Below are 288,358 nucleotides of genomic sequence, written 5' to 3' on the forward strand. Positions count from 1 at the left end.
ATTTTTTCCATGTTCCCCTAATTTGCTTGTGATATCATCCTTTATGTCTAAATAATGTACCCATTTTGATGTTATCTTGTTATATAGTGCGCAGTGTTGGTCTACATCTAACTTCTGCCAGACTACTTTCCAGTTTTCCCAGCAGATTTGTCAAACAGTGATTTCTTGCCCCCAAAGTTTGGATCTTGGGATTTATCATTACTGTAGTAATTTATTTCTGTGTTGTATACCTAATCTATTCTATTCGTCAACTATTCTATTTCTTATCCAGTACCAGATTGTTTTGATGATTACCACTTTGTTATATAGTTTGAAATGTGCTAGTCTTAGGCTTCATTCCTTCACTTATTTTCTTGATGAATTTGATGATTTGAGTTTTTCAGATGAATTGTGTAATTATTTTTCCTCACTTTATAAAATAATTATTTGGTAGTTCAATCATTATGACATTGATTAAGTGTATTAAGGTAGTTCTGTCATTTTTATTATTTGGCTCAGCCTACTCATTGGGCTGTTAATATTTCTCTAATTTTTTTAATTGGATTCATATAGTTCTTGACAAGTAGATTCCCAAGTATTTTATACTATCTATAGTTATTTTAAGTGGAATTTCTCTTCCTATCTCTTCATGCTAGGTTTTGTTGGTAATATATAAAAATGCTGATAGTTTATATGGATTTATTTTGTATCCTGTACCTTTGCTAAAGTTGTTAATTGTTTCAGCTAGTTTTTTAGTAGATTTTCTAGGATTCTCTATGTATATCATCATGTTATCTTCAAAGAGTGATAGTTTTGTTTCCTCATTGCCCATTTCTATTCTATTTATTTTTCTTGTCTTATTTTTATAACTAGCATTTCTAGAAAAATATTGAGTAATAGAAATGATAGAATAAATCCTTATTTCACCCCTGATCTTATTGGGAAGGCTTCTAGTTTATCCCCATTACAGATAATGCTTGCTCTTGGTTTTAGATAGATACTACTTATTATTTTAAGAAAAGCTCCATTTATTCTTATGCTTTCTGGAATTTTTTAATAGGAAGAGATATCATATTTATAAAAAAAAATCTTTCTGCATCTATTGACATAATCACAAGATCTTTGTTGCTTTTGTTTATATGATCAATTATGTTTATAATTTCCCCAATATTGATCTAGCCCTGTATTCATGGTATCAAACCCACCAGGTCATAGTGCACAATCTTTATAATGTGTTACTGAAGTCTTCAAAATATTATTTTATTTAAAACCTTTGCATCAGTATTCATTCAGGAAATTGGTCTATAATTTTCTTTCTCTGTTTTTGCTCTCCTTGGTTTAAGTATCAAAATGATATTTGTGTCATAGAAGAAATTTGGTAGGACTCTGCAATAGCCTCTTAATAGAGTTCTGCATTCAATATCTTTTCTTTCCAAACCATCCTCTATTCAGTTACCAAACTGATTTTCCTAAAAGCTACATCTAATCATGTCACCACCCCCTCTACCCAAAAATCTTCAGTGACTATCTATTACCTTTAGGATAACTTCCAAAATCCTTGAGCTACTGAGCCCTCAGCAATTTGTCATCTCACTACCCTTCTTATTTTGTATTTCTCCTTTTCACATATTATCTTTTGTAGACAGACTAGCCTTCTAGCCATTCCCCATATTCAACACTCTATCTCCCACTTCCATGCTAAAAGAATGAGTGAACCTGCCTTTCTGTACTATACTCCCTCCTTACCTGTGCGTTGTAGAAGCTCTAACTTTCTTCAAAAGATACAGCAGGTACTAACGACAATCAGTTCCTGATTTCCCTTAGTAGCCCTCTCCTCATTTTAAGTTTCCTTTGTGTATCATCTTCCTTCCTACATTAGATTACAAGCTGCTTAAAAAGAAGTATCTTTCTTTTTCTTACTTGTGTTGCTAATGCTTAGCACCATGCCTGGCACATAGTAAATGCTTAATAAATGTTCATCATATCGTATTTGTAAATAACATTTGAATGAAATTTCTTTGTATATAGTTTATATTTACTTTTCTGTGTAGATGTAGTATCCTCCAAATAGAAGCCAATAGTCTTTGTCCATTTTGTTTTTGTCGTTGTATCTCCAACCCTGGGCTCATAGTACTTTGTAAATCTAGGTGCTTAACAAATGGTGCACCGAAATGATAATGGAATCATAGATGTAGAGCTGGATGAGATGTCAAAATTGTTTAGTAAAATTCCCCAGAATGACAGGTGAATGAACTGCGGGCCACAGAGATTAAGCAGTAAGTAAAAGAATCCAATTTTTAACCCTGGTCCTCTCACTTAAAATCCAATGTTGGGAATATACCCAAAGATGGCTATTGATAAGAAGAAAGTCCCCATATACACCAAATATTTATAGTAGCACTTTTTGTGATAGCAAGCAATTACATACAAAATAGATATCCATCAGTTAGGGAATCACTAAACAAATTATGGAACACAAATGTAATTGAATATTATTATGCCATAACATAATATGTGTGTTGCAAATATAGAGAATCATGGAAAAATCTATGTGAAGGAATTAAGCAAAAGCAAGAAAATAGTATACATAATGGTTATGATGTCAACTGAAAGAATATACACACATACACACAAAAAGAAATCAAAGGGGAATGTGGCACAATTTCAAAGAAAGAGCATGTTTTGAAAGTAGAAATATGAGAAGGCCCTCCCATTCTACCCTTTTTACAGGTGGTAAGTTCACAAGTTTTGTACATTTCACATATTTTCAGACTTTCTCAGTGTATTGATCAGTTATGCTGATTTTTTTTCTCTTCTCTTTCTTTTGTCACAAAATACTATATTTGTTATCTGGGACAACTCTGTAGGAGAGGTAGTGGTCTTCCATTTTACACAAAATATTGTATTGGGTGACTGATTATTCATTCAAGAGATGTTAGGAGGTCATTTGTGGTGGGAGCTAGAGAGACTAAATTTCTAACCAATGGGAAAGAAGAATGAACCCAAGGGTGGCAGTGGAGCAGAGCTTCTAGTTTCCCTCCCAGGATGGGGATTGTGGGATAAAGGGAGGGAGATCTCAGTTTTCAGTCAAGAGGAGAAAACGGCAATATTAATACACAGTTTGGGGGAAGTGTTTCTTACAGGGTGTTCTCCATTGGGCCCTCTTGTATATCTCCTGGGATCTGACTATTGAATGGCCTGGGAGAGAGGAAGGGGATGATTAGTCTCAAAAAATATCTTGGCTTGAAGTAGAACCATACTACCCTCTGTAGAAGATTCTCCAGTATTTGGGGTAGGTGGGGGCAGGACTCAGAATTCCTTATGATGCATTTTATTTTGTATTTCTTGGCTGAAACATTTGTCTCCCTATTGTTTTAAACTGGTCTGACTCAGCAATGGTTACAACATTGACCAGTGAAGTCATGTCTCTGCTGACAGGCATAGTCTGTAAAATGCAATTGGTGTTTTCCAAATAATCTTTTAGGCCTCAACAAATATTTTGGGATAAATGGTATTATTTGTTTTCCCAAACTAAAATGTCAGTTTTTCTGAACTGCTTCACTGACTCATTGTTTAGATCTTACTATCAATTTAAAAGTACCATTAATTTCATTAGACTTTTTTTCAGAATATTACTCACCAGGCATTAAACAGATAATCCTGTGATTTCATTAGAGGGAGACATCTGTGATGTCATCAGAATCAAGAGTACCTAAGATAGGAACTCATTCCACTTCACCAATGCAGATTATGATCTGCTAAGTCTCTGACTCATTCCATAGGAAAAATCCTAGTCAGACATGAGCTCCTTGAAGACAGGGACTTGCTGGCTTTTGTATTCATATCCCCAGCACCTAGCATAGTGCTGAGTACCAAGTAAATAAGTACTTTATAGATGTTTGTTGATTCGTCTTTGTGAGTTGAATGGGGCACATAGAGACTAAATGACTTTTTCCCTAGTGACTCCAGTATTAAACATAAAAATCCTGTTTGGCATTAAATACCTTCACAACCTAGCCTCCTCCCACCTTTCCAGTCTTCTAATACCTTACTGCTCCTCACACACTCTATGAGCAAACATAACATAGCATACAATCACCAAACTCCATGAGTGTGCACTGGCTATACCTCATACCTGAAATACTTTCCCTCCTCACCCTATGACGCCTGGCTTCTCTGGCTACCTTCAAGACTCAGCTCAAATTCTACCTTCTTCAGAAGGCCTTTTCTATCTACTTTGTCATACCTCCTCCAGTTCTGCCCTCTAAAATTAGCACTGCATTTCAATTGTATCTATCTTGTGTGTGTGTGTGTATGTGTGTGTGTGTGTATTTGCAAATTGTCTTCTTCATTAGAATGTGAGCTCCTTCAGGAAAAAAAATGGTGTGCAACTTTTTTGCTTTTCTTTGTATCATTAGAGCTTAGCACAGTGCCTGGCATAGAGTAAGAGCTTAATAAATGCTTATTGATTGACAGTCTGATGAGCCTCAGAGACGACATTAGAGCTTAGGTCTTTCTGATTCCAGCCCTTCAGTCATTGGTCCTACTGTCTTGGTTAAACAGATATCTAAAGACATATGGTCTTTAAATACAAAGGAGAGATCTTTCAATCACATCTTGGCATCTAACTGGATCTCACCAGTACTAAAGTAATAACAGTAATAATGATGATGATGATCACAACAAGCCCCATCTACATAGCACTTAAAGGTTTATAAAGTGCTTTGCCATGCACCAGACACCTAAATTCCCATTGCTTTCAGTCAGAGCAATTGGGGGTTAGGCTAACTGTTGTAATGTCTTATATTCAGCTGTCTATATCGACAGCTGCTGAGCTATATCAAAAGAATTGTTTGGATAATGTCCCCCAAGTGTTCTTTGATTGGCTAGAAAAATCTCATTTGGTTTCTTGCCAAGCTTCAAAGATTAAGCCTGGGGAATCTGGTACTGAGCCAAACTGTAACATTCTTAGCATGACATATAATCTTATTTCTTGTGTATACATAAGAGCTAGGTCTCAAGAAGGAAGGATTTAGTGGCTATCAAGATAGCATTATTCAACACTGAATTAATATTTTTGATTTCATCCTTTTGGTAAAATGGGATTTTTATTCCTAAATATCTATATTTAGCCAACCCTTGGTTTTTTAACTAATCAACAGATAATTTTTGAACACATATTTTGAATAAAAGACTTAACTAGGTACTTTGGAGCATACAAAGATAAGTGGGACATAGCCACTGTGCTCCAGATGCTTAGAAGTTTACCCTTTTGGAGAGAGGTGGTGTGAGAGGAAAACTGCTGGATTTGGAGTCAACATCTAGGCTGAAATTCTGGTCCTGCTTCGCACTACCTATGTGAACTTGGTCAAGCCTCTTAATCCCTGGGAACTTTGGTTTCTACATCTATAAAATTAAGAGACAGGACCAGGTGGTCTTCAAGCTCACGTCAAGCTCTAGAACAATGACACTATAATTTGGATACTTAACACCATAACTAAATAGTCCAGGTAATCCAGAAAAAGTGAAGTATAAGGTTGGGCAATTGTCTGGATAACTTGGGCAAAACTGAGCTTAGGCAAATTATTTAAGCTACTATTCTTTGATATACAACTTGATTTATCTGACTTTATGTACCCTACAATAAAGATTTTTTTGCCCTTACCCATTATTACTGATTAGATTATGAGATTGTTTTTCAATAGACAATTAAAATGGCCCAAATGCTAAGATTAAGTGAAAATTATGCTTTACCCAGCTTTTGGTGACTTATCTACATGGGAGAAAGAATTTTATCTATGGGAACAAATAGTCTTTTTTATTATTACCCCAAACCTTTCATTATATGGTTGAGCTTAATATGTTAGCATATTATAGCAGTATATTATAGTGAACTAAATGCTATATTTTCTGAATTACTTTTAAAAAATAGCCCTGGTAATTGATTACAAACTCATAGAATCTCTAAGTTGGGAAATATGTCTAACACATACAAGAATTCAGTTTTACAACATACCTGGCATAACATAGTTTTTTGCCATGAAGACTTCTGTCTAGGGGGAACTTATTAACTACAAAGCAAGTTGTTCACTTTTTGGATAGCTCTAATGAAAAAAAGATTTCTAATCATCGACTAAATTTTTTTTCTTTGTAACTTCTACTCCTTGCTTCTAGTTGTGCCTTCTGGAGCCAAGTAGAACAAGTTTAATACCTCTTCTATAAGATTCTCAAATATGTGTTCAGGCCCCCAAATAGCCCTTCATGTTATCTCCTTACCCCCTACCTCACAAAGTTTTTAATTTCTGAAAACGATAGCTATCTTAATGTAATCCAAGTTCACATAAACTTTCTTGGCTACAAATATCACACTATTGACATGTTATATTTGTAGCTCTGTACACTCTATAGATCTTTGTTCGAAGAATTACCGTTTAGTCGTGCTTCTGCTATCTTGTACTTGTGAAGCTGGTTTTTTAATCTGTGTAAGAATTTACATTCATTCCAATTAAGTATTTTTAAAGAACATCGTGAACAAAGTAATAATGCAGAATGTGAGAAACTCTATAGCAGATAGTATAGAATAGTGGACTTTGATTCCAGAAGTCTTAAGTTCACATTCTAACTTTGACACTTGCTAGTTACATTATCATGAAGAAATCATTTACTCTCTCTGAGCTGCAGGTAACTCTCTAAGATTATGTTATAGATGGGTTATAATCTTCATCAGAAGATGTAGTTTTCACACTGACAAAAATCACAGGACTCTGACATTGTGACTTAATTTAATATCTATTTATCTACACTTTATGAGAATTGTTAAAACTTGTTAATCTCCATAGCATATCTATGGATTAATAAAGTCAACCTCACTATTAATATTTATACCAATAATAAAATACCTGTTGATCATTTCCTAGTTTTTAATCATATTCTCTCTCCTAGTTATTTCACATTTCTTCATTATGCAATTTTCTCACCAAAGTGTTAGTGAAATAACTCTCTGGCACTAAATGACTTTAAGTAAAAGCTAATTCCAATTTCCATGCATCTATCAAAGAATATATTAAATAATTTCAAAAGTAAAATCAAGTACCACATCTAAAAGCAGGCTATTTTTTATTCTTTATTTCAACAAAATTTCCAGTCTTTATCATATACATCATTGCAATTCTTATCTGTATGCCGTACAAATGTAACTGATGATTATCTAAAATAGCTTTAAAGTATTCCTGAAAGCAAAATGCATTTCTGAACTTTTTATGCAAATACGTAAACATATACTAGACACATTCGACTGTCTGTTAATGGAAGCAGTGACTGAAATGGAAAACAGCAGATAATTCAAAAGCATGTCTATGTCTTTATAACACCAACATGAACTGTGGAAGAGAGAAAAATATAGCCAATTAGGTAATTTTTTTGGTTATAAAGGAATTGAGTGGGCTAATTTGTTCATTCAATTTACTATTTGCTCTGTGTTTGTGCGCATGTGTGTTTTCTGATACTGATTAAACCAGATTTAGGGAAGGGGACATAATCTAGTTTTAGTAGAATAAGTGAGCACGCCCAGACAGACAGGCAGATATACACATAGATGGTCATACACTACACATTTTTCACTTTCATGGAGCAGGACATTCTTCCCCTGCCACAAACATAAAAATGAAATTACCATGTTTTTAGCATTACAACTACAGCATGAAAGCTAGTCTAAGTAGATAGGGATGGTCCAGGAATATGGCAAATGGGTGCTGGTGTAACATCCACAGAAAAACATGTTTGTATGTACATGGCTACTCTATTCACATGCAAGTATCTAATCAGAATTTGCTAATATAAATTAGTAATATAAATATATTTCCATTAAAACACAAACATCCTAAATTATTGAGTAATAACATCATATCTAAAATTAACCAAAATAAGAAACATAAGAGCTTGAGTAGAAAAATAAATTGAAATAAAGCAACAAATTACAAAAATTAGTTCTTACATGATTATAAATGCTGATCAAGTATAATATTGCAAATACAATCCATCCAAATAATTTGCTTACGTGCGAAGATATAATTTAATTTACAAAATTAAATTGTAGATTGAGACAAATATGGAATGTTCATCAAATAAGAAAATAAGATATACATAGTATAAAACATACACATACATACATACGCACACACGTGCACACGCACACACACACACACAATGGTCTATTTTTTTTTTTTTTTTAGAAGAAGGCTCCATTTACAAAGTGGAAGTTAAGGTCTATTTTAAATGGACAACAATGTAGTGTATATACAAAGATAAATGAGAGAAAAGTTTTCATTCTATAATACAAATCAAACAAATTTATTCCTGTGGATTTTCTGGTGTTAACCTTATTCAACCATGGAATGAGGCCTTTCGTCTTCATTACATCACATAAAATTCCAAGGCACTTTTTCTTCAAATTAAGATTACATTTTCTGAGACAAACTAGGAGAAAAGAAGATAAAAATCCAATTTTAAAATTGCCTTTCATTATTAAAAATCATTTATAACATTTTAATATATAGATAACTTACCTTTTCATGCAAATTTCAGAAAAATATTTAATATCTTAAATTTAAAGTACTTGCGAATTCATTATTGTCTGAGAAGTTAGGAGAGGAGGGAGTATTGTCTCTTAACCCAAATTTTTAATCCAAGGAATAAAAACTAATATTCATTATGTTATCCACTTTAAAAGCCACATAATTAAAAACAATAAATCATGATTTCATGATACATGGCATCCAAATAAAGGGAAAGATGTTTGAATTCATCGCTTGAAAATTTACAAAAAATGCTTAACAAAAACACTGATGGAGACTAAAAGATCTAATTTGGATGTCTAAATGAATAATTAGAAGATAGAAGATGAAACAAATTCCTTTGGCCAAAAAAAAAAAAAAAAAGAAGAAGAAGAAGAAGAAAGGTCTAGTATTTTAAAGCCAAATACTTTTCATCTCTACCTTCTAAATGTCTAGCTTTGATGGGAAAAAGTTCAAAATAATATTCTAAATTCTAATAGAGTGTCTGGATTTTGTGATTTCTTCCAGATGTTATTTTATTCACCATTTATTTTCCCTTAAATCAATATTATTAAGTTAAAGAAATTTTCTTAAGTAACTAACAATGGATCTAATAAAATAATTTTACTGTTACTTAATTTGAGGGAACTTATCAAGTTCATAAAATACTTTGTTCCCTTTATGCTGAATACCTGTGAGATGCAATTTTCTTCATAGTAGCCTTTTTGCTCATGCTTAATCATAAGCATTACAGGAGAAGGTGACAAAGTAAAAGTGTACAAAGTGAAGACCAATGTTTACAATGAAAGCACGTTCCACTAGAAGACCTGGGACAATAGTGCACATCATATTTTCTGTGAGGAGTAATTTTAGTCCTTTCATTCTACCTATAGGCTTGTTCACATATAATTAGATTTTATGATGATACAGATACAAAATACAGATACAAAAAGTAGACCTTTTGCAAATGGACCTGTCCACTTCAGAATTGACATAGAACTTAACTAAATAAAGCAAAAGGCTTGATCTAAGGCTAGTTAGGCAAGAACATTTATCTTCAAAGTACACTTTTGTTGAATTCAAAGTAATAAAGATAATGTAAGAGAATTTTCATTGCATTTTAACTTCATAATCAAACTTTCCTGTTTAATTGAGAGGTTCTAACTAAGCTTCTGGATGGGCCAGCTTTCAAAATGACCATTTATAGTATAAGGACCATAGAATATTCATAATTTGAATGTCTGTTAAAAGTTGGAGTTATCTTTAGTGGGATGATCTGTGAAGAGGGGGTAAAAAGACAAAATATCATTTTAACTTGGTTTTTGAATTATATAAACAGTGAAATTTTAATTTATCAATAAATTTTTAAATGTACACTTTCCAAGCTTTCAAAGAACCCACTCATTTTAAGAAGGTGACATGCTGCAATATTTTTGGGATTTATAATGTTTCTGCTACAATATTTTAGGGAAGTTTTTGAAAATGTCAGTCAATTGCCAGTATACTTGTGTGCTTGTGGAAGTGATGTAATATAAAGGCAGATTAAGTTAGTTTAGACATGACAGAAATTGAGGTTATATGATTTTAGAGTCATTCTAATTCATTATATTATAATTCATATCTAAACTTAATAATATTCAGAAAGTAAAGAAACAAAATTAATTTGACCTGAGTTTTAAAATATTTCTTGCTTCATTTATTAATGTAATCATTTTTTGTTATTATATTTATTTGAATATTTCTTGAATGGACTTCTCCATGGTGCTGAAATTTGGGGCAGACCATTTCACTGTCTACTGAAAATATTATGAATTCAAAAGATTGTTGGCAAACAGAATATTTTAATATTGGGGAGGTCACTTTTCTTGGATGTACATATTCTGAGACAGAACAGATTTAGGTTTGCACCAATTTTCAGGAGCTAATTTAGAGTCCTACCTAATTGCAAACTACTAAGGAAGAAAAGATGTACTGTCAGGACCTTTTAAAATATTTATATTTGGATAAATTAAGCCTGCCAAATCACAAAAAAGTAGGCAAAATCTGACTCATCATTTTGCTCATGTCTGAGTGATCAGCTGACAATAAAAAGTCTTCATTATTTCATTTTAATTTTTTCTACCACTTTTTCCTTCCTCTCATTATTATAGCTACCCATGTTACATTAAGCATATAATTTTTTGAGTTTCACTTTACCTTTGTAACATATTTTAATAATTTAAAATAGTGAATACTATTTAACATGTCTGTTTTCATAATGTCGTTCTGGAGCTGACTGCACAAGCAAACTTTGTAATGAACACTGAAACCAGCTCACTCTCTATCTTCAGTACCCACACTGGTAGATTACTTTAATGGGCTACTCATCCACCTCTATGAAGTCTGAAAGAAAGATTTTCTTTATCTATTTGGTTTTTTCCCCTCCATGTGTGGATGGTTAGGATGGTCTATTTCGAGGTGTTGGATCTCATTGGGGAAAGCCCTGTAATATTCTGGGGCTAGATGCAATCAATAATATTGCATCCCAAACCAGGATAATGAAGAAAACCTCACTACTCATATCAAATGAGACAACATTAGTAAAACATGTTGCAAGATATCAATGCACTAGATAAATATGAACTTGTGTTATATATAGGAGTCCTTCTTTAGTTTGAATTGTGCCTATTCAAATAAAGCATGCATCACTTCATTTTGTGTCTTGCTTGATGTATAAATTATGAATTTATTTTTGTTATCTCCATCTATAAATAATAATTTGATGGTATTCAAAATGTGAATATTTGAGTCATTTTCCAATGGTCTATGAGTTGCTATGATACTAGATCAATAGATCAATCAATAAGAATTTGCTAAGCATTTATTCTGTGCCAAGACCAACTGACTCACTGGGAGGGAATACAAAGATAGAAACAAAATATTCCCAGCCCTCAAGGACCTTACATTCTACCCAAGAGGAAGGTGTATGCATATAAGTAAATTGAAAATAATTTGGGACATGCTAACAACTGAGTGAGATGTGTTAGTAAAAATCCTGAACTTTGAAGGAACTAGATATTCTAAGAGGCAGAGGTGAAGTAGGAGTTCATTCCTAGCAGGAGCAACAGTCTGTGTAAAGGCATAGACATGGGAGATAAGATGTTGATTATCAGCAATAGGCCAGGTTTGACTAGAACATATATTGTAGAAGGAATGGTAATGAGAAATAACTTTGAAAAGTCACATTGAAGTGGGATTCTGAAGGGATTTGAAAGACAAAGAAGAGTCTATATTTTTTCCCAAGAGGCAATAGAGAGACACAGAAGCTTTTGAGTTGGATAGTTCCTTGTTCAGTCTTGCCTTTCTTTCATATTATCATCTGTCTGTGCAGAGGATGAATTGGAAAAGAAGAGATTTGAGGGAGGTCAACCAATTAGGAAGCCATTGAAACATACCTGACAAAGGGAACAAGGGCCTAAACTAGGGGGTGACTGTGAATAGATATAAGAAAATACATATGAGATGTTCCTGCTATGAATAAAGCTAAAAGATTTCAGGAAGTTGTAGTTAAATAGAAGCATGGCCTAACTGGAGAGGTAAATAAAGGTGTTGGCAAAGTTAATTTCATTGTGCCCCTAAAGTTGACAAAAAAAATCTTTGCTTGACCTATAGTCATCTCACCTTGTCATGCTCAGGATGAAGATTTGCAAAGAGAAAACCACTATGAAGAAATGCACACCTTATTAACCTGTGTCTGTTGCAGAAGATGAAAAAGTAGAAGTATTGGACAAAATCATTCAAGTAAAGTCAATGGATATATTGATATTTGATGGATTCACTATGAAGGTACAGAGAAGGCTGACATGCAATATACATATATACATACATGCATGTACATAATACATATGTGCAGTTAAAAATTTAGTTTGAGGTTAAAAAGCAAAATATGCCAAAGGCTTGTGTACTGTTCAGGAGTCTGTATACCATTAATATTTTCTCGAAGAATAAAGATATTACCAGTTTTATGTGACTTGGTCTATGACTATTAATATTAGCATATGCCAACAATGACATATAATACTACATACATTATAGGTAAATAAGTTTTCTATTACTAGAAAATAACCATTTACCTTAGCTCTTAGTTCTCTCTCATAATAGGCAATAGAATAAGAACATTACATGAAAACTACATATTGGATTAATTAGTTTCATGCTACTATATTAGTCACATCCTGATAATAAAGCCAGGAAATGCAGCAGAAGGATGATATAAAAATAGGTACATACTTACATGCCAGATTTTCTAAGGCTGTGTACACAGTGGGCTCACTGCTAACCTTGTGAGCAGTCTTGCACATCTTTTGTAATCTATTAAAAAAAAGAGTGGAAAATGGTTCATTTGAGATATTGTACAGCTAGTAAACTCAACAGTAGTTGTTTGCATAAGTTATCATTTATCATTGCCCATAATGATTATGTCATCATATGTAACTAAATAAAACTAATATATGAAGGCACTGAGTTTATTTTTTGTTTCTTTTGTATCCCCCAAATTGCGGTGAATATTTGCTTCACATGCGGTTGGCATTCATCAATCAAATCCTTGCTTAATTAATTTTGCTTTGGTTTCAAGGTGATTTTACTCATCTCTACATCTAACTATTCCAAAGCTGACTTAGTTTTGTTAAGTTTTTCCTTAAGACAATATTTTATTTTTTTAGACACAGTTATAATTTCAGAAAAGAGAACTCTGAGACTTCTGAAAACACATTCTATTATGTTAGATAATAGTAAGTTTGATCATTTCATGGTCATCTACTACAGCTGCCACCTCATAATGAAATTCCCTCAACAATATCCCTAATAGTAGTCATGCTTGAAACATTGGAGAGAAAGGAAATTCAGTGCTTTACAAGGCAGTCCTTCCTATTTATGGACAGCTCTAATTGTTAAGACAGTTTTCCTTATATGGAGCTAAAATATCACCTGCTAAAGCTCCACCCATTTGTCCTAATTCATATACAGATTAACTTTAATCTGTCTTCCATATGGCAGTCATCCAGATATTTGAACACTGCTAACATGACTACTTCTAAGTCTTCTCTAGGCTCAATATTCATGTTTCCTTCAACTATTCTTCACATGATTTTAAGCCTCTTCAAAACTTTCCTTTGCATATAATCCAATTTTTTAATGTCCCTCTTAAAGAAATTAGTACAGTAATTTATATCTGATCTAATTGAAACTAAGTAGAGTTGGGACCATTACTTCCTATGTTCTAGGCAGTATTCCTTTATTTAACATTATATGAGATACCTTGGATTTTTTGACTACTTCATTACACTGTTCCCATTTTTTGTTGAAATATTATTTTAAAGTTTTAAAAATAGATTTTATTTATATAATATATTTTTAATATTATCTATACATCTCTCTACCCACCAAGTTTTCTCTTATGGAATTTGATCAACTTATATCCATAAACATTTTTCATAGAAAGTACTACTGAGTCAGTTCTTGCCTATGTATGGTATGATATAATATAATAGGGTTCGAGGGCACCAAAAATTTTCTCACTCTGTTCCATAACCTTCACAACACATACAATGAATCTTCTATTTTATAGAAGACTCAAAAGGACTCTTTCATACAGTAAAGAGTAAACATGACAAATTCTTGAAGCTAATCTATGAGAAACCTTGATATCTATGATATCTTGAAATCTATGAGAACCTTGATAAAATCATAAAGTGGGATCAAAAAATGAATTTAATATTGCAAGAACAGTGTGGGTGAGGTACTGAGAAGGAGCAGAAGCACTCAGGTATCACAAGTCAGACAGCTTCCTATTCATAGACATGCAAGCATGCAGAACCCCAGCTCTTAGTCCCATAGGCAAGTGTGAGTAGTGGTGTAGGTTATGGTGAAATGACTAACCCAGTTGAGAGCACAGATCTCTGTGTTTCTGCTCTTACATCTGACTGTTGTTGCTGGGCAGATTCACAGGGACCAAGTGGGAGAGAGATTTTAGGTGAAATCATTCAGTAGGTGCCTCAGACTGTGAACCCCTTTATTGATCATTGGTTCATTGTGATTAGGAAAGCATATCTGGATTAAAGTTTGCTGAGCTAGTTATTATCAGGAAAGTCTAATATTCCTTGTCTAGAGGAAGCTGACTAAACCAGTTATTGGGTATAAAGTAACTTTCTAGTACATAGGCTGGACAATCAGTGTTCAAACTTTTCTCCCCCCTAAGACTTAGTAATAGGCCAATTCTCACAAATATGTGTGGTCATTCTTTTCTATTCACTCATTTTATTTTCATCAGAATATGTGCTTACAGGAGTCTATCATATCTAGGAAGTTAGAAGAGACTTCTCTTTTAAATTATATCATCTTAATGTTACATTTGAGTTATAATTATTTTTTGCAATTTAGGTTTCCAGAGGAACAAATTCAATATTTTTTTTAAAAAATAAGACTTCATTATTCAGAAGAATTTATAACCTTGACATGTATGGTTTTATACTAGGAACTACAAAGATACTTCTTTTTATTTTTTAATTACTATCTTGTGAGAAATTTTTAACTTTTAATTCAGATAACATTTTATCATCACATGGATGGAAAATATTTTTCTGCCAGATATTTTTGAAAGGTGATAACAATCCATTTGAGTCTTGATGGGATCTGGATTTTTAAGATTTGGATATATTCCCATTTAGAAAATGGTATCACTCAATGTATTTATAATAGGCTACAGCACTCAAATCTCACTGGTTGTATAAATAATATCACACAGTGTTTAGTCTATTGCCTTCCAAGTGTCAGGAGCATGTGGTTAAAGATCATGTGCATTTATTGGAGAAAGATTACATTAAAAAAAATATTCAATCTTACTTACAAGCTGGTATAGTGCAATCCCTAGTATTGTGATACAGTCGACGGAAGTGTTTGCTACATTCAGCTGAAAATGTGACTGGTCCTATTTAACAGTAAAAGAATGTTTATTATAAACAGAGAACCATTATCCAAAATACTTTGCTAGTACTTATGGACAGGGATAATGTGACTGCATAGTTCACAACCTTGTATTCCCTTAAAAGAGCTTGACAATTCTCCCATGTCCTTATCCTTCCTCAGGCTTATCATAAACTATTTTTAATTTTTTAAAAAATCTTCCAACTTAGTCATTTATTGTCAACATAATGGAACCTCTATTTATTTCCAGGAGTGACTCTTTAGTATATTGGAGGGGGTGTGGGGATAGCATTACACTAATCTCGGAGAAGTCTGGCAGCAGCGGGTCCTAAACAGAACTACACATATTGAGTATTTTCCTTATGTGTGTTTCCTTGGGAATTTCTTTTTATATAAGAGTATTATATTGTCTAAATAGACATTCATATTCTGTTAGGCTTTCATATTAAGAAAAAATAAAGCAGTAAGAAACCTTAAGGTGTCTCTAGATGAGCAGTTCTCAAAATGTGAGAGTTTATCAGGGAATCTATGAAGTCAAAATCATTTTCCTCACAATATTAAGATGTTGAATTTCTAGCCCCATAAAAAAATCTTTGAGAGGTTCTCAGTAGTTTTTAAGGGTGATAAGGGATCCTGAGACCAAAACGTTTGAGAATCACTACCAAGATTTTCAAACACCCTACTTTCAATAAAGGCCACATTTACACCTATCATTTTTCTTAAAAAAGAACTCAAAAGGAGATAACACATTTGAATACGCAACTGAATTAGTGCATTGGCAAAGCATTATAGTATTTAATTTTGTCAAAGAAGGATTAATCTAACAATATGCCTCTTGCTGCTAATCCTTCTCAGTTATGACATGCTAAAATCTCATGAAGAAACAAAGTTTTTACCTGTAAAATGCTTTATGAACTTCTCCTTTAAGTTCAAATCCCTTGGAAGTATATCTACAAAGAAAATATATGTTATTTTAATTGTTTTAAAATATTTTAAATATGGAAATAAACATATAATTATACCATAATTCCATACAAAAATGCTTCTATCCACTAAGCATGTGTACCAGTAGAAATTTATTCCTACAGTTAAGACTTTTATAGTGGGATATAAATCCAAGTGTACACAACCTCATTGAAACTGTTACTGTTGTGTTCTTAGCCTTGTGCCTACAGAATATGAATATGCTTATTTTATAAACATAAACAACTTAACAACAGAACTACAATACAAAATTTGAGTCATCTTTTACATTTTAGTTTGAGAATGGTAATTTACACAAAAAAGTTCCAGCATATAGTAGATAGAAGGCTGACTGTGAAGTCAGGTTTCATTTCTACCTCTGACATACACTAGTTCTGTATAACCATAGAGAAGTCATACCTCAGTATCTCACAAGTGACTCTCTAAAACTATAAATTACAGATGTGCAGCATTGGTGGAAGGAGATTATATACCCAATGTTGCTTAAAATTCATGAAATCACAGGACTGGAGAAAAAAGAATATCATTTTACTGTACTGGAAATCAGAAAGCTAGAGTTCTATTTCTGGTTCCACACAGATGTACCATAATATTTCTGTCTATCGCAAAGGTAAACATTATAAAACTCTTTAAGCTCCTTGGAGACAAACACTATATATACACACAGACACATAAAAATTTAAATTATTCCAATTATGGATATTCTTAGAATAGGAAGATCTAAGTTCAAGCCTTGTCTCTGACCCATACTGGCAGAGTGCTGTTGGAAAAGTGATTCAACTTCTCAGTATTTTGTTCAACTTTCAAGGTTCTAAGTTGCAGAAGTGGTGACCTGTGTTGGTAGAAGGAGTTTCCTCTACCAGTAGGTAGAGGAAATAGGGAATTCTCTCTTTCAATGAAAACATAGGTCTGACCTCCATCCCTGTCCCTATCCCTATCTCCATCCCTATCCCCTAGTACAGTACTATTGAGAGAAATGATTAATAACCAATTATGGGGAAGATATAAGGCTTTTTCTTGTCCTATTTTCTTGTTCAAAGTCCAGTCTTTGAAGGACATTACTGATGTCTGCCAAAAAATACACTCCACTTAGACCATCTTATCTAGGTGAATTCCTGCCCATTGTGTTCTACTCAGGTTTGGATGGAGATAGATTTTTTGATTAGATTGACAAAGCTGGGCATTTTAAAAGTAAATGACAATCAAAGTTCCATTCCCCCAGCCTGTCTTTGGAGTGAGTCCACCTCTCATTGTAATATTCTTCCTCTCATTAATTGTTAATAGAGTTAATTGCCACCATCAGGAACACCCAGTCTTCCAAGGGCATATAAACTATGAGTCCACCACTATGAGTCATCTTTGTTCAAGAGAGACAAAATGACCATTCCTTTTACTTAAAAAATGCTAACATTATTAATAAAATAATTAATTACCCAGACATTATGTCTCTCCAACTTTTAAAAACATCATACCATGCAGTTCTTCAGTGAGCTCAGTTGGATATGCACTACAGTCAATGTGAAGATAGCATGTTTTTTTTAGCATTTGCAAATATTTTAATGTCACATTTAGAAAAAGTAGTAGTTTAGACCATCTACATCATAAGGGCTAATTTTTTTATAGCTATCTTTTTAAAAAAATATATTAAATTATTTTATTTGTTTTCAGTGTTCTACAGTCACTTCCCTGTTCTACACTCTTTCCTCACTTCCCACTCCCTCCCTGAGATGGGGTACGGTCTTATATATAGCATCTACACTCACATTTTCTTCCTTAAGTGTAAATCAGTATCGTTCCAACAAGCCCCAGCTTTAGCTGCTATGAATAGGCAGTCAAGTGACATGATGAATGAAGGGCTGGATTTAGAATCAGGTACACCTGAATTTGAATCCTACCTCAAACACAATATCCACGATATGTATATGACACTCATAAAGTCACTTATCCTCTCTCTTCCTCAGTTTCCTCATCTGGAAAATGGAGATGAGATAGCACCTACATGGGAGGGTTGATAACACTTGTAAAGAGCTTTTCAAACTTTAAAGTGCCACATAAATGCGAACTTTAATTAGTCACTTCTGCCACCAACACTCAAGGCTTTAGGAGAATCTTCTCTTTGGGACAATCTCAGATCCAGAGTAGTCAGGCCGCTGTGCAGTGTTCTCTTGTTGCCTCTTTATAGGCTTATTTCAACAATGATTACTATAATGATGATGAAGATAGCTTACATTTATATAGCACTCTAAGATACTAAAAGGACATTCTTTTCAATACTGTGGGGAAGCTAGTGCAAGAATTATTCCCATTTTACTCATAAGAAAATGAAGATTCTTAGAAATTAAATGACGTTCCCATGGTTACCTAGATAGCACAGAACAAAGGTACAATTTTGCTGGGATTTAAAATCTAGAATTCTTTACACTACATATCATTCTATTATAACTTTATTATAGAATTACCTCCAGCTCCATACAAAGGAGGTACCCATAATATATATGTAATAAGGAGAGGGATATTTTTTACACAGGTTATTCTGGGCCACCATTCAGAATAGCATTACCCCACCTGGAAAGGTCAATGCTATCTGGACTTGTGCACATACAGAGGAGGGAATTCTTTCACCCAAAAGTGGGGCATGTCCTGGAGGCCAATATATGATATTCTTCTTTGGTATAAGGGAGAATGTTGGCATCTACCCAATTTAGACATCTCAGTACCAACCAGGAAAATAACATCAGACCTTAGCTCTATTCCATTAATAGTCCAACTAGCAACTGGTAGCTTCTCAATGCAAGAAAGAATTAGGTTGTCAGAATAATTAGTAACAAAAACACATTTTCTTTATGAGAATCTGCTAGTGTTCTCCCATACAGTCATGAATTTATTCACTAATGTCAATAGTTTCTTCATAATTCAGAAAGCATTCACAAATATACACTATACTACCATACATAGCAAATTGGTCTCTGCGGTGTCAATACTCTGTGTGATATTTGGCAAGGTAACTAGAGTAATCCTTTCTGGGATGCAAGCCAAGTGAATGCAGTAGAAGATTTTCTAAATACTTTTAATGACTAAAAGCAATTTGAAAATGTTGTTTATTCTATAGAAATAAATGTGTCCCTCCAATAACTTAATTATTTTTTCCTATAACATGATTTTAAAAATTATATATGCTGTCTTTGACCCAGATATCCCAAGTTCATTCTATCCATCAAGGACATATATGTGTGTATATTTATATATGGATATGTATATATATTTATGTGTATATATTTATATGTGCATGCATGTATATATACACACATACGCACATATATATGTACATACACATATGTGTATGTGTATATAGTTCAATATACAACAAATATTTTTATGGCAGCACTTTTTGTAATAGCAAAATTAGAAACAAGGTAAAAGCCCATTCCTGGCAAATGACGAACAATGGTATGTAGATTTAATGGAATATTATAATCCTATAAGGTACGATAACTAGGAGGACTATAAAGAAGCATGAGAAGGCTTAGAAGAACTAAGGCAAAGTGAAATAAACATAAAAAAGAAAACAATATACACAACGACTACAGCAAGGCAAATTCTGAAAAGTTCAAAAACAATAGAATCTGAATGTTGTATAATTATAATGATGCAGCTTGACCTTGAAAAAGAGATATGAGAATGCAAATCCATTCCTTCTTTGTAGCAGTGGGCAGCTATGAGTGTGGAACACTGGTTATAGTGTCAGATGTTGTTAACTGCTAGACTTTTTTCTTCTTTCTATATTCTTTGTTTAAAAGGAATAAACAAAGGATGGGGAAGGAGATAAGGACAAACTGAAAGATGAGATGATGCAAAAGAAAAAAAACAATAAAAATATGTTTTAAAGCTTGTAGGCTCAAAAATTCACCAAGAAAGAAAACCCCTAAATTTTAATAAATTGCCACCTTTATTTTAATTAGTAATTTTCTTGTGATTAACTTCCATAGAGAGTTATTGTTCCAATTTGGGCCTATCGTAAGATCTGCCTAATTGATTTTTGTCTACAGTCTTTAAGCTCTCCAATGCATCCTTTACATAGCTACAAAAATTATCTTTCTAATATAAAAACCACTTACCAGCTCAATATCTTGAATGACTCTTCATTGTCTAGAAAACTCCTTGGCCTGGCTTTTCAAATCCTTTCTGGTAGGGTTTCAATCTGCTTGTCCATCCTTATTTCACTCTTCTTTTCACCATTTTATACCAAACTAGACTGCTGGCTCCTCCTCATTTTTGTAATCACGTTTTATCACCATAAGCCATCTCTCCCTCCAACCTTCCACCCATGCCTAAATTATATTCCCATCTCATCTCCACCTGTTGAAATTCTTTTGCCAACTTAGATGTTACCCCCTCCATGGAGTACGATTTCTAAGATATGCAGAGTCCAAACTATTTTTAGAAGAGGACACTGGTTTTATAGAATGTGCATTTGGAATGTACAGTATCTGTAACATTTCAGTGCTACTCAGTCACTTAAGTATTAAGAAGGCTGTGTTTAAATATTTATAAATCATTTTAGTTAGATCATATATAATCATGTTGAATCATACTCTGCATAGAACTAGGCATGGGAGACTTTCAGAATGATTTAGAGTCATATTTTGCCTTTTTACCACATACATGAAAAGAAGAAAGATCGAAAATGTCCCCCAAAGCCTACAAGGATGTTCACTAAAGAATCAAGTATTTGTAATGCATTTATGTAGAAAACTAAAGAAATTTTCATTCAGAAGTAGTCAAGTTGACTTTTCAAAATATTTTCCCCTATTTCTGAAAAATATGGCAGGGAAGATTTTGTGCCAAACTATATTTTGAAGTTTAACTCCATCTATATGAAGATCAGTTTTGTTCAATTGTTTTTTTTTTCATTCACTTATTTTATCTTACATAAGACTGTCATTTTCAAAGATAAGGATAGTGACTGGACTTGTTATTTCGCTGGTACAAGTAGTTTCCAGGTGAGAAAACACCTTCTACTAATGTAGGTCATCACCTTCATATAATACACATTTACTAAGTACTCACTATGTACTGAGTACTATGTTAAATGCTTCTCTGAAACTTAGTCTTAGAGAGTTAAATGGAATACTGAGAAGAACCTTGCCCTGGGTTACTCAGCTAGCTTATATGAGAGGTAGATGAACATGGATCTTCCTGGAGCTCTCTATCCACTACACTATACTGCTAACACCTTGTATCCATAGCCTGATATTGCATGAAGGTAGTTAAAAGAAGGGGGAAAACAGTGTTGCTCTTCTCAAGTTTTTTTTTAATGGCATTTTTAAAGTAAGGGTTGAATGATCATTGTGATCATTTTCTTCATGACAACACCAGATTCCTTGAGAGAGCAGCAAGAGAATAGATTAATTGCCAAATTATGCTCATATGCAGCAAAGGGAAAGCAGATGTGAAATCTAAGTGCTAATACTGGTACTTAGGAAATGTAAGAAGACCTGAAGGAAGGGCTACAACACATTGGGTAAATTCTTTGCATAGGAACTATGATTGAATATGGGCAAGAACTGTATGGGAAAGGAAGACATGGACAGGTTAGGAAATATATCTAGGGGAAAACTACATATTTTGACAAGATCATACTTCCATTGAAGCTGAAAACAAGGCAAAAAATTATCAGCAGCTAAAACTTTTGTGCTTCAAGGACTTCAGCTGTATCTGCAGTCAATACATTTTTATTAAGCATCTACTACTATGTGCCAAACACTGAACTAAATGCTGGGACACAAAGGCCCTCCAAAATGTATTTCTCTCTCCTTTCATCAATTTGGTCCAATCAATTTGTTTCCCTTCAAGCACTATTCATTTTCCTGCCAAAGCACCCCAAAGGGAAGAACTTAAAGCATTCCCTACGGACAGTCATGATTTGGATGTCCCTATTCTGATACTCTACTTTGGTTTTTCTATTTTCTAAATGTTCTTTAATAAAATATGTCTCCATGATGTATCTCAAGAGAATCAGACAATTTCAGAGCCCTAGTACATACAGAAGATAATCTAGATATGAGTAACAGCAATTATAAACTATGATTCCGATGTACTTTGAGGTACACAGAAATGGGTATTTGAAGCTCATAAGCCAAAATATAGAAATGATTTATGAAGACTTGGTGTTTTATTAATTGTATCAGTAATTAATTTGGGTTCATATGACAATAATTTTAACACAAGTCATGCCCTTTTCTAGCAACATTTTTATGGCTAAAATGGATTAAGCAGTTGAAGAATAGGTCCATAGAAATAATTTCACAGAAGGATAAAATTCCAAGTCTAAAAGGTAGGGGAGGAGGAATTTGATGGTTCTCAGGAATAGAAATGGATTTCTCTTGGCACAAATAGATCTTATGCAAAAGTATCCAGACTTTGAATTACTAGGCATGGTTTTCACCTTTCTCACTTCAAAGACTTAAATGGGTCAATACCCTGACATATGTGTACTGCCTACTAGATGAAGTTCCCAATGAAGTACTTACAGTAAAAAAGAATGATCATCTATCTATTTGATGCTTTTGCTAACACTGATAGGTGAAATAGGTATTCCAGGGATTCTGTTCTTATTCAAAATCATTTTGGAACTCCTTCTCAAAAGTTTAAAAAATATTTTAAAAAATCATTCTCATTAAAGTTATATTTTTAGTAAAAATAATTAGCTTGATAACCCTACTCCCTCTCTTCATCAATATTGACTTCAAGTTATGTTTCCAAAAATCAAATATATTCCCAAAGAATGCAGATTTGCCATCAGGGTATACATTCATTTGCAACCCAGTTACAAAAAAAGGAATTTTAAAAAATCTTTCTAACAAAAGACACAATCACACTGGCTATCCGTTACTAGACAGAGAAAGCCTCTCACAGTGACTACTTTGAGGGAGAAAATGCTTTTCTAGAAATATTATTTCTGGTGACATAATGAGTTAGCATGTAACACTGTTCATTTCTGGTACATAACATTAAAAAAATAAATTAGTTACATTGCATTGTCTCTCTCCCTCCTTATATACATACATACATACATATATAAACATTTTTGTTTGTGATATTTATGTGATGTCTTTAGTTTAAATAATTATTTAATAATTAATAATAAATTCTTAAATAATTAAGAATATAAATAAAAATCACTTCCATAAGTATAACCTTCCAATTCTATGATTGGTATCATGTATTTTGAGGGTTATGGAAGTCATAGTGTCAGATGATTTGTCGCAACATCAGAAAAACATGGGAAGAGTACGAGGACACAAATGACTTGAACTAAGGCTGTGACTGTGTGAGTAGGCAGAAATGGCTAGATGTGAGATATATTTGAAGCAAACATCAAAAACTGATTGGATACGTGGGATGAGAGGGAGTGAAACTTCAAGGATCACTCCAAAGTTATAAACATAGGAGAGTGGGAAAATGATGATGCCTTTAACAAAAACAGAAATGTTTAGAAGTGGAGTAGATTTAGGAAAAGTTAATGTGCTCTGTTATAGACATGTTGAGTTTGACATATTTCTGGGACATCTGGCATGAAATGTCCAATAAGTAATTGTTGATGCAACGCTGACGCTTGAGAGATTTAGCCTCAATATATAGATCTTTAAGTCATCTATAAAGAGGTAATAGTCTATCTTTGGAATGAAATCAGGCAGAAGTATAGTTGCTTTATATTATATATATCAAAACCAGAGCCATAACAAAAATTACAAGCATATTGAAAATCTGTTCTTCTAATTGCATTCGGAATATTATATCTGCCTACTAATAACTTTTTCAAAGTAAAGGTCACTATAGAAATAGTCCTCTTTATCATAATACACATAAGAGCATAATCTAGCATACATAAATAGACTAGTCATTTACAAATAGTAAATAACAAATGAGATACCTGCAAATTATATGAGAGAACCATATTTTGAATGAAGAACAGAATGCTAATTACAAAAATACAATTTTACCAATTAAATTCAATAAATATTTATTAAATAGAGAGTACTATGCTACAAGAAGAGTTATTTTATACCAATTATTCTTACCTTATTAAGTACCCCTTTCTAAAAAGTAAGTCTGAGTGACTAATGGATATCATTAAAAAGTGATGTGGGGAAACATACTGGAAGAATTTTATGACCTATGTCACATTAAAAAATGCATCCCCAAACCCTGGTGATTAGTTACCCTTTAAAACCTTGAGATGAGATGTAGCCATTTTTCCATTGGGGACCCAATTTGCTAATAAAAATGGAGGCTTGGGACATAGCCTCAGAGATTTCTAAATTCTCATATTTAATTTAAAATTTTCTCGTAAATATTACAGATAGATCTCATATGAATATAATAGTATATTCCACTCCATAAGGACTATAAGATATTAGAAGAAACAATAGTACAAGGTGTACCTACTTTTTTTTGTCAAAATGCATTCCTGAAAGTTGTATCATAAAACAAATGGTTGTAAATAGAGTCATATTTCCCCATCAGACAATGTTATAGTTAAGGAACCAAGGACTGTGATATGATCAAAGGAGTGCTGGATTTGGAGTCTAAGGACCTAAGTTCAAAGCCCCAGCTCTACCACTTTACAAAATGAGTGAATGAGGGTAGGTAAGTGACTTACCCTCTCTAGGCTTCAATTTCCTCATCTATAAAATGAGGGTATTATGCAAAGCTTTGTTCAGTTTTAAATATGATTCCACAAAACTATTTTTACCAAGAATTTGACTTAAAATTAATCATAAAGACCAAAATGTCATTATTATGACATAGTGAAATATAAAAAATGACTACAGACATACTGACTGTAGATGTATACCACAGAATTATTTAAAATAGTAAGATTATGCTCCAGGTTCTATAAGATATGGACAAACTTGCTTGTATGAATATACACATACACACAGGGCCTCAATGTTCTTACTCAGATATACTTCAATTACTTCACAACTTTTGTCTAAAAATGTGAATTATGATAATCATTAATTAAACATTTAACTTACATTAATTTTGCTTATGGCCTTAGAAATTTATATTTATATACAATTAACCTATTACTTGGCATATGGTAAACATTTAATAAATGTTTTTTATTCATTTATTCATTTTGTTTCTAAAGCCATACTTTTCTATATTAGAAGTTGCTCTGTAATTTTTTTAAAGCTAAATATATAGGCTCATCATCTTCATAAAACTGGCCCAATTTTCTCACTTTTAAGAAATGCCAGAAGCGTCCACCTTTAATGCCAAATGCTGCAGTTAAATTCAATCCCTAAGTTTCTACTTGCAATTTCTTACCTTACATATATTTATTATCATTTACTTGCCCCATAAGAAATAATGAAATATTAATGATTCACTAAATTTTAAAAAAAAAACCCAACTTTTCTCTCTGTTAATTCCTTTAAAGTAACTCATCCCTCAGAAGTAGAGAAAAATTAAATCCTTCAGTCCTAAATATGTAAATTATTATGAACATTGTTCTCTTTCCCACCTCATTTTTTTAGTTATCTAACTCAGAGGATAGCAATCCGAATTCCTAAAGGAAAAAAAAAAAAAACAAGATCTTTTGAAATGTCAGACCTTCTTTCTAAATTAAATGTTGCCTTTAAAGCTCAAGAAAATACATTTACTTATACGTGAACACATTACAAAACCACAGTGCAGAGATGGAGGGAACCTAAGCAGTTTTCTAGACCAATCTAGGCTGGAAAAAGAAGCCCTACTGTAACATACTTTACAAGTCATCATCGAACCTTTTTTTGGAGATCTATGGACACCACCTTCAGATGCAGCTCATTCCCCTTTTGGATGGCTCTGCTTCTGAGAAACCCCTACCAAGTAGAAATCTGTCTCTTTCCATGTTCTGCCCATTGTTCTTGCTTGCACTCTGCGGGTCAAATATGTTGCTTCCTCCAAAACAATGAAAGTTACTTTCAGGATAGAACTGATTTGTTTTGTCTTCATATCACCAACACCTAGCAGAGTGCCTGGAATATATAGATACACACATACGTCTATATGTATATATGTGTGTGTACATACATACACATACATATATGTGTATATATACATGCACGTGCATATCTATGCAACACACACACACACACACACACACACACACACACACACACACACCAGACCTCTATTTCAATTGCATAATTCCCAGGGAGGAAAGCTCTACAAATGCATATCAATAACTGTTCTGTAATTCAGACTTCTCAGAGAGTTGCCCAGGGGGACTGAGAACTCAGGGCCTCTCACTGGACTTGCCCAAGGCCATACAGGCAATAAGTGTCAGAGACGGGGACTTGAACCCAAATGTTCTAACGCCAGTTGTCTACACTGCTTCTCACTGCCCTGAAAGTTTTAAGTGCTTAATAAATGATCTTTGATTAAGACTAACATCACAACTGTCTATTATATCCAGATTATAACATTTCTATTGCACAACAAACGTTCGTTAAGCACCTATAACATGGGCTAATCAATGAGAATACAAAACAAGGTGAAAGATAATCGCTGTCCCTGTTCTCAAGTATCTCATAGTCTAATGAGTCAGGGGAGGCAGGGGGCAGGTAATCGAAGGCAAACAACTAGGCATAAACAAGATATATACAAGAGAAATTGGAGACAATCAAAAGAGAGAAGGTGCTAACCTTATTATGGGGAAATGAGAAAAGCACATTAGAGATGGTGGGGTTTGGGCTGAGAAATGAGGAGGGAGAACATCCTAGAAATGGGGGACAGCCAGGGAAAAGACCCAGAGTTTGGAGACAGAGTATATTGTTTGAGGAATAGCAAGGAAGTCAATGGAGGCAGGAGGAAGCACTAAAATATAAGATTGTAAAAGTAGTAGGAAACTAGGTTATGAAGGACTTTGAATGCCAAATAATTCTGTATTTGATCATGGTGGTGATAGGGAACCCATAGAGTTTACTGAATTGGTGGGGATGGATGAGAAAGTCAGATGTGTACTTTAGGAAGATTAACTTGTTAGCTGAGTAGAAGATAAATTGGAGTAGGGAGAGACTTGAGGCAGGGAGAATCCTCCTCCCCCAAACAGGCTATTTCAATAGTTCAGTCATGCACCAGGGTGGTAGCAGTGGGAGAAGAGAGAAGACATATATAAGAGATGTCATGAAGGTAAAATCAACAGAACTTAGCAACAGATTGGATATGGGGAAGTGAGAAAGAGTAAGGAGCCGAGGAAGACACCTAAGGTGCCAGCCTAAGAAAGATGATGGTGCCTCAACAATAATAGGAAAGTTTGGAAGGGGAATAGGCTTTGGGAAAACAATAATGCATTCAGTTTTGGAGTTTAAGATGTCTATGAGACATCTGGTTTTAAATGACCACTAAGCAATTGAAAAGACAAGTCTGGAAGAGAGTTTAAGGCTGAAAAAAAGTAGATCTGGGAAACATCAGCATGGAAATGATTGATCATTGAATCCGTGGGAGATGATGAGATTAGCATGTGAAATAGGATGGAAAAGAGAAGAGGGCCTAGGACAGAGTCGTGAAGGACATCCAACCAGTGTGGGAGGAGGTCAGTGACCTGAGTAAAGACCCAACAAAGGAGAAGAGCTCACATAGTTAGGAGAACTAGGACAGAAAGTGTCATAAGTAAGTAACTATTAGATATATTGCCAGATTTCATGATAAATCTTAATAAATAATAATAATGATTAAACCTTATATTTGTACAAAATCCTAGTGACCCCTGACATAGACACAGACTCCTGAGAGATGGTATGATTCAACAGATATGGTCAAATTAGCATTTTCAGTGACCCAGACACATCACCATCAGAATATTTTTTAAATATTTTAATATTAAACAATCTTAATACTCTTTATGTCCCAAATCTCATCAGCATGGACTGGTACCTAAAGCACCCAGCACTGTCCAGGGACTACTCACAGAACAGGGAAAAATACACTCCCGGATGCCGATACTAAGAACACCCAACCTTTGCAACTAAGCTATGAAACTTCCAGGTTCCTTCTCTCTCAAGCCCTCTAAGATCTATTCAGACAGTGTACTGGGGACTGGCTTCTAACCAACTGCAGCGATGTTTAAATTGTGATTGCTTGCAAGCAGAACACTGAGCAGGAGGTTCTGATACACTACTCAGAGCTACTGACTGTACCTGCCGTCACTTCCTCCCTCAGCTCAAATGAACAACCTTCCTGACTATACTAATAGTAGGACGCTACAACTGACAAAGCATTGATCCACCCAACAATTCTGAGAGACACAGAACATTAACACAGCCATTTTACAGATGAGGAAACTGAGGGTTTTGTTTAGCTATTTTAAGGTGGATGGGCAATGTTTTCAGAAACAATAAAACCCAGATTATTTCAAAAAACATACAAGAGATTGAAATAATTCCAACTAAATTTCATTTACAGAATATACCACACCTGATTAAGTTTTAAAAGATGATACATTTTCATGTAAGCTAAACATAACAGGAAATTTCTTAGAAAATGTATTCTGTATGTACATCCATATATGCGTAAATATGAACTGTTTATAGAATTACAAGATGCCGATGAATACCTATGTATATGTCAAAACATACTAGCATATGACTTATTCACACTTCTCTAACTCTCTTCACAACTACCATAGATTTGTGAGGAGAAAAATAAATTTTGAGTCCTTCATCTCTTCCTGTCTAGCAACCAAGCAACCATTTTCAGTGTCTTCTCTTCCACCTCTCTCCACGAAAACTATGAGATATAAAATTTTAAGGAATAATCCCTGTTTCTATAGTTATATTGTAGCTGTAGAATTAAGTCAGGATATGAATATGAAAAGGGCTTCATGGCAGACGCTAGAGAGCCAGAATCAGGTTCATAAGTCCTGGTTTCAGGTTTTGTTTCTGATATGTACTGGATGTGTAACCTTGACTGAGTAAGTTACTTAACCTCTAAGGGACCTTGTCATTTTTCTAAAACTTTAAATTGCAGAACAGCTTTAGAGACTCATTAGTAGAGGGAATTTTATCACCTGAAAGTCTCTACAACAATAAAATCATTGCTCTAGAACCTCTTCTCCTCCCCCCAAAAAATCATATAGGTTTACACAGTAGGTCAGTAATAGAGGAAGATTGGCCTCTCATTCTAATAAAAATGTACACTTACAGGATCACAGAAGTGGAAAGCTAAAAGGGACTAATCTCCATTATAACATGCCTCAGAAATGGTTGTTCAGTCTCTGCCTAAAGACCTCCAAGTATGGGGGACCCACCTCAATGCATCCCATGCCACTTCTGGAAAACTCTCAATGCTGGAGAGTTGACGTCAAGCTTAAATTACCTTTGTTTTCAATTTCCATTCATTGCTTCTGGTCTCAAACAGAACAACTTTAATCCATTTTCCACATGATAGTCTTTGAGATGCTTGAAGACAGTCATACTGTCCCCTTGGGGCTTTCTCTTCTCCAAGCTAAATATGCTCAGTTCTTTCAACCAGTATTCATATGACATGATCTCAAGGTCCTTCATCATCTTGGTTGTCTTTCATAGATATATTCTCCAGTTTATTAATGTCCTTCTTAAATCAAGTGCCCAGAAATGAACACAATATTCCAAGAGAGATCTGATGAGGGAAGAGTACAATTCTGCCCTCACCTTCTCGAAAGCTAGAATTTTTTAAAAGCCATCCAAGATCAAATTAGTTTTTTGAGGATGCTACATTATATTGCTGATTCATATTGAAATTGCCCTTTAAAACCCCCATTTCCTTTATAGGACAAATGCTTTCTAACCAGGCTTCCTCTGTCTTATCCTTGTGAAGCTGATTTTATTTTGTACCTAAATGTTAAGACTTACATTTATCCCTATTATGATTCACTTTATTTAATTCAGTCCAATGTTATAGCAGCCTATAAGACCCTTTTGGATCCTAAGAACAATACAATACAATACAATGAAATATTCCATCACTGTGGATAAACACACACAGTTCTGTGTATTTCATTTAATTATTTATTTTGGAAGTAATCATGTTAAGTGACTTGCCTAGTGTCATTCGGCTAATAAGCATCTGAGGCCGATTTTGAACTTCATCCCTCCTGACTCCAGCCTGGTGCTCTATCCACTGCACCACCTAGCAAGATGAAGTAATTTCAAAAGAAAAAGAGTCTCCTATAGAAGATAGCACCTGTTATCTCTGAAGAAAGGTAAGAATTTTATAAGACAGAGAAAAGAAGGAATTGCATTATATATATAGATAGATAGATATGAATATATATATAGATATAGATATACATCTTTAAAAAAACACATAGGAATTTAGGGATGGAATGTGTGGGGTGAGCTGCTGCTGGACCAATTTGACTGAAATAGAGAGTGTTTGTAGGGGAATAATATAAAATAAGACTGGAAAAGGAAATGGGATTCAGATTGTGAAGAAGCAATAGGGAGCTATTGAATATTTTTTTAGTAAGGCAGTGACATAGTTAAGATTTATGTCTTAGGAATATCAATTTATAGCAGCTGAGGGGAAGGTAACCTGGAAAAGGGGGAAAACTTAAACATCTTTAAATCCCATACTGAAAATTTTCCTTGATAGCTATAATTTGGGTTGAGTAGTTGGGCTAAAAATATATTAAAATCAATTGATATGAATGAAACACTCATACCATCATAATTTTGGTCTACCTCAAACTTGTACAATAACTACTACTAAAAAGGAAAAGGTGCTGTGACAGACTTCTGATTCCCCTGTCCTAGATTCTCTCTATTTTCAAAATGTGAAAAATGATGTAGAAGGACCTGAATATATGTGGTATGCCCCAGCAAGTTAGGGTCTGGCAGGAACCTTGAGTTTCCATTCTTCTGCTTAATTCCTGGTCGGTAGAGCATTATGTCAGGAGGCCTACTATAGACAGGACACAGCAACAGGGAATCATTTTATGTTTATTTTATGGGGCAAGATTGATGGCTTTAAGGAACTGCACTGAGAAAGAGGTAGTCTGCCTAGAGATAATAGGTTTAAGTGGAAACTACTACACTTTCTTTACAGTCTGGGCTTGTGACTCCATTACCTAGTTTTCCAGGGGTGTACTTCTAAAAAGCAGGAAGAGAGCAGGGAATATCATCACTTTGGGGTTTACGTAGGACACTTCAAGGAGTGCCATGCAAAATGTGCTGAACTGGCAGCCAAAAGAGCTGGGTTCAAATCCTTGCTCGGTTACATAAGGTTAGGGATCACAGATTTAGAGCTGGAAGAGACTTTGAGTCCAATCTCTTTATTTTTACATATCAGGAACATATGAGGAAGCAGCTAAGAGGAAAAGTGGATAAGAGTGCCAGGCCTGGAATTGGGAAGATTAATCTTCCTGAGTTCAAATCTGGACTCAGACACTTTGTACCTATGTGACCCTGAACAAGTCACTTTACCCTTTTTGCCTCAATTCCTCATCTGTAAAATGAACTGGAGGAGGAAATGGCAAACCACTCCAGTATTTTTGCCAAGAAAACCCCCAATAGGGGTCACCAAGAGTGGGACACTACAAAAAAATGACTAAACAACAACAAAACCAGAGAGGTGATGAGCTTCCTATGGGCATACAAACAGTAAGCAATAGAGGTAGTGCCTAAATAATCTCTAAGGTCCCTCCAGTTTTAAAACTAGAATCATATGACTCTACACAGATAGAAAAAATCACTAACAACAATCTAGTATTAAGGACCAATGAACAAAGATGAAAAAACGAGTAAGTTAACTACCAACTCTTCCAACTCTTTATTTCTTCAAGTTTCCTAGGGCATTTTGCTAGCTTGGCATAGCAGCAGTACAGTGGAAAGGGCACTGGCCTTGGAATCAGAAGATCTGAATTCTAGTTCTGGTTCAGTCATGTAACCACCATGAAGTTATCTGACTGTCCTTGCTTTCTTCAAATGTAAAACTGTATTTGTGTGTGTGGAATAGGAAAATAATAGTTTGTCCCAAGTGTGCAGGGACCAAGGGAATAATAAATTTGAACATGTTTTGTGATATATATGTAAATACCATCTCCTCTTTCCCCTACAATTTTATAGATCTTCCATGTAATTTCTGTCCTTTTCATTCTAGCCAATATCTTTAGTCTTCTTTTACTTCCTTCTCTACTCACTCTTTCCATTACCAGTCTTCTCTCCCCCTCCACACACTATTCACCTCCTGGCAACTTACTCCCCAAAGAAGTTTGGGCGATTCTGTCTCTTTCCAGACCCACCCACAATTTTAAAAGACCTAGAGAAACTGATTAGTGGGTGGAAATTTAGATCATAAGAAAATGGATTTCAAACTACCAAGGATCTTAGAGACTCAGAGAGCTTTAGACTTGCCCAAGGTCACAGTGTTTCGAACACAGGTCCTCTGGCTCCAAATCCAGCTCTAAACAATTTAGATTTAGATAGTGCTTACTCTCAATCCAGCAATCTTTGCATTTTATCCCTCCGTCTTTAACAATAACGGAAATCAACGTGTGTGGCCAGCTGGGAAGAAACGTAAACCTCTCACTGTCCTTAAATGAAATCAAAGCCCAAATTCGTGCAGAAGAGTTTAACTCAACTTCTTTCCGTGACTGAGACTTCTATTCGCCTCAGCATAATTTATTCCCTTTTTTCTTCCTTGGATCCCAGAACATATCCTTCCCCTCCCTTCTCTTCTCAAAGTCCCCGGACCAAAGCACCAATCCCAGAGGTAGATTTTAGAATGGAAAGCTTCAGAGAGGGTGTAAATTTCATGTTTTTGCTTTTCACAATGAGACTGGGATTTCTGGCATGAGACAGGAGGCTCTCTCAAGCCGCAGTCCGTTCCAATGTCCAGAAGTTGGATGCAGATCAGGTGCGCCGAAGCAAAGAATCAAGTTTGGGAATCGTTCTTACCTGCGCTCCTGGGTACGCTGAAGATCCAGGAGCCGGCTGGTTCAGTGGAGGAGGAGGCGGAGAACAGCAGTGCCCGGTCGTGGTCCCTCTGAGGTTCGGAGAACGAAGAAGTGGAGGGGGCTGCATACACCACGCGCTCCCGCTGACTAGAGGAGCGCACCTTGCCCGCGCCGAGGTGCTGCGGGACGTGGGCGCCACTGGAAGCTGCGGGCGCTGGTAGTAGATGGAGAAGCTTCCCTTTATCTCCCTGCGCTCCTGCTTGCCTGCGGCCCCGGGGGCTTCCTTGGCTCTCCTGGGAGGCCAAAGCGAGAATTAAGAGGAAGAGGGTAGGCAGCTTGGGCCACTCGCTAACTGCCTGCATCTTCTGTGCGTCTAAAGAGAAAGAAGGAAGGCGAAAAAGAAAGAAAACAGCAACATTTAGATCCTCCCAGTGCCATGCCCAGCACGTGTCTGGAACGAATTCCTAACCTGGACTGGACTGGGAAGGAAGAGACTCAGATGTCTAAGGAAAGAAACCCGATCAAGGATGATGGAGGGGGAGCGGGAAAAAGAAAAAAGGAAGAAGAAAGCAAGTGAGGGTCTTGTTTAGGTCTAAAATGTAGTCTTTCTGCAATCCTTATCCCTGGCCTCCAGAACCTTACTACCCCTGGGAGCCCTTCCCACCCCCCGCCCCTGCCCGGGGGGAAGAGTATTGGCACTGTTGGACTGTCCCGGACAAGTATCCCTCACCGGTCCATCAGCCCCTGCCTCAGTCCTTGCAGTTCAAATGCCCGAAAAGCAGTGCCTTGGGGAGCGGGCAATAGCCCAAGAGGCTCTCAAGAAGATGGAGAACTTTTCCAGAGGTGGGCGGGAGCACAGGGAGGAGGGAAAGGAGAAAGGAAAAGATGGGTTTAGCCCGATTGCCCAGGAAGCTATGTATGATCTGACACGAATCAACTTCAGAATCTCAAGAAAAGAAGCCTCTCGTGGGTAATTTGTGAAATTCGAACCATCCATCAGCTACCCAGTGCCACTCAGGCATGTGGGAGATGAACCATGGGCCAGACTGGCCAGCAAGCCATGCGCTTAAAGCTTTCTGACACTAGAATGTCACTAGCACACAATTACTATAGAGATTCCCCTATAAGTACAGTGAGAAGAAAGGGGAGAAAGAAGGGGCGGGAGTGGGGGTGGGGAGAGGGAGGAATTGGACTTTGGAGGACTTTTCTATCCCCTGGCAAACCTGAGGGGATAAAAAAGTCTACCAACCCCATGCTTTGGCTGCTTTTCCTGGGGTCCTCTCTACTTCACCAAACAAAGCTTCCTTTCTTCCTTCTTTCTTTCCTTCCTTCTTTTCTTCGTTCTATTATTACCTTCCTTCCATTCGTGCCTTCCCTCTTTTCTTCCTTTCTTGTTCCCTCCCTCCCTCCCTCCCTCCCTTTCTTTCTAAATAAATAAAACACCAGGTCTCTTTTAAATTTTACTCACCCTCAGTCAAGGAGATGTGTAAAACACAATTAACTTTTCAGAGGAAAAATGATAATTCCATTCTTAAGACAATAGTTTAAATGCAAACCTTTCCTGGACTACGATTTTGCATCCTTACAGGGAATCTCCTCCTCCTTCTCTTTACATCCTGGGAACTGCTCACACTAACCTCTGAGGAATAATATTGTTTAATTCCTTCTGTGGTTACCAAAACCAGCCAAAAGTTTTAACCACCCAAGAAGTTACCTATCTGCTGGATACTAAAGAGAGTAGCTTTCAGGTTACAGAGTAAAGCAAAAAAAAAAAAAAAAAATGCCTTTCTATGAGATGCTCTTTGAAGTATGGGGAGTTTACCTTATGCAGATGAATAAATCCTTCTTCACTGGCAAAATGCAAATGCTTTGTCTTCTCTTGCCCTTTAGTTCTTGCTTATGGCGGAGGACTCCCTCTGATTGGAGCAAGTGTGGCTCTCACACCCGCTCAGGAGACAGTAAGTGAGTGCCCCTCTGGAGTCCACTCCTTTGTTTTATACGAGCATGTTCAAATGAGCACTAGTAGGCTTTGGGTGGGTGGCAAATGACGAGGACATTTTAGGTAATCTTTTCTTCAATTCATCCTGGCTATTCATGTCAAACTTCTATTGTTTCCTTTTCCCCTCTGTGGGCTGCACTCAAGGGAAGAGTCATCGGCTAGAGTGCCTCAGATCTTTTTGTGAAATCTAATTTCTCTGTAAATCAGTAATGCTTACCAAAGGACACAAAGGATGACAGCATTTTTAAACTTCAAAAAAATCCCTATTCAAAACTTGTAAGTTCTACTAAATGAAAAATGAAATGAAATTCTTTAGTTCTAAGTAAAGTGACAATTATAAGACAATTATAAGTAAATGTTGTTTGTCAGATAATTATAGTTATTGATTATGAGTAGATATATATTTAGTTTTATATTTAATTGAAGAGACAATAATGAGTGTAGACTTGAAACAAGGATCTGGATTCAAATTTAGCCTCTTACACTCATTAATTCTGAGACTCTAGGGAAGTGTGTTAATGTGTTTATGCCTCAAGAAACTCCTTCAGGTTTGGTAACCAAACTACTTTCATATTACAACCTCTTGTCCTTTTACCTCCCCTATTCCTTGACACTAAACCAATTTTTTGCCCTTCTAGTCTTTGTTTCCTTGACCCATCTCAGTTCTCCGGGTTCATTTTCCCCAGTTGGCTTCATTTGCCTTCTTTTTTAATCTTGACTCCCTACCTCATTCCACATAGCAACTATTGCAAACCTTTTCTTCTACCAGCTCACTTCCACCTTCCACACTTAAAGCAGATTTAATCTCCTTCGCTGGGATGACTGAAACCAACCAATGTGAGGTCCCTTAGCTCCACATCTGTATTCCTGAATTTCTTAACATTAAAATCAATTCCTCCTCCTTACTAGGAATAATCGTTCTACTTGTGACCTTCAGACCATTCTTACTGTATCCTATAGAACTTTGTCCCAGAAGCCATCCCCTCTCACATGTAGGGATGGCAAAATGTAGAACTGTTCTTTTTCTGTATCCTCTGCATCTAACACACTTCCTTAAACATAGTGATCACTTAATAAATGTTTATTATACCATTGTATTGTACTGCATGACATTGAGTACATCTTCAGAAAATTTTTCTCCTCAAGAGTTCCTTTTGATTTGTCTACTTCCCAATCCTAAAAACAAAACAAAACAAACAAAAGAAATCCCAAATCCTCCTCTTCAGTCCCACTCTTCAACTTCCTTTCCTCTTTTTCCACTAAACTGCCTGAGAAAAGTTATCAATACTAGACATCTATATTTCCTCACCATCCACTTCACAATTTGATTCTCTCCATCACTACAACTACCAAGAATGATGACTTGACACTACTCTCTCAAAAGTCACTAGTGGCATCCTAGTCACCAAAGCCAATGGATGCTTCTTACTTTTTATTTTCTTTAACAGTTTTCAGTTTTTGATAGTGTTGATCACCAAAGGTTATGCCAGACAACCTTCTCCCCTCATTTTGAAAACACCACATTCTAGTGGTTTGCCATTTCTGTTGCTTTTCTCTATATCCTCCACATTGCCTTACTTCTCCCCAGTGTGGGTGTTCTCCAGATTTCTGTCCTTGGCCCTCTTCTCTCTCTACCTTTTCTCAGTTGTAAAACTTGTTCATTCCCACAGCTTCATATACTACCTCTAAATAAATAATTTCTAAAATCTAGATCTCCAGTCCCAATATCTCTTATGATATCGTAACTCTGATATCATAACTCTGTACCAGACATGTTCCTCTACTGACACCTCAAATTCAACATTTTCAAAACCAAAGATCAAAACTAAACACCATCTTTTGCTTCAAGCTTGGCCATATGTCTGACCTCATTATTTATGTCTGTGGCATCATTATACACACTATCTCCCATGTTTGTAATCTTGAATTGCCTTGGAAGGTTCCCTTTTCCTCACCTCTCACTTCCAGTCAATTGTCATATTCTATCAATTCTACCTCTATAAATTCCTTTATGCCATCAATCCTGCCTAGTCTCACAACAGCCATACTAGTACAAACTCACATTACTCCCAAATATATTAACATAAATTCCTAATGGTTAATCTTACTTAAATAATTCAAAAGAGCTTTCATAAATAAAGCAAAGCAGATAAAATAAGAAGAGACATAAGAAATGGGAAAGAGGAAATTTTTGCAAGAAGTTTCTCTGAAAAGGTCTCATTTCTTTTTTTGATCTTTTTTGTTTTATTTTTTAATCTAATTAATGAACAAGTTAAGGTATATGAAAGTGATGCATTATCATGCCATATGAAGTGATGAAGGGGGTGGTTTCCAGAAATAAAAAGAAAAAAATAGACCTGAGAAGACTTGTATAACATGATGCAAAGTGAAGTCAGCAGAGCTAGGAGAACAATTCATACAATAGTAATATTATTAGAAAGATAAATAACTTTGAAAGACATAGGAAGACTGATCAACATAATGACCAACCACAATTCTAAAAGGTCTATGATGAAATATGGTATCTACCTCAATATAAAAAGAGATGGACTCAAAATGCCACAAAAAAACCCAAAACTTTTCTTCTCTTTTTTTTTTCTTGCCTTCTCAACAGATGGAGGAGATATATAGGGCCAGGTAGAGAAATCAGAACTGCAAATAATATTTAATTTTTAAAAATAACTTTCCAGTGGGTTTTTTAACTCAACTCTGCCACCTCCAATGTATCCTTCATGCCACTACCAAAATATCTTCCTTATAGATACATCTAGTCATCTATTCATCAACCTGTTAAATTCTTCTGCTCAAAAATCTTCAAGAACATACTATTTCCTACTGAATAAAATTCAAACTTTCTTCCTTGGCATTCAAGATTCTCCACAATCTTGCACACTTACACCCCTCCTGAAACAAACTGGAGTGTTCTCTGCCTCATGAAAATATCCTTTATTCTCCCACTTCCTTACCTTTGTTCATACCTAAAACCATTGCCTTTTTCCTGGATATTGATTGTTTTCTCATTTTTTTCAAACCTAACACAAATGCCAGTAAACCAGACTTTCTATGATCTATTAATCCATCAATCAACATTTATTAGACACTTTGTGGGACATTATGTTAAATGAACCATCTACTGAGATCCCTTGCATTCATTTTGCAAGCTCAGAGTCATTCCAGAACAAAGAGAACTTGGAAGGAGGAAGTGAAGGATAAACTAAAGACAACTGAAGAAAACTTTTTCATTAGAGGTAGATCAAAGTAGAATGACTAAAAAATATTAATCTCATAAAATCATCAAAATAATCTCAATGCTTTCAAGTAATTTTCTTGTCCCTTGAAAATATTTTCAGAGTACTCAACTTAAAGGGGAACCTGGAAGAAGCACTATAAAATTGTGACTTTGAAGAAAACAATTTATTATTTTTTCTGGATTCAGAGTCAACAGGAGTTTTATATAGTAAAGGCACCCTATAAGTTGAACTGGTGAAAAAAAAATTCAAAAGAACAGGGTCAAACATCATGTACAAAAAAGAACTTATTTTGGGTACATGGAAGTAAGGATATCTTCTATCAGTGGGGTGCAGTGAGTAGAGTGTAGGGCCTGGAGTCAGGAAAACCCAAGTTTACATCTGGATTCAGACACTAGCTGTGTGAGCTTGGGCAAGTCACTTAACCTGTTTGCCTCAGTTTCCTCATCTAAAAAATGGCAGTAATAATAGTACCTATCTCCCGGGGATGTTGTGAGGATTGAATGAGATAGCAAAGATAATCACAAGGTTCAGCACAATGCCTGACACACAGTAGGCACTATATAAATGTTAGCTATTATTATCATTACAATCTATTGCCATTCTTTTGTTCTGGCAAAATCCTATTAAACCTCACTCCAGAACCTTCTTTGGCAAGCTGGAAAAACAGTTCCTGCCATGTTTGAAATATTACTAACCAGAAAGCTTTAGAAAATGGTATTTTTAATATTTCCTCAGTCCCTCTCATTGACAATGTCAACACATTTTGGAAGAAGTTTCATAACTAAAAGTGATGGATAGAAGTTGCAGAGAGATTGAATTCAGCTCTAGAAAGAAAGTCCTCTTCAAAGACCTGTTCTGTTGCTTCCTGGTGGCATGGAGGTCACCCCAGGTTATTGAAAGCTAAGTCAGAGGATTATTGACTCTGGCATGTGCTTCCTTGCTGGAAAAGATTAGAGTATTGCCCCAGTAACATACTGTGCTCTGCTTCTATGTTGTCTCCACCATGAGATTGTAAGCTCCTGGAGGGCTGGGACTGTCTTTTTACTTCTTTTTGTACCTCTAGAGCTTAGCACCATGCCTAGCACATTTGTTGTTCAGTCATTTCAGTCATGTCTAACTCTTTGTGAACCCATTTGGGCTTTTCTTGATAAAGATACTGAAAGGATTTGCCATTTCCTTCTCCAGCTCATTTTACAGATGAAGAAACTGGGGCAAATAGGGTTAAGTGACTTGTCCAGGGTCACACAGTCTGAGGCTAGATTTTAACTCAATGAGATGAGTCTTCCTGACTCCAGATCTGGCACTCTATCTGCTGTGGCACCTAGCTGCCCCTGTCTGGGACATAGCAGTTGGTTATTAAATGTTTGTTTATCAATTAACTAAACTAAGTATAGAAATGTTCATTTCACTGGTGGTGAATACTACTATAAGATCATAATAAACAAGATAGCTACTTTGTAATGAATTCTTTTGTCTTGGTCGTCCTTGAAATAAACAAGCAAGTATAAAACGGTCATCAGCAAAAATGGTCCTCAGTATAAAACGAATAATCGGTATCATTTATACAGCACTTTAGAGTTCACAAAGAACTCTACATATATTATTTCACTTTATCCTCATTTGCAAGGTAGATGCTTTTATTACCCCCATTTTACCTTGCCTATAGTTACACAACAAGAGTCTGAGGCTGAGGTTCACACAGCTAGTAATGGTTGAACTCATATCTTCCTTCTTCCAAGTCCCACACTCAATCCCACTGAGTCACTTAGCAGCCACAGTACCAGTACTATGCAGCCCTGTCCACTTCTGCAGTGATAGTGAATATAGTATCAGGAAGACAGGAAAAGGATATTAAGAATAATTTAGCTATTGATATTACAAATATGAAATCCTTATCTCATGACAGATGAGTACACATAACTATTGAGGAAACTGTATATTAATTTTAACATTACTACAAATAAAACCAGAAGATGGTCTTGCCGTGTGACAGGTGTGAGAATAATTGATAGATAACTCATCTGTTCCATTTGTATCCTCACAACATCAAGCAAAAATGAGAAAGCTCCCCAGGAAGGGAATGATACAGACAAGAATAACAGGCTATACATGAATGAATGACCTGTAATATGTATATTAGAAGGCTAAAAAGATCATAGATTTAGTGTTACAAAGGATCTTAAAGGTCATCGTGTCCAACCTCTTCATTTTATTCATGAGGAAACAGGCTTAGTAAGGTCAAATGACTTGTTCAAAGTCACACGGGATAGGACAGTAAGTAACAGAATCCAGGTCTCCTGGTTCCAAGAACAGGAATATCCCTTCTTTTTAAAATTTTTAATTGTTTTGATATGTGTGTGCTACCCAAGTAGATTATATATGACCACATGAATTATCTAAATTCAACTCATGGATTGGCTCTATCATCTATCAATGTCTTTAAAATCCTTTAGAACCCTTCTCTCTCAGGGAGACTTACCATTCCTGCCTTGAGGGAAGCAGGAGAAAGGGTAACTAGACTGACTGTTCTGTTCTCTGAGAGAGGGGATACTGAAATAGAATTATATTTATCTGCCTCCCTAAATATTGCTGGCCTACTGGCAGAATGGTTCAAAAACAAAATCATTAGCTTCCTTGGTTGCTATCCCATAAAGCAGAAGGCATCCTCAACTTAAACTCAGTGGCTACAATTTGGCTACAAAAATGGCTACCCACTAAATGCTAGTTATACAAAAGACCATCACAAATAGTGAAAAGCAAGTGAATCCCTTTATCCAAGCAATAGAAGGCGGATACTGGAAAAGTTATACAGATCACAATATACGAGAAAACACACAAGAGAGAGCTAATTATTTAGAAGACAGTAAGATGAAATCTTGATAAACTGAGACTGCCCTCACTCAGTGGAAAATTTTCCTCAAGTTTCTAGGGAATCAAGCTTGAAATCAGAGAAAAGATGATGATCCCACTTCCTTTACATGTCTTCTACTTCCACAGTCTATCTCTCTCTGAATATATGGTTCCTAAGAAAGTCTTAAACCATAAATGTGTCCTCTCCTGAAATAGGAATGAAGAACATCCCTTCTATCCAAAGCTCTTGAACCAAATCTGCCCTTCCTGTAGTCATGTAAGTTCATGTCAGCATTCTCTCTACCAATCTAGAATCACACTCTAAAAACAGCATTCAGCATAGTTATATCATAAACCTAACAAATATAAATAAACATAATCTTTTTAATGAAAAAAGAAAAAAGCATAGTATAACACACATAATAAAAAAGATGATTGTACATCAAACTGAACATTCCTTTAAAATATATAATAAAATTATGATGTAAAATTGAGGGATCTTAAAGTACAAAACGATTTTTCATACAAGATAGATAAATCTATAGAACAAATGGGAAAATGATGCACTACTTGTTGATTTCACATAAGTTCTCAAGTATTTCTCTTAAATAAATTTCACTAAATAGAATACATTCTTCTCAAATAAATTATGTGATTAGGAAAAAAAAAGAAAAAATCTTTGTGTTCTAAAATATTTATAGCAGCTCTCTTTGTTGTGGAACTGGAAATTGCAGGGATTCCTGTCAAGTGGGGAATGACTGATCAAATTGCGGTAGATGATTGTGATGGGATGCTATTGTGTTATAAGAAATCATGAGCTTGAAGATCTTAGGGAAACATGGATAGACTTGCACAAAATATTGAAGAGTGAAATGAGAACCAAGAGAACACTGTATACAGTAATAGCAATATTGTTTTAAGAAAATTTTAAGCAAATAAGGTATTTCAACTATTACAAATACCCAGATTAACTACAAATGACATATGAAGGAAGATGGTATCTGCAGCCAGAGAAAGAACTGATAAATAATAGTATGTATATAATGAATTTTTATGTCCGTACATATAGGTATGTGTGTATACATACACACATACATACATACACATATACATTTCTGTTTTAATGGTAGCCATCTCTGAGAGTGGAGGAGGGAGAAAAAAAGGAAATTTACATGATAATTTTATTATATATTTAAAAGAAATTTACACTTTCATGTACAATCATCTTTTTAATTATACTTTGTTATGGAAATGCTTTTTAACCCAGAAATTTGAGAAAAATAAAACAAAAACTAAAATAAAATAAATTATGTGACACTATTTTAAACTCATCATTAACAAAACCCTTGAGAGCTTTAAGAAATATTGTGTTGCTTTAAAAAAAATACATATAATTCCTAGCCCATTATCCACAACTATTATTGATGTGAAAATATTCTTTTACATTATATATAATAAATATGTGTATATGTATAAAACATAAAAGGCTATTATTTCTAATGAAAATCATTAATATGAATCCCCAAATTTAGGTTAATCTACTGATTCAACATATATTACAAAATAAAAATGAAATAAATTTAAAATATGTATATTTAAGAATTAGAAAGTATCTCAGAAAACATTTCAAATAAATGCATTCCCTGTTTCCAAGGTAAGTTGCTAATCTTTATCTTCTTTAACTATTCCAAAGAAAAAAAGATATACTTCTATTACTATTTCTGCCAGAGGATCATGTGTGAATTTAAATTTAAGCTTGGCTATTATTTATGTAATATGAAATAGACCACTTTTTCATTAGACATGCTGCTATTGTGGAATTATCCCAACTTCTATAACTTACTTTAAAGGGCTATAAAGTTAACTTGATAAGAACTGTCATCTGAAATCAATATCTTGATAGTAATAAAGTCATGGTTGGTTGGTTGGTTGGTTGTTGTTCTTTGTTCTAGAAGAGGACTAAAATGACATCACTATGATAAAGTCAAGTTTCAATGTGTCTGACTGTGGCTGATCAGACCAATAGGAGTTCAGAATGCTCTACCGCAGGTCAGGCACAAATAGTCCATGTGAATGTGAACTAAATGTGCACATCCTGCTTTTCCTTTGAGCTGTTTCAATTCTGCTTTGCTCATAGAGCATAGCACCTTCTCTGATGTGGGCATGCCGTACTGAGCAGTACTGTGCCCATATCTCTCATGTCACACAATTAATTTCAAAGTTCTTGAGAGACATCTTGAGAGTATCCTTGTATGACTACCACATTGATTGCTTGCTCTGTGTGAGTTCTCCAAAAAATGATTATTTTGGCAAGACTACATTTTGAATTCAAACAACGTAGCCAGCCCATCAGAGTTGCACTCTCTGAAGTAGAATTTGATGCTTTGCAGTTCAATTCAAGCAAAGACCTCTGGTCTGGTCCTTATCCTGCCAACTGATCTTCAGAATCTTCCTAAAACAACTCAAATGAAAGTGACTCAATTTCCTGGCATGGCACTGGTAGACTGTCAAGGTTTCACAGGCATACAACAATGAAATCAGCACAATGGCTCTATAAAGGCTTAAAGCATTATTCAGTCATATTGTCAAATGCTTTTTATGAGGATGAACATGGCATCAAGGTCAGCTACCTCACTGATGGTAATTCTTCAATTTGAAAAGGCTACAAGCCAAGATCAAAGTGGAGGGAGTGTTGGCTCATGATTTTCTGTTTGGAGATGATTGTGCACTCAGTACAACCTCTGAAGCTGAGATGCAGCAAAGTATGGATCAATTTCTCTGCTACTTGTGCTCATTTTGGCCTAACAACACCAAGAAAACACAGGCTCTCCATCAGCCACCACCGCACCATCTATACATGGAACCATCAGTTATAGCAAATGGAGAAGTTTTGAATGCTGTACGTAAGTTCATTTACCTTGGTAGTGTGCTTTCCAGGGATGAACACTTTGATAATGAGGTTGACTCACTCATTACCAGAGCTAGCTCAGTGTTTGGGAGGTTCTGAAGGAAAGTATGGAAGAGAAGAAGTATTAGATTGACTACCAAACTGAAGATAAAGTCATAGAGCAAAAAGTAAGTAGCACACAACACTGAATTAAGCAATTAGCTTAATTTATGTATTAAGTTGTGGTAAGAGATCAGAAAAAGCAGAAACTACTTCTAATCATTCCTCTCCAGGATGCACTCTGGGCCTTCTCCACCACTTCTTAGAAACAAGAAATTCCCTCTAACACTGAAATTCATACTTTGGAAGCACCCCCAACACACATATCCAGGCTTCTCTGATTAGATGGTTCCTCCTAAAACCTTTAAGTAGCACGGCCAGGCTAACCATGCTTTCCATTCCTCTCCAGGCTACATTCTGGACTTTGTCTACCTTAACATCCCCTATCTCCTTCTTTTTATGTGAAATCTTCCTCTATTAGAATATAAGTTCCTAGAGGGACTAACTTTCTTTCTGCTTGTATTTGGATTCCCAGCATTTACCACAGTGCCTGACACACAGTAAGCACTTAATAAACATTTTTTGACTGACTGACTGACCAGGGAAGTCTTCCCAGTTGAAGAGGCATAGTCCAATTTGAACTAGGCCTTGATGGATAGATAAGATTTCAATTGGAGTTGCTGAAATGGAATGGAGGAGAGAATTTCAAGCAGGAGGAATGATATAAGCAAAGGCATAGAGGTAGGACAGTTTGAGGAATGCTGAAAACAATGAATAATTTAGTTTGATTAGACCATAGAAGTAAGTGAGAAGACATAACGTGAGATAGATAAGTTTGGGAAGACAGGCTAGGCTCATCAATACCTGGCTAATGAATTTAGACTTCATTCAATAGGAAGTGGGGAACCCATGGAAGTTTTTGGAGAGTGTCATGATTAAAACTGTACATTAGGAAGATCATTCTAGCATCATTCTAGAGACAAGATCTTGAAGGCAATTGAGATGTGAGTCAATGACGTTCTGAGTTAGTCTGGCAACAGGGAGAATGAAAAGGAATGGACAGATGCAATAAATCGTGGAGTTGTAACTGATAGGTTTTAGTGAATGAATTTATATAGAGATGAGGCAGAGGGATTCCAAGACAAGTCTAGGGTTTGAGGCTTGGATGACAGGAATAATGTTGATGTAAATAACACCTTGCCTCAAAAGAAGAGGCAAATATATTGGGGGAAACATCATTCATACAAAAGTAACATGTATCCCCTCTTGCCTTATGTCCTCTTTTTTTAGGTTAAAAATCTTCAGTTCAGTTAAATGATCCTCACATAGTATGATTTTTAATCTTCTTCCATTCCAAATCCTTTTTTTCATGTACATTCCACCTTCCTAGAATCTGGTATCCAGAACAGAACCTCAATCCTTATATGGTCCCATCAGATGACCCTGATCTTTGTGGACACAGTGCTTCTATTAATATTGCCAAAAGTAGCACTGATGATTTTATAAGCCATGACATGCTATTAAGTAGAATTATCCCATTAAATTACATGTTATTAGATTTAGCCTGTCATTTAACCCTTTTGGAATCTTTAGGTCCTAATTATCATCAAACATATTAGTGACCCCCTCCCCCATTGCATTATACCCAAATTTGATAAGTATGTCACCTATGCCTTCACCTAAGTCTCACTGAAAAAATGTTGGACAGAATTGAGCCCAGAACAGATTCCTGGGACATTCAATTGGAGTTTCTCCCAAATGATCTTATTCATCAATCTTTATTCTTGAAGTCAGTTTTAAATTCACCCAGCTGTACTTCTATCCAGTCTATTTCTCTCTATTTTGCCCACAAGAATATCATGGAGTGGTGTCATGTGTGTGGCTAATATTAAGGTACATTATGTCTACAGCATTCCCCTGTACAGCAATCCTGTCAAAATAAGAATTGAGCTTCATTTTTGATGGTCAAATCAAGCTCATAGGCTTATTTTGAATAAGCTATCTTTCCTTCTTCTAATGTTATACCACCTTCCCTGTTCTCTACAATTTTTTAAAGATCTTCAGCAGCAGCTCAGCAATTGCATTTGCCTGCTTTGTAAGTATCCTAAGATAGAGTTTCTCTCAAATTCATGAGATGAACCATATCAATGAGATGCCCCTTCTGTTAAATTAATCAGGCAACAAGCATGTACTAGGTGCCTACTATGTACCGGTCCTAATGAGGGCTGAATGTGTAGATTTGGGAGTCATCTTCAGATAAATGATACTTGAGTCCATTGGAAGCACATGAGATCACTGAAAAAGGCTCTATGCCTCTTAATGAAAGGATTTGTTTATGAAATTTGAATTCAATCAAAGGGCTGACTTGAGGAAGTAGAGGGTTCCATGTGGCCTCGAGGTCACAAGTTCCCCACTCCAGGAGAGAAAAAGAAGAGAGCCCAGGACAGAAGCTTGAATAGGGCATGGGATATGTGGCAAAAGAATTAGAAAGGAATTGTCCAACAAGTACAATGAGAGCAAAGTCACAAAAACCCAGGGAGGAGACTGCACGCAAAGGAAGGTGTGGCCAATAATGTTAAATATTACATAAAAGGTGGAGGGCTAAGAAAAAGTCTGGCTTTATCAATTATGTTGGCCTGGAAGGGAACAATTCCAGTCAAACAGTGGAAGTCAGATTGAAAGGGTTGAGAATTGAGTGGAAGATGAGTAGCAGCAATAAATATAGATAATTTTGGCAGCAAAGCGGGGGAGATATATAGTACAGTAGCTTGAGGAGAGGGTAGTGTCAAGTGATGAGCATGAAAATGACTTGGTCATGTTTACAGGCAACAAAGAAAGAGATCAAATTTTTCAATGAAGCATGAGTTAAGATCCTTTGCTAAGAGGAAAGGAGAAAGTGCTAGTATAAATGGCTTTGAGAAGAGATTTAGAAAAGCAACTTTGGTGAGATTGAAGTTGGGTTGTAATTACATTTTAACTATTTTTGTTTGACAGTATGTTTCCTATTTTGTAAATCATTCCCACTGTAAAAGAAAACAACAAAATGGAAATTGAGTAGTAGTTCCTCCTATTCGTTGTCCTTTATAATTGTCCGGTAATCCTATCTTTCTTTTAATGTCCCTCTTGGTCTCCTTACTACTTTTAAAAGGCTTTTTTATTTATTTCTTTAACATTCATTGTAAAACTTACCTTATTCTGAGACTTAGAGCTCCTGACCTTCTCAGTTACATGGTCTTATTTCCTTCATCTGTATACAGCCTTTTAAAAATAGGGTTAATGATTTCTCTGTGCAGCTACCACCCCTCTGTTTCCTTTTCTTGGCTTGTCTCAGTTTTCTTCCTCACTGCAGGTGTCCTTAAAGGCTCTGGCCCACTTTTCTCTCCATACTTTTCACTTTGGATACTTCATCCATTCTCAAACCTTCAACTGCTATGTCTATGCAGGTGACTCCTAATGCTCTGTCCTCTCTAATGGGATCAACCCACACTGATGTGACTTTTCTTAAAATTCACATTCTAGTCAATGGCATACACTTTAGCCCTAAATTATTTCCTAAATTGTGTGTGTATTTTGTTTCCTTAACTAGGTGGTAATAAGCTTCTTTCATCAAGGCACAAGTTCTATATCTATATCATATTTCTCTCCATCTCCATCTATACATATAAGACCTATCTACTTACTCCTATCAATATCTGTCTATATATAAAATCTTCTTAGCTCAGTGTGCTAGGAATATAAAAAGTGATCTATAAATTTTTGTTGTTTTGATAAAAAATTGGGGTAATCCAAATTACTATTTATTCTCCCTCTAATCATGAAAAATGCTCTTTCTGAAATATAAATATCTATATGCTTGCACACATGTGTATGTCTATACAGTTGTATAGAAAGTCGATCTAGGGTGTGTCTTTTGTTCACCAACAGGTGGCAGTGGCTACTTACTTAGTTTGCTAGTCCCATTGTAAGAATGCGCTGGAAAATCTGAACTTCCACATGTGCCTAATTTTAATGTTAAAAAACAACTTTAGATCCATAAAATATCTAGAATTTCTTTGATACTATGATATGCAAACATCATAGACTAGTGTACAAAGTCTTTTTTAAAGGAAGTTTTTCAAAATCCACAGTCAGTTGCAAGTTATAGCAAATTTCCATTGCATAATACCTACAAAATGCTCACATCTTGACAACATATAATATTCCTCTCCCCCAGATTTAAGAGATTTTGACTCTATATCAAATATAATTTGTTTTAATTAGGTAGAGTTTTAGGTACACCTAGATCCAAACTAGATTAAGTGTGAAGCTGACATAATTAAAGCCAACTCTCCCCGGCTCCTGGAGCACACCTGCTACCTTTGTTCACACGTATTCAAGAAAGAGTCAAAACCAGAGTGGTAAATAGCTAGACTATGTGTTGGATTATGGATAGAATGTTCTCTCTTTCAGAATCATAGCATCTGAGCTGGAAAGAAATTTAGTTCAAACTATCTAATCCAAACTATCCCCTTTACAAAATTCTCATCAAATTATTCTTCTAGCCATTGTTTGGAAATCTCTAAATGCAGAGGATTTACTACTTCTTGAGAAAGCCTATTTCTTTTTTGGATTGCTCTAGAGTTACTAAAAAGTTTTAATTACATCAAGGCTGAATCTGCCTCTGTAATCTAATCCCTCTTCCAAATGCCAGCCCTTCAAATACTTGAAGACAACTTTCAAGTCTCTCCTAAGTCTTCTTTAAATTAACCATCCTCATGTTCTCCAACCAACTTCCTGTGTCATAATCTTGAAGCCTGTCACCATTCTGATCACCTTCCCTTGGACATTATTTGGTTTATAATTGTCCTTTCTAAAATGTGGCATCCAGAATTGAACAAAAGGCTCCATGTGTAATCTGATCAAGGCAGAATACAAAGGGACTGTTACCTCTTCCCCCTTGGGCACTGTGCCTCTCCTTACAGTGAAAGGTCTCACTAACTTTCTTCACTGCCATATCATAATTGAATCATATTGAATTTACAGTCCATCAAATTCCCAAGTCTTTCTTCAGGTAAGCTGCTATAATCATGTCTCAACTATCTTGGACTAACAGATTTAAAAAATTCCGTGTATACATTTATTTAAACTTTTTATTCTAAATTTAAACACCAAAAAAAAAGAGCATATTCATACATGCAACAGAACATGCAAAAAAGAAAATACTATATGTAACCTCAAATCTTCATTTCATACCACTTACTTTATAAAAATACACATAATAAATTCCAAAAGTTATTTTCAAAACTGTCCTGCTTGTGTGTACTTCCTTCTGAACCTCTTTATCTTTGTGAAGTAGATTTCTTTATCCCAAATTGTAAGAATTTGCCAATTCAATTTCCTCTTAGTAGATTTAGCCCAATACTCTTGCCTGTTGATTATTGATTGCCTTGTTGTTGCCCGTTTTAGCATCTTGATTCCATCACTAAATGAAATGTCAGCTATTCTTCCCAGCTTTGTGTTATCTACCATATTTGATAAACATGGCATATGTGCAATTATCGAATTCATTGATAAAATATTAAATAATGAAGGACCAATAAAATGTTTTTCATTAAAATATACTCTAAATTAACATTGAGCAATCTGAAAGGTAGGCAGCCTGGCATAGTAGACAGAGAACTCAAGGTATAGTCAGAAGACCTTGATTCAAATCTCTCTTGAGACACTAATTGTATGATCATGGGCATGTCATAACTTCTGTAAGCTTTGGTTCCCTTATATGTATAATGGGGATGTTATCTTTTATTTCCTACCACACCACACTATTGAGGATCGCATGGGATAATATAAATAAGATTTTTAAAAATCTAAAAACTTTATACAGCAGACAAATTTTTTTTCAATTTTTTTAGGTCAGTCAGTCAACAAGTACTTATTAAGCACTTACTATGTGTCAGGCACTATGCCAAGTGCTAGGAATACAAATACATGCAGAAAAAAAGATCATCTTTGCCCTCAAAGAGCTTACATTCTAAAGAAGGAGGATGACCTACAAGTGGATGGAGGGAAGGAAAGAAGAAGGTACCTGGCATGGAGGCATAGTAGACAAAGTCCTGTGGAGATGAATCACAAGTGTAGCCTAAAGAAGAATGGAGATATAATTGACTTGGCCTCCTCCTTAAAATGGAAGTTCTGGAAAAAGTTCCAAATCCATATAACTATGCCCTTATTTAGAATACAACTCTCTATCTTGTCCACAGAGATAATAGGTGAGATTTTTGTCATGTTTCACTGAAATTCAGATATTCAATTCTACCTCGCTAACTTAATCTACCATCAAAAGAGGAAATTAGGAAGATGGTAGAGTGATAGCAACTACTCACCTAAGTTCTAAGACAAACTCCTTCAGATACCTCTAAAAAAGAAATCTGAACAAATTTTAAGGTGGCAGAATCTAATAGGAGACAGAGTGTGGCAGATTTCCAACCCAGGACAGATTGGAAGGTGGATAGGAAGGATCTGTTGCATGAAACTGGGGGAATGCAGAGTATACAGGCTGTACCAGCACAGATCCCACCACAACAAAGTTGAGCATGAAGCCCCAAGTGGTCTGAAGCAGCAACTGCACTGCTCAAACATATCAGCCCAGGATGGGAGTCTAGTGGAACTGAGTGAGAAAGAACTGCAGAACCCCAAGTAACTGCAGCAGCCACTCATGAGACTATCAGCTGTAAGTAACCTACTTGAACTTCTGGGAGCCAAGACAGCAGGGTGATCAGTAAATGCTCTACTCCTCCTCTCAGTGACCTTGAAAAACTCAGAGAATATTTCCCCAGGAAAAATCCTGGAACAATAGGATCAGTCTAAGGGGTAAACAGTCTCAGCCTGAGAGGTTAGGAAAATTGCAAAAGGAGGTCCCATTTGCTGTGGCTAAAGGGAATTAGTACAGGATCTGAGCTGTCTTAGACAGCCCCACCTCACTGAACTGGGAAAAGATCCTGAGCCCCAGAGGCGTGGATCCCACAATCATCAATGCAAGGACCCCAGGCATGCCTCAGCATGGTCAGGGGAATAAGGAACATAGTAGAGCAAACAGGGTTCACCAAGCACTGAGTCTGCCTGTGCTCAGGAGAGACTTCCTGTGGTCAGACCACCCCTCCCCCACACTGTATGCAGCTAGCTCCAGCATAACTCCAGGGAAACTAAGAAAGACTTCACCTAGCCTCTGCTTTGGCACATCAGCCAGGTCAGTACTAGGTAAGCTACAGCATTCTGGCTTCTAGCTGAAAGAACCAGAAGCCGCAATACACAAAGCCTCACGTTCTAAACACAAGAATGGTGGGACAGAGCCCCTAGTGCCCAAGAAGCAGAGATCCACTTTAAAAGCCAGGAAAAGGGTGATCACCTTGAGCAACAAGCAAACCAGAAAAGATAAGACCACAGAATCTTTCTATGGAGACAAGGACCCAAAACACAAATACCAAAGAGGGCAGCATTGAGACTGTACTCCCATCTGAAACTTCAGAAGAGAATATGAACTGGTCTCAATCCCAAAAAGAATTCTTGGAAGAGCTGAGGATTTTAAAATCCAAATTAGGGAAGTAGAAGAAAAACTGGTCAATGATTTCAAAAATATGAAAAAAGAAATCACAGAAGAATTTAAAAGGAAAATTAGACTAATGGGAAAAGAAGCACAAAACCTAACTGGGAAAATTGGACAAATGGAAAAGGAAGCACCAAAACTAACTAGAGAAAATAACTCCTTAAAAAGAACAATTGGACAGATGGAAAAGGAGATGCAAAACTTAACTGAAGAAAACAATTTGATAAAAATTAGATTTGGGCAAGTAGAAGCTAATGACTCTATGAGACATCAAGAATCAGTCAAACAGAATCTAAAGAATGAAAATTTAGAAGAAAAGGTAAAATATCTAATTGGAAAAACAATTGACCTGGAAAATAGATCCAGGAGAGAAAAATCTAAGAATTATTGGTTTACCAGAAAGCCATGATGAAAAAAAAAAGAGCCTAGAAAATATCTTCCAAGAAATCAGCAGAGAAAACTAACCAGAAGTCCTAGATTCAGAGGGCAAAATAGTCATAACATTCACCTCCTGAAAGGGATCCCAAACTGAAAACACCAAAGAATATCATTGCCAAATTACAGAACTGTCAAGTGAAGGAGAAAATACTGCAGGCAGCCGGAAAGAAACAATTCAAATATCGAGGAGCTACAGTCAGGATCACATAGGGCCTTGCAGCTTCTACATTAAAAGATCGGAGAGACTGGAATATGATATTTTGTAAGGCAAAGGAGCTGGGACTACAACCAGGGATCAATTACCCAGCAAAATCGAGCATAATATTTCAGGCAAGGAGATGGATATTCAATGAAATAAGGGATTTCCAGAACTTCCTGATGAAAAGACCAGAGTTCAATAGAAAATTCAATCTTTAAGCACAAGTCTCAAGAGAGGCAGAAAAAATGTAAACAAGGGGGGAAAAAAAGCTTGTTATTCAATATGGGCAAACTATTTGAATCCCTACAAGGAAAGACAATACTTGTTAATCTTGAGAATTGTATATTTATTATGATATATAAAAGAGATATCCATAGATAGAGGGAGTGGGTATAAAGTATATGGTGTGATGATAAAAATATGATTTAAGGGTGCAAAGGGATTGCAACAGGAGATGTGGAAAGGAGGGGGCAGAAAAAGGTAAATGACATCACAGGAATAGGCACAAAAACATATTATAGTAGAGAGAAAGAGGGGAGGGAGATGAGTATTGAGATTTACTTTCCTCTGTTTTAGTTCAAGGAGGGAACAACAAACTCAGTTATGTATAAAAATCTAACTAGCTCTATAGGTAGTAGGAAGGGAAAAGGGAAAGAAAAGGGAGGGGAGGCTAAAAGGGAGGGAAGATGTAGTAAGGGACAAGGGGAGTTAAAGGGAGAGGGGCTGAAAGAAGGGAGGGAAGACTGAAGGAGGCAGTGGTTAAAAAGAGGAAATTAGTTTCATCTGGCATAATCTGTTCACTATGAAATCATGTGCTGTCTCTTGTCACCATAACTTCTGTTTTTCATTTGTCCTGTTTGTAACTTTTCTGATGATAATACTTTAATAATATATTCTAGAATTTTGCCAAGAATTGTAATTCAGCACCCACGTATTAAATTATTATCTCTATGCTGAAGATTCTTAAATTTACTTATCCAGCCCTAACCTTTCTCTTAACCTCCAGTTTCACATTTCCAACAGCCTATTACATATCTCAAACTTCATACACCTTAAACTCAATATGCCCAAAGTGAAACTCATCTTTCCCTTCACATAGGTTATAAAGAGCTAAGACAGTTTTATAATCATCTCAAATTTGAAAAATATACCTCATAGTTGGCAGTACACATTTCTCTGTTTTATATTCCAGACAAGTCAAGAGAAAGCACATGCTATTTTTGCTACATTATTTGGAGAAAAAAAATTCAGGTATACCAAAGATGGAAGCAAAGGCATGTAACCAAGGAAGAAGACAAAAGGACAGCATGAACATGTAAAAAGCATATCCAGGAGGCTAAGGTCAAAAATGAGGTGACTCACATGAAAAAATTATTCTAGGAATAAAAAAAACTTTGAATATTATATCTGGATTTGAAAAAAAGCAGTCTGTACCTTGTGATAGAGAGCATAATGTTAATAGGTGATAGGAAGAAAATAAGACTTTTAAACTCCTATTTTGTTCCCATATCATCTGTCAAAAAGACAAGAGGAAACAGAGATATGGACTAAAACAATATTCTCTGTCAAAGAAAATTTTTTCTAAATGAAAAGGAAATGCTAACATAAAAATATGTTTCTGGATTTCCCAGGGAGGAAGATGGTGTTTCCTGGTTTGATAGATGTGACACACTGTTTCAATGAGACTAGAGTAATGAGAAAGATGATTTGGGGGCAGCTAACAAAGTGAATCATCATTTTTTGCCCTTTTTTGGGTGTAGGTTTTTAATAAAACAACATAAAAAAGAGAAGAATAAGAGTTTGGCTATAACCAAAATTATGACAAATGTAGTTTGAGCTATATATCTAGGGATTACAATTCACTTTAAAGTTCATAACATTTAAAGATCTTGGTATCTTGGTGACTCATTTTTTTATAAATTGATGCAATGTTTCAGAATAGATGAGTTAATCCTTGACTCAAAAGGATTGGCTTATTGGGGCCCAACAAACTAGTAATCCCACTAGGAAAACCTCCAAAATGTCATGCCTGGTAAGCTTATTATAAAATAGGTATAACTTTTCCTCTTTAGTCTTCTTAAATTGTGTTGAATATGAAAAGAATTCTTTGAGGATAAAAAGGAACATATATCTTCACTAATAGACTTAGGTGTCTTTGAGGTGGATTAACATGATTATTTAATCCAAACCTCTCCAAAAGGATTTTAGAAGAATAATTTACCTATTTTAATTTCCTTTATTGCTTTTTTAAGAGACTATTTAAAGTAGTTCTGTAGTATATCTCATGAGCTTTCCTTTCTCAGCTTTTAATTCCTTGACAAATACCTACTATCACTGTCTGCTCCTCTACATTAATATAATTAAAAACTTAATTTCAGTTGATGTCACTTGCCTGAGACTACCATCTTTCCATTGATCTCCCCTTTAACCATTCTTATTTTGTTAAACTAAAACACGATCATTAAATAACCACTTGGTTGTCACTTCAGCCATGCCATTCTTGAAACCCTTAAAGGAATCTCTATAATTCTTTATCATCAAGCAAGTATTAATTAGCTACCTACTAAATGCCATGAGTAGGATGATAATTTCAGGTTCAAAAATCTTCCATCTATCTCAAACTACTTACCTTTTCAGTTCAATCACTGTTTCACACTAGTCTGCCAAGATAATATAGTTAATAAAGTGCTAGTCTAGAGCACTGGTCACCAAAATGGGGCTGTGAAATCCTAGGAGCTCATGACTTAATCCCAAGGGGTGGGACCAATCAATACAAGGGTTAGAAAATGGGTGTCATCTTGGGTAGCTAATCTTGAGCTTATCTCCAACACAACCACACCCTTCACCCAACATTTGCTAAAATTTAACTCCAGCCTGGATACCCATAGCAGCAACATCAGCAAAATTCTCCACCCCTTACCTGAGCATTCCTACAACAGTGTTCCCCCACCCCTTCACCTTGTAGCCAATGCAAGCATTGGGCACTATGTTCTGTGCTCTGGGGAAGTGACAGGTAAATAAGTTCCTCATTGGATCAGAATTAGTCACATTGAGTGAACAAGCACAGATAGATTGAAATTTATATCTAACATCTCATTACATTATCTTTGTCCCAAAACTCACTCTCTCTTCTTCCAAATGTGCTTATTATTGTTGAGGGCAACACCATCCTTCTAATCACAAGTTCACAACTTCCATGTCATCTTCAGCTTTTTGCTCTCCCTGACCTTCCTGATTCCAATTTAGTTCCCAGATCTTTTCCCTTCTTTCTCCACAACATCTTTTGAATATGTCCTCTTTTCTCCACCACCCTAGTTTGTGGTGGAGTCTAGTCTGTCATAACTTGTAATCTGGACTGTTACAATGGTCTCTTAATTGGTCCTCATGCCCTGAGTGTCTGTCATCTTCAATCCATCCTCTACCCAGATTTCAAAGTATTTTCCTAAAAGGTAACTTTGACATGCCATTCACCTTTTCAATAAATTAGAGTGGCTCCCTACTGAATTCAGGAACAAATCTTATTTTGGACAGGTAGGTGGCACAGTGGATACAGTACTGGGCCTGGAGTCAGAAAGACCTGAGTTAAATTTGGCCTCATATACTTACTAGCTTTGTGACCCTGGGCAAGTCACTTTACCTCAACTTGCCTTAGTTTCTTCATCTGGAAAATAAAGGTAATAATAACGCCTACTCCCCAGAGTTGTTGTGAAGATCAAATAAGATAATATTTTAAAGGGTTTAGTACAGTGCCTGACATGTAGAAAGCATGATATTGTTAGCAATTATTTCATCTTTATTTCATCCTTTTTAATTTAAGTTTTTGTATTAGTTTTACCAGATATAAAAGTATTAGTTCAATAGTCTATGCATATCATTTATAAATAATAATATACTATGTGTGTCCTATGATTTTTTTTTTTATTGATGAGATATACAATGAAGAGTTTACAGGCCACTGGTATAGAGCATAGTCCTTCCAGTGATACAGACTGCCCTCTCCTATGCCTTGGTTGATTGCTTTTGAGAGTTGTGTCTGAAAAATTCATTACTCTCTGAAGTGCTTCTCTGAAATTAGTTCACAGTTTTTCATATGACAAATGTACCATTATCCCTTCACCACATCCATGCTCCTTTCCTTGTTTGCCAAAGTTTGTGCTCTTGCAGTAATAATCATCCAGAACCCAGGGTTACTGTCATACATACCAAAATGAGACATCACTTAATGAAGGAGAACAGTTAAATAAATTACTTAAATTCAAAGCTTTATCCTGGTGCCCAAAATCTAACAGATGTTATTTCCATAATCTTTCTGGCTTTTAGAAAAGGACATTGGTGGTGGTTGGCTTTTAGTTTCTGCTTTGTTTTGTTTTGCATTTGCTCTTCTTTCAGCTGATAATGAGGATTTAGCATAAATACTAAAATACTACCAGGACACAAATGTCAGCAGTAAGTATCTTAGTCAAAGATAAATTTAAGAAACAATTTTTTTTACATAACAAGATTGATCCAACATAAAACAAAGCAGAAGATATAAGGGAATAACCCAATATTAGATCTCATTATAGCTAAATTGGCATCATTTGTTATTTCATATTTTCCAGGTTAAAAGAAAATTCCCTATTCTTATCAACATCCTTTTTATTAAAGTTTCCTGTCGGTATCTGAGACTGATATTTAGTTAGAAAACACTCTTCTATGGAATTGCTGTGATAACCATGCTCAAAGCAAATATCATATTTGACTGCAGCATCCAGAAGACAACCTATTTATTTGTGACTCAATTGAATTACCCCAGGGACATAACTTCAATAGTCAGTGACTCATTGAGGTTGGAATAATTTTTTTTCCAGTAACTTATATTGTAGAGCAAGAAAGAAAGAGAGAGAAAGGAAGGAGAGAGGGAGGAAAGAGAAGAAAGAAGGAAAGAAGGGAAGAAGGAAGGGAGGGAGGGAAGAAGGGAGGAAGTAAAAAGGGAGGGAAGGAAGGAGGGAAAGGAGGAAAGGAGGGAAGAAGGGAGGAAAAGAAATAAAGAGATGGAAAGAAAGAGAAAGAGAGAAAAAAGAGGAAGAAAGAAGGAAAGATATAAGGGAAAGAAAGAAAAAGAAAACATTGAAATATGAGTTGGAGCAGCCACAATATACCAGGTTTCATGAATGAATGAAAGTAGATAATTGCACTTTCTCTATTATGTAAAGTTCTAAATATATAATTTTACAAGTAGGAGGGTAGAGATAATTTTATTGGTTTATATACTGGGTTTCACACAATTTTTCCACTATAGCAATTGTCATAGAAGGGTAACAATCTCTTCATTTTACAGGAAATTGGTAAGGTGTAAACAGACATTGAAAGCTATATCAAGGAAATAGGTTTCTCTGTCTTTATGTTCTGGGACATACATAGGAGTTCTTTAAATCTTTTCCTACCATTTGGTACTTAGTTGAACTAAGTCTCAGGTAGTTTTCAAAAGCAGTGCAGAACCTGCACTAGTGCTGCCCTTAGTTAGTGATGATGCCTTCCTTTCTAGCCATACATTTAAGATTTTCTACCTCAGTAAGTCATGGGCACAAGTACCTGTGTACAATCAATGCCTTCAGAACATACTGACCATCACAGATTTTCCAAACAAGCTCTATGTGTTTGTGTGTGTGTTGGGGAAGGGGAATGGGGAGAATAAAGAGGTAGAGAATGTCTGATTCCTCATAGTCCAATGGTTGTTTTCGTTATTGGCCTACCTTTAATTTTCCTGTTGTTACACACTTCTCACAAAAGTGGTTGCAGTTATGCACTCGAAAACTTTCTTCCTTGATCTCTGCTTCAGGATTCAATAACAGTTAATCAATAAACACATATTAAGTGTTTACTGTGTACAACCTGCTGAGCTAGGTGATGAGAATGCAAAGACAAAAGTAGAAATGTGCTCATATATGGGAATGAGGGGCAGGTAGGTGGCACAGCAGACAAAGTAGATAAAGTCCTGGAATCAGGAAGACTCATCTTCTTGAGTTCAGGTTGGGCCTCAGACACTTACGAGCTAGACAAGTCTCTTAGCCTGGTTTGCCTCATTTTCCTCATGTGTAAAATGAATTAGAGAAGAAAATGACAAACCACTCCAGGAACTTTGCCAAGAAAACCCCAAATGAGTTTTGAAGAATTTTATGGAGAAAATGGAGCTTAAATTGGATCTTTAAGAAAACTATGAATTCTTAGGGACAGAATTTTATATAGAAAGTGGAGCTTAAATTGGGTCTTTAAGAAAACTATGAATTCTTAGGGACAGTGATGAGAAATGAGTGCATTCTAGGTGTAGATGGGGAACAGCCATTATAAAGGCATTGGGATGGGAGATAGTGTCATATGTGATGAACAGCAAGAAGGCAAGGATGGATGGAACAGAGAGTTCAAGGAGGAGAGTGACATTTACTAAGGCTATAAAGGTAGCATGGAGCCAAATTGTAAAATGCTTTAAATGTCAAGCAGGGAGTTTATATTTAATCCCAGAAGTAATAGGGAGCCAATGGAATTTTTTGAGCAGGGGATATGCTTTAGAAAAATCATTTTGGTGCCTATATAGAGGATGGATTGGATTGTGGAGAGAATTGAGGCTATTGTAGTAGTCCAGGCATGAGGTCATGAAACCCTGCACCAGGGTGGTATCTGTGTGAGTGGAAGAAAGGGATATATATCTGATAGATGTTATAAAGGTGAAAATGACAAGATTTGGCAACTGATTGGATATGCAGGCTGATCAAAAGTGATGATGCTGAGGTTGTGAATCTGGATGACTGGAAAGATGGTGATATCCTCAAACAAAACAGGGAAGTTTGGGAAAGTGGTGCGTTTGGAAGAAAATATGATTTCTGTTTCAGACACATTGAATTTGAGATGTATTTGGAACATCCAGGTCAATAGGCAGGATAATGCAGAACTGGAGCTCAAACAAAAGTTTTAGATAGATAGATAGACAGACAGGTAGATAGATAGATAGATAGATAGATAGATAGATAGATAGATAGATAGATAGATAGATAGATAGATAGATAGATAGATAGATAGATAGTTAGATAGATGGATAGATGGATAGATGGATAGATGGATAGATGGATAGATGGATAGATGGATAGATGGATAGATGGATAGATAGATATAGAGGTCATCTTCATAAAAGTAATGATTAGACCCAGGACAGAATGTTGCCAAATGAGTAAGTGTAGAGTGAAAAGAGAAGCCCAGGACAGAACCTTGAAATACACCATACTTAGCTGACATTACAAGAGTGATGATGCATGCAGCAAATGAGATTTAGAATATTAGATAAATAAGAGAACTAAGAGAGAACATTGCCATGAAAACTCAGAGATAAGAGAAGGTAGTCAAAAGTGTCAACCATTTCAGAGAGGTCAAGAAGGAAGAGGACTAAGAGAAGACCATTGCATTTGGCAGTTGAGAAAGCATTGCTAACCATACATAGAGCAGTTTCACTTAGGTTATGGTGGTTGTGAAAACCAGATTGCAAAAAGTTGAGAAGTGAATTAGAGGAGAATAAGAGGGGATGAGTGATGAGTATAGTCAACTTTTTCAAGGGGGTTAGCAGGGAAAGGGACAAAAGATACAGAATTACAGCTTACAGGTTTAGTTGTCAACGAGCTTTTTGCATGTTTGCAAAAGACACATGAAGCCCCATTTCACACAAATCACATCTTGTTTAGAGAGGATCATGCCTATGGCTCTACTAAGCCTTTAAGTGCAATTCTGTCTCAAATTGATTGGTAAAACATTACGTAATTGACTGAGCAATCACTTATTTCTCAACACATTCTTATGGAAAATTAGCTATACCACTTGTATTGATACATTTCCAGAGTTTGACTGAAGATATTAAGACAAATGAAATGTTCATGCTCACATCACTGAATCTAGTAGGTAGGTAGTATAGTAGATAGAATTCCAGTGCAGGAGTTAGGAAGACCTGAGTTTGAATCCTTCCTCGGATACCATCTATGTGACCCTGGATAAATCACTTCATCTTACCCAGTCTCACCTTCCTTATGTGTAAAATAATAGTAGTATAATTGTAATATCTCATAGCATTGTTATGAGGATCTTGGTGATTACAGATGTAAAGTGCTATGCAAACCTTAAAATCCTATTTATCATTATTATCATCTCAAACCAACTTCTAGAAGACTGCAAGATATCAACCTATTAGGTAGAGGCACAAAATTCATTTTGATAGTCTACCATGATTCATCTAGCTTTTTTTTTTTAATTAAAAGAACATTGTGTACAATGCATTATTAACACAACTTGAAACTTTTATGAAAATGCCTAAATTCTTCACACAGAAATCATTTATAAATTTGAAAATCCTTCTGTTGTTACAATTGAAATATCTATTCATTGTAAAACTAGATAACTGATTGCACGTTATATATGATATAGATAATATAGCTAGAATCTGGATGATTTGGGGTACTTAATGTCACCCTCTTGATGGTTAATGTGTGTGTGTATTTTTTTAAAGTAATCCTTAGGATGGAGAGAAGAAATAGCAGAGTGTATTTGGGGGAGGGACTCAGGATCCCTATGTACATATAACTTCATTATATAATCTTGAGGAAACAATCTTTCTTGGGTTTTTGGCTCATAATGATTAAAGCAATTAGTTTTCATTACCTCTGCTCCTGGGTGTTAAGTTGAAGGAATAAAGTAGAATATCATAAACTTGATTACCAGTGATTGAATCCCCACCATTACTTCAGTAAGACAATTATGATTGTCTTCATTGGGACCATACAAGGGAAATGGTGAGATTTTTGCCTAGTCTCACCTTCTGCCACTAGGAAACATATCCAGACGTATATTAGATGAGCAGATGGGCAGTGATAATCTGTTATTCCCAAATAGATCAATTGAAGGCTAAATGCCTTTTCATTTGTTTTGCCTCATACTACAAAAATAAGAATTTTTGAGGTTCCCTAATACTGATATTAAAAAAATGTGTAGGTGCTGCTGGTTTCTGGGCTTATTAAAATTAATTTAAACTACTCTGGTTTTCAAGACAGTGTTATATGACTAAAACCAAAGTAAAACAACAACAACCAAGCTCTGAATTCTTTTTCTAACATTTTCAGACCAATTGCATGAAACCTTGAATTGGGTTCTGTGCAATTTGTTAGTTGTTTTTAATCTTTAGTCTTTTCTTTTCCAGCTAGTGTTGCTAACAGAGATACATAATTAAAGATCTAGGCTTTTGATCAAATCTTGAAGGAATTAAAAACTTGACAGTTTTTAATTCAATTCAGTTAACACTGCTCTTTGTAAGACACTCTCCAAAGTACCGAGGAAGAGAGAAAAGTGAGCAGCACATCAGTTCTCTGACTTCCAGAAAATTACAATGAAGAACAAGGAATTCTTCATGGTTTATGTGTCTCAGAATCTTTGTGTAGAACCCTAAGGTTCAGAATAGTATTTTAAAATGTATGAAATAAAATACATAGTATTACAAAGGAAACCAGTTTTTTGAAATACAGGTATGACATTTTTTCCATCCAAGTCAATGGACATCTTGAAATCTACATCCCTTTGGGACAATCTGTTCCCTCGCAGTGACCAGAGATATGACCAAAGCCTGATTGATGTTCTTTCTCCAACTATCCAGCAGAGGCAGAGTCATATAATAACATAAGAAGCTGAGGCCCAGAAATAACTAAAATAAATAAAATGATAATTTTTTCAGTTAAAGCAAAGAAGAGACAGAAATTTGTATTATATGTAGCTGGTTAATGGAGTGTTTTCCTCCATCCCCTACCCCATTTTCTAATCCCATCCAGCATCACCACATCCCATACCTACTCCCCAAGGAATCCGTAAAGGAAGCTCAGGACAACATACAGCTTCCCAGACCTAACTCCTCTGCTTTAGATGTGATTAATAATCATGTAGGTTGAACTTATTGACTAACCCAGCCGTTTACAGAAATATTTTTAGAATTTAAGAGAGATAATTAGAGAGAAATTGGGGTACTATATTGGCTATATTTCTTTCTGAGGGTTGTGAGGGAGTGGAGAATACCCTTTCCCAGATGCCTGAGGGAAAAAGAATGTTCAATTTTGTAGACATTACATCTTTACCTGTGTCAGGGACTGAGATGCTAAGATATGGAGAGTAGCAAGACTATATCCTCTGGGCAATCTATGAGGCTGGTCAATGGGCATAGATGTGAAAGGTAATAACCAGTCAAAGGTGGTACAGTGGATGGAGAGTTGGGCCTAGAGTCAGGAAGACCTGAGTTCAAATCTGATCTCACATGCTTACTAGCTGTGTGACCCTGGGCCAGTCACTTAATCCTATTTGCCTCCGTTTCTTCATCTGTAAAATGAGCTGGAGAGGGAAATGGCAAATTACTCCTGTAACTTTGCCAAGAAAATCCAAATGGGGTCACAAAGAGTCAGACACAACTGAATCAACTAAACAACAACAGAATATGCCAGGCTCTGGGCTAAATTACTGGGGATGCAAAGAAAGGTCAAAATGATCTTTGCCTTCAAAGAGCTTACAATATAATGGGAGAGACAACAGCAAATTACCATGTGTGCAGGAGCTATATAGAGGATAAATTGGAAACATTCTCAGATGAAAGGCACTAGAATGAAGAAGACGGGAAAAAGGTGGGATTTTAGCTGAAACTTGGAGAAGGCCAAGAGTTGGAGATGAATAGTTCCTTAGTCTGAGCACTGAGAACCCGAAGGAAATGGCACCTGAACAGAGTCCTACCTAGTTATGACTGTAATTGACTAAAACAAAAAATGTTTGTATTGTGCTTTAGGGTTTGCAAAGTGCTTTAAAATGTTAATTCATTCAATATCTTGGGGAAAGGGTAGCCCATTGAAAGGTATTTTATTTTCCAAAAATTCTACTGGAAGGCCTCTTTTGCTTTATTTGAGCTTTAAATGAAACTCTCCTCCATGAACTAAGTGTTTGAAAGTAGGAATTTGATCTTGTATACTAGTAGATAAGCCACATAGGTGCCACTTATACAATGTCATGTCTTTCCTAGGTTGAGGCCACGGACCCAGAAAGTGAAAAAATTCCCCAGAACTTTTCTAGGCCTCTCAATGTCATGAGTCTAACTAACGCAACGATGACAATTTGAGGGCTCATCCAGGATCATCCCTTGAAGATCATATCTTCTGCATTTGAAGTAATGGGCTCTCAGTAGTATCTTCTTTCAAATCCTAGACCAGCCTGTAGTCCTAATGAGTAATGAACTGCGCTGTGAGTATGCTAAGGAAATAGCTTCTCAATTCTTATAGGACTGGTGAATTGGGAGGCAGCTAGATGGCACAGTGGAACAGGATTGCACATGGAGTCAGGAAAGCCTGAGTTTAAATCCAGCCTCAGACACTTACCAGCTATCTCATGGTACACAAGTCACTTAATACATTTACCTCAGTCTCCCCATATGTAAAATGGGGATAACAATCACACCTTTCTCCCAGGGTAGTTGAAAGGATAAAATGAGATATTTGTAAACATTTTTTTAACCCTTAAAGTCTTATACAAATGTTAGCTATTATTATTAAAAGATTTTTGGTTTGGATAAGAGCACTAAACTGTGATGAGGGAAGTACTAAAAACACTCTGCAGAGTAGTATAGTGGAAAGACTACTAGCTTTGGATAATAAAATGCACTCTACCATTTATCACTTTAATGACCTTGGGCAACTGGCTTAACCTGTCTGACCCTCAGTTTTCTCATCTATAAATGAAGAGTTTCCTAGGTGACTGACCTCTAAAGACCCTTCCAACTCTAAACTTATGATCTTGTGACTGCTTTGGAGTCTCTGAGTAGAAATAGAATACTGATTAAGATATGTAGGGGGGAGATCAGCAGAAATGCTGCCCTGGGTGAGTTTTATTAATCAAGAGAGTCTTTCGGATTTCCTAGGGATGCTGGAGGAAGGGGAGGAGTGATCATAAAAGCCTCTTTCTCAGATACTGAATTCTTGGAGAAACTGATGTTTCCCAAGGACTGGAGAGCTATGTTAGATAGTGCTGAACTTGTTGTTCAGTCCTGTCCAACCCTTCATGACTTCATTTGGGGCTTTCTTGACAAAGCATTTTCTCCTCCAGCTCATTTCATTCAAGGAAAACAGAGTTATGTGACTTGCCCAGGGTCATACAGCTAGTAAGTATCTGAGTAAGTATCAGGTCTTTCTGACTACAGGCCTGGTGCTCTATCCACTGTGCCACTTCACTGCCCGAACTGTGTCAGGTATCACAAAGCTATTAGAATGAAAAAGAATCTCTTGCCATGTGACCAAGAGTAAAGGCATAGATATTGGCACAGCAATGAGACAGATATTACTTGTACTCTGATGGATGCCTTTAGGTAATGTCCATTTTTATGTTGTTCTAGTATAGAAAGAAAGGAAATTTTTAATCCCGGCTCAAATGTGTTACCAAATGCTTTAAAAAAAAAAAAAAAACAGAAGATACAAACTATGTAGTATTTAGGAAATGAATTTGCACTTTGGGGATTCACTCAAAATGTAAAACAAATATGTTTACCAGTAACCATTTTTTTTTCTGACAGCATATATCCTAATGGTCTAAATTCATCAAGAACTAGAAGTACTAGATTCTAGTTCCAAGTTGGCTAGTATCTGTGTGACCATAAACGAGTAACAACCCTCTGAACCTCAGTTTTCTTATTAGTAAAATGAAGATAATTCTTGTCCTTACCACGCTCAAGGGGTTGTCATTAGCATCAAATGAGATAATGATTGTGAAAGCCTTTTGCAAAGTGAGGCACCATTCTAATGTGGTTGTTAATGGGGAAAAAGGATTCCTTTACTATCTGAGACCAAACAGTAGGCCACCCTGGAATTTATCTCTAGGACCATAACTTTCATTTTCTTAGACTCCTTTATGTTATGACATATGACATCTGCAATCCAGAGACACAAACCAGAGCAGCTTTCCCCCCCCAGAGATAGTTCCTTGGAGAAGGTGGCAGCCAATTTAAAACAGGGATTCAATGAGACAGGAGGAGCCTTGAAAGCAAATGTACAATATAAGATTTCCAAAGATAGAAAACAAATGAGACAGCTCTAACATCTCAGTTAGGACAGAGTCAGCCAGCATTCTTAAAACACTGCTTAACACGCATGGAATGTAAATCATTTGCTCAAATCCCTCTGTGTAAGGTCTGTCTAAGTGTTGGTACTTTAAGCTTTTGAAAGAGAACTTGATGCTTGTTAAAAAAAAAAAAAAAAAAAAAGGATTTCCTGAAACTCTTAAATGGCTATGACCTAACAATCTATATAGCCCAGACGAGATTTCACTAGATCCTGGAAATAGTACTGAATTTGCCAAGCTACCTCTCTGTGTTCTTTCACTGGGAGTGTAGAGATACAAATGAGTCTTGGGACTGGGAAATTTCCAATGGACAGCCTGATTGGGGCATACCAGTAGTGTTTACATTTGGCCAATAGGTAATATCCCAGTAAGTGCAGAGTAGGAATACGGGAAAGGTTTGAGCAGAAGTCCAGAGGAAACTTTTAACGAAGGAAGGTTGTGGATTTGAATGAAAAGAATGTTCTACCTAAATTATTAATGGTGTACAAGTTGTAAGTAAGACTATAAAGATATTATGGTATGAGGAACTTGATGGGAACTGAAAGAAGTATTTCATTGTCAACTTCTACAAGAGAAAATAAAGGAGAATTAAGTCCTTTTAAAAGGTGGAGAAAAAGTAGGGTGACAAAGGAGAACTGACCTCAAAATCAGGAAAATCTTGATTCAAGTCCCTTCTCTGACACATAATGGTCATGTGACCCTGAGCAAGTTATTTAATTTTTCAATGCTCTAAAATCTAGACAACTTAGACTAAAATTTGTAAATAAGGTATCAAATAGCTAGGGAATTGAGCTCTGACCCTGGAATCAGGAAGACATGAGTTCAAATCCTTAAGACATTTACTAGCTGTGTGACACTGAGCAAATCATTTAGCCTCTCTGAGTCTCAGTTTCTTCATCTGTAAATGGGGATAATAATAGTACCAACCTCACAAAGTTGTTGTAAGGATGAAATGAAATAATATTTATAAAGCACTTTGCAAACCTTAAAGCTCTATATAAATGTTAAGTATCTTCATCATCATCATCATCATCATCGTCATCATCACCACCACCATCATTATTATTTCCTGTCCTGGGAGTTCTCTAAGTGAGTGCAATCCCAAGTCCAATCCTTATCCCTATCCCCAATGATAATAACAGTAATGGATAGTCTTAGAGTTGGGAAGATTTGGGTTCAGGTTATGCCTTTGGTATCCACTAAGTGTGTGATCATAGACAATTCTAATCTCTCTACCCCCAAAGTTTTGTATTTTAAATTAAAATGACTTGCTTTCTGCTTCAATAATTTTGTGACATCTGCTAAGCTGATGAACAATATCTTGGGGAGTTTCAAAAGCCATAATGACATTCTTTTATGTACATCCTAACTGACACTCTTTGTGTGCCATAGCCGTCCCAATCTGAGAGAGATGCAAATAGTGGAGTAATGAGAACCTCGAGTTTACCTGCAACAGTAAAGCTAGATTAGAATTTGCCTCCATTTGCCTCCTTTCGGAGGCTCCTGGATTTTAAACATAGAAGAGACCCTATTAACTGTCTAGTCCTTTACAGCTTTATAGATGAAAAATGTATTCTTAAGCAAACAATAAATAAAAGCAATTATAAAAGATAAAATAGATAACTGTGATTATTTGAAACTGAAAAGCTTCTGCACATACAACATTAATGTATATAACATAAGAAGGGAAGTGGTCAAATGGGGGAAAATTTTTTGTGTCAAATTTCTCTGATAAGGGTTTGGGATCCAAGACACATAAATAATTAATAAATATACATAGGACTAATAGCCATTTCCCAATAGATAAATTGTCAAAAGATATGAAAAACATAGTTCTCAAAAACAAAAACCCTGCAAAGTATTCACAGTCATATGAAAAAGATGTCCCAGATCACTAATTTTAAGAGAAATACAAACCAAAATAACCTTGAGGTTTCACTCGTCACCCAACAAATTGACACACAAAAAAATGGCAACACTCAATGTTGGAAGAGTTGTGAAAGGATAGGCACTAACACGTTGCTGGTAGAGCTGTGAAATGGTACAAGCATTTTGGAAAGTAATCTGGATTCATACAAATAAAGTGATTAAAATGCCCATGTCATACAAACTAGCTACTCCATTACTGTGTTTCTTCTCCAAAGGAAGCTATTAATTAAAAAAAAAAAAGTCTACATATACTCCGAAACATTTACAGCTTCATTTTCTGCAATAGCAAAGAATTGGAAACAAAGTAGACACCCATGTATTGGGAAATGGCTAAGCAAATTGTGGTACATGAGTGAAATAAAATATTACTGTGCTGTAGGAAATAATGTGTGTGATGAATACAGAGAAGCATGGCAGGAGCTATATGAACTAATACAGAGTTAAGTAAGCAGAGCCAAGAAAACAATACATACAGTAAGTGCAAAAATATAAATGGAAAGAACAACTACACATAAAAAAAATCAAAAGTAAATGCAACAAAATTATAAATATCAAGCAGGACTCAAATGAGGAGATACAAGAAGACATCCTCAACCTTACCCCTTTGTGGTAGTGGAAGGTCTAGAAGTGTTATATATTGCACATGTTTCCAGACTTTTTCAATGTATTAATAAGTTGCCCTAACTTTTTTCTTTTTCACTTCTCAGAAGAAAATACTATGTCATATGGGATGACTCTCTGAGAAGGGGAGGAAGATACTTGGGAAAACAATGGTGATGTAAGAAATAGAAAATATCAATAAAAATTTATTTAAAATAAATTGTCTAGTCCAATCTTCTTATTTTATGGAAAACTGTGGATGCTTAAAGAAAAAAAAAACTTCCCACTGAGCACATCTTTGCATTTATCACTTTAGGAGGGTCTTCATAGCTCTGCTTTTCTTCTATCAGGCAGCAAAATATTCTTTAAAACTCACTCCTCCTCACCTCAAATGTCCTAAATTCCAAAACACTTACCAAATCAAAACACAGTGAGAGCTTGGAGCCAGAGGCAGGGAACAGTTAAGGGATGATGATATAAATCTGAATCTTAAAGTTGGAAGCCACCCTAGGTATCATCAAGCCAAATCCATAACCTGTTGTGTGAATCTCCTCAACAATATCCTCCAAAATCCATAAAGACTTCACAGAGTCTTCTGGGTGACTATCTGCAGAGACAGGAAACTTACTACGTAACAAAACATTTTGAGACAGTTTATGTAGAAAATTCTTTCTTTTCTTCATCCCAAATCTGTTTCCTTATAATGTCCTATAGAAATTAGATAATGTCCCAGGCAACTCTGTAAAATCATAAATTGCAGAGTATGTGCTGATTTGCATTAGTAGAGGGAACTTTTTCACTAGTAGGAATTATCTACACTGACAAAATAAGAGAACAATTTTTAAAAAATCTCCCAGAGTTTGAGAATTATTAGTCCTAATTCTGCACTTTGGAGCTAGCCACCCAGAAGTCTGTCTAATTTTCTCCTACATAACAACCCTCCATTATTTGAATAATCACTATCCTCCTTAGTCTTCTCTTCTCCAGTTTAAACACTCCATTTTCTTCAAATATTTTAGAAAGGAAAGGGGCAGGAGTAGAAGGAGAAGAAAAAGGATAGTATACTAGGAATGAGGAATAATGTGAACAAAAAGATGTGTGTTGGAAAAACAGAGGCCAAGTTTGGAGGAAATTTTCAGTACATCAGGACAATATATACATCAGCCATCAATTTGGTTTTATAAATGCTTCTTTGATTTTAGATTAGGGGGTCATGACATATTTCACCCAACATCACAGTTTTGTTTTGTTTTGTTTAGCATTATGAATATTCATTTTGCTATTCCTGTCACTATTTCATACATCTGACACTTCCTGGGATCTGCCATTGTTTCACATGTCTGGAATTTTCTACAAATACCAAATGCATTACCAAGTTTTATTCTTGGAAATATTTTCCAGTGTTTATGGTTTTCAAATAGAAAAAAAAATTATCTTTGTACTGTAATTATTAGCATAGCAAGTGTGGAACTAACCATACATTTCTCTTTTCTTTCATTTACTTTTGGTGTGGTCTTTTGGGTCCTAGAAAAAGTGAACAGAAAATCAAGATCTGCATAATTGACTAGGAAAGAACCCTCTCTCCTTTCCTGGCTTATAAAACACTTAGTTGACCAGTATTTTAATTAGTGAAGCTGTCTTTCATTTCTTGCCTATCAAATTGGAGGATATAAAATCATAGACTCATAGATTTTGAACTAGAAGCAACCTTAAAGGTCATCTGGTTCAACATCTTCATTCTCCCAATGAAGAAACTGAGTTAAAGAGAAATTAAGCACCTTGCCAGAGGTCACATATGTATGTAATGGTAATTTAAATGGGAAGATCTTTCCCATTCATTAATAGACCCATGTGACCTTCCTGGGTCACATGGAAGTCTGAGTCACTTGGAGCCTGTGGTGGGAAGAGTTTGCTGAATAGGTGGAATATGAAGGAGTGGAGCAGGAAGGGTGAAACAGAAAGAAGTGGACCTGGAGCAGAGCTCCAGCATGTGTTAGTCATGAGTGCAGTCAGAGTTAGGAAGGGTGCAGGCTGCTGGTTAGTATGAGTGAAAGAGCTTGTTTGTGAATTTGTTTAAGGGAGCTGGTTTGTGGAAAGCATAGCAGGGGAAAGACTTGGGAATGATGTTGTCCTCTGTATTGTTCTTGTGTATAGATTTTTGTTACTATGATGGATTTGGCTTTCTGGTGTCTGAATAAATGTCTTGGTTCTGTCTTCCATGTGGAGAGTCTATTGCATTTTGTGATTAAGAATTGTGCCAGGATACTCATGGACATTCTACAATAGGCGCTATGAATATCACATTGGCACTAAAATGTATTAAATGTCAGAACCCAATTCTAACCCAAATCCTTGACTCCAAACCTTTTACTGTGCTATGTCCATTACCAAATAACTTTCTCTGCAGTACCCACCAAAAGGTCCTGAATCTAAGATCCTCTGAGGTTCATGTTAATCCTTAAGCAACAGAAACATTGGATAAATGGTATTTGAAAGGAAGACCCTAAGGAAAGACATCATATTGATCTGTCACTTTATTCAAATAAACCAACAAGTATCCCCTTAAAGAACACATAGTCTCAGAATTCCACTGTAGTGACTAGACAGTATGGGTAATTCAGAAGAACACTAGCTCCTAGTTAGTTTATTGATCAAGTTGATTGATCAAGCAGGGATGACAAGACAGGTGCTCATTTGTATAATACAATAGGATTTAGAGAAGGGAAAAATCCATGTGATCTGCAGTAGTAAAGGAAGAGTTCAAGGAAGTCATGGGGACTTGAGGTAGGTCAAAACAATTGGTTTGAATTATTTTTTCCCCAGTCTGAATTTACTGATCATTCAAATAGACCAAAACGGTTGTACATGTAGACACACTCTGAATCATCTGGGTTTTTATTCATTTGAATTTAGTAGGCAAAAGTCATATCATAGTAGCTAGCTATGATCAAGCTCAAATCATTCTCAACAATAAAGGACTACTGTTTTTAAAGGCATCCTCAACCTCCTTTATTAACTCCTTCCAATATTTGAGAAGGCATATTTCTTACATAAAATTAATGTAATCACAGAATTTTAGAGTTTGAAGGGATCTATTCCAACCCATACCCCCAAAAGATTCCAGTTACAACATCCCCAATAAGTGGTCATCTAGCTTTTGCTTGAAGACTTCCAGTAAGAGGAATTTCACTCACTCCTAAGACAACCCATTCCACTTTTGTGTCTAATTATTAGGAAGATTTCCTTGATACCAAGCCTAAATTGACCTTTTTGAAGCTTTTATTCATTGTTCCTGTTTCTCCCCTCTGGGGACAAACAGAATTACTCTAATCCCTCTTCCAAATAATAGCTCTTCAAGTGTCATAGTTCATTATTTCAGTCATGTCTGTGGCTGTCATGTCACTCTGTGACCTCATTTGAGGTTTTCTTGGCAAAGATATTAGAATGGTTTGCCATTTCCTTCTCCAACTCATTTTACAGATGAGGAAAATGAGGCAAACAGGGTGAAGTGATTTGCCCAGGGTCACACAGCTCCTAAGGGTCTAAACATCCCAAGTACCTTCAAATGATCCTCATGTGATATGGACTCAAAATCCTTAGGACACTCTCCAGTTTATCAGTGTTCTTCCTAACAATGTGTCATATAGAACTGCACATAATACTCCAGATGTGGTCCAACCGGATAAAAAGAACAATGTAACTCTCATCTTGAAGAGAGACTTGGGGGCAGCTAGGTGGCATAGGGGAGCACCAACCCTGGAATCAGAAGAAGCTCAGTTCAAATCTGGCCTCAGACACTTGACACTAGATGGGTGACCATGAGCAAATCATTTAACCCTTTAGCCTCACTAAAAAACACCAAAACAAAAGAGAGTTTTGCCTGAAGGGAACCTTTGAGATTGCCTTATCTAAACTGATAAGAAGCATTCAGTCTACTTTAAAAAAAAGCTCTTTTTCAAATAAACTGCTAATTGTGACTTCTCCACCTTATATTTGTGTAGAGGGTTTCCTGAACCCAGGGATAAATTTACATTTATCTCCTTGCAATTTATTGCATTTAATTAGATTCAACCCAGTGTTCTAGCCTATTAGGATCTTTTTTGGATTCTATTATGCAATGTATTGGTATGTAGGCTATTCCTCCAAACTTTCTATTGTATGTCAATTTGATAAGCAGGCCATCTAAACTCACATCTAAGTTGTTGATGAAAATGCTAATTGGTACAGATGTAATACCCTCTTCCCTACCCCCTATCCCAAGCACTCCACTGATAACTTCCTTCCAAATTGGCATCAAAAATTAATGACTACTCTTTGAGTCCAGCTGTTCAACCAACTCTTTATCTATCTAATTGTACTACAAGTGAGCCCAATATCTCTGCATATTTTTCACAAGTAAAGCATGAAATATTTTATCATAATGTAGTGGGGGATCTGGCCAACAAGAGTCCAGTCTTTAGACTATGATCAAATGTTCCCTTCTTGGTGGATTATATGACACATTTTTCAAAATTCCCTGTTTGGTCCCAATTCATTTTGGTTTTTTTTTGTCATGAATTGAACAATCATGTCCAAGCACAAACATCTCAAGATACAAAGAACAGGGAATATGATTGAGAAATTTAAAACTGTTATGTACATTTTTGAATTTTTGAAAGATATATCTATCTATATATAATATGTATATCCATTTCTCTATGTGTGTATGTTTATATATGTATGCTTATTATATACATGTATGTGTGTGTATGTGTGTGTGTGTGTGTATTTCTGATTTACAAGGTAGTAAAAAAATTCTTTAGGGCAATTAGGTGGTGCTGTGGATAGAACACTAGGTCTGAAAGATCTGAGTTCAGATTTGGTCTCATACACTTACTAGATGTATAACCCTGGCCAAGTCACTTAAACCTATTTGCCTCAGTTTTCTCATCTGCAAAATGAGCTGGAGAAGGAAATGGCAAACCCCTCCATTGTTGTTGACAAGAATATCCCAAATGGAGTTAAGAAAGGTGGGACATGACTGAACAAGAACAAAATTTTCTTATTTGTGTCTCCTGCACTTTTTTCTTTTATGTATTAAAAAAACATCTATTGATTTTTTTATGTCTGTCACTACTCATTTACCTACCTCCCATACTACCCCATCCCCATGTCCTATATAGTTAAACTCAACAAATCAACACAATGACCATATCTGAGAATGCATGTCTCATTCTTGAGAGGTTATTATTTCTCCCATATTAATAACTAATCATTGAATTAGAACCAGGATTTTTTCAGAAGTCTGTAGATTGTTCATTGTCAGAAGGGCGCTGTTGATGGATAAGATTGCCCAAATCTCCAGGGTAAAAGCCTTTTTGATTCTGGGTGAGAGTTGTTGCCCCACCTAACTAGAGAATCTTAAAAAGAATTTAATCTAAGGTGAATTCCAGCCTATTGTGTTCAACTCAAGCAGGTTCGGGCAGGGGAGTAGATCCAAGGCTGGGGGTGCTTTGGAAGTAAATGACATAATGAAAGTCATGTCCCCCTAGTCCTTCATTAGAATAGGTCTACTTCTCATTATAATATTTATTCTCTCATCACTTGTTAACCATTCAGAATTGATTGCCACTCTCAGGAACACTAAAGGGCATAAAAGTGTTGAGTGGGTCCCATGAGGAATATTTGGCATTTGAGAATGTTACTGACCCCTTTTATTAATTATATAGTAGCATGTTTAATAAAATTTACCCAGAAACTATGCCTCTCAAACTTTTTATACATCATATTGTGCATCTATAATACATCTCCTATGATGTCTTCTTGTGTTAGGAACTCCTGATTTGAAAATTCCTTTCACCAATGTAGATCAACAATAATCTTAGTTCTTTGGTACCCTATAAGGTTAAGTGACTTACCTTTGGACACACAGCCAGTATATATCAGAAACTGGATCTGAAACCACTTCACCCTGACTCCACGACTGACTCAATATTTCCTACATCATTCTGTATCTTAGTATCCTATGCATTAGGTCTCTCTTGATCTGGACCAAGAATACATTCACCTTCTTGGCTATCGTATCACAAATTTGACTCATGTTGAACCTGAAGTTCACTAAAAGCTCAATAAGTTTTCAGATAAACTGCTGTCTAATCATGGCTCCCCTATCACAGATTTGTAAAGTCCAAGTGGAGATTTTACCTTTATTTAGTTCCACCTTAGATTCAAACTGAAGGTCTCACCCTCCAAGATCTTTCCAGCCCTGATTCTATCATCAGTTTGTTGGCTGTCTCTCCCAGCTTTACGTTATCTGCATATTTGACTAGCATGACTTTTATCTTTGTATACAAGTCACAGATTTAAAAAAATAAAACAAAAAATGTGGTTTTTTTTTCTTTCAATCAGTTCAGTATCTATCTAATTGCTATCCCACCTATGCAGAAAGGGGTGAGGGGCAATTCAATTAAATATGTAAGTCTATGTGGACAACATACAAAGTGGAGCATTCAGTTGCATCTCTAGGAGAGGAACCTGGAATTTATACTTTACATCTTATGGAAATCCTTGAGACTAAAATGCAAATTCATTAGCAAGACTGAGTAACTCCATTTTAAAGCATTTATTTTCCCCATGCAATAGGGAAAGGATCCTCTCTTTAGCATTATCAAAGACGTCTCCTTAGGTTTTTGTTTTGTTTCATTTTACTTTAAAAAGAAAGACAGAAAGAGAGAACGCACAAGTACAAAAAGATAGCGTCAACATGTGCCTTCCCCTGATAAAGCAATATGCTTGCTAAACACTCTATTGGTGCCACTTTGTGGAGTGTCTCTGAAGTGCAGAAGGAAGATAGGACCAGCTCCAAGTGAGCGGGGTTGAATGGAGCCATCTGTAGGTGATATTAGAGAAAAATGAGCTGAATGACAAACTGTAGGAAAAAAAACTAGCCTAAATACTATGGGGAAATACCTAAGAAGTGCTCTTTGCTCTTTAACTTATCCTGGGGAAAAGAAAGTCATGTCTGTACTGATGGATATGCCAATGAATGAAAATGTATAATGTTTTTGCAACCACTTCGTCAATCTATTATGTACTTTTTCAACTCTTGAACTTTGATCATTTAAATTACAGATGTAATAGAAATATGTTTATATCATGTCTACTAATGCCATTTTCAATTCTGCTGGCAATGATATTCAGATGATAATTTTACCTACAATCACAGGAGCAGATAGAAGAAAATACAATGTTTGGTATGTCCAAAATTTTCCTATCACTCCACTTCCATTTAGTTGTTTGTCCTTACCAAGTAACATTCAAATTCACTTACCTAGCATTCAAGTCTGCCAAAATTTGGTGCAGTCATATATCTCCAACTCTAGCTCATGTTACTCCTTCCCACATACTTTATGGTCTAGCCAACCTGAAGGATATCCTCTGGCCACTGAACACAGGGCTATGTTTTCCCACCTCTTTGCCTTCATTCACACTATTTATTACTTTGTCACAATTTTCCTGTTTTTAATTTTACCACTCCTTTAAAGTTGAAATGAAATGTCACTTTCTCCACAAATCCTCTTCTCATTTCATCACTCAATAATTACCTTCCTCTTCACATAGAACTTGGTTTTTGCAAACTCTCTAACACATTTACCATGTTGTATTGCATATTTTAGTTATTATTCTCCTTCCCCCCACAATAAACTATGATTCCCATGAAAGCAAGGACCGTGTTTTATTTAAATGTAGTATCCTCTCCAGCGCTTTACATAGTGTTATGTACACAACAGGAAGGGACCTAATAAATATTTGCAAAAGGGAGGGAGGGAGGGAATGAGAAAAGGAAGAAGATAGGGAGAAAGGAAAGAAGGAAGGGAGGGAGAAAGGGATGAAGGGAGGAAAATAGGGAGGGAAAAAGGGAGGGAAGGGAAGTGAAGGAGAGGAGAAAGGAAAGAAGAAAACAAGAAAGGAAGGAGAAAGGGAGGAAGGGAAGGAAGGAATATTTTGATAAACATATTCCCAGCCTGCTATTTATATAGGAATAGCAGCATGGAGGAGAGGAAGAAATGATGAATCTGAAGACAGGATACATTAGGATTCCCATTCTGCTACTTAACAGCCTTTGAAATTTTAGCTTAATTATTTCATTCTCCTCAGCCTCATTTTTTTTCATCTGTAAAATGAGGGAGTTCTGTAGGTCTCCCATAGCTCTAAATCTTATGATACTATAATGGTGCATTCTTGGAGACTGATTGGGATCACCAATCCTAGTGATTACCCATGAACACTTCACAGTTCCAAAAACAACACTCCATCTTCCATCTCCAAGCTTTTGACCCAGCTGCCACCCACACATGGAATGCTCTGCCCCTCTTGCCTCAGGTCTCTTAATTTCCATGGTATTCTTTAAGATTGAGCTCAAATCCTCAACTTGTTGTGGTCTTAAAATGACCAAATGAAATCAAAGACATCCCAAACCTGAAATACACAAGAGAGTGAAATACAAAATTTCATTTAAAGTTATAAGGCGCCTCTACTGACCATTATTCAAGTTTTTCTTTCTGTATCATTCCATGAATGTGAATACTAATTAGACTATACCTATCAATTCATTTGTGCTTCTAGGAAGCAGTATAGTCACTTTGATCTGTCTCCTTCACATTTGTATTTCTTAGCGATGTGCATTTAAGAAAAATATTACTAAGTTATTTTAATTTATATGTATTTTATATGAGTTTACGCATGCATATACAATACATACAGGCATGAATATATGTGTATGTATGTTTACACATATCTCTCCACACATGCATATGTACCTACATACTCGTTCACATGTGTAAATAACTATATACCCATACAAATTCTCTATAAGTAGTATAAAATATTTTCAATAACCTTAATCTGGGAAGCACAATTTAGAATGGAATGCAATGGAAACATTAGCTACTAGTGGAAATATTAATATATGCTTGGTCATGATGTTTTTATAGGTGGAAATTCCATCTATATCTTCTTCACAAACTGACAAGTACAAAAAGTTTCCTGATGTAAGTATTAGTCACCTTTTCCCTAACTCATTTTGTGGAACTGGTATTACATGAATGTGTGATACAATTCTCTAATGGTCACTCTGGCCATTAAATGTTTTCTGAAAACTACTGGACCTCATCTCAAATCTACCTGTGTGCTTAGAAAGAAATAATTTAAACCTGGTAATGCAATGTCACAGTGATAGAAAAAAAAAATTTATTCTCATTAAAGGAGTGGTAATAGTCAAACAAGGGAAACTGTGCCTAATATTTATAGGGATGGCATAGGCATTTTTCTCTGAGCTCCCTGAACAGAAAGTCATTGTATAAACTATCATAAATTTAACGCTGGGTGGGGACCTCAGAGCTCATCTACATATGAGGTTGTGGTTTGTCCTTCATTCTGGAAGAGATCCTTGACATCAGGTAAATGATGACATGACTTGCAATTGACTTTGATTTGAGTGAGGGAGGGCTGTGCAAAGTCACCAGCCTCACTTTCTGCACTAGAGTTATCTGGATCTTTTAAGCTAAGGTCTTTTTCATTTTGAATGAGGCAACACCCACTCAGTGAATAGGTCTCTTTAACAAGTGAATCAAAGGATAGCCCCTTTAATTAAAAAAACAAACAATCCAACTGGGAGAGGAAGACCCTCAGGGTTGCTGGTCAAAAGAGAAAGTTACTATTTACCTTGACTCAGAGCCTGGAGGGCCCAAAAATAATAATTAAGTAGGGCTTGGGCCGGGATTTCTTGCTGTCCAATCTATGAGTTCCAGAATGAATTGGGTTGAAGGTTTGGACTTGGAGAAAGAAATCTAGTCAGTAAACCCCAAATTAACTAGGTAGCTTTCAGTCCTCAAAGTTTCCCTTCCTTTGGATAGAATTCCTTCAAGTGAGGGAAGGAGAGAGGAAAGGAAAGAAGAGGGGAGGAAAATGAGCTGAGTTGCCCAGCTGCTACTGGCATATACTCACATATGAAGTGATCAAGGCCTAGAAAGCTAAAGTGGCTTATGTAAGACCACACACTGGTGGTAAGAAGTGAAGGCAGGATTTGAACCCAAGTTCTCAGACGACAAATCCAGCACACATTCCATCGCCCCATTTTTTGAACATGGCACTCCTGGCAATAAGCTACAGCCTCACCCCATGTTTCCCCATTGACCTTTGGGTAGCCTGAAATTTTGTTTCCTCAGAGATGCTGATATTCTATACTTCATGGTTACACGACTTCTCCAGAAGAACACTGGCATTAAAAAAGATAGGCTCTTATTTCAGGAAGAAACCTGTGATTCAATATATCTAAAGTATGGAGTCAAAAGATGGGGAAACTATTCCTATTTTTATTGATGTATTTTTTTTAAAGTGACTTTTCTATCACAAATACAGCTCTATTTTGCTTGGTACCTAAGTATCACTCTCTAGATATAAGATAAACCAAGGTCTTCGGACATTCAGGTTATATTTTTACCTCCTCTACACCATACTACAAAATATAAGACACTCCTACAATAATGTGCAGATAATATGATATGATGTACAAATATGATGTACTTTTTCAAGAATTAATCAATAATATTAGTAATAGCTAATACTTATATAGTACCTACTATGTTCCAGGCACTGTGCTAAATGTTTTATAATTACTATCTCATTTAATTCTCACAACCATCCTGGAGGTAGGTGCTACAATTACCCCCATTTTGCAGATTAGGAAACTGAACCAGACAGAGGTTAAGTGACTTGCCTAGGGTCATACAACTACTATGTGTCTCAAGCTAGATTTGAACTCAGATCTTCCTGACTTCAGGTGCAGTGTTCTATCCACTGTACCACCTACCTACAAATAATATATGTGTATATATTATTTAAATACACACATATGTATGTATGTATATAGATAGATAGCATCTACTATGTGCCTTGAACTGTACTAAGTTCTTTACAAACACCTTATTAGATCCTTATAACAAGCCTATGAAGTAGGTACTGTTAATATCTTCATTTTACAGTTGGGGAAACTGAGGCAGACAGACGTTAAGTGACTTATCCAGGGTCACATAGCTAGTAAGTGTTTGAGGATGGATTTGAATTCAAGTCTTCCTAACTCTAGGCCTGTGCTCTATATACTATATGACCTAACTTCCTTGGACATGTTTTTGAAGTACCTTATTAATAGAAGATGTTGTTTACAATCCCACACACAGCTCTCTCCACCTACCACCACTAGCACCAAAAAGAAAAAGGAAAAAGAGGATTTCCTAGTAATAATGTTTTTTCACAATCACTCAACAAATACTTATTAAACATCTACTATGTACCAGGTACTGTGCTATGTGCTGGGAAACCAAAAGAGGAAAAAGTCCCAGTTATCAAAGGAGTTTGACATTCTAATATGGGAGAAAACCAGCAAATGAATAGGTGATAGAGAGATAGATAGACAGATAGACAGACAGACAGACAGACAGACAGACAGACAGACAGATAGATAGATAGATAGATAGATAGATAGATAGATAGATAGATAGATAGTATGTGTATTTATACATACACACACACACACACACACACACACACAAGCTTTTTACAGAATAAATATGAAATAATTGAGAAAGGGCACTAGAATTAAGAAGGGTTGGGAAAGGCTTCCTGTAGAAGACAGGATTTTAGCTGGAACTTGAACAAAGCCAGTAAGGTCAGTAGTCAGAGGAAAGGAGAGAATGTGTTCCAGGTATGAGGGGACAGCTAGAAAAAATGCCCAGAGCCAAGAGATTGAATATCTCATTGGTGGAAGAGCCAGAAGGCTAGTGTCACTAGATCTAAGAGTACATTTTGGGGAGTAAGGCGTTTCTTGATGTCTAAGCATATTTACCAACATATCTACCTTGGGACATTATATCTCTATTAGTGCTACCTAAGATTATATTGACCTTTTGGGCATCCATATATGGCACAGTTAAGTTAAACTGAGCTGGCAATAAATTCAAACCCTTATATCTTTCTTTTCTTTTTTTTTTTTTCAGATGAACTGCTTTGTAGACCTGTGTCTTATTCTTGTTCCAGTGAAGTTGTTTTTTAAACCTACATGAGAAATTTACATTTAACTCTGTCAAATTCCATATTAGGAATTCCAAAAACCATATTAGGTTTGGTCCAATGTTTTATTTTTTTTTTTAAACAATTTGGGGTCCTGATGCTCATGTGTGCTAGCTATACTTCTCAGAATTGTGTTGTCTGGAAATATAATATGCATGCATCCTTGCCTTCATACAAGTCACTGATAAAAATTAGCAAATTAGCATCTTCTCTCTCCTTTAATGCCACTCCTCTACAATCACTACAAAATCATAAAGAAGTAATTGAATACCGTTCTATATTTTTATCTCTTTAATGAATTACCCCCCCCCCATGCAAAAAATTCATTTATTGGTCAGTCTTCTGTTGACAAGCCTTTTCATATTGAGTTAAGCTAGGCTACAGACAGAAGATATAGTCAGTTGTTTTTTCTCTACCTTTAAAAAAAAACAACTGCCTTACCTTGTAATCACTACTTCCTCTCCTCATATTGCTTATCCCTTGACAATTTGACTTGTGTAATTTTTATGAATCTAGCCACACTCTCTTAATATTGAATTATTATGTTCATGCATTCTTCATCCCAGGGATGGGTCAGAAGATTTTGATTACCAGGAATCAACCTTAACTGTGCTTCTGTGAGCAGGTTTATAGATAAATTTTGGAAAGAATAGAACGTCCATCCTGAAATTTATAGCTCTAAGAACTTTCTTGGAATGGTACTATACCAGATACGGCCTCCTGGAGAATATACTGTGAAACATATGGAGGAAGCAGAATATGGTTTGACTGTATCAAATAACGCAGGGAACACATAGTAAATTTTGTTAGCTGCTCTATTTATATTCTTTTACCTTTATCTAGCAGAAAAGAAGAGTTACTTGTTTAGTCTAAATTCTTTTCAATGTGTTCACTGCTTTGAATGTTTTGTCCAGTCCTCTTTTTTTATTATTAGTTATTACATCACGCCTTTGTAATGCAGGGCCCCAAGTGTTCATGTTAATAGCAGCTATTTATCTTAGACACAGATTCCTTAATGGCTGGATGTTTAGGAAAAATGGGGAAGTTTATTCCTTGTTAAATCAGAGTGTTGCTACCTAAAGAGCTTTTAGAATAGATTATTTTAATTCCTTTTTATGACACATACTTATTAAGTTCTGCATCCCCAGAGAAACAGTGAATAGCGTAGTGATGCTTTCCATTGTGCTTACTTCTATCTCATAATAAATTAATGTTATCCTAAGGAATGGCTCTACAAGGGCCATGTCCTTGTTTCAGTTGGACTCAGGGTATATACACATAAAATAATCTCAAATGTATCTGTTTATAAATATTCAGAATAAAGGATATATAACAGTTCTCTGGCTCCACTGTCTTGATTGCCAGACCTGTTACATTGCCAGACCTTCCCCACTCCTCACCCCCAGTTCTCTAGCACACAGGACCATTTAAACAGGTAATATCTGATCAGTTTTTACTTCAAAGATATAGCAAAGACAAACACAAAATATTCCCCTTCCCCTCAAAAAAAGTACTTTAGGACCATAATTCCCACACACATTACCACAGTCTCTAGGGAAGGTTTGAGGAGATTAGTTAGTTAGGTTCATGGTGAAGCTCATTTTCTACATAGCATTGATGCCACTGAGTTCAAGTCCAAAGCCCTGCTAGGCTAGCATCCCCAGTCCTTGTTCCTTAGGGCTTCACTGCACAGTTGGATGCAAAACCTAGTCTGAATTTCCAGACTTCTGAATTCCCATGCCTTAAGCTTCAAGGCCATAGGATTCACTCCCTATACCTAGATCAGAAAAGGAAAAATAAAAGGTCAAAACTCCTGAGACTCATTTTTCAGAGCCACATGTCTAGGGATAGGGGGTAGAAGAAAGCCTATAAGGCCCTTCCCCCTTACCACTTAGTGTCATCTGCTATGAATGGAGTCCTTTACCTTTAGGAAAAAGTATGAGCCATCCTTGTTAGGCAGTTTTAAAAGATTCAGACTGTTCTTGTTACAAACCCAACTGAAAAAGCCTGCTTACTTTCATGTAGAAGCTCAGCACAGAATATTTGTGCATGCTTCAGTCCTCCAGTGACAAAGCAGGTTCCCAGGGTCTTCTGAGTAGGTGATACCACCCTAAGTTCCCTGGCCATGTGTCAAACCCGCACTACAAATGATTTAGTCAAAATGTCTTTATGGAAATCTCACAGGGCACATATCACCTTACCTGGTAAGGAGTCCCTTGCTTATACTGGGATCAGACCTCAGCAAACTATACCATACTAAACACTGAAACTAAACTGGAACTGGAACTGGAAAATAAAAGAGATTTCTCAATTATAATGAAAATAGTTGTCACTAAACCCTAGCATGTTATCACAAAACCTATTGCTTTAACCTGGAGGAGAACGTGTGGTATAGAACCTTTCAGAGGGACATTTAGAAATTTACAGATATTCAGATATTTCTGGGTAACTTATTGACAAAATGTTGAATGTAGAAAAAGGCATCAAGAGTTACATATGTACAGCGAACACTGTCAGTGAGAGGAAATACCAAGTCAAAAAAAAAAAAAAAAAAGCAGACTAAACTGCTACATAAACCCAGTAGTCTTCTTAGTAACAAAGGAGCAAATATCCTTGTGTACCTTAAAAACCTGGAAGGATATCACTGATAGTACCAGAAAACTGGAAATGTAAAAAGGGACCAAGTCATGAAGAGCTTTAAATATCAAAAGGATTTTACAACTTCTTCTGGAGGTAATAGGAGCCACTAGAACTTAATGAGCCAAAAAGAGACTTAAGTTTTAAAAATATATATTTCACCTTGGCATCTATGAAGAATGGATTGGAATGGGAAGAGACTTGATACAGGAATACCAGTTAGGAGGCTATTGCAATAGTTTTTCAAGATGTGCCTGAACTAGGATTCTGGCTGTGAGTAGAAAGAAGGGGAAAAATTCCTGAGAAGTTGCAAAAGTAGAAATGATAAGATTTGGCTACAAATTAGATTATGAAGCAAAGAGAGTGAGGAATTGAAGACAGCAAAGGAATAAAAGGAGGATGGTTTGGGGGAAAAAATAACGATTTCTGTTTTGGGCACAATGAATTTTAAATTCTTATGGGACATTCATTTTGAGACATCCAAAAGGTGGTTAGTGATGTGAGACTGAAACTCAGGAGAGACAAGGGTTGAATAAAGTGAGAAGAGGATCCAGTTCATAACCTTGAGGAATATCCACAATTAGTGAACATGACACGAATGAATAGAAGTCAGACATAAGAAAGAACCAGGATAGTTCAGCGTCATGAAAATCTGATGAGGAGAAATTATCCAGGAGATGGCGGTCAGAACTATCAAGTGCTGCAGAGATGTCAAGAGGGATCAGACTTAAGCAAAAGCCTTTAGATTTAGAAGTTAAGAGATCACTGGCTATTTTGAAGAGAGGTATTTCAGCTGAACGATTAGATCCAAAGCCATGTTACAAAGGGTTTATAAGAGAGTGAAAGGAAAGGAAGTAGAAGCACCTACTACAGACAGCTTTTTTGAGGGCATGTTAAGGGGAAGAGAGATACAGGGTAAGATTTAGCATAGATGAATGATCAAATGAGGGGTTTTCTTTAAGTATGGTGGATACATGGGCACCTGTGTAGGCAACAAGGAAGGAAAAAGTAGAGAGTGATACATTGAAGATTGAGTGGATATCATGGTAAGGATGGTCTACTGGAGAAGTTGAAAAGGGGTGAGATAATGGGCACATGTGGAGGGGTTGGTTTTGGCAAGAAGGGTCATTTCTTTATTTAAGACTAGAATAACTGGAGATGTTTGAATGCGATAAGAAGAGGAAGAGGGGAGAAAGAGGAACTCTTGACACAGCCCCATTTTTTTTCAGTGAGGTATGAAGCAAGGTCCATGTCTGAGAGGGTGAGGTCGAGTGACAAAGGAGGCTTGAGGAGAGGGTTAGAACTGCTGTGGGGATTGGGGTAATGAATCAATTAGGGCAGAATAGAATGACTGACTTGCTGTAATGGGGACTCAATTAAGATTAGGTAACAACAATTGGTAGTTGAACTAGTAAGCACAGTTTGGTGATTTTTCTTCAGCTCCGTTTAGTAACACATAAATAGAATCAAAAGCAGATAGTGGAGTAATCAAGCATTTGAATTTGGCTAAGCTTGACTGATGATAGGACAAGGGGCCAAGAGATTCCAGGGGGAATGATAGTGTGGAGTTGAGTTTTATTTTTCCTCTAAGAAATTGAAAGAGAAGAGGGAGAAAAGTCTAGCCAGTGCAGGGGTAATAGGAAAGAAATGAAGAGCAGATGAAAATGGAAGTTATGGTGAGGAAAGAACATGGTTAGGATTACAAGACAGAGAAAAATAAAATGATAAAATATTATGATGAGGGTTCAAATTAGAATGAGGACCTTGTGAGTAGAGAGGAGAAAACATTTTAAAGAAATATTATGGTGGTAGAATCAGCAAGACTTGGAAATTGTTTGTATATGTGGAGTGAGGGAGATTGGAGAGTTGAGGAGGACTCTGAGATTATGAATAAGTGTGATGGCTGGTGATGCTCTCAGAAAATAAGGAAGTCAAGAGAAAATGTGTATTTGGGAGGAAAAATAATGAATTCTGTTTTGGAAATGTTGACTTTGATATTTCCATGGGACATCAAGTTCAAAATGTCTGATAGTAAGTTGATAAGCTGACCTATAGGGATTTTCTAGTTCAACCCTCTCATTTAATAGAGAAGGAAACTGAAGGCAAGGGACTTACTTGCACAAAGTCATAGAGATAATATCAAAGTTATGGTGAGAATCTATATCTTTCCTATTCCAAATTTAGTGTTCTTTTCACAACACCAGGGAAGTGTTGGGAGTGGAGTGTGTATGTGTGTAAATTATTGGTAGTAGAATTTTTAAGGGTAGAAAGCTGAAAGAAATGTTTTAAAAACACATATATAATACTTGTACCCAAGATGTCTCCAAATTCAGACATTGAGTAATTTGGTTTATTTAAATGAATATGTTCACACATAGAAAGTACTATAAAAGGAGATATTAGACATGCCAACAACTCCCATAAAAGGAGAAAAAAAAGACTAATCATTCCCTATCCATCTATGCATGGGAAAAGATGATTCAAAAAATAACACTGAATTGGAAGTGTTTACAAAATTCAGCTGTTCATGGAAGGTAAAAAGGGCTCACAGCTGCTATATAAATGTGTTGTTTTAGATGAGTAAGTTAATGGCTATGTGCTAGTCTCTTAAATATCTACAATATAATTTCTAATTAGTCAAAGCAATACAGTTTTAAAAAAAGATATATGAATGCACTGAATTGTAAATGGGATTTTGACATATATCATAACAGTTGAAAAAGTGATGAGTTGGCACTCAATGACAGCAGGACACAGACGTTTCAGGTGGTTCAGCTAATTACTGATAGGTTGCAGAAATTCTTTATTCATATCAATAATGTCAAAGTTAATAAAGGCTTTACTTTTTTTTAAGTAAAATAAGTTTATGGACTAAAGTGTGAGAAACTGGATTTTCATTCTAAGCTTAGGATGGTTAATCAAACTTCTCTTTACATCAATATTGCAACAGAATTCCAAAGGGATTGGAACTTTGCTAATCATGCAACATGAGTACCACAATGAATACAACAGTTGTTGAATGGCATAAGGCATTATATGGAATCGAAGGTTCGTAAGAGGCACTGGAAAGATCATTCTGAAGTGAGACTGATGATATGAGAAAACAGCCCCTGAACACACTGATGAATTTTAGTATTCTAATCAATACAGTGACCAATTGTAACTTCAGTCAAGTGAAGCATATGTCCAGCCTTTCACTACAGAGATGGTGAACTGCGGGTACATAACGAGGCATATATTGTCAGACATGGGCAATATGTTGCTTATGTTTTACTTAACTGTACCTTTTTTTTTTTTAAAAAAATAACAAGGGAGTGATCTCTTGGGTGTGGAGAGGAGAAGGAATCATTGGGAAGTGATAGCAATTTTTTAAAAAGAACATCAATAAAACATTTTTTTTTAATCCCAGCACTCAAATGCCATTCAGAACTTGAGTGGGAAATGTGTGGCTTTTCAATTGCTAACAATAACTAAAGAATCCAGGGAGTGAGATTGGGATACAGTGAGGTCTTATTAGGAGATGAAAAGGAAGGACCTGTGATTATCATAGAGTCAGGAGATTTTTATGAGAATTTATCTGGTATTCTAACAAACTGAGACTTGTCCTAAACTGTTTCCTCTTATACTAAAGCTGCTTATAAAATGATCTCATCTTTATAAAGCACTTGAAGGTTTACAAAGCATGTTCTTAAGTGCCCCATAGGATTGATGCTATGTACTTTATTATCCTTATCTGACAAATAAGCTTAGGAAATTTTCTGCATCAGACAGTTAGTGGTACAATTAGAACTGGAACCCAGGCTTTCTGACTCAAGATTGGGGTTCTTATCACCTAGTCATGCTACCTTGAAAATCACAACAACTGTGACTTTCTATTTGGGGAAGTGTATGAAACAAAGAGGTGGAGCTTAGTCCACACATTTCCCATCAGTATGTCTGAGCCATCTAACAAGTACGTAAACAACATAGTTTAAAGCTGACTCTTCAGACTCATCATCACCATGTTAAGAATTTGTTTGAAAGAATCTCCATTTTACGTATACAACAAGATTATAGGGTGCATGTCAGGTTTTATTTTTTTTAAATTTTGCCTTAAGCAGAAGGTTTCTTTTTTTCTTTTTAACAATATTTTATTTTCCTCCAATTGGATGCTAAACAATTTTTAACATTTTAAAAAATGGAGTTCCAAATTCTCTCTCCCTTCCCTCCCCACTTCCTGAGGAAGTAAGCAATCTGATATAGGTTATACATATGCAATCATGTAAAACATAGTTCCATATTGGTCATTTTATGGAAGAAAACTCAAACAAATTTAAAAAAGTAAAAAATAGCATGCTTCAATCTGCATTTAGATTCTATCAGTTCTCACCCTGGGAGCAGATAGGACTTTTCATCATGAGCCCTTTGGGATTGTCTTAGGTTATTGTATTGACAAGAATAGTTAAATCATTCACAGTTGTTCATTGTACAATATTGCTATTACTGTGTAAAATGTTCTCCTAGTTCTGCTCACCTCATTTTGCATTAATTCATGTAAGTCTTTCCAGGCTTTTCTATAAAGCAGAAATGTAAGACTTTTAACAACAGCAAAAAGCAATGTTTGGTAGATATGAAGTTGAGGATGACAAGGTGTCATGGAAAAAACACTGGTTTTGGACTGAGATACTTAGGTTTGGATATTTCTTCTGAAACTTACTAGTTGTATGTAAGACATAGACTCAGAATTTGACGGTTTAGAAGTAGGGGCATGCTGGAGACAGCTCTTACTAGTAAATGAGAGCCCATTGTTAAATTCTCAGTGTGAGCATTTATTAGACCTTGGAAATCTGGTAACTGCTATAAATCAGGGGATGATTTGGGCGGGGGGGATTTATTGTCTAGACTTAAGAAAGTGGAAGAAATATTAATACAGATTAAATTTAAAAGTTTGTTGTGAGTACATCTTCCCCCCTCCACAAACATACAGAAAGCCACTTGTTAAACATTTGCCAGCATACTCCTGGTTGGAGGGGGCCTTAGCAATCATCTAGTCCAACTCATATCCACACTATAACCTACCTGACAAGTAGGCCAGCCTCTTCTTGGAGATCTTCAAGGAGGCAGAATCCACCCTTTCTACATGTATGCCATGCTTCTTTTGGACAGCTCTAATTGTTCTTAAGTCTTTCTTGACATCAAGTTGAACTCTTCCCAACTTATGTCTATTGTTTTGGTTCTCCCTTCCATAGACAAACAAAACATATCCAATCCCTTTCCTAAGTGGAAATCCTTCAAATACTTTGACACAGCTTTTACTTCTGCCTCAAGTCTTCAAATCTCCTGGCTTTTGTTGTTGTTGTTCAGTTTTCAGTCTTATCCAACTCTTCATGACCCTTTTTGGGATTTTCCTAGCAAAAATATCAGAGTAGTCTGCCATTTTCTTCTCCAGCTCATTTTACAGCTGAGGAAACTGAGGCAAACAGAATGAAGTGATTTGCGCAGAGTCATACAGGTAGTAAGCATCTAAGACTGGATTTGAAATCAGGAAGAGGAGTCTTCCTGACTCCAGGCCTGGTGCTCTATCCAACACCACTTAGTTTTCCCTTTCTCCTGGCTAAACATGCCTAGTTACTTCAACTGACCTTTTTGTGTCATAAACCAAAGGACCTTCACCATTTTGGTTGCTCTCTTCTGGATACTCTCCAACCCATAAACATCAGACTAGCGTCTAATCTAATCTTTATCTATATAGGAATTCCCTCTACAACATCAAAACATCACTAACAGAGACTGAGAATCTGCCATATCTAATGATCCCCATTCCACTTTTGAATAATGTGGAAAATAGTATTTGTATTATTGGTGTGTTAATTAGTTTAAAAGGTTCAGATCCTATACTGATTGAATGATTGCCTATGTGAGCATCACAGACTTTGATCAGTCAGGTTTGTCAGTCTGTAAGCATTTATTAAGTGCCTATCACGTGTCAAACTGGTCTAAGCACTAGGGATACTAAGTAAAAAGTGGACCCTGCCTCTGAGAAACTTACAATCTAATGAGGTAGAAAATGATGTAATAAGCAACATACAGGACAACTAGGAAGTACTTAATAGAGGGAAGGAGCTAGAATTAAAAGAGAGATTGGGAAAGGCTTCTGATAGAAGATGCAATTTTAGCTAGGAGATGAGGAAGCCAGAGGTTCCAAGAAGTAGAGATGAGGAGAGAAAATATTCCAAATATGAGGGACAACCAGGGAAAATGTCCAAAATGGAGACAGGATGTCTTGTCTGAGAAACTGCAAGAAGGCTAGTATGACTGGATACAAGAATATGTGCTGGGTGGAGGGTGAGTGTAAGGTGTAAGACTGGAATGCCAAACAAAGGATTTTTTATTTGATCTTGGAGGTGACAGGGAGCCAGAGGAGTTTATTGAATAGAAGAGTGACATGTTCATACTTGTGCTTTAGGAAAATCACTGGTGGCTAGATGGTAGGTGGTCTGGAGTGAGGAGAGACTTTTGGCAAACAGATCAACCAGCAGGCTTTTAAGAGAGTCCAGGCTGCACCAAGGCAGTGGTAATAGTATCAGAGAGAAGGGGGCATACTGAGATGTTACAAAGGTGAAACTGACAGGTGTTGGCAACAGATTTGATATGGGAGTGAGAGACAGTTAGGAGTCGATGATGATGCCTAGGTTGTAAGCCTGAGGAGCTAGGGTAATGGTGCTCCTGTCAGTAATGTTTTGCTTTTTTAGTTCCTCTGTTTAGTGCCATTTTGCTTTTTTTTATTGTCCATTTTCCCGGATTCAGCTTTTCTCAGCTCCTGTGTCCTTACTTTTTGCGTGTCTTCTGCAAACCTAACTGGAAAGAATTCATCTTGAAACTGTGATAAAGGCTCAGATGTACTCTACATATTATAGGAATTGGTCTCTGAAAACTATTTTCCACCTTTTAGGGAAGAATTCATCTCGGGAGAGGGCAAGGATTCTGAGAGCTGATTAATAGGGCTTGCTATGTTTTCCAGTAATCACAAAATTGAGTCACTTGCTTAGCTGTATGGCAAGCAGGGTTGCTACTTCAGGGATCTCAAAATTCATTTTGTTTATTGGATTTTTAGGTAGACATCTGAACTGACTACTCCAGGAATAGGGTAACTGATTTTTTCCCTTTCAACTACAGTAGAAGAACCAGGGAAAAAAGAGAAGGAATTTGTGTCCAATAAAAAGAAACTGAGTTGCAGGATTTTGGTGAAGTAGGTCAAGGTTAAATTTGAGAAGAAATTTGAAAAAAAAAATTGGGAGAAACTGAAGACAATTTGTAGAACAATCTCCAGGTACAGGCAATGATCTGGATTCTACTTTCTACATTAAAAAGCGGCAGAATCAAGAACAGTTAAGGGGGATACAAAAAGTTACTTACATTATTGGGATGTCTGATTCTTGGACACTTAACAAAGGTTGATTTGACAGTTGTCTTTCAATTTTTAATGAAAGGAACTAAAGAAAAAATAAGGGAGGAATAAGATTGCCCATATGTATCCCCCAAGTTAGATATTATAGCAACAAGGAAACTTAGAAACCAAAACACTCAGAAATTCACAGGAGACAAAATTCAAGAAAAGGACCAATGGTAAACTCAAACGTCTATACACAAATGTCTAAAGTTTAGGGGGAAAAACATAAGCAACCAGAGGTCTAGAGGCAAGAATGCAGATTAAATTTCAAAGGTATCTCAGACATAGTGAAATAAAATTCAACACTAGACCATAATTTTGGATAGATACACCTTATTCCAAGAAATAGTATAGGTAAAGGGGTGTAGGGTATTACAGTTATTGCACATTTAAAAAGCATACACATTGGGGGTGAAGCCAAGATGGTGGAGTAGAAGGATGACCTGTAAGGGTTCTCCCCCCCCCCCACAATCCATAAAATACCTGTAAAAAATGACTCTAAACAAATTCTAGAGCAGCAGAAGCCACAAAACAATAGAGTGAAAGAGATTTCCAGTCCAAGATAGCCTGGCAGGCTGACAGGAAAGGTTTATCACCCCAGTCTTGGAGCAGAGAGCAGCCCAGCGCCGGCTGAAGCACGGCAGGGACAGGACCTGAACACGCTTCAGGGTGCCACGAGCAGCAGCAGTTCCCAGATTGCTCAACCCACAAATGCCAAAGGCAGCTTCAAAAGTCAGTAAGAAAGTGCTTTCACCTGGATGAAAAAGGAAGCTGAATGGAAAATGAGGTTCAAAATTTCACTGAAGAAGATAGTTTTTTAGAATGGAGAAGATGGAAGCTTATGACTTTATGAGAAACAAAGAAATTACAAAACAAAACCAAAAGAATGAAAAAATAGATGACAATGTGAAATATCTTATTGGAAAAACAACTGACCTGGAAAACTGATCCAGGAGAGACAACTTAAAAATTATGGGACTACCTGAAAGCCATGATCCAAAAAAGAGCCTAGACATCCCCTTTCATGAAATTATCAAGGAAAACTGCCCTGATGTTCTAGAACCAGAGGGTATAATAAATATTGAAAGAATCCACAAATCACCTCCTGAAAGAGTTCCGAAAAGAGCAACCCCTAGGAATATTGTAGCCAAATTCTAGAGTTTCCAGGACAAGGAGAAAATATTGTGAGTAGCCAGAAAGAAACAATTCGAGTATTGTGGAAATACATTCAGGATAACACAAGGTCTAGCAGCTTCTACATTAGGAAATCGAAGGACTTGGAATATGATATTCCAGAAGCCAAAGGAACTAGGATTCAAACAAAGAATCACCTACCCAGCAAAACTGAGTATAATATTTCAGGGGGAAAAATCATCATTCAGTGAAATAGAGGACTTTCAAGCATTCTGGATGAAAAGACCAGAGCTGAATAGAAAATTTGACTTTCAATCCAAGAATCAAAAGAAGCATGAAAAGGTAAACAGGAAAGAAAAATCACAAGGGACTTACTAAAGTTGAACTGTTTATGTTCCTACAAGGAAATATCATATTTGTAACTCTTGAAACTTTTCTCAGTATTTGGAGAGATTATTGAGAGTTGGAGAGATTATACACACACACACACACACACACAAACACACACACAGACAGAGGGCACAGGGTGAGTTGAATAGGCAGGCATGATATGTAAAAAAATAAAATTAAGGGGAGAGAGAGGAATATATTGGCAGGAGAAAGGGAGAAATGGAATAGGGCAAATTATCTCTCATAAAAGAGGAAAGAAAGCTTTTTCAATGGAGGGAAAAAGGGAGAAGGTGAGAGGGAAAAAGTGAAGCTTACTCTCATCACATTTGGCTTAAGGAGGGAATAACATGCATGCTCAAATTGGTATGAAAATCTATCTTACACTACAGGAAAATAGGGGGGAAGGGGATAAGTAGGGTGAGGGGAATGATAGAAGGAAGAGCAAATGGGATGAGAAAGTAATTAGAAGTAAACACTTTAGGGGAGGGACAAGGTCTAAAGAGAGAAGAGAATAAATAGGGGGCAGGATAGGATGGAGGGAAATAAAGTTAGTCTTTCACAACATTACTATCATGGAAGTTTTTAGCAAAACTACACATATATAGCCTTTATTGAATTGCTTCCCTTCCCAGTGGGAAGGGAGGAAGGGAAAGAAGTTGGAATGCAAAGTTTAAGGAAAGAATGCTGAGAATTGTTTTTGCATGCAACTAGGAAATAAGAAATACAGGTAATGGAGTATAGAAATCTATCTTGCCCTCCCAGAAAAGAGAGAAGATGGGGATAAGGGAAGGGAAGAGTGTGATAAAAGGGAGGGTAGATTGGGGGGAAGGGGCAATCAGAATACACAGTGTTTTGGGTGGGGGAGAGGAGAGATGGGGAGAAAATTTGGGAATTCAAAATCTTGTGGAAATGAATGTTGAAAACTAAAAATAAATAATTTTTAAAAAATGCTTTAAAAATGCTAAAAAAAAAAAAAAAAGCATACACATTTAGGGACAGCTGGGTGGTGCAGTGAACAGAGAGAGCACTGGCCCTGGAGTCAGGAGGACCTAAGTTCACATTCAGCCTGACACCTACTAGCTGCATAAAGTCACTTAACCCCAATTTCACTTAAGTTAATGCAAGGAGGAAAAGAAGTGATGTCATAATACAGACCTCCTATACAAAATGGAATACATAGTTGAAGAATTTGGAACAGAACACAAGTTTACAACAAGAGGATTTCAACCATCCAGACATCTTCTCTCCTTGAACTTAATCTCCCTCTTTACCAAAAGCAGGGCATCAAGCAATAATTACTTATAGACTTATCTTAATGATAATTTTGTCCTTTAAAAGGTGACGGAATCAAAAGTGGCAAATTTTATTCTGGATCCCGTTCTCATTAATAGACAGGGATTGGTTGCCGGGGGTGGGATGATAGGAATATTGGAATGAAGTGACACCCCAACCAGAGTGTTACGATTGAAGAGAGGAAATCTGGGCATAGTCTGAGATAAACTCTAGATTTTAGGAAAGTAACTCTCAAAGGTATCAGGGGAAAGAGGGATGGTAAGGAATGAAATTCAATAGAGGCAAAGAGAAAAAAATTTCAATGAGGAAGGAAAATAGATGTGGATACCCAGGGAACTCACCAAACCTAGGTTTTTAAAAGAAATGTACAGAAATTTGAAACAAAGGCAGGTCAAAGCAGATAAATGTAAGAATGTGGCAGTCTTCTATAAAAAAATAATGCTACAAATGGTTAGGCTCAGAATAAGCCGAAGCTAGAGAAGGAAGCCAAGGACTTTTCTTTTTTCATTTTTGTCATTTAGTTGTATTAGGAGAGGAAAAGGTATCAAAGAGGGGAGAGGGCCTTGCTTTTTCATGGAGCAATGAAAACAAGAGAGAGAAGGGAAAGATGCATAATCCTTGTTCCGTTTTCTCTGTAAAAATGGCCTTTACACTATAAAAGAGAGAAAATGACTTAACAGGGAGTTGATACTCAAGTAAGGAGGGCACCTGGTTGCCCTTGATGAATTCAAATAACTTGGCCAAGATCAACCACAACCTTGAGTCTGGAAAGAAGAGGCACAACTGTCACTGATACTTAAAAGATCCTAGAAAAGAAGAGGAACCACATTACTGGAAAAGGATAAATGTCTTCTTTGTCACAAAAGGAAAGAGAACAGAGTCTATAATAGGTCAGTGAGTTGGACTCCAATTACTGGGGCAATTCTAGAACAGATTACTTTTGGGATGGAAAGTAGCAATTAGTGAGCCAGTATGGCTTCACCAAGATTGTCATGTCAGATTAACCTCATTTCCTTTGTTAATAGTATTCCTGAACTAGGTGAGGAAAATGCTGTGGATTTAGTTTCCCTAGGTTTTAGCAAAGCCTTCAATATTAATACTTCATATTATTCTTGTGGAGAAGATATGAATTTGATTATGATACAATCGGATGGATATAGAGCTGAACCCCAAAGAAGAGTTGTTAGTTCAATGTCAATTTGGCAGGTCTCCCAGGGAGTGCCCCATATAGATCTATCCTTGGCCTTCAGCCAAGCAGTATTTTTATTAGTGACTTGATTAAGTATACATGGTATAATTTGCAAATGGTACAATGCTTGGGATAGGAAGGTAACATAATGGATGCCAAAATTAGGATCCAAAAGGATATGCAAAGGCTAGAGCACTGGCTCATAAGATAAACAATAAATTTAAATGTCATGTATTTGGGTACAAAAAATCAGCTCCACAAACATAAATTCAGGAAAGCATGGATCTAACTCCAAATCCAGCCCAACTATATTCATTTTAAAAAGAAACAAAAGTCCTAGAGGACTTTGTGAAGCAACTTACCAAGTTATACCAAACTGTTTGCCATGGTAATGTTTAAATATAGGTCAGTAGAAGAAAATCTACATCTATTTTAGGAAAATTAGACACAATTTCTAAAGGGAAATTTCACATTAGCCAATGTTTCCTAAAAGGTGGGATCATAAAATTCACAAGTTTTTTTTTAACTCTCCACAGTAATACCAAAAGTTTGGTCTTTGTTGAATTTGACATATGAAAGCACGTCACAGAAGATGCCCTTCCAATCCATGCTTCTAAATGATTATTATAGAATAATATATTGTAGTATTGTATGTAGTGCATCACTATCATATCTCTTAACATAAGATTCCTGCATATGGCACTGAAAATCAATACTTTTTCATTATTTTACCCTCACTGAAAATTGAAATGAAAGAACTTTATGTTTTGGCTGAAGCAGAGTAGTCTAGCTGGCACAGTGGAAAGAGAGCTGGGACTGTAGTCAGGAAGACTGGGTTAAAATTCAGCCACAGACACTGTGACCCTGGGCAAGTCTCGTAACTTCTGTCTGCCTCAATTTCCTTAACTGTATTATAGATATAATAGGACCTATTTTGCATGGTTGTTGTGAGAACCAAATGAGATATTTGCAAAATGTGTAAGCACCATGCCTGGTACAGAACAGGTGCTATATAACTGCCTATTTTATCCCAAATGTTTGGAGCCCAATGATCTGAACTTGTTTCAAAAAATAAGCATTTTCTAAGTATATAAACCTTTTCTATGGAGACAATCTGTGTGCAGGCCTTGGATTCGGGATAACTTGGATAGAAGTCTCATATGAAATGCACTGTGTGTCCCTAGATGAGTCACTTTATGTGACTGGCATCTCCATCTCATCTGCCATATCCTTTCAGATTACCTTGGTGAAAAAACTTTCCATGTCCAGATTCCCGTATGCTACCAAAAACACAGATCCTTCTGATACTCATATAAGTCCTTCACATTCAGAGAATAATGTTATGTATAGTTATTTCTCTTTCACACAAATACAGTTTTAAAAAGTGATTTATGACTCCTGACATTGCAGGCTAATTTTGAAGACCTTTAAGGGTTGTACATGCTTCAAGTCAAATCACAACAAATTAGGAGTAAACTTGAGTACTATAAAGTTGAAGTTGGTGGTGATAATTAAATCACGTTTCAGCCTATTTCCTTCCTTCTTTTCCCCATTTCATTTCTATTTCTCCATTCCCCTTCCTCCTGCCTATGATTTAAATTGCTGGCAACTAAAGCAGTCATTTAGCTTTACTGCTGGGGGTTAGGCCTTAGCTCAAAAGCAACCTGACGTGGCAGGAATGCTGGGGTTGGAGATAGAATAAGGTACTGTGTTTGTATGTTACTTGTTTCATCTTAGGTGAGACACCTCACCTAGGATATTTCTTTTATTTGTAAAATATGGAGGTTGGAGGAGAAGATTTCTCTATACATCTCCACATGAAACATACATGAGTCAAACTGACCTTTTTTTTTTAATCTCCATAAAATAATGACCTCAAAGTCCTTCATAGGCTAAGAAATTTTGACTTACACTATGGAAAAATGTTGTTACACTTATTTGCAAAATGAAAATAACAAATTATTTAATTGTAATATTCCATGTTCTCTTCACTAAACTCTTAATAGAATATTAACAATATGCTTTCAGAAATTAAGTGAAAACAATCTAATACATTTAGGATGGTGAGGATCCTTTAAATTTAAATAAAATTTTGCTTTGCAATTTTAAATAATGTGTTTTGAAGTAAAAAATTCTCAGGACCTAAACTGTGAATGATACAGAATATTAACAACAGTGAATTGCATGTACCAAGAGATGTAAGATTGGAGCAAAGACATGAATAAAGAGGTGGGTGCATCCCAAAAGGAAAGGTGGAGAACCTGAATGCTGAACTAGCATGCTGTGTAAATCTTCTATGGAAAATTTATTGAAAGGTATAATCTAGAACTACACAGGATGAAAAGGTATGAATGCACTGTAACCTATACAAGTACACTGAACTATTAAAGTATTCTTTCTTCAATTCAAAGGAAGAAAATTCAAAATTTTCAATTCAGTGTGACATCAGCAAAATTGATGAACTTTGATAATTCTGTTGTTAACTGGGGAGAAATTAAACATTAAGGTCAAATCACTAATGTTAAAGGGGGATCTGCTGTCATACTTACTAGCACACTTTGGCACCACAAAGCCAAGTCTATGAATATCTTATTGAATCTTTTAGGATGTGTCTTTGTGACACTGCAACAACTGCCTGACTGGTAACTTTACACCAACACAATCAAATTTAGTCTACATTTGTGCTTTCCTTTGGCTTCACTAAAATTTTATTTCTCAGATGAAGACAGATGCAATACAAAACAGTCTGTTGGCTATTTTTTTGGTACCAAGAAGTCATGGACAGATTGAATAGAAACGTTTTAAAGCATTCATTCATTTATTAATATGCTGTCAAACTCAGGAATTTTTTACACTTTTGTATTTATTCCATTTTGCTTTCTCTTCTGATACACACCTTTAAAAAAAACATTTAACTCTTTCATGAAGAAATATTGTTAAATATTTAATGCAAATGAATAATTTCATTATTGTCCTATAGAAATGTAACTGGAACACTATCCTCTTTAACCCAATAACTCATTGAAATGCCTTCGCTTAACAGCTGCTTCTATGAGCAAGGGAGTTTGCCACGATTCATTTCTACTTCTTAGGAAAACACTGCTTTACCCTGTAATATAAATTAAAGAATATCATTTCTGTAATACAGATGTTTCTCTGTGCTGTAATGATACAGAATAATCTTGTCACACTCTCCAGCATTCATTCAAATTTATTAAAAAAACTTAACCATTTTCTTTAAAAGGCACACACATTTACAGGTTCAAATCTTTATTGTTTTAAAATTCTACATGTCTTTTACAATACAATAATTTGTTACTTAAATGACTTTTATATGGTTAATGTACAATGAGTGTTTTTTTCCTGAAGCTCAACCATGAATTACAATTTCATCAATATGATTTTTCTAAATAGATTAATACAAGACTTCTGTGTTACTGGGAAGGTTCATGTGCTTACATTTAAAACTGTCAATGGCACAAATTCTTCCCTTCAGAATCTATATGATCAATCCATCCAAAGTGCTTTGAAGATTGCTGATTACCTGTGGCTGATCTTAAAATCAGTCAATCCAATTGTAGGGTTCCTTTTTTTCCTTCCTTGAAACATCAAAGGGCATTTAAAAAAAATAATGAAACAAGTTGTGGTAGTTTATCTACAGAGGCAAACTCATGTTTAAGAAAATTATATGATTATCTGCATGCAATGACACTCTTTAAATAGTTTTGAAGAATTTATACATATTATAAAGAATGTGTTAAAGAGAGCAAGTATCCTGATTTTCACAAAAGGACAAATGCTGGTAATAATGGTAACTAACATTTAACATCTAAGTTTGAGCTAATGTATATTTAACAGGCAATTAATATGGCTAATTTATAAGCCACAATGTATAGGGTATGCCCTTTGAGAAAATGAACTAATTTGGTCCACATTTTCTAGAGTCATCTGGGTAAAAAACTGTAATTCAGCCAAGGGATTTGATGAATTTCTTGTTTCTAAAATGTAATTTGTTAAAAAATAAATGTTGTACATCAATGAAGTATATTGTCATATTGACTTCTGTATAAAAAAGATGGCCTTCTACTTTTGGAGTGATGGATGAACACTGTAGGACAAGGCAGAAAAAATATGACAAAATGAAATGAATTTTCTGTGAGGGTTATACTTTCTTGTTCCACGGCACAGCTTTTACTCTGTAAAATTTGGTACCCAGAGGAACTTTAAATCTGTTTTGTGCCTAAGAGAGAAAGAAGAAATATTTCTTTAAATTACTAAACCAAACACATGGCACTCTTAACATGTACTTGCTGCATGTGAAATTCAAGCTAAGGTAAGACATTATCTAAGAGTTATCACTGTAAGTAATAGAAGGACTTCATAATAATATTATTTCATCTAAAAAGCTGTTCTGCAGTAATTACAGAGAATTAGAGTGAGTCTTCAGTGGTGACTCAATAGAATGAATGAGATTATTAAAAATGAGACATGTATATACTTACTAATTATAAATAAATTATTGACACTAAACCCATTATTTTTAAATCATGAAATAATTCTTTTGCATCTTCACTCAGGGAGGTTTGATAGACAAAAAGGAAAATATTTCTGCATCAAAACAGAGTTCTTTTTTGATTACCACTAATTTATAGAGCTACCCTTCATATAAGACACTACTGACTCAGCAGGGATAAAACAAGAATTAATCTTTCAGTCGGTAACCTAACTGATTATCTGTCTATCCCCTTTATGGCAAATGACACATACCTATCAAGATTATTTGCTAGGATTAATTATGACTACAGCCAAAGGGGTGACCTTCTTGGGTTTCACTGGAACCATTTTCTAACTCGGAGAGGTTTACAAACTTATTTGTCCTACTGCACCCTTTAAAAAAAACTACTCACTGCCTCCTGGGATTAGGTTAACGCCTTATTTTTATTTAACACCCCACAACTATACCTGAGGCTACTCCTGCCCCCCAGATCATTCCAATGCCCTGATATCACTCACTTTGGGAACCTATGCTCTAACTGGATAGGGAATGATTATTACTGGTTTCTACATAAAGCACTGTAGGTTTTCTTTACTAATTCTATGCTTCGTATACCACATCCTATATTTTGTTTTACCTTTTTGGCTTGACAATATTCCTTTTCCATTACTTTTCCAAGTACCCAGGGTCTTCTAGATGTACCTGAAGCTAATAAGTTACAGCATTAATTTTATTTTAAAAATAAAATCTCCTATAAAGCACTTCAACACTTTAAAAAAATAAATAAAATCCTTGAGTTATGAATTTATAACACAAAGCAAGGAAAACCTTAAATACTTGTGAACAATTTTTTTTATCATTACCATCTCTCCCCTTCAGTTAACTAGTAAGACATAACATGAATGGATTATGGAACAGATTAAATTAAAATCAATATAGAAGGCACTGCAAACCGAAATCTAAGAATTCATGACTCCACAATGGCACAAGAGTGCCACCTACTGTACTAACCAAGAAGATTTTATTTGAAGAAATACAAAAAATAAACTGAAGAAAATGCAAAAAAAACCAGGCAGAATATCAGGTGCATGCAGCAAATAAAAGGATTTTTGGAGTAGAAAGTTCTAAAGTTAAGTTGAGAAGGGCAGAATGTGTTTAAAAGGAAATGGAAAAACTCTCTTCAACATTCAAAGCTGCCACTTTCTTGAATAAGTGTTAGATGATAGTAACAGGGACACTAACTTATTAGGTCAGTATATTCTCAAACTTTAAAGATGAATGAAATAGTTTTAGGGACAGGGAGCACTGACTTTTAAGAAGGGTTGTCACACAGAAGAATAATTAGATTTCCCCCTCTCCCCCCCAACTGGTCTTGGAGAGCAAAATAAGAAACAACAGTTGGAAGTTGCTAAGAGAACAGTTTAAGTTTACTGTCACGCAAAACTTCCTGATAATTAAAAAGCTGGCTACCTAGAATGATGGCGAGGTCCCCCTCCATGGAGGTCTTCATACAGAGGCTGAACACTTGCTGGGTATGTTGTAGTGGTAATTTTTCCTTTCTTGTATGAGTTGAACTAGATGGCTAGATGGATGACCAGAGGTGCTTTTTAATTCTCCAATTCTATGAAATTTTATGGTAATGTGAGAGCTAAAGGTTCTGGTGATCACTACTACAGCCAATCAAACCTCAGTGGAATGCCCTTCCCTACCATCTTAAAAGTAATAGAAACAAAAGAATAGATATTGTCACATTACAAATTAAGAAATAAGCTTTTTCTCTTCTTTTCACATCTAGTGACTTCAAGACAACAACAATCCTGTGATAGTAATTCATCAGATAATCCATTAACCCAGAGATATATAAAATTAAACTTATCTCTTCATATTTTATCTGGGAAATGTATACAAGGTTCAGGTAGCAACCTTGGAAGTTTCATCTAAATAGCCTCAATTTTGCTAGTTGGGAAAAGAGGATAAGTATATTTTAAAAAATTATTTAAAAAGACAGAATTTCTGCTCTAGAACTATTCTAGAGCAAGATAAGGCGTTAGAGATCATCTAGCCTTAAGTCTTTATTTTACAGATGAAGGCACAGAGGCCCTCAGAAGTTAAGTTATTTGTTCATGGCTAGTTAGTAACCAGATCTCTCCAGTTTTTCTTTAGTCCATGCCTGGAAATTAAGTTGAAGAAATTAAAATCTAGGTGAAAAGCCCAATGGACTCAAAAGGACTGCCTAGCTTCCTTTGTTTCTCCATTTCTCTTTGCTCTCCTCTGTTCAATGGGAGCTCTCTGGATCCACCTTTGTGGCTAGCCAGCAGTTTGAGTTATATTATAGGGAAGCTGAGACTAATGGCCTGGCATAAGGCTAGAGACTGCACCTGTGATTTCATTGGTATAAATACTAAGTGAAGAATCTATTAATACAAGTCAGCATCTTCTCAGTTTGATTTGCCCAAGCAGCAAGTAGTTGTAGTGCAACTCAAGTTGGTAAACTGCCACAGAGGCAGATTCAAAGGGCCCTCATATCCTACTGAGCTGTCCACCAATTAACAAAGTAGATATGAGAAAGAAAATAAGCAGCACTTCTAGGCACACTGAGCTTTTAAATCAGATTTTAACTTGAGTACAGAAATATAGTCACTGGGTAGAACTTGAACTCAAGTCTTCCTCTTCAGTCTTCTACCTACCAGACTACAAGTACAGTCCAGATCTCCATCCATGACACTACAGAGCCTCTCTCCTAGTGGCCTGGGAATCTTCCCTACCTTTGGGAAGAACTCTGAAGTCCTCAGAATAGTGGATGTTACACACTGCAAAAACTACCAGAGGACTCTTGAGTAGTTAAGACAGGAGGCTATGAATGTGAGAAACTTAGTGACATTTTCTCTATGTTACTATTTGGGAAAAGCCAAAGTTACACAATTTTACGTTTGCACATTACATTTTTCCCTTTGAAAGACAGAGGAAAACAACCAGGACACCTCTTCCAGTTACAGATTAGAATTATTTTATATACGTTTACTTATTTAAAAGCAAGTTTATATAACAGAGATTTGCAGTTTCTGTTCTGTTACATATGTGGAAATGCTCATTTATTTAGTGTCTTTAAGTTCAGGAAGAAAGGGGGTAGGGGAAATGGAGAACCTGAATTTATAAAAGCTACACTAATTTATATGTATGTACAAGGCTGAATCACATAACCCTGGACTAAATGATGACATTTGATACAATAATTTTCTTCATCATGATCAAGGAAGGGAGCATTTTAATATTTGAGAAGAATAATGATTTCATCAGTTGTTTACCATCTTAACCAAGTTATGTAAGAACTTAGATGACTGCATGGAGTTGCTGTGGACAAAATAATCTGTCTCTACTGGTCAACTTTCTGATGATAAGCCTCTCAGAATTTAGTTAGGCTTATCCTCAGATAACAGACAAATAAGCTTGCACTTGAGGCCTCTCTCACTTGGTAGAACCAAGTTTGACTGACACAATTTTTTAAAAATCTAGTCACCTCTACACTACGATAAAACACTGAAAAAGAATTTTAGTTGAATATGATGTTTTAATTAAGTAAATATTTAAGCTAATAGTTCTCAAATATTATCATCTCACTGTTAAGATTTACCAGAGAGAATACACTAAAGCATCCTAAGCAGCTGTAATATTTGTTCATATATTTGCTAATTAGATGGGACCCCAGATCACTTTCTTCTTTTACAGCTGAGGAAAATGATGCCCAGAAAAGTTAAGTAATATGTTCAGGATCACACAGAGTCCAGGCTAGGCCAAGAATTCATGACTTCTGACTCCTAATTTCTACTTCATAATTTTCTTAAGTGACTTAAAAAATATTTCTGGATTTGACAGTTCCCTTAAAGGACATCTCAGTGCTTTTCAATGCCCTGGACAGAGTACACATTCAAGAAATATTTATTAATTGCTTATTTTGAACAAAGAATATAAAGCAAAACATTCTCTTTTTTTTTGTAAATATTTGTACTACAGTGAATTAGTTAGTATGCCAAATTCTGCAACTTTTAGAACTCTAACAAGTCTAAAAAAATTGGCTATCATTAAAAAAACCTGGTAATTGCTGACCCTAGAGTATCATATTTTAGTTAAAAATGAGACACTTACCACACTCACCTGGTTTGAGGTCCAATGCAGCAAGAGACTCTGAATGCAGGAAGTATAAAGTTGGACTAACAGTAAATAATACATAATTGTCATGACGTTCATCCAAGATAATGAGAACCAAATCTCCAACCTGAAAACTAAATAAAAGTAGTAGAGCTTTACTATACTTGGTGGTGTTATTATTACAACTACATTCTTGAAAGCTTAACTAAACTTGGGATTTTAAGATAAAAATTGTTGCTGTTGTTCAGCTGTTCCTGACTCTTTGTGATCCTGTGGACCATACTGTCCATGGGATTTTCTTGGCAAGGATACTTTCCTTCAGCAGTGGATCAAAACAAATGGATGTGAAGAGACTTGCCCAGAGTTACACAGCCAGTATCTGAGACTGGATTTGTACTCAGGTCTCCTTAACTCCAGGCTCTGGGTTCTATCCACAGAGCCACCTAGCTACCCTAAGATAAAATTACAGGCTATAAATTTGAAAGGGATCTCTGAGATCATCTCATTTAACTCCCACATTTAAGGGATCAGCAAAATGGGATCCAGAGGTGAATGGAATTGTCTAATACTACATGGTCACTAGAGGCAGTAAGGAAAGGAAGTTAGATTTGAGTCTAGTTCCTCTGACTATAAATTTAGTATTCTTTCTATCGTATCACATCTAGCTAAATATGACTAACTATATCCTCAAAATTCCATTTAAATCTACATGTTCACAAGCCCTGAAAGCCCTTTTTTTATCTAAGAAAATGAGCATAAGGCCAGGAACATAGTATGTATTCAATAAATATCTGGTTATGAAAAAATAATCTACTTTGATTTTTACAAGCATTTTTCTGATATTTTATCATAACTATTTATGTATAAGTAAACACAGGTATTTTTAAAAGCATCTGGCAGTTTTAGTGATTATTACAGTGCCATTAGCAGTTCACTATAATCTGACATAAAGCAAAGTGCCAGTAAAACTCCTTTCTCCCCTTTTAAAATGTTTTATCCTAGGTATAGCTAAATGGTTGGGAAAGAAACTAAATTATGAACGTCACAATTTGCTCAAGGTGATATGATCCAGGTGTAAAAAGCATTGCTTAGGAAAAGAAGTGGAAGGATGGCTTCCTTGTCTTCATTGGATGACTTGCCTAATAACTTGACTTATAAATCAGACTATCTTAAAACCAATAAACCACATGTATACTTACCACCCCCACCCCCCAACCCCCAGGGGCCTAAAGAAGGGGATCTTCAACAATAACAACTGAGCTTCAAGAATAATAATTTGCAATTTTTTTGAGTTTTGGTTTATAGCATTGCTTGTTGTGACCCAACACAGTGCTTAAATATGCTATCTGGCCTTCTTTTGTTTTTATTTTTAAATAAAATCAAACTGATTAAAGCAATTATTAAGTTTCTTAGATCACTGGGAATAATTAAGATATAAGAGCAGAAAATCACTATTTCAGGAACCCTTATCTACTTTTCCCCTAAAACAGAATAGCAAAAAACCCCCAAACCATAACACAGCCATCTTAGGTTTGAAAGGGACTGAGGTGATATTAACCATCTCTTTGTCTTCATCCAGAACCTTCTGGCTATTACTAACTAAAGAACTATTCTGAGCTTTTATTTTCCTACTGCAACTGAAATCAGAAAGAAATATAGATTAGACATAAAAAGCTGGGAAATAATTATATTTTCATATTAAAGGCTTGGAACTCTGGTCAAGATGGAAGCTTAAGCATATTAAAACAAACAAAACAAATAACTTTAAACAATAGGTAGTTATGGGCTATACTACTAGCTATACTTATACCAAGATTCAAGGGGCAGCTAGGTGGTGCAGTGGATAAAGCACAGGAGTCAGGAGGGCCTCAGTTCAAATCTCACCTCAGACACTTGACACTCACTAGCTGTGTGACCTTGACCAAGTCACTTAACCCCAACTGCCTCCTCCTGGGTCATCTCCAGTCATCCTGATGAATATCTGGTCACTGGATTCAGATGGCTCTGGAGGAGAAGTGAGGCTGGTGACCTGCACAGCCCTCCCTCACTCAAAACAAAGTCAAGTGCAAGTCATGTCATCATTTCTCTGATGGCATGGTCTTCTTCGGCAATGAAGGACAAACACACACCAAAATTCAAGAAGGCTTTTAGATATATTCAATAAACACATGTGAAGTAAGCTATGGATGTTTCAGCACAACATTCTTAACATTTTGTGACTGACATCATTAAGGGCAATTGCTTCTTATCATATATTGGTTTTGGGAAATGCTAAGGAGTCTAAAAACTAGCCTCAATGGAGCACCTGTCTGTGACAGTGCAGCACAGAGCAATGAAATACCTGTCTATGGATTAAAACCTATGGCATGCCTTTGGAAGTTGCAGGTCTCTCTTCACTGGAAGTGTTTTTCAAGCAAATCTAGATGACCACTTTTAGAACAGCAGAGGCAATAATTCTTTAAGTTTAAGTTGGATTAAATAGTTTTTCAAGCCCCTACTAATCTGAAATTCTCTGATTTCTCTAACAAGTTAGCACTTTTAAGAGACTTTACTTACTAATTGGTGACATACATAAAAGAATCTCCCCAAATCATATACTTACTCTCTAATAGCTATTTTTTCAGAATGTCTTGAAGAAACTGAAGACATGCTTTGAGACATCTGGAAGAAAGAAATTGAGCAAGTAATAAAGCACATAAAATGATATTACTCTCACATACTTTATTATCCTTAAATTGTTTATTATGTAGCTAAATAGAATAAATCTTAGATCAAAATACATGTATTATTAAGAAATTACATTTATCTAAAAGTTCTTGATAACTCAAGAGTCACTGAAAAAAATGACTAGTGCTTGGTGAAATATTCAAATTACTTTTCATTATATTAGTGTAGTTGCCTTCAACAATTTCCCTTAGTTTTTGCTGGTGTTAAACCTATTTTTATTTAAATATGGCTAGTCTGAAAACTAAATATAGAACTATATTTAGATTACTCTTCATGTTAAATAAATCAAAGTTTATGCATACATGTAGAGAGGGGTTAAGCCTTGGCAAGAAGGGAATTCCAAATGATGGAAGTAAAAGGACCAATAAATTCTGCAAAGGGGGATTGAGGAGGGAATGTATGTAGAAATTATGTAATTCAGCTAACAAAGGTAAGAAAGACTTGTGTGTTGTTAACCTACAAATCTGAAAATGTGTTCTATTTCATCTAGTATAATGATCATTGTCATTAAATCAAAACATGCACTGATGTGCACATGTAATATAAATGCAAAAAAATAGATACATGCCTTAAGAATATCCATCTGATGACAAGGTAGTATAGGTTTACAAAGCTTATGAATTAATGCCATGATGCTCCATGCCTTTATCAAACATGGGTACTTTTAGTTTTTTCTTGCTCGAAGCTGACAGAGTAAGAAATGCTCTGTGACAGTGGGGATATCAATTTATCTCTCTGGGCATCAGCTTCCTTATACATAAAACAAAAAGGATTAGATGATCCTTAATGGCCCTCATGGAGATCCTTTGCAAATAAAACTCCAATCTACTGAGTTTCAAGATCTAGGGCTTTAAAATATTAACAGTTTCAATACTGTCATTATAAGTACATTAAATCCCAGGATGCAGGGTTGGCAAAGCACTGGATTTTGAATTAGGAAAACCTCAGTTTAAATGTTGCTTCAGACACTTTTTAACTGTGTGATCCTGGGCAAGTCACTTAACCAATCCTGGCTTCTGGTCTGTTTTTTCATGAAATAAAACTGGAATAATAACAGTTCCTACTCCACAGGGCTGCTGTTAGGATCAAATGAGATAACATACATGAAGCTCTTGGAAAAATCTGTGTGCTACATAGGACATGGTAAAAGTCTTGTGATGTTTTAAGCTTTAATAGCTCTAATAGATTTAAAATATATGAAGACTTTTGGGATACCATATGTGAAAGACATTATTACAGCCCTGAGATTCTTTCAATTTGAAATTTTTGAAAGCATAAATGGAAAATGAGCTTAAATTTCACTTTGTGCCACGAAAATTCTTTCTAAAGAAATCATAATGTTGAAGAAAAACATTTCAAGCACTTTAGAAATGGGCTGTATGAATGGTGAAAACATACTGAAAAAATATTGACTATACAATCAAAGAATCTGGGTTCAAATTCCAGGTTCTCTTGCTTACTATCTGCATCATGTTGGACACATCACTTCACCACTCCGGACCTCAGTTTCCTCATCTATAAAATTACAGAATAGCGTCTACTTTGCAGATCTAGATCTATGATCCTATAAAGTCTTCTTTCCAGTCACAAAAGAACTTCTATTTGGCAACAACCAGTATATTAAGTATACATTCAAGGAATAAAATTGTTACTTTGGGGGAAATATTCTATAATTCATATTTCTCTTGTTCTCTTGTTTTCCATGATGGATAAAAGGGTCTAGTATGAGCCAAGCATTATGCTAAGCACTGGAGCTATGAAAAGAACTATGATAAGAGCTCTTAAGGAGGTCACATCTCCAGGGTTGGACTAGATGCTGATAAGATCCCTTTCATCTCAGATTCTGTAATTTCTTCTATAAGTACACATTTAATTTCCTCACCTATGTGATTACTTAACTTTTCTAGGCCTTGCTTTTCTCATCTATAGATGATATATCACTTTTAACAGAAATTATTTTGTGTTTGTATCCTCAGTGTTTAGCACAGTGATTATCATATAAGGCTTAACGTTTCTCTATTCAATATTAGTTAGAAGCAGTATTGTACTGGAAATTACTTATATATTTTTTTAAAGCTTTGAAATTACATATATACACATACAAATAGCTAAATGATTAAATTTTTATAATGAGGGAATCAGGAGCATGTGAATTTCTCTATAAAATGTTGATTATATACATATGCTCTGTGTGTGTGTGTGTGTGTGTACACAAGTGTGTATATATATTATATATAGTCTAGTACCAGCTGTGATGGGTACAATGCTTTAGGTAAAACAAACTGTGGCTTTGATAAAAATTAAATATACATATATTGTATACACACATACGCACACATAAATAACTTAACGTTACAATTTAATATTAGTGGAAACTTAATATCCTCCTGTCCAGGATGGTGTACATATATGGCAACATTTCAATACTTTAAGGGCCCATGATTCACTCAGATGGTTGTATCTTACTCCACCAATGTATATCACAATCCTTCTAAAATTTTTAAGAAAACAGGACTAACGTATTTTCCTTAACTTTATCATGTGCTCTCCAACTTCCATGCACTCAAATACGTCATCTTCAGTGCTTAGACTACATTCTCTATACAACTCTGTCAATATCATTTTCTTTTAAAACCCAGCTGGTATGCCGCCTCCTCCTCCAGGAAGACTTAAGTAATTCCTCCAGAAGCAAGTTCATTCCTTTACTCAATGATCACATACTTTACATTAAATCACTCCCCAGTCATTTCCTCACTGTGCTTCTTGGATCCTGATAAGTAGATGCCTTGGTAGGACATTCTACTTAGGTCTAACTCTAGCCACACTTCACTTTCTTCCCTGGCCATTTGTTTGTTGGCTGCCATGCACTCTCAACCCTCTCCTTTTTTCTAGGTCCGGAACCATAATCAAACTAATTGTCATTTCTACTAAAAAGGGTATATAAATCTACTCTGCTATAGCTTTATTCACTATCTCTATAACTTTTCCAAACAAAATGTTTGATCTTAGCCACCATTCTACTATGTGTAGTTTCTATCAGAATATAAGTTTATTTGAGTCTAACCATTCTGGAGAACAATTTGGAAATAGGCCAAAAGGGCCATGGGGCTATAAAATTATGCATACCATTTAACCCAGAAATGCCACTACTAGTTCTGTTTCCCAATGAGATCAAAGGAGAAAGGATCTATTTGTACAAAAATACTTATATCAGCTCTTTTTGCAGTGGTAAAGAATTGGAAATTGAGGAGATGTCCATCAACTGGGGAATGGCTGAACAAATTGTGATATAGGATTGTACTAGAATTCTATTGTGCTGTAAGAAATGACAAGCAAAAACCTGGAATGACAGAAGAACATTGTAAAATGTACCAGCAATATTTTAAAGATGATCAACTGTGAAAGGCTGAAGTTATTCTGATGAAGACAATGATTCAAGACAATTCCAAATCCATGAAGGAAAATGGTATCTACCTTCAGAGAGAGAACTGGAAAACTTTGAATGCAGACTAAAGCATGCTTTAAGTTTCTTTTTCTCTGTATGTATGCGTTTTCTTTTACAATATGGCCAATAAGGAAATGTATGTTTGCATGACTTTACATGTATAATCAATATCATACTGATTGCCTTGTCAAAGAATAGGAGGAAAGCAGAGAATACGAAAACCAAAATTTTAAAACATTAATGTTAGAAAACATTTCTTTTAGGTGTAATTGGGAAATATTTAACAAAATAAAAATATTTTTTAAAACAATATAAACTTCTTGATTGTTTTTGCTTTTGTACTTGTATTCCTAGCACTGAGAATATTGTTTAGCATAAAAACTTAAATGTATTTCACTAATTCATCGATTACACTTAGTTTTACCTATATCTATCTGACCCTTCCCTAATCCCACTTACATAGTATCTCTAATCACAACTGCCTAGCGGAATACTTAAATGTACAGCTGAACTGAGAGGTATTTATAAAAAGAAATATAAAAACCATCATGACTACTGGAAACAAAGTGCTCAAAAGTAGATGCACTATTGATTGTGGTCTTTAAGAAAAAAGAGCATAAAAATAATGACACTTTTAGAGCTATCAACATGCCAAGTAATAAATACTTACTAGTCTCTGATTTAACCGCTTATTTTCTTCTTCTTTTAACTGCAAAGTCTGTAGAACAAACAACAATTTATTTTCTGTACTTAGAATCCATCCAAATGATAAAATATTTGAAACACAAAAAAAGCATTTCTCTGAAAAAGGTGAATTAATCAAAAGAAAAATAACCAAAAATTTTTCTTTACAATAGCTCTATATATCTTCTGACATTTTCCTAGAAATCAATTCAAAATGCTCTGGATTTTGCTTGAAACAGACATATTTGTTTAAGCTCTGCTTGAAAATATTTGCCACTTTTATTTCTAGAATTCCATTAGATAGCCAAAAGAGATAGAAAAAGATGTTTATAGAATTAAGGAATGATGATTGGTCTATGGACAAAGAACTTCCTTACCTTTATAAAAGTTAGATATGTGCTTGCCTAATTATAAAACCATACAACATAAGAAACAAACATACCTAGTGACTTGGTCAGAGGAGAAAATGGAAAACAGTTGCCAACCTTCAAGATCCTATTCAGACATTCAAATTTATTTCTATTTGAGAAGCATTAGTTGTGTAACTTTGCTATCAGAAATGTTACAGCTCTTCTCTTTTTATATTTTTAACCCAAGATAAATATAATTTACCATTTTAAAAAATATGTAAAGTATTTCTTTTATTTCCTAAAACTGTTAATAGAGGACTGCTACTAAGTAGGAAATGTATAAAGATTTTAGATCTTGTATTTTCTGATATGTACCTTTATTAATTAGCATTCGAAAATCAGCAAGATTATCTGAGCTGCTGAAAGCCATTTGCTTACTTTAATAAAGACAGGATTCCTCAAAATGTTAAGCAGATCATTACAAAAAACACAGAACAATTAAAATTAAATTCTAAATGCAAATAATATGGATATATTTTTTACAATAAAAATATATTAATGGAATGAAACCAGTTAAAGAATACCCAAGTATATCCCAAAGTGAATACAATGAATTTAAGAATTAAAAAAAGAAAGTTACTTACTCTTTCTAACAACATTATCCTTTGTTTTTCTTCAGACAACATGTGAATATTTTCACTAAGGAGAAAAAAAAGGAATTTATAAAGAAATAATTCTACTATTTCAAAGGTAAGTGCTATCTTCAACTGTCATCTCTAAAATTCTTTTAAGTCTCTTACTAAAAGTGAAGAAGAATAAGGATATTAAATACTTTACCAAATCTTGAATAGTGTTTTGGTGTTTATGATAAACTTATGAAGTGCTCAATGAACCATGAATTTGTTATTACATTTGGAAAGTTTACTTTCACTATCATATATCCTTTTATGGGAATATGCTACTATATTTACAACTTAAAATTTAATGACAAAATGAAGATTATTTCCCCCTGAAATTTAAGGGACAAGATGTTAATATAGCTGAATAGCCTGATAGTATTTATTTCATTTTAATTTTCTCTTATTCCTTTGGAAAGAACATGTCTGGTATATATAAAACACTAGTATGAATTCAGTTGTGTAAGTTTTAACAACTGTAGTATTCCAGTGGTTTCTCTATGTAGATGTACATGCATATGCATGTATGAATGTACATATATTTCCCTAGTGTGGCTCGGTCAGTGATAGTGCTAGCTAGATGATGGTTAGCAGATGAGCTAAACAAGAACAGCCACTAAAGCCTCTTTGAGAAGAAACAAATGAACAGATCAATAAAGAAATGGCTGATGACTATCTAGAAAGATGAGTGATTATTACAAATAATATGGCTTTATCAGTTCATGTAAGATGATATTTCTTGCATTCAAACCTGCCTGTTAGGCATGTCATTTAATCCTTCAAGGTTTCCATTTTTCTGTAATTGGAATAGGTAGCTTCTAGAGTCCCCTCTTGTTCAAAATCTAGTTTAACAGGATTTTAATGAAGAATGTGATAAAGTACATTAATTAATCAACCACATACTTATTAAACTCCTAGTATGTGCTAGACACTAGGGATACAAATCAGTCAATAAATGTTTTTAAGCAGTTACTATGTTAGCATGAAGATAAAAAGACAGGTAGACAATCCTTGTTTTTTAAGGAAACTGATTTTATATAAGAAATAATCAACAAAAAGCAGGCAGTAGAATTAAGGGGGATCAAGAAAGGCTTTTGGTAAAGGATAGGATTTTAGCTGAGACTTGAAAAAAAAAAATAGAGGGAAGAGATGAGGAAGGAGAGCATTACAGGCCTTGGGGAAAGCCTGTGAAAACCCAGATTCAGGAGATGAAGCAAGAAAGCTGGTGCCTTTAGATCAAAGAGTGCAAAGGCGGCATTGGGAGGGATGCTAGATTGTGAAGTACTTTGAATACCAAACAGAGAATTTATGCCAGAGAAATTCTCTCCCTTTTTGTCACTACTTTTTGGCTTCTTTTGCTTCCTTCAAGTCTCAACTAAAGTCATACCTACTGCAAGAAGCCTTTCCTAGTCCTCCTTAATCTTAGTGCCTTCCCTCTGAGACTACCTCCAGTTTGCTCTATCTGTATCTTATCTATAGCTGTTAACATTTGTCTCCCTCATTACACCGTGAGCTCACTGAACAGACTCTCTTTTGCTTTTATTTGTATTCTAGGCTCTTAGCACAGTACCTGACACGCAGTAGGTGCTTAATAAATGCTAGGTGACTAACCACCTTTACTATTTTTATTAACAACTTGGATAAAGGCAGAGAAGGCATGCTCATCAAATTTATAGAGTGAACATCAAGTTAGGAGGAAAAACTAAAACACTGAGATACAAAGTGTAGGATCCAAAATCATTGATAGGCTAAGGTTTTGTTTCATCTAGTAAGATGAAAATTCCATACTATCTTTAATTTATTTAAAAAAATGAACTTCACAAGTACAAAAAAGAAGAGTAGAAGTCTTCAGTTTTGTCTAAAAAAGAATGAGAAGTATTCAAGTGTGGCAGGCTCAGTGGGTCAGCAGTTTTCAGTAGCACCAAAATAGTGAATGTGATCCTGATCTGGATTGAGATGCACAGCTTATAGAAATAAGAAGTGATTGTCCTTCTGTATTTTGTTACACCTCAACTGAAGCATGGAGTACAGAGCTTGGCACCATAGTTGGAGAAAGACAAGAATAATCTGAGAAGTATCCCAGGGACAACAACTAGTGAAAGTCCTGCAACCATGGCAGAAGAAACACAGCGTGCTGTAAAGAGTAACTTGAAAACCAGTAACCCAAATGATCTGCCAAAAACTATTCAAAGATAAAAGAATCAAATGCATGAAATAATTATTAATAAGCACAAGAAAACCAATTTTGGTACATCTGTGCTTTCATTATGTTGTATATTCTGAGCCTTTGGCAGGAAGCTGTTAATTGCACATGAATGGCACTGAGCAAACTAGGCTCATCAAAGGAAAAATGGCAGAAAGGCTGCTATAAACAAACACAAAAAAAGGCTCTATTTAGGGCCCTGAAAGTATGCTGAAAGGCAGCTTACCAAAGCAGTTTAGAAATGATGTTGGCAACAAGAGCTACCAAAAAGAATGTCAGAGAACTGAGATGATAATCATAATAACATTTATCTACGCACTTCAAAAATTTTTAAACAATATTTCATCTATTTATAACAAATCTGTGAGATAACAGATATTACTATTCCATTTTACAGATGAAGACACATTAAAAGTGTTTCTTAATGCCCCAAATCAAATAACTAATGAATACTGTGGTTTTCAAACCAAGGTTTCTTCTACTCTAAATCAAACAAGCATGGAAGGGTGAGAAGGTTTTGTAGTGTTTTGTATATTTTGCTATATTTATTTTTCTGCCATTGCCAAGTACCTGCTACCTAGGTTCTAAACAGGGGGCTCTTAACTTTTTGTGTGTGTCACAGACCCCCGAGACATTCTGATGAAGCCTATAAATCTGTTCTCAGAATATTGTAAAATACATAAGCATAAAGTTAAAAAAAAAAGGGAAACTGGTTGTACTGTACAATTAACATAATATGTTTTTAAAAAAGAAAGAAAAAAGTTCATAGACCCTGCTCTGAATACAGGGTAGTCCCCATTCAAGAAGAGAAGGTAAAAGCTCTATGAAATACCTTTTTCCCCTCCAAGTCATCATACAGAATGAAATCTTTCTGGTAAAAGTGTAAAAATAACAACAACAACAAAGGATCTGAAGACAAGACAGAAAATCCAACTCATGTGAGGATGGGAGATACAGGAACGGAAAATAGCAGGAAAGGGAGAAAGAAGAATACTGACTTCTCAAAACCAAAGAACAGAGATGTACAAGGGAGACCCTGATCTTTTGAGGAGTAAGCAGCTGTTTTACCTTCCAAACATTCATGATTTGTATCCACAGATGTTGTCAGAAAATAGATCACCCATGCAATAAAGAGTCCAAAAACCCCCCCCAAAACCAGAATTTATGTGGTGAACGTATACGCCATTGTGGAACAGGATACTGGTAGAACTGGGGAGGTATGAGTTACGACCAAATTCCCACACCACCAGAGAAAGTCATTTCAAGAAAGGAAGCTGTATTGCAGACCTGGGACACTTTGGGTTAAGCACGATCCTAGGTGAACTGACCTCGGTGCTTTGGACAAGAATAAAAAGGCAGTTTTTAAGACTTTGGCAGAGAGCTCTTGAAACCCAGGGAACCTTGCCAACTGCTTTTAATCTACCTGAAAGATAATCTTTTATCTGATTTTATCTTTCTGAACTGTTTTCAACTTCCTTGAGAACTACTTTTCCTGAGGGTAGTGGAACATGCTTTTAGTAAAATGACTGTTTGAGACCCCAGCTGATCTCTGAATGATCCTTAGCAATGGATGCAGAACCATAATCCAAACTCCTTACCAAAGTATAAGGAGATGTCATTACCAATTACTAACAATAAAGAGATCTGCTATCTTCTTGCGCTAAAGCCCCAGACAAAGTGAGAAATCTCCCAACACACCTCTAATAGGCTTTTTAGGCAACTTATTGGGAAAAAATTGTATACTGCCATTAGAAACCCAGAGAGCACCACTTATAAATAAGACCCCATCAAGAAAATGAAGACTTTACAGAGATGGAAAATTTTCTTAACTTCTGTTTCCTGAAGACAGGTATGGATGCTTTGAAAGAAGACAATTTCAGAAGTGAACAACTGATTAAGAGAATGATATCTGAGAACAGGATTTGTATTTCTAGACTGTCAATTCAATTGTAGGTAAAATGGACTTTTTGTCAGGGTTGACACATTATATTAGAGGAGGCAAAAAGAGTTTTATCTGAATTCCTGCAAATTTAACCAAATGTAATTTAAACCAAAAAGCAAGAGAAAAAAATCGTGTACCAAATCAGATAGAACAGAATATAGCTATAATGTATGAATAATAGCAATAGAGATACTGAGGACACAGCCTCTAATTGTCTAAAGAAAGTCCAGTCACTCAACTTCTTTGAGCTTTGGACTTCTCATCTTTAAAATAAGGATAATAATACCTGGATTTTTACCTCACAGAGCTGTTATGAGAAAAGGGCTTTGTAATATTTCAAATACTATATAAATAATGTGTTATTATTTTTCACATGACAAAAGGACTCTTTGCTTTAAACAACTGTTCTTTTAAAAACTTCCTTTAAGAACAAGCTTTTATACCTTAAACATGCTTTGTGTACAGTATAATACTGAATACATGAAAGCCAAGAAAAAACAAGATGCTACCTTAATGTTAATTAATATCTCCGGTACCAGTTAACACTAATGCGTATCTTACTGTGTTAATGCTAACCCTTTTGAGTATCCTGAATTGAAGTCAGCTGCCAAAACATTCATCTACACTGGGCTTGTAATTATTTTGGAAATTTTCACTGTATCCTGTCAGTGTCATTAGCTAAAACACAGCCTTCTTTTCTTTATAGCTTACAAAATTCTCTCCTTGTTATGCTCTGTGTCCTAAGATAACTCTTAGCAAAGGTTTGGTTGATAGACAAGAAAGAGTTCAGTGACGTTGGAGGACACGTGCACAAAAACGAGTACTCACTGTACGGACATCATGCTTGTTTCCATTGCTGAATCTGCTCTTCCTTCATCTGCTATTTCTGAGGTTAATCTGCCAGCTTCCCCAGGGAGTTCAGGTGCACAAGCGCCACGAAGTTCAGGGGCTGCAGATAAGCACGGTGGAGGAACAAAACTGCTGCTACGTAATTTATTTACTTCTTCTTCAAGTTTTTTCTTCTCCTCAAGTAAACGAGCTCGATCTTCAGAGAGGGATTCAATTAAATCTGGATATGAAGAATAAAAACAGTAAATCAATACACTAACATTTAATGTATGCCAAAAAATGCTCTAAATTTAACCAAAAGGTCACTACAGAAGTGATCTAAAATATTCTATTAGAATAAATGCAACTAACCTTTATCTCGTTCTTGTTGTTGCATTGTATTTTTCAATTTATCACTAAGATCATTTATTATATTTTCTTTCTTCATTTTCTCTCTTGTTAGAACAGTGTTAAAATTAGTCTAGGATTAGAAAAAATGATAATGACTTGAAATTAATAGTCTAAAGACAAAGACAGAAAATAGCTAACAATTTTTTTTAAGTTGCAAATTATCTTCACAAAAAAGTGCCAGGAAAAATAAATAGGAGAAACTTAATCCAATGGTGTCTTAAATATGTTGTCAATTATACTTCAAAATATTTGCTATTTCCAAGCATCCTCTGCCCTCTTTTCCACAATTATGCTACTATTACCAAAGAAGCAGAAGAGGGCAATAGCTAGCCTACAGACCAGTGATGAACCTCTGCATGCTCAACTACTTTGGTTCTCAGGAAGTAGACTCAGTTTGCTGCTGTGGTCATACTCAAAACTTTTTCAGCAACGTAGAACCTGTCAAGCTTATGGTCCACTGACAGTCTTCAAGATTTAAGTTTCATCTATATGTCAAGTTGAGGCATAAGAACAGGACTTTGCGGAGGAGCAAAGAATGCTTAGAATTATAGCTTTTAAGAGGGTCTATGGTTTTAAGCTTGGCCATTCGTGTTCTAAACGTGAGATCTATGTACAATAACAAGCAAATGTACATAAATATAGAGGAGCTGAGAGTAGATAAATTTTGTGACTTGACATAAAACAAAATAAGACAAATAGAAAGAGAGCTAACACGGAATTCTTTGAAGAGGTAGAGAAGAAGTGGAAGATTTATATTTACTGTACAACCAAAGGCAATAAAAATCATCTCACTTTATGGGGAATTTGGTTATCTCATATTACAATATTTATGAATATTTGAAAAAAAAAAGAATACTGTGAAAATAAATGCAGTTTATGCACCAGCCTTAGTTACAGACGGTGTAAAAAACACCTCAACAAGAAGGTCCAAATAAATCAATATATAGTGATACTCAGTGATTCTGATACAAAAGTGGAAACAAGTCAAGATGGCATGAGAACATGGGTGACGAAGAAGGAATGAGAAGGATCTAAGAATATAGAGAAGCCTAAAGCTTCTACATCATGAGTATTACTTCAAGAAAATAATTAGGACGTGGTGAGGACCATATAACATCTCAAAAATGAAACTTATTTAAGCTTGTATTTACATAGTTACATCACTGACTTGTCAGAGCCAACATCACAATTAACAAAATGCTGGAACAATAAGAAAAAAATGTCATAACTGAAATAATACAATATTAAATATTTGAACAAGTAATTATAATGAAAAATAAGGACAATGGAAATTACAGTAACACTAACCATAATAACTGTTCACCTAAGTTCAATCTTTAAATTAAATCAATTAAAATAACAAGGAAATAAAAAGAACCTAAAAAGCACCTTAGTCTGCAAACATTTGACTTAACTTGCTTAACACTGAGAAATGGTGGTCAAAGAAATACTAATTCACTTGTAAAATGTTGCAAAATAAGATAATGAATGACTTATCTGTATTAGCAGCTTGCTCTCCTTGGCACTCCTTGGGACCAAGTTTCCTTCTCTTCAACTGGCCATATTCTAACGTGTCACTATAACCACATGCCCTCTACTCTTTCATCCCTTACTCTGAACTACAATCAAATGAACAGTATTATTGCCTTTGGAAAAGGTCTATCAATGAAACACCCTATTGTTCCACTCACTATCTCTGTGACTTCCCAGGCAATAATCCCCTTCCCTGGCCACCACTATGTTGTCTTTCCTATTAGAATGTAAGCTCCTGGAAGACAGGTACCATATCCCTTATGCTTAGCACAGCAATTAGGACATGGTGCTTAATAAATGGTTTTCATGCATCTGTATTCATTCACACTAAAATAGTGGAGTGTAAAATCAGTTTAAAGAAAGAATGGAAAGAGTAAACAAAGCTATTGGTAGGGTATTTGAGAATGACAACAAAAAGACAACAAACAGAAGGAAAAAGGGTAAGATCTGCAAAGATTTTAAAAAATTGTTTCTACCATCAATTATAACCATCACTGGACGTAAAAACGACAAAAAGGAAGGAAAAAAAAGATGAGAAAAACAGTTGAAATGGACCAAAATTATACAGATAAAATCCGTACTGGAAGTGACCAAACTGTGAGGACGGCAAGGGATCAATTCACATAGTATCTTGAGAAGAAGATACCACAGCATTGCAAAAAATGTGATACTTCATTAACACTATGAAAAGGTGACTATAGTTACCAAGTTATATTTACTTTAACATATACATAAGATATATATGTATATACCATATATATAAATCCTTAGAAGAATTATACTTTCACAAGTAATAATCTACAACAGAACATATCTTTGCCATTTCCCAACTGAAAGATGTCTAGGCTCCAAGATACTTGTTTATAATTATGAAAAATAAAAATGAAAAATATGAGAAAAGGCTCTCTTTCAACATAGTATATCCCACTCATACATCAAAATCATTCAAGATTCCTAAGACATATCAATAGAAATAACACTATAGCCCTCTGTTCATATAAAGCAAGGCATAAAAGAGAGAGATGATTGTATATATGTAAAATGAAGGCGATACAATGCAGAGTCCAAAATGTAAAGTGGCTTCTCTAGGGAAAGTAAGGTACTCTAGGATACTCCTGTTTGTAGGTAACAGTGTACTGGTTCCATAATGCCTTGGAACACTGCAGAATGTCCTGAAAAAGATTCATAACTACTCAAAAGAGTTTGGCTTGATGATCGACAAGGGAAAAATCAGGCGGACAAAGAATGTTTATTGTCAACCAGTATGTATATGTGAGACAGATCTTGCAGATGGACAAGTTGGGCCTAGAGTTTAACAGGAGGAAAGTGAGCTGAACTGCCTTTAGGAAACTATAAGCTTCTCCTATAAAGAAAGGGACACTTAAATGATAATATTCTACTGATGCATGGCTGAAAGACATGAAACACCATTCTTCAAAGGACTGGAAATAAGTACTACAGAGGGCAATAGAAATGCACATTGTGGGTATAATCAGGCTGTAAATTATAACCACTGAAAAACTGCAAAGAACAGAAATAAAGATGTTATCAGAGAAATTAATGTAACAGATGATGGGCTAATTACATAGCAAGGGAAAAGAATAACAAACACACAGTTCAAATGCTCTACAAGAAAGCAAGGAAAGCCTGCAACAAGGGTGGACTCCAATCCCTGTGAAGGACATGGAAAAGAGGTACACAGAATGGAGCAGGCATTACTGCGCTGTGATGTGCATTCCTGGAAGAATTACCCAAACTGATGAGACTCTAGATCCACTTGAGAGTTTTCTTCTCTGGAAATTAACATCAAATAAAAATGCCAATTTCCTTTCGAAACTTACTAAAGATGTGGAAATGATGATACAAATGTGAGTGTCCTATTCCATTTATAAAAATCAGATGCTTTTTTCCAACAAGAAAGGTCTCTCCTTAAGGAAGCTTAAAACATCTGATAGGGGAATGAAAATGGTGAATGACTCAAGCGTTTAGCACAGTGCTTGGTACACAGTACATAAAAACTACATTTATGTGCACTCAGACATTAGTCAATAGATTAAATGTACACAGTGCTTTAAAGTTTACTAAGTACTTTCCTCAGAAAAGCCTGGGACATTAGGAAGGTAAAGTATCATTGTCTTCATTTTATAGACTGAGGAATCTACAGAGGAAAATGACTGAAATAAACTGGGGGGGGGGGGGGTAGGGGGAAACATGACACATCTATGGTCCTCACTTCTCATAACTACAGCAACTTTTGGTACGTCACGTCTTATTTGTAGGACATGAAATCAGATCCGCTAGGTGTAAATTCAGTACACTTGCTACCACAGTAAGGAACAGTTATTCCTTCCCCATTACAGTTTCAATGTATTGCAGGTTGGCTTAAGAAATTAAATGGAAATGTTGGGGGGAGTTTTGTAAAAGCCACAGACAACATGTGAAGGCCAGCAGAAGACACAGAAAAAGTTTAGAAATTTTAAAATGCATATAATATATGTATTGTATAATATCAACCCACCCAAATTTTACAATGAGGTACTGTAAACACCCCATAAAAGAAAAAGAAAAAATTCAGACTTCTTCTCTGGTATGAAGGGAAGGCCAAAAAATTTTATGAGGATTTTCCAGATTGCAAGGGGCACCACACCCCTAACCCCACAACGTGGAAGGGAAAACTGTAGTTATGGGTGAAGCTAAACATCACTTTACCTTTACTTCATCCCCCCTCCCCAAAATAACTGAAAAAAGTAGTGGAGATTTAAAAATTGTCAACTAATATAGAATTTCAGAATTGGCTGGGACCTTAAGAAATCACTTAGTAAAAACCCATGTTTTACAAACCCAGAGAGTTTAAATAAGTTGCTCAACTGCATGACTCCAATCCAGTGCTTTAATTAGGACTCTAAGAGTCAGCAACTAAGAACTACTATGTGCCACGCATTTTGTTAAACACTGGGAATATAGGTACAAAGAATGAAATAATCCATACACAAATGTGACATTTCCAGAAATTTATCAGAATTTCACTGTACTCAGGATAGTGTTCAATATGTGACTATATTCATGAGGGTGCTCAATAAACAGTTGATCCTGATCAATTACAATCTAACAGGTTCAATTTAAATGAAAACTACAGCTACAAAATCATTCACCAGCAAATTAAGTATTATTAGTATGCTTTGTTGGTATGTCTATGATTTCTGATCTTGTCCTTTCACTTCTTAAATTGAAATAAATTTTTCTGGTTGATATTTCAGGAACTTTCTGCATCACTGTCACAATACAGTATAAAGACTTCCTCAGTTAAACTTCTTGAATATTACCAATACTATTTTCAGGTCTTAAGGGGACAAGGCTGATCATGTAGGCAACCCAGGCAAATACTAGTCTTGCTGTTTTTACTCCCCTCAAATTCCCAAGAAAAGAAAGACAAATTTACCTGTTGCTCTGCAATCAAAGATGTTCGAACATTTTGCATTTCTTCATTCTTTCTTTTTTCTTGTTCTTCAAGTTGTTCTAAAAACTTAGCCTTTTCTTCCTGAAGTTTTTCTTGAAGTTCAGCAACTAAACTTGATGAATCTTCACTGGTATGCTCAATGGGTGGACTTAAAAGTGAATATTGAGAACATGCTTTTTAATTAATTAAGTGACTTCTTGAATACTTCATTGATATTAATATAACTTAGAAATTAGGTAGGCTTAGAATAAGAGTGATAATATATGATCATTTTTCCTCTCAAACATAGTAATGCCTTAGTAAGAATATATCTATACGAAGTTTGGCTTCCTACGCTACAGAGAAAGCAACTGCAAGGACATGGTATGAATAATACAGCAATATCACTAGCTAAAACGGAATAGTTTGTTGTATATTTAAATCACAGAAAGGACTAAAAAAGTATAAAAAGTTACTCTTCATTCGGAAACATCTTTTGTTAGAACATGTTTGGCTAGTAATTATTCAGGCTATGCCTTAAGACTTCCCATGAAGGTAAACTCACTACCTCACAAAGTAGCCATTCTAGTTTTAGGAAGCTCTAATGATAGGAACTCATGTTTTGCCAAAATCTGCCTACTTTGCTACTTCTACCTACTGTTGTTAAGAGTTCTGCCCGCATGCCTTCACCAATAAGCGATGATCCTATGTTCAAATTTCACTATATCTTTCAGACACAAGGGAAAAGCATCCCATTTTTATTATCTATTTTCAACATACTATTGTTACTATTTTACCATCATAGAAATACTGATTTAAAGTTTGCAAAGTGCTTTACAAATATTATTTCATTTTTTCCTCACAAAATCTCTGGGAAGAAAATGTCATTATCTTAATTTTACAGACGAGCAAACTGATACTGAGGTAAATGACTTGCCCAAGTTCATGCAGATAAATATGTGAGGCGAGTTTTGAAGTCAAGTCTTACTAACTCCAGATCAAGTTAGGCTTGACATCAGGGAAAACTCAAAAAACCAAAAACTTCCTAATAATTAGTGTGGTCCCAAAGTGGAATGGCTTGCTTCAAGGTTGATTATTCCTCCTTGAAGGTATTTTAAGTAGAGCCTGGATATGCCAGTGGGGTATCCTTCTTGTACGGGCTGGACTAGATGGCTGCTGAGTCCCTTCCATTTCTCGAATTCTAGGATCCCATAACCATGCAGCTAGAGTTTAAGAGCTGTAGAAATGAAGGATATTTACAGAATTATTGCAGCAAAACTGGTTATTCAAGTATCTTCCTCTTTGTATCCTCTTCAGTACATAGAAGAACGCTGTCTTGGACCGAAGAGGCTGATGTAAATATTCAATGAATGCTCTTTTCATGAGTCAAAAAACCTAGTCATCAAACACCTCTTGCTTGCACAAAAGTTTTTAACCTATCAAATTTTTGCATCACAGATCGCTTTAGACACATGTAAAGCCTACAAACTATTTTCAGATTTTTAAATCTATAAAATACATATTATTACAAAGGAAATTTATGCTGAAAAAATAAAATAAAATTTTAAAAATTGTAATATTTAAAAATATATAATAAATATAATGTAAAGCATATATAATTTAATAAGTATAATATAAATATTAAATTTTTAAAAATTAAGGCACATAAAAGAATTAAACAACAATTCCAGATTCCTGGTTGATAACTACTATTCTATCAAAATCCCTTGACACTTCAATGTCCTTCCTTTAGAGGAGAGAGGGGCAGAAGACACTCCCCTCAAATTAATAAAGCTGGGTGGGAAAATCTCCTTGATAACTCATTTATGAATGAATGAGATTGTAGCTTCATATAAGCTCCAAAAAGTAGACCAAACCATGCATGATATAACTTGTTTCATCTGTAATAAAACCAAGATGATTTTAGTGTACATTATAGGCTATATTTAGCCTAGTTTAGCCTATTCGAGCCTATGCTGCATACTTTCATAATCTTCTTCACTGGTTTTGCTTTCATTCCTTAGGAAAATTCCACTTCAATTTTTCAAACCTCCAGCTCCTCTTCAATGAGGTTTGATCAATGGCTCTGTTTAGTCCCTTCCTGTTATATCATTCTTTGAAGTTAGCATTTTTATATAGCTTCTGGTTACCTTTTAGTTTTTGTCTAAATGCCAAAGCCCTCTCCTCCAAACTCAAGGAAGTCTCGATTGAATAGCCCATATCAATTTGGAAGATTTCTTTTAAATTGATGCTACTGTGATTTGCCTTTGGTCAGGTCCAACAACTCATGTGAAAAGGGCTCGAGTTCATGAATGAAGTATCATCAAATGGCTTTTGAAATGTCTTGAAAGACTAATGTTAATTTCTTTAAAAATCTGTTCTTCTAAGCAATAAAAACAAAAAAACCCACCTGTTCTTGGCTATTTTTGTACTAATACATAATATGTGATTGGAGCTAAGAAGCAATGCATATAAGACACAAACTGTACCTTTACACAGTTCAGATTCTTAATTGTTTGTTCAAGACTTGCCTTTTATTTCCCTGAAAGCTTCACTTGGGGGTGAGGGTGGAAGTGGGAAAGGAAGGCACATGGGGTGGCTCTAGAAATGCTTCTAAGCAGAAAAAAAAAATGTGGTAAAAAGTCTCTAGTGCTACTGTTGCTACTAGCTATGTTCTCCCATACTGGCAATATGGGAAATAAAGTAAGGATATGGCATGTGCTTGGAGATCAGAGACACAAAGTGGCACAGCGAAAGTAGGTAATGGTTTTGGATTCAATTACCCCTAAGTAAATTTCAGTTTCTTCAACCACAAGATGAGCATAATACTCTACATGGCTGTTGTGAGGAAATTACCTCAAAATATTATATAAAATGGGAGCCTGTATTTTTAGACATCAGCTACGTAAGATTTTAAGATCTTAGGTAAAAGGTTAAAGCCTTCTGATTGAAGACCCTTGTCATAATCTAACTGGAATTCAGAGTGCTTTCATTTTGAATACTATTTTACTTATACGTTACAAATTAAACTATTGTTTTATTCTAAATATTTTACTAACCAGTTAATAAAAATTTATTATGTGCCTACTATGCCCACCATGTACTTTGCACTGGGGATACAAAAAAGAAAAAAAGAAAATTTTTGTCCAGTTTAATAAGGGAGACAATATGTAAACAACTATGCATAGACATATATAAATATATATCAGGATAAACTGGAGATGATCACAGGGCAGGTACCAGCAACATGGAGGATCACAAAAGGTACGATTTTAGTGGACATTGAAATAAGCCAAGAGACAGAGATGAGTAGGCATGAGAGTTGATAGAGTATCTTGTTCAAAGAACAGCAAAGACACCAGTATAACTAAATTGCAGAGAAGATGGAGGTAAGGTGTATGAACACTAGAAAGATGGGAGCGGACCAGGAATAAGAGGCTTTGAATTCCAAAGGATTTTATATTTAATCTTGGAGGTGACAGGGAGCCACTGGAATTTATTGAACAGGGAAAAAGGTGACATGATTAGAAATATACTTTAGGAAGATAATTCTGAAAGCTGAGTGGAAAATAGATCGAAGGGGGTGGGGGGAAGACTTATGGATGGCAGATCAACCAGCAGAGTACTGCAATAGTCCAGGAGTGAGGTGATAATGCCCTACACTAGGATACTGGCAATGTCAGAGGAAAGAATGCATAATGTTACAAAAGCGAAATCAACATGCTTTAGCCAAGAGTTTTGGTTATACTGAATTTAAGATATCTACAGTACATACAGTTTCAGATGCCCAACAGGTAGTAGTATATTCAGTACTAGAGATCAGCAGAAAGGTTAGGATTGGATAAGATCAGAGAATCACCAGCACAGAGATGATAACTGAATCTATGGGAGTGGATGTGATCAACAAGTGAAACAGTAAAGAAGGAGAAGAGAGGAGAGGGCCCTAAGTAGAGTCTTGGTAAAATGGAGAAGACCTGGCAATAGATTGGATATGGAGTGAGAAAAAGTGGTGAGTCAAAGATGGCACCTAAGTTGCAAGCCAAAGAGACTGAGAAGATGGTGATGTCCTCAACAATATTGGGAAAATTAGGAAGATTTTTATTAGGAAGGAAATTAGGAAGGAAATTGTTTTGGTTTTTTTTTGGGGGGGAGGGATGAGTTCAATTTTTGCTGTTGTAATAACCAGCCAACCATTCTTCCCATTTTAAACATGCAGTTAAATATTATTTATAAAAGGTCACAAAATTATGAGTGGTAAACAAATGATAAACTATGCTATGACCAAGTTGTTTAGACTTCTGGATGAACTGCTAATGACACTGAAATTATTTTGTAAAGACAATAGTTTAAATATTATCTATCAGTTTCAAATTGTTTAAACAAAAAAAAGAATCTGGGAGAAATTACAAATACAAAAATAAAGGAGACATGGGGGGGGAGGGGGGGAAGTGTGACAGCTGTAACTTCATTGCACATTATGCCAGTCGTTTTCACCAGGACAACAGCTCTTACACAAATATTTTAAGGTGTCCATATGATCATCATTATCTTTTTAGGCAATAACAAAATAAACCTGAAAATTTAAACTAATGAAGTAGGTCTCAGTACCCTGTCATTAGTGCTACCTTGAAATCTCAGAATAAAGGCAATATGTTAAGTATACCTCTGGTATAAGGGAAAATGAGCTACCTTCTCATACCTCTAGTATCTTAAACTCTTGGACTAAATCTGACACAGAACTATAATATAATTACTTTTATTTCAGATTACACTGAGAGATTCTGACATAGAAGTTCTTGTTTATTTATGTCTTTATCATAATCTTTTAACCCATGAAAATAATGTAAAAGGGCTTTGTAAATTATGAATAGACTAAATGCAGGCTTCCATTATAATAAGATTATTTTTGAATGATATGCTTCAAAAGAATAAGAAGGAAGTTTTAGTGGAAATCTAATTCTCATTCTCCACCAAACACGCACTTAATGAGCTGCCAATTTCATTCTTGCAAAAGGAAATGAACAAAAATAACTAGTTTCTACTACTACTATCAAAGGAAGTACTGGCTGAATTAATGTGATGAATGGGAATAAAAAGGAAGTTAGTTATAGAAATGACTCCAAGGTATGACTATATCTCAATCGTGTATAGAATTTCATCTAGAATCTTTCACTGCACTTAGTCAGTCATATATCTAGAAATGGAAAGGACCTTAGAGGTGACCGAGTCCCAATCTCTCATGTACAAATGAAGGGAGGTTAAATAGAGACAGAGCTAATAAATACCTGAGATAAAATTTGAACCTATTATCTTCCTGACTTCAACTATGGAGGTCTACTGACTTCACCACACTGCCTCAGTATTCCTATTTCATTTCTGTCTCCTGACCTATTCTCAAGATTAACTTGCTCAGACATCTAGGTACTGATCATACACATACCCTATTCCCAATAGATGACAGGAATAAATTAAAATATAAAAAAGAAATGCATGCACCTAATAACATGTCTCAAAATCAAAGTTTCTAGGCATGTCTACCTTGTGGGGAGAGTAGATAGGAACTACAAATGTGGTCAGCATGGACACAATCTGGTTATAATTACAGGGGAGACTACTGTGGCCAAGGGAATAAAAATGAAGGGAAAGAGCCAGAGGTAGACTTTTTTTTAAAAAGTAACTCCAATTGGACCAGTTTAGTTCAGTTGTTGTTCCTACTCACTCTTGAAAATCCTCATTATCTTCTCTCAACATTCAACCTATCCATAATCACAAATCCTTAGCTGGAAAAAAATTTTGAAGGACACCTAGTCCAAACCATTCACTTTACAGATGAGGAAACTGAGACTTCCTCAGGATTAAATGAGTTGACCAGGATTATATAGGCAGAAGGGCTGGAAGGTTATGACTAAAGGCAGGTCCTCTGATTCCAGATGTCCAATTTCAACAAGTGATTTTTTTTAAAGTCCTAAACTTCTACAATAGTCTTAAAATTCACTAAATAATATGGTTTCTAAAATTCGTTTTTGAAAGATGCTGACTCACATATACACTGGTTAAGTCCTATTTATAAATTTTGAATCAATTCTATACACATGAGCACCTCAACTTTGAAAAAAAGCACATTTTTCAAGAATGAAAATGAAATTTTTGCATATCAAATGCTATCTTCCTCACTATCAATAAAAAAAAAATTGGAGATGTTTTCCTTTGGTAAATAATTAGGTTTCAACTTGAAATAAAGAATCTGATTAGCCTTTTATAACCACAAATTCACAAGTTTATAAGGAAAAAAAAGAATTTTATGGTTTATTAACAAAACTCAAACAGAAATAGTAATTAATAGGATTGACACAATATCTTAGAAGTACAAATTTTTAAATGAGCATGCTTTGGTGAATAGGACATACTAGGCTGAAAAGTAACCCATCTTCTTCCTCAATCCACTTTGTCAATGTTTAAAAAAACTGGATCAAGTTATTTTTCTTGATTATTTAGACCTTATTTTCTAGCAGCCGAAGGAAAAGTTTTGGCATTTAGAAACAAACTGGTTGAATTTGGGTGATATGCAGGATGAATGAAAATGAAACAATAAATGAACAAACACGGAACAATATTAGCCAGACACAACGGCAAATGAAGAACACGTTCCTTAAAGAGATGGGCTTTGAAGACATGAGAAGCTGCTAACTAGCTATTAGGCATTACAATTCCTCTATATACAAATGATTCATAAATTCTATTAAGTACAAAGATCTATATATTGTACACAAATAATCATGAATAAATGTGGTATAAATTTTTCATATACATTCCTTACAGACATGATTTTGATAGCATAATTATATCACGACTGTCATGTGACAAATGGTATTTCAAAGTAAAGTTCCAAAGTAAAGGCCTGCCTTGCCTAATGTCATTAACTGGCTCCATTAAAAACATCATATTAGGCAAAACAACATTACAAGACATAGTTGGTTTCACAGAAACGGGTTGTAAATACAAAAGCAACAGCAGGACTGTTAAGTTATAAAAAGGGGTATGATTAGAATTATTTATAACTTTATTGGAAAATGACACCGGTCAAGGCAATATTAAATGGAGTATGAAGATGGTTATTTCAGATAAATACACACTGTAAGTATACAAAGAACATACAGAAAGGAAAATCCACAGTCTTCAGGTCTTTGAGACTGGTTGAGTCAAGGTTTTAGGTACTTTTAACTTGCACAGGTAAAGTCATCATAATATAACTACTAGAAATTATCTTTATACTGTATTTCAGATGAGTCCTAAAATTCCAAAATAATATATTTAATACAATAATCCAGGGGTACACAAAGCGGTGAAACACTAGGTTGACAAATGAAGTCATATTTAAGAGCCACACAACAACAGACTAGACGTTAAAGATTCTGGAGACCAAATAATGCATGTTATGTAAAGACCTCTGAAAACCTTAAAGGATTATATAATATAATCCTTGTTACATGAAACTTGAGAACTGACCCTGACACTCACTAGTATTTCCTAAATGGTTATTGCTTTATTGCTCAAAATTACAAGCTCCTTTAATGACTAGACAGCAGTAAATATATACATAGTTGAAACACAAATTTTGACCTATACAACCAAATGACTCTCTCCAATTTTTCCCTTACAGCAAATTGAGAAAAAACATCCCGGAAAATCACATCATACACTTTATCAGAAATGCTGACTTTTAAAAATTACATTTCTGAAATTAAAATATTTCAAAATTTGTCATTTCAATCACACAAGTGTGTGATTTAATGAAAAGTACTTTTCATTTTTTCTATCCTCTTACTTTTAAAAGGATATTACAAAGAATATGATTCAGAACATCAACCCAAATATAAGTGATTATTTAACAATGTTAAAACCCACACATTCAATTTTATAATAGCATATACATTTAGGGTATATGATCACATAAAAACCATCATTATAAAGGAAGGTGAGATACAAACCTATTAGTTTCAATTATAAACACTTTCAGGGAACTAAATTCTTACCTTTTTGTTATCTGACTCTCAAGATGTTTAATTTTTTCCAACAGTTCTTTTTCAACAGCATCTCTCTGTAACTCAAATTCTTTAAGGGCAACTTGAACAGCTTCCTCTTTTTCACAACTAAGCTTCTGAATAAGTTGTTCTCTGTCTTGTTCTTGATTCATAACTATTTTCTCTTTGTCTTCTTCAAGTTTGTGGATAATAGCTTCATATTTTTCTTCTTGTTGGGACATTCTTTCATTGCTTTGTTTTTCAAGGACACTCAATTCCAACTCCAACTTACTCTGCAATTCCACGATTTGTTCTTTCAATTTAGTTTCAATTTCAAAAGCTTGTTGATGTAATGATGTTACCTTGTTTAATTCAGCTCTCAGCAAATTTGATTCCTCTTCATGTCTACCAACCAACTCTGAAATGCATTGATCTTTTTCAACGGTCATTAGAGTTTTCAGTTCTGCTAAACCTATTTGGTAGTCCTCATTATTATCTAGAATCTTCTGATTTAACTTGCTTATCTCTGATCTCAAGTTTTCTGTTTCTTTTTCAATGAGGATCTTCAAGGTTTCTTGCTGCTGAGCTTTGTTTTCTTCTAATAATATTTTCATTTCATCAGTTTCTGCTTCTTTCAAAGCAAGCTCAACCTCTAACTTGCATCTCAAGTCCGACAAATCAGAAACTTTAAGTTTTAACTCCTGTAACTGTTGTTCCTTTTCTTGGACAACTATTGCATGGGATTCTTGTATTTGATCAAGTCTTTGCTGATTTTCCTTTTTTAATTTCTCTAAAGAAACTTTGTGGTCATTCAAAACTTTCTCAAATTCCTGTGTGTGCTTGTCTTGAAGAGTATCTTCTAGTTCCTTCAGGTGACTCTGTTCCAAACTCTGCAGCTCTGCCCTAAGGAGATGTAACTTTTCTTCATTCTCAACATGGAGCTTTTTTAAGTCTTCCAAGACAATTTCTCGTGACTGTTTCAGTTCTTTAATTTCAAAATTTTGGTTTTTCATTGCATGCTCCATCTCTAGCAGCTTCTGATCTTTTTCATTTTGCAGGCAAAGTACAGCTTCTTTTTCATTCTTAACTAAAGCAAACTCATTATCTTTATTTTGTAAAACCTCTTCAAGACCTACTAAATCTCCTTTTAATTTCTTAATCTTTTTTTCACTTTCTTCACTATCTTTTATTAAAGCATTGATCTTACCTTCATACTCATTTTTTAAAGACTGCAGTTCTTTCTGATGTTTTTCTTTTAGTGTTATTTCCAGGGAACATTTTACTTTTTCAATGAGATTTCGTATTTCTACAGCTGTACATTTTAAAGAATTAGAGAAATCACACTGTTCTTTCTGCACAAGTGTTCTGAAGTGACAGAGGTCTTCTTTTATGTTTTGTAAATTAAACTGTGATTCTTGGGCAACAGCTCTACATTTTTCCATTTGAACATTTAGAGAAGCATGGTCTCCTGAATCTTCTTTTCCACATATATTTGTATCCTGCATGCGTCTGCTGTCTATTGCATTGATAACTGAAGAATAGAGTGATTCAACCATCATTTCTGGACTCTGTGGATCACTTATGGGATTAGGAGATGCTAGGTTTTCTTCTATTACAAATTCATTCACTGCTGACATAAAATCAGATTCAGGGCTTTCAGCTAAAGAGTCTAAATCTAAAGATTCTTGGTGAAGGGTTTGTTCTATATTTGGGTGAGGAATTGTCTCAAAATCAAACGTATGAGCATCAATACTATCTGGAGACAATTCTTCTAATGGACACACTGGAGGACACAGGGGATCCTGAATAGTGAGTGGAGGAGGAGTTCTAGGTGAGGTAGTAGTTGTAATTCCTGTAGTACTTTCCATCCTTGGTGTAGTAACTGATTGTGGGGATGTCTGACTCATGGAAGCCTAGAGGCAAAAAGAAAGAAAAAAACAGCATTCACTTAAAAACTATATTCTTAATGTTTATCCACAAATAAGCCAAATAAAAAAACCCTACCTTTTGTTCACTCAGTAGGTCTGTAATGGTCTGTGACATTTCATCCAAACTTTGTGCTGCTTTCACTAAATTATGTAGCGCGAGTACATGCTGGTGTAGAGGTTCAAAGTCACAAAGTAATGGAACCCTGAGTAGAAGAAGAGATTTTGTTTTGAATTTCTATTTTATTATAACATGATGATGAAATAATAAAAACATTTTAGATAAATTAGATCATTAAATCTTTTTTTAATGTATCATGAATATTTTAAAAATAACAAGGTAAAGTACCAAAACATACCTAAGCAGGTATTCTTAGACCTTTATCTCTTGAGAGCAAAAGCTCTTTAAAGGTAGACCACTGATTCAACAGTTGGTTTTATTTATCATACTGAGCAATTTTCCTGCCTCATTAACTTAGTATTCCTCCATTGAAATCCATGGGATTTCACTAAAGAATACCCTGAAGTGGTATTTTGTTTTTCTACAATGTCTTCCAAAAAATTTCACTAACCTACAACCCCAAAACTCAGTATTGTAATGTAAACAAATGAACATCAAACCTAAAGTCAAACATAATGATATCATTTACCTGAGTAATGGTTGTACTTCTGAAGGACAGAAAGACTGCAGAAACTTCAAATCAGTTAAGGAAATATCTGGAAGTTCACCATCAAACTTGCGAGGCTTTCGAGTCTGAGGACAAGACAATTTACATAGAAATGTAACATGGGCACAGAATAATGACAAAAATAGAATTAAAAGGAAGAAATCAATACACATGATGGGTTTCAATGTGATCAAATTAAGACACTAAAACTTTCCATTTAAGAATTCAATTTTCTTTTAATTCTTCCAAATAAAAATTGCTAAGATTCACCATATGTCTCAGCTAATTTTGATCTTGTAGTACCATATTTTTTAAAAGGCCTTATCAGTGATATATGCTGACAAAGGATTCTGAAGCACTATCTAATCAACAAATTAATGCTATTATTATTCATTAGTGGTTATACAACCTGTATTTTGTCAATTAATTTGTTTTATCTTATTTTTATAACTCATATATACTCCTATACTATTACACATGTATGTGTATCTATAGACATATATATACATACACACACACATACATATATGCACATATGCTCTTATAGCATTATTCAGGAAATGTAGTTTCCTTAATTTTCCAAAGGACCAAAATCAGATACCCTCTAAAACCAAGAAAAATTCTGATTATGAAAAAAATTTAAGACTTTATATCAGTTGACAATCAAAATAGATCTTTTAAAGAGCTAAATTTAAAAAAAAGCCTCTGAGCACAAAGTTCATTATGCTTATAGGGACTATTTTAAAAACTGCCACATAATTTTACACAACAGGTTTTTCCCTAATACCAAATATTTTCAAAACTGTGACTGATTTAAAATATGCAGTTATTTCATAATGTTTAAGAAAAGGCATACATACACAAAAAGAAGGGGGCCAGGAGTCAAGTCCCCTAAATAGACGGTTTCTTAAAAAAGACTTCCCTGTGTAAAGAGATTAACAAAATGATTACAACAGAAGGAATAACAAAGGAAAAGCAAAAGTTATAGCACTTATGAAAAATGTTAAAAAATTAAAATTAATTCCTCTCTTTAAAAAAATTGTATATTCAAGTCTTAAGCCTTCAAAAAGATGACCATGATCTAACAGATTTCACTGATAACTATATTTAAGAATCTTTTAAAAAAAATCAACAAAAACAAAACAATGACTAAAATTAAATGCCAGTCATTCAGGCTCCTGCCTCTGTACCTTTAAACAGGCGATTCTACATGCCCAGAATATACTCCTTTCTTCCCTTCTACCTGGTAGAATCCTTAGCTTCCTTTATACCTTAATTAAGGTGCCACTTCCTTTAGGAAGTCTTAAGTGCTTTCTTTATGTACAAATTCTATTATATTTAAGTATCTGTATGAGTATTGTCCTCCCTCTTTTAATGTTAACTCCTTAAAGGTAGGAATGGATTTTTATATTTTGTCTTCGTTTATGAAGATCCATAATGCCTTGTATGTAAGCTCATGCTAAATGAATGCTATCACTATGCTTACGGTCCTCTGCAATTTGCTCTCCCAAATCTCTGAGCTTCCCACTTAAGCTGATAGGTAGGATCTATGAACAGTATGTTGGTAGATCAAAGTGTAAAACTTCCGCATGTCCATTTAAATCTAGGAATTCAGTACTAGTGGATCTGTATTCAAATGTCAGCATTAGTACTGTTATAGGAAAAACACCTTTTGATTAGCTTGCTCATGACATGAGAATTAGCTGATAAAAAGAAAGCCCCATAGAGACCAAAATACTTATGGTGGCACTTTCTGTGATATCAAAGAAGGTGGAAACAAAATAGATACCCATTATTTGGGGAATGGCTAAACAAACTGTGGTTCATGAATGTAAAAGAATATATATACACACATATACGTACATATATACACATACACACACACATATATATATCTATACATATATATTACTGTGCTGTAAGAAATGATGGATGTGAAAAAATAGAAAGTATTTAAAGAACTCCATGAACTGATGCAGAACAAAGTAGAGCTGAGAAAACAATACACTCAATTAACCACAACAATGCAAATAAAACACACACAGTGAATGTTGCACAAATGTTGCAAAAAGCAGCGCACATAGTTTCAGAATTTTGTTACGTATTGACCAGTTATACTGATTTTCTTCCACTTCTTTTTTCTTTTGTTTCTAAAAAGCACTCTGTCATACAGAATGGAATTCTGGGAAGAGGTGGGGAAAGGCTAGCAGGAGAAGCTATAGCTACATAAAAAAAGATGTTAACAAAAACTTATTAAAAACAAATTAACATTTAAAAGACAAAATTTAAAAGGCAAAATAAAAGAGCATTAGATTAAGTGACTTCTAACACCTTTAGAATTCTAAGAGTCAAGATTCTCAATTTTTTGGTTATTCTATAAGGGGACAGTTCTTGTTTTTAAAAATGAAACATTAAAACTAGTTTGCCTTGTTCAAGAAAATTAGACACAATCATGACAAATGAGGCCTTTGATTATCAAGTTATCTATGCTACTCTTATATTTTAGAAATTCAGGTAAACCCATGCTTTCTTAATTTGTGTAACAATTTACTGACATGAATCAATTTTTAAAAGCATAAATCCAAGTCTCCTTTAAAGTGAAAAAACTATAAATTTTACATTAAAATGGTCAAATTCTTATTGGTTTATTAGTTTATCTGCATCCTACTATATGCTGGATGCCAAATGGCAAAGGTTGAAAACAGAGTAGATGCCTATTATAACCTGGCTTGTTGTTTTATAAACTTACACATATACAATCAGATAAACTATGTTCTTTTAAACACATGAAAGTTATATGAAATAAATGCCTGATGTATTAAAAAGAACCTTATGACCCCACTCTAGTACTCCACTACAGCTTGCTGAGGTCAATAATCAGAGCCTAATAATTCTCATACAGAAGATATGGGAGAGAGATGAAGGTTGATGAGATAATATGGAGGCAGATGATGCAGAAAGGACACTGAATTGAGATAAGGAAACCAGAGTTCTGCACCTGGCTTTGTGATCATATGCAATTAATGGGCCCTTCTTAGACTCATTTTCCTTATCTGTTAAATAAGATAACAAAGAAAAAAAAAAGCAGTCCTTATCCTCAAGAACCTCATATACTAATGGATGAAACAATATGTAAAATAATGCAAGATATATACGGAGCAGATAGAAAGCAATCTGAGTGGAAAAACATTAGCACTTCCAGGGTTACTTCCCAACAAAAATGGGATTTGATCTGAGTCTTACAAGAATTCAAGGCTTCTTTCAAAAGGTGAAGGGAGGGGCATTCCAGGAATAGAGGTCAGATAGAAGATGAGCACATAAAACTGTAAGAAGATCAGTATTAGTGAATCTGTATGTAGATGAACTAAATGTTAAGATTAAAAAAGATAGGAAAAAGTCAGTTTATAAAAACTTGAGGAGTTCACACTCTTTCCTAGCAGCAATAAGGAACAATTGGAGTTTAATTCAACACAGCAGGGGCATGAGGGAGGAAGGATAAAGGAGATGAGGGGTATAGGTGACTCTCAGATGCATATTTTAGAAAAATCACACTGGCAGCTGAATGGAGGGCAGATTGGAATAGGGAGAGATTTGAGGCTTAAAGATCAGTTAGAAGACTATTGCCGAAGTTCACGTAGCGATAAGGGAGTGAATTATGTTTGTACTTTGTGTGAGTGGAGAGAGAGAAATGAATTTCATAGATGTGACAACAGATGAGATATAGAAAGTAAGTTTAAGAAGTCAACGATAATCCCACAATAATTGAAAGAAAAGCAGTAATCAAGAAATTGGAAAAGAGGAAAGTATGGGGGAAAAATCGATGAGTTCTGTTCTGGAAGTTTGAGAAAGCAAATGGTTATGTAAGACTAAAGCTCAGGAGAGAGGCTTAGGGTTAGAAAAATGAATGGATCTATGTAATTTAAGGGAGTTAATGACATCAAAAAATGAAATCTTAGCCAGCAGAAAGGGAAGAAGGACCAAGATGGAACCGTAGGGGGCATACTCAAGGTTAGTGACTAAAATACAGATATAGAACCAGCAAAGTAGTCTGAGAAGGTAAAGTCAAAATGACAAACCCAGGAGAGAGCAGTGTCACAAAAACCCAAAGAAGAAAGAGCATCTATAAGGAGGAGATCAACTGTATCAAATGCTACAGAGTTCAAGAAAGACAAAACTAAAAGACTGAGAAAAGGTTTAGCAATTAGGAAATCCATGGTAACTTTAGAGAATGCAATCTCAGATGAATTATGAAGTCAGACTCTAGATTCCAGAAAGTTCAGAATTGAATAAAATGAGAGGAAATGGAGAACACTTAGTTTTATCAAGGAGTTTAGCCATGAAGAGAGGCAAAGATATAAGGTAATAGCTAGCAGGGATGGTAAGATCATATGAACGATTTTTTAAATATAGAGGGTTTGTTTGTGGGTAGCCAGGAAGAAGCTTACAGGGATGGAATGAATATTAAAAAATGGGGATGACAGTTGAGGTAATCTGCTGGAGAAGATGGGATCAAGAGTGGATATAGAAGAGTTGGCTTTGGCAAAAAGAGAGGGTACCTTTTCTGGGACCAAAGTGTATGGCATGAAATGAGGATAGACAAGAAAGGAGAACACTTGATGAATGAACCATTTGTTATAGGTAAGTTTTATTAATCTTGGGGGTGGCGGGGTTTAGTGTGATGTAACTGGTCCTCAATTGAAAGGTCAAAGTAAAAAGTGCTGTGGGAGGCTTAAGAAGAAATAAGGTTTAGAATAGCTGGAGAAAGGGGAAGGGAGGGAGGAAGGGAGTGTGTAGAACACACAAATTAGAGAAGAATAGAATTTTTGGAGGGAGGGCCCAGCTCCTGACAGCTCTAAACTTCTATAAGTACAGAAATGATAAGCATCGAAAAGATTCCTGAGCTAGGGATAATGAAGGGAGAAAAAACTTGAAAAGTCTCTGCAAATAACAGAGGGGCTAGCAGCAGTGTGGAAGGGGGATTATACTTATTCTGTTTGGCTTCAATAAGGAAGAGAAAGACTAATATGTATAATGACAAAACTAAAGAAACCAAATTTCAGATATTTAGAAAAAAAGAAATAAACAGTCCTGCGAATTAAGATCCCTACCTCTACAAGTGTCCACCCCAAGGTTAATGCCTACTTTTTAGTAATGTTATATACTAGTGAAGGGCATGAACTACATAAACACTCTTTCTTTTAACTATCATTATACAGAGGCAACATTAGTCCTGGTACCCAAAAATAGTGTTAATAAAAAAATTCCTACTTTTAACATCATCTTTAAAGGAATATGTATTTAGACAAATCACAGATATAATTAATTATATAAGCTAAAAGGAATCAATTACAAAATTTTGTAAATGCACACTTGGTGCAGTATTTTCCAGTGAAAGAAACTGCAAATGTTCTATGGCAAGCAAACATCCAAATATCAACACCCTATTTTGTAAACCTTGTGGACTGAACATATGAAAATCATAAAAGTAACATTTAAATAAAACACAAAAGTCATTAATGAAGAACACTTACTAAACAATTTTCCAAAAGATTCCCTTTTTGACTTTTCAGCTTCATATAAATGTTTTCCATCACTGATTAAAGCACCAGCCCACTATAAAAACAATACATATGCATTAATGCAGTCCATCAATTCCTCAAGCCTCATATGTGTGTGTATAGACACGTACACACACACACACATACAAACACACACACACACGTAATGTAGTCTGCTTACCTCCCTGTAGTGTTTTATGAACATTTTTCTTCTTACAACTTCAACAACAGCTAAGCAATACATCTGTGGTACTGTACTAAGAGCTTCTACAATCTTGACTCGTTCTAGCAACTCTGTTACAAGGCGAAGCAAAGCTTGTAGCTTCTCTCCCTCTTTGTCAGCATGAAGCATAACAAAGCAACACCACCTGTGAATAAATCATAAATGTGAGCATATAACAGGTTAAAAAGCCACAAAACATCTGCTACCCAAAGATACTTTCTGATTAAATTTAGGAACAGACATAGAAACAGCAGACATAAAAATGGTAGCTTATCTAGCTCACTACCTTAGAAAATCGAACTTCATTAGTGTTCCAGGTTAATCAATCAACTTGTACGATAATATATTATAGACAAAAGTTTATTAAACCCTTTTACCAAGAAATTTTAGATTAAACCTGAGTTGCATAAAATAAAATTTTGTAATCAGAAATATACTAGAAATCACTTACTTCAATCGGACTTGTAGATTATTTGCAAGTTCTTGTTTGGCAGTGGTACATTTCTGTTTAATATCCAATAATTTTCTATGATTATTCAACATAATCATCAACTGATTTGCATGACTCAGGCACAAATCAGGTAGCACAGAAGTATCTTTCAAGTTTTCAGCTCTCTTTTGATTAGCTAAAAATCCCTTTAAAAATGAAACATTTCTTTTAGATGTACATATAATTAAATTGTAAACTATAAATACTAGTGAACAAATACTCAAACTTAAGTAAATTTCAAATTTAAATTGTCTACATTTTAAGAATTAACACATACATTTCAACTAAAATATTTCATTAGAAGACAATCTGATTTAATTCAGCAAATACTTATTAACCTCTTTACTTATCAGTCTGTGTAAAGTGTTGAGAATGAAAAGCCAAACTAATCCCTAACCTCAAGGAGCTTACATTCTCCTACATTCATGAATCGAGGTGGATCTTTTTTCAGACACAAGATTCCCATATCCTTAATATAGAATCTTTTCTTATTTTTTGTCACAGAAAAATACTCACAAATACAATTTAAAAATACACAAATGTAATACTCAATAAAACTTTAGGCATGGCATAAATATTGAAAAAATAAGATTAATTTTTATTTTTTTTCCAAATTTATTAATTTGTTTTCAGTTTTCAACATTCACTTCCAAAAGTTTTAAATTTTCTCCCTCTCCTTACCCCCTCCTCCCTCCCCAAGACAGCATGCAATCTTACATGGTCTCTACACACACACTCCTATTAAATACATTCATACACCAGTCATGTTCCATAAAATAATAATAATGAATGGGAAAAACCAAGAAAAAATAAAACAAAACATAATGAAACATAACAAAAAAGAAAACAGTCTGCTTCATTCTGCGCTCCAACTCCATATTTCTTTGTCTGGATGTGAATGACGTTTTGCATCATAAGTCCTTGGGAAATGTTTTAGATCCTTGCTTTGCTGAGAAGGCTAAGACTATCAAAATCAGTCCTAGCACACTGTGACTGTTACTGTGTACTGGTTCTGCTCACTTCACTCAGCATCAGTTCATATGAGTCTTTCCAGGTTTTCTCAAAATCTCATCATTTCTTATAGCACAATAGTATTCCATTATATTCACATCCCACAATTTGTTCAGCCATTCCCCAATTGATGGACATCCCCTTGATTTCCAGTTATAGGCCACCACAAAAAGAACTGCTATAAATATTTTTGTACATGTGGGTCCTTTTGGCATTTTTTTTAATCTCTTTTGGATACAGCCTTAGAAATAATATTGCTGGGTCAAAGGGTAGGTATATGTTTATAGCCATTTAGGCACAATTCCAAATTACTCTCCAGAATGGTTGGATCAGCTCACAGCTCCACCAACAAGGAATTAGTGTTCCAACTTTCCCACACCTTCTCCAAAATTTATTATTTTCCCATTCTGTCATGTTAGCCAATCTGATGTATAAGTGGAACCTCAGAGTTGTTTCGATTTGTATCTCTCTAATCAAAAGTGATTTAGAGAATTTTTTCATATGATTATAGATAGTTTTAATTTCTTCCTCTGAAAACTGCTTGTTCATATCCTTTGACCATTTATTAACTGGGGAATGACTTGCATTCTTGTAAATTTGACTCAGTTCTCTATATATTTTAGAAATGAGGTCTTTATCAGAAATACTAGTTGTAAAAATTCTTTCCCACTTTTCTGCTTCCCACCTAAATCTCGGTTTTAAGTATTGGACAGCAGGTTGCCACCACCAAGCACACAGTGAATGTAAATACTAAACAGTGACTATTTGTCTTTTATCCAGGAACCCTAAGGGTCTTCCTCCTCCAGTTTGATTTTTTTTTTTTAATTAAAGGGGCCATCTCTTGAGTAACTACTTAAAGAAGCCTATTCATTGAATGGGTATATCTCACTTATCTGATTAAGACCTTAGCTTAAAATGGCCAGGGTCTCACATTGCATCCTGAGCCATCTCCAGTTGTCCTGATGAGTATCTGGCCACTGGACTAAGATGGCTCTGGAGGATAAAGTGAGACTGCTGACCTTGCAGAGACCTCCCTCACTCAAATCAAAGTCATCTTGATGCCATGGTCCTCTCTGAGAATGAAGGACAAACACAACAATAACAATCTTGGTTGTATTGGGTCTGTTTGTACAAAAACTTTTTAATTCGTTGTAATCAAGGTTATCCATTTTGCATTTCATAATGTTCTCTATCTCCTGTTTGGTCACAAATTCCTCCATTCTCCATAAATCTGACAGATGAACTATTCCATGATTCCTAATCTGTTTATAGTATAAGCCTTTATACGTAGTCATGTATCCATTTGGACTTTATTCTGGTATACAGTGTCAGATGTTGGTCTATGCCCAGTTTCCGCCACACTATTTTGCAGTTTTCCCAGCAGTTTCTGTCAGTGAGTTATTATCCCAGAAACTGTGGTCCCTTGGTTTCTTGAACAGGGGATGGCTATAATCACTGACTACTGGTGCACCTAACATATTCCACTGATCTACCCCTCTGTTTCCAGTACCCAAGTGGTTTTGATGATAGCTGTTTAATAATACAATTTAAGATCTGGTACAGCTAGGCATTTCTTTTCATGAATTCCCTTGATATTCTGGACCTTTTGTTCTTCCAGATGAATTCTGTTATTATTTTTTTCTAGCTCTGTAAAATAATTTTTTGGTAGTATGATTGGTATGGCACTGAATAAGTAAATTAACTTAGGTGGAATTGCCATTTTTATTATATTAGCTTGGCCTACCCATAAACAATTGATGTTTTTCCAATTATTTAGATCTGACTTTATTTGTGTGAAAAGTATTTTGTAATTGTATTCATATAGTCTCTGTGTTTGTTTTGGCAGGTAGACTCTCAAATATTTTATAATATCTACAGTAACTTTAAATGGAAGTTCTCTTTTTATCTCTTGCTGTTGGGCTTTGTTAGTAATATACTGAAATTCAGATGACTTATGGGGGTTTATTTTATATCCTGCAACTTTGCTAAAGTTGTTTATTATTTCAAATAGTTTTTTACATGATTCTCTAGGATTCTATAAGTATACCATCATATCACCTGCAAAGAGTGATATTAGTTTCTTCTTGTCTATTCTAATTTCTTTTTCTTCTCTTACTGCTAAAGCTAACACTTCTAGCACCATATTGAATGACAGAGGTGATAATCGACATCCTTGTTTAACTCCCGACCTTATTGGAAATGTATCTAGTTTATCCCCATTACACATAATGGTTGCTGATGGTTTTAGTTAGATGCTACTTATCATTTTAAGGAATGCTCCATTTATTCCTAAATTCTCCAGTGTTCTCAATAGGAATGGGTGTTGTTCTTTGTCAAAAGCTTTTTCTAAATCTATTGAGATAATTACATGGTTTTTGTTAGTTTTGTGGTTGATATGGCCAATTATGCTGATAGTTTTCCTAATATTGAACCAGCTTTGCATTCCTGGTATAAATCCTACCTGATCAAAGTATACTATTCTTGTGATAATTTGCTGTAACCTTTTTGCTAATATCTTATTTAAAATTTTTGCATCTATATTCATCAGGGAAATTGATCTATAATTTTCTTTCTCTGTTTTGACTCTTTCTGGTTTAGGTATTAGCACCATATTTACATCATAAAAAGAATTTGGCAGGACTCCTTCATCTATCTTACAAATAGTCTACATAGTATTGGAACTAATTCTTCTTTAAATATCTGATAGAATTTGCTTGTAAAACCATCTGGCCCTGGAGATTGCTTCCTAAGGAGTTCACTGATGGCTTGTTCAATTTCTTTTTCTGAGATGGGTTAGTAAGGTATTTTATTTCCTCTTCTATTAATCTGGGCAACTGATATTTTCATAAATATTCATCAATTTCACTAAAACTTGTCAAATTTAGGGGCATACAAATGGGCAAAATAATTCCTAATTATTGTTTTAATTTTCACTTCATTGGTGGTGAATTCACCCTTTTAATTTCTGATAATGGAAATTTGGTTTTCTTTCTTTTCTTAATCAAGTTAACAACAGGTTTATCCATTTCATTGGGATTTTCATAAAACCTCCTCTTAGTTCTATTTATTAGTTCAATACTTTTCTTAATTTCAATCTCTCCTTTGGTTTTCAGTATTTCTAATTTGATATTTAATTAGGGATTTTCAATTTGTTCTTTTTCTAGCTTTTTCAGTTGCATGCCTAATTTATTGACCTCTTCTTTGTCTCTTTTATTCGTGTAAGCATTCAGAGATATAAAACTTCCCCTAAGAACTGCTTTTGCTGGGTCCCACAAGTTTTGGTATATTGTCTCATTACTGTCATTCTCTTGAATTAAGTTATTAATTGTTTCTATGATTTGTTGTTTGACCCACTTATTCTTTAGGATTAAATTATTTAGTTTCGAATTAATTTTTAGTATATCTTTCCATGGCCCTTTATTACATATAATTTTTATTGTATGATCTGAAAAGTATGTATTTAATATTTGTCTTTCTGCATTGGACTGTGAGGTTTTTATGACCTAGTACATGGTCAATTTTTGTGTAACATGTACTGCTGAGAAAGGTATATTCCTTTCTATTCCCATTCAATTTTCTCCAGAGGCTTGTCATATCTACCTTTTCTAAAATTTTATTCAACTCATTAACTTCTTTCTTGTTTATTTTGAAGTTAGATTTATCAAGTTCAGAGAGGGGGAGGTTAAGGTCCCCCACTAGTACAGTTTTGCTGTCAATTTCTTCCTGTAATTCCTTTAACTTCTCCTTTAAGAATCTCGATGCTATACCATTTGTTTAGTAATGATATTACTTCGTTGTCCATGGTGTCTTTCAGCAGGATATAGTTTCCTTCCTTATATCTTTTGATTAGATCTGTTTTTGCTTTGTCTGAGATTAGGATTGCTACCCCAGCTTTTTTTACTTCAGCTGAAATGTAATATATTCTACTCCAGCCTTTTACCTTTACCTTATGTGTGCGTCCCCCTGTTTCAAATGTGTTTTTTGTAAACAACTTATTGTAGGATTATGGTTTTTAATCCATTCTGCTATCAGGACTCTGTTTTATGGGAGAGTTCATACCATTCACATTCACAATCTGTGTCTTTCCATCCTGTTCCCCCACCCCCGTTTATGCTTATTTCTCCTTTCTCCTTCCCTTCCTCAAAAGACATTTGTTTTTGACCCCTGCCTCCCTTAATTTTCCCTCCCTTCTATCAGCCCTCCTCCTTTTTCTTTCCCTTTTTCCATATTACTTCTTCATTCCCTTCTAACCACCCTCCACACTTTTCTTTCCCCTTTTCCCTTCCACTGCCTGTAGGACAAGTTATATTTCTGTACTTAAGAGTATGTTATTCCCACCTTGAACCAAATCCAACGATAGTATATCTCAAACAATGCTCATCTCCCCACCTTCTTTCCCTCCACCATAATCTTTTTGTGCCTCTTGATGTGATGCAATTTACCCTTTTCTGCCTCCTCCTTTCCTCTTCTCCCATTATAATTTCTTTGCATCCCTTAATGTTTTTTTATCACCACATTTGTTAATTTATACCCAACACCCTCTATCTATGTACATCCCTTTTAAATGTAGTAATAAATATGCCATTCTCAAGATTAACAGGTATTATCCTCCCATACAGGGATGTAAACAGCTTGCCTTTATTGAATGTTTTTTTCCCCATCTACCTTTTTATGCCTCTCAAGTCTTGTATCTGAAGATCAAATTTTCCATGGAGTTCCTACCTTTTCATCAGGAAGGGCTTCACTGAACGTCCATCTCCTTGCCTAAAAGATTATGCTGAGTTTTGCTAGGTAATTGATCCTTGGTTGTACTCCAAGCTCCTCTGCTTTACAGAATATCAAATTCTAATCCCTCTGATCTTTTAATGTAAAAGCTGCAAGGTCTGTTGTGATCCTGACTGTAGTTCTATGACATTTAAATTGTTTCTTTTTGGCTGCTTGCAGTTTTTTCTCCTTGACCTGATTCTTTTGAGTTTTCAATTTGGGATCTCTTTCAGGAGGTGATCAGTGGATTCTTTGATGATTATTTTACCCTCTGGTTGCAGGACCTTAGGGCAATTTTCCTTGATGATCTCTTAAAAGATACTGTCCAGGCCCTTTTTTTCATCATGGCCTTCCGGTAGACCAATAGTTCTTACATTCTCTTTCTTGGATCTATTTTCCAGGTCAGTTGTTTTTTCCATTGAGATATTTCACATATTTTACTTTTTTCTTTAGATTTTGTTTGACAGATTCTTGATGCCTCATAGAGTCATCAGCTTCAACTTGTCCAATTCTAATTTTTAATAAATTATTTTCTTCAGTTAACTTTTGTATCTCCTTATCCATTTGGCCAATTTTACATTTCAAGCAATTATTTTCTCCAGTCAGGTTTTGTCTACCTCCTTATTCATTTCACCAATTTTACTTTTCAAACATTTGCTTTCTTCAGTGAATTTTTTTTTCCATTTTGTCCATTTTATTTTTAAAAGAATTGGTCAATTTTTCTTCTGTCTTCTCATTTGGCTTTCAAAACCCTCCCTGAGCTCTTCCAAGAATGCTTTTTGGGCTTGAAACCTGTTCATATTCCCTTTTGAGTTTTCAGATGTGGGTATAGTGTCAATGCCATCCTCTTCTGAACTCGTATTTTGATCTTCCCTTTCCCCACAGTAAGATTCTATAGTCTTTGCTTTTCTAGTTTGCTTCTTGTCCACTGTGACTGCTTTTCCCTGGATTTTAAAGTGAATCTCTGCTTTTGGGACATGGGGGCTCTGTCCTACACTTTTTATTCTTGTGGCTATAGGCCTGGTTATTACTGGGTTTGTGTGCTCTGGCCTCTGGTTCTGTCAGTTAGAAGCTATGTAATGTTGTAGCTTACCTAATGCTGTGCTGAAGCTAGCTGGTGCATGCCATGGCCGGGGCCAGGCAAAATTTGAGTTTCCCTTGGATTATACTGAAGCTCTCAGCCTGAGGTGTAGGGGAGGGTGGTCTGGCAGCTGGAGATTTCCTCCTCTCCTAGGGATGCATTAGGGCACAGCTGCTGGTACACACTTGTTTCGATGGATTCCCCTGGTTGTGTGAAGGTATGCCTAAGGTCTTGGGTTGGCGCTTGCTGGCTCCACCCCCCCTGGGTCTCAGGATCTCCCACTGGTCCACTCAGGTGGGGATTGCTGGACACCTATGGGCCTGCTCTGGTCCCCCTTCAGCCACAGCAAGAGGGACTCTTCCCTTCAATCCCCCTAGCCTCCTGAGCTAGAAGACTGCTGTACCCCTTCTGCTAGCTCCACTATTTCAGGATTTTTCCTGGGGTAATATTCTCTGGGTATGTCTAGGTCAATAAGAGGGATATGAGAGCACTTATGGTTTACTCTGCCATCTTGGCTCCTGGAAGTTCAAGTAGGTGACTTTCAAACATTTAGTCTGTGGGCTAATAGCCCCAGGAGTAGCTGCTGCAGGCCTTCTCACCTAGCTCCACTAGAATTCCATCCTGTGCTGAGAGAAGTTTGGGAATCATCACTGCACAAGTGATTCATTTACCAGGGCCAGCTCCTGCTCTGCTATGGGTGAGTGTATACCAGCACACGCTCTGTGCTCTCCTAGGCTGATGTCACAGATCCTTCCCACTGATCTTCCAGATTCTCTTGGGCTGGAAATCTGACCATTGTCTCCTATTAGATTCTGCCACTTTCAAATTTGTTTAGATTCACTTTTTAGAGGTATGTGAAGTAATCTGTGAGAGAATTCAGTTGCATCCCTGCTTTCACTCCTTCATCTTGGCTCCACCCCAATAAGATTAATTTTAAAGTTTGAAATGAACTTCTAGAACTTTCTAGTTCAAACATTACCTCTTCATTTTAAAGAGAACCAAAGTAAGGTCCAAAATGGGTTTAAGTTAAGTCAGTGGCAACACCAGGATTATGATTCAAAGCTCTTTTCCCTAAATTGGCACACATCACAGTGTGCCAGAACCAAAGTCCAGTTAATGAGGGTTTCATTCCACCAAGTCTCACAATGAGATTACATCTGTCCCTTTGCCTTAGGTCCTCTACTGGCTTCTTTCTGGATTTTGTTTCCTAGTTATTTTTTAGCTGCTATTCTTCGTTCTTTATGGCTACTCTCTTTGGAACCCACATATCCAATAAGTTTCCACATCTTGTCAATTCTACCTCCATAATGTAATTCATACCTGCTTCCTTACCTATATTCACAAAGCTTACGTTTTTATAGTTCAGGACCTCATCAACTTTCACTAGCTACTGCAGTAGCTTCTATGACATATAACTAAGAAGGCGATTTACTTAAAACATGGCTCTTAACATGTCACTACACAACTCAACTTTACTGATTCCCTATTACCTCTAGATCAAATATAAACTCCTGTTTTGTATTTAGACCCTTTTGCAATTTGTATCCAATCTACCCTTCCACCTTTATATATTATTCTCCTTTAGGGACTTCAGTTCAGTCAAAGAGGCCTTCTTGCTGTTCCTCAAAAATGACATTTCATCTCCTTTCTAGGTATCTAGCAGTCTGTCCTAAGTGCCTACAATGCATTTTTTGCTTATCACATTATAAAATACTAGTTTTCTTCAAAGTTCTACTTAGGAACAGCTAGCTAGCTACATGGAACCTTTCCTAATTCTCCGGTGGCAAGGACCTTCAGATATGTGGCACAGTACAGTGGATAGATGGCTAAGCTTAGAGTCAGAAAGACTCAAAGTTCAATGCCGGTCTCACACATCTACTAGCCTTGAGACCCTGGGAAAATCACTGCCTTAGTTTCCTCAAATGTAAAATGGAGAAAATAATAGCATTTACTTGTTGTGAGAATCAAATGACAATATCTGTAAAGTGCCTAGCACAGCATCACATAGTACTTAATAAATGCTTGTTTCTCTCCTCCCCTCCCTCCCACAAAAATTTTTTTATTTATCCCATGTATACTTATTTATGAATATATTGTGTTCCCCTGATAAAATGCTAGTTTCTTAAGGACAGGAACTACCTATATAAGTGCTTGGTACGAAACAGGCACTTAAGTACTGCTTGACTTAAGATCAAAATCCCTTGAATGGCATTCAGACAAGTAATTATGAGTGTTATGTCTGATAAGATGGTGAGTGTTTAGCTAAGAGAATGGGGAAATACAGTGGAATTTATCAATATTATTCACTTTTTAGTGAGTCAGAGATCATTAAACCAATTCTTAACTTTAAAAGTATATTTCACTTTTAGACTGATAATTTGATCTGAGAGGGGAATGATATATGAATGATGATACCTTATTATACCCCATTAAGAGAGCCAATCAAAATCTGCTATCTATTTGTCCATTTGTCTACTCTTCTATGTGACGACACTTCAAATATTTAGGGATGGTTGTCAAGTTCCCTCTTGATCCTTTCTCCTAGAGTTAAGAGTCCTTTTCACCATTCATCAGGACATGGCTTATCAACTTAGTTGTCTTCTCCTAGACTACTGTACTCTATATCATTTTTCCCCCAGATCTAAATATTTCATCATATCCTAGTGTAAAAACTCCCTCTACCAATGCGGCTCACCAATTCATCTGTAATTTTGAATCTTAGAGAGCTAACCTGCTCTGGGGTTATACAATATCTAAGTATCAGGGGCAGGTCTCAATCCAAGGTCTTTCTGACTCCAAGGTTAACCCTATATCCACCATGCCAGGTTGCCTTTCAGTCTGGCAATGTCCAAAATGTGATATCCAGAACTGAATGTAATAAAATAGGACTGGATTTAAAGTATGATCAATCACACCTCCAATATTTCAAGTCATGTAGTTTTTTTCTTCCCAGCTTTTAAAAATTTTCTAAAGGTTTATGAAATGACTAATCTCAAACACAGCTGGCAACATTACAAAGGATGACTGATTACCTTAAAGCTAAATAGATTTCCATTATCAATCTAATCATGAAACTTTAATAAATAATATTTAAGCCACTTTTAGGTTAGCAAAACACATCCTAACTTTTTTCACCAAATATATCCACTGGTTAATGTGAATATCCTCACTTGCAATTAGTTTTTAAATCATCTCATTTTTATATTGACCTTACATTAGTTATCAAAATTACATTACATCTTTAATCCAACATTAAAAGGATTTATAATCACATACTGATATAAGCAACGTTCTTTGATGACAGTGCATGGATGCTACACAGAACAATTAGAAGTTTTCTTTTCTAGTATGAGGAACATAATTACCTGAGCAAGTTCTTTTTGTTCATTTACCAATCGGCTGCAGCTAGCTATCATCTGGTCCAGTGCATAAAGCCTGTCTTCAAGTCCTTTAATGGCTTTCATGTTCTGATTATCCAGTTTGGCAACAGTTTGTCGACATTCTACCAAAAAGGGCTGAATGAACCTTGGATCAAGCTAAAAGACAAGAGCAAAGAAATGCTTCAGTGACTTTCTGAAGTACTTTTTAGAAAGTAATTCATATGTATCCCAAAATGAACCCCAAAATGATACTTATACTATATAAAACTTTTAAAAATAATTTTGAACTTAAATACAAAATGAGAAAAAAAAAGAACATTTCCATGTACATAATAGAACATTAAGAGGAGTCGATATAAAACAATCCATTTCAACCTACGCAAAAAAGCCTATACATTGCTTTCAAAGTAACTTCACTTTTCTGTGCTTCCTTCTAGGTTTTCTTTTGTTCTCTGCTGTGCAATTTTTATTTTATCTCTCTCTCCCCACCAGGCTACAATTAAACAAGAGAAAAACACACACACATACATACACACACACACACACACACACACACACACACACACACAATGCAAAATTCTATTTGTCAGTTTCTTCTCTGGAGGTGGATAGCATCTTCCTTCACAGATCCAAGTCTTCCCGTGTTTACATCCAAATCTTTCCATGTTTTTCTAAATTAACCAGATCATCACTTCTGTATCACAGCAGTATTCTATCACAATCATATACCACAACTTGTTTAGCCATTCCCCAGATGAAGAGCATCTATCATTTTATTCAATCTAAAGGTGTAAGATGATATCTTAGTTATTTTAATTTACATTTCTCTAATCAATAATGACCTAGAGCCTTTTCATATGATTATAGTCTTGATTTCTTCATAGAAAAACTGCCTGTCCATGTCCTTTGACAATTCATCAAGTACAATATTATTTACACGATTTTAAGAACTACTTTTGAAGTAAATTTAAAAGATGTTTACCTCGGTAGCAAACTATCCTAATCTGGCTTCCTCTCAAGAAGGTCAAGACAAGCAAAGTAAAAACAGAACTGACACATAATATCATGGTAAAAATCTGTGGGACAAACACAAATGGGGCAAACAGCAAGGAGGATACAGGGTGAACCTATCTACTCTGTTAATGCTATGTCATTAGCAATATAGGAAGAAAAGGCCATATGCCATAATTCAATAAACCCAATATCCTACAGAAAATATTACTTTCAAATTCTTATTAGAAGCACAGTAGGTGTAACCCAGTTTCTGTGTACCCTGAAGAAAAGTAGAAGGCTTCAATAAACTGGAAAGGTATAAATCAAAAAATGAGATTGTAAAGACCATTACAGCTTATGCTAAGAAAAATATTATCCAAGGCAGCAGTAAGGGGCAGTAGCCAAAGTATGAGTAGTGTTTTAGCTAGGTCTTTAATGATTTATTTGAAATATTGTAATGTCCAAGAAAACTGAATAAACATTTAAAATTAAGTATCAAAACATGTTCTTACAATCATTTCCACTATTGGGGCATTTTTTCTGCCAACACACTCATCATAATTAGAGACAAATGATCAGTATTTTAATATATATTGTCAAAAACAATTACTGTAGACCCAAGGTGCTGTGCTACAGGCTTACTGCTTAAGTTTGCTTCCTTAAACCAAGTCCAATCTAAAATACTAAGTTCAGATTAAATTTTAAAAAACATCAAATTATTACAAAGGATTAAAAGCAGCAACACATCATTAAGTTCAAATCAATTTGTTTGAGTAATAAATTGCTTGGGTATAATACAAAATCCAAGGCATCTAAAAAATAAACGTGGTTCTAAGGCTAATTGCTCCTTCTGCCACCAAAATGTTGTCACTTATTATTTGAGAGCTGATATCTAAGTATGTTATCACAAGAAAAAAAAGTTACAATTTTTTAAATGAGAATTATATTTGTGCAGCTCTAAAAGTGGTATAAGGGCACAAAGATTTCACTTACAAATTAGAAGTGATATCTCAGGAAATTTCTAAATTTTAAAATTAAGTTGCAGAATTATGATACATCCCCAGAACCTTCTGCAGTTCGTTGAAATAGATATAAAACAGAATGATTAAAACACTTTTAATTTTAAAACATTATTTTGTAACTATAAATTATTAGTTTTACCCAAAACTATCTATTTTGACCCAGAGAGTATGCTTGTTAAGACTACAGTTCAGGGCAAAAGAAAAGTAAAATATATAGAAAAATGTTTATATTGGTATTTTTTGAAGTAGCAAATAACAAATAACATCTAATTAATTGGGTAATAGCTAAAAGAATTATGGTCCATGAATGTAATGGAATATTATTACACTGTAAGAAATAATGAAGAATAGAGAGCAGCATGGGGACAGACATATGCAAAATGAAGAACTGGGAAAACAATTTACACAAGGCAATTAAGTAAATGGAAAGAAAGTAAAATGGAAAACAAAATGCTGCTACATGCATAATTATAACTACCAAGAATAGCCCCAGAAAATCAATATGAAAAGGCACATCTACATTCTTTATAGAGAAGTGTGGAATATGGCATATACTCTCAGACTTGTATGATACATTAGTTTTATCCAACTGCTTCCTCATTCTCCCCAACTCCTTTCATTTTATTCTTTATTATTATAACACATGGCTCCCTGTGGGGGTTGGGAGTAGGAACAGATAAAATGTGAAATGAGCATAATTTAAAAAAAAAATATCAATATAAATTATGGTTTATTTTTTTTTTTAACAACAAAGACTGTTCCAAGTCATCAACAGGAGAAAAGCAAATTAAAACATGTTTTTCTTGAAATTCAGAAACTTTAAATGGTCGAGGGAAAGAATGTTTTATTAAATGAAAGTAAAATATAATGGAGGTAAGGAATTAAAATATTTTTACTTTTAAAAAATAAGGAAAAAAGCATTATAATTCTGAAACTGATGAATAAATACTCTCCATTTAAAAGCTAACTCCTCTCCTATCTGTGTATGTACGTATGTATATTCCACAGAGTTTTGTCCTGGGTCCTCTTCTCCTTTCCTTCTTCAACTGCCTTTCAGACATTTTGAATTAGATGTCTAGTAGATACCTTAATCTTGACAGTTCCAAAGCAGAACTCATTATCTTTTCTCCTAAATCTTCCCCTTCCCTCATACCGTCTCCATTTCTATAAAGGGTAACATCATCCTCCCAGTTCCTCAAGCTACCAAGATTGGAGTTAATCTTAAATCACCATTTTTCACTCCTTCCTCCGTGTCATATCTGGTCTGTTGCCACAGCCAGTTGATTTCTTCTTTGTAACAGCTCTCAAAATACAGCCCCCTCTCTCCTCAAATACTACTACCATTCTAGTTTGGGTCCTGGACTACATTAGCTTGCTGGTGAGTCAGCCTGTCTCAAGTTTCTTCCCACTCCAATCCATCCTCCATTTACCCACTAAAATGTGGGTCCAACCATGTCATCCTACTACTTAAACTCCCTATTACCTCTAGGATAAAATACAAAATGTTGTTTGGCATTCAAAGTCCTTCAGAAGCTAGCTTCCTCCTACCCTTCTGGTCTTCTTAATACCTTACTCCATGGCACATACTCTTTAATCCAGTAACATAGACCTCCTTGCTGTTTCACAAATGAGACACTCTTATCTTTTGGCTCTGGGCATTTTCTCAGGCTCCGTAAATCTGCCAACTGGCTTCCTTCAAATCCCAACTAAAATCCTGTCTTTTACAGAATGCCTTTTTAATTCCCCTTCCCCCCCTCCCCCAAACACACCTTAACTCTAGTGACTTCCTTCTGTTAATGAGAAATATAAATACTTCCTATTTACTGTCTACATAGATTGTTGAAATACATATGTTTGCAGTTGTCTCCCCATTAGATTCTGAGTTCCTTTATGGCAGGAATTGTCTTTAATATCCCTAGCACTTAGCATGGTACCTGGCACATAACAGGGTTAATGGTACACACACACACACACACACACACACACACACACACACACACACACACACACACACACACACACACACACACACACACACACACACACACACACACACACACACTTTTAAGAATTATTTCAAGTAGTGGTAACTGATTTAGAGTGATCTATCCAGAAAACCAGAAGTAAATTCTCTGGCTTCATTAAGGAAGGAATCTTAGGTAAAGATTCCTATGCTGTAATTAATGAAGATAAGTAGCTACAGATAGACACTTAAACATGTACCCCTCACGACAAAAACACAGTTGAATTGTGGCAAATAATCACTAATATTCAAGGGAATTCTGTCTTTTAGGATCCCTACAGTATTGTATCCCAATATGAAAAAATACACTAATTCATGATGTCAAAATCATTACTCTCAAGAACCATTATCATTTTAAAATCAGAAGCAATGCCATTTAAAAACTTTTACTTTACTGAAAACTATGTAATAAGTATAAAAATGTATAAGAAACTAAAGGGAAAAACAAAAACAAAAAACCTTTATTTGGCCCAAATTAAAGTTTTACAATTTACAAATTGTAAATTTTACAATTTACAATGTAAAACAAATTAAAGTTTTACAATTTAAAACAATTTACAATAATCTCTTTATTATATTGTTTATACAAACAAAGGAATCAATTAACAAGCATTTTTATTATTAGTCAACTACTATGTTCTAGGAGAGTGACAGACATTGGGGAAACAAAAAAATAAAAAATGAAACAATTTTTGCATTTAAGTACCTTATATTTTACTGAGGGGAAGAAGGCATATATATTAGCATATACAAAATATATTCAAGATAATTTGGGAAGAGAGGGGGTATTATGGGGAGTATAAAAGGCTTCATGCAGGAAAATGCATTTAAACTGAGATCTGAATGAAACTAGGGTTTCTAAGGGGATATGCTGAGTACAAGAGAGAGGGCAGAATGTACAACTGCAAAGATAGAAGATAAAATATCTGGTATGAAGAAGAGCAAAAAGACCAGTTTGACTGGACTGGAAAGGTATGAAGGGGAGTAACTTAAAATAAGGATGAAAAAACAGACTAGAATCAGATAATATAAAGTTTTATAAATGCCTTAAATGCCATATTTATTTATTCATTCATTCAGTTATTAGATAGCTAGAGATATATTACAAAATTTCTCCTGGCACAGGCTGTTTAAGTGCACAAAAAAACTTGTTCTTTGAAACCATCTCCATTATTTCTTAATGCACAAGAGTAATCCAACATATTAATATATCATAATTTGTTCACTATTGATGATGAAGTAACTGATCAACATGGTTGATCAACTAATCCAGTGAACTAATCAACTAATTCCAGTGGACTAATGAATAATGCTACCCACTCTGACAGAAAGGGAGATGTATTTAATCTGCAGAATGAGGCAAATATTTTTGGACATGACCAAAGTGAGAATCTGTTTTGCTTGACTGAATATTATCAGAAGGTTATTTTTCTTAACAAGGGAAACAAGGTGAGAGAAAATAAATGCTCATTCTTAAATGTTAACATAAATGTTAATGAAATAAAACTGTTAATTTTTAAAATGCCAATTACAGACTATATTTGATTCCAAAGGTATTAGAGAGACACTAGAACATATTGAGTAGGGGAGTAACATGGTCAGGATAACGCTTTAGAAAAACACTTAGGTGACTGTGGAGAATGGATTGAAGAGAGGAGAAATTTGTGGCAGGAAGAACAATTAGAAGGCAATTGCAATAGCATAGGGGAGAAGTAATAAAGGCTTGAACATAGATTGTAGTCACGAGAGGAAAGAAGTGGATGGATGGATGAATGGATGGGTAGATGGACAATGATGATAATGATCGGTTATTATATAGCAACTCAAAGTTTGCAAGACACTTTACAAACACCTCATTTTCTATTGATACAACTCTGGGAAGTAGGTGCTATTATTACATCCATTTTACAGATGAGGAAACTGAGCCAGACGGAAGTCAAGTGACTTTCCCAAGGTTACACATCTAAGTGTCTGAAGCTGGATCTGAACTCTGGTCTTATTGACTCCAGGTCCAATGCCCTATCCACTAAGCCATCTAGATGCTCCAAGATCCTAGTATGATCTACAAAATCTAGCAACTCATTGGCTATGGAAGGGGGGTGGTGTGGGGGTGGAAAGCAAGTCAAAGATGACTTTAATGTTCCAAACCTGAGTCACTGAATGAATGATAAAGTCCTGAACAAAAACATTTAATTTTAAGATAATTTTAACTGTAAGGAACTTTTCCTTACTCAAATACTCAAGAGATTTGTGATTTCCTTAATGTAATTCCTTAACTTCCAAAGATATGAAATGCAAACTATCCATGCAATGTCCTCTCATAATATAAGGTAACCACAGTTGATGCACCCAACATGGAGGGGGATAAGGGTGGAAGAAGGGTGAGGGAAAGCTTTTATTCCATTTATCCTGGATACTGCAAGTATACTAATGGAGGACAGAGGTTGCCAAAGGGCAGCTTTGGGCAGCTTCAAATGTAACCAGGAAGCCTGTCAATATCCTTGACATATCGTGATATCCCGAATCAAACAATACTTCAAATATAGTGAGATAAGAACAGTGTGACAGGGGGCTGTAAACTCCTTGAACAAAGTACTCTATTTCTCTTTATCTTACTCGACAGTATTGGCTTTTTGGCTGCTGTTAACACACAGTGAACTTGTATTGAGCTTTCAGGCAACTAAAATACTAAACTCTTTTTCAGACAATTTACTGATGATACCTCTACTACCTTGTACCTGGGAAGCTGATTTTTTTCAACCCAAATTTAAGACTTCATATCTAAACCTTTCAATTCCATCTTGTTATGAAATGGATGGAGAGAGAAAAAGCACAGGCAAGAGTCAATTGGGAATTTTGAGAGCATCTTTATTAGCCGGGCCAGCAGCTGACTCATGGAAAAACCCAGAGGAGGCAGCCCCAAACTAAGGTATGTGTGTGCCTTTTAAGCATTTCGGCACTTCCCAGTACAGCCTTGCGGTTTCAACAGCAAACATATCTCACAGAACAGTTTTGACAGGGACCCAAGTTGCTGCTAGGCAAGGGGGCACAACAGAAAGTGGCTACTAGGTAAGGGGGGCACAACAGAAAGTGGCTGCTAGGCAAAGGGGGGCGGCTGCTAGGCAAGGGGGCACAACAGTAAGTGGCTGGGCCCAAACCTGCCTAGAAACTCAACAGACATTTCTCAACCCAGGAGCTCCGGGGGTGGAAAATAACGTCTACTTCAGTTAGACTGAACAGAACATTATATTCTCAATCTGCCTGAATCTGGTCCTCTATTTCTACCTCTAATAGTCATTAATAAACATGCTGCCAGTGCCTCTTAGCTAAATCACTTATAAAAATGTTCAACAAAACATGACCATAAAAAAACTGACAAAAAAATACTTTATTAAGTACTTTGCTAAAGTCTAGGAAAACTCTCCAATTTACTAGTTTAGAATGGTTGTCAAATAGGGAAATGAGCTTAGTTTGGCATGATGAGTTGTTAAAAACGACATGCTGGCTCTTTGTGACCACTGCTTCCTTTTCTACTTCTCAACCATTTCTTTAACAATTAAAATAAATTTTTTTGCCAGTAACCGGAAGTCAAACTCATCGGTTGAGATTTTTTAGAATCCTATCTCTTTGATTTCTTGAAGTAGAGGCTTGAGTTTCCTTTTCAATAGTCTTTCATATGGGGGGCAGGGAGAGTAGGAGACAGGTGACATGGGAAAAAAACATGTCTGGTCTGTCCAGATAAGCTTTCTTCACTTGATACAATCATGTTTATGTGGCCTTGTTTCACATTTCTTTAAGGCAGAACATGTCTTCTAGTTATTTTCTTTGTAATTGCCTACAGAGATTAAATATAGTAGGTGTTTGGTATATTTCTATGATGAAATTTGTTCATAATCTTACTATTAACTTAATTTTCATATTATTTAATGGCTTCATCCTTTAATTTTATAACTAACACAACTTGGTGAATACTCCTTTAATATTTCAATGAAAGCAAAAAAACAATTATCAACAATTACAAAAATGTTAAAAATCTCATTTTAATTACAAAACTTAAAAACAGAAATAGTACAATGTTTTAAACTTATTCTATCATTTTAATATTGTGTAACTTAAACTTTATTCCCCCTTTATGAAAATTTCAGGTACTAATAAATAAAATATGATCATTAACCTAAGGTTATGAGGGGAAAAAAAGGAAAAGTACTTATCTGGAATCTTTGGAACCAAGCAGTAGGATTTCAATTAGCAACAATTTTGTTATGTACAAGAAACAAAGTGATTACTTACCCTGTTCATAGAATCAAAGCACTTCCTGACCAAAGATTCCACATCATTAGGTCTATCTTGAACATTTATCCAGTCTAATAAAGAAACATTGAAAGAAGGCAAATCACTCTCTTTAGGTTCTACTGAAACATCTTCCTCCTGGACAGTGCTCTGACAAGGTTCCTTAATTTCCTTGACACTTTCAGGATCTGTGTTGTCCATGGCTGAATGTTCCACTGATTTGCAATAAGAAGCTAACAATGATTTGTTAGTCATCCGAGGCATATCAGGATAAAGCACCAATTCTGATGATTTTTCAGTCTCATTGTTTTCTGTTTCTTTTCCCTCATGTTCAGGAGAAGAATCAAGTCTTCCCAAACATTCCCTGTAGCTATGTCTTGTTAGGCACTCCAAAAGTGGAATCTTGGCCATTACCGAAACCGCAGTTCCTAAACTTAAAATATAAGCAAACTGTCAATAACAAGAAAATACACAAAAATGCACTAATTCAGAATAACTGGGGAGAATTCCTAAGTGAATTCGCTGCAAAAATATACTACAGATGATTTTAAAGTCATGTATGTCTGTATGCAACTGAAATTCTGATTTGGTAAATGGAAAAGTAATCAGTGCAATATGGTAAAATAGAAATAACAGTAGATCTGAAGTCAGAACTTGGTTTTGACTTGATTTTTCTCCAAGTTATAACACTACCTAAAGTTGTACAATCGTAATAATTTCCTCACCTATCAGATGGAGATTATAAAAACAAGGACAAATATTATGTAATCTGCATTGGGCATAGTAAAAAGATTCTGTTAATGTTAAAATATCATGCAAATGCAGGTTATTATCCATGCAACAGACTAAATAAATCTGACATAAAGCAAATCCACCATATAAAAATCCAGATTAAAAACCCACCCAATAAAATAAAGTGGAAGATGATTATATATTTCAGATAAGATTCACACTGAAGGAGTAGCTCCTTCATACTATTTAAAATATTATTTCACTTATATAATTTCTACTTATATATAACTGCCATATAATTACATACATAGTATAGGCTCTTATTTGTTGATAGAGCATATACTAATATGCAACTGATATGTGTTATTATCAAGCTTAAAAATTATTTGCACTACTTGAAAAGCTTGTTTTCTAGGAAGACAGACTACTGCCATTTTTATACTACTCATTTCATTAGCCAAGCTCTTTCCTCCTTTTTAAAATTTCTCTTTTTAATCATTTTTCTGTTCTCAAACAGTTTAATACATAATTATGAAAGAAACCAGCCCAAGAATAACTTTATGTTACTATCAAATTTTCTTGTGGTAAAATTACTTTAATGAGGAAAAAAGAATCTTGTTTTTTAAACTATCAGAAAAAATTTAACTTAAAATTTTGACATTTATGCACACTGAAGAATCAGTGGGAAAAAAGTGCTTTTTATTAAACTTTTCAATAAAAGCTTTTCCTTCATTTCAGTTGAGAGGGAAAAGGGAAAGGAAAAGAAGTGTGTGATAGATATGTAAGTTATCATCAAATTTTTAAATGTACATATTATTTCATTATTCTACTTTATTTCTCAGGATATCTGCAGTGTATGTTTCTTAAAATTCTGAAAACAGACCATCTAGACATTTAATGAAATGAGAAACTTTACTTGGTATAAGAATTAACAACTCAAGAAAAAAATTAAAGTAATTAAATTTAACCATAAAAATTACAAAATAAAAACTGTATTATTTAGTTCAATTCTTCAGGTATTAATAGCAGACATACTGTGTGAGCTTCAACTTGATATCTTCTACAGACTGTAGATAATTTGAATATGCACTTTCAAACTTAGAAAGCAGTTTTTGGTAGGATAATGTACAATCCTCTAAATTGGCCATTATTGCAGCCCAGCCTTGATGTTGCAGATGTTCATCATGGACCAGACCTTCACAAAAGGAACAAAGCTTCTTGGCAACCTCATGCATTTCCTATGTGGAAAAAAATGAATAAAAATATTCTATCAAATCAGATTTAGAAATGACCTAATACTACCCAAGTATATAATGAAATGACAGAAAATCTCAGGAGGCCAGGATCAATGGTCATCATTTCCCTTACAGTAACTACAACAGGAGCTGTGAATGTGTTTTTATTGAGATTTCAGAATGGCTAAGTCAAAACAAACTTCTTAAAAGCTAGAATTCTTTAAAAAAAAATTAAATTAAACAAATAAGAAAACTACAACAAAAAATGCACACTGAAGCTGAATGTCATTACAGTTTTGGAAAGAGTACTAGTGTTGGGAGTCAGAGGAGATAAATTCAAATTTCATTGTTAATGTTTGGTACTTGTGCCATCTTGAGCAAGTCACTCAACTTCTCTGGGTGTCAGTTTCCATATCTTTAAAGGAAGGTCATGTGACTTTTGGCCTCTAACATTCCTTCCTGTTCTATAAATGTGAACCCTAGTATTCTGATGGAGACAGCCTAGGCCTCTGAACCAGAACCTTGAGAATAGCAATACTTTTTAGCCTAGTACCTTCAGTCATTATCTTGGGAAGCAAACCCTATAGAGATGCCCCTAGCAACTGTTGCTGCAGATGACACAGCCACAGCTACTGAAGACCCAAAAAAGAAAAGTCTTAATACCAAAGTCCTCGACACTGTCCAATGGTTCAACATTACAAACTCTTATCCTTTTATCAGTAGAAATGACAAGGCATTAATATATGTTTTACCAGTGTATCCTAAGGACCAAGGCCTTTTCCATGACTTGCAGCTGAAACTTTCCATGTATTATTTGCCTTATTAAAATGTGAGCACCTTAAAAGCAAAGGCTGTCTTACCTTTCTATTTGTATCCTCAGCACTTAAAACAGTGCTTCACGTAGTAAGAACTTATTAAATGATTCACTCATTCACTGACTCACTCACACTCAATTCATTCATTCATTTTACAATCCTAGAATACTATCTTAGTCCTCAGGACTACAAAAAGCAATTAACTCCAGATCCACAAAAGCAAATATCTTATTCATGGTAATTATTTTTCAGTTAAGCATCTCTGCATAGATTAACATAACTACAATTCTTCACAAATTATTTTCATTTAAAAATTATTACACATGAGCCCACATTTAGAATTATTAATGTGCTGAAGCATAAGGGCTGAGTGTGTGTTTGTATGTATGTGTATACATATGTGAGAGATAAGGCTTTGGATGCGTGATTTCATTTCATCAGTGAAGGGAACACCAGGTATAAAAACTTCTTTCAATATAAACAGTTAGGCAATCTTTAAGAGGTATTCTCTTAACTCTTTTTGTGTCATAGATCCCTTTTGGTAGTTTGTGAAGTCTATGGACTCTTTCTCAGAAAAATAAATTTAAATACATAAGATAAAATACATAGAATTACAAAGGAAACAAATTATATTTAAATACAACTATCAAATTATTAAAAAGCAATATCCCAGGTAAAGACTCTCTAACTTAGAGTATCAGAGACTTAGAGATTTAATGTGAAGCTTAGAAGTCAACTAGTTCAGCCCCCTCATTTTACAGTTCAGTAACTGTGGCCTAGAAATATTAAATGACTTACACAAGGTAGGGAGTGGCAAAATAGTGCTATGAACCAACGTCTAAATTCAGCCCTTTATCCGGTAGAACAAAATGCTATATTTTACTCCCAGGATAGTGATCTGAGTTAATTAGCAGTTAACTGACTTAATAATAGCTATACAAGAACATTAACTAGCATTTATATTGTGCTTTAAGGTTTGCAAAATTCTTTAAAAATACTGTCATATCTTGGGGTAGGTGCTATTACTGTATCTATTTTACAGGTGAAGAAATTGAGGTTGACAGAGGTTAAGTACCTTCACAAGATCATATAGTATCATAATTATCTTGGGCAAAATCTGAACTCAGGTTTTTCTGATTTCCAGTCCTATGTTCTAACCACTGTGGCATTTCAGCTTATTTGTCCTTATTCACAAAGCTAATGTGTGTCAGAGTCAGGACTTAGACTCAGATATTCATAACTATGAAGCCTTCCCTTCAATCACTGTGACATGAGGGCTACTGTATGGGGGAGTGTAAGGGTGGGGAGGGGGAAGAAAAAAAGGGAGAATATGTGTGTATCCATGTTTGTAGTCTACAACAGAATAATAATTTATTTGTGATCACTATCAACAATGGAACACACAAGTACATTAAAGGATAAACAAAACATATTAAAACTGGATAAATGATTTGGACATAAAGATTATAGTTAGGCTAGTCAAGAAGATGCCTAGAAATCAATTTCAATGACAAGCAAAATTGAGCTTTTAAAGGCCTGCCTAAAAGAGTTGGCAAACAAAATGTTCTCAGTAGTTGCAATGTACTATTAGAAAAGGAAGAAATCAAGTTTACAAGTTTGCACAAAAAAAGTGGGGAAAGTTGTAAAGAAAAATGTGAATCAAAACATTGAGATTTCACTTCCCACCAAGAAACTGACAAAAATGACAAAAGATAGGAATAATCAATGTTTTAGGGGTTGTGGAAACATAGCCACATATGTTATTGGTGGAGGTGTGACCTGGTTCCAGTATTAAAGGAAGCAATTTGTAGTTATTCAAATAAAGTGACTAAAATGGCCATAACCCTTTGACTTAGTATAAGAATATACCCTAAAAAGATGGTTGACAAAAGTACAATTTGTGAGCAATTCCAGGTACCTTCACAGGTCAAAATATCAAAAAAGCTACAGCACTGATGTCAAGAGCCCACATACGCTGGTGAGATGTATAACCTGACCCACTAGCTTGAGCTCTGGGATATACTCACTAATTTCCCTGCCTGCTACAGTCCCTGCCAGCAAAATCTGTCTCTGCCCTCACTCTACCATTCTGTGGCAAGACACAGTAGACCTGAACTCCACCACCCACTTTCAGAAGAGGGGGAAGTAGAAGGCAAAAGCATGTTCTGGCTAGGGCAGCAGTGCTTAAGCAAATTAAGAACAAAAAGAACAAGGTAAGGACACCACTGTGTACTAAGCATGAAGGAAAAGGGACTGACTAGAATTGAGATGGAGCTACTTGGATTCCCCTAGAAGACTCCTGGGGCAGAGACTGAGGTACATGAAAAGTATATACCCAAAGTGGGAGAATAATGAGACACATGTCTAGTACAACTTTTGGGGGATTGTCCATCAAAGAAGAGTCAGGAAATGACAGACATGTATACGTGTGTGTGTGTGTGTGTGTGTGTGTGTGTATATATGGAATATAAGGAAATATAAAGAAAAAAAGACTAAAACAAGCCATGGATCTCAGGAAGAAGACAGCTAGGTTAAAAACCTAGAGCACAAATAGAGAAATCTACAGGGAAAATATGAAAACATAAGGGGAAAAATGGCTGCCAAGATACTTAAATAACTGCAAACATCTCTAAATAAAAATTGCAAACAAAGGAAATTACACCAACTCCTGATGAAAGAGAACCCTATGAATTCCCAAGAGACAACTAAATATCAGCAAATTTTCCCAAATGGTTTAAGAGAGAGATCAAAAACCTGAAAGAAGCTGAAAAGGAACACAATAGTTGAACTCATGCCCTGCACAGCAGAAATAATTATCAGCAAAACAAATTTTGACTCTCTGCAGCAAGCCCATCCAAAAAAGAGATCAAGTGATGGGGAGGGGACAAAAAGAAAATACCCATATCCACCATTATATTGATAGCAGCACTTTTTGTGGTAGCAAACAACTAGAAAAAAAGTAGATGTCCATCAATTAGGGAATGACTAAATTATTGCATTCATGTGTTACATGAATGTAATAGAACTGGGTTCCAAAAAAAATAAAAGATGAATATGATAAATACAGAAAAGCGTGGAAAGAAATGAATTGATGCAAAGTGAAGCATAACAAGAAATCTACATATACATAATGACAATAATGTACATGGAAAAAACTATCACAAAACAATCAAAAACTAATGTTGTAAAATTGCAAAGAATAATTATGGCCCCAAAGAAGAGATAAGAGAAAGAAACTAGGGGCCTGTTTATCTGCAGAGGTGGGAAGTACATGTATTTTTCACGTTTTTTGAGATATTGATCAGTTTTGCTGATTTTTTTCTCCTTTTTTCTTTTCTTAAAACAAAAATCTTTGTTAAATGGGATGGCTCAATGAGAGGAAGAAGGGTTATAAGGAGAAATCTAAGTCTGGGACTCAGAAAGATTCTAATGATACCTTAAAAAAATAAGTTTTACTGGATACAGGTAGGAATTATTTGGAAACCTCAGAAGTTATTTGTGTACAACTTACCACAGCAAGCTGTGTCCTTGAAGCTACTGTATGAAAAACTGCAGGCATCATAAGAGATTCTTCAACTTTTAATTCCATGTCATTTTCTGCTGAAAATGTGGTTTTGGGAATAGCAGGAGGACGATCACATAAAATCATTTCTTTGTTAAACAGAAAAATTGGATTTGTGTCCTGTATTTAAAAGAATTATAATTTCAAAGTTAAATAACAATTATTCCCAGTCCTTCTCCCAACTTTAAAATTATGATTGTATGACTGACAGCAAAATGGTTTACGAGTATATGGATACTTCATAAAATATTTCTTTTGGTTATTTCTATTTCTTCCAAACTCATTATAATGCCATCAAAAAACAAAACAAAACAAAAAAACCCTTCCATTCTCATCAAAATACTGTGTTCCCTGCTCAGATAAAATGTATAACAGAACACAGGTGTATACTTACTGTTCCAGCACTGTAAGTGCATACTCTTCGATCTGAGGCCATACATTCTCCTCCATTTACTACCAGTACCTGCTGGTGAATTGCAATCTTATATTTGCTTTGGATCGCATGTTTAAGGTCTGCCACACTATAAGAAAAGAAAACTAAGTTATTTTATAGTTGCCTCAATAAGAGGTTTATCTTTCACAAATAAAGTACATAAAATTTAAAGAGGTTTATGCCACAATTCAAATTAGGATAGTTTAATTAAATTTTATGAAATTATAAAACCTGGCAAAAGCACAAGTCATAACAGAACGATTACAAGTTACTACATGCACAGATAGGAAAAAATTTATCGTAAGTAAAAATCTTGAACATGAAGTAATAAAGAAAACAATTCAAGCTTTCCTTTTTATCAGATCTTTTTAAATTTAACAAAAGAACTATTTACTTTCTTAAAGTAACAAATTCTCCTTAATAAAGTCTGGCATGATTTGCATTATACCACAAAATGAAACTGATTTCAATGACATATGACAATTAAGGCAGTTTTAAGTTTGGGGAACTCAGGAAATTAACAACTCCAAATCTAGTCTATATTCTGTCTCTCAAAAGTTCAATTGTTTCAATTTTACTGGAGAGGGGAAAAAATGTAGCCAATCTAATTTTAGGTAACTAGATTCTATAAACTTGAATTTTAATTAAGACTTTTCATTTCAATATGAGAACTTGACTTCAGAACTAGAGATGGAGTATTGTTTTATATTTGTTGTTCTATTTGTTAGGAGCTGATTATATACCAATCTCGTATCATTCTGTGATTCCTTCTTACTTTAAACTCTTTCTTTTTGGCTGTGTGTACCATTTTTAACTTACCCTTGAAGTTCTGAATTTTGACCATGTTGTTCCTAGAAGTTTTCACTTTGGACTTTCAGGATGTGATAGGTGGATTTTATTCTATTCTGTTTCTCTTTGCCCTATGGTTCTAAGAGATCTGGAAGTTTTTGTTTCATTTTTGAATATCTTGAAATATGGCTAACAAGCATGTTTGGTCATGATTTTCAGATAATCTGATGATGCATTCATTTCTCTGAGATTTTCTGAAACCTATGTGAACCAGTGCTCTTTCCACTGTACTACTTTCCTTTATTATTTTCCCATACAACCACAGAATCATTCCTTTCAATTTACAGTCTGTCTGCCTCTCTTTCTTTCTCAATCTAGACTCCACTGGGTCTCCATATGCTGGCTCTTCCCCAGACCCTTCAGGTTTGTTCTTTTCCTATGCTTCAGAATCTTTCACATTTTTCACGATCTTTCAAACATCACTGACAAAGGCTTAGCATGATCTAATATTTTTTTCAACATATAGTACGTATGAATTAGGTAACAAAAAGTCAAATATTCTCTGTATCTTCATGCATCTTGATTCATTAAACTCACTATTAGTCATTTTTAATCACACCTTTCCTATCTCCTTGGCAGAGAAACAGAAAGAAAGAAAGAACTGAGTAGCTCTGCTTGGTATGAACCTTTTATGATTGTCTCAGACATTTCAATTTCAATCCCTCTTTTGGGCCCCCTAGTTCTCCTAGTACAGTTTTTAAAAAATGCTTTTGTAGTCTCAGTTTTCCTTGCCATCATCAGCTCATCTCAAAACCCTGACCATTTGGACTATTTCACATTTTTGTTCTTATCCTCCTCTTTTTGAAATTTAAGTTGGTTGGTTCCCCATATATCCACAACAGTAGACTTTTAAATTTTATTTATTTTCTGGTGTGGTGACTGGGGTTAAGTGCCTTGTCCAGGGTCACATAGCTAGTAAAATGTCAAGTGTCTGAGGCTGAATTTCAACGCAGGTCCTCCTGACTCCAGTGCTGCTGCTATATCCCCTGGTACCCAGCTGCCCCTCCACAATGATCTTGTGATACATGTCTCTCCTTTTCCTCATCAGAAATGTCTTGTAGTGTGTTAAAAATTTCCTTCTGATGACTCAAATTTTCCTGCACAAATTTCCTCTATAGAATTCTGGACTATTAGATTATACTTTTCCTTTCAGCAAACTCAACTCTTTTGGAATCACTGTGGCAAACAGGTACTTAGAGGTCTACCCAAGATAGAAACAGTATATGCACCCAACAATAAACTGAATAGCAACTTTACAAAGACCAGGCTAGTTAGATACAGTATACTCATGAACATACTGTTAGGAAGTAGGTGTTAAAAATTTTTGGCCATTGCAGCAACTCATGAAGCTGTCTTCTAAGTTTTAAGTGTTGTAATGAAATAATGGATTTTTCGAAACATTAAAATAAAGCATTCACAAATCATAAGCAAAATTTATACTGTATCACAATGTGATGTTATACATATATGGGTAAAAAAAGGAAATGGCTTCATACCTTCCAAGCACAATCTTACTCAATAATGAGGTGGAGGCAAGGGGTTTGAGGAGAGGGGAAAATTAGGGAATAAGCATTTATATATAACCTACTATAACAAGATGCATTTTCTTTAATTATTATACACACACACACACACACACACACACACACACACACACACACACACACAGAGTTCTGTCAGTAAAATATTCTCACGTTTGCACTGCAAGTTCAGTGTCAAAAGTTAGGGTAGTTCCAGTGTTGACCAAAAATACATATAACTTCATGATGATTTCTCTGGATTCTAGAAGTTTATGTCTCTCACTCTGATATGGTCATTTAAGAACTAAAAAGAATTAAAAAACAGAGACCAATTTTTACTATATAGCAATTCATTAAGAAAAATCATCTTATTATTAGAGCATATCTACACATAATTAAGATAAGTACTCAGTTTTCACATAGAAGATGATTAATATTAAACTATTTAACACAAATGTTTAAAATATAGTACTCATGCCACCAGAGAGGTAACCTGTTACATGGAAAATAAAGTAACAAAGTAACCAGATTTTTCACTTTAATAAAGACAAAAATCACTATATGCCAAATACACAAACATTCGTGTTCAGTGAACTCTAGTAGCTCTCTGCTACCTTTATGATCAAATAAAATCTCATCACTTTGGCATTTAAAGTTCCTCATAACCTTACCCCTTCCCATCTTTCCTGGAACATATTAAGTGCTTAGGAAATGCATGCTGACTGACTGAAGTACAGATCAGTTTTTGCCATCCCGTTGGCTCTCAAGAGGAAGTAAAGGGACATATAGTAGGAAATGTAGGTCAAGGTAAAAGCAAAAGGTTTCCACAAATATATATTTTAAAAAAAATAAAGTTTCCTTGCAGCTGTTAAAAATAATCCTAGTGGAAGGCATAACTTTAATCCAGTTCTTCTAAGTACAATAATAATGATGTTTCTATTATACCAAGGAAAATATTTTACAACTTAATTTTTAAAATTTACTAAATATCTTTAATTGCAAGGCACTAGGTAGGGTCTAGGGATGTGAAGAAAAAATAAAGTAATTCCTGCCCTCCTTGAATTTATAGTCTATCATAAAGGTTTCCAAGTTAAAGGCAAACAAAAAATGTATATGTCAACCAAATACTATGTATAAAAAGTAAGAGTTAGACTTACCTTCAGGCACTGTTAAAGGGGATATCACTTTTCTTAACTGTAAGAGACTAAAAACTGGTGTATGCTTCCTTTGCTTGATATTGGCAACAGAATGACATTACTGTTCAAAATAAAATCTGGTGACCTAGAAATGAAAATATTTTTGGTTCATTTATTAAGAAATATCACATATGCCCAAGGTCTACATCTTTGGAGAAGATTCTAGGGGGGCAGGTTAGTCATCACAGCTCCTTACCTAATGTAAACCAGGTTTAAAGAATTTTCCAGTTACTATTTTAAGCAAAGACACTTTTAATACTTGTAAATCACCAGAGCCTTCCAAATCACATGACAAACAAGGAGAACTAAAGAGTTTCTGTGATCTTCATGACCTCAACATCTCCATGAGCAAAAGCTAAGGAAATGCAGTTGCATCTATAGTCTAAGACACCAAGAACCTTAATGAGGCAAGAACTCAACAAGACCTAATGAAATCACTCAGCACCCCATCAACAATAAACTGCCTCACTCTGGCAGACTAGGACAATTTCTGGAATCCATTCAGCAGTTTGTTTGTGCTGCTGTATAGTCTTTATCAGCACACCCTTGCTTTCACCCTACTATTCTGTGGCAACAAGTAATATAACTCAACTCTGCTTGCCCCCTTCTATAAGGAGGAAGTGGAAGTATAGGAAAGCAAAACAAGTATGTTCTCCCTAGAGCAGTAAGTGTGCTGCTCTGTAAGTAGTTCTGTCAGAGACCTAAGAAACACAGGGAATTGGAGAAAGGTGCCAGCATATGTGTGTAGCTCAACCAAGTCAAAAGAAAAGGGAACTTGAATCCAGCTGAGACCAGTTCTGTTTTCCCAGAAGTCACTTTGGGGGAAGAGACTATAGCAGGTGAAAAGTGAATTCTCTATCACAGGCAGTGTTTCAGACAGCTTTTTAGTTCAACACAGGAGAAACACCATCAAAGAAAGACAGAGAAAATGAGTAATATTGAGATAATAAAGAAAAAAGGGAAAAGAGTTTAAATACCAAAGTTCTTGGGAGAAAGAAAACTTGGTGAAAAATCTTGAGCACAAGCAGATAAACCAATAGGGAAGGCAGTAATAACAAAAGGCAATACTAACTTCAGACCAACGAAGTCCAAACATCTGAATAAATATAATAAATATAAATCAACACCTGATGATGAAGAGAACCCTGTGGATTCCCAGGAGTGCACAGCAGGAGAGAAATTAGAATAGTGAAAGCAGAATTTAAGGCCTGCACAGTAGAAAGAGAAAAACTTGAGTGAATGGTGGCAAATTTCTCCAAAGGGGAAAAAAAAAGAACAAATGATTGGAACTGCCAACACACAAAAGTGAAGGACAATACTGAATGAAAAGCAAAAAATAATATTTAAAAATCTGCATTAGCCAATGTAAGAATTATAGGTCTGCCAAAAGAAAATCCGAACACCATAATGCAAGAAATAATACAAGAAAACTGTCCACTGCCCCCATCTTCTAGCTGTTAGTGGCACAGGCTCCTAAAGACACAGTATTTCTGGTCATCTTTTTCAGAACTCATCCCCTCTGACCACAATGGTTATAGTGGAATAAGAATACTACTTGATTCCAATTGCCACCTCTAGACTCTTCCTTTACATCACTAACACTCAATAACATCACCTCCTTTGATGTTCATATCATCAGCCCAGTCACTACTCTTGATTCTTCATTTGAACTACACCCTTTCAGTCCCATTTCTAATATGTTGCCAAAGCCTGCCAATTTACTAATTTTACCATCATAACATCTCTGGCATAACTCTTCCTTCTTTCCTCTGACATTGTCACCTCCCTTGTACAGGTTATCACCTCACACTTTGGACTATCATAAAAACTTGCTTGCTAATTAGTCTCCCTGCCACAAGTCTCTCCCCACTTTAGTCCCTCCATCACCCAGCTGCCAAAGTGATCTGGTCTGACCTTGTTACTAATAATAACAACAGCTAGCATTTACATACAGCCTAGATACACCACTTAACAAATATTTCATTTGATCCTCAGAATTCTGAGAAGTAGGTGATATTAAACCCATTTTATATTTGAGAAAACTGAGGCAGCAGTTAAATGACTTTTCTTAATAGAAAGGCTTCAAATACACAAAAATATTTATAGAGGAACAATTTTTGTGGTAGCAAAGAAATGGAAACAAAGTAGAAATCCACTGATTGGAGAATGGATAAACAAATTGTGGTACTTGAAAGTAATGGAACATTGCTATGCCATAAGGAAAGACAATTTGAACACAGAAGGTTTAAATAGAATGATTACAAAGAAAAGAAAATAATATTACATGTGAACTATAGCAATGTAGTAAATGGGCAGAACAAAAAAAATTAAAAAGAATGTAGATTGGTTTTTTTAACATACTAATTTAGGTATTAATATATCTATAAGTATCCATGTATTTCCTCTAATTTATCAGTTTTATTAACATAATTGGGCAAAATAGTTTCTAACTAATTTTCTTTATTTCCTCTTCAAATTTTTTTAAATCTTTGAAGTTTTTTTTTTTTAAATCAAATTAGCTATTTTTATTTTACTCATTATTCTGCAAGGTACTTGACAAATTATCTCTTGGTCATTAACAAGCTTGGGCTATCATTATCTCCATTTTACAGATGAGGAAACTAGGGATAAGAGAAGTTAAGTCCAGGATGTCACAGCTAGTATCTGTAGTAGAATTTGAACTCAAGTCTTCCGGACTTCAAGTCTATTTCTCTGTCCTCTTTGCCATCTAACTGTGTTAAACAATATGCTCTCAAAGAAAGTAAAGAAATTGGAGAGTAAAAGAGCCATGCATAGATGAGAGGGGGTGGGCTTTTTATTCTCATGCAGTAATTACCAGAGTAATCATCTCCAATTTTGTTAAATTAAGGTTCTTAATTTCTTTGTTGTCTTTTGCTTAGATTTGTCTAGATCTGAATGAGGGTACATTAATGTTCCCCACTAATGCTCTCTTCCATAAATCAACTTGTGCTTAATAACTATTTGAATCTTTGTGTTCATTTTTCTTATAAACAGATTATTAGATTCTTACTTTGCATATATTCTGCTACCCTCTTCTATTTAATGTATTCATTCATCCCATTAACATACACAGTTATGATTCTATTCATCCTGTCCTCCTGTACTTTTTTCTCTTTGATCCCTACCCTTTAGAAAGAGGTGGTAAAAGAAAGGGAATTTCACTAAAAACTGTTAACCCTCCACTTTCCTTCTATAACTCTGATTGGTTTGAACTTCAAGGAACAAGATTTGCTACTTAGGATAAGCTGATCATCTGAAATCTCATCATCATTTAACTCTGCTCTGGCTACTCAATGCTTTCCCAACTGCCTCAGTCTCCTCTCCTCTGTGTTTGGAGGGCTGGAGAACTCCTCCCTATAGCTCTCCTTCACTGAATTTGGACTCTCCAGATAACTCTCCACTTTTCATCTTCAGTTCTCCTTTGTTTGAACTCCAAGGAAAGGGATATCCTCATAGATACCTGCTGGTACCTCTAACCCCTCAGTTTTTAAGCTTCTTTTTGTGCTTTTTCTTCCCCTATTAGACTATAAGCTCCTAAAGGGCAGGAACTGTCTTTCTTAACTGCATCTCCAGTGCTTGCACAGTGCCTGGCACACAGTAGGTGCTTAATGTTTGTTTGTCCTTCATACTTTTTTTCAGTCATGTCTGACTCTTCATGACACCATTTGGGGTTTTCCTGGCAAAGATATTGGAGTGGTTTGCTATTTCCTTCTCCAGTTCCTTTTATAGATGAGGAAACTGAGACAAAGAAGTTAAATAATTTGCCCAGGGTCATACAGCTTAGTAAGTGTCTGAGGCCAGAGTTGAATTGAGGTCTTTCTGACTCCAAATCAGGTACTCCATTCACTGTGCCACCTAGAGGCCTCTTAATAAATATTCTAATAAGATCAGTATCAAGTAAGCAGTCTTCTGTGTTGTTTTTCTCTTATCCTCATCCAACTTCCTCTCTCAAGTTTTAAGTTTGCTTCGCTTACAATTACTCCCTTACTTATCTTGCCCTTTCTATTAGAGTCTTTCCCCTCTATCCCTACCTTGTCCCTTATCTTCTTATATTTCCTTTCCATTTTGATATACTGCTACATTAAAATCTGTCTTTGAGGGGGTTGAGGGTAGGGATTAAATGTGTTCCATTTTCCCTTTTCAAGTGAGGAAGATGGAGGGCACAACCCTCCTTTCCCCCATGATTTTATATTCATCTTAGAAACCTCTATTATTAGTGATTTCTGTTCCTCTCCTTCCACAATATAGTCTCTTGCCCCTCCTATTTTTGTCCTCTCCTAAAATCATTAAAACACAACAAAAGCAATCCTCACACTGTCATTTTTAGCTTTCTCTGAGTCAAAGATATTAGAATATGGAAAAGACATTTGAATCCCCCTCCCCCTGCCATTAATGTGTAAACAAGCTATTCCCATTCCTTTTCAATTAAATAATTATGGGAGCCTTTCTGTGTTTCTCTTAGTGTCTTCATGTCTTTCAAAATATCTATTCAGTTCTGGCCTTTTAAACAAGAATGATTGGACAATCCTCTAATCCATGAAAGGTCCACTTCCATGCTCCCACATCTTCTCCATTTATTATATTTAATTTTGTCATATAGGTATTCTTGGTTATAAAGATTTATCTCTCCTTTTGAAATATTTATCTCAAGTTTGTCTACATTAACACATTAGCTCCTAAGTTTTATGTAAACCCTTGGTACTTGAATTTTTTCTTTCTTGCTGCTTGCAGTATTCTTTTTTAATATTAAAACTCTGGATCTACATATGAAGTTCCTAAAACAATTTTCATTATGCAAGTTCGTTCAGGATGTGTTCAATAGATTATATGTTCACTTTGCTCAAATGTTCTAATATGCCTGGATAGTTTTCTTTCATGATTTCTTGAAATATATCTACTTGTGTGACTGTGGGCAAGTCATTTATCCCTGATTGCCTCCAAAAAGAAAAGAAAAAAATATGATATCCAAGATCTTTTTTATTTTTGTCCATGGTTTTCAGATAGTCCCGTGATCCTCAAATTTTCTCTGTCTAGCTCATTTTAATTTTCGGGTCAATTCTTAGGGAAGGCTTTTCATTGTCTGTTTTAAGATGTCAATTTTCCTTGCCACTCTTGCCTCCTTAGCTTTTCCATTATGAACTTCTTGTTTCATCTGTTCCAGATACTCCTAAAAATCCCTATAGCTAGGGCATTTTTACCCCAGAGACTTTACTGCACTACTTTGTGGTCACAATCCTCCAGGTTTCTCTCAAATCAAAGTATTTCCTCAAGATACACAGTTTTCCTTGGTTTCCTCATTTCATTCACAGTATTTAGTTACAAATGGGAGAGAGAGGATGACACAAAGTTGAGCTTTGGTCAATCTCTGCAACTGAATGGCCTGGGCAGGGCCGGACTAGTCTGGAATAAAATGGCCTAGACTATATGTCTTCCTTCAAGTGACTGCTGGGTTTAGCGTAAGGTCTCTCTGGTGCTACATGACTAAAGACCTCCTGTGCAGTAGGTTCTGCTGGAGGTAATTTTCCCTTATATTTTGTCTAGGTCATGTCTCCTATCTAGCTGGACCCCCAATTTCCACCTAATCTATCCCAGATTAGGGATAGGTGCTGTTGTAGGACTCTGTAGGACTCTGGGAACCCATCTGTGAATTCCTGTATTGGAAAAGGGAATCTGCATATTACTAGAATTTCTTTGCAGAATGTGCACTCCTAAGCACTATTGGGAGGTGTCAAAAGGCAATCCCAACATCAGGAGATTTCAGTGAAAACCAGGCTTATTTACAAGAGAAATGAACATGTATGTGGAACCCAACGTGTTCACAGTCTTTACAGGAGTTTGCATATTTTTTTTGACAGCTATATAACAAAAGGAGAAGGAAAAAACAGAAAGGGGTATGGTATGGGAGGGGAAAGGTACAATAACCCCTCCCAAAAGGGAGTACCAAGGTGATGGCAAAGGGTGCATTCTTTTCCCTTGGGAAACTCTAGGGCAGGGTTGGGGAACCTGTGGCCCCAAGGCCACATGTGGCCCTCTAGGTTCTCAAGTGCAGCCAAACTTCATGAGTTTTGGATTCAGTCAAAGGGCCACACCTCCCCATTTGTACTTAAGCAAGCTACTCCTCCTTAATAATCAGTAATATAACCCGTATTCTGGTTTATTCTAAATAACTGTGCCTTCAGTTTTCTAATTTTCTTGTTTTTTATTAATCTGGCAAGGTTTAAAACTGAGGTTTTAATTAACCAATATGCTGATAATATAAATAAGATTTAAGTCTGTAATCTTAATCTTTTACTTCAATTCTTTCAGGGATTCATGATTCTTACATGCATCCATTCTAATAGATCAGATCACAGCCTAGGTATTATTTCTTATCCTGTGCAAGTCTTGTTCATCCTCTTCTAGAAAACTTACATAACATGTTTCTGCTATATATTTTTTAACATTTTCTCAGCCCCACTGTAGTATCTAAGCTGTCCCTCTGTTGTCCCTCGTTCCTGTTACATGAGTATTGGCCTATACTTTGAATTATTTTTCTGTCCTTACAGTGATTTATTAAATTCAAAGTCCAAACAAGTGTCAGTACTATTTCTAAGGCATAAAAGAGCAAATAAATTATAGACTCTTTCTTAGAATTTACCTTTTACATTTTGGAGAAAAAGACATGTTTTATGTCTCAAAATTGACAGAGCACAAATTCAGAATAAACTAAAAGAAGTGCAAATAAGGACAGCAATGACAAAGATTGTACACAACCACCCTTGCTGTTCTTTTTCTTGAGGAATGAAAACAGAGATAATAAATAGTATAATACCTCATAGCTAAAAGCAGTAGATGGGAAAATGAGACTTTAGTTTGGCATGATCGGGTAATTCTGATAACTCCAAGAGTCCTTATGTATGAAACTTGAAAGAAAAAAATTGACGCAACATGGAACCAATTTGGCAGTATTTCCAGGTACTATTACTGATAACAGCATAACTATTACATTTGATTCTATCACTAGATTACCCAATTTTTATCAAAAAAAAAAAAAGGAGGGCAGAATAGAAATGACACTTAAGATGAGGAAATCAAGAAAAGCTGTACTAATTAGGAATTCAGAGAAGAAATCTAAGGTTAAAACAATCTTAAAGTAACTCAGATATCAATTTTTCACAGGTAAGGAGAGAACCAAAGAAGGAACAAGAAAAATCAACAAGAGTATTAACATCTACAAGACTACTGAAAAATGTCAACTACCAATCCAATCACCTATAGTCTTCAAAAAATATGATGAGGTAGTCTATGTTCAATGGAAAGGCACATTTTCGGTTTCTCCTCTGTCATGATTTATTTCTAGCATGTTGGGTACAATAGCTGCAGATTAATCAAACCTGTCCCATCCCCTGTGTAGCGGTGGATTCTGTCCTGGGCCCTGCTTCCCTGTGATCACTCTCCCTATGATCTCAACAGCAATCATGGATTCTATTGCCTCTATGTAAGTAATTCCTAAACATATATAAAATCCTCATTCCTTACATGAACTAGAGAGACCCAAAAGTCCAACTACCTCTCAGACATCTCTATCTTGATGTCCCACAGGCAACTCAAACTTCACATGTCCGAACAGTTCAGTGTTGACCCCCCCCCCAAAAAAAACCTCACCCCTTTTCCTAATTTCCCTATTTCTGCCAATGTGTAACCATTCTTCCAATTACCCAGGTTCTTGACCTAGAAGTCATTCTCAACTCTTCCTTCTCATTCATCCCCCAGAGTCAAATAGTTGCTGAACTTTATTGTTTTCACCTATTCAACACTGCTCACATTGCCTCCCTATAATACACATAATAAAATAACAACTTTGACTTGTTGGGTTTTACAACAGCACCAAAACTCAGGTTTTAAGGTCTTTTGACAAATATTATTTCACTTGATCCCCACAGCAGCCCTCTGGGGTAGGTGCTATTATTATCCTCATTTTGAAGATGAGGAAGCTGAGGCAAAGAGAGAATAAATGAATTGCCCAAGGTCAAACATCTAGTAAGGGTCTGAGCCCAGGTCTCCATCCGATGAGCCACTAGCAATCACAGTGATACAAAAATAAAAGAATATCAAAGAAACATTTAAGAAATGAACAGAATAAAACACTGAAAATGGAACACATTTAAGCAGGTCAATGTTGCCTGACAATCTTAAATTTAATCTATATTTCTTTAAAATAAGTTTTACTACAGGTTTGTGGTTTCATATATAATTTTTTTATATATGGAAATGTTATTTGTTGGTGTTTGTTAAATTCATAAAAAAAAAAAAAAAAAAAAAAAGATTTTTTCCATGCCAAGAGACCGTAAAACCTGAGTTTTGGTGGTATTGTAAAACCCAACAAGATAATGGATAGGAAAATACTCTCTTTAAAGTAGACTGTTATTAAAATTACCCCCAAAAGCTCCCACACATGCTTCACAATTTCTGTCAGAGGTACCAAGGTTTTCTGTATTACCCAATGTTCAAAACATCAAATCACTAACCAAATCTTACAAATCTGATCTTCATAAATCCATTCCTTCCTTTCCACATGCCATACTAATTCAGGGCTTTATCAACTCAGGTCTAAACTATAAAAATCACCTTCCAATCTTCCCAATTCTATCTCTCCCCTATGCAGGCCATTCTAGAACATGACAGATTTAATTTCACCACTTAAAATGTCAGTCACTTCTCAAGGGGTTCTTACTGGAGAAAGACCTACCTCTTCTCTTGACCTGCACAATCAAGAACCAATCTACCTTCCAAATACACCTAGTTCCTTTTTGTGAACCTTACCCCATGGGGGGTAAGAGAAAGGAGCATAAACAAGGCTTTCCTGAATCCTGTCCAATTTTCAAAGCCAAAACCAACTTCAGTTTCTTAGGATCATGGAATCGTAGATAGCTCCGAGGATGCTTAGATCATCAAGTCTAACCTCTCACATATTAAGAAGGAAAAAACTGAAGTTAGGGACTTTAAATGATCCAGGTAGAAAGACACGTACAAAGGGGTGAAATGGAACCGGGACCTGAAGAGATATGAGAAGACACTTCACATTCCTTTGCTAAGTTTGGAAACCACAGGTGTGGAACATTTAATGTAAAAAAAATTTTCCCATGATTTTTTTCTCTTTTTCCTCTTCTCTAAAAAAACAAAGACCTATCCCACCCAAACCTTTGTTATGAAGGGATGGCTCTTGCAAGTGATATAAAAACAATAAAAGTGTAAAAGAAAGTCAATAAAAATCTATTTTTGAAGGATGGATCAAACAATGTCACTAATGTTGAAAGTAATGTTGAGGAGTCCCTTGAACTTATCTTTTTGAGTTGCCATATTTTCCAGAAAGACTGGACCCAGAATATGCAAGAGTTCCTGCACGTATCAAAGATATAGCTGCCCCCAGCCTGACATAATGTGGCCTGTTCATACTCCTCTGCTGGAAAACTTGGAGTACTTCTTTATCACCTCTAAGATAAAACAGACCTTCAGCCTGGCATTTAAAGCCCTACACAATCTAGTTTTAGCATATTTCCAGATTTATTACACATTATACCCCATTCATACATTCCCTATTCCAAAATAGTCTAACTTGAAGGTCTAAATCCACACAACTACTCCAATAAAAACCATTAGGGAAAAAATGGCTAAGCTAAATAACAATAATGAAATCCAAAATCTGCACTTAAGTGACTTCTTGCAACCCAGAGCTACAAATTTGTCAGTTAGGGCCGTTGGCAGAAAAGACAGGATCAGTTCAGGCATATAAGACAGCAGGCAAACAGCTAGACCACAGACTGAAAGGCCTTTACCTACAGACAACAAGAGCAGAAAACCCCCTTGAAAAAGCATTCTGTACCTCAAAGATGGGGGAAAGGGCAAAGCAAATACCCACAAGATGTACAGAACAGTATTTAGTGTCAAATTCAAAAAGAAACTGAGCCACAAAATCATAATAAGAAATCTTGGTAGGACTACTGATTTAGAAAAATCACATATTAACATTATTTATGTTTGATTGCATTTTATTTATGTGATCAATATTTCCCATCTACATTTTATTCTGATTGGGCAGTGATTGGTGGGAGTTTCACTGGCAGAGTGTCTGAAGTAAGCTACAACTAATTAGGACCACACCACACTCAAAAGCTCAACAAGGATCAAAGTTTGGCTGGAAGGAAGAATAAACCCAAGAACACGACAACTCTTAGAAGGAATTAAATCCAACCTGGAAGGATAAAGTATCTCTATAACAACTACAAAGACTCAAAAAAAAATTTACAAGGACTATGTGAACACCTGGAGAAAATTAGGCAAGAAAATTAACCAAAAGAACTTGAAATAGCTTATACCCAACTAAGAGACTCCATGAAAATTAGACTGTAATAGAAATTAAGGACTCCATGAGACATTAAGAAACATTTAGAACAAAATCAAAAGACTGAAAAATAAAAGAAAATGTAAGCTACTATGACCTGAAAAATGAGGACTAATTTAAAGCTCAAACTTCCTGAAAACTACGATTTAAAAAAAATCGAAAACCCTAAAATCACAAATGAAAACTGTCCACATATATTAGAATCAAAGGATAAAGTAAAAATAGAATAGAAAATTTCCACAAATGTCTTAGCCAAAAACAGATTTTCCCTGTCAATAGCATACCACAAGCAACCAGAAAGAGTTCCAGTACCAAGGATCCACAATCAGTGTCACAGAGACCTGGTAACTTATAATATACAGGAAAGTATATGGGGACAAGTATAATCCTACATGAAGGGGGGAAAAAAAAGCAAAACCTTTCTCACTAGGAGAAGAAACAAATGTCCCTTCAGAACCTTAGTGTTTTTAACAAGCATTCTGGGAATAAAATAAGACAAACAGAGGATCTGGGAGTGGACTAATTTTGTTATGAAGATTTTAGGAAGAGAAAAATAAGGTAAGATATTGCTCAGTGGATAAAGAGTTTGGGTCAGGAATCAAGTAGACCTGAGTTCAAATTCGGTCTCCAATACCTACCAGCTGTGTGATCCTGGGCAAGTCATTTAATCTGTTTGCTTTAATACAGCAAAGAAAGAAATGGCAAACCACTCCAGTATCTTTGCCAAGGAAATCCCATATAGAGTTACAAAGAATCATACTGAATGACTAAACAACATAAGGAATACACTTATAGAAGGAGGTAGAATTTACTATCCACAAATGGGGTACATAAGAGCATGGAATGGAGAAAGGGAGGAAGGAAGCTGATATCTGATAGACCTTACCGTACTCTGACTGAACCAAATAAAAGACTGAACATAAGCAAACACAGACAAACTCTAAAGAATTTAATATAGAAATGCATTATTACCAGTAGGGAAGGAGGTGAGGACAAAAGACTAAGGGAGTTTAGAGGAAAGATACTAAGTGAAAGGGAAGAGGCCAAAGCATAATGTCCTGATCCCCAAATGGAAATTAAAAGGAAAAAATATAAATCAATGTAGAGGTAAGAGAGAGGTGCCCATCAAATGGGGAATAGCTGAATAAACTGTGGCATACAGATGTAGTGGAAAATTCTCATATGAAATGATAAAATATGGTTTCAGAGAATCCTGGGTAGTGCAAACTGATACAGACTGAAGTGGGAAGAACCAGAACAATTTTACACTGACAATAACTCGGAAAAAAATATCAACTTAAGAAGTGTGATTAAAGCAACAACCAACTCTCCAGAGATCCTAAGATAAAATATGATCACTTTCTGAAGTCGATGGACTCAAGATAATGAGTGAGACATATATTTTTAAGACTTAAACTTTGACCACTAAGGGGATTTGTGTGGCCTGACTAGGTGAAAGGGGAAATTAAGGAAAAGAAAAAAGGACAGTCACTCAAACTTTTTATAGTAAGTTCATTAAGAAGTATAGGCAAGTAAAATGATTTTCAAAGTAACTTGCTGAATTTTTATATACTTCTAAAAAAAGTGGTATGAAATATCCAGTTTTACATACAATCCTCTTTTGTGTTCTATCTTGTATACGTACATGGTTATGTCTTTGGCATTAAGTTCAAGATGTAAAAATATTTTTTTTAAAGAAATTTACTGATTTGATTCCTGTAACAATTGTAACAATCTGCAGAACTAGTTTCTGACTGTTTTACAGAGACTGAAAAAGGTATAAAACACCCAAAACATAAAAATATCAGACTAACGATAGTTTTCTCAGGTCAACTGCTCATGCTGGCTATCAAGAATATCTTTGTGATCCTATAATTCTGATAATCAAAGTACATCAGGGCATTGATGACTTGGCATCAATCTTTATCAGCTCAAAGGATTTAAAGCTAGCAAGGGCATTAGAGAGCTATGCAACCCCTTCAAATTAAGGAGTAAGGGAAGATTTTTTTCATGGTCTAAGACAGCAGAGTAAAAATTCAAACTAAGATTCTTTGATGCAAAATTAAGCGTTCTTTCTTTACCCAATTCTATCTCCAAAGAGATGTTTGTAGTTTCAATTCCTTTGAGATTTACAATTAACTTAGAAGAAACTATAATTCAGAGAGGCTAAGTGATTTACCTATTCACCTATTAGGTATTTAAATCAGTATTCAACTCTACTTCAAATCCAAACTTGTTCCTGCTTTTAAAGCCACATACTTCATTAGATTTGCAGAAATTTAACATTTCAGCTATAAATAGTACTTAAGAATGTCAATTTCTTTAATTTGCACCTAAATCACAGTACTAAGGAGTAATTAGTCTTAAGTAAAACAAACTCAAAGGCTTTAAAAAATATTTAAAGCTCTTTTTGCATCAGCAAAGGACTACGAAGTGAGGGGTGCCTATCAATTAAAAGTAAAGGATGAACAAGTTAGGGTATATAAATGTATATCATTCTATTGGGCTGTAAGAAATTAAGGTATTTCAGAGAAACTGGGAAGACTTGTATGGGAGTAAACAGAATAAGTAATATTAACAAGGATACTGTAACAGCAAATAAATTGGAAGGACTTCGGAAAAAAATAATCAGAGTAATGACTAAACGTGACTCCAGAAGAAAAAAAAGTAACAAACTACTTAACTCCTAACGAGAGGTAAAAGACTCAGAGGAAACAACGAGACAACATTTCTGAACACGGCCACATTTGTTTTGGGTGACTATATATGTTTGCAACAAGGGCCTTGTTTTCTTCTTTTCCTTTCTTTCTTAACTAGATAGGAGACATAAATGGGTAGGAGGTAGGGGTGGTAGTGATGAGGTGAATTTTTGCTGATTGAAAGAAAAATGACCATTTCTCAAAAGAAGTGAACTATTGGCACCCATAAGAAAGAATACTCCAAGTTACTAATAAGAGAAATAAAAATCAAAGCAAACACTGAGGTTTCATCTCACAATCAACAAACTGGGAAAGATTACAAATAAAATGGGAAAAATAAATTCTGGAAAGGTTTTAGAAAGACAACCACATTAATGAACTCTGATGCAATTATAAACTGATTCAACCAATCTGGAAAGCAATTCAACATTATGCAAAGAGAATGACAAAAAAAGACTACCCATACTCTTGCTCCCGAAAATCCACTGCTACTGGTATAGACCCCAAAGAGGTCAATAACAAAAGAAATCCCTACACACATAAAAGTATTTAGATCAATACTTTCATGGCAGCAAAGAAGCAGAAATAATAGTAACAGCAACGACAGAACATTGAATATAGTTAATTATATTTTATAAGGGCTCAGAAGCCCATTTAACTCTTCAATTCCTACCAATTGTACTCTTTGGATTCTGCCATCAATATTCTAAGATCAGCTTGGATACTCACATCTTATCAGAACCCAGAGTTGCCTGTGGTCCTTTGACTGGAGAGCTTGAGGGCAGAGCACAAAACTCCTCCTCTTCCATTTAAAGAGGGCTCAGAAGCTAGACAATTCTTTTCTTCTTACCAGCTGCATTCTTTGGATTCTCTTTTGAGTCCACCATTATCATGCCTCTTCCCCAGCTCCTCTCCTGCCCTTTTCAGTTTTTCTTATTTGTAGTCCTAGGGTTTAACTCAACAACAAGGGCTTAGCTCAGTAGTTGGCACAATTTGTATTGTATTGTATCATACACAGTGTAGTATATGGGCAGTTAGGTGGCTCAGTTGATAAGTGTGTCAGACCTGGAGTCTGGAAGACTCATTCATCTCCCTCAGTTCAAATCTGGTATTGGTGGGGTGCTCGGGTGCATGTACTTGGGGCCCAATTCTAAAATCACATTTCTCTTTAAAAACCACATTTCTCCCTAGCCTCAAAATACTATCTCAGGCAGTTTCTGTCTCAAAGACACAGGCTGCTCTAGCAACAACTGTATCTCCCTTCCTGCTATAGTAGGCAGCTGCACCTATAGAACTCATTAGTTTGAAACAGCTGTGTACTGGGTCATAACGACATTTACTACTCATTGACCAATCATATGTATTCTAGATTTAGACATACCTATGCTCCCTTACTTTAATCTTGTCTAACAAGACGAGAGAAGTCTGCTTTTTTCTGGTCAGCCCTTACCATTGGTTGACTTAGTGACGTTTCAGGCCTAAAACCATCCCTCAAGGTAGCCCTGCCTTCGGCTATTTCCCAATGAATTTTGGGTATAATACCTGCAAGTAGATACCAAAAGTGCATGTTCCTTTAAGAACTGACCACTCCTTAACCACTCCCTAATCCCACCCCAAAACACCTAGTTAGCATATTTGGCACAAGTGATGTTACAGAATATCCTATATAAACTTTCCCTGTTGCCCTCTAAGGTTGCAGATTCCCTAAGAACTCTTGCCCACTGAAAAGCATAATAAATCTTTACCTTGACTTCAACAATGCTTGAGTTCTGGAATTTTTCTCTAGACAACCTGGCCCTGGTACCCTGGTCTTTGTGGGGGTCTCATATCCCCTTTCCAGCCCTCATCAGTATGACCCAGGAGAAGTCACTTAACCTTATTTGCCTCACTTTCCTCATCTGTAAAATGGGCAGGTGAGGGAAATGGCAAACTACTACAGTATCTTTTATCAAGAAAATCTCCAACAGGGTCACAAACAGCTGGACATGATTTTTAAAAAACCAACTTAATTAAACCTCATTAATCACAACTTTTAAAACAGGGTAGTCATCAAAGGGAATCAAGGCCCTGGAGCGCTAGAATACAGTAGGTACAGTATACTGCCTACAGAAATGCACTCAGATTATAAAATATTCCACAATACATTTCAAATGGATATACAATCTTAATATTACAAAGATCACACAACAAAAATTAGAAGAGAAGCAAATCAGACCCAACTGAAAAATGACTGAACAACTCATCTATGTAGATACCCATCAATTAGAAATGGCTAAACAAAGCATAAGCAAATATTATACAGTAAAAAACTTATGAATGATTAATACAAAGAAGCATGAAAAGACATATATAAACTGATGCAAAATTGAAGAAGGAAAAAATGCATGATTAAACCAATAAAATAATAAAAGCTGATAGTAGTAAATTATAATGACTAGTGCCAGAAGATAAGTCACTTCAACAAACCACACCACACCCTTCAGAGCAGAAGTGGGGAATCCTGAATATAATCAGACTTTTTCAATATGTGGCTAGTTCGTGTTCTCTCTCTCTCTCTCTCTCTCTCCCCCCACCCGACAAGGAGTGTCTCTCTGGGAAGGTAGGGGACATGAAAAAAATAGAAATTATTTTAAAATAATTACATCAGGATCACTGTTTACTCCAATCCAGATCAATCTGATATTTTTAGTGTACTACTTTGATGAAGTAGAAAAGAACTCAACCTAACTTTCAAGGCCCTCTTGCAACAGAACCCCAATCTAGCTTTCCAACAATACATACATGATGCTCAAACTAGGCTGGATTACTCACAATCCCCAAGCCTCCTAGATGACTAAGGGATGAGGTTTAGTTTTAAACTTACCTTTTTATCTCCCTCAGCATCTAACAAGTAGTTCTGTCCACAGTAGGAGCCTCAAGAGGTGTTAAAAAGGTATTCCTTTCACTCTTAATGTCCTCCCTAACTTTTTCTCAATCAAAAATTTACCCATCCTTCAAGAGATAGCTCAAGAGCCACAAACTAAGCTACCCTAATTCCTTCAATAACAATCCAACAGCACTTCAAACATATTAAGGTATTTATCACATAATGCCTTATGCTCAGTCATTCTAAGGACTTATTTTTTTAGGTTAACTAAACAGAAGAGATAGTAGGATATTCTACCTATACTGCCCCAAACTGCAGGCTGACCTCCAGTGTCATGTCTCCAACTGTCTTTATCTCAAACTGGATGTCCAGCAGACATCTTAAATTCAATATGTCCAAAACTGATCTCATTCCCCCCTAAATGTTTTATTCCTCCTCTCTTACCTTCCCTATTACTTTTAGAGGGCAACACCAAACTCCCAGTCCCTCAGGCTCACACTGCAGAGTATCAGCCTCAAATCTTCACCATCTCTCACCACCGCCCCTTACCTAAGTTGTGGTCAAATCCTGTTTCATCTTTGCAAAATGTCTCAAATAAGCCCCTTTTTTCCTGACAGTGCTATCACTCCAGTGTAGGTCCTCATCTCATGTCTTGATTATTTTAATAGCCAGCTGGTAGATAGGCCTGCTTCAAATCTCCTCCCTCTCCAATCCATCCTCTATTCAGCTACTAAAATGACTTTGCAAAAGCACAGGTCCAAACAGGTCACTGCCTCGACTCCCCCCCGCCCCCCCCCCAAAATAATCTCCAGTGTCTCCCTGTTGCCTTTAGGATCAAATACAAGACCCCATGCTTCCTTCAATAAAAGTTGAACCAATTTAAACGGTCATAATTTCATACATTTCCCATAAGGAAACAAACCTAGTCAAAAAAACTCTTTAGATAAACTAAGTCAGGTTACAGATTAAACCACATTGAGAGGACTCAAAAAGAAGTTAGTGGAGGAGTAGACTTTACATACAGTCAAGGGAGTCAGGGGCAACTGAGATTCTTCCTCTGGTTTCTTATCTAAGGAACATTTAATCCTTTAAGTATATTTTCATGTCCCACGGGAAAGGTTTGTCAGGAGGAATGGCCCTGGGTCCCAAAAAATCAAAAAAGAAAATTAAAAAATCAAAAAAAAATTAAAAATTCCCATAATAATTCAAGGCCTTTCATAACCTAGCCCTCTCTTACCTTTCCAGTCTTCTTAGACTTTATTGCCTTTTCAAGTACTCTTCAATAGCATCCTTGCTGGTCATTTTTTCTGGCTATCCCCCATTCCTAAAATGCTCTCAGTCTTCATCTTCACCTACTGTTTTTGCTGGCTTCCTTTAAGTCCTAACAAAAATCCCAATTTTTTATAGGAAGCCTCTCCCAACCCCTCAAAATTATAGAGTCTTCCCTCTGTCAATTATTTCCTATTTATTCTGCATATATCTTGTTTGTATATATTTGTTAAAAGGTTGTGAGCTCCTTTTGTATTCTATCAACACTCTTGGTTGTTCAATTGAAAATTTTCTCTCCAACTAAATGTGTTAGCTTCTTCAAAGTGGGGGCTTCTTTAGTCTTTCTTGTAGCAGTGCCTATTACAGTACTATGCATGCAACAGGTGTTCAATGAGTTTTTTTGCTGATTCCCCTAGTAGACTATAAACTATTGAATGGCACTGAGCTGATCTTAAATAACTGAAAATCCTAAACTGCCTTGCACATAGCAAATCTTCAATATTCACAGTTTAAGGTTCCAATCTCCTCAATGCATGTCAAAAGTTTATTTAGAATGGTCCTGACCACACCTCTCACCTGAGCTCTAGTCCTAAATCACCAGAAGCATGCGTAATGCATCTCAAACTCTAAAACACAACAGTGCCTCAAAACAGATCCCTCTTCTCAACTTCCCTATAACTATCCAGGGCACCACTATTCTCCCAAGCACATCTCATTCCTTCCACAGTTGTGAGAGCTTGTCATTTCTACTTTCATAGAATATCTTTAATAGGTGCCCTACTCTCAACTCATGCAGCCACCATCCTAGGTCAGGCCAATTTCCCAGCTGGACTAGAAAAAGCCTTCTGATGAGTCAGTCTCCCTTGTCTCAAATCTATTCCCAATACAATCCCTAACCTTCCCTCATTCAGCTGCCCAAAATGACTGTGGTAAAGCTTTGAGTATTTGTTGCTCCTATTACCCAAAGGATCATTTTCATAAATTCCTCTTCATAAACTGGCCCCTTCTTCTTTTCCAATCTTCTTATACTTTACTCTCCACTCCACTTTATGAATTCTATAATTCACCTACACTGATTTTTCCCAGACAGGCCATCTCCCTGCCTTTATACTGACTGTGCCTGAACTGGGAAACTAGATAGCACAGTGGACAGACTGACAGGCCTGGAATCAGGAAGACTCATATTCCTGAATTCAAATCTGGCCTTAGACATTTACTATCTGTGTGACCCTGGGCAAGTCACTTACCCCTGTCTGCCTCAGTTTCCTCATTTGTAAAATGAGCTGGAGAAGGAAATGGCAAACCACTAGAGTATTCTGCCAAGAGAAGTCCAAATGGGGTCAATTAAGAGTTGGACATGACTGAACAGCAGCAACATCAGAAGTGGAGAGGGCTGTTTCTAAAGATACAGAAATTCCAAGATGCCTGAAATGCTCTCACTCTTTGACTCCTCTGGTTTAGTTTTCTTAGCTTTCTTCAAAGTTCTAATCCTACTCTATACAGGAAGCATTTCCCAGTCAGCGTCCCCTACCCTCAGTTGCTCAGTCCCTAATATTACAGTCCATTTTCTATGTACCTAGTTATATACATATTGTCTTCCCCATTAGAATGTGAATTTCTTGAAGGCGGGGACTGTTTTTACTTAACTCTTGTGAAGTATCTGGCAAACTAAGCCCTTACTGAATGAATGTTCACTCATTTATTCTCATATTTACAATTGAGAATGGTCAACTTGTACATTTTTTACGCTCATTTAAAAAGCTTCAAAGTTGACAAAATTTTAAAAAATCACAATCTAAAAATAAAAAATTTCTAAATAGAGGAAAGTAGGGGCACAGTGTATAGATAGCACTTGACTTAAGTCAAAAAGAACCAGTTCAAAGCATGCCTCAGATACTTTTTAGGGCCATGATCCTGGGCAAGTCAGTTCACTTCTTTCTAAGTTTTCCTATCTGTTGAAATGAGGGCAATAATAGTACCTATTGCCTAGGGTTGTTGGGAGATAAAGTGTTTTCAAACCTTAAAACACAATGTAAATGCTACCTATCATTGTTGTATTCCTTATATCATATTAGCAAATTTTAAACAGTCCAAGTTTATGTTAAAGTTCACAGAATCACAGATTCAGACCTAGAAGGAACCTTAGGGCCAATTCATTTTACAGATAGGGAAACTGAGGACCAAAGAGGCACTTTGGAAGAGGCAGGATAGGAATTCTAATTAGGAGCTTGACTTCAAATCCAGCTAGCTCCTTGTGCAAAGCTTGCATGTTAGGACATGGAGTAGGGACTCAGGAACAAAGGGTTTGTGTTCCTTGCCCTTTTAGAATATCAGATTCAAAAGTTCAAAATGCTGTCATGCATTCTGACCTCGTTTCTTAGCAAATCCCAGAAATATTTTTTTCTTACAACTCAGAAAAGTTGTACATAGCTTTCTCTGTGCTACATTAAAAAAAATACTGCTTAAACATATAGTTGGAGGGCCAAAAACAATAAATTCTACTGCAGATTTTAAAATACAGACTAGCTAGAATTACTGAAAATGGAGTCTTCAAGTCAATAACCCAAATACTGAGTTACAAACACCTCTAAAATACAAAGTATATAATCCTATTTCCCCCTAATACGCCTAATAGAATCAATCAAGAATATGAGTATCTACTTTGCCCAAGATCTTTATTATGAGAAAATCTAGCCTAAGCCACTATACGGAAAAGCAAAAAAAAAAAAAAAAAACCTCATTTAAATAATCAGTTTATATACAAGAGGAATGGTACAAAGAGAACTTGCTCATACATGTTTATTCTATTACCACATAATGTTTGGGAAAAAATCTCCAATTCTTAGGCAAGAGTTCATTTATGGAATTTGTGCATCCCAACCCCTCTCATGCTAAAAATGATTGTCTTTTTTAGAATATTTGTTCCAGTTATCAGATTCCTGATCATTAACCATTTTTAAGTTGCTTAATTTACATTTAAAACAAACTTTCTAAATCTCAAAATTAATCAGTCTTCTCTATCTACTTATGAAAACCATGTGAAGGTTAGCTACAGGTGAAAACTTAGAAAAGAGGAAATAGGAGCAGCACCTACTGACAGCCAGCCACTTTTCAAAGTGAAATCAGGGCAAGCTCGACGGTCAAGCTGAACAGAACATTCCCATTCGCAGCATATGGAGAAGCAGCCTGACAATCAAAAGCTCCAACATTACTCCTCTGACACCCAGGCCTACCGACTTCGGAGGATATAACTGCACTTGTAATAGTCAGGAAGGGACATTACATAGATTACGAAATTGTAAGCTGCAACACTGCACAGGCACCCAAAACAAGTGGAAGGAAGGGGAGTCCTCACCCTTGAAAGGCTGATGTTTCTCCTGTTAACAGTTTGCATCTATCAGACAAGTTGTGAACATACCTAATGCCCAGTCCAACCTCCCCCCACCCCTCAGGAAAAAAAAAGCACTAGTGGGGGCAGGTGGAAAAGTGCGGAGAGGCTGAGTCATTCCTAGAAGTAACTTTATACCGACCCTCTGTCCAAGGGGACAAAGACACGGCTGTCTCTCCCAACAGCCCAACCAGGGCTACAATGCAGCCCGGACCCGAGCAACTTGGCATTTCCTACAGGAAGAAAACACCATCCCCTCCATTCCCCGCCCAGAGGGAAGAGGAGGGAGGTCCTTCTACCAGGGAGGGTCTCCCCTGCCATCGGTTCCTTTTCCCCACAACTTTGCCGGCCTCCTCCCTCGCTCCAGAGTTGGGGGATGGGGGGAACCCAAATGTCAGCTCTGTCCCGAAAGGTATCGGACAACCCCAGCTCCTCCCCAAATTCACGACTTAGCCGCTTTTGTCTCCAGGGCGGCCAGTGCTCGGCCCGGGGTGCCCGAGCCCAACAGCCAGAGGAGGATCCAGCCAGCATCCTTGCCCCTTGCCGCAGGGATCCTGGCCCCCCGGGGGGTGGAGGGCCCTCCCCGGGCGTGCTCCGCTTCGGGGACGAGCAGCTTCGGCGGCGGCGGCAGCAGCAGCTGCCCCGCTGAGGGGGGAAGGCAGAGGCGACCTCTTACCCGGCGGCAGCGCCTCCTCCTCCGCGGGCGGCCCCGGCGGCCCCCGGAACCATCTTCCGCCGCCGCCTAGACCTTCGGCGGCGGCTCCAAACCGCCCATTCGGCGCTGCTAACCGACACGAGCGGCGGCGGCTCCCCCGGCCGCGCCGGGGTCTGGGCAGGGAGGGGTTCAGGCCACGGAGAACAGCCCGCGGTACGCTGCCAGGTCCCCCGGCTCCTCGTCGGGGACAAGCGCGACGGAGAGACAGCGCAGTCGGAGCTCCCTCCGAGCCCCGCGGCTGAGGCGGCTTCTTTGGTCGGGGGCACAGCTGGGCCCTGTACGCCGCCGCCACCGGGGTTCGGTTTGTTATTGTCAAGTCTGTCTCTTCCGCCGCGGTGCAAGCTGGGAAAGGGCTGATCGGGCTAAGGGGGGAGGGGTGTTGTGAGTAACACCATAGAGACGGGCATCGGAAACCCAGAGAGGTTAGAAGTGTCACGGCGCATGGTCGGAAGTGAGCGGAGCTGACGAGAGGCCGATGACTCCGCCTCCCCACCTCCGCAGGACGTCGGGCCGCAGCTGGTTTCCCCTCACCCCCCATCTCGCGGGCACTGCCGTTGGAACCCGCGGCCGGGGCCTGAGCCACGCCTATGGCGGGGTCGTTCTTCTACCAGGTGCATTTGACCTTCACGGGGGGGACGGTCGTCTGGGCCTGTTCCCTCCGGCTTTGCGATCAGCCCTAGGTGAGGGAGAGATCCCAGCTCGTGGATCTCCGCCGCCCCGCCCTTCACTCCGCTGACTCGTGGGTGCGCGGCCTCCTTGCCAGCCGGCAGCCCGCTTCCTTGGTCTCCAGCACCTGGCTACTAAGACATTTAAAACTGGGAAACCTCTAATCCTAGACACCTTGGGGAGAGAAGGGCCCCGGGCCTGAGGAGCAGAGGGGAAGGGGAAAACCGCTACTTAGATGTGGCAAGACCTGCCTGAGACCCACCAAGTCCCCCAAGTTAGGGGACCAGTTCTTACCTAAAAAGTGTGTGTGTATGAATTATACATTGCCTTGCACACATATAAAGCTTGAAGAATTAATAATAATTGTTGAATAAGTGTAACTTTACCCATTTGGCGTTATAGGGATATTCTGTTTCACCCAAGGAAGTAAATTTATTTTTGGAGGTCGGATGTAGTCGAATTCATTTCTGATTTATTAAATGTTATTAAGTGCTAGGCCAAGCACTAAACGAAGACTTTGAAGTAGGGTACCTTCATCTAAGTATCACCTGTCTTAATGGTGATCTCTAGCTGGATATATTCACTTGGCTGCAAGAGGAGCAGTTGTAATAATTACCTTAAAAGTGTGTGTGTGTGTATGTGTATGTAAGAGAGAGAGAAGTTGTGAGAGACTTAATGCCCTGCACATATTAAATGCTTAATGAATGAATTAGTTGTTGAATGAACATAATTTTATCCATTTGGCATTATAAGGATATTTTATTTCACCAAACTAAAGGAAGTAATTTTATTGTTGGTAGTTGGACTTGGACAAATATTTCTTTCCAGCTCATTAAATATTACTAAAGTCCTGTGCTAAGCACTAAATGAAGGCTTTTTGAAAGAGGGTAATAACCTCGTGTAGGCATATCTTGTCTTAAAGATCATCTCCAAGTGGAGATGTTCACTTGGCTACAAGGAGAGCAGTGTTTGGAGACCCAAGTCATGTTTGGTGAGGTCATATATAAATATTGTTGAAGTGGAAAAAACAGCCAGATTTGGAGTCAGATGACCTAAGTTCAGGTTCAGGTTCTTTCTGTTTAGTACCAATATGTCTTTGGATAAATCCCTTTACTTGTCCAGCCTTCATTTTCTTCAGCTGTTAAGATGGAAGGGTTATACTATAGAATTAAGGTACCTTCCAGCTCTTAAGTTTGTGTTTCTGTGATCCAGCAGCCTTTATATTTAATTATAGGGCATATAGGTTTGATAAATGTGTAGAAAATAGTAATCAACTTCCAGAAAATTAGTAGTTAATAAACATCTTTTCTTAACCAATATTGGTAAGGGGAAAGGGACATATTTTAGGCTTACACAAGTTACCTCGTATCTTATTTCCACTGGTGTATTAGGATTGTCCAAGTTAAGAGTTCAAAATTTTGGGACTACCAGCTTTTAAAACAAGATTTTTTTCAGCTATAACTGTCTTGGCTTTGGATGTTTTTTGAACTATTTTAATCATGACTTTCTCAGGGCCAGTGCAACTACTTGAGGTGCTCTTAATTGATAAATTGATAGATAACCTGGTGTCCAACCCTCTTGTGTCTCAACATTTTGAAGCCTCACTAAAAATTACCTACAAAATGATTAAAGGCTATTGTATATAACCTTCATACTTGGTCTTCATTGTGTGTGAATTACAAAGAATGGGTTATTCCACGTCAGAATAGAAAACTGATAATTATGTCCTCTTGAGAAAGTATATAAGAACCTGTATAGGGATGTGCCTCATCAAAAGTTGAGGTTTTTCTCTTACCTTTAGTTACAGTGCTAATGCTAAAACAGACCTCAGGGTAAGATGGTGCAAATTATTCCAGTGTACTTATGCAGAGGGATAGGCAGGCTCAAAAGAGATAAGTGAGGAGTTGGAGAATTTATGCCAGTACCTTAAAAAGGCATTGGATGAAAGGTCAATAATGAGCAGTTTTTATGTTTAGTTTGATAGAAATAAGTGAGAGACTACCTGATCAAAAAAGGGGAAAACCCTGTGAATGAAGATTTTTGTCTATTTGCCATCTATAGTCAGCTTCCAGTCTCTCATAAATGAGATAATATTCAAACTGATTAAATCTGGTGAATCATTAAAGCTACAAAACAAATGATAATAGCTAGCATTTGCTAGCCATATACATAGACCCGTACACACACGCACACACACACACGTACACATAAAATACCTTTTGCCTTTCATATGTTGTCTAAGTTGATCCTCACAGCAGCCCTGTGAAGTAGATGCTATTATTCCCATTTTACAAGCAGGTTAAATGATTTGCTCAAAGTCACTCAGCTTAAATAGATGTGATTTGAGCTCAGGTTTTCCTAATTTGAGGTCCAGCACTCTATCCACCAAAGCTCCTCGATGTCATATACCTACAAAGATGTCAGGAAGAGCACAATTGAAAGTAGAAGAAAAACTTAAAAGGGAAGATTTCAGAAGGCTATAACCAGGAAATGAAGGTTGAGATGAAAAAGAAAGCTTTTGCTCAGAATCCAAAGAAAATAGATTTTTGTTAGAAATAGGTGACAGACCACTCAGACCAGGTCTTGTTTGGATAAAGATGAAAATGGTAAGCAGGTCACTAGTTCTTTGGAGTAAGATCTATTCAGTAAAACTGCTCCATCTAGTCCCATTTCTCCTCCCCTTCATGCCCCCAACCAAGTGAGAAGCAGGCAGTGTCCTTTAACAGATAGAATATTGGACTTGTAAAGAAGATTTGTATTCACATCTCATCTTTCATACTTGCTAGTTATATGTTCATGGTCAAGTCATCTTTCTGACCCTTCTAAGTTTCAGTTTGCACACCTATAAAATAGGTATTATAATACCTGCCTCCCAGAATTATTATGAGGTTCAAATAATGTGTGCAAGATAAAACCAAAAATGTTATATGTGGCAGTGTTTATTATGACATGTAGTTATCCATCCCATGCTAAGGAATAGTTTTTCCTGGATCTTACTTGTAATAGTATTTTATTTCCAAATAATAGTAAAACAATCAAACTTGAATGCTGAGAAATTATAATAAGCAAGTTTAGCCCCAAAGAAGAGATGATAATGCACCTTCTTTGCAAAGATGGGAGAGCCTGGATATGGAACATTATAATGTCAAACTTGATTGATGTCTTGCTTAGTTTTGCTGTTGTTTTTTTTGTTTTTTTTTTGTTTTTTACTTTTTGTTATAAAAGATGGCTCTTTTGGGGGGAAATGGGGAAAGATATGTTGGAACTTGGCACATTTTATATATTTTGTGAAATATAAGTATTGTACTTTGAAGGGCTATGATCCATCCAGAACCCTTCCACAGTGCCGAGTAACTGTGACAAAACATCTTTGACTTCATTATTCACATTTAGAATCAGGCTGAATGTCATATATGTGATCAGTTTTCTACCTCAGAATGAAAAGCCATTGAACATTTATTAATATTCTACCACTATGTGTCATTATACGGTTCAGTTCAGCAAATATTAAGCATCTTCTGTGTGAAGAGTACAGGTGTAGCTTTTAAAGAAAAGAGAAAGTTTAGCTATGATTTTAATACAGTGTCTAATAGACTATAACACAGTAGTGAAATCTAATGAAATTTAGTAATAATCAATTTTCATGTGAATCAAATCATCGTAGTACAGTTTTATGCCAGATTGTCCTTTCAAGCCCAAAACAAGGATACCAAGTTAGAAAACAATCCTTAATTGTCCGGCTGCTGGGTGTGAACTTTCCTTCAACATATGCATTCAGTCTTAGAATCTTTACTCCAAGTTTTTTTTTTTTAGTGGTCCATTTTAATCCTTAAACAATATAAGTCATAAATATGTATCTTCAAAGAATCAATAAAAATTCCTTACATTTTGCTAGGAAAATGTATGTTGTGACTTTATTGTAATGCTCACAGCTATTTTAAGCTATTAAATGTAGTCATATGTCATTTAAAGGTTGCTGTATGGTATTAATGAAATTACTAAGCTAATAGTTTCAGAACTTCCAACTGCCATACTTTGTTGCTACAATATATACCATGTATAACTATAATTAACAGTAACAACTTACAAATGGCCATTTTCAAAGCTCATTAAAAGTATTAAAGAATCTGATGAGCTGAGAAGCAACATTGTTTCCAGAGTCATACCATCAAAAAGAAGATTGTTTAGTTGACTATCTTCCAAAAGATTTAACTAGTAAACAGATACCAGATATATCCTTTTTTGGTGTTTTCACTTATTCATTGGAAGAAGTGATATGCTATTATGCTTTATTTTTTTTTTTTACGATATCTGTTAACTTCATACAGTATGTTCTTTATCACTAAACATTTTAATAATAGATATGTTCTCAGGAAGTAATTATGTAGCACAAAAAAAAAAAAATCCCTCTTCAACCTAATTAAAACATATAGTACTCCTAAGAATGAATAGATATGATCATACTCTGTATGGTAAAGAATATTTGGCTTCCCCTAAACAGGACTCGTTGAATTGTCCATGGTAAAACATGTATTTTGTGATAATAATGGCTAGGATTTATATAGAGTCTGCTATGTGCCAGGTACTGTGATAAGTGATATACAAATATCTCATTTGATCCTCACAACAACCGTAGGAGGTAGGTGCTATTATTATCTCCATTTTACAAGGTCACACAGTTAATTAGTATCTGAGGTCCCAGCATTTTCTACTGTGCCACAGAGGCAAAGACAATGCAATTATATATCTGGAGACTTGGGTTCGGATTCTAGTTCTTGCACTGCCACTAAATAAGAATACTAATGTTATAACAAGATTAATGAAAATATTGCTTTTTAAAGTAACAGAAGATTTTTAGAAAAATTGTGACTGCATATTAGATTGAAAAATAGTTTTTTCCAAAAAGAATCTCATTTGAAGTGTATTAAACTGTAATTATGTGTATATAGTTATTAAATGTATATATATGTATTTATAAATATGTATGTAAAAGTATATATAAAAATTTGTATGTGGTGTAAAAGACATGCATTACTAAGCCAGACAACTCCAAAATAAGTAGGATAATGAAACCTGGGAATTTTTCAGCTGCCTTGAGAATGTCTGATTTTGTATTGATTTAAGTAAACTAAAGACTGGGCTATATTTCCCCAGCCACCAAGTTTAAATATAGTTTGGAGGGATAAATATGAAATTTATGGGAAGATGACAAGAAAAGACTAAATAGATATTTTGAACAATAATCTAAACTTTCAAAAATGAAAGTAATTTAATTGTCTACCCTTCCTTCAGAATTCTTTTTTTTCCTTTCAAAGGTACCATATCTTCTCAGTCACAAAGGTTCTTAACTTCAGTCAATCTTTATTCCTTCTTTGACTCCCATATCCACTCAGATGTCAAATCTTATTATATCTACATTCACAATATCCTTTACGTTTGTCTCACTTTCCCTACTTAAAGCCATCACTCTAGTTCAGACTTTCATTACTTTTTTTGTTGTGTACTGAAATAGACTCCTAATTTGGTCCCAGTTTCAAGACTTTTCTCACTCCAACCCATCCTCTGCACAATGTGCAAAATAACCTTCCCAAAGTATGGGTTGGGCCATGTCCCTACTTTTTCAAAAATCTTCAGTTAAGTGATTCTCGGTTGCCTAGATGAAAAAATATGAATGCCTTAGCCTGGTGTTTGAACATTTCACAATCATAATTTTCCCCGAATGTTCAGTATCTCCTCTCGTATTTATTTGTTGGGTTTCTAATTGTTTTAAATTTGCAATTAGTTTATTAATCTCCTTGTCTAATTTTGTTATAGTATGGTTTTAGGAATATTTATTTCCCCTTGAGAACCACTTTAACTGAATCCCAGAAATTTCAGTACATTATATCATCATTATTGTCTTTTACACAGTTATTGTTTTTGTGAAACAAGGTTCTGTGAAACACAGTAGGTACTCATCTATTAACGGAATGGGCCAAACAATTGTGGTAGATTAGTGAAATGGGATGTTAAGGTGCTTTAAGAAACAAATATGATGGTTACAGAAAAATATGGAAAAGCTTTACTTGAACTAATGTTAAAAGTAAGCAGAGTCAAGAAAATAATATATACACAGTGATTACAAGAACATAAATGAAAAGAACCACTAAACAACAAAAATGAACAAAGAACAAGCAGAGCCCCAAAGAGAAATAAGAAGATACCTTCTCCTCACTCCTTTGCAGAAATAGGAAAGGCATGGATGTGGATTATATACATTCTCAGATTTTTTTCCATGTATTAATCACTTTTACTAATTTCCCCCCTCTTTTTTCTTTTAATAAAATATTTATTACATGGAATGGCTTTCTGAGATAGTTGGGGAGGGATGTGGGGAAAGTTTTAGCATGTAAAAATAATTTTTAAAAAAGATTTTAAAGTTATATCTTAGACATTTATGTTGTACTTAGATTCATAGTAGTGAATTGCCATTGAATGCCAAACTCCAGTTTATTGCTGAATAATTCTTAATGTACTGGGTTTTGTTTTTGGTTGTTGTTGTTGTTTTTACTTCTTGAAAAACAGAGGAACACTTCCGTACAGAATGGGCAGGATTAATTTTGTAAATGCCAAAACTAAAGACGGAACAAATATACATGTTTTCATTTTTGATATTTTTAATACTGTGTTACCCAGGTTACATGGGGGGAAAAAAGCTACAAAACCTTAAAAAAAAAAAACCAGATGTCTGCACATATAGAGTTGTCAGGTTCATACACTAGCATTATGGCATAATTATAGTGGATAACTTAAAGAATTTTTCTGATTAAATTGTTAACTTGAAGGAATTTTATCCTCTATTTCTTTTATATATCTTACATAGCACTTAGAACTCTGTATATACTTAAGGCATACCATTGCTTCGATAAATGTTGATGACTTGTTTAAACAAGCACTTTATAAAAAACTGACATGTATACTTGATTTTAAAAATAATAAAAACATCTTAATTCTTCTATGCAACATGACTAAGGTGAAAATGTATTTAATAAGAATGTATGTGTAGAACCTATATACAATTGTATGCCCTCTCAGCGAGAGAGTGGGGAAGGAAGGGGAAATGAGGGGGAGGGAGGGGAAAAAATTTAAGATATATGGAAGTGATTCTAGAACACTGAAAACAAAATAGTTTAATTTAAAAAAAAGAAGCCCTCCCCCCAAAATAATAAAAACAGCTCTAATCCAAGTCCAGATAACTCTATAGCCTTGAAAAGAAAGGAGATTCATAAGTTAGGAAAGGTTGTAAGAATGAGGCACCAGAGCCCTGAAATTTATTCAGCCTATTGTTAAATAATGTGAGATCACTAAACAAAGTACTTGGCATCTGGCTAAATTATCCACATGCAAGCCTTCTTTCTCAGTTTCCTCTAGTAGTTGGTGGTGCCTTCAGGAAGATCTGAGTTCAAATTCTGCTTCAGGTACTTAGTAACTGTTGACACATAACTAGACAAATTAACTTTTCTCAGTTTCTGCAACTGTAAAATGGGGATAATCACAGCATGTACTTCTCAGGGTTACTGGGAGGATCAAATGAGATAATAATTGTGTCAAAAAAAAAAAAAAGAATTGCTTAACACAGTGCCTGGCACATACTAAACTCTGTATAAATGTTTATTTCTTTTTTCTCTCTCACTTTACCACATTAGGAAGTGGTATTTCACTCCTTTTTATCCATGAGACTGCTTAATGTCAGAGTATGTAAAACTTCCCTCTGCCTCCTAAAGACAGTTTTATGACACTGCCTTCAGTTGTTTTTTTTTTTTGTTTGTTTGTTTATTTCTGTTGAGTCATGTCCAACTCTTTGTGAACCTGTTAGAGGTTTTCTTGAAGGTGTAATAGTTTGCCATTTCCTTCTCCAGTCCATTTTACAGATGAAGAAACTGAGGCAAGTAGGGTTAAGTGACTTGCCCATGGTCACACAGCTAGTAAATGTGTAAGGCCAGGTATAAACTCAGGAAGAATCTTCCTGCCACCTAGCTGTCTTCGGACTTACTAGTTATCTTATGATGGCCTTTATTAGTTCTTGCTTTATTCAAAATGATAGCTAATTATAATGACAGCTTATATCAGTTAAACACTTCAAGGTTTACACAATACATATCAATTATCACAACAAACCAGTGAGGTAGGTTTTACAGGTTTTCACAGATGAGGAAACAAGGTCAAAGAGATTATTGTTTCTACTGATAATGTGCTCTAAGGTTTGTTAAATGCTTTACATATCACCCTCACAACAGCCTTGTAACAGTGTAGTTATACTCACTTTATAGAGAAGCAAACTGAGGCTGAGGGGTTCTATAATGCAAATGGGGTTTGCATTATTTTATGTGAAATTGGTATTCTAACCCTAGTCTTTTTTAAAATTATATTTGAATTTATTTTAATCTTAAATACAAAATAAGAAAAAAATTGCCATGTACATAGCAGAACATAAAAGAGGATTCAATATAAAGCAATAAATTTGAATCTCAAAAAAAACCCTAAATAAATACAACTACACATTGTTTTCACAGCTGTCCATCTTGTTTTTTGCTTCTTTGTATCTTTTTTTTTGTCCTGTGCTGTGTTCTTTTTACTTTATTTTTCCCCTTCTTCTCCCCACCCAGAAGGCTACTATCTATGTATCTATCTATCTATCCACATATATACACACATATACACTCAAATGCATATACATAAGGCCACATTATGCTTATTTCTACTTATCTGTTTCTCTGAAGGGTGGATAGCATCTTTCTCTGTATGTCCAAACCTTTCCATATTTTTGTAAATCTACCAGCTCATAGTTTCCTACACCACAACAATATTCCAACCCCAAATATAAATACAGCCATTAAGTGGAGCTTGGGCAGGGACCTATTATAATCCAATCTATCAAAATTTACCTTCCTTTGGAGAGGAGAATGAGAGGGAGAAGATGAACTGAGTTACCCAGTTGACTGGGTCCCCATTCAGGCTGCTCAGTCTACTCACAGATTGTGTTTGTTCTTTGTTTTCAAAGAGGACCATGACATCAGGGAAATGATGACATGACTTGCAGTTCACTTTGATTTGAATGAAGGAGGGCTGTGCAAAGTCCCCAGCCTCACTTTCTCCTCTGGAGCCTGGCTTAGAGTGAATGTCATGGTAACTGTTTCTCTTTGGAACAGCAACCCTGAGGGTTTTCCCCTCCCTGCTTGATTTTTTTTTCTTTTTTTCCAATTAAATGGGCCATCCTTTGACTCACTTCTTAAAGAGACCTATTCACTAAATGGGCATTACCTCACTCTAAGTGACTAGCCTTAGCCTAAAAGGGCCAGGGTCTCCCACTGCATCCTGGGCGATCTCCAGTCATCCTGATGTGTATCTGGCCACTGGACCCAGATGGCTCTGGAGGAGAAAGTGAGACTGGTGACCTTGCACAGCTATCCATCAAATCAAAGCCCATCTGCAAGCCATGTCATCATTTCCCTGATGTTATGGTCCTCTTTGAAAACAAAGGACAAACACAATTCCAACCCAATCACATTCTATCTGGGAGATTATGAGAGTTTTTCCCCCGATTTTTCTGTATTCTCTCTGTTCTTGGCAAGATAGGTTTTAGTTATACGGAAAAATTTTTTTTTATTATTTATTTATTTATTTATTTATTTAACTTTTAACATTCATTTCAACAAAATTTTGGGTTCCAAATTTTCTCCCCTTTTGTCCCCTCCCCCCACCCCAAAACCCCGAGCATTCTAATTGCCCCTATCACCAATCTGCTCTCTCTTCTATCATCCCTCTCTGCCCTTGTCTCCATCTTCTCTTTTGTCCTGTAGGGCCAAATAACTTTCTGTACCCCTTTACCTGTATTTCTTATTTCCTAGTGGCAATAACAGTACTCGACAGTTGTTCCTAAAACTTTGAGTTCCAACTTCTTTTCCTCCCTTCCTCCCCACCCCTTCCCTTTGGAAGGCAAGCAATTCAATATAGGCCAAATGTGTGTAGTTTTGCAAATGACTTCCATAATGGTCATGTTGTATAAGACTAACTATATTTCCCTCCATCCTATCCTGCCCCCAATTACTTCTATTCTCTCTTTTGATCCTGTCCCTCCCCATGAGTGTCAACCTCAAATTGCTCCCTCCTCCCCATGCCCTCCCTTCCATCATCCCCCCCACCCTACTTATCCCCTTATCCTCCACTTTCCTGTATTGTAAGATAGGTTTTCATACCAAAATGAGTGTGCATTTTATTCCTTCCTTTAGTGGAATGTGATGAGAGTAAACTTCATGTTTTTCTCTCACCTCCCCTCTTTATCCCTCCACTAATAAGTCTTTTGCTTGCCTCTTGTATGAGAGATAATTTACCCCATTCCATTTCTCCCTTTCTCCTCCCAATATATTTCACTCTCACTGCTTGATTTCATTTTTTTAAGATATGATCCCATCCTCTTCAATTCACTCTGTGCACTCTGTCTCTATGTGTGTGTGTGTAATCCCACCCAGTACCCAGATGCTGAATAGTTTCAAGAGTTACAAATATTGTCTTTCCATGTAGGAATGTAAACAGTTCAACTTTTGTAAGTCCCTTATGACTTCTCTTTGCTGTTTACCTTTTCTTGCTTCTCTTCATTCTTGTGTTTGAAAGTCAAATTTTCTTTTCAGCTCTGGTCTTTTCATCAAGAATGCTTGAAAGTCCTCTATTTCATTGAAAGACCAATTTTTCCCCTGAAGTATTATACTCAGTTTTGCTGGGTAGGTGATTCTTGGTTTTAGTCCTTGTTCCTTTGACTTCTGGAATATCCTATTCCACGCCCTTCGATCCCTTAATGTAGAAGCTGCTAGATCTTGTGTTATCCTGATTGTATTTCCACAATACTTGAATTGTTTCTTTCTAGCTGCTTGCAATATTGTCTCCTTGACCTGGGAACTCTGGAATTTGGCCATAATATTCCTAGGAGTTTCTCTTTTTGGATCTTTTTCAGGTGGTGATCGGTGGATTCTTTCAATATTTATTTTGCCCTCTGGTTCTAGAATCTCAGGGCAGTTTTCCTTGATAATTTCATGAAAGATGATGTCTAGGCTCTTTTTTTGATCATGGCTTTCAGGTAGGCCCATAATTTTTAAATTGTCTCTCCTGGATCTATTTTCCAGGTCAGTTGTTTTTCCAATGAGATATTTCACATTATCTTCCATTTTTTCATTCTTTTGGTTTTGTTTTGTGATTTCTTGGTTTCTCATAAAGTCATTAGCCTCCATCTGTTCCATTCTAATTTTGAAAGAACTATTTTCTTCAGTGAACTTTTGAACCTCCTTTTCCATTTGGCTAATTCTGCTTTTGAAAGCATTCTTCTCCTCATTGGCTTTTTGAACCTCTTTTGCCAATTGAGTTAGCCTATTTTTCAGGGTGTTATTTTCTTCAGCATTTTCTTGGGTCTCCTTTAGCAGGGTGTTTAGTTGTTTTTCATGCTTTGCTTGCATGTCTCTCATTGCTCTTCCCAGTTTTTTCCTCCACCTCTCTAACTTGATTTTCAAAATCCTTTTTGAGCTCTTCCATGGCCTGAGCCCATTGAGTGGGCTGGGATACAGAAGCCTTGACTTCTGTGTCATTCCCTGATGGTAAGCATTGTTCTTCCTCATCAGAAAGGAAGGTAGGAAATACCTGTTCACCAAGAAAGTAACCTATAGTCTTATTTTTTTCCCCTTTTCTGGGCATTTTCCCAGCTAGTGACTTGACTTCTGAATAATCTCTTCACACCCACTTTGCCTCCAGATCTGCCCAGCCAGCGCTTGGGGTCTGAGATTCAGATGCTGCTGCCCAGCCTCAGGGCTTCGGCGGGGGCAGGGCTGCTATTCAGTGTGAGTTCAAGTTCAGCTGCTCATGTGGGGGCATGGCCGCCTCTCGGGGCTCAGTTCCCTCAGGGGGTTTATGCAGAGACCTTAAACAATGTATCTGGGCTCCTGCCTGCTTGGGGAGCCCCAGTCTGCTGCTGCCTCCCGAGGGGGCCTGAGTTATGGGGGCACCCCACTCTCCTCTCGACCCTCCAAGGAGACCCTCTCACCGACCCTTGTCACCTGTGGGTGGAGGGACCCATGCGGCCGCTGGAGATTCTGTCCCTGAAGCCTAATTGGATCCACTCCTCTCGGCGCCTTGCGGCCAACGCAGGGCTGGACTGGGCTCCAGGTCCGCAGCACGATGGACCTTTTGTGAGAGGTTTTCAGGTTCTCTGGAAGAGAAATCTCATCCTCTCCGTTGTTCTGTGGCTTCTGCTTCTCCAGAATTTGTTGGTAGTTCTTTTTTACAGATATTTTATGGGCTGTGGGTTTGGAGCTAGTGTATGTGTGTCTTTCTACTCCGCCATCTTGGCTCCACCCACAGGAAAATTTTAATTTAAAATAATCATAATTATCCATTTCACACTTTGATATTTTTCTCACCTTATAACATGGTTGAAGGTCAGATACTACTGAATCTAGTTCCTTCACATCTTTTGCCTCTGGTTTCCTTTTAATTCCTGATCCTCTCCTCTTCTAAATGAACCCTGTTGTTATTTCTTCTGACTCAGTAAAGTATTCTTTTAGTAATTTAATTCGGATGGTATTACATAAATAGATAGGTGAAACTCTCACTTTTTAAAAATTATATTAACTTTACCCATTTACAATAAATATTACTGCAACTATTTAGTTTTGTGTTTATATTCATATAGCGCCTGTGTCTATTTTGGTAGGTATACTCTCATTTTTTTTTTAATACTGTGAAGTTATTTTATATGGTCTAAAACTATTGATGAATATGGCTGACACATAGTATAATTTCCCTATTTTTCTCTTTCGATTAAATCTGATTTTAGTTTTGACTTTGTCTGAGATCATAATTACTATGCCTGCTTTTTACATAAATTCTATTCCTGATGTCTGTTTTATGCTTGTATGTATCTCATGTTTGTAGCATTTCCTAAAAGCAACATATTGTTGAATTCAAATTTTTAATCGGCTCTCACTTTCCATTTTGTAGGTAAATTCATCCCATTCACATTCTAAACTGTATTACTTGTACATCTTTCTTCCTCCTGTTTTCTTCATTGTCCTTCCCAAACTATTCCAAACCCTTCTCACTTCTCTACTTAATTTCTACCTGCTACCTTGCCCTCTTATTCTTTAATCTACCCCCCTCAAAGAATCCCTCCTATATCATCTCCTTCCACACTATCCCTTTATTCTCTTATTTCTTTCTGAATTTAGAAGACTTTTATACCATTCTAGATACATGTATTGTTCCATCTTTAACCCATTCTCCATGAGTGTAGGGTTCCAGAATTTCCTGCCCTCTTCCTCCATCTAATTCTTCTATATCAGTTTTTCCTCTGATACCTCATTTGTATAAGATAATTACTCTTTTTCCCTTTTCCTACATATTTTTGCTTTTTAGAATTACATCATGTTGAGCTCTACCCAGCTCATTCTTTCGAACTACCCTATTACTAATGACAATCTTAGACATACAATTTACATATCCACATATAAAAAGCAAAAAAATTGTCCTTATTAAGTACCTTGTCATTAGTCTTTGACATTTACCTGATATTGCTCTTAGATATTGTATGTCAGATTTTCTCTTTAGTTCTGTTCTTTTTCTAATACAGTCCCAAAAATCTGTCAGTTCATTGATTGTCCAGTTTTTTTCATTCAGGATTATACTTCGCTGAATATGATATTTTCAGCCATAATTCCAGTTCTTTTATTCTTCAATATTTAGTGTTCCAAGACCTGTGATTTTTTAGTGTAGTTGCTGCTAGGTCTTGTGTAATCTTAATTGTGACTCCACCATGTTTGAACTGTTTTTTTTTTCTTCTTGCTCATAATATTTTCTTCTTAACCTAAGGGTTTCAGAATTTGACTTTGATATTACCATAGGTTTTCCTCTGAGGATCTCTTTCAGGTGGTGATTGGTGGATTTTTTCTATTTCTATTTTCCCTTCTTGTTCTAACACTTCAGGACAATTTTCTTTAATTATTTCTTGAATTATTATGTCAAGATTGTTTTTTTGATTGTAGCTTTCAGGTAGTCTGATTATCCTTGTGTTTTTCTCTTCTTGACCTGCTCTCCAGATCAGATGTTTTTCTTATGAGATATTCTACAACTTCCTTTTTTTTTTTTCCATTCTTTATATTTTGTTTTATTATTTCTTGGTCTCTCTTAACTTCACTGGCTTCCCCTTGCCCAGTTCTAATTTCAAGGAGGAATTTTCTTCCTGAAGACCCTGGATCTCATTTTCTAGTTAGTTGACTTTCTTTCATATCTTCTTTTCCTTGGATTGGCCTTACTTTTTAAAAAATATTTTTCTTCTGTGTCTTTTATTTGATTTTTGAAGTCTTTTTTGAGTTTTTCTGTGAATTCTTTTGGGTGGGTGACCATCTGACATTACTCTTTGGGATAAGAGAGGTGTTTTTCCTTCAGTATCCTCCTCTGGAGACTAACCTTAGTTTTCTCAATTCCTACAGTAACATCTATGGTGGGGGTTCTTTCTCTTTTGCCTACTCATTTAAAAAAAATTAGCACCTTATTAGCATAAAAATCTTTAATCCTGAAATGTGGGGAATGGTACCTCTGACCTCAGGTCCTTCTTACTGGTTTTTTTTGAGCTTTGTCCTGGACCCAACCTCTGTACTTCTTTCTTTCCCCCATCAAACTACAGCTGAACCCCCTGGCAGATTATACTGGAAATGCTGTTGCTCCCTGAGAACCCTCTGGTGGCTATGACCTTCAGTTCTCCCCTCTGGCCTTTAACTAAGACCAAGAACTCAGCTCTCAGGTAAGTACCCACAGCCAGCAGTATTACTACCCCACTGCTTCTGCACCCACTGGGTACATGCTAGTTCCTTCTTGCCCATGACCACTTCTTGGCAGCACAGCTGGGCCTGGTGTCCCTTAGTAGAGGTTTCCTCAATCTTCACCACTCAGATGCCTGACTCCCCACACTGTCAGGGAGTTGAAAATTCCTGTGGTTGAAGTCCAGAAGACCTCCTAACTCAGCTGCCCGCAGGACTTGCCCTTGTTATTTCAGGAAAGCTAGCCGGGAATTGTTTGCATTTCACTTGGACTGAACCTCCTTCCTGGGATCTTTCTTTGAATCTTCTCTGATTGTCTCAGGAAGACAGCTATTCTACCTCAACTCTTATTTATTTTTCCCATTCTGTGTTGACCCTGAGGCTCTATTCTGTTTTATTTGTGGAGGAAATCTGAAGAGCTTGCAATTTTCTGACCTATTCCACCATCTTCCCAGAATCATCTCCCTTAATCCTAGTCTTCCTCATTCACAACTGTATCTTGAGAATCAGCATTGTGGGATAAGAAATAGAGGGGGTAGACCAATGGAATGGGTTAGGTACTCAAGACACAGTAGTCAATGAATATAGCAGTTTACTGCTTGATAAACCCAAGGACCCGAGCTTCTGGGATAAGAACTCACTGTTTGACAAAATCTACTGGGAAAACTGGATACCAGTGTGGTGGAAACTGGTCAGAGACCAATGTCTGACACTGTACACAAGAATAAAGGCCAAATGGATACATGCTCTAGGTACTATAAACAAATTAGGGGGGCAAAGAATAGTGTATTTGTCAGATTTATGAAGAATGGAGAAATTTATGACCAAACAAGAGATAGAGAACATTATAAAGCCCAAAACAGATAATTTTGATTATATTAAATTGAAAAGTTTTTGCCCAAACGAATCTTGGTTGCCCAATGCAACCAAGATTAGAAGGGAAGCAGAAAACTGGGAAAGAATTTTTGCAACTAGTGTGTGATAAAGGCCTCATTTCTAAAATATATAGAGAACTGAGTCAAACTGACAAGAATACAAGTCATTCCACAATTGATAAATGGTCAAAGAATATGAACAGACAGTTTTCAGAGGAAGAAATTAAAGCTATCTATAATCATATGAAAAAAATGCTCTAAATTACTATTGATTAGAGAGATGCAAATCAGTACAACTCTGAGGTACCACCTTACACCTACCAGATTGGCTAACATGACAAAACAGGAAGATGATAAATGTTGGAGATATGGGAGAGTTGGAACGCTATTTCATTGTTTGTGGAGCTGTGAGCTGATCCAACCATTCTGGAGAGCAATTTGGAACTATGCCCAAAGGGGTATAAAACTGTGCATACCCTTTGACCCAGCAATATCACTTCTAGGACTGTATCCCAAAGAGATCATAAAAATGGGAAAAGGTCCTACTTGTACAAAAGTATTTATGGCAACTCACTTTGTGGTGGCCAAGAACAGGAAATTGAGGAGATGTCCATCAATTGGGGAATGGCTGAACAAATTGTGGTGTATAAATGTAATAGAATACTATTGTGCAATAAGAAATGATGAACAGGAGGACTCAGTAAGGCCTGAAAGGACTTATATGCACTGATGCTAAGTGAAATGAGCAGAACCAGGAGAACATTGTACACAGTTTCAGCCACAGTGAGCAAGGACTGTTTCTGGTAGATCTAGCTCTTCACAAAATGCAAAGACCCAAAACATTCCCAAAGGACTCTTGAGGCAAAATGTTATCCATATCCTGAGAAAGAGCTATGGAATCGGAACACAGAATGAAGCAGATTATTTTCTCTTGTGTTGTGTTTTGTTTTGGTTTGTTTTTTCTCATGGTTTTTCCCATTTATTTTAATTCTTCTATGCAGCTAATGTAAAAATGTGATTAATAAGAATGTATGTGTAGAATCCATTTAAGATTGCATACCATCTCAGGGAAGGAGGTGAGAAGGAGAGGGAGAAAATCTAAGACTTATGGAAGTGATTGTAGAAAACTGAAAACAAATAAATTAATTAAAAAGAGAGAGAGAGAATCAGCATTGTGTACTGTGGCACTAGACTTAGCATCAAGAAGAGTTCATTAGGGCTTACTATTTGCCAGGTACTATGCTAAGTGCTGGGGATACAAAGAAAGTCGAAGAATATTCCTTGACTTCAACTGGGGAGACAACATGCAGACAACTTTGTACAAACAAGCTATATACAAGATAAATCAGAGGTAATGAGCCAAAGGAAAACACTGTAATTATAAAGGATCAGGAATGGGTACCTGTGGAAAAGATTTTAATTGGGTTTTTAAAAGCCCAGAAACAGATGAGGAGGAAGACCATTCCAGGCATGGGGGACAACCAGTGAAAGTACTTGGAGATAGAGTTCAAGTCCCACTTCAAATAATAGATGTGTGATCCTAAACTAGTCTCAACATCTTTGTGACTCACTTTCTTTATATGTAAAATGAGGGGTGAACGTAATGACTTAGAACAGGTTCAAAAATGGCATAGTATAAGTCTTTGTGGTAACTAGTAAGAGACAGCATTAATCCTACAGTCTTTCTTGACTCCAAATTCAGCATCCTCGTTTTCATACCGGGCTAGTTTGGTTTTTGCTACTACTACTTATTCCTTTTAATCTACTTATGTTGATGGGAGTAAAATTTTTTTTTCCTTCTAGGCCTCAGTAATATTCCACTATAGCCATATTCTCTATTTTGATCAGCTCCTTACTCTGCAAAAGTATGCAAAGTATGAATATAATTTCCAATAATAAACATTTTTCAGGTGCTTACTATGTGCCAGGCACTATGCTAAGCACCAAAAATAAAAAAGGAGGCCAGACAATTCCTGTCCTCAAAGAGCTTACATTCTAATGGGGGAGATAGCATGCAACACACACAGAGCAAGTTATATACAGGATAAATATTTGGAAATAATGGAAAGAAGGCACTAGAATAGAGGGATTGAGGAAAGCTCCTCCTGAAGGGGAGGTTTTTGTTGGGACCTAATAGGGAAGGTAAGTCATTGGAGCAGAACAGAGAGAGCATTTCAGACATGTGGGACAGTCAGAGAAAATGACCAGAGCCATGAGGTAGAGTTATCTTACTCATGGAACAGCCAGGAGGCCAGTGTCATGGTGTAAAAGGACTAGAAAAGTCGAAGAATACTAGCTTATAAAGTGCTTTGAATGCCAAACCGAGCATTTTTATTTGTTCCTGGAGGCAATAGGATGCCACTGGAGTTTGCCGAGAGAGGGGTGGGGAGAAGTGTTGGGAGATGAGTGACCTGAATGGAAAATCACTTTAGTGGCTGAATTTTAAAAATAATTTTTATTTAAGGATTTCTCAAAGTAGATTTAAATTTTTTTTTTTAGCATTAGCCTAGATGGATGAATATGTATTCTTATCCTGTAATAAAGGAATTCATTTCACTTTTATGGAAACAATCACCTCTCCTGGAAAAATCCTAAACAGTATAGTTTTGAATTAATGCACTTAAATGCTTGAAAGTATTTAATTAATTGAAATTGATTTTCAGCAAAAATTGACATTTTCAAGAGCATCATTTAAGTAATATTTTGCACTAAGAACAATTTTTTTTCTGAACTATTCTTTCCAAGAGGTGCTTATATGAGACATAAAGTGTATTTAAAATGATGGCTCGTAGAAGTCACAGCATCTCAGAGTTGGTAGGGGCTTCATAAGCCATCTAGTCCATCATAAAACCTAATGAATATCTCCTCTACAATATCTAAGGCAAGTATTTTTCATTATTACTTCTAATGAGGGGAAATGTACAGTTCCTGAAGTAATCTAATATACTTTTGGATAATTCTATATAATTAGAATTTCTCTACAATTTCTATCCATTGTTTCTAGTTCTGCTCTCTGAGGCTAAGTAAAAATTTTGAATCTCTTTAATATGATATACCTTCAAACATTTGAAGAAAGTCATGTATGTACCCTAATATTTCCCTTCTCCATGATAAGTATCACCAGTTCCTTCCTTCTGTCTGCACATAGAATGACCTTTAGGCCCTTGAACATCCTAGTCACCCTCCTCTGGATATTTTTCAGCTTAGCAGTAACCTTCCTAAAATGTGGTATCCATTAAAAGACAGCTAAACTTAGCCTAACTGCAGTGGCTAATACAGGTCCCATAGGATAGATGATAAAAAAATCTGTACACAATATTCACAAATAGGAGGACAATATTAAAAGTGAAGACTCAAGAGACCAGGTAGGATGACCAAGATTTCCTGTTGAGTCTTGAAGAAAGCCAGAGTTGTCTAAAGATGTAGGTGAGTAAGGAAAACATTCTAAGCATAGGGAACAGCAACTACAATGGTGTTCTCAAACTGGAGATGTGCTTTGTTCAAGGAAAAGCAAATAGTCCAGTAATGCTGAACTGCAGAGGATGTGGAAAGGGGTAAGATCCAAGACTGGAAAAATAAGAAATGCCAGATTGTGAAGATCCTTAAATACCAAACAGAGGTCTTTATATTACAGCTTGGAAGTAATAAGGAGCCAGTTTTCTTAAAAATTAATAAAAGTAATGAACTAGTAGATAGAGTTAATAGGGTTGTAGCCACTGTTCTATCACTGAAATGTTATTTTTAATACTAAAAATTCTCCCAGATGCCTTGTAAAATGTTGCTTTTGTTCAAATAATGTATTATCAGATACTTCTCAGAAAGTCAAATCCTTTCAGGATATCTAATACCTATCTTATTCTATCTCACAAGATTGTTATTAGGATCAAATAAGATTATGGGCATACGGATTTTGAAAACTTTAAAATACTATAAAAATGTGAGCCATTCCATTTCTTTGACATACAACTTTAGTGTATAGAACTCAACACAATGAAGACTCAGTAAATCTTTTTTTTTTTTAACAAATACAAATTGAGGCTGTAACTTTTTTGGTATGTTTCCTAATTTTAAAAGTGTTAGCATGAGATGTAGTGTAGTCTTGTATTAACATGTATACTTGTGTTTTAATAGGACTATGGTTCAAACCATTGTAATTTTTTTTTTCCCTGAATTTTATAACCATTGCTTTCCCTCAATCTGCTTAGCTTCTATTCTTGGCTTTTTGGCTTAAAAATCTGAGTTTCATTTCATTGTATTGTCCTTGTCTGTTTTGTAAACATACTATTTCCTTTGCTGAAATAATATGGACACATAACAGAAGTAATTATAAGCAGAAACAGTTTGACTTTATATTAGCCTTTTTTAAGACTTAGATCTTCATAAATCAGATGTGAATGCATTAGTATTTGTAAATGCTTACCATCAATTTCCTTCTTATTTATAGATCATCAGTTTCTATACATTTGTAATTTTTAACACATATTTCATTTAAAAAAATTTTCTTTATTAAATTTTGCTCTAATCAAAAGTACCCATCCCTTCCCTTAACCTTTCTTTGCTGATACTCCCAAAAGCTATTTATACATTTCATAATTTTTTCTTGAAGACACTAAAAAGCATCATGAAGAAACAAATCATAAATCCAGTCTTAATGCAAGTGCCAATTCAATTTAATTCCAATTTCTTAAATACTGTTATGCTTTTAACACTATCACAGATACTGAAGGATAAAGAAGAAGTAGAAAGTACACAACCAGCCCCGCTACATTTGTTTGTTGACTTCAAGTACTTGGCTTCACTTTTAAAGCCTTTCACAACGTGGCTCCAACCTATCTCTCCAATCTTGTTCTAGTATTTTACTCCCTTTCCCATACTCTACTGTTCTACCCACAGCAGTCACACATGTTATGTATGTCTCCTGCCTCCATGCCTTCACTCTATCTGTCCCCCATGCCTAGAAAACATGCCTTCCTCACCTGAGCCTCTTGGAATCCCTTGTTTCAAAAAAAGTAAGTCAGTAAAACCAACCAATATTCTAACCTGTCAGCACATTTAGTACATATATTCGATATTCCACATTCATAGCTTTCTACCTCTCCAATGCAGGGAGAAAGATGCATATTCTCAGCTCTTCTCTGGGGCCAAGCGTGGTTATAATAATTACACAGGTTCAGTTTCATGTTACAGTTCTTTAAAGGTATTTATGTTATCATAGTTATTTGTACATTTTTTGTTTATTTCTTTTTACTTCATTCTGTAAACCTTTAAGTTTCCTCATATCTGCAAAGATTTTTGTAAAAAATTAGTAAAGCCACCACAATTGGATCCTAACATTTCAGATTTACATTATTTATAGGTGAGGTGGAGGCTCAATAATAAATTTGCCTATTTCCCCATCTGCATGCAGGTATAATCTATATATGTATCAAGGCATCTTCCATGAAGGTAGTCCACAGTAGGTCAAGCCAACATACATTTGGTTGAAAGATTTAGTGAATATACGATGAGCCCCACTACATTTGTTTGTTGAATTCAAGTACTTGACTGGATAAAGTGAAATACTGCCTTGAAATTTGGAGGTGTGCATATCTCTTTGTATGTTTACATAATCATGGTTAGCAGAATTGAGAGTTCCCTTCAGGATTTTTAAAGCTAATTAAGATAAACTACTTGAAAATGCTCTATTAAATTTGTTAAGTGTTGTTGGCACCAGTTCAGTCTTCTCTTTTCTAAAGCAATGACATCCTTTAAAAAATTCATATTCTACTGTGTTTAGAGGAATTATGACTAATTTTAGAGTTGTCTGTGTAAAACAAATAACTAGAAAGCCCATATATGAAGCAAATTCTAAAAGGCACTCCAACCTCATGCTGAAAACAACTAACTTGAAATAAGCAAAGTCAACAGGGATGATAAATTTTGTTTCTTATAGATCATTGTGCTTGTAATAAAAATGAATATAGACTTTTTAGGACTATATAAGCCAGTGACTACATAAAATTTATTTACAATTAAATGATCATCATTAATATTTCAGCAGTATCAGTCAGGTGAAATATTTGAACCAAGTAGCATTACTAGTCAAGATTTATAAGTGACTGACATTAAGTATTTAAGACCAAGAGCCATTCTACAAATGATCAAAGTGTAACCATTTTCTCAAAAGAAGAATTGCGAACTAAATAGTAATCACATTAGATTTCTACAAATCACTAATAAGAGAAATGGAATTTAAAGCAACTCTTGAGGTTTCAAACTACACCCAGCATACTGGCAAAGACAGTGGTGACTATTCAATGGTGAAGGGATTGTGGAAAGATATGAAGTTGGTGAAGCTATGAATTGTTCCATCCATTCTGGAAAAAAGTGGGAATTATGAATTATAAATTAGATTTTCCATATCTTTTGATTCAAAGATCCTACACCTAGATGTATAGTACAGGGAGGTCAGAAACAGAAACAATGGTCTCATGCACCATATGTTTATAGCTATACCTTTTTGTAGTGGTAAAGAACTGGAAACAAAAATAGAGGCCCATTAATTGAGGGATGGCTAAAAGCATGGAAAGATATATGAACTGAAGATGCAAAGTTAAGTAACTGTCAGGAAAGCAATAAACATGACTATTAAAATGTAAGTGAAAATAACAAAATAAAAACTGCTATTAAATTATAAACAACTTTTGGGATAAATTGGTCCCCAGCAAAAGATAAGAAAAGCTACCTTGCCTTCCTTTTTGCAGAGATGAGTGACAATAGGCATAACACTGTGTGTCATACTAATTTGTCACACTAAGTTTGGCTCATTTTTTTCTCTTTATGTTTATAAAGGGATGACTGACTGAGAGGGAGAGGGGAGAAGTATGCTTTAGGGAGGGGGAGGAGTATGCTTTACGGAACTGTAAAAACAAGATCTCACTGAAGATTTATCCTAATAAGGAATAATATGTAGAACACAAAGAAGCATGTTTGCAGAACTTAGAGTTTTCACAGCAAGGTTAATAGAAATGAATAAAAATAAAAATTGAAGAATGAATATAATTATAATGGCTAAACTTGTTCATGAAGAAGGAATGAGAAAATATGGTTCCCTCCCTTTTTTGCAGGGGTGGGAATCTGGATGTGGTTGAGTATACTCATGGAATGCCTTACCTAATGTCCCTAAGAGGGACAATATATACATGTTAAAAATTAAGAAAAAACATTTTTTTAAAAAGAAACTTTCAATACAGTACTTTAAGAAATCCATGACTTTGTCTATGTGAATACTCCCTTTTATAATCTATCCATGCATTTTCATCCTATTTTTTCTTCCCCCATATTATCCACAGGGTTTCTGTACAACTCACAGGAGGCTTTCCTTTAGGTCTTTACATTTCAGTTTAGCAGTCACTTATCTTTTTAAGATATTGTGCAGATGTTGGGTTGTAATGTTAATATAAGGTTAATAGTGGGGGAGGGAAGAGAAAGCTCTTTCCAGCTCATTAATAGGCCTCAGACATATTTTGTTAATTTCTAATGAGACACTGGGTAATGAGAGTCAAGCCCTCCACCCCTGAAAAGAGTATATATATTCTGAGGTGAAATTTTGCTTAGGAACTTATTTTTTTGGAAGAAGGTTCCTGTGCTAGATGAGACTCTGGGTAGTGGTTTTAAGAAATTCTGTCTGTTGGTCTTTCTTTTTGTGATTTCTGTTTGTATTTTCTCTGAAGTTCAGGGTGCTGACTTTTTCCCCTGAACTTAGTGAATGATACCTGTGCTTGATTAAAGTAGATTGTTGACCCCTCAAAAGTTCATTTTCTTTTAGAAAAACAGATCTAAGAACCTGTACAGCAGGCCCTCCTGTGTATGCCAGGGTCCTTGGTGACACATGGGTCCATTTCTCTGTGCTGTCATTCATTTCATAATGTCCTCTGTATGGTTTCTGTTAGCATTTTATATATAAGGATGTATTTGCTTCTTAGAAGCTTGAAACTGAAATAATATTCTTTCTTACGTTAAGAACTATAAATAAATCGATACTGCTTACTACAGAATATACATATGCATACGTACATTTATAAACATCTCTAATTAGGAAGATCTTTCTCCTTTTTGGGGAATCTTTATATATTGGAAATTTATTCTCCCTTTCCAGTAGAATCTGAGCTAGCATTCATGTTTAGAATCCCTAGAGAAAAAAATCATATGTACTTTTATAAGACCTTGGAGACTTACTCTGAGGAGTACATCTCAAGGTCATTTTTCTGACACACATTAGAGGTCATCTAGCCTGAATCTTTCATTTTGCATTAGAGGAAAGGGTGTCTATCTAGAGTGAGTTGTCCATAGTCACACAAGTAGTTAGGAATAGAAGGTGATTTGAACCTGGTTCCAAAGCCTTCTTTCCCTTTATCATACCACCTTTTGGAAGGGCAAGCAAAGTAGGATCTTTTATTGTTTTTTTTTAGACAAGTGCCTGGATTGAATCTTGCCTTAATCAACCAACTTACTAGGAGTAAAGTACAGAAACAAGAGTTTCTTTAACTGCAAACAGTATATGTAATGTTATATGTTAATGTGATTAAAGATCTTCCTCACCCATTAATGGGCCTGCCCATTAAGGGGAGTTTGATAAGGGGAGTTTGACTTGGGAAAGATTTGTAGGAAGGCCCATACCTTTTGTTAATAAGGCCCTGGTTCTCAAGTGTTGGGATGGCCACTGTCTCTAAAAAAAAGGTATAAATACTCTGAGGGTGAGGTTTTGCTTTGGGGCTTAGTTTTTGGAAGAAGCTTTGTGTGCTAGGTGAGACTCTGGGAAGTCACTAAGGAGCCCCGCCTTCCCCCCAACCTTGAAAACCCAGATGTTGGTGCTTCCCTCTCTAGCAGCTATGGTCAGACAGTTGGATCTATATGTTGATTTGTGTTGTATATTCTTTGCTTTTGATGGAATTAAATTAAAGCAAAGTATCAGCAAAGCTTAGAGAGATGCAGGATTTCTGGCTTAGTGAGAAGGCAGATGAAATTCAGTTTTATGCTGATAGTAACAATCCAAAGTGCTTTTATGATTCGCTGAAAGCTGTTTATGGACCAAAAACCTATGGTGCATCACAACTATTCAGTGCTGATGGAGCCACATTGATTAGTGATAAGGACATGATCCTAGAGAGATGGACTGAACACTTCCATAGTGTTCTCAACAGACTGTCATTAATCAATGCTGAGGCCATTGACCATTTACCTCAGGTTGAAGTCAATCCCTCCTTGCTGAACTTCCAACTGAAGAAGAGGTTTCGAGGGCCATTAGCCTCCTTTCATGTGGCAAAGCACCTAGTGCTGATTCTATTCCAGCTGAGATTTACAAGGTTGGGGGACCATTGCTCATACAAAAACTGACTGAAATTTTCCAGGTTACATGGAAAGAGGAGGCTATTCCCCAGGAGTTCAAGGATGCCTCCATTGTCCATCTCTATAAAGGTAAAGCATATACATTGTCCTGCAACAATCATGGCAGGGTCTCTCTCTTAGTCATTGCTGGCAAAATCCTTGCTAGGGTCCTCCTTAAAAGGCTGTTCGAATGCAAAATGTACGCTTGCCAAAAAGACTATTTTATGGAGAACTCACATTGGGTAGGAGATCACATGGTGATCAGAAGAAGTGATACAAGGACACTTCTTTCAATTTGACCATGCAACATGGGAGACACTGGCACAGGACCACTCAGCATGGCACACCCACATCAGAAAGGGTGCTGTCCTCTATGAGCAAAACAGAATTGAGAGAGCACAAAGTAAAGGTAGGATGCACAAATTTGGAGTATCCACTCCAAACATTCACGAGGACTATCTGTGCCCAGCCTGTGGTAGAGCATTCCAAGCTCATATTGCTCTGATCAGTCACAGTCGGACACACTGAAACTTCACTTTATGATGGTGATGTTATTTTGGTCCTCTTCGAGAACGAAGGACAACAACAACCAACTAATGTCAGACAGTCTGGAAGTGCTGTTTGTTGATTTCCTGAACTAAGTGAATGATATATGTGCTTGATTAAAGGAGACTGTTGACCTCTCAAAGGTTGCCTTTCCTTCTATAAATGCAGATCTAAGAACCTGTGATAGCGGGCCTCCTTGTGTATGTCTAGGTGCTTACTGTTACCTCTTTCACCTGTCCTTTTTCTTTTCATTTCCACTGCCCTTCTACAGATCTTCATTGCATCATTCCTGTTCCAACAGTCTATTAGCCTCCTCTTTCCCCACTCCAGTGTGATGATAGTAACTAGCAATATGAACAGCATTGAGATAAGGTACTTTTAAAACAAGGGTGTGGGGGACAGGGGGTGGAGAGGAGGGTATGGTCACAATGAAAATTGAATGTTTGGAGAAGAATGATTGTGCTAAAATTGTAGTTATGTTCATATGTGTATAGGTATGTAAAATATGTATGTAATTTACGTATGTTAAATTCTGTCTCAAACCTTCAACAAGTCTCTTTACCTCTGAGTCTTAGTTTCCTCACTTCTAAAATGGGAAGAAGTCTACAAAAGTTGAACTATGACTTCTATAAGATCATTCCAACCTCTAATCTATTAGGAGGACTAGTTTGGGAGCTAGTTTCCTCACAGATGCATGTGTGGAATGGTTGATTTTTAAATGGAAGAATACATCTTCCTCTGAAGAGAGATGTTTAAGAGCTACTAAGGATAGATACACAGCTGAAGAGATCACAATTTTCTTAGTGAAGTGGAAGATCAGGTCATGGTTATATCACATGAGGGACGTAGTAACATGGACAATTGGACAATGGTGAAGGAGTATGTCTAGGCAGTAGAGTATATTTTCTGAAGACATTGCTAGAATATTGGACAAGAAACCAAAATTTATTATTATGGGACAGTTTGACAGCATAAATCAAATACTCAAATGTATGGTGTAGGTTATCAGGCATGAGTTATAGAGTTATAAATCTCCTAAAGAAGTGAAATTGAAACAAAACCTTTTTTTTTCACTCAACATTTTCATCCCAGAGCTCATAGCCAATTCATGATCAAGTCAAGACCACCCTCATGATACTATTGGTCCTCTTCAAGAACAAAGGAACAACAAGAGTGTTCAGTATTAACTCCTTTGAGTTTTCACTCTTTTTTCAGTCACCATGAAATATGGAGTATTAAATCAGACAGGTTTACAATATTCTATAAAATGATAGTGAATTATGCTTACAGCACTAAATTAATAAAATTCCTAAGAAATTGGGAGATGTAAGTTTAGAAATATGAACTTTTAACAGAAGTATAATGATTTGTTTGTAACTTTTTTAAACAAGTGCTTTCCTCACAACTTCATGAGGTCAGTAGAGCAAGTAATAGAATACTCATTTTGCAGATGACAAAAGAGACTCAAAGAAGATAAGTGGTTACAATTGCTACATACAGCAAGTGACAGATCTAGGACTTCAAGTCAGTTTCTCAGCTCCAAAGTCAGTAGTGTACTTTCCATTTGCAACAAGCATGTTCTAAAGCACGAATAATTTTCACAGGCTAAAGAAAACAAACTTTCAGTAAATTTTAGAATATAATGATGACACTCAGAAAAAAAAGTTTAATATGGTAACACACTACCTTTTTAATCACTTTGAAATGTCCTGGAGATCTGGCAGTTCTTCCTAAAAGTATCTCTAGGAAACTGTAGGAAGTTTCTGAAAGCAAACCTTTCAGAACATACTTGCCTCTGTCATAGCAATCTTAGAGCAACCATTCATTGATTAATAAAACACTAAGCAAGTACTATTTACTGTCTCTGTCACACATACCTGTGCTAAAGACATCCGTAAGCCCCTGTATTGAATGATTGTGCCTACTTTAAAAAAAATCAGGTCAAAAGGAAAATGCTCAGAAGCTTTCTCTTCTAAACCCTATGGGTTCAAAGTTTTAGCTACTAATAAAACATCAGGGAGTTAGAGAAAAAGAACTAGGAAGAATCAAGATAAAACTGAATTTTAATTAACTGTGTTTATGACCATTTAATTATGACAACATGAATTAATCTTTGAAGTGTGTGAGGATAGTTCTTCATCTGGTTAAAAATGTAAGAGTTGGGAGGGACCTTGGAGGTCATTTGGCTCAACTTTCTCAATTTATAGGAAATTGGGGCCTAGAGAGTTTAAGTGACTTGCTCATAGTAACACAGGGTTTGAATGGCAGTGATAGAATTTGCACCTGAGTTCTTGATACATTGGATAGAGCACTGGGCTTGGAGGAAGACTTATCTTTATGAGTTCAAATCCAGTCCTCAGATGCTTACTAGCTGTGTGACCCTGGGCAAGTCCTTAACCTTGTTTGTCTTAGTTCCTCATCTGTAAAATGAGTTGGAGAAAGAAATTGTAAACCACTTCAGTATCTTTGCAAAGATAACCACAAATGGGGTTACGAGGAGTTGGACAGGACTGAAACAGATGAATGACTGAATGAACCTATGGCTCTACTGTACCATTGTACCTTGCCAAACAAGTTTAATGTTAATAAGACATTAGAGGGCTAGTTTAACCTTAAAAGAAGCCATTTATTTAAAAGGACTTTGTGCTGCTAGTAACAAATGCTTCAAATTACAAACTACATTTATTTAGTCATTAATACCTTAAAAGACCCCTATACAGAAACAGAGATAAGAGTTGGAGCTTACAGATGAACTTGAATGTGACAAAAAAATTTTTTTCCAACATTAACTTCTTACAAATATAACCTTTCCTTAATTATAAAAATTAATGAGACATTACAGTGAGGTAGTAGAAATAACACTAGATAGGCAGTCAAGAGAATTGAATTCTAGTTCTAACTTGGTCACTTTCGTTGTCATATGATATTAGGAGGAATTGCAACTTCTCTGGGCCTAAATGCCTTCATTTATAAAACCCACCTGTCTTCAGTAGGTTGGAAGATTGTGCCCAAGGCTAATGGCAGAGTCAGTTATAGAACCCACATCTCCTGACACTTTCTATGTCTAGTTTGCTTGGAATTTGGGACTCTTGAAGGGAAGCAGCATTCATAGCATTATAGTAATCATTTATTGTTTCATGAAACATTTATTAAGCACCTATTATGTACTATGTGTAGAGCACTGAATTATATACTGCATGCAGAACACTTTAAGTTCCAGTGGCTCCCTGTTGCCTCTAGAATAAAATATAAAATGCTCTGTTTGGCATTTAAAGTCCTTCATAACTTAGCACCCTCTTACCTTTCCAGTCTCATTACACCTTACCTCTTGAAATTTACTTTTGCACTCAGTGACAATGGTCTCCTAGTTTTTACGAAAACATACTCTCTCAGCTCAGAGCATTTTCTAGTGCCTCCCCTCTTTAATTTCTGTTTATCCTCTATACATTATACTAGTCATTTTTCAGTTGTGTCCAACTCTTTGTGACCCCATTTGGGATTTTCTTTGCAAAGATACTAGAGTGGTTTACTGTTTGCTTCCCCAGATCTTTATAAGAATCTGAGGCCAGATCTGAACTCAGGAAGAGGAGTCTTCCTGCCTCTAGGCCTGGCATCCTGTCCCCTGCACCACCTAGCTGCCCCAACAACAAGAGCTTGTTTGTACATGTTGTTTGCTTGTTGTCTCCCCCATTAGATTATGAACTCTTTGAAGGCAAAGACTATCTTCTGCCTCTTTTTGTATCTTAGATTAGTGTCTGGCATATAGCAGGTGTTTAATAAATATTTATTAATTAACTATTAAACTGGTTAAACTTAAGAGGTAAAAATAACTGGGGTGTTTTGTTGACAACCAAGCCAACTGACCTGATTTGTTTTTGACTCAGTTACTAAATAAAGTGTGGGTGTGGTGGTTTTCAGCAGTTGGGAGAGGTTGATTGAATCAGAAAATGAATGAGGCATTGTTTACATCATTTATATAAATATGTCAGTGTTTCTTCAGATAAATAATGATTAAACTCAAGGATAAGTATTATGAGAGGCCATGGCAAAATGGATGGAGGGATAGTTTTGGTCTTCAGAAGACCTGGTTCAAGATCTGTAAGATCAAGACACATGATCCCTATCTTCCCTTAAGCAAGACACAATCTTCAATACCCTAGCAACTCCATAAAGACAGGTTGTTGGCATTGGATGGAGTTTCCACATAGTACCATAATTTTTAAAAATTTTTAGTTTCAAAATGGAAAAAAGATCTGATGTCACTTAAGGGAAATCTATTTCCTTTGAGCACTCTCCCTTCATTTCAAAGCTTTAGAAGTCTTAGGACCGGGTGGAGAATTTCCCTAGATAAGTCAGTTTAGGCAAGTGCTTTTCTTAGTCATCCCACCATCAGCCCCACCCATTTGTGGGGAGCCTCACTGGCAACTCTTCGGCCCAAACATAAAATTCTGGGCAAAATCCAGCATGCCCAGTCAAAGTACCAAAATACTTAGAACAAATTTAGGCATTGCAGAAAGAGACTCTACAGGAAGACAGTATATAAATACATGTCCCGACTTCCTAAAGCATTCTTTAACCTTTTTTTTTTTTGATTGATTATTTCTCTCTTAAATCTTTCTTGGATACACATCTTATCATATCTTAGCAGTACAATAATTAAAAATACAAGTGATATCCATTTAAAATCCTGTGCACATAAGTATATTAAAAAAATAAATACTTCCCATTCATTACCAATAGCAATAAATATCAATAGAAGGCCTACACAGCAGTGCATTGAAATACTTTTTTTTTAGTTGTAAAATAATAACAGAATATTTACACTGTTCTTCTTTGTCAAGGGTTCGGTGCCTGCGTCTTAATTCTAAGCAACACCAATGCAAAACAATAAATTATTTTGAAATAAATGTGATGGGGGCGGAGCCAAGATGGCGGGGTAGAAAGACGCACATACACATAGCTCTGAACCCACAACCCACAGAAAGGCTAGAGGGGACCAACTCACGGTGAATTCTGCACCCAGAGGCCACGGAATATTGGAGCGAGGGAGATTTCTGTTCCGGAGAGACCTGCAAACCTCTCGCGGGGGGTCCTTCGTGCTGTGGACTGGGCGCCGGGACTGGGAGCTGAGTGCAGCCCTGCAGCGGCCGCGACACCGTGAGGAAAAGATCCGAGCGGGCTACGGAGACGGGATATCCTGCGGCCACACGGGTCCCTCCACCCACAGAGGGACCTACAAACCTCTCGCAAAAGGTCCGTCGCGCTGCAGATGCGGAGCCCAGCCCGGACCTGCGGCGGCCGTGGCTCCGAGAGGTGCAGATCCGAACAGGCTTCAGGGACGGGATCTCCAGCGGCGGCACAAGCCCCCCCACCCACAGGTGACGAGGGTCGGTGAGAGAGTCTCTTTGGTGGGTCGAGAGGGGCGTGGGGTGCCCCCATGGCTCGGGCCCCCCTGGGAGATAGAAGCTGAGAGGCAGCTACAGACAGGGGCTCCCCAAGTGGGTGGGAGCCTGGATCCATTGTGGAAGGTCTGTGCATAAACCCCCTGAGGGAACTGTGCCTGAGAGGCGGCCCTGCCCCGACCTGACCATCTGAACTTAATTCTCACACTGAATAGCAGCCCTGCCCCCGTCAAAAGCCCTAAGGCGGGAAGCAGCATTTGAATCTCAGTCCCCAAACGCTGGCTGGGAGGATTAGGAGGTGAGGTGGGTGTGAGGAGAATATTCAGAGGTCAAGCCACTGGCTGGGGAGAATGCCCAGAAAAGGGAAAAGAAATAAAACTATTGAAGGGTACTTTCTTGGAGAAAAGACACTTCCTCCCTTCCTTTCTGATGAGAAAGAACAATGCTTACCATCAGGCAAAGACACAGAAATCAAGGCTTCTGTGTCCCAGCCCACCCAATGGGCTCAGGCCATGGAAGAGCTCAAAAAGAATTTTGAAAATCAAGTTAGAGAGGTGGAGGAAAAACTGGGAAGAGAAATGAGAGGGATGAAAGAGAAGCATGAAAAGCAGATCAGCTCCCTGCTAAAGGAGAACCAAAAAAATGTTGAAGAAATTAACACCTTGAAAACTAGCCTAACTCAATTGGCAAAAGAGGTTCAAAAGGCCAATGAGGAGAAGAATGCTTTCAAAAGCAGAATTAGCCAAATGGAAAAGGAGATTCAAAAGCTCACTGAAGAAAATAGATCTTTCAAAACTGGAATGGCACAGATGGACGCTAAGGACTTTATGAGAAAGACAGATATCACAGAACATAGCGAGAAGATTGGAAAAATGGAAGATAATGTGAAATATCTTATTGGAAAAACAACTGACCTGGAAAATAGAATTAGGAGAGACAATGTAAAAATTCTGGGACTACCTGAAAACCATGATCAAAAGAAGAGCCTAGACATCATCTTCCATGAAATTATCAAGGAAAACTGCCCTGAGATTCTAGAACCAGAGGGCAAAATAAATATTCAAGGAATCCGCAGAACACCGCATGAAAGAGATCCAAAAAGAGAAACTCCTAGGAACATTGTGATCAAATTCCAGAATTCCCAGGTGAAAGAGAAAATATTGCAAGCAGCTAGAAAGAAACAATTCAAGTATTGTGAAAATACAATCAGGATAACACAAGATCTAGCACCCTCTACATTAAGGGATCGAAGGGAATGGAATAGGATATTCCAGAAGTCAAAGGAACTAGGACTAAAACCAAGAATCACCTACCCAGCAAAACTGAGTATAATACTTCAGGAGAAAAAATGGTCTTTCAATGAAATAGAGGATTTTCAAATTTTCTTGATGAAAAGACCAGAGCTGAAAAGAAAATTTGACTTTCTAACACAAGAATGAAGAGAACCATGAAAAGGTGAACAGCAAAGAGAAGTCATAAGGGACTTATTAAAGTTGAACTGTTTACATTCCTACATGGAAAGACAATATTTGTAACTCTTGAAATTGGGTACTGGGTGGGAGTACATACACACACTTGCACACACGCACACATACATAGAGACAGAGTGCACAGAGTGAATTGAAGAGGATGGGATCATATCTTAAAAAAAAAAGGAAATCAAGCAGTGAGAGAGAAATATTGGGAGGAGAAAGGGAGAAGTTGAATGGGGCAAATTATCTCTCATAAAAGAGGCAAGCAAAAGACTTATTAGTGGAGGGATAAAGAGGGGAGGCAAGAGAAAAACATGAAGTCTACTCTCATCACATTCCACTAAAGGAAATAATAAAATGCACACTCATTTTGATAGGAAAACCTATCTCATAATACAGGAGAGTGGGGGACAGGGGCACAAGCAGGGTCGGGGGGAGGATGGAGGGGAGGGCATGGGGAGGAGAATGCAATCCGAGGTCGACACTCATGGGGAGGGAAAGGATCATAAGAGAATAGAAGTAATGGGGGACAGAATAGGATGGAGGGAAATATAGTTAGTCCTATACAACACAACTAGTATGGAAATCATTTGCAAAACTACACAGATTTGGCCTATATTGAATTGCTTGTCTTCCAAGGGGAAGGGGTGAAGAGGGAGGGAGCTAAAGAAGTTGGAACTCAAAGTGTTAGGATCAAATGTAATGTTCTTACCACTGGGAAATAAGAAATACAGGTTAAGGGGTTAAGAAAGCTATCTGGCCCTACAGGACAAAAGAGAAGACGGAGACAAGGGCAGGGAGGGAGGATAGAGGAGAGAGAGATTGGTGACAGGGGCAACTAGAATGCTTGGGTTTGGGGGGGGGAAAGGGGAGAAAATTTGTAACCCAAAATTTTGTGAAAATAAATGTTAAAAGTTAAATAAAAAAAAAAAAAGAAAGAAATGTGATGTATGATAGCATAAATGTCCTTAAAAAAACAATTTGCCTCATCGCACATTTCCGTTCGTTTCCAAACTGGAGAAATTAAAAAGAAAATAAAGAAAGCCCACCATATATAGCTGTGTGGCACATACATTCCCAAATTGTTCATGTCCAAAAATATATGGGTCTTTCTGCATTTTAAGCTCAATACCTGTCTCCCAGGAGGTGACACATTTAATCTTCCTTCTTTTGACCTCCTAGTTTATCATTGTGTTGATAAAAGTTCTAAATTCTTTCGGGGTTGTTTTTCTCTATTATATTGTCATTAGTGTATGAATTGTTCTTCTAGTTCTATTTCCTTTACTCTTTATCAGTTGATAGAAATCTGTGATTCCCTATGAAACTATCCACTTCTTATTGCATAATAATATTCCCTTAGATTAATATACCACAATTTTCCTAATTCCCATGAGAGTTTCCAATTTTTCGCTGCCACAAAGAAAAACTACTTTCAATATTTTTGTATACATAGATCAATCCCTTTTCCCTCTCCTTTGACTATTTAGAGGTATAGTCTAGTTGGGGCAAAGGTTACACACTGTTTCCTAACTTTCTGAACATAATTTCAAATTGCTTTCCAGAATGGATGGATCAATTCACAACTCCACCAACAGTATAGTAGTGTACCTGTTTTCTTTCAGTCCCTCCAACATTTCTTCTTCTCTTTTTGTCATCTTTTCCAGTTAGATGACTATGAGGTGGAAACTTAAACTTGGCTTTAATTTGCATTTCTTTAATCATTAGTCATTTAGAGCATTTTTTTCAATTGTTGGTGATAGCTTATATTTCTACCTTCAAAAATTACTTGTTTGTACTCTTTGACCATTTATCCAATGAGAAATGTCTTTTATCTTATAAATTTTAATCATATATATGACAGATGATTTTTTATATTTAAAAACAACAAAAAAATAATATTCTCCAAACAACCCCTCACAACAAACAAAAAAAAACTCAGATTAAATAAAGTTTACAGTTTGTGCAATTAAATGCGATGTCTGTTACTGCAACCGGTATCTCAAATAAACAACATACAAGTGTTCTAGTGGCTGGGATTCATAGCATTGGTATGCACAGGTTTTAGCCCATGGGAAAGGGGAGAAGTGAGAGGGGGGAAGTTTTTTTTTTCTTCTTGATTCTGTTCATATAAACATGTTCATGAAGACCAAAAAGAGGAAGGGGAAATGGGTTGTCAGGAGAAGGGGAGGAGTGGGAAGGAATGGGACTCTTCCATACTACCCCCTCCCATGAAAGAAATGCACTGGGGAGTCAGGATGGGGAAAAAGGGATTTCCAAAAAGTAGGGAGAGGACTGAAGGGAATTAAAATCAGATTTGTTTTGCCTTGTTTTTTATATATTTATTTAATTTGTTTTCAATGTTCTACAATTACTTCCATGTGTCTTAGCTTTCTTTTCCCCTCCCTTTCCCCTCCCCCCTACCTCCCCACTCCCTCCCTGACATGGCATACAGTTTTATATAGATTCTAGACATACATTCCTATTAAATACATTTTCACCTTAGTCATGTTGCATAGAAGAATAAATGAGAGAAATCATAAAACAAAACAAACCATAATACAAAAAAAAAATGATCTGCTTCATTCTGCAATTGAAGTTCCTTAGTTCTTTCTCTGAATGTGGAAGGCATTTTGCCTTAAGAAACCATTGGGAATGGAGGATCTCAAGGCAAAATGCCTGCCACACTCAGAGAGAGAAATATGGAAGTCACTCACATATTGTAGCAGATCATGTTTGTGTATGTGTATGTGTTTGTGTATCATGTTCTGATTTGTTATACGATTTCTTTCATTTATCTTAGTCTGACTACATAGCATGACTATAGTGAAAATATACTCAGTAGGAAAGTATATGTAGAATCTATACAGAATTGTATGCAGTCGTGGGGAGGGAGGGGGGTAGTGGGGAGTAGGTGGGGAGGGATAAAATCGCAATTGTATGGCAGTGATTGTTAAACATTACAAAATAAAAAAAAAAAAAAAAGAAACCATTGGGAATTATTTAAGTCCTTGCATTGCAATGAAGTACTAAGTCCACCAGAAAAATTCCTTGCACACTGTGGTTTTTGCTGTGTACAAAGTTCTCCTGGTTCTGTTCCTTTCACTCAGCATCAGTTCATATAAGTCCTTCTAAGCCTCTCTGCAGTCTTCCTGTTGATCATTTCATATAGCACAATAGGGGATTCCATTACATTCATATAGCACAATTTATTCAGCCATTCCCCCATTGATGGGCATCCCCTTGATTTCCAGTTTTTGGCCACTACAAAGAGAACTGCTATAAATATTTTTGTACATGTGGGACCCTTTCCCATTTTTATGATCGCTTGTTTTGTCTTGTTTTATCTATTTGTTATCTTTGTTTCATCTACTTTTGACCTCTTCCCCTATCTTTATATCCAAAAGGCAGCTTCTTCCTTGTTTCTATGATTGTGTGTGTGTGTGTGTGTGTGTGTGTGTGTGTGTGTCTCTGGAGTATGTGTACACACTTGTGAGGGAGGGTGAGGGGAATGTAAGCATGTGTGCCTAGGAAGAACCCTGTGAAAAGAGAAGATATCCCTACAGTGTTCAAGAAAAGATGCCTTTATAAACATGCCCAACAATCTCCAGTTATCCTTAAAAGATGTCTTCATTCCTATGGCCCTTTCCTGATTAGTAACTTTCTCTAGAACCTCTGTTTTGAGGAAATAAATAGGCTAGTCATATTCACTCCTGTCACTCCTCTTCTGACTCTGCTTAGGACACTGCACATCTTCCACCCATCCTCTTACTTTTCAGGTTCTTTTTATGTGTTGTCTTCTATTAGAATGTCAACTCCTTGAGGGTAGGGAATGTCTTTCATTTTGCCTGTATTTGTATTACCGGGCTTTACACAATGCCTGGCACCTAGTAAGTGTTAACTTAATGCTTGCTCACTTGACTTCATGATGTGATCTTTTATAGCTGGGTTTATATCCAGTTAGAGTTTTTTATCTGGGTGAATGGTATTGGACTAAACCAAATTTCTGCTAGACTCCTTCCAGTTTTCTCAGTAGTTTCTAAGCAGTCAAATATTGAGTCTTACCCTAGTAACTGAGCTTTTGGGGTATGTGAAATGCTGTGCTACTATGTTTGTTTCTGTTTCATCACTGCTTGATCTCTTTTTAACCAATACCAAATCATTTAAATGATTACTGCTTTGTAGTATAGTTTGAGATCTGGTTCTAATTGAAAGGCCCACTTACTTCCCATCTTCATTACTGTTGTTGAGATTCTAATGCCTTTTTGTTTCCCTACACAAATCTTATTATTATTTTGTTCCATAAAATATTTCTTTGGGAGTTTAATTGGTACAGCACTGAATAAATAAATTAATTTAGGTATTGTGTTAGTATTAGTTTGACCTACCAATGAGCAATTAATGTTTCTCCAATTAAACAATTAATTCAATTCAATAAGCATTTATCAAGTCCATGGTGATATGCCAGTCATGGTCCTAAATGCTAGGGATAGCAAAAAGAGGCAAAAGACAGTCTTTATTTCTGCAAGTAGTATTTTGCAGTTGGATTCATAAAACCCTATAGTTGAAACTTGATTTTATAACTTCTTTAGTTATTTTTGATAGAATGTCTTTCTAGCTCTTCCTACTGGATTTGTTGGATATGTGTGTGTACATATGTATGTATGTATATATTGCGTGTGTGTGTACATATGTACATGTGTGTATGTATGTGTACATGTATATACATACATACTGATTATACTGTAAAAGTTATCAAAAAATATTTTTTAAAGCAAGTTTGCAAATCCTGGGTTAAGGACCCTAAGTCTGAAGGAGGTCATCACTAGATTTGCCCTACATACTGCCGTTTAAATTGTACTTTAGAGTTTACCAAGTGCTTTACAGGTAGATGTTGTTCTCCTGTTACAGAAAAGGAAACTGAAATTCAGAGAAGTGATGTTCATCGTCCTCAGGCAGGCAGTGTCAGAGGCAGGATTTGGGCCTGTCTCTCCTCTTTCCTCTGTCTCCTAATACTCTTTCTCAATACTCTCCTCAAATAGGAAACTATATGACTTTATTCCTAGCATGTTGATGTTAATGATTTATAAAATTTCAGGCATCAGTTGAGCAACTGAGGTTGAATGTTTGGTGTCATCAGAGCCTTCCTGTCACCAGTTCGTATTTCAGGATCATAAATCACCCGTAGAAATGAATCACTGTTAATAGTGGGATCCCAAAGCTCAGAGAACTACCTTACTAGACTCTAAGCCAACTGAACAAGATAGAGATTTAATTATAGATTCTATGTGGTGCATTACACTTCACAGTTTCTTAACATATATTTGCTTGTACTGATACTAAGATATTTGTAATTAAATGTTCTAAGGCACAAAATGGGTTTTTCTCACATTTTTTCCTTATTATTACATAAGGCTGCCAGTTTTTAAGAATTGTCTTCTATCTGCAATTGTCAACACCAATAGATATTCATTTTAAAACTGTTATGTCACCATTTTCTCATGGATAGAAAGCATAAGTCCTGATAAAACACTTTTTAAATTAACTAATACCAACTAATCTAGCCACTGATGAGCTTTGAATTCTTTTATCTTCTACTTTTCATATAGCTTTGAGATAATACCTGATATTTTGATGAATGGAATTTTTATAAATTGGTTCACAACAGATTACTACTTCTATTTATGCATTGTTTTTACTCCCCTGCCAAGTGTTTTACTGCTACTCAGTGTTGACTGACACCCCTTTCACTGATCAGTTCAACATGTATGTACTGAAAACCAATTGTGTGTACTAGACTTAAGAATCATAGTATTTTATTTTTAGTTACTAGCTGAGTGACCTTGAGTAAGTCACTTGGCTTCAGTTTTTTCATCTGTGAAAATGAAGATAATAATCTTCACACTATTCCCTTGGCATTGAGAAACAGAAAGCATTTCTTCAGCCATATGCAGTGTTATAGAAATGTGAGGAATTACTTACTTTTTGGAGTGTCCAAGACTTGTGATTTCATAGGGATAGGGAACTCCAAGGGAGAAAATTCTCTTGGCTAATGCAGATCAACAATTGTTCTCAATAATATTAGACAATTGTCTGGGATACTAAGAGACTAAGTGACTATCCCAGGGTCAATAGTCAGTAAATGCTTTAGGCACAACTGGAACCCAGGACCCTCCGACTCTAGATCTCTATTAAATTTGCCTTTCTATTTGATACTGTTGTTTCTAACTTGATAACTGAAGAAAACTACAAACAGAATAGAATTATTCGGTATAATATTAGATGATTACATCTCTTAAAAGCATATGTATGATTTGTAAACCTATCATAGAAAACTGAAGTGAATAAAATCCACTAACTAATAACATAATACTTCTTTGATGAAATCCTCTTCTTCCCCTCAAAGGGATGAAGTTTCTATCAATCTTTACATATCTCAACGAGTTTTCTTGTCCAGAAACAAGTTACTCTAATGATGGCTGTAGAACAACTGGCCACCACTGGGAACTCTAACTAGTATCACCAGGAGATTCTGCCTGAACCACCGCATGGCCGTGGTTCAACACTGCTAAGGCCAATTTGAAAATAGATGTTCTGTGCAAGTTTTGAGAAATGAAAACAGCATTCTTTAAAAATAACACTAGGGGTCACTGTGATTCAGATTCTTTTTGCTATTTTTAACATGCTATGGATTTTGATAACAATCCTATCGTGTTTGAAAAGTTTAAGTACTAGACTTTCAGCCCTAGGTTTGACCTACTTCAGACTATACCCAGTAATCTTATCAGGTATCACAAAATATTCATAAAATAATTTAAACCATTCACAGTTTCTTGAATTTATAAAATAAAAATCTCATTCAGCACTTTTACAAAAGAGTATCATAATAAAAGTATTGAAAATCCCAAATAACTAATTATCACTGATAGCTCCCAACCACAGAATAGTAGATTGTCCAATAGTAATTAGGTGAACTATGAAATGGCACCCTAGCATCATTCTCCTATGACTCAAGAGATTCACTGAGTTTGAACCAAGGAATGACTAAAAAAGTATTTATTAAGCATGGTGTTACCCTCTATAGTAATAGAGAAGCTAGGAGGTAGGGAGAGTTTGGGGGGCATCGATCAATTAACAAACATTTTGTAAGTGCCTATACCATATGTCAGGAACTGTGAAAAAAGTGGGGGATAAAAAAAGGGACAAAAACACAGTCTCTGCCTACAAAGAGCTTAGAATCTAATGGGTGAGACAATTTGCAAACAAATCTATATAAAGGACAGTCTGGAAATAGTTAACAAAAGGAAGGAACTAGAATTAAGAGAGTTTAGGGAAGACTTCCTATAGGAGATGAAATTTTACTTAGGGAAGCCAGGGAAGCCAGAAGGTTGAGTGGAGGAGGGAGAGCATTCCAGTCACTGGGGACTAGCCAGAGAAAATGCCTGGAGCTGAGAGATGGAATGTCTTGCATATGGAACAGCAAGGAGGAAGGTTTTGGAAGAACATATGTCAGAGATTAAGACTAGAAAGGGATGAAGGGCTTTGAATGTCAAGCAGAGCATTTTGTATTTGTATCCTGAAGGTGATATGATTCGTATCCTTGAAGGTCACTGGAGTTTATTTATTGAGTAGGGAGGTAACATGATCAGACCCATACTTTAGCAAAAACACTTTGGTGGCTGAAGGGAGGATGAATTAAAGTGAGGAAGGATGTGAGGCAAGCAGACCCACCAGCAGGCTATTACAATAGTCCAGCTATGAGCAATGACAAAGGTGATGAGGCCATGCACTTGAGTGGTGGCAGTGTCAGGAGGAAAAGGAGCATTGCACAGGGATGTACAGACCTTGGCAACAGATTGGATATGGGGGAATGAAAGATAGTGAGGCATTGAGGATAACTCCTAAGCAAGTCCAAGGGATGGGAAAGATGGTGGTACCCCTTACCATAATGCAGAAGGCAGTAAGGATTCAGAGTTTAGGGGGGAATGATAATGAGTTTTGCTTTTGGACACATTGAGTTTAAGATGTCTACTGGGCAATTAGTTTGAGATGTTTAAAAGGTATTTGGATATGTGAGACTGAAGTTCAACAGAGAGATTGGGATAGGATAGATAGATCTGAGTATCATCTGCATAGGGATGGTAATTGAATCCACGGGAGCTGATGAAATCATCAAGTGAAGTAGTATAGAAGGATAAGAGAAGAGGGTCCAAGACAGAACCCTGTTGGACACCTAAGACTAGAGGGTGTGATCTGGATGACAAATTAGTAGAGGAGACTCAGAAGGAGAGATCAGAAAGGTAGAAGAACCAGAAAAGAGTGTTATCTAGAAAACCTAGAGAGAAGAGAATATCAAGGAGGATAAAGTGATCAATAGTGCCACAGGCTGCAGAGAGGTAGAGGAGAATGGGGTTTGGGAAAATGCCATTGAATTTTGAAGTTAAGAAATCATTGAGAGAGGCAGAGCCAAGATGGCTGAGCAAAGGCAGGAACTGCCTGAGCTCTCCCAAATTCCCCTCCAAAATAATGTTGAAATAGTACCTCAAAATGAATCCTGGAGCATCAGAACCAACAAAAGGTGAAAGTGAAACAATTTTCCAGCCCAAAAAAGCTTAGAAGATCGGTAGGAAAGATCTGTCTTACTGGGGTGAGAGTGGAGTGAAGTACAACCAAGCAACAATGGAAGTGGTGGCTTTAGGAGCTCCCAGCCTACAAATGGTAAAGGGTCAGAAGGAGATTACTGGGGACCCTTTTTGATACTGGGTGCAGGACTCTGTTTCATTGCCCATTCCTAATTCTGGGTCACAGCATCAGGGCAAAAAGGAACACTAGTCCACCAGCAGGGAAGCAAGGACCTGTTCACAGTTCAAAAATAGAAAAGAATATTTGTGGGTCTTCACAAACTGGAGCACAGGCCAGAGGAGATATAACCATGTTTCTCCTTAGGTCACATCATTTTGGAAGATCTAAAAACTTATCCCTAGAACTAGTTCTGAAAAAGCAGCATAACAAGCAACAACAATCCCTGAAACTTGGATCAATGTCCCTGCCATCCCAGGAGCAAGTTTCACATAAAGTTCAAAGTCAAGAGCCTGACCATAGAAAGTTAATATAGTGACAGAGAGAATCAAGACACAAATCCAGAAAGTAGCAAAATCAAAGGAGTTACATGCAAAGCCCCAAAGAAAATCATGAGTTGGTCACAAGTCCAAAAAAGGATGCCTAGAAGAGCTCAAAAAAGGTTTTGAAACTCAGATTAGAGAGGTAGAGGAAAAATTGGGAAAAGAAAGGAGATGAAAGAAAATTATGAAAAGAGAGTCAACTGCTTGGTAAGAAGAGGCACAAAAATCCACTGAAGAGAATAACTCCATAAAAAGCAGAATTGGCCAAACGGAAAGAGAGGTACAAAAAAAATCACTGAAGAAAAGAACTCCTTAAAAAGTAAAATTGCTCAAATGGAAAAGGAGGTGGAAAAGCTCACTGAAGAAAATAATTCCTTAAAAATTAGAATTGAGCAAGCAGAAGCTAATGACCCCATGAAGCATGAATAAACCATCAAACAGTATCAAAAAGATGAATACCCTTTTGGAAAATTGTTTCACTCTCCATATCAAAAGTAGAAGAAAATGTGAAATATCTCATCAGAAAAAAAACTGACCTGGAAAGTAGATCCAGGAGAGATAATTTCAGAATTATTGGACTACCTGGAAGCCATGATAAAATTTTAAAAAAAGAGCTTAGATATCATATTTCAAGAAATCATCAAGGAAGACTGTTCTGATAGTCTAAAACCAGAAGGAAAAATAGAAACTGTGAAAGAATCTATGATCACCTATTGAAAGAGATCCTGAAATGAAAATTCCCAGGAATATTATAATCAAATTCCATAATTCCCAGGTCAAAGAGGAAATACTTCAAGCAGCCAGAAAAAAATTCAAATATCAGGGAGCCACAGTCAGTATAACACAAAATTGAACAGCTTCTACATTAAAAGGATCAGACAGCTTAGAATATTGTATTTCAGAGGACAAAGGAGCTAGGCTTGCAACAAAGAATAACCTGCCCAGCAAAACTTAGTATAATAATCCTTCAGGGAAAGAAAAGGGATGTTTAATGAAATTGAGGACTTTCAAGAATTCCTGATAGAAAACCAGAAGTGAACAGAAAATTTAGCTTTCAAATACAAGACTAAAGAGAAGTATAACAAAACATTAAAGAGAAATCATAAGGAACTCAGTAAAGTTAAACTATTGTATTCTTATTTGGAAAGATGATGCATGTAATTCCTAAGTACTTTATTAGGGCAGTTAGAAGGACTCTACCTACATGGACCTAGATCATGGGAATGAATTGATTATGCTGGGATGATCTCAAAAAAGAAATGGATTGGTAAGAAAGAGAGATGAATTGGTAAGGAAGAGAGATGCATTGGGAGGAGGGAGAATGGGGGAAAATATCTCATAAAAGAGGTGCAAGGAAAAGCTTTTATAATGAAGGGACGTCAGGCAATGCTCATTCTCATCTGATTGGTTCAAAGAAGGGAAAATATATATACATACTTAATTGGGTATAGAAATCTATTTTACCTCAGAGGGAAATAGGAGAGGAAGAAGATAAAAGAAGGGGGTAGGGGAGCAGGATGAAAGGGAGAGCAGATTAAGGGAGGCAGTGATCAGAAGCAAAACAGACTTTTGAGGAGGGACAGGGTAAAAAGAGAGAACAGGATAAAACTGAAAGAATGCATTATAAATAGAGACATTTTGAAGAATGAGGGAAGATATCCAAATAAGCTAGAGATATTTTTACTAACAGCGTAGCTGGCATTTATAAAGATAGTACTTAGAGGTTTCACATACAAAAGATTTAGGAATTTTAAAACTAGATTGTGTGGGGTAAGAAAAGCAGAAAGAGTAAATTCTCATTACCATACTGGAACTAATCTAGGCTTTACTTTTTGTGTTTGGGCTAGGTAAATTTGGTCCATGAAGGGTTTTCCCTCAAAGAGATGCAATTACTGAGAATAAGAGGATACCCAGAAAATTCACTATTTTTGACAATTTTAAAAATTGCAAACTTAACAAACATCAACAAACATTTCTGTATTCAAAAAGGATTGTATATACCATTTTGAATCTATTAGTAGGGGCTGTTTTTATCTTTATCTCTATCTATGTATAGATAGATATAATTTACCATGATGATACAAAAATGGTCCTGCATGTCCCTTGCTCAACTTCCTTCTGTATGTTTATAACTTTTTTTAATTGATGCTCTTTTCTTTCTTTTTTTTCTGTCATGCCACTCCTCCCCAGTAAAGTACAATAAAACAAACCAAATCAAAAAATTCATTTTATAAAAGCTATTTATCATTTTTGATAATTACATTTATGACTAACATAGGCTAAATGTGGATCAGTATCTTAAGAATTTAGTCCTATCTTTTTAATCTTTACATCCCTCCTCATACTCCATCAATGTTGGCTCCTTTGTGATCCCTTCAACATAGCTCTGAAGCTACAGATTCTGCATGTTTTGTGTGTGTATGTGTGTGTGTGTGTATGTGTTTGTGCATGGCTGTCCTCCCTTCTTTCCCCCTCTCCCCCCATGTCAGAAATGCTCTTCCTTTCTCCTCCTCTCAGCCTCCTGACTTCCCTGGACTCCCAGAAGACTCAACTCAAATATTACCTTCTGCTAGAAGCCTTTTAGTGCCTTCTAACTGAGTTTACCTGACATTTACACTGTATATACCTCATATGTACATAATTGTTTGTATAGTCTTCCCCATAAAAATGTTAGCTCCTCAAGAGAGGGGCTGTCTTTTGCTTTTCTTTGTATCCACAGTGCTTAGCACAGTGCCTAGAACATAGTTAAGAGCTCAAATAAATAAAGGCTTGTTGATTTACTGATTAATCGACTGAAGAAAGTCAGGATTATAGGATTGAAAAATTCGCTAATCTACACTAACACTACCTACCACGTTAGTCCTTTGGATTATATTTCCTCCAAAAGTTAATCAAAAAGATAGCAACAAATAACAAGAGAAACAGTGTCAATTTGGCAAAGCATAAACTATGTGGTTCTTTTTAAGTTGTGTTTTAATTGCTAAAGATTCTTCATCATGCATGGTTACACTGAATACCTTTTTCAGCCCAGTGGGAAAGCTCACTATAAAAGCGTCTCTAGGCTTTAGCTGCAGTGAGTACCATTATGCTTAGCACAAGGTTCTTTATATTCTCCATTCTGAAAAGCTTCTACCAGGTGAAGAATAATCAGAATATGAAAAACATTTGTTTAGAAAAAATAGATTTCTTTCTTTCTTTGGGGCCACAAGAGAATGAGAGGCTTGCTTATATTACAGAAACAACAAAAAGGTAGAGCCTGCTAGGGAAAATAATAGAATTAATTAATTGGAAAATAATTCTTTGAGTGAAAAATATATTCTCAAACTTAATAACAAAATTTTCTTGCCTATGTAATATCATGCATGCTAGCATGCCAGGAAATGCTATGTTTTTTATTTTAATTGGTTGCTGTTGCTTCTTCTTGGCATGGAAACTATTACTGTATATCATTTTGGAGTAGTGACATTTAATGATACAATCATAACTATATTTAAATAAATGTGGGGAATGAAAACCTTCGCTCTATACTATTACATGTCCTAAAATATAGAGAAATTTTTTCTCCCACAGATTGACATTATGAAGGCATGTATGGTTCCATATACTTTGTGTGTGTGTGTGTGTGTGTGTGTATGTGTATAAAACTTCAGTTTTGCTGAAAGAAGTAGTATTAGTAGAACTCCAATAAGTCCTACTCTAATACATCATTGTATTGATGTGTCTATGCATTCTTAAAAAGGCATAAGTCATGGGAGGTTCTATCAGGCTAGAAAGGCTTAGTGTTTAGATCCTGCATTAGATTATATGTCCACTGTCCATGGACCACCCTACACGAATAGGTAGAGGCTCAGTAGAAAGACTATAAAGATAAAATAATTTTGTTTTTCTTTTGTCAGAGCAATTAAGCAAGCATTGTTTGCCTCAGTTTCCTCATATGTAAAATAGGGATAACAGTAACACCTGCCTCTTAGGTTTGTTGGGAATATAATGTGTGATTATATAGCCCAAACAAGTCAAAGACAAAAAGATAATACATATGCCAAAATATTCATAGCTTTTATTCAAATTCAAAATATTCATAACTTTTAGTGGTACAAAGATTGGAAAATAGTGGGTCCCAATTGATTAAGGTATTAGCTGAACAAATTGGGGCATTTGAATGTAATGAGCCACAAAATACATTAAATGAGGAATTTGAAGAAATGTGGGAAGATTGTATGGATTGATACAGATTGAATCAAGAAGAAACAGAGAGTATAGATGATTAGGGTAATACAAACAAAAAGAACAAAAGAGGGTATGAAAGTAAAAGCTATGTAGCTATATATATGACTGGGGAAAAGAGTTGAGGAAAGATAGTTGGAGAGATGAGGGATTGCAATACAGTGTCAGACAAAATCACTGTTGATTTGTTTTGCTTAAATGTTTTTCTCTGAAACCAGAAAAAACTCACTTTTGGCAGGCTAAAGGAAAAAGATAGATGTTATAAAGGCATCAATAAAAATTAATATTTTTTAAATTGTAAAGTCAGTCAAAATTACAGGAAATTCATAGTAAAATTTCAGTAAAACTATTTTAACAACTGACATCAGTGGAATCCCAGGACTTACAAACTATTTTCCATGTGTTCTCATTTGAATTGACTTTATTTTTAATTAAAACATTGAACTGAAACCTGAACTTAAAGAGAATTTCCTATTTTGGTCCCCATGTATCAGTCTGCATGAGAATAGGATTTTTCATAGGCTAAACAAGGATTTGTTCTAGGAAGAGCATTAAAATGGAGAAGGAAGACATGCTTTCTCTCTGGGGATTCCTCCCTTTTACAACCACCATATCTAAATCTTGCCTTGTGAAATACTCCAGGACTTGGATCACTAGAATCTTGTGTTTTGGGGGCAACTTTTTGGGGGCCCACCTTCCCACAGTTTACGCTGGAATATGGACTAGACTCTCTAGAGATGGACCATCCCTTCTCCCTACATGACCATATTCACAATTGAACCTTCTCTTTGACTGCTTCCACCAATCCATCTTCACCACCCAGCTTTTTGAACCCCTCTCCCCAACTAGCTGAATTTGTTTCATCTATATTTGATGCACCTATTTTTGTGTGCTTATATGTATACCTTTCATTTCCCCTTGTGGAATATTAGCTCCTTGAGGGAAAAGACTATTTTATTTCTTTCTTATAGCTTGTGTCTAACAGTGACTAGAACGTAGCAGGAAATTTTTTTTAATGCTTTTAGATTTATTGAGGTGTGTGTGTATGTGTGTGATAGAGAAAGATACCCAGAGAAAGGGAAGTGACCCTTATGTATCTATAATCTAATGGTAAAATGACACATACATATATCACTATAACAAATTGTGCCTTGCACACAGTAGGAGTTCAATACATATTTTGAATAAATACACTTATTTATATTACTACATCTAGAATGTCTCTATTTTGTATGTGTACATAATTATTTTTATATAAAATATATAAATAAGCTATGTCTCCTTACTCACTAATGAAAATGATCGATTTTCAGACCTCATATTTTGTTCAAGTCTATTCACATTTGTATTAAGTTGTATTCTAATATATGCATTTTCTTTAATTAGCAGAAAATTTCCACAAATGTCTCTAAATTACTCAGGCATATATTAGCAGAAATCTTTCAGTCAATTAAGCTAATAGATATTAAACTTCACATATTTGTCAATCTGTTACCATTATCATAAGCATTATGATTATACTTAAAATAGTACTATAATTACTCAGAATCATATGCATGAAGGAATCAGGTATTGTAATATTATCCCATTAATTTTCACATATCCCTGAGATAAACAATTTTATTTTTATCCTATTTTTAAAATGTGAATTAGTGGTGGGGACAGGAAAAAGTTAAGATTTTTTTTCCTTTTAGAATACAGAAATATCCAGAATACAGAAACATCAAATAAATTAATTTGCCTGAATGTGATTAACAGAAATACACATAGAGACATCTGATAAACAACCAATTTTTAACTCAACCACCACATTAATTTTACTTCTCAGTACTAAATAACTAATTTGACCAAGATCTTCTGTTTTCAACTAATTTTCTCCCTGGCATAGAAATAGCCAGAATACATCAAGGTTCATTTTCAAATGGTCACAGCTAAGGTTAATGATTATTAAATCGATCAACAAAATTATATATTTTGAAAACGTGAAATAATATTTGTATAGGGCTTTAAGGTTTTTAAAAGTATTTTCTTCACAACAGCTTTATGAGTGAGGATAATTCATTATCTTTCTCTACTCTCAAGCCCCACCATCTTCCAAATGTGCCTGTATCTGAGGATTCCATCATTCTTCCAAATCCAGAATTGCAACCTTCCTCTCTTCCTCCAATCTTCACTTTTCTTTGTCCTCCCAAGTCAGCTCAAGAACATTCTATTTTCTACTGTAATACCTGAGGAAAGGGGTAGGGGACTGGAAGAGTGATTTCTATCAGTTCCCAAGCCCTGATGATCTCCAATTTCAGGTGAAAAGAGGAAGAAGACCTTCCTGTGTGAAAAGACTTATGAACTGATGCTGAATGAAGTGAGCAGGACCAGGAGATCATTATACGCAATAACAGTAACATTGTGCTATGGTCAACTTTGATAGACTTAACTCTTCTCAGCAATATTATGGTCTAAGATAATTCCAAAAGACTCATGATGAAAAATGCTATCCACATTTAGAGAAAAACTGGAGTCTGAATGCAGATCAAAGCATACTATTTTCTCTCTCTTTCTTTCTCATGGCTTTTCCCTTTTGTTCTGATTCTTCACAATATGACTAATGTGGAAATATGTTTAATATGATTGTACATGTATAGCCTATATCAGATTGTTTGCCATCCTGGGAAGGGGGAGAGGCAGAGAGAAAAAAATTGCAACTCAAAAATCTTATAAAAGTGAACGTTGAAAACTAAAAATGAATAAATAAAAGGGGAAAACAAGACCTTCTGACTAAGATCATTCCATCTCCTACTGCTGCCCCAAGAAGGAAGGTTGATAGGGGGTCCCTTACAAACTTCCATTTGAGTCAGCCCATGGAAATTTCCACCTCCTGCTGCCAGAATGACCTCCTGCTTCAGAAATGGTTAATACAAAATTTCACTGGATCAGAATTGTAATTTTTGAGTTTTAATTTTAGTAAAGAGATATGAAATGCTCCTTTAATTCAAATGAGGATGAGGAATGGGGGTGGGAGAGCATCGAGTGGTTAATAATAAAGACCCACTGACAATTAGCTCCAAGTTGCTGCTAGGGAAGAGGGAATGGAGGCAGAACTGGGTTAGGCCAGTGAGGATTTTGGTGGGAATGAAGAGGAAGCTCCCATCTTAAATTTCCTGTTACCTATTCTTGCTAACTAGGTACTAAGTGCTATAGTTTCTATACTGGTGAAGGACTGAAAGTGTTATCATCTCTTCTAAATTTTGATGTTTTAAGCCATGTCCTGGATATTCCATTCTAGTCTTAGTCTGGGGCTAGATGACCTCTTAAATTACCTTCCAACTCTAAATTTTGATCTCTTCATGAGAAAACCTTTGCAGTCTCATTATCCAAAATGCTACATAGAAATCAGTGCATTACTTTATTTTTACCAGAGGGTGCTTCCCCTAAAAAAGTAAGCAGTCAGAAAACATTGGGGAAATTCCTATTCTATCCATTGTATTCTGGGACCAAAATAAAATATTTTCTGTGTTCACCACTAAGAAGTTGGTTACAGTCTGAAAATATTTCTGACTCAGGAAATTAATGTGCTTGCTCTGTTAAGACTCAAATGTTCACAAAATATTTTCTCCCAAAGATATTTGTCTATATCACTACAAGCAGAATAATCTACAAGGAAGATAGTTTCCAAGACAAACATTTGCTGAGACTTGTCAGAACTTGTTCTCTTCCTGTAAGATCAAATAAGCGTCTACATGATTCAAAGCACACTAACTGACTTTATTTTGAGAAGCAGACTAGAAAAAAATGATCATTTCATGGTTGCAACAAACTCTAACTGCTAAAATTACTTCAGATACCCAGTTATTATTGTCCTCTTTCACCCTTTACAAATCTGACAAACAACCAAAAAAGGGAATAGATTCAGTAGCTGACTCTAAAGACCAAGCAAACAGTCACATATACTCTTTCCATTTTCTTTGGAAAACTTTTAAACCTATTCTTCAGACCATTTCCCTAAAAGAAGGACAAACACATTTGCCCCTCCACAGAGTTGCAAAATTGATTTCACAGATTACAGGTATGACTGTATCACTCTCCCTATTTAAGAAACTTCAGTGGGTCCCTACTACTTCCTGGTTAAAATATAAACTATTCTGTTTAACATGTAAAGTCCTTTATAACTTGGCTCCAACTTATTTTTTAGGTCAATTATACATCACCTCCCCTGATACTTTACATTCTAGCAAATTAGTTCCTGTTCCCCCCCCCCCAAAAACCCCCTTCTCATTAATTAATTAATATTTCTTATCTCTGCATTCCTCCAGGTATGTCCCCCATGCTTGAAATCTTATCCCCTTCCTCATTTTCTCTTCTTGGATCTTCTGGACTCCTTCAAGGCTCATGTTAAGAAGAGACCCTTCTACAAAAGGCCTTCCAAATGACTCCAGCTATTAGTCACTGGCTCCCTCCTACAGTGAAATTATTTAATATTTACTGAAGTTCTACTTGTTCCCCAAAGACAGCCACCCCCACCACCATCCTACAGAGTGTAAATCCTTAAAGCCAAGAACTATTGAGTTTTTCTGTTTCAGTATCTCTAACACTAGCATAAGACTGTATGGGAAGACAATAAAGACTTATTGAAATAGCATCTGAGAAATGGCTTTTCATTATATTTTACATTTGTACCTCATGGGTGGGTATGACATCCAATTGAATGGGAATAAAAAAAGAGGGGTTTGGAATTACCCAAACACTCACAGAAAAAGAAAAGATAAAGGTGGAAATGGAGGTGAAAATAGGGTGAGCAGCCAAGTGAGATAAATGTGGGATGGGAAGAGTATGGAATGAATACATTAGAACAAAAAAATAACTCATTTCTTTGGGGGCTGTCTCTTTTGGCTCAATAAATAAAAATAGTTCATATTTAATAGTTCTTTATGGTTTAAAAAATGTTTTTCTCACAAAAGTGCAGTGAGGTAGGTGGTGCAAAAATTATTCCCATTTTAGAATATGAGTCCCAGATAGAGAGGGATCCTAGAAGTTAAAAGCTGGAATCTGCACTTCCCCTCACTCCTTCTGGTCCCAGCTAAAATTCCAACTTCTTCCTTTCCTTATCTCCTTTGATGCAAATGCCTTCTGTCTCTTTTTTTATAGTTGTTTGCATGTTGTCTAACCCAATTAGATTGTGAGCTTCTTGAAGGCAGGGATTGATTTTTACTTTTCTTGATGCAGTATTCCCAGGATTTAGCACAAGGCCTGGAACCTATGAGGTGCTTAATAAATACTTGGTTGACTTGATTTCATTTCCCACTCACTGCCTTGCCTGGTTTCTATGACTCCAAGAACATTACTCTTTTCCCTGGATAAGCTCATCACGGAAATTGATTCAGTTTTTATACTTAACATCACTTCAACATCCTCAGTTGCCTCTGTCCTCTGATTGGATAACTATCTAGTTTCCAATATACAATTAAACATCATGCCCCCTCGGGCAGCCCACCTTCTATTCCGGCCCCCTTTTCAGCTTATTTTTGTTCATTGTTCGTGGTCTTGCTCATTTAGATTGTAAACTCCTTAATGTCAGGGACTGTCTTTTTTTTTGCATTTGTGTTTTGCTGGTTTTGTTCAGTTTTGTTGTAGTTCAGCCCTGTCCAACTGTTTGCGATCCCATTTGGTGCAATTTTTCTTGGCAAAGATACTGGAGTGGTTTGCCATTTTCTTCTACAATTGATTTTATAGATAAGAAAAGTAAGGCAAACAGGGTTAAGTGACCTGCCCAGGGTCGCATAGCTAGTAAGTATTTGAAGTCAGATTTCAACTCAGGAAGAGGAGTCTTCCTGATTCCAGGTCCTGCACTCTCTATCCACTGCATCATGTAGCAGCCCCTGGCACCTAGTTGCTCTTTTAACAGATGAGTAAACTGAGACCCAGGGAAGTTCTTGCCCACAACACAGCAAAGTAACAGTCATGATTTGAAAGCAGATCCTCAGTATCACATTGTTTTTCTCAATAAGGTACATTGTCTAGGAGTGTCAGAACCTGGTCTTCCTCCCCCAAGCGTAGTGTTTCTTTCCATAGATGTCTGTATTGAATGTTTACAAAGAGAGCCTCGTAACTAGCAGCATACTTCAAAACCCAATTTGGTGCTATTTTATAAAATCCATTTATGATTTGTGGCCTGCATTAGACCACAGCATTGATGATGTGAAACATGCAAAGATAAGACATTATATTATTAGAGTTGTTATATATTATTATATATTAATATGATTATATTGTAGCTTTTGGGTTTCTTTTCATCACTGTATTCTTTTCATGATTATCTTCAACAATACCATTCAGCACAGCCTCTTGTGTTTTTTATTTCTTCTAAGTTAATAGCTAACATTTATATAGCTCTTTAAGGCTTACAAAGCACTGTCATCTTATCTCATAGGTTCTATTATTGACCCCATTTTGCAGATAAAGAAACTGACACAAAGAGAGGTTAAATGATTTGATCTGGGTCATAAAAATCAGTGTCTGTGGCAGGATTCAAACTCCTCCAAGTTCCATGTTCTTTCCACAGCTTTTCCTGGCTGCCTCCAAGTTAACAAAATAAAAAATATGGAGAAAAACACTATCTATTGGTTATTCACTAGCTGAGCTATTCCAATAGTTATGGTGTTTTTCAACAATTTTGACTAAGAATTAAATATATAGAACATTAATTGGACATTCAGATTTCATATGGTACTGGGAACATAAGACTGAATGGCGTTTAGTGATTAATGCACCTACTGATCTTGTCATGTTCTTTTACCCTGAATTCCTGTGTAAAGGTTGTATAATACAGTGTATCTATATGCTCCCAGAAGAAAATTTTGGTCCCATAGACAAATTTCAATGGATAAGCATTTATTAACCATCTATCATGCGGCTGCACTGTGCTTAAGTACTTTAAAAATATTTCATTTGATCCTCTCCACAACCCTGGGTAGTAGGTACTATTATTATTCACATTTTACAGTTGAGGAAACTGAGGTAAGAGAGGTGAAGTGACTTGCCCAGGGTCACACAGCTAGTAAGTATCTGAGGCTAAATTTGAGTTGAGGTCTTCCTGACTCCAGCTAGCACTCTGTCTTGGAATATTCTTCCTCCTCAGTTCTGCCTGCTAACTTTCCTAAGTTGCAACTAAAATGGGAAACCTTTCCTAAGTCCTCTTAATTCTATGCCTTCCCTCTGTTAATTATTTCTTATTTATCTTTTATATAGCTTCAAAGAAGACCATGCTATCAGAGAAATAATGACATGACTTGCACTTGACTTTGTTTTGCCCAAGGTCACACAGCTAGTGAGTGTCAAGTGTCTGAAGTGAGATTTGAACTCAGGTCCTCTAGCTGCCCCTGGAGAGGTAAGAGGCTTGATGCAAAAGAACCCACCAGACTAATAGCTCAGGAAAAAAGTATTCAAAATCCAAATAGTTTTTGGTGGAGAGTGTTGTGATGGAAATCACTATTGTGAGTACTAAGGAGTTTAGACCTTAGTTAGCTTGATGAACAAAGCTGAGATACCAAGTTTACAGATTTCCCCCCCTCCCTCTAAAAATTGCTTAAGATACTTTCTCTTGAGCCTTCAAAGAAAGTCCCTGCCTTAGAAGGGTAAGAGATATGATCTAGGAATAAGAAGGCAAAGAATTAGACTAGTGCCCAAAGATAATTCAGAAATCTATTTGTTTTCACAGTTGAAATGTGACTCAACTTTTACCTCTCTCACTCCTCATACCCAATCAATTGCTGAATCGTATTGCTTCTTTGTCTACAAGTAACAGGTTTGGATCCTGGATGTGAGTTCCATTAGGTAAGGAGTATCCCAAAGAATAAATTGTGATAAGCACATAATTCCCTTTGAATATTTGTGAAGGAAATTATGGTTTTCATAATAATATATGTGTAATGAATATACTAATAGGTTAGATTTTTCAAAATTGCTTCTCATTGCTCAGAGTCAGAAATTACAATGCATCTTGAAAGATCATCAGTCAAGCCTTGACAATGTTCTCAAAATCACTGCATTTTTGTGCCTGTGTACCTTGAGTGAAGTGAATCAAAGATCTTAGAACCTGTTCCTATCATAGAACTCATCCTGTGCCCCACCAAGTAATGACCCCCAAGGACCTGAAAAAATGCTGTTCCCACAGAACTGTAGGACATCTGTACCTTGCTGAGTGTGGGACTCCTGGACTCGTCATGGGAAACCACTCAAGCCCTAGGAAACAATCCATCTTCCCCGCCCCCTTCCCACTTATGATTTATGTATGTAATCTCTGCCTTCACTTACAGCAAGGTGGAATTCTGATCAGAAGAATTCCCAATAGCAAATCTGTTCCTCATAATGAAACTAATTAATTGAAATCACTACTTGATTACTGTCACTTTGTTTCTGGCCTGATGTGTCATCATTCTCTGGTTAGAGACTGGCTTAGTAAAATTCTGTTAACAAATTCCACAATGAAATTTCTTGGCCTCACTTGAAGACCTAATTAATTTCCCTTAAATAGATTCAATCGGTTTCAGAGAGGGATCTCAGTTCCAGATTAGAATACGAATCTGAATCATTTATTAAGCACTTAGTAGTTAAAAGCATGGTACTGAGTGTAGATGACCAAACTAGGAATGGGCATGATTATTGTTGTTTTATAGTGACAAAAACAAGAGAGGGAATGCCTTTTTGTTCACTGAATCCAAAAGTATCTCTGGTTAAACCCTGACCAACAGAGGGAGCAGTTTTTGAAAGACATTTTCTCAGCAACTGTTGGGCAACTTGACATGAAGACTTTTGCTTGGGATAACAGTGGTAAATTAGAAGATTTGCCCAGGGTCAAAGATGTGTCACCTGACTGGAGATAAACAAGATTTATTTTGATTCCTGTATCAACCAATCAATACTTGGTTAAGCAACTTTCATGTGCCAAGCACTGTGCTAAGAGCTGGAAGCTAAAAAAAAAAAAAAGTTAAAAAACAGTTCTTGTCTTCAAGGAGCTTACAAATCTGATGGGGGAGGCAATGTGCAAACAAATATATACAAAACAAGCTATATATAAGATATATAGGAAATAGCAGAAGGAAGGCACTAGATTTTGGGGGTTGGGGAAAGCTTCAAGTAAAGATGGGATTTTACTTGGGACTGAAAGGAAGCCAAGGAGGTCAGTAGGTGGAGAGGATGAGGTTTAGGGGTGCTGGGGACCCCAAAATATCGACACGGGTCCTGCTCTAATGAATTTGTTTTTATCACTATGAAACAACAGTAATCATGCCCATTCCTAGTTTTGTCTACAATATAGCTCACATCAATCCCTCTCCATCAATAAATCACCAATGATCTCTTAATTGCCAAATCTAAAGACCTTTTTTTTACTGCTAGTACTTATATTGACTTAAGGCAGCTAGATGGCACAGTTCAAATTCGACCTCAGACACCTATTAGTTGTGTGACCCTGGGAAAGTTTCCTCATCTGTAAAATGAACTGGAGAAGGAAATGGCAAACCAGTCCAGTCTCCTTGCCAAGAAAACCCCAAATCAGATCAAGAAGAGTTGGACACAACTGAAACAATTCAGCAACAGGAAGATCTCACATTGAGCTAAATTAAAGTTTATAGATAGTATAGAAGCTATGTATGAGCAACCTTTGTGCCCTTTTCCATTATTCTACGACAACCACTGCAAATCAGACAAAGAAGTGCATTACACGTTTTTCTTTGACTCATAAGTTGCCATGGCCAGAGTTCAATATCAAATAGCCACCTTTATTAGGTTGTCCCCAAAAAGCAAACTCATTCTTAGTGAAACAGAAGCAAAACAAGGACAAGATGACTTCATAACTAAGAGCACATTACTTCAATGCCTGAACAACAAGAGATTTATGAGTTTTGCAGAGGGCTTAACATGTTATCTCAGTTGAACCTCACTAAAACCTTGTATGATAAGTACTATTATTATCTCCATTTTATAGATGAGGAAAAGGAGGCTATGAGGAATCACATAACTTGTTGGGGTCCCAAAGTTGGGTACTTACTGACTCCAGGCTCTATCTACTGCCACCCTACATGCTGCTCTTTCCAACTCTCAAATTTTATAGTGTAATCAAGTCCTGGCATCATACCCTAAGCAATGACTTACCTAATTACTCTATGAGCTCCTAATGAAGGATCAGAGCTTCCATACTTATTTATGAGCTAGGCTGGCTCAAAACTGTGAAGCTAACAGTGGAGGAAAAATTTAAAGTCTTTGGTTTAAGAAAAACTTCTTCCTACCTATAAAATCCTATTACCCCCTCCCTTTCTAGTTCTTGAACCTTAATCAAATCAATCCTACCTGAAAAAGATTGTGTCAATCTATCATTTATGACTCCACTCACCATCTTTGTTTCTTTCCAAACTAAAATTGCTTGGTTGTTGTCCTTTGCTGTTGAAGAGGACCAAAATGACATCACTATGTTGGGGTCAAGGTACAGATCAGACTAATATGAGCTTGGAAGGCTCTACCACAGGTCAAGCATAAATAGGACATGTGAACATTTGAAAAGGAGATGTCTTTAAATTTGTACATTGCTTGTTTCTTTTGAGTTGCTACATTTCTGCTTTGCTCATAGATCTCAGCACCTTCTTTGATGTAGGCACATACTTCGTGGTCGTTTACCAGTGTCTTCCATGTCTCAAAATTGATTCTAAAGTTCTTCAGAGAGACCTTTACAGTGTCCTTGTATTGCTTTTCTGACCACAAAACTAACTTTTTCTGCTTTCTTGCATGACTCACAGCAGCCACACCCCAGTAAACCATTTTGGCAGATGGGCATGAGTGAAATCAGGTTAAGTGAAGACCCCTCAGGCATAAATTCCCCCAAACCTCCACCCATCCCACCAAAGCTAAAATAACTAAGTATCCCCCTTAGGCAAATAAAATGCTCCGGGATGGAGGGGAACCACCAAAATTCCGGTCTCATGACCTGAGGTTACCCCTTCCCCCCCTTTCACTTGCCCTTCACCACCCCCTGATGCCACATCAGCACTCTTCCCTTAAGTTCCATATTTGGTAACAACAACCCTCATTGGTGAGCAACAATCCTTTCCTTGTTCTTTGTCTCTGGGGTAGATTCCTGCGCTTAGACTGTGTGCCTGGATTCCCAGCCAATGGGAAAAGAGGCTAGTGGACTTCCACTTTAGGGACTATATAATGTTGTACTCTGCTCTGCTCAGGTGCACTCCCTTGCTGACACCACCCGTGGTCTCCCAGGCCCTTCTTATGAGATTGTAATAAATTCCTTTTTGCCTTCTACCTTGAGAAGCCTCTGAGTTTAATTTGAGTAAGGGTCACCGTACCCCACACAGGCTAAACCAGATTGAGGGTAAGTAAGAGGTCTCAGACTCATCAGTGAGTTGGGGAGGTTGTCTACCCCAAGCATGTTAAGACTTCCCCCAGCAGATGTGAACAATTTGTTCCAACAACCATGAAATTGGATGCAGCAGATGCTGTGGAGCTTGCTAGACATAGAAAAAGCCAAGGTTGTCCAAACCACAATACCTGTCCCTAGACAACACTCTTTGGTGTGTGGTCTCCCATTATTAGAATAAACGTTCTTTATGGTCAGGGAATGTGGTAACTTTGATATTTCTATTCCCAGTGTTTAGTATAGTGTCTGACATAGAGTAAACTCTTGATAACTACATTTCATTCATTCTTTGTTTTTTTCCCCTCTCTATGTAAGACTAAAACTAGGGAAAAAATGAAAGGAATGATATTTTGTTTATTTTTATTATTCCCTCTCTTGCTTAAAGGGGAAAGAATTCTAAAGAAACCAAACGTCCCTCTTCACAAACTTTTACCTCTTCATTAGTGATTCGAAATTACACCGCTAGAAGCATGCTTTGTCTCTAAGGCACTGGTAAATGCTTATGATATTGAATTGCCCAATTTTCAAAATTTATGACAAGTATTTGGCGTTGATAATGCTAATTTCAAGGAGCCTAAATGCTAGTTAAATATTGGATCCTAGTGGTAATAACATTACATCCTGTTGTGTTATTTGTTACAAAGGAAATAAGCATATAGTCCCATAGTTACTTAGTTACTCAATAAAAATAACATTACTTCCAAGAAATGTTACATAACACTTTTTTTTTTGTTTAAAAGGAATGTATTGTTATAGAAAGGAGATAATGAACTCAGGTAATGTTGTAAGAATTTTTCAGAATAACTAAGTATTGAATGCAGCTGATTATGAACTAACCTTGCTTGATCCCAGAGCTGCGAATTGTCTGAGCGCAATTGAAACCTGTTGATAGGTGAATTAAACCAGTTTTTAAAAAAAAGGAGCCTCCTCAACTCCTCAACAAAGTCCTTGTCTTTGGACTTTGGGTTGTTATACAAATATCTTGCATAGTAGCTTCCTGAAGCTGTGTTTCCCATGGGACTCCCTCCCTTTTAAAGTGTATTTAACCCTGCCCCCTCTACCAGTCTGGGGCACCCTCATACTTCTGTGCTGCATGGTGGTCCCAGATTGCAATCCCCTTGCCTCCATTAAAGATTCTAGTTTTTGCTACTTTGGTAGTATTCTTTATTTCAGATCTACAATGTTTTGATTAAAAGCCACTCCACCTTATACAAGTAATCTCACTAATTTTCATCTTTTTCATCAGAGAATTTTGAAACATAGCATAAAACAGAAAACATGAATTCTCTGTCAACTGACATTTTAATCCTGTGTTCCCATAGAAACTAGGTGCAGAAATTGCTCTCTCTACTTTCACATTCCCCCAACCCGACTTTCATCCCTAGGGCTGAATCTTAAATCTGAAGAGGCTTTATTTTTGTAAGTCTTGAATCTGCACTTGGTTGAAACTAAAATTCTGACAAACCTTTATGTCTATTTTCATTTATATATATTTTTGTTTGATTGAAACCTATCATTATAACTCCATTGCTAACTGACATTTCAGTAACTCTACCATTTTAGGGACCCACTGTATTTTCTTAGTAAATTTGAGCATCTTGAGTGGCAATAATTTTTTTTAATCAGGTTTACACCTGACATTTATTGTTGTTTGTGATGCACTGACTTCTCAATGGAGAAAAATGAGGTTATATTTAAATTCAATTCTGCTATGACATATTTCATATTTGCAATCTTTTTTCTCTTTGGAAAAAAATGCAATAGTAAACACTCATAAATGTAGCTCTTTGACTTTCTGTCTTTACAAAAGAAGATAAGCACTGAATTCGTTTTTGTGCTGAAGTTATCCTTTGATTCCAGGTTCATTATATTAATTTATTCTTCTAGCTTTTTTTTTTAACTCCTAGCCATTTTTTCACTTGTGGTAATATTTCTGTTAATGAAGATACACTGCAGAGATACACTTTTTTGTTAGAAATAGAAATAAATTTAGATTTTTCCATCAGTTGCTTTTCTTGGTTTCTAGTCTATGAATATCGTGACTTTTCCAGGATAACAAGATCACCTGAAATATCATCATGCAGATTCACTCAATTTTTGATATTCAATACTTTCTCAGCTCTCTCAGTTGCCTCTCTCATCTGATTAGAGGGCTGGAGAGCAGAGCTATAAACTCTTCCCAATGCCTTCCACACTTTCCAGGTAACTCATTTTCTATCTGAGGCTCAGCTTCTCTAGCCAGGTTCCCCCTGGTACCCTTCTCCTTCAGCCTCCCTTCGTATAGTCTTCCTCCATTAGATTATAAACTACTTGAGAGTAGGTACTGACTTTTTATTATTTGAATCCCCAGCAGTTAGTACAATGGAGTAGTTGTTATTCAGTCATGTCCTACTCATGTAGACACTTAGATATTTACTGAATATTTACAGAATTGAATTGCAAATGACATATACTTGTATTAAGCATCGAGGCATTATGTCAGCCACTTGTAATAAAAAGGCAAAATATAATCCCTGCCCTCAAGGAGCTCACATTCTAGCAAGATTTGGGGTAAAGTGATGGTGATGGGGAACTTCCTGACATATACACAGAGAAGTACAAAGTACATACAAAATAATTCATTGTTTTCTATGCATTGAATGCCCTTCTACTATGTCCTTTTAAAATGCAGCTCAGATATACTGTCTTCCTTAAATTTTCACCTGTTCCCATTTTAGAAATAACCTTCCTCCCTTGGAATTCCCATAGCATTTTTCTTTTTATGATTATAATAGTTAATGATGGTGATGATGATAACTAGTATTCATATAGCACCTCCTACTTGCTTGGCACAATGCTTTACAAATACTTGATTCTCACAACAACTCTGGGAGGTAGATGCTATTATTTTCCTCATTTTACAGATGGAGAAACTGAGGCAAATAGTTGTAGTTAAGTGACTTGCCCAAAGTCAAACAGCTAGTAAGTCTCTAAGGCTGAATTTTAACTTGTCTCCCTGACTTCAGGCCTAGTGCTGTATCCACCATGATTATTTATAGTTGAGACTAATCAGACTGTCGATTCCATAAGAGTAAAGGCTTTCTTGTCTCTCTCAACACCTAATACACTGATCTGAACACTATAAGTACTTACTCAACAAGCATTTATCAAGCCTCACCCAATCCTCTGCCTGGCCCTGTACTAGCCCTTGGATTGCAAAGACAAAAAGAGAATTAGTCCTTGCCCCCAAGGATCTTATTAGGGGAGACATGCATAAACATATGCAGAATATGTTTTAAAAAATAATAAAAGACAGTTTTAGGAGATAGCTATTAGAAGCTGGGGAGAAGGAAGAAAGGCTTCACACAGAAGTTAGTTAGTGCTTAATATGAGTCTAGGAAGATTCCAGAGTCCAAGAGGTTGAAATAAGGATGGAATGCATTCTAGGTATGAAAAGGTATAGAGATGGGAGATAGAGCATTGTGGATAAAGAATATGAATAAGAATATGCTTGGCATGACCTTAGAGTATAAGAAGGTTACTAATGTGAAAGAGAGCATCCAGTGAGATTTTGATGAACTACAAATACCAAACAAGAGAGGTTAATTTGATCATAATTGAAATAGGGAACCACTGGTGTTTATTGACTGGGGAGAGGGTGTCATGGTAATACCAGACTTTAAGGAAAGGTTTGCAGTGAGGAAAGGCTTTAGGTAGGGAAATCAATTAGGAGACTTTTGTAATAGTCTCAGTAATACAATTTGACTTATCAATATCCAGTTGATTGGATATATTTGATGAATGACAAGTTGAAGACTAGAAAATAATACTTTAGGTGTAAGCCAGGGTTAATAGAAGAATTGTGATGCCCTCTATAGAAATATGTAAGTTTGAAAGAGGGTTGGGTTTGGGGTAAAAGATGAGTTCTGTTTTTAACAGGTTGCGTTTGAATATCCAATTTGAAATGTCCAGTATGAAGCTGGGGATGTGTGACTGGAGCTAGGGAAAAGACTAGACTGTATATATAGAACTGAGAGTCATAAGCAAATTCATATTTAAACTCATGGAAATGTGACCAGCAAGTGAGAGAGTGCAGAGAGAAAAGAGGGCCCAGGACAGAGGTTAAGGCATGTCCATAGTTAAGGGGTATCATAATTAATGAATGTTTGTTAGGCAAATGAAATAAGAGAATAAGAGGGAGAAATTCTATATATGGTAACCATATTCCATGTTTTCTAGGGCCATTCTCTTTTTTAAAAAAAGTTACTTGTCACTTCCCATTATCTTTCCTTGTTACGAAGAAAAAATTAAGTAACCACAGAAAACTAAACTCTAGACATCTGAATCATATAGAATAGCAAGAGCAGCTACATACGTGTATGTATATATATGCACATATACATGCACACACACATAGATATATATAATATCCTACTATCTATTGAGAAGTAATATATTTTAATATTTTACCATCAGTCTTCTGAAATTAATATTATTTACTTCATTCATCTGAACTTTGATTTCTTTTAGCATTAGTAAAATGATACTTTTACAAAGATTTACTCGTTTCAATTCAGAATAAATAATAATTTTATTTGTACATCATTACAGTAATAAAACAGATTTACATCGTTCTTTAAGGCTTACAAAATATTTCATAACAGCTTGGTGAAGTCATGTAAATATTCCCATTTGATAGATTAGAAAACTGAAGCTCAAAGGTGAAATTACTTGCCCACACAGCTAGTAAGCACCAGAGTCAGGTACTACCGTACCACTCCATGGTGATGGCTACCCATTAGCTGCATGACTAAGTCATTCACCCTCTCTGACTTCAATTTCCTTCTCTGCAAAATAGGGACAATAGTATTTGTAGATCCTACCCTCCAGTGTTGTAAGGAAACAGCTTTATAAAGTGTAAAGTATTATAAAAAATTGCTACATTTACATAACTATTATGTAGAACTAATATTGTAATTTCTATTCACATTCTTTTAGTGTCTTTTTTTCCCCCCCTCTCTTCTCCTTTCCTCTTGCGTCTCTCTCTTCTCATTCTCTGGTGCCTTTCCTACTACTTACAAACATGCTCAGGTCTTCTCAGTGTTAAAAAAAAATTCTTCACTTGATCCTATAATTTCCTCAAGATTATCATGCATTTCTCTTCCTTTTCACAAACTCCTAAAACAAAACTCTACACTCCTGACCTCCATTTGCATTCCTCACATATATCTTAATACCTTACAAAATGACTTTCCGCTTCATAATTTAACTGATATAGCTCTCTTAATTGCCAAATCTAATGGACTTTTCTCAGTTTTTAGTCTTTTTTCTCTGCAATATTTGATACCCTTTGTCTGATCCCATCTCCTAGATACCCTCTCCACCTTGGATTTTCATGAAAACATTCTTTCCTGGCTTTCTCTGCCTATCTCCCCCTCCCTGACCCCCCACCTCATTCTGAGTACTACTTGTAGGATAATTATTCTTGTTTTATCCTCTGCACCTGTGGCCTAGGTCTCTGAACTGGGCTCTCTTCCTGTTTTCATATGCTCTTTAGATGAAGTTCAACTACTTTAGATGAAGTTCAAGATGAAGTTGAACCAGGAGTTCAACTATCACCTCTATGCAGACAACTCCCAGTTCTATATATCGGTCAGTCAACAAGCAATTATTAAATATCAGGAACTGTGATCCACCTCCAGTCTCTTTGTTCTGCTTCCTTGACTGCTTAGTGGATGTATCCAGTTGCAAATTTTGTAGATACATTTAACTATTTGGAAGAAAACTTTTTATCTTCTCCCCAAAACTCATCCTTTTTCCTAACTTTGCTATTTTTGTTGAGAGAACTACCATGCTTCCAGGCACTCAGGATTACTTTTCTCTGATTTTTTCCTTTCCCTCACCCTCTCCCTGAAGTCAGAAAGATTCATCTTTATGAGTTCAAATCCAACCTTAGACACTTAATATCTGGGCAAGCCACTTAAGACTGTTTGCCTCAGTTTCCTCCTCTGTAAAATGAACTGGAGAAGGAAATGGCAAACCACTCCATTATCTTTGCTAAGAAAACCCCAAATGGGGTGATAAAGATTCAGACACGACTGAAATAACTGAACAATACGCCATTCATAATCAATCAGGCACCGAATCCTATAGAGACTAAATTCATAATTTTTCTCATGTATGTTCCTTTCACTCTGCTCACACAGCTCATATACCATTCTAGTTCAGAGTCTCATCTCTTCTTTCTTCTACTATTGCAATAGCCTCCTAATTGTTCTCCCAGCCTTCAGTCTCTCCCCACTCCAGATACCAAAATTATGTTCCTGAAACCCAGATCTGACCATGTCCTTCCATAGCTCAACAAACTTCACTGATTCCCTCTTATCTCAAGGCTAAAATATTTTGGCTTTTAAAGTCCTTTATCATCTGTCTCTATCCTTTCTTTCCAGGCTTATTGCATGTTACTATAGTTCATTATTTCTACATACCAGTCAAGCTGGCCAGTTTACTATTTCTTCATACAGGATTTCATCTCCTTTCTTTGTGCTATCCCCTCATACCCACAATGCATTCTTTCCTCACCTCTGCCTCACAGACAATCTAACTTCTTTCAGAGTTCAAGGTCATTTCTGGCAGGATTGCCTCCCCGTGATATGAAATAATTTGAATTAAGGGTAGGAGCTGTTTTGTTTTTGTCTTGGAATCATTGCCTAGAATAGTTGGATGAATGAATAAATGAGTTAAAAATCATGTATTAAGTGCTTAGTATGTGTCTATCTGTAATTAACTCTGAGGATGAAACAGCAGTAAAAAAACACAGTTCTAGTTCATAAGGAGTTCATATTCTATACTATAATAATGGAAGAAGACACATGTAGGAGAGATCAGTTATAGGGCAGACAGAAAGAATTGGTTGTCCTTAGGTTATGGTGGCAGATAGGAATGTCTGGAGATCTGGAGAATGTAGCAACAGAACAGATAGAAAGGTGTGTTAAATCTGAGAAAGCAGTGGCAGGGCACATGACAAGACCCAGTGGTCCATCATCTAATTGGAAGAGTTGGTGACTTCCTTCTCTTCCAAGAGGTATGAGTAGCTATGTCTCTGACCTTTAACAAAGGAGGAGATAGTGGACCTGAGGTTGAAATGGAGCAGAAGATAGGAACAACCTCCCTTTGGAGAGGTTAGCATCCAGTTGGGATCATTCAGAGCCTGTTAGAATTGAGTGTAGACATGAAATTTTCATGTTTAAGGGAGTGTCTTGGTCCAAACCCAACAGAGGATCATTCTACAAGCTATATGTAGGTAGGCTCTGTATGATTCTGTGAACTTAAGTATTTTAAATGTATGTTTTTTGAAGACTGTGAGAACAAGAAAATGCACCTTCCCTTTTTTTTTTTTTTGCAGGGATATAAAACTATTGGTATAAACATTGCATAAAAAATGTTAAACTTAGTTGAGATGTTATTTAGTTTTATTTGTGTTTTTTTCTCTGTTTCCTTTTTATTCTTTGTTACAAGAGATAGATATTTGTAGAGCAGAGGTAGGAAGGAATGTATTTGGGAGAGGAAAGGGATAAATTTGGGAATTAAGATATGAAAAAAGATCAATAAACATACAAAAATATAATGTGTTTCTCTCAAGACTACTTATGAAATAACTTTTGAGGGATAGAAATTATAAATTCAATTACTTTTATATTGTGCAGTTTTATGGGAAAATTTTGATGTTGAATGAATGCTTTTATACAGATAAACGAAAAGAACAAAAGCACGAAGTGAAAAACATTGATTTAAAAGTTATAGGCCAGAATAAAAAAAATGAAATGTGGTTCCTGAATTTTTTTTCACATCTATGAAAAGCTTTACTATAAGCTCTGAGCAACTCTCCTTCCAATATTTTATTTATAAATATTTTGAAAACATAACAAAAAAGCAGGCATGCATTAAAAGATGATGTATCTATGCCAGTCTAAGAAGTCAAGGGTTAACAAAAAGCCACTCTACATCTATGGTTTGGTCTGCAGCTTTATGAAATGATTCTTTGCCTATTTAGACAATGCCACACATTTGGATGAAAATTAAACAATACAGCCAATCACTCCAATAATTTGTTTACTTGATGCCAGACAACTAGATACTTGGATGCAATCATTTTTTTTTAAACCTATATCTTTAGTAGCTCCAGTCTGGAAGGCTCCCCAAAGATGCCCTATCTTGTTTAATTTGGTTTTCTACTTCTTTGTCACCTTTAAATGTCAGTAAAACATATACTGTATGAAGTCTTTTGTTCCTGGAGCTATAATAGTGCTGCCGAAAGTGACATTTATTTTACATAATGTAAGATGTGGGGACTTCTCAAGAGATAAGTTGATTCGATTTACAGTTTTTTCCTGTCATATGCACTACAGATGTCTAAACAGAAAAAAATCATAAAGAAAATTCTCTATTGTAGTCTGCAAATAAAATCTAAACCAGTGGATATATTATTTTTCATGACAGCAGCACTACACTAAGAAATTGATTTAGCTTCCCAAGGTCATACATGCATACAGCTATGTCTTCCTCTAAGGGTTTAATCCACTTCCAATAATTTTGCAATGACTTTTGTGTTGAGTGAGTAGGGGAAGGTTACAATCAATAACCAACTACTGTGTGCCAGGCACTATGCTAAGCACTGGGAATACAGAAATGGTCAAAAGACAATACCTGCTCTTGTGGAACTCACAGTCTAATGAGGGAGGCAACATGGAAACAGCTAGATTCAAACTATATATACACAGGACCAATGAGACAATCAATAGAGGAAGGGCACTGGCATTAAGGGAGATAGGGAATGTCCTCTTGTTAAAGATTTTAGCTGGGCCTTAAAAGAAGCCAAGAAGCGGGGAGATGGATATGAGAAGGGGGAGAGTTCCCAGAGCCTAGAGATGGAGTATCTCGTGCTAGGAAGAGCAAGGAGGCCAGTGGCCCTGATCAAAGAATATGTAGGGGGATATAAGATGTAAGAAAACTGAAAAGGCAAGATGGAGAGGGGCTCAGATTATGAGGGTTCTGAAAGCCAAACCGAAGATTTTATGCTTATTCTTAAGGGTGACAGAGAAACATTGAAGTTTATTGAATAGTCAGATCTGCACTTATAAAAGATCATTTTGACACTTTGGAAGCTATTTTGGAAAATCACACTGAGTCAAAGATGCCTGGAGGGACTAAAATGTAGGCTTCAGTCCACAAATGCTGTCTATCACTTCTTTCAAAATGTTTAACCCTTTTTTAGACAATGAAGTCAATTGATCAGTCCTGCGAAGTAGGTGTTAGTAATATCCCCATTTTACAGATGAAGAAACTTGAACTGAGGTCAAATGACTTACTCAGAGTTATACAGCTAATAATAAGTATCTAAGGAGGGATATGAACTCAGGCTTTACATTGCGTTGCATCAATTCATACAAGTCTTTGTTATGGGAAATTCCACACTAGTGGAATTAGGAAAGCTTGAGTCAATCCCCACAATCACGAAGACCAATCAGGGCTTTTGTTACACAACACAGCTCTGAATCAGACATGGGACATTTGAGTCTTCATTCCTCTCCAGAATTCTCTTTTGACGCTCCATTGTTTTTCTTCTATGCTATGCCATGCTTCTCACTCTTGAAGTCCACTCTGCCCCTGTGGCCCCTTTCTCCTACTGTTCAGTTTTTCAACCTTCATTTTAAGGAAAGTGCCCCAATCAGTTATGATATCATTCTCTCCTGGAATCCGTACCTGATTCTCTATGGAGAATATGGACCTGCTATGGGCCTCAGGATACCTTCTCTTCCTCCTCTCCTTTTTCCTTCCCTTATTAGAGTTTAAGCTCCATAAGAGCAGAGATTATCGTTCTTAGATAGATTGACCTAGGACCCAGCTCTTTAGTACCATGACTGAGATCTCTTGATACCCCAGGGAATTTCCCTATGGACTGCTTTTTACTCCAATCTATTGCCAAGTCTTATCATTTCTACCTTCACATTATCTCGTTACATCTCCCTCTCTTCACTCACAAAGTCAACTTGGTGCAGCTTTTTTTTTTAATCATCTCACACTTTGACTATTCTAAACAGTCTCTTAGTCTCCCTGCCTTGTATTTCTCCCCACTCCAATTCATCTTGCACTCAATTGCCAAAATGGTTTCCCTAAAGCATAACTCTGCACTTGTAACTCCTCTGTTAGTAAACTTCAGTGGCTCTCTGTTACTTCAAGAATCAAAGATAAAATGCTCTGTTGGTGTTTAAGGCCCTTCAAAACTATTCTGTTTATCATTCCAATTTTCTTACTCTTTATTCTCCTTTACATAATCTATGTTTTAGAAATACCGACTTCCTTGCTGTCCCTACCACACACGATACTCTTTGTCTTTCAAACCCTAAACCTTTTCACTGGCATCTCTCCTGCCTGGAATGCTCTCCCTCCTCACTTCAATCTACTGTCTTCCTTGCTTCTTTCATAACTCAGTTCAAGACCCACCCTCTGCAGAAGCACTTTCTTGTTCCCTTCCACTGGTAGATGATGCCTTCACTTTAAAATGTTACAAAATAATTATCATTACTGTCTTACTCCCACAGTGATAAGAAAAGTATAAACCAGACATGCCTGAGTTATATTTTAATAATTGCCCAGAGGCATTGCTGTTCCTCTGACCTGGAATAAGAGTCTCATCATGTACGGTCATGACTAGGCATTAGAATGATCTTCACTGTCTGGGAATAGAGAAGGCTGGAGCAGTTCTTTTGCAGGCTGCAGCTGCTATTATATTCAATAGCCTTGTCCTCTCTTTGAAAACTATATTCCTACAAACTAAGTAAACCTATTTTAAAAATATATTTTATTCTCCACCTTCTCTATAAATAGTGTGTATGTGTGTATACATATGTGTGTGTGTGTTGACTTTGCTCTTAGAATGTGACTTACTTGAGGATTGTGACCCTGTTTTTCCTCCTTTCTTTGTCTCCCTAGCACTTGGCATAGTGTTTTGCACGTGACAAGCATTTAACAAATGCTTGACTTATTGAACTTGCCAACTGCTTTTCCCTGAGAGATACTGAACGTATTTTTATTATATTTTTTTTATGTTTTTTGTTTCTTATAAACAGATGATATATTTTATTTTGCTTTACTTGATTTTTTCCATTTCCCCTTTCCCCTTTCAGAGTCATTCCTTAAAACAGATTTTTTTTATAAGAAAGAAAAGGAGGAAGAGAAAAAAAATCAGCAAAACCCATCAATACATTAAAAAAAAATCTGACATTACATTCAATGTAACACACATGGGCCCCAAACTTAGTAAAGAAAGAGGCATTGTGTATGTTTTCTCATATCTCTTCTTTGTAGAAAACTTTTTAGGAAATTACTATCATTTGATAACATTTAGTTTTGACCTATGGTTGTTTACATTGTGGTGGTCATTGTTTACATTGATTTTCTGGCTTGGATTATTTCACTTTGCAAATTTCATATGTCTTCCCATGTTTCTCTTTCTTCATCATTTCCATCTTCTCTTATAGCACAGTAATGTTCCATGATAGTGTAATGGCAAGTAAAATCGGATCTTTTGCTGTTTTCATTTTAGTATAATCAAGAAGTCTAATGACTCTATTTGAATGTGACTATTTGAATGAGGAGGATCTTTCCCACCCATTGTTGGGCCTGGGAAGATTTGTAGCAAGGTCCACACCTTTTGATAATGAGGCACTGGTTCTCAAGGGATGTGATGCCTTCTGGCTCTAGAAAGTGTATAAAGGCTCTGAGGTACAGTTTTATTTTGAGTCTTACTGACTGGAAGTGTTTGTTTGATCAGATGAGGACGGAACCCAGGATGAGGACAGAACCCAGATGTCGTGCTTCCATCTCTGGTAACTATGGTCAGACAGTTGTACCTGCTTGTTGAATTATGGCCAGGCAGAGGAAGCCATGTCTGTTGACTTTTTGATTTCTCTGTATTTCTTTGAAGTTTAGGGTGCTGACTCCCCTGAACTAGGTGAACGATACATGTGCTTAGTTAAAGAAATGATCCATGTGCTTGATTAAAGTGATGGTTAACCCCTCGAAAGTTCCCTTTCCTTTTATGAATGTAGTGCTAAGAACTTGCGATAGCAACCCCTACTCCCACCCCATGTATGTTGGGATGGTTATTGATACAGATAGTCGTGTACTATAATTGATTCAGCCGTCACTTCCCAATGAAACAACTTCTGATTTGGTTCCAGGTAATTTTTACTGCAAAAAGTTTTCCCGCAAATACTCTGGTGTACATGGTGCTTTTCTTTTTGTCACTGATCTCCTTGGGGTATCTGCTTAAGAGTAGATTTTGTGGGTCAAAGGATGTAGACATTATAGTCATCCTCTTTATATGATTCCAATGTGTTTTCCAGCATATTGGACTAATTTGTAGCTCTACCAACAGTGCCTTATTATATTCATCTTCCACAATACATGCAAATATTTTATTTTATGGGGTTGCAATTTACTTACATACATAACTTTATTTGATAAGATTTTATTCCTGACATAAAATCAGATAGCTATAGCAGATAGGTATAGTAAAATAGGTTTACACAAAATTATAAGATAATTAGAGAGTTGAGGAACAAAGTGCTAATGTGAGGGACTGGTATATATGTGGGGTGGGAGTGACTGAATGAAATAACTGGGGAAATCAAAGAAAGTTTCATGGGGGAAGCAGTATTTGACTTGGATTTTAAAGAGTCAGAAACAATTCAATAGATGAAGAGGGGAGAGAAGTTGTGGGAAGGCCATAGCTTTCCTATCCTCAATCATAAAGATAATGTGTTTGACTGACCTGGTACAAGCAAAGGATATGCTTTACAAATAGATTTACTTAGTTTGTAGGAATACAGTTTTCAGAGAGGACAAGGGTACTGGGTATAATAACAGCTGCAGTCAGCAAAAGAACTGCTCCAGCCTTCTCTGTTCCCAGTCAGTGAGGGTCCCTCTAATTCCTAGTCATGATGGTACATGATGAGATTCTTACTCCAGGTCAGAAGAGGGATTGGGGGTAGCAGCAGAGTCTGTCCAAAGCCCACTATGGTAGAGAGTTTTAGGCTCAGTGTACAATATGAATAAAGGACAAAGAAGACCACAGAGGGTTTTTTGCTGAACAAGTTGTAGTCTAAAACAGAGTATGTGGAGGACAGAGTTACAAAGAAAACTAAAAAGATAAGGTAGTATCAGTTTGTGGAAGACTTTGAATGCCAGGTACAGGAGGTCATAGGGAACCATGGGAGATTTTTAGATGAAGGGTGGTAGGAGTAGATCTTTAACATTCATTGAATAGACTTGTTTAATTCAACTTAAGAAACAGTTATTAAGTGTCTATTATGTATAAGATACCATGAGATTATTTTTAGTATGTAATAAAGGGTTTTAATTGGTGACAAAATAGGTATGTCTTCAATAGGAAGCAAGATATCAGTGCTTGAAGATTTTCTTGGCTCTCAGAAAAGGCTGAGATGCTCTCTGAGGATGCTGGGATTAAATTGGGTATTTTTGAGAATACAGTATTGGGAACAGAAAGGAAACTTTTCTTTTCCCTAAGCTTGGTGCCCAAGATGACAGGGAGAATTGAGCAGACATTTTGTATATCACAGACTATTTCTTAATTATTTTCTTCTAAAATGTTTTATTGATATTTCTTTCTTTCTTTCTTTCTTTCTTTCTTTCTTTCTTTCTTTCTTTCTTTCTTTCTTTCTTTCTTTCTTTCTTTCTTTCTTTCTTTCTTTCTTTTTTTCTTTCTTTCTTTCTCTTTCTTTCTTTCTTTCTTTCTTTCTTTCTTTCTTTCTTTCTTTCTTTCTTTCTTTCTTTCTTTCTATATAACTCACTCTTTTCTTCTTCATTTTGAAGAGGACCAATGATATCATGGGGTGATGTCTTGACTTGTGCATGAATTGAATTTAAGTGAGGCAGAGTTGCACAGAGTCATTAGCTTCACTTTTCCAGAGTCACTGAAGTTCAGTGGCAGGACTAAAGTCAGCATGACTGGCAATGGCCTGGCATACAGTGGATGATCTTGCAATCTTCAGTGTCTGACCAAACTCAAAAGGCCCAACAGTACTTGCTTTAGCTGCCTTCTTGGCCATTGGAAAAATTTGTTTTCATTTACCTATTCCACTAGGGAAAGTCTTCACATAGTTCGGGGTAGACATCCCCCTGACTCATCAATGGGTTTGAGGTTTGTTAGTTATAGTCAGTCTGGTTTGATGAGATGGTATTTCCCAGGGTGTGGTCACTGTGCATGTCACATGTGTGTCTTGGAGCCACAGGTGAGAGCTGGGTGAAGGTGGATACCAAAGGTAGCTGAGCAGCCCTGAAAAAAGCTCAGCAAGCCCTCACATGAGAAATCCTCCCTGAATACCTCATACATCTTTGTGTATCATAATAATTGTAATGAATAGATAGAATTAAAAGAAACAAATTAAAGCACTGGCCATATCTGTAAATACATGACTTATTCTGTATCTATAGTTCACTACTTCTCTACCAAGGGATCTTCTGATATAATGACTAGTTATTGCACTGATCATATTTCTAAGTGCTTCAATTTGATTTCCTTTACAATATTATCATCATTGTGTAAATTGCTCTGTTTCTGCTTAATTTGCTCTGCATTAGTTTCTATAAATCTTTCCAAAGTTCTCTGAATTTGTCATTTTCAAAAATTTCTTATGGTGTCAACCAGTCAGCAAAATCTTTTTTTAATTGTTTACTATGTAAAATGAAACTGAGCTAATCTGTGAGGGTAAAATAACAACGACAAAAGCAAAAACACTGTCCCTACTCTCAAGGATTTTATATTCTAATGGAGGAATTAACATACAAACAATTATGTACCTGTGAGATCCATATGGTGTAAATGTGAGGTACTCTCAGAAGAAAGGCACTAGCAATAGTGGGGACCAAGAAAGGACGCTTGCAGAAAGTGGGATTTGAGCAGTCTTGAAAGAAGCCAAGAAAGCCAATAGGGAGGGGTGAAGTGGGAGAATATACCAGGCATGAGAGATAGACAGTGAAAAGATATGGAGTTGGGAGAGCGAGTACTGTATGTGAGCAATATCAAGAAAGCCATGTAGCTAAATGTAGAGTACATGAAGGGGAATAAAATAGAAGAAGACTGAAGAGGTAGAAAAGCTCCAGATTATGAAGGGCTTGAAAAACCAAACAGGTTTTATAAATATCCTCAAAGTAATAAAGAGCACTGGAATTTATTGAGTAGAGGCATGACATGGTCAGAACAGTGCTTTAAGAAAGTCACTTTGAAAGTTGAAGGGGCTAGACTGGAGTAGGAGGAGATTTGAGGCCAGTCAAGCTATTCCAATAATCCAGGTTTGAGGTGATTGAGGGTCAGCACCAGAAAGGCAGTTATGTGAATGGTTTGAAAGGGGTATATACAAAAGATGCTTTGAAGACAGATATGGCAAGATGCAGCAAGATTATGTGGAATGAATGCAAATAAGGAGAGGTGGATGACACCTAGATGCCAGTCTGGTTGAATGGGAGTAAGGTGATTTTTTTGACAGTAATAATGAAGCTAGGAAGAGAAGAAGCATTAGGAGGAAAGATAATGACTTCTTTTTGGGACATATTGAATTAGAAATTTCCAGTAGGCAGTTGGGATGTGAAACTGTTCTTCAGGAGAGCAATTGGAGCTGTATATATAAATCTGAGAAGGATTTGCATAGACATGGTAATTGAACCATCAGGAGTTGATGAGATCATCAAATGAGATAGTATAGAGGGAGATGAAAAGAGAGCCTAGGACAGAGACCACAGAGTCTCTAGTCACATAGCAAGTACTTAATAATTTCTAGTTTACTTGACTTAACATCCACAGTTAATGGACATTACCTGGAGAAATGTATAATTATACTCAATTCCCATTTACATACCATACCTTTTTCAGTCATTTCTGAACCTATGGATACCCACTTGCCTTCCTATTTTTTGCTACTGAGATTGTTCTGCTATAAATATTTTTGTATGTATGAGAACTTTCTCTTTGGATTACCTTGGGGATCTGTCTAGCAATAGTATTGATTTCATTCCAAAATTTTGCATATTATAAAATTATCAATAATCAAAATCAGCAACCAAATACCCAGTATACCTATAAATCTTTAACTGTTTATGTTCTATTAAAGGAAAACAATATAAACTTTAAAAGAATTATTAGATCATAATAAGGATTTGTCATCTTGTGATTGATAGTTCAGAGGTACAAGCATTCCCCTTTCAATTTTGAGAGGAATTTGGATCAGAAGGAGAAACAAAGTCATGTCCTGGAATTCTTAAAAAGACATATGCAGTTTGACACTGACAGAGAGGAAAGAATGCCTTTTTTTTTTTTGAGACAATTGAGGTTGGGGTTGAGTGACTTGCCCAAGGTCACACAGCTAGTAAGCATCTGAGGTCAAATTTGAACTGAGGTCCTTCTGGATCTAAAGTCAGTGTTCTACCCACTGTGCCACCTAGCTGACTTGAATAACTTTCATTAACTGAGTATCAACAGCAATGGGTCAACCTCTCCATACTTAACCCAGGGAGAAGGGGGTGGTGACTAGTATAAACTGGCTATCTACAACTTCAACAGTAATATCCATAACTATAGTGTTAGAATAATAGGGAATGAGACTTCCTAAGCGCTTTTCTGCCTCTGTACTTAATAAAAACTTGTTTTGGATTTGCTTTTTGCCAGTTTTAATCAATGTAAATGCAGTTCTTATGGAACTTTTTAAAAAATTGGCTGGTGAGTTCTGGCAAAGTAGTGGGATGAGAAGAAAAACTCAGAAGTTTAGTTGCTTCCCCCCACATCTCTTACCTAAATGGATTTCCATCCATGTTTCCAATTAATTAAAAAGAAGAAAACTGCAAAACAGAGAATGCAACCAAGAAGTTTCAAAAGACAATGGTCTTTTAGAAAAGGAAAGACCAATTAGCAGAAAAAATCTTCAATACAATGAACAAATACTATGGATTTCAAAGATCCTGAAGAGAAATTACTTGAAGGGGAAAAAGCAAATTAGCCTCAACAATCACCCAAGAAATGAGGATAGACTGAACGTAAGACATCAAGAGGATAATAAACAGTGTGAAAGATAGGAAGGAGAATCAGTTATCAGTAAAAAAAGCTCTCACCTTTGTAATAAGAGGCCTGTCATCAGAGGGGAAAAAGCAAACAAAATAAATTGATAATCAGTCCATCAGTAAGCATTTATTAAAGGCTTACCATATGATAGGCATTGTACTTAATGTTGGAGGGGCAAAGAACATAATGAAATAGTCTCTGCTCTCATAGAGTTTATTATATTCTATCGTAGAAAGTACTTGCTGAAGGGCATAGTAAAGATGATAATAAAGTTGAAATCAAGGTTTCAGCTGGTAGTAAATGCAGAGATGACTGAGATTTTGAACCTTCTGCAAGGACATGCTATGGGAAGAGGTTTTTACTCAGTACTTCACCCCTCCAGTCAGAGAGGGAGAAGCTATTGAAGTTTACTGATGAGGGTGAGTGGTAAAACTGAAGCAATCTCCATGATGAGGAATTTCCTGGTGATGAGTTTATCCTGGCCCCGGCCTGATGAAGATGATCATTTAGTAAAACCAAGCAGAGTAGCTAGAGGCAAATGAGCATTCTAAAGGATTTGAAAATTTTGACTTAAACTGACCAGATCACATGGGGAGTTCAGTGAAAAGCTAATTATTATAAATGAAAATTCAGTATCAAGTTCTTTTTAAGGGAGATTAGTTATTAAAACTAATAATAAACTAATTACTAATATTAGGTGCTAATATTAGTGACTAATAATGAAACAAGGTATAAGTGAACTCAATGGACTTCTTTGACCTTTACACTGAAAGGAAATAGTAAAGACTGAATGCCAATATTACCTTCCATTCCATCTTTCTTGACTTCAAATATATAATAATTTCAACATTATGACTCAGCGGTCAGGCTTTATAGTCTGAATAATGCTTCAGAGATCAGTGAACTTCTTCAGGCTTCTAGGGCCATTGTATTTAAACAGAATGCTAGTTAAAAATTCTTCATCACTCTGCAGGAAACCAGTTAAAGAGATTAGCAAAAGGTAATTCTAAAGGACCTTTAAAGATCACATTGTACCCTATGAAGTCAAGTGGATTTTTTAAAAGTTGACTCTGATGTTATCACCAGGATATCACTGTCAGTGAGCATAATTCGTGTTGCATTGTCATTTTCAGATTGTTCCTACTCAGCTTCATATAGAGCTCTCATTTGAGCATCTCGATCTAATCTGAGTTGGAAAGAATTGAGCTGAAAACGAACAGTTAAGAAAGTTAGATGATTTTAATTTTTAAAAAGATGAGCTCCAAGTATTATTAGGAAAATGTGCACAGTGTGAAGTACTAAAAGACACAACACAATTGTTGGGGTCTTTCAGCTTCAAAAAAAGAGTTTACAACGAGGGGTATAGTGGAGTCACCTCAACTATAGAGTTGACTGTTAAGTTTTCAGTGAAGTATATTAACCTTGGAAATCAACAAAGTTGTAAATCAGGACTTGATTTATTGTTTTGTTGATTTTTTTGGACATAAAGTGATGGAGAAAATATTAATAATAGAGATTAAACTTGAACGTGTCTTGTGGTTACATCCCCTCTCCCCCCACAATTATTAAACATTTATTAGCACATCTCTATGTATAGTTTTTTTAATTTACTAATTTTAATTTAATAATGTCATAGCCTTTAATAAAAAATTTTTTTAGAATTGTCTTTCTAAGACATTGGTAGATTTACTCTGATATATCTTTATGTCCTTGCTTATGATAAATGTAATATTTTTAAGGTAGTTTGGCAGAAGAATGGAATTTTATTATTACTTATCCCCACTTTGTTTTTGTTAGGGTTACATGGAATGTCACAATGGACACACAGTGCTCATCAGACTCCTGTGGCTACCTGTTGCCTCCAGGATCAAATAGAATATCCTTGTTGTTTTTTAGAGACTTTCATAACCTGGCCCTTCCTACCTTTCCAGTCTTGTTACCGCTTACTCCCCAACGATGTACTCTATGAACCAGTCACACTGGCTTCCTTGATATTCCTCAAATAGACACTCTTATTTCTTGACTCCGTCACTTTTTTGCTGATTTCCTCCATGTTTGGATTTCTCTCCCTCCTTATCTCTACCTTCTGGCTTCCCTAGTTCTTTCAGGTCTTAGTTAGCCTTGCCTGATCCCCCTAATGCTAGTTACTTCCATTCGAATTATATCCAGTTGATCTTGTATCTTGTTTGTACATAGTTATTTACCTTTTGTCTTCCCTCTTAGACCCTGAGCTCCTTGAGTAGGGACTTTTGTTTGAAAGCCTGTCTTTGTAGCCCCATTGCTTAGCACCATGCCTTTCACGTAGGTATTTAATAAAAATTTGTTGACTTTTTGGCTAATTGAAACTACCAGCAGATTTGAACCTGATTCTCTAAAGCCATTTCCCCTAATTTTGCCATAAGGACTACCTTTAGTTAGGTTCTGAGGTGACCTATTTTCCTACAAGTGGTATATACCCAGGGTCATTGACTTTAGTACTTCTTTATACGTGAACAAGATAAATAGATCTAAGAGTCATTGGCATAGAGATAATAATGAAGCACCTGGGAACTGAAAAGGTCACAGGGCTAAGGGAGGAGGAGCAGGTCTTGACAAAGCCTTCAAGAACACTTGCAATTGAGAAGAGTGGATAGAGATGGTGAAGGTGATCTCTTTGATGACCTAACACTAGAAATTAGAAAATTCCTGGCAATGTGTCTAGACATCTTGCTATTGGTGAAAAAAAATGATAATGAAATCATATGAAAATTTCCATTTGTTCAATTAATTTTTATAATAATGTAATGATGAAAAGGAAACATCCTTTTAGAATTGTTACTTTTCTTATACCAGCTTCATTATAAATGTCACAGTTAAATTTAATTTAAATGCAATTGGTAACAAATTAATGCTTAAGAACCTTGAAAAGATATATTTTTAAAAAAAGACTTCTGGTTGTAATCTCATTTGTGCTGTTTAATCATTCTTAAAAATTACTTATTCAAATGCTGGTCTTTTGAATGTATCACCAATACCAGTAACAACACTAATGATAGCCTGAAGGTGGACTCTGTTAATTAACTAACGTTCTTAGACTAAAAGCACCAAGATCCTGCTGTCAGAAGATAATGGTGTAGAAATAACCGCTACTTTAAATATTTTTGTATATTTTTGTATATCTGGGAACTTTTATATATTTTGTATATCTGGGAACTTGCCTCATTTTTGACTTTGGAGTATATGCCTAGTAATGGTATCATGGGTCAAAGGCAAACTTTTCTATATTTAGTAACTTTGTATCTTTAAAATATCTGAACGGTACTACAATAAGAAATAGGAGGCCAGGGCTATGAATCTAATTATTCTTTTTAAATTTTTAGAGTGCTTACTGCTTTGTTGTATATTTAACATTCCACAATGCTTGGCAACCCTTACTTCAATAAGTTACATTTTTATGTTCCTTTAACTATTTTCAGAATCTCTCTAGTATAAAATCCCTAGTGTATATGGTAGCTATTATATTCTGATTTATTTCAGCTCCTGAAATATTTTGGTTTATATTAATTGGTTTGATCCAACCAATAAGGACCTATCTTAACCTGCATCCTGATCATAAAATATGGTTATAGCCTGTCAGTTGTGGCATGTTTAGGTGGAAAATCATTCATAATGTCATTAAGGATATTATTCAGAATCTCCACATTTCACTGTCGTGTTGTTGTCTACATTAGGGGAAGCTAGGTGCTGAGCCTGGAATTAGGAAGACTCTTCTGTGTCACCCTGAGCAATTCACTTAACTCAGTTCTCTCATCTGTAAAATGAATGGAGAAGGAAATGGCAAACCACTCCAGTATCTTTGCCAAGAAAATTCCAAATTGGATCCATGAAGAGTGAGACAGGACTGAAAAATGATGAATAAGTTGTCTACATTAAGCAAACTTTTTTCTTCTCAGCCTTCTAATGACCTTAGATATTTTTCTTTGCTCATTATACTATTTGACCATATGAATTAAAAAAAAATTAAATGAGATAAAAGTTTGAGTAAGCAGACCTTTTGTCATTCCAAGTCACTTTGATCTGTGATGTATCTGTCATCTGTTGGTATTCCTGCTTTTATCCCAGAAGCTTGTATAGCACTCAGTGTCCTGGGACAGTCTGATGCTCTGGATTTTACCTCCATGCCTCAGATACCTTCTTAACCAGGAGCATCCCTCTAAGATCCTGGTCCCCTTTGCCCATTGCTGATACCTTCCCAAGGCCTTTATTTTGGTGAGGCACCAGGTTGGCCATGCTTTGTTGCCTTCCTGGCTCTTCTTTGACTCTCTGACTTTGACATCATGTCCTAAAGTTTCCTTCCTTCCCCCAACCAACTCTTCCATTAGAATATGAACTCCTTGAGGGGTGTCTTTCTTTCTGCTTGTATCTGTGTCCCCAGAGCTTAGCACAATCCCTGGCACATAGTAAGCACTTAAATGCTTGTTGCCTTCTGGCCTAGTAATAGTACAATTTATCACTCCATGTTGTTTCTTCTGCTTTGCCAGGTTGCAACTCCTAAGAAGATGCCCCTCCCAGGTTAAGCTCTTCACTTCTAATCTCATCACCATGCAATTAGCTCAAACCTTGACTGACACCACCTCCTTCATTCTTCTCTCCCCTCTGATTGGAGGGCTGGAGGGTGGAATACTAAGCTCTTCCCAGTGTCTTCATTTAGAGGTAGCAGGATGTGGAGAAGTGGCTAGAAATTGCAGAAAGGCAAATTTAGGAAAAACTTTCTAAGAATCATAGATACCTCAAGTGACAACTAGATGGTACTGCGAATAGAGAACCTGAGTGAAGCAAGGAAAACCTCAGTTCTAATGTAGCCTCAGATATTTGCTAGCTGTATGACCCTAAGCAAGTCACTTAACCTCTGTTTGTCTCAGTTTCCTCATCCATAAGATGGGGATAATAAGAATACCTGCCTCCCAAGGCAGCTAGGTGGTACAGTGATTAGAGTGCTAGACCTGGAATGAGGAAGGCACAAATCTGGCCTCAGACACTTATTAGCTGTGTGACCGTGCACAAGTTATTTAACCCTGTTTACCTCAGTTACTCACCTATAAAATGAGTTGGAGAAGGAAATGGCAAACCCTTCAGTATCTTTTCCAAGAAAACCCCAGTTGGGATCATGAAGAGTCAGACACAACTGAAAATGACTGAACAACCACCACAATAACACTTCCCAGGGTTGTTGAGAGGATCCAATAAAATAGTAACTGTAAAGTACTTAAAATACAGTATATGGCACATGGTAAACACTATGTAAGTGGAGTGGGCCGTCTTGAGAAGAAATAGGTTCCTTATCACTTGAGGTCTTCAAGCCGAGGTTGGATGACCACTTTTCTAGTATCATGTAGAAGTGACTTTTGTTTATGGATGGGTTGGATCAGATGTTCTTTATGTCTCTGTAATACTGTGATTGGTTGGTTTACATACAGCATCCTCAGTCCTTCCCTTGCCCACCTCCAGCTGCACTGTAAGTACTGAGAGTAGAGTTATCTGTCATTTCCTTATCTCCAGTGCCTGGCACAGTAGCTTACACATAGAAGAGGCCTAAATATGTCCTGACACCCTAGAGATGCTGCTAGAACCCTGTTCAGATGACTTCTGCCAGAGGTACTCTGGCACCAGCTCCTGCAGGTCTGAGGGAGCTAAAGTTTAAATTTTCATTCTGAGCATTTGCACTTCAGAAATCAGCATAGCTACAAATCAGGGCTTGATTTATTGTTCTGTGGATTGCCTAGACTTAAGAAAGTGATGGAGAAAATGTTAGTAATACAGATTAAATTTACAAGTGTGTCTTCCTCCCCCATCCCTCACTTCTATAGCTCTATGTTTACGTTTACCAGGATGGATCTGACTTTACTTATCCTTTTTGGCTCTTGGAGGCTTGGGGAAGAGGGTGCTTAAAGACTATCACAATTAACTGCTAGGTTCCTTGGTTATAGATCTGATAACCTGGGAGTAACAGTAATATAACCTGATAGGCCCAGAAATATAAAGACAATAAAAATAAAATGGTCTTCCCCTTACAGAGATGGGATACAATATGTGTACAGATAAATAAATACAAAATTTATATAAAACATAAAATAATTCAAAGAGGGAGAGAGTGGTAGGAGTAATATCTACTACTAGATTGGAAAGTCCTAGGCCACATATGCTAGTTTTCCCCTAAGAAATTCAAGGAAACTCTTTTTAAGCTTTAATTGGTCTAGGGGACTAAGCATGAGCTGTTCATATAATTTCACAGTTTCCCAAAGCATAAAAGCTTGACAATCACTTCTCAGTCTCACAACTTCTATCGCTGTGTGAAAAATAAGCACATATTGGAGACCTAGCATGGAAAAGAGTTGAGTCCAAATGAAATAACTCAATATTTTTCCTTAGATATTCTTTCCATGTGACAGTAAAATAACCCTCTTTTCTTAAATGTTAAATGGTCTTCAGGTAACTTGTTTCATTCTAATTTCATGACTGAATAGCTGACCTGAGTCAGACCTGGCCCAGAACAGATACAAGGTTAAAACTTTAGATACTGAAAGGGCAAAATGGGTATCTGGTAAGGCCTTTATGTAGGAAATTACATATGAGGGGTATCTTTTTCCCATGTACTAGACTTTTCAATTGAGAATGTTTTTTAAAAAGAACAATAGAATGGCCTTTGAAGGACATTATTGATGGTGGTTGAATCAATCAAACAAAATATCAAGTTGCTTTGTTGCTATTTAATTTTTAAGTTTCTTGTTTTACTATGAAGTTTAATATTTTCCCTCCCTGGTTCCCATCTCCCCTCCGATTGTGTCCCTTTCTCTGCCTACATACCTATCTTTCAAGGAAAAGTGATGCAGTATTAGGGCCTAGGGTATTTAACATCTAGACTGTTTAGTTCCTTCTAATGATGGCCTTTGTAGTTTAACAAATATCCAGATATCTAACCACTTGGTGATCTGGCTGTTCTTTGCTGAATGATGAAGTGACTCTAAGTACAATAAAACATAATTTCACAAAAAACAGTTGAAATGAGAGTTTGTATTTTCTAAATGAGTCACATTTTAGGGGGATTTTCTATGAGTAATTCCCCCTTAATTTTTCAAATTGAGAATATAGCAATAGAGACTGTATCATGGGTCAAAGTGGGCCAATTAGAAAGGGGCAAGGAACCAAAGAGCTAATCCTGTCAAAAGGTCTGAATTCCTTTCATCTCCATTTACCTCTTACTAAATGTGATACTATAAGCAAACCATATAATAGCCTCATTAGAAAGCCCTTTGGAGAAGAGCAGGAGCAGAGAGGCATCTGGTGTCTAAGGTGCCTTCTGGTTCAAAAAGTTATGAGGCCAAAAATAATTCACAAAATGATGCCTAAGTTGAAATGACCCACTCATGTAAATGGAAATGACAAAAGGGAAATCTGCAGGAAAAATGCAAATGTAGGATGCAAATTGACTGCTAACTAACTCTGGAGAGTGACATTGCTTTTGCCCTTGTGTACCTCCTATTCAACTTAAAACTTGGTATGTTGCTGTTTGCTATTTTTCAGTTGTGTCTGTGTGTCTTCACGACCCCATTTGGGGTTTCTTGACAAAGATACTGGTTTGTCATTTCCTCCTCCACCTCATTTTATAGATGAGGAAACTGAGGCAAAGAACGTTAAGTGACTTGCCCAGGGCCACACAGTCAGTAAGTGTCTGAAGTCAAATTTGAACTCAAGGAGATGAATCTTCCTGATTCCAAGTCCAGCAATCTACATACTGTGCCACCAAGATTCTCTTGGTATACCATCACCAGAACCTGGTATACTATCCTGGAAATATGTGAGGACAGGAACTCTGGGAGTCAATTAGCCTCACATGGGCACTTAACTGATATTTAGATTGGAGTTATATGGTCAATGCAGATTTAAAAAAAACCTGGTTTGAATAGAGAACAGTGTAGGTAAGAAAGAAAAAAAGGATCTACAAAGAGGAAGTAGGAAGTGATATTTTAGGTACAGGACTAGCTATAATTAGAATAATGGGATTTGGACGTTATAGTAGAGCACCTTTGAAGGAATCGGTAATGGTGTGCTACTATTAAATCTTAGTTCATTCTAAAATGTGTTCATTTATATAACCCTTATCTCAGAGGCTCCCTCCAAACTGAAGGCCTTTAGGGATTTCCCACTTCTCTTATTGTTTGCCCCCATCCAAGTGGATCCTCAGATTTTTAAGATCTGACCCTCTGAAGGTCAGGGAGCCACAAGTTTTTTAACTCCCACTCAGGCTCACAAGTCTTTAGAACATAGTTTTGGACTCAAGGAAGACTTGCATACAAGTCCACAAAGAGTCAAGAAACCCAATTACTTCAGTAAGTTAAGTTAAGACAAGACAACAAGCTTTTATTAAGTGCTTACTACGTGCCAGACACTGTGCTAAGCACTGGGGGTACAAAAAAAAAGGCAAAAGTTTGAACCTTATTCTTAAGGAGTTCATGGTTTAATAACAGGGGAGAGAACCTAAAAATAATCACTTATAACAAGATATATACAGAATGAATTGAGGATAATCTCAAAGGGAAGGCACCAAAATGAAGGAGGACTAAGAAAGGCTTTTTATAGATGATGGGACTTCAGCAGACACTTGAAGGAAACCAGGAAATCTAAGAGGTAAAAGTGAAGAGGAGAGAGTTTTAAGAGTGTGGGACAGTCAATGAAGATGCCCAAAGTCAGAAATAAATTGTTATGTATGAAGAAAAAACAGCAAAGTCAGTGTCACAGAATCAAAAAGTACATGCATAGGAGTATGGTGTAAGAATACTAAAAAGATAGAAAAGGGACAGGTTATGAAGAGATTTAAAAGCTAAACAGAGGATTTTAAATTTGATCCTGGAGGGAATAATTAGCTACTGGAGTTTATTGAAAAGGAAGTGATATGGTTAAGACAACTTTACAAGAAGATCAGTTTGACAGCTGGACGAAGGATGGACTGGAGTAGGGAGAGATAAGTCAGAGACACCAAATACCAGGCTATTGCAATAGTCCAGGTTTGAGGTGATGTGGGACTTCATCAGAATTGTGGCATTGTCAAAGAAGAGAAAAGGGCATATGCAAAAGATATTGACAAGGTAGAAACATCAGCACTTGGTGGCAAATTAGATATGGGAGGTGAAAATGAATGAAGAGAAGACAACTAGGTTGTGAGCCTAGGCAACTGGAAGGATGGTGGTACTTTTTACAATAATAAGGGAGTTAGGAAGAGGAAAAGTTTTTTTTTTTTTGGTGTGTGTGTGTGTGTGTGTGTGTGTGTGAGTTCAGGTTTTGACATATTAAGTTTTAAATTTCTAAAAGTCATATAATTTGGGAAGTGCAGTAGGCAGTTGGAGATTTGAGAACAGTAGTAGGAGAAGTTAAGGATGGACAAATGGATCTGAGAATGATCAGCACAGCATCAGAATAAATAAATGAATTCAATCTGATGAGCTCACCAAGTGAAATAATGTTGAAGGAGAAGAGAACCCAGGGGGACATACACTCTTAGCAGGTATAACCCAGATGAAGATTCAGCAGAAGAGGCTGAGAGGGAGCAGTTAAACAGACAGGAGGAGAATGAGGAGAGAGCAGTGTCATTAAAACTTAGAGAGAAAAGGCTGTTAAGAAGAGAGTGACCCAGTATCAAAAGCTGCAGAAATATCAGAAAGGATGAAGACTGAGAAAAGGCCATTAGATTTGGTAACACTGGAATGAACAGTTTCAATGATGATGAGGCCAAACTACAGAGAGGCAAGAAAAGAGTGAGAAGAAACAAAGGGGAGGCATTAGTTGTCGGTAGCCTTCTCAAGGAATTAAGCCACAAAAGAGAGAAGAGATATGGGAAGATAGCTAGTGGGGATGGATGAACACTAACATATCATTAGTAATCGTCTTCCAAATTTGGAGGAAACACACATAAAACTATACTCTTCAAGTCCTTATCTTATTATAGAAAAACAATTTACATACTCAGTCACAAAATGAAGGCTTAAAATAAAATTGTCAGTTATGTTGTAGCAATAAACTTATTCTCATTATAAGCCAGCATAGGAATGATGAACTGTGAAAAAAAAACAAAACTGAGGGTGGAGGGAATTGAAGGTGTCTGAGGATGAAGAAAAGTGCATTTGCAAGTCAGAGGGCGAGGAGGATTGACAACAGATTATGATCTGTTGAAAAGAATATTGAAAGGAATTTCAGAGTTCATAATTTGAAAGAACACTTGTAGGTGATGGCAAGATCAAGGGTATATCTCTGTATGTGATTATGATGCAATGGAGAAGTAGGGCATGGGAAATTACTAAGCTGAGGAATTGGGAGTTGGGGTGTTTGAAGGAGTATCAATATGTATGTTGAAGTCCTCTAGTATGAGGGCAGGAGTTGGGGAATAGATTGTGAGCCATTCACTGAACTCAGTGTCCTGGAGGTCAGTAGACAACAGTCACATGAATTTCAATTGGGCAATAAATGTAGATTAATTAAACTTCAAAGGAAAGGTTACTGACTCATGCTGGCAGAGGGATGGCCAGGAAGTGATAATGGGGATGAAGGAGTACCAATTCCTCCACAAATGTCAGTGAGGTCATCCTATCCAAAGTACCCTGTATTTTTCCATTGTTCTGAGAGAGGCCCTAGTTACCTTAGAGTTTACTCTGCTACATTGAAGTATTCTGTGCTGTGTTGCTCTTCTGGTTACTACTCCCTGTTCATGCTTCAGTCTTATTAATTTTTTGCCATGAAAGTGGCACTAAATCCCAAGAATCAGTCTTCAGATTATCTAAAAATCTAGCCTTTGCATAGACCTGTGATTGAATTGAGGTAGGAAACTCAACAGAGGACACTTACTCTACCAATGCAGCTCAGACAACAGTTCCTCACTACAGGGTCTTAGGAAATTGGTTAGATTAATTAAGAAATTAAGTGAGTTGCTTCATGGCCACATATGTAGTATATGTACAAAATAGAGTTTAAACCTAGGTTCTTTCCTAACTTCAAGGCTGGCTCTTTATCTACTGTGCCATGTTGTTTATATTCTACATATTTGTTCCATGGCCAATGAGTTATGTGGGTAAAATTGTTAGCACTGGGTTGGGGATACAATTAAAGATGTGTAATGGGAAAGGCTTTTGTTTGGGTTAACTGTTTCTTGTAATCCTTGACCTAATTGGACAGTTCCAGATACTTGCTGTTTCAGTAGAAAGGAAGGTCAAGGCAGGGCAGGGACTATAGTACAGACTGAGTCAGGGAAAAAAATAGAGAAACTACAAAATATAATAGAGTTGCTTTAATTTTCTTGGATACTCACAATTTCTTTCCCCTTTGGAGATTATTAATGGTCCTACAATTTTAAAAGAATTCCCAAATCAGTATCAGTCCAAGTAGAAATGATATGAATTACAAGGGACAGGTAACAGATTCATAACACAGAGAGTTAATAAAGCAAGCAAAATTACTGTAGGATGAATGAGGAAATCCAAAGGAGCTGTAGCTTTAGGGGTATCAAGTCCTTTGGCACTGTCCACAATCTATTCCTTTAGGTGTTTGTCAAGTGCCTCCTGTGTGTCTCTCAAGCAATTGTGCAAGGATCAGGGCAGTTTGTAGAGACATTTCCTAGACCATCTCCAGGTTCCAGGTCACTTGTAGAAATTCCCTAGATAATACTGCTAAAACTTACTAGTGATAAGACTTAGGCTAATTCAGTAAAATCTGACAAAATCCAAAAAAATTAGCCTTCAAGTAATTAGTTCATGTGGTGCAAAACAGTTCAGATCTTATGGAACTAACCTTATAAACACTGAGCTATAGGTAGAGCAGGAAACTAGGCTACTTAATAAGGTACCTTATACTTGCCTCCCTTTACAGAAATTCAGAGGTGATGGAGCTTTGAAACAACAGACTTCATTATAAAAGAAGTTAGTTTTACCTGCCATGGTTAGAGAAATTTGTTATGAAGGGAAGGAGGGACATAATGACAAAAGTATCAAAACTTCCTCCAGGCCTAAGCCTAAGGGCACAGAATGATTTAACATAGCTATAACAGGATAAAGCATCTTTCTTTCTGTTCACTTTCAGGTAAGTCATAGTTAATTCTTTGGAATAGCCAATCATATAGCAAAGTGCCATATTATTCACAGGGTATCATAGCCAGTCTCAGGATAAATCAGGTGGGAAAATTTCCTGTTCAAAAAGAAAATAATACAATGGGGGAACTGAGTCATGAGGACCCTAGCTTTTCCTATGTAGGGTGGTCCCCTCAAGTTTCCCAGACACAGATATCCACCTGTAGCAGTTCTTGGATCACATTCCCTTTGAGTAGCTCATGGCATTTCCTTCAAAAGGTAGATGCTGACTTATTGATAATTGAGATATATCTGAATTTAAAATTCAGAACAATATAAAATTATAGTAAAGTGATTTTGCCTCAAATAGAAAGTTTAATCACAGTTTTGGGCTAGATACAGTTATTATTTTTCTCATGTTGTTACTTTGACAATTTACCTGGTTTTCAAAAAAAATTCACTCAACATCCTTTTCTTTTTAAGAAATTCTTCTTGAGTTTAAACTCATCCTGGTATAAAAAGCAATCATGAGAAATTAAAATAAAGTTACATTCTGGATATCCACATGGACACGATTGTTTACTGGGAATACTCAAAACTAAAAGCAAGAGAGGTTGCTTACTATAAGTTTCTAGAGCAACAGGTATTATATATTAATTCCTAAGGCAAAAATAAAACTTTAAGATGATGTCTATCAAGGCTAAGTTGGCTCAAGATGAAACTTCAAGATATACTACTTCAGACACAATTTTATAATTTTCATGATCACAAATCATCTCACAAATCACTTCAATACTATAAGCAAACCTGTAAGTCTCCCTCTCCCCTCCACCCTGGTGATGTGTTTGTGATGGATAGAAAAGGGGATCCTAGTTTCTAATAAACCAATTCATTTTTTCAGAATTTCACACTTAGCAAGTTTGTTTTTTAATGAACCAATAATATTTTATGACTTTGGGACATCTGGATGGCATAGTGGGCAGAGAGCATGGACCGTGAAGTCAAGAAGACCTGAGTTTAAATCTAGGGTCAGATATTTACTAGCTGTGTGACCCTGGACAAGTCACTTAACCTTGATTACCTTAAAAAAAAGATTTTATGACTTTGCCCAAGAAGGTAATCCCAAGGAACCTGGCAAGTTTATAATTAAGGAGATTTTACAAGTTCATCTTTAAAAAAAGCTTTTCCTGTGCAGTAATTATTATTTTTCCCTTTAACGTATACCCAATTAAGTACTTGATAGGTTTTAATGTTATAATAGTCTCTAATAGTTTAATAATTTTATAATATCCAGATCAAAAGGGAAGTTAATTTTCCAATGATACAATTTTGTCATCCTCTTAACATTTCTTATACAATGGTTTCCCTAATTTCACATCACAAGAAAATTTAAAAACACAATAATAATGTGTACAATATTGTTGACTTAAAACATGAAACAAAAATTATTTCCAGTCAAATGACATAATTCAGTTGAATACATTTCAAAATTATCTTATATAGAAAATTACTTTATTCATTTTATCAGTTTTGGCATTTCATACTGATAGTATTCAAGATCAACATAGAGTAATTTAATCCAATTACCTTTTAACAAAACTTAATTTGTAGTTTCTAAGCATATTGCCTTAATGCCGAATTTTAAATATTTTTTCCATTAAGTCTTGATTTACATAGAAAAGGGTCAAAGATCACAATTATCTGAGTAGGAGGACACATCCTGCTTAAATGAGACTAGAATAAATTAAATCACATTTGGCTTTATATGTGCAAATAGTATCACATAGAATTTCAATTTTCGCAGATACCATTTACTGCCAGTACTTCACATTATAGGGCTCACGACTTTCAGTCAGTTTACTGCCAAAGATTAAAGTATCAACACTGTATTATTAGCTCCCTCTTTAAGGATCCTTGAAGATTTTCTAAAACATGGAAATTGAAAACATAACGTCTCTTGCATATAATGAAATTATAAATGTACATTGCTTATATAACAACTAAAGTATACCCTTCCAATTGTCCCTCAAGTACAAACTTTTGGTATGCCATTCTCAAATAATTCCATGCTGAGAATATATTTCTATATTTTCCATATCTTAAAGAACAACAAACATAGTTTCTCATATCCTTCTTATCTCAATGAGATAAAAACATCTCCTTCAACTTCTCTTTCCAAAACTCCAAACTTTTTACTTTCAAACCCTCCATTCACAGTCAGTATAAACAGACTACAATTTAAATTTTCTACCATTTTTCTCTCATCTCTACTTGTTTAAACTTTCTCTCTCCCTTCCTTTTATATCTCTCCAGTGGACTTTAATGAAAGTCCTTCAAAATTACACCTTTCTTGTTTTCTTTTCACATTCTGGTCTGATACTTCTCTTACTTTCTTCTACTTTCTCAGTTCCTTTAGTCTTTATTTCCCAGTCATAACCCAGACTATCTGCAGAATTTATCTTACTCTTTTGCAAATTAGTGCAGGTTTTAAATACACAATACCATATTGTATCAATTTCTTTTTTGTAAATTAGCACAAGTTTTAAATACACAATACTAATGAATTGCCATATTTTTGGTTTCTTAAGAGCTTGCAAATGCATGGTCTATTCCCATTTCTTTTAGGTGGCTTTGCCTATAGATTACCTGAACATTTGCATCTGTTACACCATTCACAGAAGATAATTCAATGGTAGCATAAAACATTTTCCAAAAATTACATTTTATTTACTTTTTATGTTGTTTCCTGATTTAAACAAATATTTCTTTTTTTCATGATCAAGAGAAGAGTTAATACGCAGTTTTTGAGTATCAGATAAATTTAAACTAAAGAAGGCAAACCTATTTTAAAAAAAACTTTTACACCTCACTGATAATTCTTTTAAGCTAGCTTGAGTTTTTCTTTTTTCCTCTTTAGTGAGTGAAATCACTTTTTTCCCTTGTACTAAAACAATAAAGCTGTCACTCTCCAGGGAGTGATAAAAGGTCTAAATACTGTTTTCATGTAACTTGCACAACTTTTTATTCTTATTTTTCCATAAAACAAATTTTGAATGATACCTCAAAACTTACTATATAGTGCTATAAAAACATTCAAACCACAATTTAGAATTTCATGAAGAACTTAAATTTCAGTCATGAATTTTGTCCTTAATTACTCTATGATGCAATAAATTTCTGCAGAATGAATTTTCTTTGAAAATTCCACAGAAAAGTTTTCATTCTTTGTTCCCTTTTTCATTTGACTGTTCAGGTCACAGGAAGAAACATCAGTTAGATTTACCAAGAAACAAAATGTGTAAGATAGACGCATAGAAACACTTGCTAATAAAGTCTTTCCAATTAATTCAGAGAAACTATATTTTAACCCAGAACCAGACCAGAACAGACCATCCTACCTGATTGATCATATTAGGGAGATTACTATTTGTGGATCAAAATAGAGTGGATAATTCTAAGCCTGACCTGGTTCAAGTAAAAATAATCACCCAGTTCTCAGAAGAGACAAGTGAGGGCTATCCTCAGTGAGTGAAACCAAGGGCATTCCTGGGTCAAACACCCTGGAATTCAATCCATATTCCTGCATGTCTGGGAATTCTACCTCTGCTACCATTTAGTAGGTAGAATTGTCATTGCTGGAACAAACTGGAAACAGAACCAGAAATTAATTTTGAGGTCACAGACATTGTTAGCAGAATATGCTTAACCTTGGTCAGATTTGGAAATGAGATGCTTTTTAAAATAATACTTCAGTGCTTATTTCAACTTCTTCTCCACTCTTAGGGTCAGCCATAGAGCTAACATAACATTATTTGCTACCTGCAACTAGGGCCAGATGTTAGATGCCACTGTGTCCTCATTTGCAAATTCTCCTTTCATGAAACCATATAAATAAATGACCAGGGTTAAGCATATTCTGCTAAAAATGTGGCCTCAGAATTAAAATTTTTTTCATGAGGGAGGGATCTTTTGCCTAGTTTGTGGATTGACTACATTCACAGAGTCAGTCTGGACTTTATCCCATTGGATGGGGCCAGGAAATTTGACTTTAGAGACAAGTGCTGAAATTGGTGTGGAGTTTTTTACCTGATAGCATGGTGTTATTTTTAACAGACTACTTAAAGACATCAAAATGCCAGAAAAAACTGGGATTTGGGTAAATTTAACAGTTCCAAGAGTGGGAGAAGCCTTAAAACTGAATTTGGTAATCTTAGATAATAGAAACTCTACTGTTACTGTCATAGATGTTACCAGATCTTTTGAAAATAGATATTCTGCCTTTCAATCAGTCAGAGGTGGAAAAATTCAGAAATATCAGATAGTTTATCAGCCTTTGGACCAGAAAGGTTATGAAGCAACACAGAGATAGTGAAGACACTAGGAGGATAGGATCCAGTCACTGACGTGTATCTAAATTAAAGATCAGTTTGATGTATGCTTATGAAGAAGTGGATGGTATGATCTCTATCAGCTGAAGCAGGACATGGCCATAGAGCATAAAACCAGAATTGGGCAATATGCAGAATGAAATCTTGAGAAGAATATAATGAGAAGCCACTGCTTCCTAATAAACTTATATACAGTATTCTATGATGTTTCCTTGTGCTCTGTTTTATGATTAATTTGTACATATGTACTGTTTATTCTCTTTGGGTTTCACTTGACATTTTTACTATTATTAAGTACTTTTTTATCCCTGTATATCTACTATATGTAAATATATGATATCATCAAGATGCCTATAGATCAGTTCATTTAAATATTAGTTGAGTTAGTTTATGAGATTTCTAAAGTATATCTGGAAGTAGTTTTGGAATGGAGAAATGAAAGAAAGGTCCAATACGTGGTATTTTTCAGTAAAGCCAGACCTGGGTGTATGGTTTAAGATAGCATGAAGGCACAAGGGGATTTGGAAGAGTAAGCTTAAAGACGAAGAAGAGGCATCAAGGAGGCACTGCCTAGGTTGGCCCTGACTGGCTGGTACCAGAGAGACAGTCACTATAGTCAAACTTTAGAAATTCTTCAGTATCTTAGCATTTCATTTGAAGTCAGAATCTTCGCTTTTGACAATTTTTTCCCACAAAATTTTGAAATTTAATTAGTTTCCCTCCAAGACCTTGAGATGAAATACTTAGGCACTTCATTTATAAGGAAAGATGACCCAAAGAAGAGCATGCTTGAGTTTTCTTTGGAGATGGTGAGCAAGGGTCATCTTTATTTCAGACCCATAGGACACAATACCTGCTTATTGAATGGATGTTGAAGATATTAATGTTTTCCCCAAAATATCATCATTGTCTTCATTATCACCACCATCATCATCATCATCGTCGTCGTCATCATCACCACCACCACCACCACCACCATCACCACCGCCATCATCTCTATGGCCTATGCCCTTTCATGTGTTATAAATGAGTAGTCTCCCTTACTAGAGAAATGAGGGAGAAATGTTTGCTTTTTAATTTTAAAAACTGTAGAAGTTACTCTCAAGAGGCATGCTAAAAATTTGACTGTAGGAGAAGAAGAAGCTAAGAAAGATTCAGATCAAGGCTGTGTTTGCATTCCAAAATTATAGAGAAAAATAGCTTTGAAAAGACTTGGAAACTTATCAATGCAATGATAAAGGAGATTTAAAGCAAAAACCTTTTCTCAATGAGACGAGACTACTGGAAAGGACACATTAATTTAAAAAAAAAATTGTTACTTGAAAAATTTCAAAAAATGTACCAAGGTAGTCACAAGAGAAGACATAGAAATAAATTGTAAATTTTAATTTAGGAAAAAATTAAAGAGAATAAGGGCTTAAAAATTACTCAGAGCAAAATAGGAAGATAGACTATTTACTAAACACCTTTTGCTTCAATAAATATCAAAAAGCAGAGGAAAAGAAAATCCAAGCCTTCCATAAGTTAGACAAGTACTCTGGGCCAAAATACACCAAGAGCATTCATTGATGAAAGTGGAATGATAACAAATCAATGTGAAATGAAACAGATCTGTCAATGTTTCTAACTCTTTTTCTCATTAATGGTGATGAATCTACTTCCATCAGATCATTATGTAAGAGCTAGGATGAGACTTACAAAAACCTTTTATTAGTCATGTTCACAAGGCCCTATTAGCACCTTGGATGAAAACTTCTCTTGATGGCTTTAAATATATTATTTGGGAAAAATTGTTGATGAAACATTTTGTTGGAGTAAAGTGGTGGGGTTGGACTCTCATGTCTAATCTGCGGTAGTTTGTTGCTTTCCAGTGTTCAAGTTTCTAAGGTTTTCCTAAAAGGAGAAAATAGTTGCTTTGCTTTATCTTTGATGGCATAAGAGAACTAAGATATGTTAGAAACAGGAGAGAAATAACATTCTATCTAAGTACTTATTAGTTAATAGAATAAATTACCATAGGAAGTTCACAACCTTCTGTAGAGATCTTTAAGAATCGGATAACTATCCTTTGTCCTTCCATGGATGACATTTAATTTTGCCTGGAGGACGAAGACATGATGATATTTCTTTGATTTTATGATATGCATTCATTACACAGTCATTTTATTTTTAAAAATTTGATGTGTTTTTGTGAGATTGTCTGCCTTGAAGGCCTCTTTCCAGTGCAACTTAGAGAACATCTGTGCCCAGCTACTCTGTGCATATGGAATTAAGTAAAGCTGCTTCAGGGCTAGCATAGAGTGAAATGTGATAGTGATCATTTTAACAAACTGTTCAAAGTTCTGCCGCATAAAATAGCTCTAGAGGGGGAGTGCCAGTTGGGTCGTCCCTCCCCTCCACCTTTTTCTTTTTGGCCTATCACTGTCATGAGTTCAGGGTAATTCATTTCATTCTTTCCTGAAATGTCATTGTAGCATGTTGCTACAGAAAAATATTCAGTATCAGGCTATTCTGCCTTGGGTCCTGGCAAATGCGGGTTTAACCACTGAAATGAAAGGAATGACCAAATTAAAAGGTATTATAGGAAAGTTTTACTTGATAAACATGACCTATTCACCAGCAAGATTTGTACTCATAGTATTAGACTCGAGAAAAATACACATAAACTGCTGTGAAACCTTAGGCCAACATATTCCTTTAGCTGTCTTTTACAAAGCATTTAGTTAACTGATTATAAACTTTCCTTGATGTATCCAAATATACAATTGGAAATAAAGTGCATTAAATATTTTGTTTTTAATTGGCAGAGAACATAAAAATCAGAATTTCTTCTCAGTTTTTGGGTAGGTTCTAAGCACCTGGAAAATGTTCTGCTTTACAATTCTCCCACAAGGCCTACCTCCCTAGTAACTGGAACTAATCTAAAGGGTGATGGGGGAACTCAGGAGGTGGTAGGTTTTCTGTTACAGGAGGTCTTTAAGCAAAGGCTGGATATATTTCTTAGATACATTGTACAAAGATTCTTGGTTATATATGGTTTGAACTGCATAAGCTCTTAGTTTCTTTCTAACAGATTCTTTGATTCTGTGAAAAGTTTCTTCTGGTACTCATTCTTGACTATTCTCCGGAGTTTGTGTTATTTCTTCCTCTATGTGTGTTTTGGTGTATAGGTCAGTGATTGTGGGCGAAAGAAAATAATGGAAGTCAGGAAATTACAAGATAATAGGTACCAAGAATAATGGGAAAAATTCCCACTCTATATTGCAAAGTATCTGGCATGGGTTGTTTTGGGCAGGGTCAGTTTACCAGCTAGGATTATGAAGTAAACAAACCCTGCTTTTCACTTTCTTTTATCTTATCTTTTGACATGCTTTCCTCTCTACTATAGAACTTGAGACATTCAAAGTTGAAAGGAATCTTAGTGTCCATCAGTCAAAAAAAAAGTCCTCTCTATGATGCGTCCTTCAAAGGGTTACCTGGCCTTTGCTTGAAACAATTAATCAACCAATCAGCAAGCACTTATTAAGTGCCTTCTAAGGTAAAAATCACAAACAACAGTAACAACAACAAATCCCTACTCTCAGGGAGCCTGTATTGCACTGCCTGACACAGCCCATTCCACTTGGATAGCTCTAATTGTTGGGAGGTTTTTCCTTATATCAAACAAATCTCCTTTGCACGTTCCACCCATACCTCTCATCAGGTACCTTAAATGTAACAGTAGTAGTACAATAAATGTCTGTTTAATTGTTCATCTTCTCCTGTTAGCAACATTGACCCTAGGAGGGATTTGTGGGTATGGATGTCTAACTCTGTCTTGCCAGTCAGCAGCTCTTAGGACTTTTAAGCAGTGGACAGCTCAAATGCCATCTCCCATAGGTGGCCTGTCCTTATCCCCTAACTGCTAGTATCTTTCCCTACACCCTAGCTCCACCCCCAATTAAATTACCTTATATGCCTAAATAGCACAGTGATGAAGACTGGACTTGTGTATGAGGACTGGACTCATTGGTATAGAGATGTCCTAATTTAGGAAATTCCCTCTACAGATGCAGGTTGACACCTCCTCTGAAAATTATAGTTTTAGAGAGTTGTTTAGAGCAGAGAGATTAAATCAGGTAGGATTTGAACCCAGGTCTCCCTGGCTTAGAGGTCAGCTCTCTATATACAATACATACAGCTTCTCTTTCCTTGTATTTAACATGTATATGTACATACATGTATACATATATATATACACACAGAAATATACATATATAGACATACACATACAAATACAGATCTGGTCTTAGAAACTTACTAGCTGTGTGACCTTCGCCAAGTCACTTGACCCTGATTGCCTTCCCCCCAAAAATTAAATTAAAAAAGGCCTGACCCATAATCGGAAAATAGATTTTATATCTAGAACTGAAAAAGATCTCAGAAGTCATCTCATTCAAACCTTCATTTTATAGAGAAGGAAACTAAGGCCAAGAGAGGCTTAGTAACCTGTTTTAGGTCATACAGATAATAAGAGTCAGAAGAAAAACTGTAAGCCAGGTTTTTGGATTGAAGGTCAGCATTCCTTTCTACTAGTCAAGTATTCTCTGTAATACATGCTGGTTGTTTGATTTTAGGAGGCTAGGCTAGTTGAACTCTAACTGAAAACAGAGGAAATTTTGTTTAAGAGGAGGGGAAAGAAATATTTAATGAGGGCTTTCATGCATATGAATTTGGGGAACTTTAAGCTCCAAAAAAACCCTGACATACAAATTCATCAAAAACAACTTCTATTAATTGAAGATAAATTAACACAATGTTCCTGCTTTATGGTAAAATTTGAATTTAATATGCAAATAAAAACAGCAATGATGAATTTGATTTTCCTTCTGTCGTCATCTTCTGGTCAATTATTTTTCCAGATTTCGGTAAATGAGCCCAGATCATGTAAATAAGTGCTGAAATTAGAATGAAAACTAAGAATTCCTAAGTCCCAATTACTGTTCAGCTATCTGATGGATTTTGTTCCAGAAGTCCTATTTTTGAATCTTGACTCAGCCACTTTTGAGGCCTAGGGCAAATCACTTTACCCCTATGGTCACAAGTTTCACAATTTGGAAAAAGAGGGGGTTATAGTAGATCAAAGAAACTCAAAGTATGATCCAGGGATTCCCAAAGGTACATTCATAATATTAAGATGACAACTTATGATATTTTAAATGTCAATAGATTTAATTCACATAAGCAAAAGACCTTTTCTTAGGGGAGTCCTTAACAATTTTAAAGAGTGTAAAGGGGTCCTAAGATCAAGAAGTTTGAGAACCCTTCTAACTGATAGATTGGTAGATAGGGTATTTATTAAGTTCTGGTAATACATACATAACAAAATGAGATAGTCTCCACCCTCAAGAACCTTATATTTTAATAAGGAATGATAGCACTTAAAGAGGAGAAGGAAAAGTGAACAGTACTGGTTTGTTGGCATAGTGTTGAGATTGCTGAAAGTGTCTTAAGGCCTAGTTTTGGGCAAGAAAAGGTAAAAGTTCACATTATCAGAGCCCCCCTAGATTTAGCGTTGAAAGGGAACTTAGAGGTTATCTAGTACAAACATCTCACTTGATGGAAGAAGAAGCTGAGACTTAGAGCAGTTAATGATTTCCTAGAGGTCACAAAGAAAGTGGCAGCACCTTTCTATTTCACCAGCCGCATAAACCTGTTCAGAAACTGGTCCAAGGTGATGCAGATTTAAGCTAAAAGAATTAAATTTTGGTTGTGGAAATATAGTTTACTGTTATTAGGTAGGGGAAGTATTGATCATATGTTGGGGCTTTTTTGGAGTCCTTGATTTACTCCTCTTCTATTCCATAGAAAACTGCCTGTTCACATCCTTTGACCAAAGTTATCCTGTGCCTTTCCCTGAATTTCAGATTGCTCTTGCTGAATTAGTCATCCAAAAACAATTTGTGTTTAATTGCTATGTGCAGCAGTGAATCCTTTGAACTATCTGAGTTATGTCATGATCTTTTTTCCCTGTGATAAAAAGCTATCCAGTAGAAACAAACGTTATGAAAATTTAAAGTTTTTAAATAAAATACTTATATATATGTATGTTTCCATATATACATACATACATATATACATATATATAAATTTACATACATACATATACGTGTGTGTCTGTGTGGGTATGTGTGACAGGGTTCAAACCTGGTGCATTTGCCTCAGACTCTCCTCATTGATGGAGAGAATGTGAATGATCCTCTGTGTTGGGGCAGAGTTGGCAGAAGCTTGAGAGAAGAGAGATTATTTGCTTCTTGTTCTGAGAGTAGACACACATGGTTAGAGAACCTTTTCAGAGAGAAATTTGGAGAGAAAGAGAACAGATTTTGGAAGGCAGGCATGTAGGGAAAAGCCAACTCCCAGCATGCCCCTGATTTCCAGCTTGATTCCCAAGAGACTTAGAGAATTTCCCCTTGACTTTCCCTGAGATTGAGAACGCTTGAGTTTTTCTCAAGATCTCACCTACTCCAGCCCCTCACACCAGCATGCAGCTTTGAGTAATCATTCTTTCCAACAGTGAGGAAAATCTTATACAAATACATGAGACATAAAGCTTGGATTACACATGGAAGAGAAAAAAAACAATCTTTCCTCCAATTTGTGGTTTTATAGTTTATAAGACATTCAAATTAAGTCCAACTCCTTAATGAGATTACTGAATTATTTCTATGATCAAATATAGTGATCACAATGCTATTAAAACTATTTACCTGGTACAATATATTGATTGTCGGGCCTAGAGTCAGGAATACATGAGCTCTGTCACTTACCAATTGTTTGACTTTGGGCAAGTCACTTAACTTCACTCTGAGTTTCTCCACCTTTAAAATGAGGATAATAACACCGCTTACCTGTAACATGTTACATGCATATAGTAGATTTACTTTTACTTAAAATTAGTAGATGAAAATATTAATTAGACAAAGAGTTCTTAGTGCATGAGCCCAATCTTTATTAACATGTGAACAATACCCTCTATAAGTAAATCAGCAGACTGTCTCACAGGCACAAAACGTCTGTCACATAAGACTTAAAATAAAGTTGCCTCTCTGCCTAGCCAGAGGCCATGTATCTCTCTCTGAAGTAGTCACTTGGCAAGTCTCTGTCAATCAGCACTGCCTTAAAGCCAACACAGGCTTCTTGAGTCTCACATATGGGGAATACAGGTACTAGTTTTCATTGTGCTCTAGACCTCTGATGGGTCTTTTTTACTTTTAACTATGAATGTTTTTGAGCTGTCAACCACTATAATTAGGTTTGTAGTTTACTTCCTGAACTACTGATAAATTTGTTATTTGTGACATTTTTTCATTGGTGGTCTGTCTTATCAAGAGGGTCTTCATATGTTTATCAGTTATTTAAGAACACATACATGTTTACTACATCATACCACACAGGTAATTATCTTATTATTGAAAACAACTTACAGAAAAACTTTATGGATCATTCAAAACAGCTCAAGCTCAAAATGGAGACAAAATATAATAGAATGTTATGCTAAATTGACACTCTCATTCCCACATATTATCTTATTAAAGTAATAAAACTTTCTCTTACTATACTACCTCACAGGGTTATTGTGAGGATAAAATGAAATATTTGTAAAGGATTTAGCACAGAGCCTGGCTCACAATAGGCACTTAACAAAGACTTGTTCCCTTCCCCTCCCATTAATTCTTTGCATACTATATTCTTTTTTATTTTATTTTATCAAGAGTGAAATTACCTAAAAATCCCTATTCCATGATAGTATATGATAATATGATACTACATAGTCTATGTATAGTATTTGATAATGTGATACTACATACATCCATGATAGTATATGATAGTATGATCCATGATACTACATGATAGTATGATCCATGATACAACATGATAGTATGATCCATGATACTACATGATAGTATATGATCTGGCCTTTTAGGTAGGCAAAATAGGCAGCTGTCTACATAGTGTGTCTTAGAGGCTTCAAAAGGTTCACCAAGATTTCTGATTTCTGCATCCAATAAAGGCATTTCAGAATTTGAAATTCTCATATTGCTCACTGTTTTGAATTAAGGTAGACTATACAAGGAATCTTAGCAAAATTTTCATGTATAGATATAAGACAGCTTGTTGAACGATTCTCTTAGGCATTCATTTTATTCTTTCAAATCAAAGTCTTTTTTAAAATTCTAAACAAGACATAAGAACAATGTTATTTTATATTATCCTAATCTTTTAGTCAATTGCATGGCAATGAAAATGTGGTCTTCTTTGAGGTACAAAAATCCTATCTGTCCCTA

General features: G+C 36.0%; 3 protein-coding genes and 1 long non-coding RNA gene across 5 annotated transcripts; 1 reads left to right on the plus strand and 3 right to left on the minus strand.

Moving 5' to 3' along the window:
• Positions 1 to 7,076: 7,076 nt before the first annotated feature.
• On the minus strand, positions 7,077 to 35,267 carry ALKAL1 (ALK and LTK ligand 1). The gene is made up of 6 exons (XM_072599501.1): positions 35,228 to 35,267; positions 33,407 to 33,778; positions 16,391 to 16,444; positions 15,418 to 15,498; positions 12,805 to 12,881; positions 7,077 to 8,454 (listed from the first exon to the last, which is right to left on the minus strand). Exons 2-5 carry the CDS (start codon positions 33,765 to 33,767, stop codon positions 12,817 to 12,819), a joined length of 561 nt encoding a protein of 186 aa, XP_072455602.1. The 5' UTR covers positions 33,768 to 33,778; positions 35,228 to 35,267; the 3' UTR covers positions 7,077 to 8,454; positions 12,805 to 12,816.
• A 62,448-nt stretch (positions 35,268 to 97,715) lies between these two features.
• RB1CC1 (RB1 inducible coiled-coil 1) lies at positions 97,716 to 181,123 on the minus strand. 2 transcript variants are annotated; one of them, XM_072604582.1, is made up of 24 exons: positions 181,019 to 181,123; positions 167,150 to 167,273; positions 166,167 to 166,296; positions 163,585 to 163,711; positions 163,140 to 163,310; positions 158,614 to 158,816; positions 156,847 to 157,279; positions 148,504 to 148,674; positions 138,244 to 138,428; positions 137,751 to 137,937; positions 137,543 to 137,624; positions 132,872 to 132,933; positions 131,994 to 132,097; positions 131,423 to 131,549; positions 129,431 to 131,331; positions 121,401 to 121,566; positions 116,390 to 116,498; positions 116,018 to 116,258; positions 111,012 to 111,066; positions 110,004 to 110,051; positions 105,764 to 105,822; positions 103,159 to 103,295; positions 99,653 to 99,723; positions 97,716 to 98,760 (listed from the first exon to the last, which is right to left on the minus strand). In XM_072604582.1, the coding sequence occupies exons 3-24, from the start codon at positions 166,235 to 166,237 to the stop codon at positions 98,683 to 98,685; spliced, it is 4,788 nt and encodes a 1,595-aa protein (XP_072460683.1). In that variant the 5' UTR covers positions 166,238 to 166,296; positions 167,150 to 167,273; positions 181,019 to 181,123; the 3' UTR covers positions 97,716 to 98,682. The 2 variants fall into 2 exon arrangements, with proteins under 2 accessions (XP_072460683.1, XP_072460684.1); XM_072604583.1 differs by having other exon boundaries at positions 97,774 to 98,760; positions 103,168 to 103,295.
• LOC140501230 (uncharacterized) lies at positions 181,079 to 189,065 on the minus strand. Its single transcript, XM_072604584.1, has 2 exons — positions 188,489 to 189,065; positions 181,079 to 181,234 (listed from the first exon to the last, which is right to left on the minus strand). The coding sequence occupies exons 1-2, from the start codon at positions 189,063 to 189,065 to the stop codon at positions 181,179 to 181,181; spliced, it is 633 nt and encodes a 210-aa protein (XP_072460685.1). The 3' UTR covers positions 181,079 to 181,178.
• A 2-nt stretch (positions 189,066 to 189,067) lies between these two features.
• On the plus strand, positions 189,068 to 239,664 carry LOC140501231 (uncharacterized). The gene is made up of 3 exons (XR_011966105.1): positions 189,068 to 189,207; positions 203,895 to 204,011; positions 239,339 to 239,664. It is a non-coding gene; the product is annotated as an uncharacterized lncRNA (long non-coding RNA).
• Positions 239,665 to 288,358: the final 48,694 nt, after the last annotated feature.

Source organism: Notamacropus eugenii, chromosome 4 (assembly GCF_028372415.1).
Source record: "Notamacropus eugenii isolate mMacEug1 chromosome 4, mMacEug1.pri_v2, whole genome shotgun sequence".
Classification (NCBI taxonomy): Eukaryota; Metazoa; Chordata; class Mammalia; order Diprotodontia; family Macropodidae; genus Notamacropus; species Notamacropus eugenii.

What these genes read in the sequence shown, in the direction of transcription:
- LOC140501230 (XM_072604584.1), bottom strand. Translation starts at nt 189,065, where the DNA reads ATGGGGGGTGAGGGGAAACCAGCTGCGGCCCGACGTCCTGCGGAGGTG. An exon ending in GGAGGAGGCGCTGCCGCCGG is followed by an intron (nt 181,235 to 188,488) that starts GTAAGAGGTCGC and finishes GTTAAACCCTAG; the next exon opens with GACTACAAATAAGAAAAACT.
- RB1CC1 (XM_072604582.1), bottom strand. Translation starts at nt 166,237, where the DNA reads ATGAAGTTATATGTATTTTTGGTCAACACTGGAACTACCCTAACTTTT. An exon ending in GCACTTACAGTGCTGGAACA is followed by an intron (nt 163,311 to 163,584) that starts GTAAGTATACAC and finishes TTTTAAATACAG; the next exon opens with GACACAAATCCAATTTTTCT. An exon ending in GAAGTACAACCATTACTCAG is followed by an intron (nt 131,550 to 131,993) that starts GTAAATGATATC and finishes TCTTCTACTCAG; the next exon opens with GGTTCCATTACTTTGTGACT.
- ALKAL1 (XM_072599501.1), bottom strand. Translation starts at nt 33,767, where the DNA reads ATGCAGGCAGTTAGCGAGTGGCCCAAGCTGCCTACCCTCTTCCTCTTA. An exon ending in GTTCATAAAGCATTTTACAG is followed by an intron (nt 15,499 to 16,390) that starts GTAAAAACTTTG and finishes ACTGTTAAATAG; the next exon opens with GACCAGTCACATTTTCAGCT. An exon ending in GGATTGCACTATACCAGCTT is followed by an intron (nt 12,882 to 15,417) that starts GTAAGTAAGATT and finishes TTTTTTTAATAG; the next exon opens with ATTACAAAAGATGTGCAAGA.